At 39.4% G+C, this 274,305-nt stretch overlaps 12 protein-coding genes and 2 pseudogenes across 13 annotated transcripts; 9 read left to right on the top strand and 5 right to left on the bottom strand.

The window, feature by feature from the left end:
- Positions 1–22,972: 22,972 nt before the first annotated feature.
- C14H2orf78 (chromosome 14 C2orf78 homolog) lies at positions 22,973–30,175 on the bottom strand. Its single transcript, XM_061210895.1, is given in 3 exon segments — positions 22,973–24,885; positions 26,163–26,909; positions 30,076–30,175. Coding segments are annotated over 3 exon segments (2,760 nt in total).
- A 4,468-nt stretch (positions 30,176–34,643) lies between these two features.
- DUSP11 (dual specificity phosphatase 11) lies at positions 34,644–53,886 on the top strand. Its single transcript, XM_061210995.1, has 9 exons — positions 34,644–34,868; positions 36,273–36,348; positions 37,329–37,460; positions 40,280–40,403; positions 43,726–43,786; positions 50,242–50,288; positions 50,903–50,978; positions 51,207–51,389; positions 53,220–53,886. Exons 1-9 carry the CDS (start codon positions 34,768–34,770, stop codon positions 53,413–53,415), a joined length of 996 nt encoding a protein of 331 aa, XP_061066978.1. The 5' UTR covers positions 34,644–34,767; the 3' UTR covers positions 53,416–53,886.
- On the bottom strand, positions 46,562–47,274 carry LOC133105404 (RING finger protein 11-like; annotated as a pseudogene).
- Positions 53,887–61,727: 7,841 nt separating the features above from the next.
- Positions 61,728–71,994, top strand: LOC133074653 (EKC/KEOPS complex subunit TPRKB). 2 transcript variants are annotated; one of them, XM_061168583.1, is made up of 5 exons: positions 61,728–61,888; positions 64,373–64,532; positions 69,336–69,458; positions 70,799–70,975; positions 71,869–71,994. In XM_061168583.1, the coding sequence occupies exons 2-5, from the start codon at positions 64,392–64,394 to the stop codon at positions 71,953–71,955; spliced, it is 528 nt and encodes a 175-aa protein (XP_061024566.1). In that variant the 5' UTR covers positions 61,728–61,888; positions 64,373–64,391; the 3' UTR covers positions 71,956–71,994. The 2 variants fall into 2 exon arrangements, with proteins under 2 accessions (XP_061024566.1, XP_061024565.1); XM_061168582.1 differs by lacking the exon at positions 61,728–61,888 and adding an exon at positions 61,895–62,159 and having other exon boundaries at positions 71,869–71,989.
- A 43,584-nt stretch (positions 71,995–115,578) lies between these two features.
- LOC133105063 (eIF5-mimic protein 2-like) lies at positions 115,579–116,959 on the top strand. The gene is given in 3 exon segments (XM_061210948.1): positions 115,579–115,898; positions 115,988–116,497; positions 116,499–116,959. Coding segments are annotated over 3 exon segments (1,008 nt in total). The 5' UTR covers positions 115,579–115,814; the 3' UTR covers positions 116,913–116,959.
- A 9,863-nt stretch (positions 116,960–126,822) lies between these two features.
- On the top strand, positions 126,823–127,123 carry LOC133105369 (mitochondrial import inner membrane translocase subunit Tim8 A). Its single transcript, XM_061211361.1, has one exon. The coding sequence runs from the start codon at positions 126,823–126,825 to the stop codon at positions 127,114–127,116; it is 294 nt and encodes a 97-aa protein (XP_061067344.1). The 3' UTR covers positions 127,117–127,123.
- A 21,023-nt stretch (positions 127,124–148,146) lies between these two features.
- LOC133104810 (heterogeneous nuclear ribonucleoprotein A3-like) lies at positions 148,147–149,561 on the top strand. Its single transcript, XM_061210638.1, has one exon. It carries the CDS (start codon positions 148,206–148,208, stop codon positions 149,340–149,342), a length of 1,137 nt encoding a protein of 378 aa, XP_061066621.1. The 5' UTR covers positions 148,147–148,205; the 3' UTR covers positions 149,343–149,561.
- A 9,914-nt stretch (positions 149,562–159,475) lies between these two features.
- LOC133104993 (uncharacterized protein C2orf78-like) lies at positions 159,476–166,376 on the bottom strand. The gene is given in 3 exon segments (XM_061210894.1): positions 159,476–161,385; positions 162,644–163,393; positions 166,280–166,376. Coding segments are annotated over 3 exon segments (2,757 nt in total).
- Positions 166,377–170,797: 4,421 nt separating this feature from the next.
- LOC133104992 (RNA/RNP complex-1-interacting phosphatase-like) lies at positions 170,798–195,194 on the top strand. Its single transcript, XM_061210893.1, has 7 exons — positions 170,798–171,039; positions 172,444–172,519; positions 173,500–173,631; positions 176,451–176,574; positions 179,901–179,957; positions 186,231–186,277; positions 186,989–195,194. The coding sequence occupies exons 1-5, from the start codon at positions 170,798–170,800 to the stop codon at positions 179,930–179,932; spliced, it is 606 nt and encodes a 201-aa protein (XP_061066876.1). The 3' UTR covers positions 179,933–179,957; positions 186,231–186,277; positions 186,989–195,194.
- LOC133105405 (RING finger protein 11-like) lies at positions 182,720–183,435 on the bottom strand (annotated as a pseudogene).
- On the bottom strand, positions 191,265–273,846 carry LOC133104991 (uncharacterized protein C2orf78-like). The gene is given in 6 exon segments (XM_061210892.1): positions 191,265–192,934; positions 192,937–193,098; positions 193,101–193,157; positions 271,995–272,368; positions 272,370–272,666; positions 273,800–273,846. Coding segments are annotated over 6 exon segments (2,607 nt in total).
- On the top strand, positions 233,104–234,485 carry LOC133074657 (eIF5-mimic protein 2-like). The gene is given in 3 exon segments (XM_061168589.1): positions 233,104–233,424; positions 233,514–234,023; positions 234,025–234,485. Coding segments are annotated over 3 exon segments (1,008 nt in total). The 5' UTR covers positions 233,104–233,340; the 3' UTR covers positions 234,439–234,485.
- LOC133074656 (mitochondrial import inner membrane translocase subunit Tim8 A) lies at positions 244,348–244,675 on the top strand. The gene has a single exon (XM_061168588.1). The coding sequence runs from the start codon at positions 244,350–244,352 to the stop codon at positions 244,641–244,643; it is 294 nt and encodes a 97-aa protein (XP_061024571.1). The 5' UTR covers positions 244,348–244,349; the 3' UTR covers positions 244,644–244,675.
- On the top strand, positions 261,536–263,112 carry LOC133074651 (heterogeneous nuclear ribonucleoprotein A3-like). Its single transcript, XM_061168581.1, has one exon. The coding sequence runs from the start codon at positions 261,595–261,597 to the stop codon at positions 262,729–262,731; it is 1,137 nt and encodes a 378-aa protein (XP_061024564.1). The 5' UTR covers positions 261,536–261,594; the 3' UTR covers positions 262,732–263,112.
- Positions 273,847–274,305: the final 459 nt, after the last annotated feature.

Genomic DNA, 274,305 nt, shown 5'->3' with positions numbered 1-274,305 from the left:
AGCTGTGTTTTTACTTTTATTTTTATTGCTAAATACATATACTCTGGTCTTCTCTATGTGGAAATTTGCTTTCTCTGAATTTCCATTCCCTTATTTTTTAGAAATTACTCAAGTCTCAGCTCTTGATTTCACCTTAATTTTGTTCATTGCCACATTCAGAAACTCGATGTCCAGTTCTGTTTTAAATCTTTGTGGCCAGAGAGGTAGGTCACATTAGACTCATTGGCTGTTAGGGTCCATCCTTGTTAGTGGCAAGGTTTCCAGAGGAAGAGTATTTGGGGAGCAATCATTCTAGTGGTTTCCACTAGTAGGATCTAAAAGTAAATTTCATTTTGTAAACTTTAGCACACCACTTTAGCCCCTCACGTTCTTTTTTGAATCCTGGTTAAATCACTAATTTTTTTTAAGCATATGTTACAACAAAATTTTACCCGTAAATTTGAAAAGCATATCTTCTACAACTATTTCCTTTTCAAACTGAAAGCCTTTCAAAGCTTCATTAAGAAAAGACTTCATCAGCTTGTTACTAGAAATTTCTCTCTATTTTTCATGGATTAACTGATTCTGTTGATGGGGTTACCATCACATAAGAAGCAGGTGCACATTTGTTTTAGTTTAGCAATATTAGTTCTTGGTCATCATAATATTCATTAAATGTTTTAATATTTAAAGCTGTTTCAATTTCTAGTCTGAATTTTGTTAAATATTACATTTGAATTTGTCCCTGCTTCAGTGTATAGTATTCAGCTTTATAAATTTTAAAAAATATTAGTAGACCAAAGAACAAAGTTTAATATTTAAGATTGTCTAGAAATATTATATCAATATACATTTGTTCTTGACCACTATATAATACCAATGAATTTGCTTGCTTTGGACCACTGCAAAATTGTCAAGTACTTTTCTATTTATCTACACATACTATTTCATAAATGGGTGTGCCTAACAAGTGCTAAACGCTTTAAAACTGAAATAGAAACCCATTTGCTTTGGAGTCTGATTGTATTACCCAGTAATTGAATTGCTTTGTCCTACTGCTGTCCAGAAGAATACCCACAATTTCTTTAAACTCTAAAAATAGTTGCTATAATAAAAAAGATCTTCTGCCTCATTGTCTTATTAACTTAAAATTTTGAATCTTATGAAAGAACTACTATTTTGATTTTGAGTAGGATTTTCCTGCCAGATAGCCCCTCTATCACACCCACATAAATCCAACATTCAAAGAGGGATTGCTGATCTGAAAACCTGGCTAAACTTACCAGGGTTTCTAAATCAGGGAAAAGAAAGCTCTTTCTGAAAATTTCAGTTTGTTTATGTTACTTTCTACACAAAATTGTTGGCCTGAGGTATTAGACAACTGTTTTTTGCCTAGCAAAAGACATAAGACTAACTTTTTAATGTCACAATGCCAATAAAATTGTATTGAAAATGAGTGTTTAATCTCTAAGGGTCACTGTGCAAAGCAATGGGGACAAAAATATATGTATGACACATGTGTATATTATGAATGCATGGAAATTATGTTCCTTTTCAGTTGGAGTTGGAATTACCTTATGAAGAAGTTGTTCCTTGGGAAGGCTACAGTAAAACTAGTAACATTGAGGTGAATCTGAGGTTTGGGGCTCCACCTGCAGTTTGTTTTGAAGAATACTGTCTCCTGTCACCAAGAAAAATATCTAGTTGGGAAAATGAGGTTTTGGGTTTTTTGTTTGTTTGTTTTTTGTTTTTATTTTTTAACGTCTTTATTGGAGTATAATTGCTTTACAATGGTGTGTTAGTTTCTGCTTTATAACAAAGTGAATCAGTTACACATATACATATGTTCCCATATCTCTTCCCTCTTGCATCTCCCTCCCTCCCACCCTCCCTATCCCACCCCTCTAGGTGGTCACAAAGCACCCAGCTAATCTCCCTGTGCTATGCAGTTGCTTCCCACTAGCTATCTATTTTACATTTGGTAGTGTATATATATCCATGCCACTCTCTCACTTTGTCACAGCTTACCCTTCCCCCTCCCCATATCCTCAAGTCCATTCTCTAGTAGGTCTGTGTTTTTATTCCCGTCTTGCCACTAGGTTCTTCACGACCTTTTTTTTTTTTTTTTTCTCCTTAGATTCCATATATATGTGTTAGCATACTGTATTTGTTTTTCTCTTTCTGACTTACTTCACTCTGTATGACAGTCTTTAACTCCATCCACCTCACTACAAATAACTCCATTTCGTTTCTTTTTATGGCTGAGTAATATTCCATTGTATATATGTGCCACATCTTCTTTATCCATTCATCTGGTGATAGACACTTAGATTGCTTCCATGTCCTGGCTATTGTAAATAGAGCTGCAATGAACATTTTGGTACATGACTCTTTTGGAATTATGGTTTTCTCAGGGTATATGCCCTGTAGTGGGATTGCTGGGTCATATGGTAGTTCTATTTTTAGTTTTTTAAGGAACCGCCATACTGTACTCCATAGTGGCTGTATCAGTTTACATTCCCACCAACAGTGCAAGAGTGTTCCGTTTTCTCCACACCCTCTCCAGCATTTATTGTTTCTAGATTTTTTGATGATGGCCATTGTGACCGGTGTGAGATGATATCTCATTGTAGTTTTGATTTGCATTTCTCTAATGATTAATGATGTTGAGCATTCTTTCATGTGTTTGTTGGCAACCTGTATATCTTCTTTGGAGAAATGTCTGTTTAGGTCTTCTGCCCATTTTTGGATTGGGTTGTTTGTTTTTTTGATATTGAGCTGCATGAGCTGCTTGTAAATTTTGGAGATTAATCCTTTGTCAGTTGTTTCATTTGCAAATATTATCTCCCATTCTGACGGTTGTCTTTTCGTCTTGCTTGTGGTTTCCTTTGCTGTGCAAAAGCTTTTAAGTTTCATTAGGTCCCATTTGTTTATTTTTATTTTTATTTCCATTTCTCTAGGAGGTGGGTCAGAAAGGATCTTGCTGTGATTTATGTCATAGAGTGTTCTGCCTATGTTTTCCTCTAAGACTTTGATAGTGTCTGGCCTTACATTTAGGTCTTCAATCCATTTTGAGTTTATTTTTGTGTATGGTGTTAGGGAGTGTTCTAATTTCATACTTTCACATGTAGCTGTCCAATTTTCCCAGCACCACTTATTGAAGAGGCTGTCTTTTCTCCACTGTATATGCTTGCCTCCTTTATCAAAAATAAGGTGACCATATGTGTGTGGGTTTATCTCTGGGCTTTCTATCCTGTTCCACTGATCTACGTTTCTGTTTTTGTGCCAGTACCATGCTTCTTGATTACTGTAGCTTTGTAGTATAGTCTGAAGTCAGGGAGCCTGATTCCTCCAGCTCCATTTTTCGTTCTCAAGATTGCTTTGGCTATTCGGGGTCTTTTGTGTTTCCATACAAATTGTGAAATTTTTTGTCCTAGTTCTGTGAAAAATGCCAGTGGTAGTTTGATAGGGATTGCATTGAATCTGTAGGTTGCTTTAGGTAATAGAGTCATTTTCACAATGTTGATTCTTCCAATCCAAGAACATGGTATATCTCTCCATCTATTTGTATCATCTTTAATTTCTTTCATCAGTGTCGTATAATTTTCTGCATACAGGTCTTTTGTCTCCTTAGGTAGGTTTATTCCTAGATATTTTATTCTTTTTGTTGCAATGGTAAATGGGAGTGTTTTCTTAATTTCACTTTCAGATTTTTCATCATTAGTGTATAGGAATGCAAGAGATTTCTGTGCATTAATTTTGTATCTTGCTACTTTACCAAATTCATTGATTAGCTCTAGTAGTTTTCTGGTAGCATCTTTTGGATTCTCTATGTATAGTATCATATCATCTGCAAACAATGACAGCTTTACTTCTTCTTTTCCGATTTGGATTCCTTTTATTTCTTTTTCTTCTCTGACTGCTGTGGCTAAAACTTCCAAAACTATGTTGAATAATAGTGGTGAGAGTGGGCAACCTTGTCTTGTTCCTGATCTCAGTGGAAATGTTTTCAGTTTTTCACCATTGAGGACAATGTTGGCTGTGGGTTTGTCATATATGGCCTTTATTATGTTGAGGAAAGTTCCCTCTATGCCTACTTTCTGCAGGGCTTTTATCATAAATGGGTGTTGAATTTTGTTGAAAGCTTTCTCTGCATCTATTGAGATGATCATATGGTTTTTCTCCTTCAATTTGTTAATATGGTGTATCACGTTGATTGATTTGCGTATATTGAAGGATCCTTGCCTTCCTGGAATAAACCCCATTTGATCATGGTATATGATCCTTTTAATGTGCTGTTGGATTCTGTTTGCTAGTATTTTGTTGAGGATTTTTGCATCTATGTTCATCAGTGATATTGGCCTGTAGTTTTCTTTCTTTGTGACATCTTTGTCTGATTTTGGTATCAGGGTGATGGTGGCCTCGTAGAATGAGTTGGGGAGTGTTCCTCCCTCTGCAATATTTTGGAAGAGTTTGAGAAGGACAGGTGTTAGCTCTTCTCTATATGTTTGATAGAATTCTCCTGTGAAGCCATCTGGTCCTGGGCTTTTGTTTGTTGGAAGATTGTTAATCACAGTTTCAATTTCAGTGCTTGTGATTGGTCTGTTCATATTTTCTATTTCTTCCTGGTTCAGTCTCGGCAGGTTGTGCATTTCTAAGAATTTGTCCATTTCTTCCAGGTTGTCCATTTTATTGGCATAGAGCTGCTTGTAGTAATCTCTCATGATTCTTTGTATTTCTGCAGTGTCAGTTGTTACTTCTCCTTTTTTCATTTCTAATTCTATTAATTTGAGTTTTCTCCCTTTTTTTCTTGATGAGTCTGGCTAATGGTTTATTAATTTTGTTTATCTTCTCAAAGAACCAGCTTTTAGTTTTATTGATCTTTGCTATTGTTTCCTTCATTTCTTTTTCATTTATTTCTGATCTGATCTTTATGATTTCTTTCCTTCTGCTAACTTTGGGGTTTTTTGTTCTTCTTTCTCTAATTGCTTTAGGTGCAAGGTTAGGTTGTTTATACGAGATGTTTCCTGTTTCTTGAGGTAGGCTTGTATTGCTATAAACTTCCCTCTTAGAACTGCTTTTGCTGCATCCCATAGGTTTTGGATCATAGTGTCTCCATTGTCATTTGTTTCTAGGTTTTTTTTGATTTCCCCTTTGATTTCTTCAGTGATCACTTCATTATTAAGTAGTGTATTGGGTAGCCTCCATGTGTTTGTATTTTTTACAGATCTTTTCCTGTAATTGATATCTAGTCTCATAGCATTGTGGTCGGAAAAGATACTTGATACGATTTCAATTTTCTTAAATTTACCAAGGCTTGATTTGTGACCCAAGATATGATCTATCCTGGAGAAGGTTCCATGAGCACTTGAGAAAAATGTGTATTCTGTTGTTTTTGGGTGGAATGTCCTATAAATATCAATTAAGTCCATCTTGTTCAATGTATCATTTAAAGCTTGTGTTTCCTTATTTATTTTCATTTTGGATGATCTGTCCATTGGTGAAAGTGGGGTGTTAAAGTCCCCTACTATGATTGTGTTACTCTCGATTTCCCCTTTTATGGCTGTTAGTATTTGCCATATTTATTGAGGTGCTCCTATGTTGGGTGCATAAATATTTACAATTGTTATATCTTCTTCTTGAATTGATCCCTTGATCATTATATAGTGTCCTTCTTTGTCTCTTGTAATAGTCTTTATTTTAAAGTCATTTTGTCTGATATGAGAATTGCTACTCCAGCTTTCTTTTGATTTCCATTTGCATGGAATATCTTTTTCCATCCCCTCACTTTCAGTCTGTATGTGTCCCTAGGTCTGAAGTGGGTCTCTTGTAGACAGCATATATACGGGTCCTGTTTTTGTATCCATTCAGCCAGTCTGTGTCTTTTGGTTGGAGCATTTAATCCATTTACATTTAAGGTAATTATCGATATGTATGTTCCTATTCCCATTTTCTTAAATGTTTTGGGTTTGTTATTGTAGGTGTTTTCCTTCTCTTGTGTTTCTTGCCTAGAGAAGTTCCTTTAGCATTTGTTGTAAAGCTGGTTTGGTGGTGCTGAACTCTCTCAGCTTTTGCTTGTCTGTAAAGGTTTTAATTTCTCCATCAAATCTGAATGAGATCCTTGCTGGGTAGAGTAATCTTGGTTGTAGGTTTTTCTCCTTCATCACTTTAAGTATATCCTACCACTCCCTTCTGGCTTGCAGAGGTTCTGCTGAAAGATCAGCTGTTAACCTTATGGGGATTCCCTTGTGTGTTATTTGTTGTTTTTCCCTTGCTGCTTTTAATATGTTTTCTTTATATTTAATTTTTGATAGTTTGATTAATATGTCTTGGCATGTTTCTCCTTGGATTTATCCTGTATGGGACTCTCTGTGCTTCCAGGACTTGATTAACTATTTCCTTTCCCATATTAGGGAAGTTTTCAAGTATAATCTCTTCAAATATTTTCTCAGTCCCTTTCTTTTTCTCTTTTTCTTCTGGGACCCCTATAATTCGAATGTTGGTGTGTTTATTGTTGTCCCAGAGGTCTCTGAGACTGTCCTCAGTTCTTTTCATTCTTTTTTCTTTATTCTGGTCTGCAGTAGTTATTTCCATTATTTTATCTTCCAGGTCACTTATCCGTTCTTCTGCCTCAGTTATTCTGCTATTGATCCCTTCTAGAGTATTTTTAACTTCATTTATTGTGTTGTTCATTGTTGCTTGGTTCCTCTTTAGTTCTTCTAGTTCCTTGTTAAATGTTTCTTGCATTTTGTCTATTCTATTTCCAAGATTTTGGATCATCTTTACTATCATTATTCTGAATTCTTTTTCAGGTAGACTGCCTATTTCCTCTTCATTTGTTAGGTGTGGTGGGTTTTTACCTTGCTCCTTCATCTGCTGTGTGTTTTTCTGTCTTCTCATTTTGCTTACCTTACTGTGTTTGGGGTCTCCTTTTCACAGGCTGCAGGTTCGTAGTTCCTGTTGTTTCTGGTATCTGTCCGCAGTGGCAAAGGTTGGTTCAGTGGGCTGTGTAGGCTTCCTGGTGGAGGGGACTAGTGCCCGTGTTCTGGTGGATGAGGCTGGATCTTGTCTTTCTGGTGGGCAGGTCCACGTCTGGTGGTGTGTTTTGGGGTGTCTGTGTCCTTATTATGATTTTAGACAGCCTCTCTGCTAATGGATGGGGCTGTGTTCCTGTCTTGCTAGTTGTTTGGCATAGGGTGTCCAGCACTGTAGCTTGCTGGTCGTTGAGTGAAACTGGGTCTTGGTGTTGAGATGGAGATCTCTGGGAGATTTTCGCTGTTTGGTATTACGTGGAGCTGGGAGGTCTCTTGTGGACCAGTGTCCTGAAGTTGGCTCTCCCACCTCAGAGGCACAACCCTGATGCCTGTCTGAAGCACCAAGAGCCTTTCATCCACACGGCTCTTATAGAGCTTACATTCTGGTGTGGTGAGACAAACAATAAAAAGTAAACATAGTCTGTTAGAAGGAGGTCGGTGCTGGGTAGTTTTCCTGTTCCTCTCCTGCTCTCCAGACCTGTGCTGTCCAAAATGCTGGCCACAAGTCACCTGTGCACCTTTTTTCTTTCCTCAGTGCTTCGTCTCGTTTCACTTGCTCATAGGGCGCCACGTGCAGAGGCCTCGCCTCCAGCGCTTCAGACCAGAGTTCCTCTTGTGAAACGGCTGCACCCGACACTCTGTTTTGTTTTTTAAAGATATATCATGCAAGCACAATATTTATTTATTTATTTATTTATTTATTGACTGCACTGGTTCTTCGTTGTGGCACGCGGGCTTCTCTATTTGTGATGCGTCGGCTCCAGAGCATGTGGGCTCAGTAGTTGAGGTGGGGGTTTAGTTGCCCCGCAGCATGTGGGATCTTAGTTCCCCGACCAGGGATCGAACCTGTGTCCCCTGCATTGGAAGGCAGATTCTTAACCACTGGACCACCAGGGAAATCCCAGGAAAATGAGTTTTTTATGTATGCTTGTAAAGGTTTTAAATGTGTGTGTATTATTACAATTAATGCTTAAATTTGTACATAAGCAGTCAATTTTATTTTAGACGTATTTTCTTCCTTTGTTACCTGCTAGTTAGCTGTGAGTTATATGATTTATTCCTAATAGCTGAGAGCCTTTTGTTTTAGGTAAGAGTGCCATTCTCAAGGTTGAAAATTTCAACAAGAGTTAAATGAGAAAAGAAACTTTAAGACTATTTGAGTTGTACAGTTTGGGTTGAGGGATTTTATCATTTTATGTTTGGTTTACATATTTATTTGCAAAAATATTGCCGTATGACCAACCACTATAACTTTGATTGCAAGATAAAGAATTGCATACCGCTGTATTTATACTCCTTGAAAAACATTCATTCATTCATTCATTTATTCAATCAACAACTATTTATTGAGTACCTACTTTGTGCCAAACATTGTTCAAGGCATTGGGCATATATTAGCCAACAAAGCAGACAAAAAAACCCACAACTCTGCCCTCAAGGATCTTATATTCTAGTGATGGGTGAGGGAATGATGGATTACAAGGAATTTTGTGATAAATAAGTAAATTACATAGTATATTAGAAGATTCTAAATACCATGGGAGAAGTGGGCTCTGTAAAGGGAATCAGATTGAAGGAAAGGAGAAGTGCAGGGGTGCAGTTGTAATTTCAGATAGTGTAGTCAGGTAAACCGTCATTGGAAAGATTTGAGTAAAGATTTGGAGGTAACAGCAGGTAGGGAACGGCAAGAACAAAGGTCCTGAGCCAGGAGCTTTCTGGTGTATTTAAGGACCAGCAAGGGCTGAGCGTGATGGGAGTGGAATGAGTGACAGGGAACATAGCAGTAGATCATGTACAGCAGGGCTCAGCAAACTACTTGTCTTTGCAAATGAAGTTTTATTGGAACACAGCAATGCCCATTCATTTACATATTTTCTATGGCTGCTTTCATGCTACAGAGTTGAATAGTTGAGACAAAGACAATCTGGCCCACAGAGACTAACATTTTTACTCTCTGGCTGTTTATTTGTTGACCCCTGATGTAGGTAGGGCCACGTAGGCCATTGCAGGGACATTGGCTTTGACACTGAGAAAAATGAGAAGCCGTGGGAGGGTTCAAGCAGAAGAAGGACAGGATCTGACTAATGTTTTGAAAGGATCATTACAGTGGCTGTGTTGACAAATTTTAGGCAGGCAAGGGTGGGAATAGGAAAGCCAGTCAGGACTGTGGTTCACAAGGTACACTGGGGCGCCCCCCAGGACACCACATAAATTCACCAGCCTGTAGCAGGATATTTAAAATTTTTGAAGGATTCACAGCAATATTTGACATCTGTTAGATACCATGTGAGCTTCTAGCTGGTAGGTAGTTCACAGTTTCAACATTAGGTCGTGCTATATTCCTTTCAATGCTGTCATATGATTGTGAACCTGGGATTTTGGCAGTAGTTGTAACAAAAGGCAAGTACTACTTGAAGATCAGTGTGGAGCAGGAAATGAGGCTGGCAGCATCCAATATAATTCTAAGGTTTGAGATGTTGTACAGTGCCCAACAGTCCCCCACATTCCATTAGCAAGTAATTGTGGTTATTTCAGAGTGAAATAAAAATATTTTTCTTTTAATTCACAGGTATTATTTTTCAAATGTCTACCTAGTTGTTGGAGCATTGTATTATTGTGCAATGGAGCATTTTTCCTGTGGCTGCTCTAACAAATCACCACAACTGGTGGCTTTAAAAAGCAGAAATTTATTTTTTCACAGTTCTGGAGGCCAGAAGTCTGAAATCAATAACACTGGGACAAAATTAAGGTGTCAGTAGGATTTACACTCCCTTCAGAGTCTCTTGAGGGAGCTTTCGTTCCTTGCTTCTGCCAGCCTCTGGTGGTTGCTGGCATTGCTTGACTGGTGGCTGCAACACTCCAGTCTTTGCTTCCATGGTCACTTTGCCTTTCCGTCTTCTGTCTCTATCAAATTTCTTTCTGCCTCCATTTTGTAAGACGCATATGATTACATTTAGGGCTCACCCTGATAATCCAGGATAACCTCCCCATCCTAACGATGGTAGTGCAAATGGGGCTCTGCTTCGGGAAACTGAAAATTACAGGGCCCCCACATTTCAAATAATTATGGCAAATGATGGAGCAGAATTTCAGAAAGATGGAGGCAGTTGCACAGTTTTTGAATCTCACCAAACCATCTCATGGAACTAGATCAACCAAAACAAAGTGCCCATGGGTAGCACTTATCGAGAAACTAGAAACCCCAAAACAAGAGGGTGTGTCAGACCACCACCAACACAGACCTGCCTGGTCCCAGCATCTGCACCAAAGGAAGTGCCAGACAGGAGCAAGCATCCGATGGACATGAAGACAGGAGTCCTTCAAAATGCCAGCAGGTATTCATTGGAAAGCACTGTGGGCCAATTTGAGAACAGCAGCTGACTGGGAGAGATTTTACCAAACTCTAACGTGAGTAAGGACCCGGGGCCCAGAATAGTCTGAAGGGCTGGAGCAGTCTAGCCCTTCTACATCTTCAAACTGAGCAGCCAGAGCTCCTTTCCAGGATGTGACCCACACAGAAGAGAAACTTCTGGGAGGAAAAACAGGCACAAAGGGAAATGTCTTGATAAAAGTCAGGGAGGGAGGGAGGGGCAAGATGGCGGAAGAGTAAGACGCGGAGATCACCTTCCTCCCCACAGATACATGAGAAATACATCTACACGTGGAACTGCTCCTACAGAACACCCACTGAACGCTGGCAGAAGACGTCAGACCTCCCAAAAGGCAAGAAAATCCCCACGTACTTGGGTAGGGCAAAAGAAAAAAGAAATAACAGAGACAAAAGAATAGGGACGGGACCTGCACCAGTGGGAGGGAGCTGTGAAGGAGGAAAGGTTTCCACACACTAGGAAGCCCCTTCGTGGGCAGAGACTGCGGGTAGCAGAGGGGGGAAGCTTCGGAGCCACGGAGGAGAGCGCAGCCACATTGGTGCGGAGGGCAAAGCGGAGATTCCCGCACAGAGGAGCGGTGCCGACCAGCACTCACCAGCCCGAGAGGCTTGTCTGCTCAGCCGCCGGGGCGGGCGGGGCCTGGGAGCTGGGGCTCGGGCTTCGGTGCTAGCCGGGAGGGAGTCCGGGAAAAAGACTGCAGCTGCCAAAGAGGCAAGAGAATTTTTCTTGCCTCTTTGTTTCGCGGCGCGCAAGGAGAGGGGATTCAGAGCGCCGCCTAAACGAGCTCCAGAGACGGGCGCGAGCCGCGGCTATCAGCGCGGATCCCACAGCAACAGGGACGCAGAGGGAAAAACGGAGAGATTCCCGCACAGAGGCTCGGCGCCGAGCAGCACTCACCAGCCCCAGAGGCTTGTCTGCTCACCCGCCGGGGCGGGCGGGGGCTGGGAGCTGAGGCGCGGGCTTCGGTCGGATCCCAGGGAGAGGACTGGGGTTGGCTGCGTGAACACAGCCTGAAGGGTCTAGCGCACCACAACTAGCCGGGAGGGTGCACGAGAAAAAGTCTGCAGCTGCCGAAGAGGCAGGAGACTTTTTCTTGCCTCTTTGTTTCGCGGCGTGCAAGGAGAGGGGATTCAGAGCGCCACTTAAACGAACTCCAGAGACGGGCGCGAGCCGCGGCTATCAGCGCGGACCCCAGAGACGGGCATGAGACGCTAAGGCTGCTGCTGCCGCCACCAAACAGCCTGTGGGCGAGCACAGGTCATTCTCCACACCGCCCCTCCCGGGAGCCTGTGCAGCCCGCCACGGCCAGGCTCCCGTAATCCGGGGACAACTTCCCCGGGAGAGCGCACGGCGCGCCTCAGGCTGCTGCAACGTCACGCCGGCTTCTGCCGCCGCAGGCTCGCCCCGCCTCCTCCGTACCGCTCCCTCCCCCCGGCCTGACTGAGCCAGAGCCCCCGAATCAGCTGCTCCTTTAACCCCGTTCTGTCTGGGCGGGGAACAGACGCCCTCAGGGGACCTACATGCAGAGGCGGGTCCAAATCCAAAGCTGAACCCCAGAAGCTGTGCGAACAAAGAAGAGAAAGGGAAATTTCTCCCAGCAGCCTCAGAAGCAGCGGATTAAAGCTCCACAAACAACTTGATGTGCCTGCATCTGTTGAATACCTGAATAGACAACGAATCATCCCAAATTTAGGAGATGGACTTTGGGAGCAGGATATATTAACTTTTCCCCTTTTCCTTTTTTTTGTGAGTGTAGATGTGTATGCTTCTGGGTGAGATTTTGTCTGTATAGCTTTGCTCTCACCGTTAGTCCTAGGGTTAGGTCCGTCCGTTTTTTTTTTTTTTTTTTTTTGGCTTAAAAAATTTTTTTTCCCTAATAAATGTTTTCTTAATAATTTTTTCCTTATTTTCTATTTTAAAAAAAATTTTTTAATAAGTTTTTTCATATTTTTTATTTTAAAAAATTAAAAAATTTTTTTTCTTAATAAATTTCTTCTAAATAATTTTTTTCTTATTTTTAGTATAAAAAATTAATAAATCTATTTTTAAAAATTAAAAAAAATTTTTTTTTCTTAATAAATTTACTCTTAATAATTTTTTTTCTTATTTTTTATTATAATTGCTTTATTTTATTTTATTTTATCCTCTTTTTTTCTTTCTTTCCATTTTTTCTCCCTTTTATTCTGAGCCGTGTGGATGAAAGGCTCTTGGTGCTCCAGCCAGGCATCAGGGCTGTGCCTCTGAGGTGGGAGAGCCAACTTCAGGACACTGGTCCACAAGAGACCTCCCAGCTCCACGTAATACCAAACGGCGAAAATCTCTCACAGATCTCCATCTCAACATCAAGACCCAGCTTCACTCAACGACCAGCAAGCTACAGTGCTGGACACCCTATGCCAAACAACTAGCAAGAGAGGAACACAGCCCCATCCATTAACAGAGAGGCTGCCTAAAATCATAATAAGGCCACAGACACCCCAAAACACACCACCAGACGTGGACGAACCCACCAGAAAGACAAGATCCAGCCTCATCCACCAGAACACAGGCACTAGTTCCCTCCACCAGGAAACCTACACAACCCACTGAACCAACCTTAGCCACTGGGGACAGATACCAAAAACAACGGGAACTACGAACCTGCAGCCTGTGAAAAGGAGACCCCAAACACAGTAAGATAAGCAAAATGAGAAGACAGAAAAACACACAGCAGATGAAGGAGCAGGGTCAAAACACACCAGACCTAACAAATGAAGAGGAAATAGGTAGTCTACCTGAAAAAGAATTCAGAATAATGATAGTAAGGATGATCCAAAGTCTTGGAAATAGAATAGACAAAATGCAAGAAACATTTAACAAGGACGTAGAAGAACTAAAGAGGAACCAAGAAACGATGACAAGCACAATAAATGAAATTAAAAATACTCTAGAAGGGATCAATAGCAGAATAACTGAGGCAGAAGAACGGATAAGTGACCTGGAAGATAAAATGGTGGAAATAACTACTGCAGACCAGAATAAAGAAAAAAGAATGAAAAGAACTGAGGACAGTCTCAGAGACCTCTGGGACAACATTAAACACACCAACATTCGAATTATAGGGGTCCCAGAAGAAGAAGAGAAAAAGAAAGGGACTGAGAAAATATTTGAAGAGATTCTAGTTGAAAACTTCCCTAATATGGGAAAGGAAATAGTTAATCAAGTCCTGGAAGCACAGAGAGTCCCATACAGGATAAATCCAAGGAGAAACACACCAAGACACATATTAATCAAACTATCAAAAATTAAATATAAAGAAAACATATTAAAAGCAGCAAGGGAAAAACAACAGATAACACACAAGGGCATCCCCATAAGGTTAACAGCTGATCTTTCAGCAGAAACGCTGCAAGCCAGAAGGGAGTGGCAGGATATACTTAAAGTGATGAAGGAGAAAAACCTACAACCAAGATTACTCTACCCAGCAAGGATCTCATTCAGATTTGATGGAGAAATTAAAACCTTTACAGACAAGCAAAAGCTGAGAGAGTTCAGCACCACCAAACCAGCTTTACAACAAATGCTAAAGGAACTTCTCTAGGCAAGAAACACAAGAGAAGGAAAACACCTACAATAACAAACCCAAAACATTTAAGAAAATGGGAATAGGAACATACATATCGATAATTACCTTAAATGTAAATGGATTAAATGCTCCCACCAAAAGACACAGACTGGCTGAATGGATACAAAAACAAGACCCATATATATGCTGTCTACAAGAGACCCACTTCAGACCTAGGGACACATACAGACTGAAAGTGAGGGGATGGAAAAAGATATTCCATGCAAATGGAAATCAAAAGAAAGCTGGAGTAGCAATTCTCATATCAGACAAAATAGACTTTAAAATAAAGACAATTACAAGAGACAAAGACGGACACTATATAATGATCAAGGGATCGATCCAAGAGGAAGGTATAACAATTGTAAATATTTATGCACCCAACATAGGAGCACCTCAATACATAAGGCAAATACTAACAGCCATAAAAGGGGAAATCGACAGTAACACAATCATAGTAGGGGACTTTAACACCCCACTTTCACCAATGGACAGATCATCCAAAATGAAAATAAATAAGGAAACACAAGCTTTAAATGATACATTAAACAAGATGGACTTAATTGATATTTATAGGACATTCCACCCAAAAACAACAGAATACACATTTTTCTCAAGTGCTCATGGAACATTCTCCAGGATAGATCATATCTTGGGTCACAAATCAAGCCTTGGTAAATTTTAAAAAATTGAAATCGTATCAAGTATATTTTCCGACCACAACGCTATGAGACTAGATATCAATTACAGGAAAAGATCTGTAAAAAATACAAACACATGGAGGCTACACAATACACTACTTAATAACGAAGTGATCACTGAAGAAATCAAAGGGGAAATCAAAAAATACCTAGAAACAAATGACAATGGAGACACGACGATCCAAAACCTATGGGATGCAGCAAAAGCAGTTCTAAGAGGGAAGTTTATAGCAATACAAGCCTACATCAAGAAACAGGAAACATCTCGAATAAACAACCTAACCTTGCACCTAAAGCAATTAGAGAAAGAAGAACAAAAAAACCCCAAAGCTAGCAGAAGGAAAGAAATCATAAAGATCAGATCAGAAATAAATGAAAAAGAAATGAAGGAAACAATAGCAAAAATCAATGAAACTAAAAGCTGGTTCTTTGAGAAGATAAACAAAATTGATAAACCATTAGCCAGACTCATCAAGAGAAAAAAGGAGAAGACTCAAATTAATAGAATTAGAAATGAAAAAGGAGAAGTAACCACTGACACTGCAGAAATACAAACGATCATAAGAGATTACTACAAGCAACTCTATGCTAATAAAATGGACAACCTGGAAGAAATGGACAGATTCTTAGAAATGCACAACCTGCCGAGACTGAACCAGGAAGAAATAGAAAATATGAACAGACCAATCACAGGCACTGAAATTGAAACTGTGATTAAAAATCTTCCAACACACAAAAGCCCAGGACCAGATGGCTTCACAGGCGAATTCTATCAAACATTTAGAGAAGAGCTAACACCTATCCTTCTCAAACTCTTCCAAAATATTGCAGAGGGAGGAACACTCCCCAACTCATTCTACGAGGCCACCATCACCCTGATACCAAAACCAGGCAAAGATGTCACAAAGAAAGAAAACTACAGGCCAATATCACTGATGAACATAGATGCAAAAATCCTCAACAAAATACTAGCAAACAGAATCCAAGAGCACATTAAAAGGATCATACACCATGATCAAGTGGGGTTTATTCCAGGAATGCAAGGATTCTTCAATATACGCAAATCAATCAACGTGATACATCATATTAACAAATTGAAGGAGAAAAACCATATGATCATCTCAATAGATGCAGAGAAAGCTTTCGACAAAATTCAACACCCATTTATGATAAAAGTCCTGCAGAAAGTAGGCATAGAGGGAACTTTCCTCAACATAATAAAGGCCGTATATGACAAACCCACAGCCAACATTGTCCTCAATGGTGAAAAACTGAAACCATTTCCACTAAGATCAGGAACAAGACAAGGTTGCCCACTCTCACCACTATTATTCAACATAGTTTTGGAAGTGTTAGCCACAGCAATCAGAGACGAAAAAGAAATAAAAGGAATCCAAATCGGAAAAGAAGAAGTAAAGCTGTCACTGTTTGCAGATGACATGATACTATACATAGAGAATCCAAAAGATGCTACCAGAAAACTACTAGAGCTAATCAATGAATTTGGTAAAGTAGCAGGATACAAAATTAATGCACAGAAATCTCTTGCATTCCTGTATACTAGTGATGAAAAATCTGAAAGTGAAATTAAGAAAACACTCCCATTTACCATTGCAACAAAAAGAATAAAATATCTAGGAATAAACCTACCTAAGGAGACAAAAGACCTGTATGCAGAAAATTATAGGACACTGATGAAAGAAATTAAAGATGATACAAATAGATGGAGAGATATACCATGTTCTTGGATTGGAAGAATAAACATTGTGAAAATGACTCTGCTACCCAAAGCAATCTACAGATTCAATGCAATCCCTATCAAACTACCACTGGCATTTTTCACAGAACTAGAACAAAAAATTTCACAATTTGTATGGAAACACAAAAGACCCCGAATAGCCAAAGCAATCTTGAGAACGAAAAATGGAGCTGGAGGAATCAGGCTCCCTGACTTCAGACTATATTACAAAGCTACAGTAATCAAGACAGCATGGTACTGGCACAAAAAGAGAAATATAGATCAATGGAACAGGATAGAAAGCCCAGAGATAAGCCCACGCACATATGGTCACCTTATCTTTGATAAAGGAGGCAAGCATATACAGTGGAGAAAAGACAGCCTCTTCAATAAGTGGTGCTGGGAAAATTGGACAGCTACATGTGAAAGTATGAAATTAGAACACTCCCTAACACCATACACAAAAATAAACTCAAAATGGATTAAAGACCTAAGTGTAAGGCCAGACACTATCAAACTCTTAGAGGAAAACATAGGCAGAACACTGTATGACATAAGTCACAGCAAGATCCTTTTTGACCCAGGTCCTAGAGAAATGGAAATAAAAACACAAATAAACAAATGGGACCTAATGAAACTTAAAAGCTTTTGCACAGCAAAGGAAACCATAAACAAGACCAAAAGACAACCCTCAGAATGGGAGAAAATATTTGCAAATGAAGCAACGGACAAAGGATTAATCTCCAAGATTTACAAGCAGCTCATGCAGCTCAATAACAAAAAAACAAACAACCCAATCCAAAAATGGGCAGAAGACCTAAATAGACAGTTCTCCAAAGAAGAGATACAGATTGCCAACAGACACATGAAAGAATGCTCAACATCATTAATCATTAGAGAAATGCAAATCAAAACTACAATGAGGTATCATCTCACACCGGTCAGAATGGCCATCATCAAAAAATCTAGAAACAATAAATGCTGGAGAGGGTGTGGAGAAAAGGGAACACTCTTGCACTGTTGGTGGGAATGTAAATTGATACAGCCACTATGGAGAACAGTATGGAGGTTCCTTAAAAAACTAAAAATAGAACTACCATATGACCCAGCAATCCCACTACTGGGCATATACCCTGAGAAAACCATAATTCAGAAAGAGTCATGTACCAAAATATTCATTGCAGCTCTGTTTACAATAGCCAGGACATGGAAGCAACCTAGGTGTCCATCATCGGATGAATGGATAAAGAAGATGTGGCACATATATACAATGGAATATTACTCAGCCATAAAAAGAAATGAAATGGAGGTGTTTGTAATGAGGTGGATGGAGTTAGAGTCTGTCATACAGAGTGAAGTAAGTCAGAAAGAGAAAAACAAATACAGTATGCTAACACATATATATGGAATCTAAGGGAAAAAAAAAAAAAAAAGAGGTCATGAAGAACCTAGTGGCAAGATGGGAATAAAGACACAGACCTACTAGAGAATGGACTTGAGGATATGGGGAGGGGGAGGGGTGAGATGTGACAGGGTGAGAGAGTGTCATGGACATATATACACTACCAAATGTAAAATAGATAACTAGTGGGAAGCAGCCGCATAGCACAGGGAGATCAGCTCGGTGCTTTGTGACCACCTAGAGGGGTGGGATAGGGAGGGTGGGAGGGAGGGAGATGCAAGAGGGAAGAGATATGGCAACATATGTATACGTGTAACTGATTCACTTTGTTGTAAAGCAGAAGCTAGCACACCATTGTAAAGCAATTATACTTCAATAAAGATGTTTTAAAAAAAAAAAAAAAAAAAGTCAGGGAGGGCAGCAGAGCCAGGAAACCTCCGAAAGTAAGCCACTATGTTTTTGAATACTACATTAAAAAAACAGACAAACAGAAATTCTGTGAAGTTAGAAAAGCGATTCTCAATCACACCTCCTTTTTCTTCTTTTAATATATTTTTTTAAAAATTTATTTATTTGGTTGTGCTGGGTCTTAGTTGCAGCAGGCAGGCTCCTTAGTTGCAGCTCCTTAGTTGTGGCACGTGAACTCTTAGTTGCGGCATGCATGTGAGATCTAGTTCCCTGACCAGGGATCGAACCCTGGGCACCCTGCTTTGGGAGCGTGGAGTCTTATCCACTGCACCACTAAGGAACTCCCTTTTTCTTTCTTCCTTCCTTCTTTCCTTCTTTCCTTCCTTCCTTCCTTCCTTCCTTCCTTTCTTTAAAGCTCCAGTCATTTAAAATACATGACTTCTTACTAAAAATCTCCAGTTCATATAACCAAGGGGTTTATAACTTCTCCTTTAAAAGTTATATTCCTGGGACTTCCCTGGTCGTCCAGTGGTTGAGACTCTGCGCTTCCAATGCAGCAGGCGTGGGTTCAATCCCTAGTCGGGGAGCTAAGATCCCACATGCTGCGCAGCCAAAGAAATTTTTTTTAAAAGTTATATTCCTGTATTATTGAATTTAGTGGTTTAGATTTTGTTTTAATGTTTAGAAGATTTCAATTTCTTTACCAGGAACAAACAAAACATAATGTAAAACTAGTTTTCCAGAAACTATTTCCATCATTCTCTTCTTCCCTTTCTCCTGCAGACTGGTGTTTTATCTTTACAAGTTCTCCGTCATTCCATAAGAAAGCTGCTCGTCTTCTGGTTTCATAAGAGATGGTGAACAGTGGTAAAATATCCAGTTGACCGAAATTTCTGGAGTACACTTCAGGGAGCGAATGATGGGGTGGGATGTTGGAGCAGAGTGAGAGATACAGATTCTGGTGAGACTGAGAGTCATGCACAAAAATTACTGGGCTGTGGTGAAGGGAGAACAAAACTAAATCAGGTTCCTGCTGGTGGACAGGAAGCCAAAATGAAGAAGAATGGTGCGTAGCTGGGCAGTGTAATTAGGCCCCTAAGTGCTGTGTCTTCTGATAGTAATTATGAACAGAAACCAAATAACAGTTACTAATAACATGGAGGTGACCAATCCTTGAGAGCTGAGCCAGAGAGAAGAAAAGATGGCATTATACCTTGTCTCTGGTTCCTTGAGTTTCCCAGGCTGGTTTGTGATCAATCTTGGGTGAAATCATAACTAAATCGTTTCTGCTAAGGTGATCAGCTTTTGTGGGGTCCTTTCTCTGCACTCTGTCCAATGATAAAGCCCACTGGTTTATGCCTCCTGGAAAACAGTTATTCCAAAGCAGTATAAGTGAAGCATTGATGAAACAGCCATGAAGAACATGTTTCCACATGGCCTCGCACCACCTTTTCAAAGTGCTGTAAAACTTTTTTCATCCAAAAATCAGTAACAGAAAAAGATTGGGATCAAATCCCGTACAGAGGTAGTGTAAGGAAAAAGAGAATAAGGAGCAGAATAGCATCTCTTGAGACAATAAAATCAAGTTGGAAAAGACAGGTCCACAAAACAGATCAAAAAAGTAACCTATTATTTCAAAGTGGGCTAAAAGATGTTAGGAAAAACAATGTAAAAGATGAAAGAACCTAATTCGAGGAGGGAATGGGAAGTTATTGGTTAATGGCTATAGAGTCTCTGTTTGGGATGGTGAAAAAGTTCTGGAAATGGGAAATGCTGATAAATGCCACCTATGGGTGTTTGGTTTTAGTTGATCTTCTTCCATGAAAGGGTTTGGAGAGATTCAGAAACTATGCTGCTGCCTCCATCTTTCTGAGGTCCTGCTCAATCTTTTGACATAATTATTTTGAATTTGCACAGTGGTGATGGTTGCACAGCATTGTGAATGTCTTTAATGTCACTGAATTGTATACTTGAAAATGGTTGAAAGAATAACTTTTGTTTTATGTATATTTTACCATAATAAAAAACAGATGAAAGAACAGCATAAACCAGAATTAGGTAAGATGATAGAACTCAGGAGAGAATTCAAAATAAAAGAAAAAAATTTCAGAAATGAAGACTAAGTTTAAAATAATACAGGAGTGGGGACTTCCCTGGTTGTCCAGTGGTTAAGAATCCGACTTCCAATGCAGGGGATGCAGGTTCAATCCCTGGTTGGGGAACTGAGATCCCACATGCTGCAGGGCAACTAAGCCCGCACGCCGCAACTACTGAGCCCACGTGCTCTGGAGCCCACACGCCACAACTAGAGAGCCCACGAGCCGCAAGGAAGAGCCCACGCACTGCTGCAACTAATACCCGACACCGCCAAAAATAAATAAATAAATTAATTAAATAAATTAAATAAAATAATACGAGTGAACGAACATAATGGATAATGCCTTAAGAGAAACAAACAAGAAAAGGAAAAAAATTTTTAAATCAAAAAGAAGATAAAAAGAATTTTAGAGAAATGGCAAAAATAAAAGATAGGCAAAGAAGAGTCAGGACAGCTCTGAAAAGAGTAATATAAATACGTATAAGAATCTCTTATACCATAAAAGTGACATTTCAAATCAGTGGGACAGATTAGTCAATAAATTGTGATACATAAATGTTGGGGTATAAATATTCCTCTGGAAGGATCCACAGCACGGCCAAAGCAGATGTCTCTGAGGAGAGAAATGTGTGGCTGGGGAACGTGGGGAAAAGGGTGACTTTTCATTGAATACCCTTGTGTACCTTTTCTAGTGTTCTGTCATGTGAATCTATTACCTCTGAAGTTTGCCTGAGTTCAAACCCCAGTTCCCACAATTGCTAGCTCTTAATCTTGGGCAAACTCTTCACACTCTCCAAGCCTCTTTATCTGTGAAATAAGGTCAGTAACTTAGCCTGGTGCTGCCTGGCACAGAATAAACTCTCAAAAAATAGACATTATTAGTGAAAAAAACCCAAATGCCCATCAGCGGATGAATGGATTTTTAAAATGTGGTGTATATGTGAAATATTATACAGTCATAAAAAGGAATGAAGTACTGACACATGCTACGACGTGGACGAACTTGAAAACATTATGCTAAGTGAAAGAAGCCAGACACAGTGGTCACATTTCTATTATTTCATGAAATGTCCAGAAAAGGCAAAACCATAGCGACAGAAAGCAAATTAATGGTTGCCGGGACTGAAGGAAGAGGGGATGAAGAGTGCCTGCTGATGGTTAAGGGTGCTTCTTTTTGGGGTGATGAAAACGTGATGGGTTAGATGACGGTGATGGTTGCATAGGCTTGTGAATGTACGAAATGACACTGAATTTTCAGTTTCAAAAGGTGAATTTTATGGCATGTGAATGACATCTCAAAAAAATAATTTTGAAAATGAAAATTGCCAGTTTTCCCATAGTGACTATCCACTGTCTCCATCTCTCCCTTCTCCCCACTGCATTCCTTTTCACGCCCACCCCTGCCGCTCTCTCCCATCGTCACTCCCTCGAGCTGCCCCACGAGGCCTCCCAGGGAGCCTCTGAACCCCTGGGCGCCTGTGTCCTGTGGCTGTTGGAGCTGCTGCCCACTGCGCGTGCCCCCACCACTCTCACCCGTGACAGTGGACGCTTCCATCGGATATTTCTCGTGCGTTTCAGTTGATGGTGATGTTCACAGAAGGCGGCACGTGCCCTGCTCAATGGAGGAAGCCCCTCAAGTTAATATTTAGGCCCGTGCAGAAGTTTGATCTCATCCACCAGTAACCTCAGGATGCTGTGCTCTGAAAGCCAAGTTGGCCGCCTGCGAGCAGTTGCAAATACTGAGGACTTCGGAGGCATTTGAGCCTCAAATTGAGGCCTTGTACCTCCACATGCTATGTGACCTCAGCCCTTTGCTGCACCTCTGTAAGTGAAGTGGCACAGGAATACTGGCCTTGCCTGTCGTTGCCAGGATTAACTGAATAGTGCATTAGCTGCCCTCGTGCTTAGGTGTTGAGTACATGGTGATTTACATACCAGGCCCTATTCGTGGGCCTCCTGATGCAGCAGTTCCCTTGCTCTGCCCCTGTCGTCAGCTGCCCCTAGGATAACTCTGAGCCCTAGCCACTTCTCTGGTAGGTTTCCCTATTCCCCCACTATAATCACACCTGAATAAGGCAACTCAAACCTTTCAGAGATGTGTCCTGAACCTCTTGTTTTCTGAAATACCTATCTGGTGGTTGTGAGACTTAAGGCCAACCTCCCCAAGAGACTTCTTCTATTTCTCCTAGTAAACCTAGACTCATCTTCTGTCATCTTCGGCTCTGCTCAAATTGTGTTCTTTCAACCCAGACCTCTGACCCTGTTTTTTACTTCTGCCATTTCATCCTCACTCCTGCTTCCTTTCATAAATCCATAAATCTCTTTTGGCCTTCCTAGCCATGGGTCAAGTTCCTTCCTCTTTCCTCAGTTTTTACCCCTTTCCTTCATTCTCCTATCCAACTTTCAGTCCTTTCTTTCTCATGCAGACTTTGATTCCAACCCCATCAAAAAAAAAAACAAAAAAAAAAACACCATGCCATAGTTAGCATCTCAAAATTCAAATGGTTTATTACTCATCTATTAATTCTATTACATTTATTTATTCAGTTCTATACCTATCTTACCTATGTATGGAAGAACAGCTGGTACCCAAGGTGGCACCAGCAATCCTAGCAGCTCTCACTTGACGTATCCGTAGTAGTCAGCAATTTCCATTTCTTCTTCCCTCTCAGTGAAAAATTGCAGTTTCCCTGAAGAGGTGTATCTGGCAGCATTCTCACGTCGTTGTTGAGCCCGCCTCTTCATGGCCTCTCGCTCTGGCCTCTGCTCTCGTTCGATGGGCTTTGACATTACTGGCTCAGGCACATTGGGTTCCCTCCATGGAATTTGTTGCTTGCTGAAGTCTTGGCGTAGAAGTTGGGTTTGGCGCTTGGGTGGGGACTGGCGCTTAGTCACAGCAGGGGGAACGGGCTCCCGCTGGAGAGAAGTGCAAGATGAAGTTTTGTAGGGTGCAGGCCTAGGAGCAGCAGACTGAGGGACATTAGGCTGGGTATGGTTGGTCCAACCCGGTTGGGTTGGGTTGGTCACAGTTGTCTGAGCTGGTTTGGCGGGACCTGGCAGAGAGGCAGGAGCTGGCTGGGATGAATTGACTGCAGCAGGTTGAGCTGAGTTAGTAGAAGCAGGCTGGGCACGGTAAGCCACAGCAGGCCGATGTGAGGCCAGAGACTGTGGCCTCCGAGGAGCGGGTCGAGCTTGAGGCTGGTCCCAGGCAGAAAAAGGCAAAGGTATCAACTTGACCTTCCCAGGAGGAGGCAGCTCATACTGGGATGGAAATGGACACTCTGTTTCAGCACTGCTGTCTGGTTTCTGGGCTTCGACTTGAGTTTTCTCAGGACTCTTACCCTCACGTGGGGTATGCCGCCATGGCTGGATAGCTGGGGGTGGCTGGGGGTCTTTCGGGTTGCTTGAATTTCCCAAGACCCGACAGGAAGAGAGCCCAGTTTTCTTATCATTCTTCTTCCCCAGTGCATGAAAAACCTTCACAGACTCCAGCATGTGCATGCCTAGGGAGGTTCGAGGCTTTTTAAAGCTCTCTTGGAGAAGCTCAGTTTGGTGTTCCTTTTGCTTCGTCTAGGGAATTGTTGGCTTCTCTTCTGCCTTGACTTTGTACCCTGACTGCTTATTCTCTTCAGCCTTGTTTCTTCCTCTGGTCCTTTTGGTCTTTTCCTGCCCATGGCTCTTAGTTTTGCTGATCTTTCTGGATGCAGCTTTCTGAGGTTTGCCTTCAGAGTGCTTGGCCGTGTTCACGGGAGCCCTGTCACTGACTGCAGCCTTGCATATAACCACTTCTCCCCCTAACAGGCACTCTGGATTCTTTGGCTGGATTTTGGCCTTGGGAGCACCACTGATAGGCTCAGAGGCTTTATGTTTGTTCTTCCTGGGTTGATCAGAGGGAACCTTTATGACACTTGGCTTTTCCTGCACCTGATTCACCTTAGTGGCTCTGGTGTCCTTAGCTTTGATCACGTTGGGACCTTGGGATGGATCAAGATCTTTCAAAGAATTAAAGAGCTGGGGAAGGTGAATATCCTCCGCCAGTGTAGTAATGTCTGCAAAACCACTGCTAGATTCAATCCCATTTTCAAGTGACGCTAGGTCCTCACGACTCAGGCTGTTCTTTCCCAGATCAGCATTTTCAGAACCAGGCTGCTGCTCTTGGCTGAGGGGATCGGTGCAGGCCAGCAGCTGGTGAATATCAGGGATTTCTAAAGGGAGTAGTGGAGGATCTTGGTTTTCTATTGGGATCTGGTAGGCATCCAGAGGCTTTGAAAGCTTGGTTTTAATATCATCCAAGTTCTTACTCTCTGTTTGTCCCTGGCTTGGAGCTGGAGGCAGGGCCAGGAGAGTACTGGCACGCTGGACTGGAGCTGTCACTGAAATGTCCCCAAGTTCAGATGATGGGTTACTCTCAAGTATGTGAATATTTCTGCTACTGCAGGACTTGGGGAGTTCTTGAGTTTGTGTCACACAAAATGTCTGGCTTGGAGGTTGCAATCCCAGGGAATTTTTCATCACCAGGGAAGTCTCCGTCACTACAAAGGAATCAAGGTAGAAGTCAGACCCTGGTAAGTGAGATGCTCCCCCTGAACACCAACACAGCAATCATGTACCTTTCAAGGTACATGATTGCTGTGTTGGTGTTTAGGGGCAAGATGGACAAGGCATTTCTACTAACTCTTCTTAAGGATCATGGACAGTGCCCTATGCTACGAGATAAGCGGTGACTGTTGTAATTCTTACTGGTGATCATTTCATGTCACTGATTCTTGGCTTTCTTTGTATTTCACAGGATTGTTTAAGTCCAATACAAAATGAGTCTTATTTTTAAAAAACTGAAATGTTTTACAAAGCCTAGCATTCTCATATAGAGTCCTTTCAATTCTCCCCACTTTCCTGAGAGGCTAAGAACACTGCACACCATGCACTAGGAGAGGGAGTAGAGCCCTTTCTGATGAAATATATAAACAAAGACAGAGTCTTAGCCTGCTTGCTCTCTGGACAGGATCTTGGACCACAAGGGCTTAAATCCTGGTATAAATTAAGGAAGTGAGGACAGTTAAACTGGCACTCTCATAACAAGAGTTCTGAAACACCTTCCAAAGAGACTGTAGCAGTAGATCAGGGAAGGGAGTGCTACAGTGTGGTAGTACAGGGGGAATGATCGGCTACAGCAGTGAAATATGTGGTACCTATTGGTGTGCTCTCGGGGTTCTTGTACATGTAGCGTAGATGACCTTTACAGTGTCCCTCCCACCTTCCCACTTGCATTAGGTCTTCTTTTTTTAATTTATGTTTATTTATTTATTGTTTGAACTTATTTATTTTATGTATTTATTTTTTTGGCTGCACTGGGTCTTCATTGCTGTGCACGGGCTTTCTCTAGTTGTGGTAGTGGGGGCTACTCTTGGTTGCGGTGTGCGGGCTTCTCATTGCTGTAGCTTCTCTTGTTGCGGAGCATGGGCTCTAGGCGTGTGGGCTTCAGTAGTTGCGGCTCACGGGCTCTAGAATGCAGGCTCAGTAGTTGTGGCACATGGGCTTAGTTGCTCCACGGCATGTGGGATCTTCCCAGACCAGGGCTCGAACCCGTGTCCCCTGCATTGGCAGGCGGATTCTTAACCACTGCGCCACCAGGGAAGCCCTAGGTGTTCTTATATAGAGTCTGAAAACAGAGAGCACTGAGCAAAGGTAGTGGTTATTAAAGGCTCAGGATCTAAATTCTACCTGTCTCTACACCACTTCCCAGCTGTAGATTTGACCCCATTTTTGAATGCTGACCTCATTCTTCAGCTTTCTTGCTGTTTGTACTCACCTTGAAAACTTGTTTCTGGGATGGGTTGAGCAGACACTGGGTAGTAGATTCCAGAGGTGGAAGCTGGTGGTAGGATATTTGTGGGCTGAATCTCCTTTAGTCCCATTACCATTTCTGGTTGCACAGAGGCCCTACTTCCTGTGTATGACACAGAGCCATAGGATTGCAGGCAGGAGCCAAGTTCTCCATACAGTAAAGACCCCAGTGTGCCTTGATTATAGTAATATACCTGGCTTCCTTCCTGGTAGGGAAGTGACAGGCTATGTCCCTGATTTGGAATGTGAGATGGTGTTCCCTGAGCAAGTCTGGCCGAAAGTGATGGATATAGAGGGACCATGTTATTGGTGTCTGAAGTTTTATCATACTGGGCTGCCATAAACATGGAGGAAGCAGCTGTGTGCTGGTCAGTGACTGCCAGAGTAAAGTCTCCGAGTGAAGAAGAATTCTTTTCAGTGCTTCCTGTGATGTCCCACTCAAGAACACCTGGATAGGAAGGAGCTGACGTGGAGATCTGGCTGTGGTCAGTAACTCCAGATAACATAGTCGTGCTAGAATGTTGGTAAAGGTAGGCACTACCCATGAGTGTCTGGAAAGAGGTACCAGTAGCCGATGCCGAACTGACGGCAGGAGCAGAGACTCTGGAGAAGTTGCAGACACTTCGTGTTGGGGAAGTTGCATTGCTCTCCACAGGAAGAGAATGCTGCAGAGCATTTAGAGTGCCAAGTAGAGATGGATTTTGGGAATTTTCTGTAAGAACAAGAGGGTCATGAAAAACTCAGGGAGGTTGAGAAATTCTCACTATGTTTGAGGAACAGCATTATCTTAAGGTTCTTGCTATCAGGGCACCTGTAATATCAATACTTACTGAGAAACCCAAAATCAGACAGTTACTGATGGTTGTAAGGACGGAGCAGTTTTACACTCTTCTGTATTAACTGCCTGTGCTCCCGTCTTGGGCACAGATGGGCAGAAGACCCAAGTGGTATGGTTCAGACATTGTTCTCTAGGCTGGAAGCAACCTTCTCCCTGCCCTGTCTTTCCCTTCAGCCTGCACTAGTATTGACTTCTATGCTATTTCCTAGACTAGAATCATTTTAGAACTAGGAGGTCCTTAGAGAACTTCTATTTTCACAGTGTCATTTCATGAGTAAGGAAACTGAGGCTCAGAGAGGTCGGGTTGACTTGTTCAAGTTCTCTCATTATGTTAGTATCATTACCAGGTTTCAGAACCTAAGTATCCTGACTTCCTTGCCAGGACTCTACTCTGCGCATGATACTGCCAGAAAGCAGGAGAAATAGAACTTATAATATAGGCATTTTTTTTGTCCATTAGAAAACAGTACGGCTATTACCATTGTCACCTTCAGTGTCTCCCTTTGCTTGTGCAGTTCCCACGCTATTACCTAGAGTTGACGTATAGCTCAGTCCAACTGGTAAATTTAAAGAGTCATTTTTGCCCTCTTCAAGCCTGGTTTCTCATCCTACCTCAAAATGATTACCTGAAAGTGAATTTCTTTCTTTTTTTTTTTTTTTACCATCTTTATTGGAGTATAATTGCTTTACTATGGTGTGTTAGCTTCCGCCCCATAACAAAGTGAATCAGCTATACATATACATATGTTCCCATATCTCTTCCCTCTTGCGTCCCCCTCCCTCCCACCCTCCCTATCCCACCCCTCTAGATGGACACAAACCACTGAGCTGATCTCATCTCCCTGTGCTATGCGGCTGCTTCCCACTAGCTATCTATTTTACGTTTGGTAGTGTAAAGTGAGAGAGTGGCATGGACATATATACACTACGAAAGTGAATTTCTTAAGTGCTTTTGGAAACAAAAGAGTTATCTGATTACTTCAGATTACTCACCTATAAAGTGGTTATAACACCACCACCAATAATAATAGCAGTAATAATTAATACATGAATAAACTGATATATTGCATATGATTTATATGGGGGAAGATACAATAAGTTCTAGAAAGACAAAGAAAAATCATGAAAAACATATTACATAACGAAAAAGAAATACATAGATATTAATGAAAACTGGGGTATGTGGCAAGTATCAAAGCATAATAAATTTACTAACAAATGTCAGTCTGTACCATACATGCAATATTATGAAAGTGAATTTTGCCCACTCTATTTTAGTGAATACTATTAACCAAAAAACACGATAGAAGGTGATTTTGAATGAATTCCTAGCCAATACATACAGAGAAGATATATCAATAAAAAAGCATAATAAGCAACAAAATGCAATAAATGTGAATGTATAGGTAGCCACGATATATATAGACAAATGTTTCAATGAAAACTGGTACAAAGCAGACAGCAAAATAATAAGTGTAAAAGAATTTCATTATTGTGCTCATTCATGTTTTTACCCAGCAAGTAACAGGTATTAAGCCTAGTAGAAATATATATTTCAAAGAATATAACTATATAATAAGCAGAAAGGAAGCTTAAAAAGTATCAAGAAGGTTTTTGTATTTATCCTAGAACTTAGATTAGAATCATCTTAAACATCCAAGAAGATGACATCCCAAAACCTAAAAAAACCACCATCACTATAATCCAATGAAAAAAGATCTTCAAATGTAAGAAAATCCAAAGGACTGCACAATATTGTTTTAGATAAATGTGGATTTTTTTTTTTTTTGCCGCGCCACGTGTCCCTGGCAGTGAAAGCACCGAGTCCTAACCACTGGACCGCCAGGGAATTCCCTAAATGGGGAATTAGAGATGTGGGGCTTGACTCTTTCTTTTTCTTCTTTTGTAGCTAAGATCGAAAAACGAACGATGGCTGTTGATCAGTGTGCTCTCTGTGTTAGGAAGGAAATAACTGTAAAGATGAAAAGCAACATTGCCTTAGAACCTACATATCACACAAAGGAAATAGTCCTTCTGATTCAGTTTAGAAGATACCATTTAAAATTTTTAATTGGTAAAATGTCTACATAGTTTGAAAATTAGAAAGAATAAAACATGGAAAAGCAGCCCCCTAGATAACCAGTTTTGTTTCTTGTTTATAGGAAGCATCATTTCTAAATCATATTTCTAAAATGTTTATATTCAAAACTGTCAAGTGCCAACTGTATTCAGAGAGGCAATAAAAGAAAAAAAACTGAGTATGACTTTTCTGATAAGCTGCCTTTCCTGGTGATACCCTGTTCTGGCCTTACTTTCCTTCTTAGTCTGTTAATATAAGGATTTGCTACAATCAACTTCGTTTTGCCCTGCTCTGAGCAGATTTCATTTTGTGCTGTTTCTGCTTTAATTTAAAATCTTTGATTCCCATCAACATTCTATTCCAAACTATGTTTTTCTTGAGAGCTCCTCTGTGCTTTCCCTCTTCATTCTTATATTTTTTCCTATCTCTTGGTTCCTGTTGGCCTGTGCTGATGAAAACAATCCTAAACTTCCTTACGTTTGACTCTGTGCCTCCCTATAGCCCAGTACTCTCCATCCTCTCTCCCTATTCTCTCTTTTCAACTAGTCGAAATATTAGTGGAGGGAGACCATTAGAGATGAAACATCTTGGTATATATTGCTAGTTTTCTATGTCACCTGGCTTTTCTATGTTTCTGTTGAAACACTCTTGAGAAGTCTCTGATTTCATTTTCTACATGGGTACCCTTTAAGGCTCAATATTGGAAAAGAAGGGGATCAGAGTGATCAACCCAATGTGGTATCCTAACGTAACAGATAAGGAAAACAACAGGCTTTGTGAGACAGTCAATGATTTGTCCAAAGTCACACAGATAGTAAATGTCAAAGTCAAAACGGAAATTAGGCCTCCAGACTTCTAGTTCAATACTTTCCCTCATTATTCCATGCAATTTTGAATCTACTACTAAATCTAGGGGCAAAAGAAATCTAACGAAAAACTTTAAAAAGTTTCTTTTCTTACCTGACATGGTCAGAGAAGAAAAGGAAACATCAACTGCAGGTACAAGGGATGAGGAGACAACACTAGAGGATGTCTGAGTGGCTGCAGCTGAACAGCGCATGTGTCCAGTACAAAGGTCACCGGTTACTGGTCACTGGTCACTGGTCACTTGTGATGATCCAAATTTATTTACAAACAGCTCCACAGAAACCCCAAGACTCTACCAAGTGGTAGTAGGTTTGGTAGGAGAATGATGTCACAAAGCAGGCAGTTGAAAGGTATGAGATAGCCAATAGGGAGGTCCGATCCCCAACAGGAAGGCGGGGTTGGGTGAAGAGAGTGTAGGAGAGCTAAAACAACACCTAAATTTCTGAGCTCTGGGGAGGAAATCCTAGAAGACAGATTTACCTCCCCCAGGCTCTTACATTAGGGAAATCATTGCAACATTTCTTACAGACGTTCATTAATATAATTAACTAACAGTTACTTATATTCTACAGAGTATTCCATTTTATTATCATATACTTAGAGCTATGTATATCTTATTTAATTAATATCCTTAGGAAGGAAAGAGCCATCTAGTTTAAACTATTACAGTTGTTCTGAAATCATATGTGTCTAATGAGTGAACTGATAGCAGCTTTTAAGGAGCAAAAGTAGGGATTAAGAAGCTCTTTTTGTAACTTGGTTAAAGAGTAGGGTGAAGTTTGTTGAGTGTACCTTGTGGAGAATGTTGTGGTCCAAGGCTCTTCTCTTTTAGTTTCTTCTCCTTGACTCCTACCTTCCTTGGGCTGGGCTAGGCTGGGGGCCAGGTTGGACTTGCGACTTACATTTCTCTTCCGCTTCCTTTTTTTTTTTTTTTTTCATTATGGGCATTGTTTCTAGGACAAGCCTTGATCTTGCATTGGATGTTACTTCCTGTCAACTTCCAGCAGCAGGAGTCTTCTTTTCAGTGCTTGATGCTTCACGAAATAGACTCTGCCCGTTGGAAGCAAATACCGGAGAGCTAGGAGACAGAGCTGGTTGCAGACCTTTCCTCTTCCAGCCTTTGGTTGCAATTCTTTTGCCCATAATTTGCTACCTCTAGTTCCTTGGGCCACACAGGTATCCTGCCATCCAGCTCTTTTTATATGTGAGAGACATTCTGAATACTGTCCCTTTTTCTTTGCACAGAAGTATATACAGTGTGGCAGTTACTGTAATCTCCTCCCCCTTGCAAACAGCCACTCTAGAATCTTGGACCTCTAGGATTCTCTGTCTTGCATGCTTGGGTGCAAGGCCAAGCAAAATGAAGAGGAGAATAATTAGAGAAAGAGGAGGACATTGGTGGAGAATTGGGAGCAGGTAAGGTGAAAGGGCACAGGAGAAAAGAGATTCATGTAGATTTTCTGGTTTCTGTGGGAAACAAGTTGACACACTTGGGCCTCATTTTGTATTAACAGAACAGAGAGTTATAGATATAAGTAGCTAGATAGTGCAGCAACTGCCATGAAGTCTGTACACTGAAGAGAACAGTCTCACATATATTTTTCATTTTGTCTTATGTCATATTACCTTATTTATAGCATTCACTGGTATGTTTGTAGAATACAGATGTTTTAAAATGCTCTGGTTTTGTCTACATGGTTATTTCCTTGTCCTATTTGTAAGGAATCCAACATTGTAAGACATATTGCATGTTTTCTCTTGACGATTGCTTATCTTGAAACATCATGAACTCACTTGAGCTGTTGGATTTTGTGGAGAAAGTTTAAAAAGGGTCTGTGAAAAAGGCATCGTGGTGAGTCGCATTATGCACCCGAGCGTAAGGAGCAGATATCTGCCATCAGCCCAACTTGGCCTGGATTGCCTCTGTTTTAGTTCCCCTGGTTAGTGCTTTTCTCCCGAACCACTCTTGTGACTGTGATAATGGGAGTAAGGGCTGAGTTGCTAATGATTTATGTGTGAGGTAAGCTGGTTTCAGGGAGGAAATCTATGGACCTAGTCATTTTCCTTGGTGGTAAGCTTTCAGGGGTGCAAAGATTGATCTTCCTGGGGACTTTTCTGGTACCAGGAAGATATCGCATAGATGGGACCTCCAAAGACACACATTTAATTTTTAGGCCTGTTTTTCCTATTATGAGATATGAGTTTCTTCACTGATGGGGATGATGCTTATCTGAGAAGAAATTGTGAAAGGTGTTGTAGTATAGAGATGTGGCTTAAGCTTTTAAGTTTCCTTCAAGGTTTTTCCCCTAAGCTTCATACTTCAGATGGCCTACTTACATGATACTAGTATGTGATGTGAGGCTAACAACTTCCTAAATACCTGCAAGCCAGATCAGTGTCTCTTTTCTCTATATTTCCATGGAAATCAAGGGTCCCATAGCTACTGCAGGTTAGGGTGGGTGGTGTGAGATTGGGGGAAGTGTGGTAAGACAAATTTTGGTATCAGTAAAATGTTTACTTATTAAAATATTCAGTTCCAACATTCAATTCTATTTAGGCAAACCCTTAGTTAGGCTTTTCCTGGTTCCGAGCCTATGTAACTTACTTTCTCTCCCTAGTTCCAGCCATTTAACTTCAGCTTGCAGGCTCAGCATCATCTTAACCTCTAAAAGTATCTTACATGTAGGAGGAAGAAACTAAAGAGCTCTATTTCAACACTTAGGAACATCAAGCCCTACCCTGACCTTCAGCCTTTATTCTTACACTTAGGGTATTGTCTTGTCCCGTATACCCACTTCCTGCATTTTGAACCCATCAGGTTAACTGAGACATGTCTTGGTGTAACATACCCAGTTCATCTACCCCTGAGGCTCTCCTTAATTCTTCCCATTGTCACATTTTGATTTAACTTGATACTGGAATCCCTGAAACCCTTGCATGGTACCTGAGGCCCTATCAGATACTGGTAGATTTTGTTAGTGTCAAATACTTAGCTGTCTTATTCTCCAAATATCCCTTGCTCCTATATTTTCCATCCCAGCATACTACATACCCATTAAGGCATTGTTTTATCTCATGTTGGACCCCACTCCCATCCAGAGGCCTACTCTTTGCTAGTTGCCATACTTTCTGGAAACCCTGTTATGGCCAGGTCTGGATTTTTTTGTGTTCCCACCCAAAGCCTGTATCTTTTAGCCAGCTGGAACTATAAGACGAACATACGTTTTCTAGTTTCTGATAGATTTATGTCATAATTTGTACACTGTCATGTCTATAGATATTTGTATCATTTGTACTTTTTGGTCATTACATGCCTATAGGATATTTTTCATAAATTGCAAAAGAATATTTTATGATTTAGCACCAAATTGAATGTGCCTAATTGTAAGTTTGTAAACTATGTTGTGCTAACTTGTATCTTTTCTTTATCCAAATAGTAATTTACTAATGTTGTCCCATTTTTAATTATGTGGAAGTTTTCAGAATTGTAAATACATGCTTGTGGATTTAAACTTGGTTAGACTCTGACTGTCCCAGATATGTTAAAGCTAGTGATCTTTTTACTCATTCATTCATTCATTCATTCATTCAATAATTCTGACCTTCCTGACTCAGTTTACCCAGCTCAAATGGTTGTGAAGATGACTAACAGTGTATGTAAGATACTTTCAGAAATTAGAAACTAAAAAGTAAAACTAACAAAAAACATTTGTTAGTATAAATAACAATGGAATTTAGTATGCTCTTATACCCTCAGACCTACTGTAGAACATGCTGTTCTTTGCTGTTCCACTTGTGGCAGGATTCATAGTTTTTTTAACAGGTACAGATCCCTATGCCTGATCCTGGGAGGAAATGTTATACTTGAGCTCCACTCTTATCTCTCTCAGGCATTTTTTGGTATTGTCTAAAATGTAAATACATACTGTCAACCTCCAGCATGATACCAGGCACATGATAGAAACCCAATAAATGTTTCACTGTGAGTGGAGTATAAGTTGATAGAATATTTTTGAAGGTTGATTAGGCAGATTAGACTGATTGAAAATCTTTCACTATTTTAAGTTTGCATTTCTTTCATTCCAGAAATTCTATGTCTAGAAATTAATATATAGCTATATACGTGTATAAAGATGTTCACATTGCAGCCTATCTGTAACAGAGGACAAAAACAAAAAACAAACAAAAAACCCCCAAACTGAAAACAAGTAAAAGTGCATCAATATTGGACTGGTCATGTAAATTATGTAATGTTATGCAGCTATTAAAGAGAATAGAATGGATGTATGCAAAAATTGACTGGGAAAATCACTATCCAAGACAGATTGTAGACTATGTATATGGTATGCTGCTCTTATATAAAATACAGGATATGCACTACGTACAAATACTTCCATACAAGATACAACAAGTGTGAATGTAAGCACTTGGGAAATATCTGAAAGAACCGCACAAGAAACTGGGAGAGTGGGACAACTTTCCATGTCCCGTATTATTGGAATTCTGAAGGTTACACCCACGAACTAATGGACCTCTGCTACCACCCTCCGGCTAAGGAGGGAATTGCAGCCATCAGAGTCCTCTTGACTAATCAAGCGTCTGAGTCGGCCGTCGTGATGACGTCATGTGGACGGGCGGTGGCGCATGCGCAGTAGAAGGAGGGCCGCGAGCTGCGTGGGCTTGTGTCTAGGCGCCTGTGGTTCGGGGCCTTGTGCTGGCACCGGGGGCGCCGTGTTGGCGACTTTGGCACTCTTGGCGTTGGGTGGGCGGCATCTTGGGGGTCACATGAGCCAGTGGCATCATGCCCACGGGCGCTGGGGTCAGGGTCGCGGCTTTTCTGGACGTTCGTCGGCCAAGAGGAAGGGCGGAAACCACATCCCGGAAAGGTAATAGGCCTTGGCCCCTGGGAGTTGCCGGTGGAGCTCAGAGCCCCTGGGCCTGGGCTTCGTCTCTTGTGCTGTCTCCTGTCAGTGTTCCCCCGCGCGCTGGCCCGTCCGCGCTGTGCTAGGGGGTATTGGTCGTCTCGTGGCTCAGTTCACAGTAGCTGAAAGGGACAGTGTGTGATGTTCTGATTTCTCCCCATCGTTTTAAAAGGGAGGCTCTGGCCATTGCTCCTCGGGTAAAATGCAGAGGGACTGCTTTTTAAGATGGGACTGTCAGTGTTGGGGACACTCCTTAATTACCAAAATGGAATCCCCTTCAGTTCCTCAAGCTGTGTTGTTTTGACACAGAAAATGTGAGTAATAGGAACTGGAACTAAGTTGGAGTGAAAAAACGCACCGGTCCCGCCGAATTTTGCATCGAAACAGTTGATTTTGTTGTCTCTAGGAATTCTAAAGGGCGTACTGTTGCTTCCTAACCGGTGTCTTTTGAGAGATCTATCTCTGTACGTTCAAATGATTAATTTTGAGACTTTGCTTATGTGCAGTAAACGCTTTAATTCCCTAAGACCTTCCTTTCCTCCATCTCATACCCCATTAAGGCCGCTTCAGTTTATCTCCTGAATTTCTTTGGAATCTGTCAACTCTTCCTCAACATCCTAATACTGAACTTGCCTGTCTGTTGCGATTAGGTCCTAACTAGTGTCCATATATCTTGTTTCCTTCCAATCCATTCTTCACACAAGAAACCTTCAAAGCAAGTTGGAACATTGCTCATAAACATCGCTCACAAACATTGTTTTGAGAATAGAAAACACACTGTTGGCCTTTAAGACTCTGCGTGGTCTAGAATCCTCTCTGCTTCTCTAGCCCCATCTTGTGCCACTTTTGCCCTCACTTTCTATGCTTTGGATACACTGAATTAACCTTAGTTCTCACTCATGTCACAGAAGTCAGTTCAGATATTATTTTTCACTGTGATTCCTAGCATTAAGGAATCTTATGACCAGGTTTTGTATGAGGACTAAAACTAAACTGGGAAGTGGAAGAATTGAGTTTAAACTGTTTCAGTCAATACGCGTGTATTAGTGATACCTAAGTAGTCACACCAGGCTAGGTTTCATCAGGGATACAGAAGTTCTGGCCATCTCTGGTTTTGGATGTCCCTTATTTGTTGAGACCTTTGCATTGTTTGGTTGCCTTTTATCTGTTTTCAAGATGGGAAAACAGGAACAAGGGAAGTATGGGTTATATTACTAGGTGGGGTTGAACAAGTGGAGCAGCAAACTGCAAAGCAGAAAGAAGAGGGACCTACTATAGAGGGATATGGTTTCCGTTTTCAAGGCGCCTGCATCCTGTGCAGGGAGACAGCCTAACATAAAATGTGCCTAACAAAAAATATATTAATAGGTGGAAAGACTATCTCCCAGTTGGACAGCGGATGCCTGGGACTCGTTTCATTGCTTTCAAAGTTCCTTTAAAAAAGGTAAGCAAAAGTTAATACTGTATTCTTCCAGAAATCTGAATTCACCATATAGAACCCTGGCTCTCAACCCTGTCGTACTCCATTTTCCCTTTTTATAGCAAATACTTTTTAATACCTCCTTTACTATCCAGAAATGGAATTCACAGATAAATACAACCTACTTTTGTACTTAATTTAAAAAAAAAAACAATGTAATGCTCTAACTATAAATAAAGAATAAAGTAATTTAAAAGAAAGTAATATGTGTCTCAATATGTAAATGTGTGGGGATGACTATACTAGAAATAAAGAAATAGTCAGTTACTTGTACCATGAATGCAATAAACTACGGACTTTGATTGATAAGGATGTGTCAGTGTTGGTTCATGAATTCTCACAAATGAAGCACACTGGTATGGCATGTTGATAGTGGGGAAGGCTGTGTGGGATGAAGGAGAGAGGGTATAAGTGGGAACTGTGTACTTTTTGCTCAGTTTTGCTGTAAATCTAAAACTGCTCTAAAACTAGTCTACTAATTTAAAAAAAGAGTGTGTTGCTGGCACTTGAATAACCAAACAGATCAATGGAACAGAGTACATAAATAAGCCAAATACATAAAAGAATATTTAGCAGTGAAAGCCATCCTTCATATATGTAGATATTCAAGAAGTATTTATTTATGTGTCTATTTACAGGCACTCTGCTTGGAGCTGGCAATACAGTGGTAGGCAAAATTGATGTGGTCCCTGCCTTCTGGGAGTTTACAGTCTGGTTAGGAGACCAACATGAAATAAACAAACATAGAAATAAATATATAGAAGTGAGCTTGTTTTCTTCCATCTAATCTCTCTGGAAGAAAGGATTGGAATATCGCTTGTAAATTCCAGAAGAGGAAACTTTCCTTTGACTCTCATATGTTAGCATCACAGGGTTTGAATAAATGGATAATATAAAAAAGGATTTTAAACACGTGTTCTTTCTCATTTTATTCTTTCTGACAGAGTTTTGAAAAGAATCTTGCTCCAGAAGAATGTTTTTCCCCCTTGGATCTTTTTAACAAAATCCAAGAACAGAATGAAGAACTTGGGCTGATTATTGACTTAACATATACTCGCCGCTATTATAAGCTAGAGGTAAATGGAACCCGTAATTGAAAATGCCCTTCTTTCTGCTACTGTAATAATTTATAGTAATTCAGTAGTTATCATCTTATGCTAAGGTGAATCCTGGCCTTCTTTCATGGGTTCAAAAAGGGAAGCTAGTGGTTTCCTTAAATACATATTTCTAATTGCTGTTTCAAAATGAGATTAAAGATATGAATTGAACTATAGTATTTGGCAGTAGGCTCTAGATATGCTTAAGAAATTCATTTTAAGCAGTTGCCTGAGCATGTTTAAGCATCACAGTAAAAGACAATTGTTCTCTAAGTTTTATGCTTTCTTATACCTTCTGATATGATACAGAAACCCATATCCTTCTTCTGACCTGTTCCATGGCCTTGGGAGACAGTAACACCTAATGTTTGTTAATATTTGTATAGCAGTTTGCCATTTAGAAAGTTCTTTCATATCCATTGACTTAATCTTCACAACAGTCCTTTGCTGTTGAAGTGGAAGTAGTACTGATCTCTCCTACTGAGTGTTTACTCTGCATTAAGCTCAGAGGATAGACAACTACAATTACTAATTTTACAGACGATGAAACTGACTCTCGGAAAAGGAATAATTGAAATTTCAACTCAGTTATTCCTCTTTTTTTTTTATTGTGGTAAAATATACATAAATAATATTTATTTTAACCATTTATAAATATGCAGTTCAGTGGCATTAAATACAGTCACAGTGTTGTGTAACCATCACCACTGTGTATAACCAAAACTTTTTCATCATCCTCAACAGAAACTCTGTAACCATCAAACAGTAACAACCCCATTTTCCCTCCCACCAGCCCTTAGTAACCTCTATTCTATTTTCTGTCTCTGAATTTGCCTATTCTAGGTACCTCGTGTAAGTGGAATCTATAATATTTGTCCTTCTATGTCTGGCTTATTTCACTAAACATAGTGTTTTCAAGGTTCATCCATGTTATAGCATGTAACAAAATGCCATTCCTTTTTTGGCTTAATAAATCCCACTGTGTGTATATACCATATTTTGTTATTCATTGGTTGATTGACACTTGGGTTGTTTCCACCTTGTAGCTATTGTGAATCATGCTGCTATGATCATTGGTGTACAAATATTTGTTCAAATCCCTGCTTTCAGTTCTTTTAGATGTGCAGTGTAGGTAGTAGCAGAGTTGTTGGATCATATGGTAGCTCTACGTTTAACCTTTGAGAAACTGCCAAACTGTTTTCTACAGTGTCGTCTTGTTTTTAAAGAATTATCACAAATTTTAAACATATACAAAAGTATACAAAATACTATGAGTGTTCCTTGTATACCCATGAACTCATCAAGCTTTAATATTTACCAACTGATGGCTGTCATGTTTTATCTATACCCACACCTGTTTCACCCTATTCCATATTATCTTGAAGCAGCGCCAAAACAACATGTAATTACACCTATACATTTTTGGTATGTATATTTAAAATATAGGACTTTTATTCCTTAATATCATTTTTTAATATTAAATACCCAGTGAGTGCTCAAATTTGCAGTTGTCTCCTAAATGTCATAAAAAATTGCTTTTAAGAATTTTGAATTAGACCCAAATAAGGTCCACCCTTTGCCATTGATTGTTAGGTCTCTGAAGTCTTATTATAGGTTCTCCCTCCATGTCTCTCTCGCTTTTTTTTTCCTCCTTGAAATTTATTTTTAAAGAAACCAGGTAATTTGTCCCATCTAGATTTTGATGATTACATTCCATGTGTTTTTAACATATTCTTCAATCCTTTCATTTCCTGTAAATTGGTAGTCGATCAGAATGAAGCTTGCATGTTTTGTTTTGGCAAGACAGTTTCATAGGTGATGATGTGTTCTTCCATGGAGACATATAATTGTCTCTTTCTGTGATATTAGCACTCACTGATGATTCATACCTACATCCATTAATGCAGTTGAGGCTTCAAAAAATGGTGAATTCTGTTGTTCTTTTTTCACTTATTAGCTGGGTATATTTCTATCAGGAGAAGATTCCCGTCATCAGCTATTTGGTTGCCCAGTTGTAGAGGCATGATTCTCTTCTTTTATTTAACAGTTTTCAAAATAATGAGTTGATTCACAAATATCCTCCAGTGGTGACCAATTTTTTAAAATTTATTTATTCATATCACCGTGGACTCCGTTACAGTTATTATTCTAACTGAGGCCCTATCTTTGGCCAGTTGGAGCTTCTCAGTGACTCCTGAGTCCTTTTGACATGACATCAGTTGTTTCTAGACTTTTTCAGTGGTCAGAGCTAGGAAATATGTGTGTTTGTTTTTAATATAAAATATGTCATAGGTTCATACTGCTACTTTCCATTTAAATTCAGAACTACAGAATTTTCACTTATCCTTTTCTGTCTTCTATTGATAGTCTACTTTCTCCCACCCCAAGAATACCAGTTCTCAACAATGCCTGAAATTTGCTCTGTTTCCTAATTCGAATCCAAGTTCTTCTGACTCTATTCTACTATTTTACTTAAATCACGGCTGCTTTATGGCCCTTGAAATGTCAGATAGAACATAAATGTAGGTAGAACTGTTTATATCATTTTGAGTTACATGTGCATTCATTTACATGGATTTGCTTTTCCTTTTGCATGCCTAGTAACTGTCCATTCTGCAGTTTTAATGAAAATCAAGTGATACTGGTTAAAGCAGCTTTGGAAAAAATGGCTCTTATCAGAATGACTGACATACTAAGTTTAATGTACTCTCTTGGTTTATATTCTGCCTTCTCTAATTAATTTTTTATTATTTCCCTACAAATGAAATAATACATATTTTCATGGTTTTGCCTTATAGGACTTACCAGAAACTATTCCTTATTTAAAAATTTGTACAATTGGGCATCAGGTGCCAGATGATGACACTATTTTTAAATTCCAATGTGCTGTTAATGGGTTTTTGAAAGAAAATAAAGATAATGGTGAGTTGTTTTTCTTTTTTTTTTTTCCTTTCCCTGAAGTTTGGTATGCATTTTGAGTGGGGTTGGGGATTTTTAACATTTTTAATAGTTCTGACATTAGGCCTGTTGTGTTTGATAAGATTAAGGTGGAAATGTCAGATGGTGCTAACAGAGTATGGTGTTTTTCCTGTTTATGGTCACAAACAATTTAGTTTAGTTTGGAAAGTGATTTTTGTGAGAAACATGAACTGAACTAGCTTACTTATCTCTTTTTTAAAAAGTTGAATGGAAAATATATAAAAAAATAAAAATGTTCTTTTGTCCTATTTATTGGTTGAGGGGTGGAAGAAAAGGTGAAGACTCTCAGGTTCTTAGCGTATATAAAAGAGAAAACAAAAAGCAAAGGTTCGGAGTGAGACAGATCCCTAGAAGCTAAACAAAACAGAGTAGACCAGAAGAGTGGCTTCCTCATCATATGTGTTTAAGATATTTTTGCCGCTTTTGTACTTTGGGTGCAAGTGAGGAAGAACACTACCACCTCTCTTCTTATCTTCAGACAGGAAGAACTTGAAAGGCTGGTGTTTTCTTGTTTCCACTTTCAGATCTGCTCTGTTGATAGTAGGTCTTAATAGCGTCTGAATTTTAAGGATCCACTTGCCTTTTTCTAGCATCTAACTATCAGAAGGAACATGGTATGTGCCATGTTTTAAGACTGAGGAATCTTTTGTCTTTGAAACACCACTGACCCACATGAGAAAGTGTTCGTTTTGTCCTCTTTCTAAATTTAGCCTGAGGAGTGTGCACTTTATTAAATAAATCTAACAGGCAGTAAATATTCCGTGTATCTATAAAATGATGCACATCTATACATAAAACAGGGAGTAGGGGAGAAGGAATAGAGATGGAGGTGGGAAGATAGGGGATAGGAGGTGAGAGAGAGAGGGAGAGACTGGAATTTCAAGATAAATTTTCATTCTATAACCTGGTTGCTTAATGCAGGTATTAGCTCTTATCTTAAGCCCTATTCACAGATCTTCCCTGTACTTTAGCTTTAAAACTTGAGAGGCTTGGCTTGCCTGTGATAACCAAGGTGTCTACAAAGGAGGCAAATTATCTGATTTGTGGAAACTGTAGTCACAGAAATGCTACCTCTTAAGATGTTAGGGTGCAGCTGCCGGCCTCCTCACTTCCTCCAGGCTCCTTTGTGTGTGTTCTGTCGGTTCCGCGTGGGCTAGAAGATCCTTACAAGTGCATGAGAACACGTTTGTAAACCTTGATTGTTCACATGTTATACCAAGTGTAGTCCATTGCATATGCTGACTCCTCTGTGGGTCTTCTGCATGCAGTGGGCTAACTTCACCATGCTCTCTGCCATTGCAGTCTCAGGACCTTAGTTATGATCCATTGGTGGCTTCCTCTGCTATAAGCCCCTCCCACAGATGCCAGGCTCGCTGATAATGAGGAGGAGACTATGCTATCCACTCCCTAGAATTGGTAGAGACTCAGAAAATAAATTGTTTTAGTAAACACCGAGAGGCTTATAGGTTTGTTGTTAGGGCACAGGGATACAGAGATGACTAGAAGTCTTTGTTCAGTAGCAACTTACAGTTATCTAGGAAGATAAACATGTAGTGACTATAAGTGGGTTAATTATAATAAAAGAATCAAGTGCAGCAGGAATATAGAGGAGAAATTGAGGAAGGCCTGACTGAGGAGACAGCATTTGAGCTGGGCTTGGGGGAAGAGGATTTTGCCGGAATGAGGAAAGGACAGCCCAGGTATTGGGAACAGGTACAAACGGCACAGGGCTTGAACTTGTGCTGTGGAGGGGCAGCCTCTGGTGTGACTAGAGGGTAGTGTGAAAGGGCAAAGAATTCATACATTCATTTTCAGCAAATATTTGTATAACACCTTCTAAGTTGAAGGCACTGTTCTAGGAAGTAGGAACAGAATAAAGTTCTTGCCCTTACGTACTTTACATTCTAGTGGGGGAGAGAGATAAAGAAACAAGTACATATATGGAGTGTCAAGTGGTGGTAAATGCTTTGGAGAATAACAAAACAAGATGAAGAGGTGAGGGAATGTGGTAGGTGATCAGGGAAGTCCCCTCTATTAAAATTTCGATTGAGCAGAGCCTTGGAGTGAGAAACAAGCCATTGGATATCTGGAAGAGTGGAGATGGGGAGGGAGGGTGTGTTCTGAAGCAGAAGGAATAGTAGGTGCAAAGTCCCTGAGGCACGACTGTGCTTGGCATGTTTGAGGAATAGTAAGGAGACCAGTGTGGCTGGACAGGGGAAAGTGAGTGAGGGCAGGGCAGTAGAGAATGGGATAGGGAGGCTCGCAGGGGAAAGGAGGGAGGTGGATGATGTAGGTCCTTGTAAGTCATAGTTTGAACTTCTAATTCAGTTGGAGAGACAGACTGATATTTGTTTATAAAGAGTTCTCAATGCTATGCTGAAAACTTGGGCTTTATTCTGTGCTAAGTGAAGATTTTTAAGCAACAGAGCAATCCAGCCAAGTTTATATTTTAGAGAGATAACATCTTCCATGTGGAGGATCAGTTGAAAAAGAAGAGATTGTTAGAATTGTAGGGCGGTAGTAATCCAGGTAGGAGATGACGAATGCCAGACACCACCTAGTCACAGACATACCTTTTGCAAAGATCAGCTACATGTTGTTTTTTATTTACTTTCTCATATAATTTTTTTTAAGTGCTGGACCACGAAATACTGTGGCATAGTTGGAAAACTCTGAGACTCGATTCTAGTCTTTTTTTCTGTTTGCCTGCTGTGCAGCTTGGGCTTACGTCTCAAGCCTTACTTTTTCATTGTGAAATAAGAACGGTGCTACTTAACCCGAGAACTCCACAGGCACGTAGACCCGTGGAGTGTGAGGAGCAGTGAATGAGAGAAGGAATGGAAGTGCTTTGGGACCCCAAGAGCCCTTCAGAAACCGTTTGTTCTTTTTAATATTGAGCATTAAAAGTGAAGGCATTCCATTTGTTTCACTCAAAAACAAATTCTATTCTTCTGATGGCCTGTTTTTTTTTTTTCCACTCCCTTTTTCTATAGTCAGATCAGTTCCTGATGGGCATTCTCCAGTCCACACTATTGAATCTGATTGGAGGCTATGCAAAATTTCCCAGAGACAATGAATTTTGACTTTATAGTAGTTAATTCTTTATAGTACGTTCCTGCAAAAACACTCTTTTCTTCAGAGTTTTTCCTTTTCAGGATAGTGGTAGTGTTGTGGTAACTAATAAACGCTACTCTTCAGAAAATTGTATAACTTGTTTTTAGTGTATCTACTTCACTTACTTAATTCCATATTCCCTGTTTTATAGACAGACTTATTGGTGTCCACTGTACCCATGGTTTAAACAGGACTGGCTACCTCATCTGCAGGTGAGTTGCCAACCCCAAGAGGCAGACCTTGTTTAAATTGTTCTGTTTACAATAGTAATGTAAGCTAATGTAACCTGAATGCAAAAAATGCAGTCAGAGAAATGTATGAAGTGGAAGGCAATTTTGCCCCCTACTCAGATGTTACCACCAGTAATAATTTAGCACATATTTTTTCAGACGTAAAAAATGCAGATATAAGCATATACAATGGCCCCTTGGTATCTGCAGGGGGATTGGTTTTAGGACTCCCCATGGATACCAAAATCCTCGGATGCTCAAGTCCCGTATGTAAAATGGTGTAGTATAGTCGGCCTTCCATATCTGCAGGTTATGGAACCGTTGGATATACAGAACTGACTACATGTGATTTAATGGTATAGTATTTAGACATTCTGGTTTATAATTTAATATATGGTGGACATCTTCCTCTGAAAATATTTGGAGACCTCATTCTTATTTATTTATTTATTATTCTTTTTTTCCTCCAAATTTGCTTTATGTAGTTGGATATAAATTAATGAACCAAAACTTAAGCAAGATACATGTAACAATGTAATAGGACCTGATACTCTAATTCTTTCACTTTTTCTCAAACTCATCATGGGGCTCGTAAGAAAATTAACCAACATGGTTACTACTACAGTTGAATGTCAAATCTTTAAGTGCTTGTGACATACTAAATACTTGTATAATGCACTTATGAAGAACCCTTCAAGAGACTTGTGTTTCGTATGTAGCAAAAAGTGTTAAGAGTCAAATATTCAACTCAATATAAAATAATAAGAAACACTTCTGATTTGTTAGGTTGAGATTGCTTTTCCTTATACTAATGAATGATTTTTTTAGCTGTAATATCACTGAGCTGAACACATATGTCACCTTGGAGTACATAAGGAAAAATAAACACATGCTAAATGGGTAAAACATTACAACTACATCTTTACTAGACCATCTCTACTTCTAACACTTCAGAAGCTTAGAGATTCAGAGTGTTCTTACATTAATTGCAAGAAAAATATAAAGGAGAAATTCCTTCTTTTTTGAGATCACAGCTGTGAAGTCGTGATTATACAAATTCTGCATTTGTGTGCAAAAGATGAAACACATTTCTCTTAATTCTCCCTGCTTAGAATTGTCAGTCAACTAGCAGGACTTTCCTTCCAAGAAACAGAGACTGAGATGTGTTTTATATAACTTCAATAACCTCAGCACTACAATAAGAAGACATGCAGTATCCTTTTGCTGTGGTTCAAGACAACAGGGAAGGAGGTCACAGGAAAGAATAAATCAAAATTGTTACAACTGAGAAACTTTTCTCAGTTTAACCATGGTGCCACTTTCATTTTTACATAAGCATGGTGGCATAATTCAAGCTCGATAAATCAGAATTCTTAATATTTAAAATTTACCTTGACTTTTAATTCTCACCATGTTAACAACCAAAATAATTCGATGAAACTCATAAGAAAGGGTAATGTTAAACCCCACTTTACTAGAGTTAGTTTCTGGACACATTAACTCATTTTTTTTATAGAAGAGGGACAGTGAATCTCAGTTTGCTTACAAGCTAGGAGATCACTTTGAATTCTGCATTTCTTAACTGCGAACAGATATAGCACTTGTAACAGGTTATAACTGGTTTTCAACTGGTTTTCAAGCACAGAGCCAGCCCCAACAGTAATAGTACACTATTTAAAAAGACCTAAGGCAATGAATTCCATTTCCAGTGGAAAAAAAGAATCGTATGGTCTTGGACAAACAAATCTGATGGTTTACTTAACAGTCACTTAGTAGTTCTTCCTTGCTCATAGAACTTTATGACTTTTTTGAGGAGTGAAGCATTCAGCTTGAGTGGATAAATCCTTGTTAGGCTAAGACAATCATTATCATATCCCTCTTTGCCATGAATTGACTTATGAATGGTCATATCAATCTGTTTTGGCAAATGAGTAATTAGGGGAAGGCTGTTATTGTGCTTATGAGAATGATATTTTTCTCTGAAAAAAGATAAATATGCATTAGGAAAATGACCATTTGGGCTCTTTTTCTGCTTCCTCCTTGTTTTGTGAGAATATGATACTTGGTTTTACAGCAGCCATCTTGTGACCATGAGATGATCATATGCCAATAATGACAAATGGTAGATTAGAAAGAACCAGCAAAGACAGAAAACAGCAACATCAATAGTAACAACAATCACAGCAAAAGAACAATGGGACCTTAACTTGTGGAGTTCCTATAAAGTAAAAAATAAATGCTCTATGTTTATTCTAAAAAATAAAGAACTATGCAAACCAGCTTAAAACTCCTTTTTTTGTGCCAGTGTTATAAAATGGAGCTTTTAATAAAACCTTGACCCAAATGCCAGCAACTTCAGAAAAGAATTTGGGTAGGGGGAAGAAGAAAGTTATCTCACTTAGGAAAAACAACCACTATCTTTATCCTAATCTTCGACACACAATTTAAACATATATAGCTGCTGTAACACTTTACATAATTCCTATGTAGTGGAGCAGTAATAAGATCTAAATACAATTATATTTTTAAACGTGAATTTTTAAAGTGAAGGCTTTACATAAAAATACCATCCTACTTTTCCCCCTCAATTTCTAAAATATCACGTGCTTTTCCCCAACATCTGCAGCCGTTCAGGAATCTTTAGGAAACTTTCATGCATGATCTTAATTCCTAATCCCTGGCTCTTTGGGCTCAATGACAAAAGATCAAAACCACCAAAAATGATAGTTCTCTTGAAGTCAGGTGAGAGACACTGTCTCAGTTAGTCTCGTAGGACAAAAGCAGTGCTGCATCAACTGTCTCCATGCAGGCGGGGCACGTGAAGGATCTCATCAGCCAGTCATCTGTACAGCCCAGGTGATCTGCATACACAGCAGAAATCAAATTGGGTTCTCATAAACAAAGTCCATCATACAGATCACACACTCCCGGATCTTTTTTTTTAATATTTGTTTTATTTTATTTATTCATGTATTTATTTGGTTGTGCCGGGTCTTAGTTGCAGCCGGTGGGCTCCTTCGTTGTGGCATGCAAACTCTTAGTTGTGGCATGCATGTGGGATCTAGTTCCCTGACCAGGGAACGAACCCGGGCCCCCTGCATTGGGAGTGCGGAGTCTTTAGCCACTGCACCAGCAGGGAAGTCCCCCGGATCCTTTTTTCTGATCCATTTCTTCCAGGGTCATAAACTCCTGCAGGCTGATGCTGTATGAGGCCTGTTCTTTGAGCTATCCTAATTTGCTCCTCTCAGCTGAGTTGCTAGGCGAGTCTGGCTAGGTGTTGGATGAGAGACCAAAACTGGAACTTGATCCAGATATGGCAGCAGCGGCTCCTGATCCAGCTCCGTCCCCTTGCCAAAGCTAGCCCAGTCGGACTGAGACTTGTGAGGCAGGGAGATGTCATCCGAAGTGGGGGACTTAAGGCAGTTCCCCATCTTCCGGGGCTTGAGTGTGTGATCTGTGTGCTGTTTTGACAGTCTCCCAACTTCATTCTTTTTTTTTTTTTAATTAATTAGTTTATTTATTTATTTATTTTTGAATTTTTAAAATTTATTTATTTTTTATACAGCAGGTTCTTATTAGTTATCTATTTTATACATATTAGTGTATATATGTCAATCCCAATCTCCCAATTCATCTCACCACCACTGACCCCTGCCCTGCCCTGCTTTCCCCCCTTGGTGTCCATACGTTTGTTCTCTACATCTGTGTCTCTATTTCTGCCTTGCAAACCGGTTCTTCTGTACCATATTTCTAGGCTCCACATATATGCATTAATATACAATATTTGTTTTTCTTTCTGACTTACTTCACTCTGTATGACAGTCTCTAGGTCCATCCACATCTGTACAAATGACCCAATTTCGTTCTTTTTTATCGCTGAGTAATATTCCATTGTATATCCGTACCACATCTTCTTTGTCCGTTCATCTGTCGATGGGCATTTAGGTTGCTTCCATGACCTAGCTATTGTGAATAGTGCTGCAATGAACATTGGGGTGCATATGTCTTTTTGAATTATGGTTTTCTCTGAGTATATGGCCAGTAGTGGGATTGCTGGGTCATATGGTAATTCTAGTTTTAGTTTTTAAGGAACCTCCATATTGTTCTCCATAGTGGCTGTATCAGTTTACATTCCCACCAGCAGTGCAAGAGGGTTCCCTTTCCTCACACCCTCTCCAGCATTTGTTGTTTGTAAATTTTCTGATGATGCCCATTCTAACCGGTGTGAGGTGATACCTCATTGTAGTTTTGATTTGCATTTCTTTAATAATTAGTGATGTTGAGTAGCTTTTCATGTACTTCTTGGCCATCTGTATGTCTCCTTTGGAGAAATGTCTATATAGGTCTTCTGCCCATTTTTTTTTTTTAAATTTACCATTTAAAAAAAAATTATTAGCGCCTTTAATTATAATTTATTTATTTATTTATTTATTTATTTTTTGGGCTGTGTTGGGTCTTCGTTTCTGTGCGAGGGCTTCCTCTAGCTGCGGCAAGCGGGGCCATTCCTCATCGCGGTGCGCGGGCCTCTCACTATCGTGGCCTCTCTTGTTGCGGAGCACAGGCTCCAGACGTGCAGGCTCAGTAGTTGTGGCTTACAGGCCTAGTCGCTCCGCGGCATGTGGGATCTTCCCAGACCAGGGCTCGAACCCGTGTCCCCTGCATTAGCAGGCAGACTCTCAAACCACTGCGCCACCAGGGAAGCCCTTCTGCCCATTTTTTGATTGGGTTGTTTGTTTTTTTTAATAGTGAGCTGCATGACCTATTTATATATTTTGGAGATTAATCCTTTGTCTGTTGATTCGTTTGCAAATATTTTCTCCCATTCTGAGGGTTGTCTTTTCGTCTTGCTTATAGTTTCCTTTGCTGTGCAAAAGCATTTAAGTTTCATTAGGTCCCATTTGTTTTTTTTGTTTTTTTTAAGGCTGCATTGTTCCTTTGCTTACTGATGAACATATAAAAGTCAGAAGTTTTTGATATTATAAAACGTCAAAGTAATGAACATTCCTGTGTGAACATCTTTGAATATATATGCTTTGTCTCAGTTAACTTCACTCAGAATGGGACTTCTGCATCAAGGAGTTTATGCCCTTATGCTTTTTGTGGGTGTTGCTACACTGTACCAATGTATGGTTGTTCATGCAGGAAATACTTATTGAGCATCTGTTATGTTTAAGCAGTGTGCTGGGTGCTAGCAAAAAGACTTGTGAAATTTTGTGAGTGAAGAGACTTGACCTGCCCTTTGTGAATTCTAGCAGTCCAGAGAGGGAATAGATAATCAAGAATCATACTCTGCATGTAGAATTACAACTCTGACAAGTGCCAAGGAGAGGGACATGGTACCATGAGAGCATATTTTAGGGAGGATTTGATCTCATCATGGAGATTAGAGAAGGTTTCTTTAGGGATGTTTCAGCTGATATCTGAAGGATGAGTAGATATTAACCAGATAGGGACGTTGGGGAGAGATTTCTGAGCATAAGGAATAGCAAAAGACCCTATAAGAGGAAAGCATGTGCTGTGTTGGAGGAACTGGCCAGGAAGGTGGGGCTGTTGGGGGAGCACGTCATTATAATGGAGCTGCAAGTGTGGGTAGGAGCTCGATCGTGCAGGCTTATGTTTAAGGTTTCAGACTTGAAGAGTAATAGAAAACCATTGAACTTTTTTTGTTGAAGGTGAGTGTGTGGAACATACCCAATTGCATTTTCAACCTATCGTTTTGCTACCGAGTGGAGAATACACTGCAGGGAGAAAGAGTGGAAGCGAGGAAACAAGTTAGGAGACTTGTGTAGAAATTGGGCATAATGGTGGCTTGGACCAGGGTATGGTGGTCATTTTGGTGGAAAGATGTGGACAGATACTAGAGGTATGTAGGCAGTATCATTGTTAGCACTGGTGGTGGGTTGAGGATGAGGGTGAGGGAGAAATAGCTGTCAGTGATGGTGATTCCTAAGTTTCTGGCTCCTATGGTTGGTTAGATAGGGTTTTTTAGATATGATGTTAATATTTGTCCTAATTTGTCTTTTGTTATTGGTTGGTTCTTGATGAATACTCTGTCATATTAGTGTACAAAGTACTCTGTTTTTAGTGTACAAAGCATTTTGACCGAAACTGACCGTTGTATGTTATCAGATAACTTTTTAACATCTGCCAGTTTGGTCCTGTATTTTATTCTCTTTCATTTATTAATTAAATTGTTGTATTAATGTAAATAATTATATTAATAGATTTTCTAAAGTTGTGTTATCCTTGCATCATTGGAATAAAGCCTTTTTGTAGTCATGGTATATATCATTCTTTAATAATTATTGATTAGATGTGCTGATATTTTCTTAGGATTTTTATATCTATATTTGTAAAGCGAAATTGGACCTTTTTTGCAAAAACTTGATTTTCTTTTCTTTTTATTTACAAATGACTCAAATTTTGTTGTTTTGTAGATATTTGATTGATGTAGAAGGCATGTGGCCAGATGATGCAATTGAATGTAAGTATAAGGGTTGTCACTACTTTTCCCTTTTTATAATTTGAAGGTAGAAGTGTAGGGGAATTTCTCAAATTTTGGAAAAAGAGAAAAGTTTGTAATTCATTTGTTCTGACATAAGATAACCTTTTACCAAAAGTTTATAAAGGTATGTATCTGGAAATAGTGAGATATAACAGCCTGAATAATTAGTCAGTGGATTTCAGCATTTTTTTTTCTTTTTTAAATTTATTTAATTAATTAAGTTATTTTTGGCTGCGTTGGGTCTTCGTTGCTGTGCGGGCTTTCTCTAGTTGCGGCGAGTGGGGGCTACTCTTTGTTGCGGTATGCGGGCCTCTCATTGCGGTGGCTTCTCGTTGGGGAGCACGGGCTCTAGGCATGCAGGCTTCAGTAGTTGTGGCACGTGGGCTTCAGTGGTTGTGGCGCATGGGCTTAGTTGCTCTGCGGCATGTGGGATCTTCCCGGACCAGGGCTCGAACCCCTGTCCCCTGCATTGGCAGGCGGCTTGTTAACCACTGCGCCACCAGGGAAGTCCCTGGATTTCAGCTTTGATCTGCTTTCTCTGGGAAAGATTTGCTTTCTGTACAGTTATTTCTAACAGTTCATCCGCTCCTCAGTATTCAATAGGAGCCGTGGACATTGCTTAGAAAGACAAAACTACATTGAAGACCTTCGGAATGGTCCCATCAGAAAGTAAGTTGCATTTTATATGTGATATTTGTGGTTAGGAAGATCTATTTTTATATCATTTAAGTTGCACATATCCCTTCTTCATGTAGCTTGTTTACTTGCTTGAGGAAACCTAAACAGATAGGAATGGGGGGAGGATGGAATTGTTATTTTCACGGGCCAAAATATAGTCACTAAATTGGCTACTGAATTTGCAGACCAGTAATATTTTGTGGAAACATTCTGTTTGAGGAATCGGGATTCCAGTGTATCCAGAACAAGTGGTTTTGAAGACTCAGTGCATATGATGGAAACAGTTCACACAGCTAATAAGTCTGTTAACCAAGGACCTAAGTATAACCTACATCCAACCCCAGGTTACCCAACATCTCGGCGTTTCCGTACCCAGACCCAAGATTTTCAGCAATCAGAAAGGTATCTCTGCTTTCCCTTTTTCTAGAATTGAAATAGAAATTAATATTATATATTAGTGCAAACACATTATAATGTGAAGAATTGGTGTTTTCTTGCTGATCAGTGTCAACCAGGAGGTATTGTTTGTTCCATATTTTGCATTTAGGGCTGGAAAATCAAGTATAGGAGGGGGAATAGGTGATTTTTCAGAGGCAGTTGGGAAGAGGACTTAGGAATTTTCATTGATTCTTAAACTTAGTTTAAGCCAATAATTTGACGTGAGTGTCAGAAAGAATCTTACATTCTTAGGCTGCATTAATAGTGGTATAGTTTTCAGAATAAAGAAGGTTGCTTTATTTAAAGAGTAAATACAAATTATAGGGAAAATGATAAAATTCCAGTAGAGAAACTTGCAAAGGGGTTGAACACATAAATCACAAACATACTTTTACTCGGGAAACAGGAAAAACCTCAGTACAATTCAAAGAACAACAGTTTTTGCTATTTTGCTATTAATTTAGCAAGTTGTTGACAAGGTAGTCCAGTGTATTGATTGTCAGGCTGGACCTGGGTTTGCATCCTGGCTCTGCTGTTCACCCTGTATGTGATGTTGAGTAAGATCTCTAAATTCCTATTTTCTTATCAGTTAGATGGAAATTTTAACAATATTATAAATAAAATTTTAATAACATATACCTTGGGATTGTTGTTGATTATTACATGAGTTAATAAAGTACTTTAGCACATTGTAAACTTTCAGTTTTCAAAAAGATGTTTTGGCATTTTTAGCAGATGTAAACATTTCAAAAAGGTGTTGCTTGTGTTGCCAGGGGCACTGAAAAATGGTATAGCCCTTTTGAAACATAACTGTAATAGCCATAAAAATGTTCATACCTGGTAATTCCACCATGAGGTTACAGAAATACTTAAAAATATGGAAAAATGTACATGCATTTAATCATTCAGCACATTTCTCCAACTCCCTACTATGTATCAGACTCTGGACTCGGTGCTTAGGATACAGTTGTATATGTTTTGGGATGTTAATCCCAGCATTATTTACAGTAGTGGAAAAATTGGTAGCAGCTTGCATTTCTAACGATGAAGAATAGCTAAGTAAATTATTATATCCATACTATGATATTTTATAAAGCCATTGAAAGTGATAGCTTATGATAAGTGAAAATAATAGGTTATGATTCAGCAGTCAAAAAAAGATGCTAGGGGGAAAAAGACCAAAAGTAAATATTAACCAGTTTACTTAGATTAAGTGGGATTGAGGGGGTTTTGGGGGTGTTTACTTTTCTCAGATTTCCAAATTTTCTTTTGTATGATTATATTAGATTTACTGATGTTGCTTTTGAAACAATTTAATTTTCCAAATTTGCTGCATGTGCCATGGTTAGAATTTCTACATTTTATAATTAATTCATGTATGTATTTACTTATAAAGTGAAAGTAGGTTCCTGGTTTTCAAAAATAAATCGCTTATTCTGTTTCATGTCAACCCTGCCACACTTGGAGAGAACGTATCTGATTAGAATAGTATGGGCATTTATCTCTATAGGGAAAGGTGGAAAGGCTTCTGGGAACCTACAGTGTGCCAAGGCATTGTGGTGGGTAATTGAAGTATATCATCTTAATTTACCTTCAAAACAATCCATGAAGATGGACGGTATTATTAGCTCTATTTTATAAAGAACTATGAAATCCAAAGATTAAGCAATTTTATCTGCTAAAATCACACAGGTAGAAAACAGTAGAACCAGAGTATCTATGTATAATTTTATAAAGCTTATTATATATATTTATTAAAACTAATAATGGTGTATTACTTTTGTTTTGTTTAAGAAAATTTTCACAGAATCAGAACATTTACCAGAGAGGCCATATTCCTCCTCCTGGTCCCCACGGAGAGGACTGTTTACAAAGGAGGTACTCTTGGAATGTAAAGCCAAATGCCAGTCAAGCAGCGCAGAACAGAAGGTGGTATCCTGGCAGTTACTACAGACTACCCTATCCGACCTACTATAGATGGACCAAGTGACACAAGCCTACCCTGGAAATCTATCTGGAGACGGAACAGGACTGAAGACAGCCAGAGTGACTTTTTATAACATCAGGTCAAATGAGGTTTATAATCTATTTTAGTGCTCTCTTATGTGTTCGAGCTTAAGGAAAAATTATATTGATATTTAGCTCCGCTGATAAATTTGCAGTATTTACAACAGTGAAGGAAATAATCTGTCATTCCAGTCTTAAATTTTTTTAAAGGAGGATGATATTTTAGAACTGATAAAAAGTAATAAAGAACATCCCTTGTAAATTATTTTTAAAAATTCTATCTTCCTTTTCTGGTGTATTTCCTTCTGACTAGACTTGTAATGTTTGTGTGTGTGTGCAGAAAATTTTTAGTGTTTTTGTCATGTTCTGTTATTACCCAATCATCAGGGTATCTTCCCCCCCCCCCCCCCACCAAACTGTTCAAGATTTCTATTAAAATCTACCTAGGAGATAATCTCTTTAGAACCTAATCACTATTTGTAATTAGTTGTAGTATTTTTGTGATTAGACATTTCTTTCTTTTGGCAGTCTATTGTTGGATTTGACCAATTTCCTTTCACTGAATTGTCAGATACGCCATCTAACACTAGATAAACTTTTAGGGATTGATTGTCAATTGAGCAGGAGAGACCAATTGATAAACGTAAATGCTAAATGCTGGGTAATTTACCTGACAGGGTAATTGTTATCAACTGGGTGGAGCTACTCAGAAAACTTGAAAGCTCTTATAGACTATAAATGTTGCTTGATGAACAGAATAGGGTGCGACATTTAAAGCCTGGAATATCTGGGGAGACTTGCGTGGCTCCTTGTGTTGTTGCTTCCTTGTTGAACGTAACCTGCTGCAGTCTTTCTCCACTTGCCTCTCACAGTGGAATGGTGCCTTGACCTTGACTTTTTCTAAGTTGCCCCTTCTGCTAGTTTACCTCTGGAACACACAGCTGGATCATGTGGGAGGTGTTAATTATTTTTAGTTGCAGAGGAAGCCAGAAACCTTTGTTTGCTCAAGAAAGGGTCTAACTGTCATGACATCATAAGCCTTGGTAAATATTTGATGAATACTTGGGCAAATTGGCTTCATTTTTTAAGTCTCTGATTTTGAAGTGTTGTATCATGGAAAGTCTGATACTGCATATGATAGTTGTTTTCTCTGTTCTGTGTTATAAATGAACATCATGTGGAACCTGACCCTAAGGAAGTGCTGTAACTCAGCTACTCCCTGGTCTGTGTCTGATGAGCTCAGTCAGGTTGCTACCTTTCATCTAGGTGGTGGCTCAGAAAGTTTTTTTCTGCCCGCCACATTTAACAGAGATACAAGAGTTCTTCTTGCCAGAAGGCTGCACTGTGGAATTGTTCCTTCGCATACATCGTGAACTCTCCCTTGGAAAGATACTGGAGCAGCAAGACAACTGGTGAGGCAAAAAAAGAACCACCCAGGGACAGTCATGGGAGTCCAGCTAATCTAATAGTTTTAAGGAGTTCCTTGGCAAGCAGTTTCTGAGGAGGACATTGCCAGCAGAAGTGTCATCTTAAGCACTGCCACCTTTGAAAACCTTCTTTGATCGTGTTGTCCTCTCTGTCCCCATCCCATTTCATTTATCAACAGCTTATTGAAAACCAGTCTCCTTTTGCTATCTCGTGTCTCATTTATTCTTCAACACACTGTGTTTCCGGCTTCTGCTCACATCACACCACTGAAAGCCCTCTGGCTAAAGGGACGAGCAACCTTTTATAAAGGTCTTTAGTGGTCTGTTTAAGCTTTTAAATTTTTTATTTTTATTAAAAAAACACAGGTAAGTATTGGGTTGGCCAAAAAGTTCATTTGGGTTTTTCTGCAGGATGTTACGGAAAACCCAAATGAACTTTTTGGCCAACCCAATAGTTTAAAATTCAAATAGTTCTACTGAGATTTCCATGAAAAAGAGTAGTCTTCCCATCAGCACCCCTGCCCTATCCCCTGACTGTCACTCCCCAAGGGTAATCACTTTAAGTATTTTTGCATTATTTTCTACCCAAAGGCAACCACTTTAAGTACTTTAGCATTATTTTCTAATATTTGCCTCCATATTTAAATACTAGGCTTATATTACCACATCTTGATTTTTCAGTTTCTGATACTATCTATTGACTTCCTACTGTGGAAGATGAGAATTTAGCTCTTTCACATCATCTGTCCACATACACACTTCTGTTGCCCTCATCTTTTCAGGATAGTTATTTCCCAACTTTTGGTTAAATCAATATTCTAAGTTTATGTTATTTGCTAGGTAAGTATCATTCACCTCTGAACTATCGTGTACGAGTATGTCTCCATTCTTACACCATTTTGTCCCCTTCATTTTTGTTTGTGTCTTTTCCTATGAACCTATCACTAATTCATCCTCCAAATCTCTAACACCACTGTAACATTTCTCAGTGTGGATAGGGTAAACACATCAGATTCTTTTTTGTTTGAAATCTTTCCTGGATTGATTGGACTTGTTCTTGACCTGTTCTAGGTTGGGCACTGTTTTTAGTTTGCCAGGGCTGCCATTAAAAAGTACCACAGCCTGGGTGGCTTAAACAACAGATGTTTATTTTCTCACAGTACTGGAGGCCAGAAGTCCAAGATCAAGGTGTTGGCAGGGCTGGTTTCTTCTGAGGCCTCTCTCCTTGACTTGTAAATGGCCATCTTCTCCCTTGGTCTTCACATGGTCTTCCCTCTGTGTCTACGTCCAGATTTCCTTTTCTTATAAGGATACCAGTCATATTGGATTAGTGCCCACCCTAATGACCTCATTTAAACTTACCTCTTTAAAGATGCCATCTCCAAGTACAGTCACGTTCTGAAGTCCAGGTGGTTAGGACAACTTCAACATACGACTTTTGCGGGAGCACAGCTCAACACATGACAGGCACGTTGGTTGTTCTCTACACCTGGGGCATAGCTCTTGCCCTGAGATTTCTCTTTGCCTTCACCCTGGTCCTTTCTTATGCCCCTCTTCTGTTTCCTGGATCCACAGCTGCTGCGTTCATGGTTTACTTCCCTGTTTGGTGGAGCATATCCTTCCATGGTTTCCCAAGGATTAATGGGATGTAAATTTTTTGAGGCTTTTGCATGTCTGAAATGGGTTTATTTTATTCTTCCACTGCATTGATAGTTTGGTAGACTGTACAATTGTAGGTAAGCACTTTAAAATGCATTTATTCATTGTTTTCCATAGTTCATTGTTGCTGTTTGAAGCCTTGTGCTATTCTGATTCCAGAACTTTTATTTGTGACCTGTAATTTTTCTTTCTGCAAGCTTTAGGATCTTTGTTTCAGGTGTCCTGAAAGTTCATGATATGACTTAGTGTGGGTATTTTTAAAATTCATAATGCTAGATACTAAGTGAGGTCTTCCAGTCTGGCAGGCTATATGCATCAGTTCTGGGAAATTTTCTTTTCACTTTATCTTCTCTATTTTCTTTTTGGGGAACTTGTATTAGTTGACGATTGGATTTTCTGAAATGTACCTCTAAGTTAATTATATTTTTTCTTTTATTTTCCATTTTTAATCTTTCCTTTCTTCTTTTTTTTAAATCACAAGAATTTTCTCAGCTTTATTTCCACCCTTCTGTTGATTGTTTAGGTTTTCTGCTACATATTATATACATATTTTTTCTGCTATATGTTTTTTTAAAAAATTATTTATTTATTTTTGGCTGCACTGGGTCTTTGTTGCTGCACGCGGGCTTTCTCTAGTTGCGGGGAGCGGGGGCTCCTCTTCGTTGCGGTGCACGGGCTTCTCATTGTGGTGGCTTCTTTTGTTGCCGAGCACGGGCTCTAGGGCGCGTGGGCTTCAGTAATTGCGGCGCGTGGGCTCAGTAGTTGTGGTGCACGGGCTTAGTTGCTCCGCGGCATGTGGGATCTTCCCGGACCAGAGCTCGAACCCGTGTCTCCTGCATTGGCAGGCGGATTCTTAACCACAGCGCCACCAGGGAAGCCCCCTGCTATATGTTTTTAATCTCCAAGAGCTAGCTCTTCTTTTCTGAATGGTTTTTTTCCCAGGCACTTCATTCTTTTATTTTTTTAAATGAATGCATTATCTTTTCTCTCTCTAAAGTTATCAATTTTTAAGTTTCTTCTGTTCCCTGTGTCAGCTGTTTTTGTTTTTTGTTTTTTCCTGTTTGTTGATGCCTTTCTCTCCTGTTAGATGTGATCTTGAAATATCTGGTGATCTTTGCCTGTCATTTAGTACTTAAGATTGAGGCACTCAGAGCTGATGGAAGTGTATGGTAGACTTGTAATAAGGTGGTCAGTCACCTTGACTTTTTTGTTTAGCTTCCCCTTGCTGCACACGATTAGGTTTTATTTTTCTCCATTCTGAGAGTTAATATCTTTGAAATTTTTATTGCGCTCTCTCTCTCTCTCTCTCTCTCTCTCTGTCTACCATTCATCATCCCTCCCATTCTCTTGTGAGTTCTTAATCTTTAGGAGTCTTATCTTCTTGGTAGGGTTTGAGTAAAGAGTAGAGATATAGGCATGAGTTCAATCTAGCCAGTGTAATGAGACTTTGCCAATTAAATTGGTTTTGGGTTTAACCTCAGTCTGGTAAGCTTGATTTTTATGCATCATGTCCCAAGAGTGTAGGCCATTCAGTGCCCTAAGTCATGATTTGGACCCACAAAATCAACTACAAACACTCCTGCTACTGAGGTAGGCCCTATCTAGATCCTGTCTGAACCACCTTTCTAATGTAATTCTAACAACTGCCCCAGAATTATGTCCTAAAACAAGCTCATTAATGTTATTCCCCTCTTGGAAATCTTTAATGGCTTACCGCCTTCAGAATCCATTTCCAACTCCTTGTCAGAACCCTGTGTGATCTGACTCCCAGCTGACTTTTCAAAGCCTCTGCTGTGTTCCACTCCATTCTTCAGTGTGCCAGCCGTTTCTTGACCACAATATTATACATGTTTATGCCATGGTATCTTTGTCTTTCAGGTTGTTCCCTTGGCTATAATGGCTCTCCTATAGCCTCTGTGAACAAATCATTCTTGAAGCCCCCTCTCCTCAGTAAAGCCTTCTCTCCCAACCCTACCCCCCTACTGAATTACTCCTTTTTCTACAAGGTACCTTGTATCACTATTTAGCATTTATTTCATTTATATCTCCTGTTTTGTGAAACATAGGTTCTAAGAATGGTCTCAGATTCCCTCAACCTCCTCCTCCTCCCTGAAGGTGCCATCTGCCACCTGGACCACACTCCCCTGTTTTGCCTTTGCCAGCAAACCTAATTAGCGCTCTCTAAGCTTACTAGAGCCCAAGTTAAACTCTGGGCCTCCATACCAAGCCCTCTCCATTCTCAGCCATCCCTCCATGTTAGAGTTGGAGGAAATGCTACATATCAGGCCACAACTCGCAATGAGAAGCACACACACTGCAACAAAAAGTAGCACCTGCTCGCCACAACTAGAGAAAGCCTGTGTGCAGCAATGAAGACCCAATGCATCTAAAAATAAATAAATAAATAAAATTTAAAAATAATAAAATTCATAAATTATTTGTTAATAAATCTGGCAGTCATAGCTGTTAATTTTTCAACCACGCATATGAGACCAAGAAGTACCAGAGCTCTTCCACTGACTTGACATTGAGATCCTACAAATATTTATACCTTTTAGGAATACAGAGACGTCAAGTAACAGTTTATCAAGAAGTACAGGTTTCGGGGCTTCCCTGGTGGCGCAGTGGTTGAGAGTCTGTCTGCCAGTGCAGGGGACATGGGTTCGAGCCCTGGTCTGGGAGGATCCCACATGCCGCGGAGCAGCTAGGCCCGTGAGCCACAATTACTGAGCCTGCGCGTCTGGAGCCTGTGCTCCGCAACAAGAGAGGCCGCAATAGTGAGAGGCCCGCGCACCGCGATGAAGAGTGACCCCCACTTGCCGCAACTGGAGAAAGCCCTCGCACAGAAACGAAGACCCAACACAGCCAAAAATTAAAAAATAAATAAATAAATAAAAAGAAGTACAGGTTTCATTTGGGGGGTTACTTTCACATGACACAGGAATGGTTCCAGTTGCTCACATTCTTACTTATATTGTCAGTTTTTTCATTTCTTTGAGCTGTTCTAATACAGCTGTAGTGTTGTCTCATGATTTTTAAAACAGCTTTAGAGATATAATTGACATATGATACACTGTACAACTGTTAAAGTGAACAGGTTGATAAATTTGACATGTATACATCCATGAGACCATTACCACAATTAAGATAGAACACATCTATTTATATTACCCCAAAGTTTCCTAGTGCCCCTTTGTAATTCTCCTTTTCCACCCCAGGCCCCCTACCCAAGCCACCGGTGATTTGCTTTGTCACTATAAATTAGTTTTATATAAATGGAGTCATACAGTATACACTATTTTTATGTCTGGCTTTTTTCTTTCAGCATGACTATTTTGAGATTTATCCATGTTATTTTATGTAGCAATAGTTGATTTCCTTTTTACTGCCAAGTTGTATTCCATTGTATGGATATACAGTTTGTCCATTCACTTGATGAACATTTGGGTTGTTCCCAGCTTTTGGTGGTCACAGACAAGTCACTGAACTGGGACAACTTTTTTTTTCTATGTCTATTTTTTAATTGACTTTACTGAGGCATAATTTTATAAAATGTACTCTTTAAAAGTACATAATTTGATGAATTTTGACAAATTCATACTCCCTTTTAACTAACACCACATCAAGATATAGAACATTGGCTTCACTGCAAAGGTTCCCTTGGGGGTTCTTTTCAGTCAGTGTCTCCCACTTGCCCATTCCTAACAACCACTAATTTGCTTTCAGTCACTCTAGAATAAATCTGCAATTCCTATAGTTTTATAGAAATGGAATCATACAGTAACATAATTTTAGTTTCTTGCTTTTTTGCTGAGCATGTTTTTAGATTGATCCATGTTGCAAGTATGTTCATTCCTTTTATTATGGAATAGTATTTCATGACATCAATTTACCGCAATTTTTTTATCCATTGATGTGTTGTTGGGCATTGGGTTGTTTCCAGTTTGGGGCTATTATGAGTCAAGTTGCTATGAACATTCACGTTCAAGCCTTTGTGTGGACACGTTTTCACTTCTGGGTAAATGCCAAGGAGTGAAACTGCTGGGTATGGTAAGAATACATTTAATTTTTTAAGAAACTGCCAAACTCTTTTCCAAAGTGGTTATACTATTTTATACTCAGACTAGCAATGTGTGAGGGTTCCAGTTCTGCATGTCTGACAACACTTGGTATTTAAAAATTGTAAGGTCTTTTAAATTTTAGTCATCTTACGGGTATGTAGTAGTATCTCATTATGTTTTTAATTTGTATTTCCCTGATGACTAATGATGTTGAGCATTTTTTCAAGTTTTTATTGGCCTTTCATATATCTTTTGTGAAGTCTGTTCAAAAATGTCTCCTATTCTTAATTAGGTTGTCTCATAATTTTTGAGTTGGAGTTCTTTACATAATCTGGATACCAGTCTTCTGTCAGAACAATTTTTTTTTTCATATATATTCCCACTGTGCTCAAGCTATAAGGTTCTTTGCTCTTTCTTAAATAGGCTAAGGCCATATCTGTCTCAGCCTTTGAACACCCTTTGTTGCCTGGAATGCTGCTCTTCAAATACACACAGAACTTGCTTCCAGACCTCCTCCAGTCACTGTTCAAATGGCCCTTTTTGGAGAGATCTTTCTTAACCATCCTATTTAAAATAGTAATACCCACGGCCTGACATTACCCCATTTCCTCTGGTTTTTTCTCCATAGCATATATCCACCCTATTTGTTATTTACCTGTCTTTTTGTTTAAAGAAAAGTATTGACCAACATGAGCCCCAAGCATAAAAAACATGGAAAATAATTCTCTACAGCCTGTTCAGCGGATTACCTCCTCTTTTGGAGGCTGATGCACTTAAGGATGACAAGTCAAATTTGTGAGCCTGCTGGATGAAGAGGTTGATTCCATTAACGTACTGTCACCTCTCTCTGAAGTACCTCAGGTAGGTCGCCGACTGCGTTCGGCTCCAGGAGATCCTTCCCCCAGTGAGCGTACCCAGAACAAGAAGCAAACTGAATCCCGCCTGCCTCGAAAAAGAACTGTTGAATCTCGAGCAGCGGAGACGTACGTAGAGCTCATTGGAGCCAATACTTTTCTTTGCACGGGAAGAAACTGAGGACGTCTCGCCCAAAGCCAAGGTGCTTAAGGACCGGGAGAAGACCCACACCCATCCCTCAGCTTCCGGCCCCGCCCGAGGAGTCTCCCCTCCTCCCTCGCCGGAAGTGGCGGACGGAGCCCCGGCTCTCCTTCGCGTCCGCTGATGCGATTCAAGCCGGGGAAGAAGGGTGTGCCGGGAGGGCGGAGAAGGGGCGCAGCTGAGGGCGATCTTCCGGAAGTTCAGGGCTTTGTTTCCGTGGGGAAGATCTTACGAGACGAACAGGGGGGCGACGGTGAGTCCTCGCCGAGCAAGAGCTGGCCGGGCGGGAACGGAAGACGCAGTCCCGGCACCCATTTTCTAGATAACGGATGTGATTCTCGGCGTCCTCGTTTATCGAGCGCCTCCCGAGGCCCGGCCCTGGGATGCAGCCCGGCAATGATCGGCTTAGTCTCTCCCTGATGTATCAGCTGACGATACATCATCCTGATAAGGCCGCGACTCACCAAAGTTGTGACAGAGGAGCTCGTGGAATAGAGAGCTAGTCCTGGGTTCTGGGCGCGCTGGTAAATGGACTCTTACCGGCGAGTTGAAGGGAGGGAGGATTGCATCAGGGGAACTGCCTGTCCTAGAGGGCGCGCGGGGGCGGGAGCTTGGTGACTTGAAGCTGAGAAGTCAAGTGCGGCGGTGGCGGAATGAGCGCGATCAGGGGAGGGGTGCGCTAGGAAGCCGAAGAGGGAGGAAGGGCCCAGATCATAGAGTTTGGAACGCCCGTGGGTGGAGGTTGGATGATAGGAGGGCAGGAATTGTGAGGCGACCACTTCTAGGAGGTCACAGATGTAGATGAGAGATGGTGGCCTACGGTGGTGGCAGTGGGTATAGGAGAGAATTGGAGCTGTCAAAATGATATTTAAGAATTGACAAGACTTTTGGATTAGATATGGGATTTGAGTGAGAGGTTAGTATCCAACGATGATTCGAAGTTTCTGACCTGAGTGAATTATATAAAACAAAACAAACCATTTTGACGTTTGCTAGGGGGCCTTTTTCCCCTAGTGTAAAAATAAAAACCACAAAAATTTTTTTCCTCCCTGGTTATATGTACTCGTTATATTTTGTGTGCACACTGCAGAAAATTCAGAACATACACACAAAAATATTTTTTATAGAAAACAATAAAAATTACCTGCAATTCTACTATCCAAGATGGCCGTATTTTGGTGTGCTTCCTTTATGTTTTTGCTTTCTGAGTGCATCTTTTTGTATAATTGGGTATACATTCTGTCTGTATCTATTCTTTTTCCATTGGACGTTATCATGATAATAAAGGTTGAACTGCTGTGTGCTACGACATTATTCACAAATTTTATTCTTTCCTGATTGTGACAGAAAAGATCAGATGTAATTCCAGCAAGTCAAGGCTAACTTTTTTTTTAAACCCCACATTTGTTTATTTATTTATTTTTGGCTGTGTTGGGTCTCCGTTTCTGTGCAAGGGCTTTCTCTAGTTGTGGCAAGCGGGGGCCACTCTTCATCGCGGTGCGCGGGCCTCTCACTATCGCGACCTCTCTTGTTGCGGAGCACAGGCTCCAGATGCGCAGGCTCAGTAGTTGTGGCTCACGGGCCTAGTTGCTCCGCGGAATGTGGGATCTTCCCAGACCAGGGCTCAAACCCGTGTCCCCTGCATTAGCAGGCAGACTCTCAACCACTGCGCCACCAGGGAAGCCCAAGGATAACTTTTTGTTGTATTTTTCTTTCAATATTTTTTCTTTTTGTGTACCTTTTAAAAACCCCACAATTTATGTCACATTTTGTGTTTTGTTTTCCAATCAGATGTGAAGCACTTAATGTTATTTATTGCTATATTTACACATCCTTAACTACTCTTCAAGACTAGTTTTTAATGGTTGTTTAGTAAAAACCAATCCCCTGTTACTAGTTAGGTAGGTTTTCAACTTTTTACTCTTAGGATGATGAGAAGGACATCTTATTACATAAATCCTCAGATTGCCGATTTATTCCTTAAGAAAAATGCTAGCAATGGAACCTCCTAGGTAAAAGGATAAAATGAACCTATAAAATTGCCTCACCCAAATATCTCATTGGGACTTTAATTGAAATTGTTTTAAAGATCAGATTTTTGCAGTGCTTAGTTTTTCCATTTCAAAGATAGATTATGTCTTTCCAGTTATTTGTCTTTTATGTCCTTTTCTTGTTAAATTTATGTCTATAAAGGGTCAGTATTATTATTTAAGAATTGTACCCTCTTGGCTAAATTCCCATGTGTGAAATGAATACCTTTGAGTTGTGTCATACTTTCTTCTATAAGATTATTTTCTTTATATTTGTGTCTAGATTCTGCTAAAATATAAATAAATGGTGAGATCAGAAAGCTAAAAAGACCAAGTTAGAGTGAGGTTTCCTTAATGCTATAAGTAACCTGTGGTCTAAAAAATTTTTGGTTTTCTGCTCCTAGTTGTCTGTTGGGAAGCTGCCCTTCTTGCATGCATCAGAGCCTGCCTTATCTGCACAGCCAGGGGGCCAGGTGTCCACCTTGATCCTTTCCCAGGAATGGCAAAGAAAGCTAGAAACAGCTTGAGCAGGGTTAGGAAGACAGTGTCTTATGAGAATGCCAAATGTTTTGGGGTGGATTTTTCTAGTTTAACAGTTCTACATCTTATTATTAAAGTTACTTTAATATATTTAATTGTTAGTAAGGATATTTGTTTGTTAGTGACTTACAGTTGTTAACTTTTGGTCTTTTGGTCTTGTGCAATAGAATCCTGCTTATCGATGAAATGCAGTTGACACATCAGCTGGACCTATTTCCCGAATACAGGGTGACCCTTCTGTTATTTAAAGATGTAAAAAATGCTGGAGACTTGAGAAAAAAGGCCATGGAAGGTGCCATTGATGGCTCATTAATAAATCCTACAGTGGTAAGTACTCATGGGAATGAGTGAACTATATGGGGAGTTTAAGAATATGATGATTTTTCATGACGTTATAGGTGGGCCTAAAATTGTTATCTTCAGGTAAAAAGTTCTTGTCCAAGCTGTAGAGTGGAATCAGATTTGGCCAGCCTTGAATTTAACAGTGAATAGAAGCTGAAGTGCCAGGGCCTGCCCTTGGAGATGTGAAAGGTCGTCTAGCTCTGATGTGATGGCAGATGCCTGGATCTCCATCTTCTCTTCTGAACTAGAAAATCTCTGTAAAGGAGGCATTGCATAGTGGTAGAATCAGCAGGACTTAAATCCCAGATATGCCATTTATTATGACTTTGAGCAAGTGGTAGCCAACCTTTATATAGTGCTTTTTTGGTTCCTGGCATTGTTCTAAGTTCTTTACATATACCGCTAACTCACTTAATCTTCACAACAACCCTGTGAAGTAAGTATGGTGATTATCTGCTTCTACAGATAAAACACTAAGGAATTCGCCCAGGTTCCCTCAGTGGTAAGTGACAGAACTGGAATTCCAGCTCATTCTTTGCCTTGGTTTCCTCATCTATTGCATGTGTATAATGATACAGATATCATAGGGTAGTTTTGAGAAGTATAGAAAATGAAGGTAAAATGTTTTTTTGTTTTTAACATCTTTATTGGAGTATAATTGCTTTACAATGGTGTGTTAGTTTCTGCTTTATAACAAAGTGAATCAGTTATACATATACATATGTTCCCATATCTCTTCCCTCTTGCGTCTCCCTCCCTCCCGCCCTCCCTATCCCACGCTCTAGGTGGTCACAAAGCACAGAGCTGATCTCCCTGTGCTATGCGGTTGCTTCCCATTAACTATCTATTTTACATATGGTAGTGTATATATGTCCATGCCACTCTCTCACTTTGTCACATCTTACCCCTCCCCCTCCCCATATCCTCAAGTCCATTCTCTAGTAGGTCTGTGTCTTTATTCCCGTCTTGCCACTAGGTTCTTCATGACCTTTTTTTTTTTGTTTTCTCCTTAGATTCCATATATATGTGTTAGCATACTGTATTTCTTTTTCTCTTTCTGACTTACTTCACTCTGTATGACAGACTCTAACTCCATCCACCTCATTACAAATAACTCCATTTCGTTTCTTTTTATGGCTGAGTAATATTCCATTGTATATATGTGCCACATCTTCTTTATCCATTCATCCGATGATGGACACTTAGGTTGCTTCCATGTCCTGGCTATTGTAAATAGAGCTGCAATGAACATTTTGGTACATGACTCTTTTTGAATTATGGTTTTCTCAGGGTATATGCCCAGTAGTGGGATTGCTGGGTCGTATGGTAGTTCTATTTTTAGTTTTTTAAGGAACCTCCATACTGTTCTCCATAGTGGCTGTATCAATTTACATTCCCACCAACAGTGCAAGAGTGTTCCCTTTTCTCCACACCCTCTCCAGCATTTATTGTTTCTAGATTTTTTTTTTTTTTAATAAAGGTTTTACTCTTTTTTTTTTTAAATTTATTTATTTATTTATTTATTCATTCATTCATTCATTCATTTATGGCTGTGTTGGGTCTTCATTTCTGTGCAAGGGCTTTCTCTAGTTGCGGCAAGCGGGGGCCACTCTTCATCGCGGTGCGCGGGCCTCTCACTGTCGCGGCCTCTCGTTGCGGAGCACAGGCTCCAATCGCGCAGGCTCAGCAATTGTGGCTCACGGCCCTAGTCGCTCCGCGGCATGTGGGATCTTCCCAGACCAGGGCTCGAACCCGTATCCCCTGCATTGGCAGGCAGATTCTCAACCACTGTGCCATCAGAGAAGCCCTAGATTTTTTGATGATGGCCATTCTGACCGGTGTGAGATGATATCTCATTGTAGTTTTTTTTTTTTTTTTTAATTATTATTTATTTATTTATTTATTTTTTTGGCTGTGTTGGGTCTTCGTTTCTGTGCGAGGGCTTTCTCCAGTTGCAGCAAGGGGGCGCCACTCTTCATCGCGGTGCGCGGGCCTCTCACTATCGCGGCCTCTCTTGTTGCGGAGCACAGGCTCCAGACGCGCAGGCTCAGTAGTTGTGGCTCACGGGCCTAGTTGCTCCGTGGCATGTGGGATCTTCCCAGACCAGGGCTCGAACCCGTGTTCCCTGCATGGGCAGGCAGATTCTCAACCACTGCGCCACCAGGGAAGCCCCTCATTGTAGTTTTGATTGTCATTTCTCTAATGATTAATGATGTTGAGCATTCTTTCATGTGTTTGTTGGCAATCTGTATGTCTTCTTTGGAGAAATGTCTATTTAGGTCTTCTGCCCATTTTTGGATTGGGTTGTTTGTTTTTTTGTTATTGAGCTGCATGAGCTGCTTGTAAATCTTGGAGATTAATCCGTTGTCAGTTGCTTCATTTGCAAATATTTTCTCCCATTCTGAGGGTTGTCTTTTGGTCTTGTTTATGGTTTCCTTTGCTGTGCAAAAGCTTTTAAGTTTCGTTAGGTCCCATTTGTTTATTTTTGTTTTTATTTCCATTTCTCTAGGAGCTGGGTCAGAAAGGATCTTGCTGTGATTTATGTCATAGAGTGTTCTGCCTATGTTTTCCTCTAAGAGTTTGATAGTGTGTGGCCTTATATTTAGGTCTTTAATCCATTTGGAGTTTATTTTTGTGTATGGTGTCAGGGAGTGTTCTAATTTCATACTTTTACATGTAGCTGTCCAGTTTTCCCAGCACCACTTATTGAAGAGGCTGTCTTTTCTCCACTGTATATGCTTGCCTCCTTTATCAAAGATAAGGTGACCATATGTGCGTGGGTTTATCTCTGGGCTTTCTATCCTGTGCCATTGACCTATGTTTCTCTTTTTGTGCCAGTACCAAACTGTCTTGATTACTGTAGCTTTGTAATATAGTCTGAAGTCAGGGAGCCTGATTCCTCCAGCTCCATTTTTCGTTCTCAAGATTGCTTTGGCTATTCGGGGTCTTTTGTGTTTCCATACAAATTGTGAAATTTTTTGTTCTAGTTCTGTGAAAAGTGCCAGTGGTAGTTTGATAGGGATTGCATTGAATCTGTAGATTGCTTTGGGTAGTAGAGTCATTTTCACAATGTTGATTCTTCCAATCCAAGAACATGGTATATCTTTCCATCTATTTGTATCATCTTTAATTTCTTTCATCAGTGTCTTATAATTTTCTGCATACAGGTCTTTTGTCTCCTTAGGTAGGTTTATTCCTCTTTTATTCTTTTTGTTGCAATGGTAAATGGGAGTGTTTTCTTAATTTCACTTTCAGATTTTTCATCATTAGTGTATAGGAATGCAAGAGATTTCTGTGCATTCATTTTGTGTCCTGCTACTTTACCAAATTCATTGATTAGTCTAGTAGTTTTCTGGTAGCATCTTTAGGATCCTCTATGTATAGTATCATGTCATCTGCAAACAGTGACAGCTTTACTTCTTCTTTTCCGATTTGGATTCCTTTTATTTCTTTTTCTTCTCTGATTGCTGTGGCTAAAACTTCCAAAACTATGTTGAATAATAGTGGTGAGAGTGGGCAACCTTGTCTTGTTCCTGATCTTAGTGGAAATGGTTTCAGTTTTTCACCATTGAGGACAATGTTGGCTGTGGGTTTGTCATATATGGCCTTTATTATGTTGAGGAAAGTTCCCTCTATGCCTACTTTCTGCAGGGCTTTTATCATAAATGGGTGTTGAATTTTGTCGAAAGCTTTCTCTGCATCTATTGAGATGATCATTATGATTTTTCTCCTTCAGTTTGTTAATATGGTGTATCACGTTTATTGATTTGCGTATATTGAAGAATCCTTGCATTCCTGGAATAAACCCTACCTGATCATGGTGTATGATCCTTTTAACGTGCTGTTGGATTCTGTTTGCTAGTATTTTGTTGTGGATTTTTGCATCTATGTTCATCAGTGATATTGGCCTGTAGTTTTCTTTCTTTGTGACATCTTTGTCTGGTTTTGGTATCAGGGTGATGGTGGCCTCGTAGAATGCGTTGGGGAGTGTTCCTCCCTCTGCAATATTTTGGAAGAGTTTGAGAAGGATAGGTGTTAGCTCTTCTCTAAATGTTTGATAGAATTCGCCTGTGAAGCCATCTGGTCCTGGGCTTTTGTTTGTTGGAAGATTTTTAATCACAGTTTCAATTTCAGTGCTTGTGATTGGTCTGTTCATATTTTCTATTTCTTCCTGGTTCAGTCTCGGAAGGTTGTGCATTTCTAAGAATTTGTCAATTTCTTCCAGGTTGTCCATTTTATTGGCATAGAGTTGCTTGTAGTAATCTCTCATGATCGTTTGTATTTCTGCAGTGTCAGTTGTTACTTCTCCTTTTTCATTTCTAATTCTATTGATTTGAGTGTTCTCCCTTTTTTTCTTGATGAGTCTGGCTACTGGTTTATCAATTTTGTTTATCTTCTCAAAGAACCAGCTTTTAGTTTTATTGATCTTTGCTATTGTTTCCTTCATTTCTTTTTCATTTATTTCTGATCTGATCTTTATGATTTCTTTCCTTCTGATATCTTTGGGGTTTGGTAAAGTGTTGAGAATATGGCCTTTCCCATAATAATAGCCCTCAATAAGTGTTGCTTCAGAACTTTTTATTATTTATCTAAGTTGCTTGCAGCTGTAAAATTCTGTGATTTTCTAAACACCGTAAGCCCTTGAGATTTTGAAAATTTTGAAAATGTAGTCCATAGGAATCGTGATGAAGTAAAACAGCCTGACACTGGAGTTACCATGATGTAGGGCATATGTCTTCAGAGTACTCCAGATTCTCTGTGTGTAATTCTTTTTGTTCTCTTTGGTAGATTGTCGATCCATTTCAGATACTTGTGGCAGCAAACAAAGCAGTTCACCTCTACAAACTGGGAAAAATGAAGACAAGAACTCTATCTACTGAAATTATTTTCAATCTTTCCCCAAATAACAATGTAATTAATATGGAATTTACTTATTTTATATCTTTTGACCTTGTCATGGTAGCCTTTGTACTCAGTGTTGGGTTGGAGCCTGTCGTTAGTAACAAACGAAAATAATAGTGAAGAAAGAATGCTGGACAGAGAGTTGAGGTTTAGCATTGCCTCTTACTAGACAAATAAGCTTTGGAGTCACTTCACATATGAGTAAACTAAAGTTTAGCTAAATTAAGTGAGGATAGTTTTATTTGTCCTTCCTGACCATATAGAGTCAGGAAGATCACTCTAAATGATATTTAAATCTAATGATAAAAATTAGGCATGGATATTTGTGTGTTATCATGTGTATCTTTCGTTCTCCCCATGAACTCTTTGAGGATAGAACCCATGTCTTTTGCATACACCAGAAGCCTGCCTGGGACCTAGAACAGCCCTTTAACACATGCTCACACACCCAGTGCATAGGAAGAGTTTGTGGTTTGAGATACTGATAGTAATCAAAGTTATTGAGTTAAAAACATTCTACCTGGGGCACATTTGAAAAAAAATGTAATTTTGCTGACGAAGTTTTAGTATTACTACTACTATTAACAACACAATCAAGTGCTGACATCAAGAGAAAAGTTAGGAAACCCATGGCATAGTTTAAAATACAGATGTTTGAAAAGTTTAGAAAATGTGTGGTAATAGAATTCCCCAGTACCTGGGGGAAAATTACTGGGTAACTATTGTTTCTTTGAGATCACTGAAATAACTCAGGAGACTGTACAATTCATAAACATCTGTCCCCTACCCTGTTCCAGCTGTAGGGGCAGAAGAAACAAATATGTTTCTGAGGAAGGCAGATGAACAAGACAAAGTCCAAATGCTCTAAGATAACTGATATAATGGGAATAATAATGCAAATCTGTGGGAACAAAGAAGCAATTCATTCTGTAAGGAGGAAGTGCAAGGGGAGTGACATTTGAACTGGACCTTGAAAGATGAGGGCACTCCAGGCAGAGAGCAAAGTGTGAGCCCAGGCAAAAAAGTATGAAATGACGGGAGCCCCAAACAGTCCCGACTGGCTAGAGGGCAGGAGTGCACGGCTAGAGGGTCACTTAGGTCCAGGGGGAGTGGGTGTTTGTGCACCGTGCCAAGTCCAGGCTTGAATCTATGGGAATGAGGCGCAGCTTTGAGCAGGGAGGACTCAAGAGGCAGAGCTGGTAGATATTAGGAAGGGATTGTTGGAAAACTGTAGACAGAGAAAACCATTAGGATATGAAAAATAAGAATCTGAGCAGGAAAGAGCACAAATGGGGAGAGATTTCAGATGTTGAAACTACTGGTTTTGTTGTCTTTTTATTCCCCCTTAGATTTCAGAGGCCTTGAAAAAATTTGGTATCTCGGCAAATGACACTTCAGTTCTGATTGCTTATATTGAAGAGGGAGAAAAACAAATAAATCAAGAATACCTAATATCTCAGGTAGAAGGTCATCAAGTTTCTCTCAGAAATCTCCCTGAAATAACAAATATTACAGAAGTCAAAAAGGTTTGTAAGCCTGTATTTTTAGAAAGAGCATGATAGATGTGGAATAATACTGTTTGCTTATTGAACACCAATGCTTCTATATATTTTTTTAACTTTTGAGAAAGATTAATGTAATTAAAAGTTACTTGAAAAATAATTATAGATGCAAAGAATTGGAAATGCAGGTTTATGTAACATATGATTAAAAACTTAGTTGATGCATTCTTTTTTTAGATATATAAATTTATTTATTTGTGGCTACGTTGGGTCTTCGTTGCTGCGCACGGGCTTTCTCCAGTTGCAGCAGCGGGGGCTACTCTTCGTTGCAGTGCGCAGGCTTCTCATTGCGGTGGCTTCTCTTGTTGCCGAGCACGGGCTCTAGGCACGCGGGCTTCAGTAATTGTGGCACATGGGCTCAGTAGTTGTGGCTCTTGGGCTCTAGAGCACAGGCTTCAGTAGTTGTGGTGCACGGGCTTATTTGCTCAGCAGCATGTGGGATCTTCCCGGGCCAGGGCTCGAACCCATGTCTCCTGCATTGGCAGGCGGATTCTTAACCACTGCGCCACCAGGGAAGCCTGATGCATTCTTTTTAAAAGAATAGATAATTTTAAATATCTATATCTTACGCAGTACATTTGAAATGTAAAATGTAGTATGAAGTTAATGTCTATATGTATGCTTTTAAAATTGGTACAAATGTATTTCTATGTTTAGAGAGTTATCACCATAACTGCAATTGAAACTTTTGATGTAAGTGATGAATTGTCATCTACTTTCCATATTTTAATCACATTGTGATTTTACACCATTATCCCAATAATTGAGTAATAAATAAATTCACATATACATGCTCGTGTAATGAAAGTAGTACATGAATATGTCAGCATGTCATAATCTGTCTTTCATTTTTACAGATATATAAACTATCTTCACAAGAAGAAAGTATTGGGACATTATTGGATGGTATCATTTGTAGAATGTCAACAAAAGATGTTTTGTGAAATGACAGAAATATTAAAAATTTTCAGCAATTATAAAAAACATTCATTATTTTTTCCAGATTATAAAATCTATTATGTTTGTTGTAGAAAATTTTAAAACACAGAATGGTAACAAAGAAAAAAAAAAAACAACCATTCCTGATCCTATCTCTTAATATTTTAAAAGATAACCATGGTTACTGTTATTTGTTATTGTCTTCTAGTCTTCTGTTTCTGTTCAAATATATTTTATTTTTATGTAAGTGGAATAATTGCTAACATTTATTGGGTGTCTACAATGTACTGAGTTCTTGTCTTCATGACTTTATATCCCTCAACTCATATTCCTGCACTTACTTCTGGCTACTCCAGCATTGCTGTTCCAAGCCTCCTGGTTCCTGGTTTTTACATGCAAGAATTCATTTAATTATCACAGCATCATATGAGGCAGATACTGTTAATACTCCCATTTTACACAAAGGCAACTAAAAGGTTGTAGAAGTAATAAATAACTTGCCCAAGGTTTTACAGCTAAAAGTCATGTTTTATAAATGCTTTGGGTTTGGTTTTTTTTTCTATTTTGTCTTAAAATATGATTGTGTCAGTCAAGATAGAGTAGGTTAGGGGTCAGCAAACTTTTCTGTTAAGGACAAGGTAGTACGTATTTGCGGTTCTACAGGCCATATGGTGTCTGTTGCACCTACTCAGCTCTTGCTGTTGTAGTGCTGAAGCATCCACAGACAGTATATAAATGATACACACAGGGGGCTTCCCTGGTGGCGCAGTGGTTGAGAATCTGCCTGCCAATGCAGGGGACACGGGTTCAAGCCCTGGTCTGGGAAGATCCCACATGCTGTGGAGCATCTGGACCCGTGAGCCACAATTACTGAGCCTGCGCGTCTGGAGCCTGTGCTCCGCAACAAGAGAGGCCACAATAGTGAGAGGCCCGCGCATCGCGATGAAGAGTGGCCCCCGCTTGCCACAACTAGAGAAAGCCCTCGCACAGAAACAAAGACCCAACACAGCCATAAATAAATAAATAAATAAAAATTAAAAAAAAAAAAAGATACACACAACTGTATCCCAGTAAAACTTTATTTACAAAAATAAGTGATGGGCAAGATTTGACCAGAGGGCAGTAGTTTCTGGACTCCTAGGTTAGATTAGGCTGTAATTTAGGGTCCCTAAAGCTCATTGGTTTCATACGACAAAAGTGTGTGTCTTGCTCACTCCACATAGCCACTGTGAATCAGTAGGAAGACTCATTGCAGTGACTCAGGAATACAGTCAGCCGAAGGCTTTATGTCAGCATGTGCTCTGTGGGTCACTGCACAGCTGGAAGTCATGCTGTGAGTTACATGGTGGCCCTTAAAGCTCCCATGTGGAAGTGACAGATATCGCTTATCTCACGTTTCACTGTCCAGTGACATGGCCATGCCAACATCAAAAGGGGTGGGGGAGTGCGATCCTGCACCATGATACAGAATGGAGAGGTAGAAATCCTTAGGGGACAAACATATATTTCCATTGTGGTCATAAATAATAAGGTACCAAAGCACATCGTTAGCATTTCTTGCATGTGCTGTGCTAAGCTCTTTATATGCACTGCCTCATATAGTCCTCTCTACAACCCCAAGAGATTTTACCACCTTCAAGGAAGCAAATTTAGTCTCTGAACTCTATTTCAAAAAGTTTCAAACCTACAGAACAATTGAAAATAATACAATGAACATCCATGTGACTTTCATGTGATTTCACTATTTGTTAACATTTTGCTACATTTGCTTGCTTTTCTGAAATATTTGAAAGTAAATTGCAGACCTCATGACACTTCACCCTGCATTGTGTTTAGTTGTCATGTCTCTTAGTCTCCTTTAATCTAGAACAATCTTTTTTTTTAAGATTTTTTTTTGATGTGGACCATTTTTTATAAATATTTATTCATAAGTATTTTTATTTTTTTAAATATTTATTTATTTAATTTGGTTGTGCCGGGTCTTAGTTGCAGCAGGTGGCTCCTTAGTTGCAGCATGCCTGTGGGATCTAGTTCCCTGACCAGGGATTGAACCTGGGCCCCCTGCATTGGGAGCGCAGAGTCTTAACCACTGTGCCACCAGGGAAGTCCTGATGTGGACCATTTTTAAGGTCTTTATTGAATTTGTTACAATATTGCTTGTGTTTTATGTTTTGGTTTTTTGGCCACAAGGCATGTGGGATCTTAGCTCCCCAACAGGGATCAGATCTGCACCCCTTGCATTGGAAGGCAAAGTCTTAACCACTGGACCGCCAGGGAAGTCCCATAGAACAATCTTTCTTTCTTTCCTTTTTTTTTTTTTAAGTGATGTTGACATTCTTTGACGAGTACCCTAGATGTGTTTCAGAATTTCAGAATGAGTTTGTTCATGATTCGAGTCAGTTTAAAAATTTTGGGGAATGATAGTAGATAGATTTTGTGTCCTTCCAGTTGTATATTGTTGGGAGGCACATCATGTCAGTTGGCCTCATCATTGGTGATACAGTTTGGTCACTTCATTAAGGTGGTCCCCACCCCCTGCCAGACCTCTCCATTATGAAGGCATCTTTTCCCCCGAACCTTAGGGAGTCAAAGCTGCCCTAAAGCTCAAAGTGCTTGTGGTCAAAATTAAAACTCAGATCTGTCTGAGTGACCCCTGATTCTATGCTTCTAATGACTCCACACTGGTTCTTCCCTTGCCATCACTCTCAAACATGTTTTTATCAATGTGAAACATCACATATGTAATTCTATTTTTATACAATAACATTGCTTTCAATTTTTCACTTTGCTTTTGCAAATAAATCTCTGTACACGTCTCTTTCTTTAGGATAGCTTCCCTGAAGTGGAGTTATTAGGGAAGAGGATATGAATTTTTTAATACCAGAAAGGTGCCATTTTGCACTTGTAATTGGCACAAGTGTGCCAGTCTCAGCAGACTCGCCAACAATACCTTTTAACTTTTCAACATTTTCACCATTTTGAGTTGTCAGACTACTGGTGAAGTTGAACTGTTTATTAGTTTGTTATGAAGAGTGTTTTGAAAGGGTTTATTTCTGTAACTATTTATAATGTTTTCAACTCTTTGTGAGCCTTTGGGTGAAGAAGAAAAAAGAAAAAGTAATGCCATTTCCTGGGAAAGAAGTTAACGTAAGCACCACAAGCTTTTTCTATAAAAAAATTGATCCAATTTAGGAACAATGTTCTTTGTTCCTGAATTAACCAGGTTGCTTCAGAGCCTAAAGGCTCCCCAGCAAAAGCAACCTGTAATTATAGGGACTTTGGTGCTGGCAGAGAAGGGATGCAGTTTGGTAGGACACCCTTATCTGGCTCCTTAGTCAAGGGTTACATATTAAAGTAAAAAGCCAGCTGTCTCTGGGATAAGGTGAGGGAAGGGGGCTCTGTTACCCAGGCAATCATTGTTAATCCCCCTCTCCCCAGTCTTGGGAACAACTAAGGCTGTAACTACAGTGCAATGGTCTTTAATCCCCTATTCCCCTCCCCACCACACACTCAGAAGAACTACAAGAACTGCTCCTAAGCCCTGCACCTTCTTTTTAGAAGGAGCCTCATGGCTCACAGGCTATTTCAGGCCTCCTGCTGCCATTCTCATTCTGCTTTTCCCCTTGATGACCTTTCCACTTGTCTGCAAACTACAGTAGTCAATTCCTCTGCTCTGGAACCTGTGCTGGGGTTGCAGCTGCTTCCCTGCTCCTGGCTTTGTTTTGCTGACTGACGTGCCATCTGTACTCCATGTTACAATACTGAGTAAAGCACAACTCTCTCGGTTGATTGGGTGCAATGAGCAAAGTTTGTATTCATCAAATTTGCCTGTTCTTGTTTTCATAATCCTCTGTGCCAGTAGTCTCCCATTGTTCCCTCCAGGTCACCCTTCATCTTTCTCCACTCTTCTCTCTGCCCTGGAGGCTGACTTACCATGTACCCAGCAAGAGGTCCTCCCTTCCCCTTGGCTTCTACTTGGGTTTGGCCAGTGTATGTGAAGGGGGGAGGCTAGCAGGAGAATGAGGCCAGGGTGTTTATTCTCCTGGCCCCTCCCTGCAAGGACCCCTAGGCTGGCTTTGGCCCTGAACCTCTCAGGGCGGTCTGTGCTACTCAACTCCTGGGTCAGGCTCCTGTCACCTCTCCCTCCGCCTCCCTTCAGGCCTCTGAGCAATAACACGCCTGGTTCCCCTCTACCCATCCACACCTTCATAATTAGGCCCTTTGGTGATCTATATCTGTAAAATCAGCTCGAGTTATCCTAATTTGAGTGCTGATACCATCTCCCTTTTGCTAAATTTGTTAAAAGGTTAAGTTAGGTTAGATTAGAACCATTTCTGTAGAGCTGAATCATTGTTCTAGGATTTCTGAACATCCTGCCAAGGACCTATTAGTCCACTTTCTTTCCCCTTGAAATAATTTGCTGTTATTTCCTCTCATTCGTCTCTTTTAAGTGATGAGTTCTCAGTGGGAGACCAGGGCATTGACCTGAGGCTAGGTTACTGGGAGCCCCGATGAGAGATCAGGGGAGATGGTGGTCTTTCCAGGACATTTTCCTTCTCTTTCTGAGGCTTCTGAAACACTGTGAGTCTTGATTGTCTACCTTCCATTTCATTGGCCCATTTCTGGACTGAGCTGGTCTATTAGGCAAGTGTTCCTCATAAATGCAAGCATGGGATTTCATTGGCATGCTGCTCTCAAATCCCACAACTCTGGGAATAACAGTGATTCCAAAAATATAATTACCTATTATAATCAGGCTCCTATAGGCAATAGAAAAATAAAATAATTTATCCAGTTACTTGTAACTGTTTAATTAACTGTAATAAGTTAACAGTTACTTGCTAAGCAACTAATAAATTAACAGTGATATAAGTGCTTAATGAGAAGTACAAAGGCTTCAAAGAGGGAGCAGATACAAGATCCATCTGGTTGGGAGGGGTCAGAAGTCTTGATGGAGAAGGTAGCACTAAACTGGATCTTGAAGAAAGAACAGAGCCTTAGTCACGTATTGGAATTTGGTCAAGTATGGTCTGACCACTGGTGATAGGGGCATAATGAGGCTCGGAGGCGAATCTTGCATCCCAGCAGACAGAGCTGGTTCTCCTGGAATACAGTGCTTTACACTACTTAATAATTCACTTGTCAGACAGCTGCCTGTTGGGGTCAGCACGTGGTACTGAAAAAGCAAAATGTTCAGGCCTTCAAGTCAGAGCTGCCAAGACTTGGGTCCCACCCTGCCATGTTCTATGGGGTTGTGGGTAGGATATCTCAGGCTTGTGGGCTTCGGTTTCCCATTTGTAAAATGGAAACAATATCAACCTTAGCTCTTAGGTTGCTGCCAATATCAAAGAGTACAGCATAGGAAAAGTGCTTTCTCACAGTGCCAGGCATCTAATATCTCAGTGAATAACAGCTGTCTCTCCTTCCCTGTATGTACCTGCATAGTGCTGAGGCAGATAGTAAAACCAAATAAGACTCACTGCTGGTGGGAACGTAAAACTCTGGACAACAGTTTGGCAGTTCCTCAAAATGTTAAAATAGAGTTACCCTATGACCCGGCAATTCCACTCCTAGGTATATACCAAAGGAATTGAAAACAGGTGTTGAAACAACCACTTGTACAGAATGTTCATAGCAGCACTATTCACAATAGCCGAAAGGTGGAAACGGTTCAAGTGTCCATCAATGGATGACTGGATGAACAAATGTGGTCTATCCATACCATGCAACATTATTCAGCCATGAAAAGCAATGAAGTACTGATACATGCTAGGACATTGGTGAACTTTGAGAACAAAAGTGAAAGAGGCTGAACGTAAAAGTTCACATATTGCGTGTTTCCATTTAAATGAAGCATCAAGAATAGGTAAATCCATAGAGACAGAAAGCAGGTTAGTTGTTGCCAGGGGCTCGGGAGTGGTGGAAATAGGGAGTGACTACCTACTGACTAACAGGTCTCCTTTTGGGGTAAAGAAAATGCTTTGGCACTAGATAGAGGTGGTAGTTACACAACATTGTGAATGTACTAAATGCCACTGAATTGTACACATTTAAATGGTTAATTAAAAATAAAATAATAGAATAAAATAACACACCTGCCTTACCTTTAGGAGTTCACAATCTTAGCTGGGTCTCTTTAGACTCTTAAGAGTTGGCTGAGGGAACTTCCCTGGTGGTCCAGTGGTTAAGAATCCACCTTCCAATGCAGGGGACATGGGTTCAATCCCTGGTCAGGGAACTAAGATCCCACATGCTGTGGGGCAACTAAGTCTGCGCCACAACTACTGAGCCTGTGCACCACAGCTGGAGAGAAGCCGGTGCGCTGCAACAAAAGATCCCACATGCAGCAACTAAGACCCAATGCAGCCAAAAATAAATAAATATTAAAAAAAAAAAAGAGTTGGCTGAGGCACATTTGCAGCAACATGGAGGGACCTAGAGATTTTCATGCTAAGTGAAGTCAGAAAGAGAAAGACAAACACCGTATGATATCACTTATATGTGGAATCTAAAATATGACACAAATGAACTCATCTACAAAACAGAAACAGACCCACAGACATAGAGAACGGACTTGTGGTTGCTAAGGGGGAGGGGGCGTGGGGGAGGGATGGATTGGGAGTTTGGGATGGGCAGATGCAATCTATTATATATAGGATGGATAAACAACAAGGTCCTAATGTATAGCACAGGGAACTATATACAATATTCTGTGATAAACCATAATGGAAAAAAATCTGGAAAAGAATGTACATATATGTATAACTGAATCACTTTGCTGCACAGCGGAAATTAACACATTGTAAATCAACTATAGTTCGATAAAATAAATAATAAAAAAAAAAAAGAAGTTGGCTGAGGCAGAGACAGGTAGATTCCCAAGCCTCAGTTTCTTTTTTTTTTTTTCCTTAACATCTTTATTGGAGTATAATTGCTTTACAATGGTGTGTTAGTTTCTGCTTTATAACAAAGTGAATCAGTTATACATATACATATGTTCCCATATCTCTTCCCTCTAGCATCTCCCTCCTTCCCACCCTCCCTATCCCACCCCTCTAGGTGGTCACAAAGCACCGAGCTGATCTCCCTGTGCTATGCGGCTGCTTCCCACTAGCTATCTATTTTACATTTGGTAGTGTATATATGTCCATGACACTCTCTCACCCTGTCACATCTCACCCCTCCCCCTCCCCATATCCTCAAGTCCATTCTCTAGTAGGTCTGTGTCTTTATTCCCGTCTTGCCACTAGGTTCTTCATGACCTTTTTTTTTCCCCTTAGATTCCATATATATGTGTTAGCATACTGTATTTGTTTTGCTCTTTCTGACTTACTTCACTCTGTATGACAGACTCTAACTCCATCCACCTCACTACAAATACCTCCATTTCATTTCTTTTTATGGCTGAGTAATATTCCATTGTATATATGTGCCACATCTTCTTTATCCATTCATCCGATGATGGACACTTAGGTTGCTTCCATGTCCTGGCTATTGTAAACAGAACTGCAATGAATATTTTGGTACATGACTCTTTCTGAATTATGGTTTTCTCAGGGTATATGCCCAGTAGTGGGATTGCTGGGTCGTATGGTAGTTCTATTTGTAGTTTTTTAAGGAACCTCCATACTGTTCTCCATAGTGGCTGTATCAATTTACATTCCCACCAACAGTGCAAGAGTGTTCCCTTTTCTCCACACCCTCTCCAGCATTTATTGTTTCTACATTTTTTGATGATGGCCATTCTGACCGGTGTGAGATGATATCTCATTGTAGTTTTCATTTGCATTTCTCTAATGATTAATGATGTTGAGCATTCTTTCATGTGTCTGTTGGCAATCTGTATATCTTCTTTGGAGAAATGTCTATTTAGGTCTTCTGCCCATTTTTGGATTGGGTTGTTTGTTTTTTTGTTATTGAGCTGCATGAGCTACTTGTAAATCTTGGAGATTAATCCTTTGTTAGTTGCTTCATTTGCAAATATTTTCTCCCATTCTGAGGGTTGTCTTTTGGTCTTGTTTATGGTTTCCTTTGCTGTGCAAAAGCTTTTAAGTTTCATTAGATCCCATTTGTTTATTTGTGTTTTTATTTCCATTTCTCTAGGAGCTGGGTCAAAAAGGATCTTGCTGTGATTTATGTCATAGAGTGTTCTGCCTATGTTTTCCTCTAAGAGTTTGATAGTGTCTGGCCTTACACTTAGGTCTTTAATCCATTTTGAGTTTATTTTTGTGTATGGTGTCAGGGAATGTTCTAATTTCATACTTTCACATGTAGCTGTCCAATTTTCCCAGCACCACTTATTGAAGAGGCTGTCTTTTCTCCACTGTATATGCTTGCCTCCTTTATCAAAGATAAGGTGACCATATGTGTGTGGGTTTATCTCTGGGCTTTCTATCCTGTGCCATTGATCTATATTTCTGTTTTTGTGCCAGTACCAAACTGTCTTGATTACTGTAGCTTTGTAATATAGTCTGAAGTCAGGGAGCCTGATTCCTCCAGCTCCATTTTTCATTCTCAAGATTGCTTTGGCTATTCGGGGTCTTTTGTGTTTCCATACAAATTGTGAAATTTTTTGTTCTAGTTCTGTGAAAAATGCCAGTGGTAGTTTGATAGGGATTGCATTGAATCTGTAGATTGCTTTGGGTAGCAGAGTCATTTTCACAATGTTGATTCTTCCTATCCAAGAACATGATATATCTCTCCATCTATTTGTATCATCTTTAATTTCTTTCATCAGTGCCTTATAATTTTCTGCATACAGGTCTTTTGTCTCCTTAGGTAGGTTTATTCCTAGATATTTTATTCTTTTTGTTGCAATGGTAAACGGGAGTGTTTTCTTAATTTCACTTTCAGATTTTTCGTCATTAGTCTATAGAAATACAAGAGATTTCTGAGCATTAATTTTGTATCCTGCTACTTTACCAAATTCATTGATTAGCTCTAGTAGTTTTCTGGTAGCATCTTTAGGATCCTCTATGTATAGTATCATGTCATCTGCAAACAGTGACAGCTTTACTTCTTCTTTTCCGATTTGGATTCCTTTTATTTCTTTTTCTTCTCTGATTGCTGTGGCTAAAACTTCCAAAACTATGTTGAATAATAGTGGTGAGAGTGGGCAACCCTGTCTTGTTCCTGATCTTAGTGGAAATGGTTTCAGTTTTTCACCATTGAGGACAATGTTGGCTGTGGGTTTGTCATATATGGCCTTTATTATGTTGAGGAAAGTTCCCTCTATGCCTACTTTCTGCAGGGCTTTTATCATAAATGGGTGTTGAATTTTGTCGAAAGCTTTCTCTGCATCTATTGAGATGATCATATGGTTTTTCTCCTTCAATTTGTTAATATGGTGTATCATGTTGATTGATTTGCGTATATTGAAGAATCCTTGCATTCCTGGGATAAACCCCACTTGATCATGGTGTATGATCCTTTTAATGTGCTGTTGGATTCTGTTTGCTAGTATTTTGTTGAGGATCTTTGCATCTATGTTCATCAGTGATATTGGCCTGTAGTTTTCTTTCTTTGTGACATCTTTGTCTGGTTTTGGTATCAGGATGATGGTGGCCTCGTAGAATGAGTTTGGGAGTGTTCCTCCCTCTGCAATATTTTGGAAGAGTTTGAGAAGGACAGGTGTTAGCTCTTCTCTAAATGTTTGATAGAATTCGCCTGTGAAGCCATCTGGTCCTGGGCTTTTGTTTGTTGGAAGATTTTTAATCACAGTTTCAATTTCAGTGCTTGTGATTGGTCTGTTCATATTTTCTATTTCTTCCTGGTTCAGTCTCGGCAGGTTGTGCATTTCTAAGAATCTGTCCATTTCTTCCAGGTTCTCCATTTTATTGGCATAGAGTTGCTTGTAGTAATCTCTCATGATCGTTTGTATTTCTGCAGTGTCAGTGGTTACTTCTCCTTTTTCATTTCTAATTCTATTGATTTGGGTCTTCTCCCTTTTTCTCTTGATGAGTCTGGCTAATGGTTTATCAATTTTGTTTATCTTCTCAAAGAACCAGCTTTTAGTTTCATTGATTTTTGCTATTGTTTCCTTCATTTCTTTTTCATTTATTTCTGCTCTGATCTTTATGATTTCTTTCCTTCTGCTAGCTTTGGGGTTTTTTTGTTCTTCTTTCTCTAATTGCTTCAGGTGCAAGGTTAGGTTGTTTATTCGAGATGTTTCCTGTTTCTTGAGGTAGGCTTGTATTGCTATAAACTTCCCTCTTAGCACTGTTTTTGCTGCGTCCCATAGGTTTTGGGTCATCCTGTCTCCATTGTCATTTGTTTGTAGGTATTTTTTGATTTCCCCTTTGATTTCTTCAGTGATCACTTCGTTATTAAGTAGTGTATTGTGTAGCCTCCATGTGTTTGTATTTTTTACAGATCTTTTCCTGTAATTGATATCTAGTCTCATAGCGTTGTGGTCGGAAAAGATACTTGATACGATTTCAATTTTCTTAAATTTACCAAGGCTTGATTTGTGGCCCAAGATATGATCTATCCTGGAGAATGTTCCATGAGCACTTGAGAAAAACGTGTATTCTGTTGTTTTTGGGTGGAATGTCCTATAAATATCAATTAAGTCCATCTTGTTTAATGTATCATTTAAAGCTTGTGTTTCCTTATTTATTTTCATTTTGGATGATCTGTCCATTGGTGAAAGTGGGGTGTTAAAGTCCCCTACTATGATTGTGTTACTGTCGATTTCCCCTTTTATGGCTGTTAGTATTTGCCTTATGTATTGAGGTGCTCCTATGTTGGGTGCATAAATATTTACAATCGTTATACCTTCCCCTTGGATCGATCCCTTGATCATTATATAGTGTCCTTCTTTGTGTCTTGTAATAGTCTTTATTTTAAAGTCTATTTTGTCTGATATGAGAATTGCTACTCCAGCTTTCTTTTGATCTCCATTTGCATGGAATATCTTTTTCCATCCCCTCACTTTCAGTCTGTATGTGTCTCTAGGTCTGAAGTGGGTCTCTTGTAGACAGCATATATATGGGTCTTGTTTTTGTATCCATTCAGCCAGTCTGTGTCTTTTGGTGGGAGCATTTAATCCATTTACATTTAAGGTAATTATCGATATGTATGTTCCTATTCCCATTTTCTTAAATGTTTTGGGTTTGTTATTGTAGGTGTTTTCCTTCTCTTGTGTTTCTTGCCTAGAGAAGTTCCTTTAGCATTTGTTGTAAAGCTGGTTTGGTGGTGCTGAACTCTCTCAGCTTTTGCTTGTCTGTAAAGGTTTTAATTTCTCCATCAAATCTGAATGAGATCCTTGCTGGGTAGAGTAATCTTGGTTGTAGGTTTTTCTCCTTCATCACTTTAAGTATATCCTGCCACTCCCTTCTGGCTTGCAGAGTTTCTGCTGAAAGATCAGCTGTTAACCTTATGGGGATTCCCTTGTGTGTTTTTTGTTGTTTTTCCCTTGCTGCTTTTAATATGTTTTCTTTATATTTAATTTTTGACAGTTTGATTAAGATGTGTCTTGGCGTGTTTCTCCTTGGATTTATCCTGTATGGGACTCTCTGTGCTTCCAGGACTTGATTAACTATTTCCTTTCCCATATTAGGGAAGTTTTCAACTAGAATCTCTTCAAATATTTTCTCAGTCCCTTTCTTTTTCTCTTTTTCTTCTGGGACCCCTATAATTCGAATGTTGTTGTGTTTAATGTTGTCCCAGAGGTCTCTGAGACTGTCCTCAGTTCTTTTCATTCTTTTTTCTTTATTCTGCTCTGCAGTAGTTATTTCCACCATTTTATCTTCCAGGTCACTTATCCGTTCTTCTGCCTCAGTTATTCTGCTATTGATCCCATCTAGAGTATTTTTAATTTCATTTATTGTGTTTTTCATCGTTGCTTGGTTCCTCTTTAGTTCTTCTACGTCCTTGTTAAATGTTTCTTGCATTTTGTCTATTCTATTTCCAAGATTTTGGAGCATCTTTACTATCATTATTCTGAATTCTTTTTCAGGTAGACTACCTATTTCCTCTTCATTTGTTAGGTCTGGTGTGTTTTGACCCTGCTCCTTCACCTGCTGTGTGTTTTTTTGTCTTCTCATTTTGCTTATCTTACTGTGTTTGGGGTCTCCTTTTCACAGGCTGCAGGTTCGTAGTTCCCGTTGTTTTTGGTATCTCTCCCCAGTGGCTAAGGTTGGTTCAGTGGGTTGTGTAGGCTTCCTGGTGGAGGGGACTAGTGCCTGTGTTCTGGTGGATGAGGTTGGATCTTGTCTTTCTGGTGGGCACGTCCACATCTGGTGGTGTGTATTGGGGTGTCTGTGGCCTTATTATGATTTTAGGCAGCCTCTCTACTAATGGATGGGGCTGTGTTCCTGTCTTGCTAGTTGTTTGGCATAGGGTGTCCAGCACTGTAGCTTGCTGGTCGTTGAGTGAAGCTGTGTCTTGATGTTGAGATGGAGATCTCTGAGAGATTTTCACCGTTTGGTATTACGTGGAGCTGGGAGTTCTCTTGTGGACCAGTGTCCTGAAGTTGGCTCTCCCACCTCAGAGGCACAGCCCTGATGCCTGGCTGGAGTACCAAGAGCCTTTCATCCACATGGCTCAGAATAAAAGGGAGAAAAAATAGAAAGAAAGAAAGAAAGAGGATAAAATAAAATAAAATAAAGCTATTATAATAAAAAATAAGAAAAAAATTATTAAGAATAAATTTATTAAGAAAAAAAATTTTTAATTTTTAAAAATAGATTTATTAATTTTTTATAATAAAAAATAAGAAAAAATTATTAAGAAAAAAATTTAAGAAAAAAATTTTTAATTTTTTAAAATAAAAAATATGAAAAAACTTATTAAAATTTTTTTTTAATTTTTTAAAAATAGAAAATAAGGAAAAAATTATTAAGAAAACATTTATTAGGGGAAAAAAATTTTTTTAAGTAAAACAAAACAAAAAAAAACAACAAAAAAACGGACGGACCCAACCCTAGGACTAACGGTGAGAGCAAAGCTATACAGACAAAATCTCACCCAGAAGCATACACATATACACTCACAAAAAAAGGAAAAGGGGAAAAATTAATATATCCTGCTCCCAAAGTCCACCTCCTAAATTTGGGATGATTCATTGTCTATTCAGGTATTCAACAGATGCAGGCACATCAAGTTGTTTGTGGAGCTTTAATCCGCTGCTTCTGAGGCTGCTGGGAGAGATCTCCCTTTCTCTTCTTTGTTCGTACAGCTCCCGGGGTTCAGCTTTGGACTTGGACCCGCCTCTGCATGTAGGTCGCCTGAGGGCGTCTGTTCCCCGCCCAGACAGAACGGGGTTAAAGGAGCAGTTGCTTCGGGGGCTCTGGCTCAGTCAGGCCGGGGGGAGGGAGCGGTACGGAGGAGGTGGGGCGAGCCTGCGGCGGCAGAAGCTGGTGTGACGTTGCAGCAGCCTGAGGCACGCTGTGCACTCTCCTGGGGAAGTTGTCCCCGGATCGCGGGAGCCTGGCTGTGGCGGGCTGCACAGGCTCCCGGGAGGGGCGGTGTGGAGAGTGACCTGTGCTCGCCCACAGGCTTTTTGGTGGCGGCAGCAGCAGCCTTAGCGTCTCATGCCCGTCTCTGGGGTCCGCGCTGATAGCCGCGGCTCGCGCCCGCCTCTGGGGTTCGTTTAAGCGGCGCTCTGAATCCCCTCTCCTTGCGCGCCGCGAAACAAAGAGGCAAGAAAAAGTCTCTTGCCTCTTCGGCAGCTGCAGACTTTTTCCTGGGCTCCCTCCCGGCTAGCTGTGGTGCGCCAGCCCCTTCAGGCTGTGTTCATGCCGCCAACCCCAGTCCTCTCCCCGCGATCCGACCGAAGCCCGAGCCTCAGCTCCCAGCCCCCGCCCGCCCCAGCGGCTGAGCAGACAAGCCTCTCGGGCTGGTGAGTGCTGCTCGGCGCCGATCCTCTGTGCGGGAATCTCTCCGCTTTGCCCTCCGCACCCCTGTGGCTGCGCTCTCCTCCGTGGCTCCGAAGCTTCCCCCCTCCACCACCCGCAGTCTCTGCCCGCGAAGGGGCTTCCTAGTGTGTGGAAACCTTTCTTCCTTCACAGCTCCCTCCCACTGGTGCAGGTCCTGTCCCTATTCTTTTGTCTCTGTTATTTCTTTTTTCTTTTGCCCTACCCAAGTACGTGGGGATTTTCTTGCCTTTTGGGAGGTCTGACGTCTTCTGCCAGCGTTCAGTGGGTGTTCTGTAGGAGCAGTTCCACGTGTAGATGTATTTCTACTGTATCTGTGGGAAGGAAGGTGATCTCCGCGTCTTACTATTCCGCCATCTTGCCCAGACCTAATTTCTATTATTAATGATCTACTTAGGATTTAAAACTTCTTGGTCAATTCTGTTAATTTATATTTTCTTAAAAAATCACCCATCTAATTTAGGTTTTAAAATATATCAGCCTAAAGTTGCATACAGTAATCTTTTTTAAAAAAATCACTTCTTTGACTGTGGTTATACCCTTCCATACTATTAGTGTTGATCCTTTTTCTCATGGTCGGAATAACCAGACATTTGGTCTATTTTTTTTTTTTTTTTTGAAAGAACCAGATCTTGGTTAAATCGATCAATTCTGGGGACTGATTTATAGAATGCTTATTTCAATTATTTCCTAGTTGAGTTTGTTGAACTAAAATATCATTGAAGGCTATATATTTTCCTCTAAATACAGATTTAGTCACATCCTGTAAGTTTTGGATATGTGCTTTTACTGTCATTAATGAAAAAAAATTCTATAATCTCAATTTTGAGTTCTCCTATAGCCCAAAAGCTTAGAATGTTTTAAAATGTTTATTTAAGGAAAAAGTTATAGTTGTTAAATTCCAACCTTATTGTATTGTGGTTAGAGAATATAAGCTTAGTTAGAAATGTTCTACTTTGGGGATTTATCAACATTTTGCCTAAATGTACAGTTAATTTTTGTAAATATTCTGTGGGCATTTGGAACAACTGTGGATGCTGTGTTTTGGGAATAAAGTTTTATATAGATACTTTAAATCAAACTTCTTAATATTGCTATTAAAATCTTCCATATCTTTTATCTGTTATATGTCAAAATCTGATAAAAACAATGAAAATATCCCATTCTTGTACTTTTGTCACGTTGTATATTGTAATTATGTCTGGATGAACATATGAATGCACTCTAGTTGAAAGCACAGCAGTAATTTTGGAAGTCTCTGAAAGACTCTTTCTTCCCTTGGAAATTACAGAGTGGAGATAGGGTAGATTCTCAAGACAAGTAACATTTAATTAAAAACGACCAAAAAACCCTACCTTTCCATGGTATAGAAACTTGTATTTCTAATCCGGAAAAACTATAAATTATTGGCAGAAAGGTGGAAGTATAGGAATTTTCATGCATTGCAGGTAGGAATATAGACTGGAAATTAATTTGGTACTAATGTAGAAAATTAAGTATACATATAGCTTATGATCCAAGATTTCCACTTCTGGGTCTGTGCAACAAAGGTAGTCTCACAAGGTCCATAAGGCTATATGGACAAGGATGTGCACTGCTGGTGTTTTGCATTGTTGGGAATTGACAGCGACCTGGGTGTCCATTACAGGGAAAGTGCATAGGTAAATTGGTAGATGCACTCAATGGAGTACTATGCAATGATCAGAAACCTGAATTAGATGTATGTATAGCAATGTGATGAATCTTAAAAATACAAGCTTAGTGAAAATAACAAAAATAATGACATACTTTTTATATAAATTGAAAATACATGACAAACACAGAATACATATTTTGTAAGAACTCTTGTAAGCCAAAAGATATTTACATAACAAGGCCAGTTCCGATGGGAGGACAGGAATGAGGATGGGATATGGGAATGAAATTTTAAAAAGAGAGGCCATGGATGCCTTAGGGACCAGGAGAAGGTGGTGGAAGAGTAAGATGCGGAGATCACCTTCCTCCCCACAGATACATCAGAAATACATCCACACGTGGAACTGCTCCTATAGAACACCTACTGAACGCTGGCAGAAGACCTCAGACCTCCCAAAAGGCAAGAAACTCCCCACGTACCTGGGTAGGGCAAAAGAAAAAAGAAAAAAAAGAGACAAAAGAATAGGGACGGGACCTGCACCAGTGGGAGGGAGCTGTGAAGGAGGAAAGGTCTCCACACACTAGGAAGCCCCTTCACGGGCGGAGACTGCGGGTGGCGGAGGGGGGAAGCTTCGGAGTCACGGAGGAGAGTGCAGCAACAGGGGTGCGGAGGGCAAAGCGGAGAGATTCCCGCACAGAGGATCAGTGCCGACCAGCACTCACCAGCCCGAGAGGCTTGTCTGCTCACCCACCGGGGCGGGCGGGGGCTGGGAGCTGAGGCTCCGGCTTCGGTAGGATTGCAGGGAGAGGACTGGGGTTGGCGGCGTGAACACAGCCTGAAGGGGCTAGTGCGCCACGGCTAGCCGGGAGGGAGTCTGGGAAAAAGTCTGGAGCTGCCGAAGAGACAAGAGACTTTTTCTTCCCTCTTTCTTTTCTGGTGCACAAGGAGAGGGGATTAAGAGCACTGCTTAAAGGAGCTCCAGAGACGGGCGCGAGCTGCGGCTATCAGCGCGGACCCCAGAGACGGGCATGAGACACTAAGGCTACTGCTGCCACCACCAAGAAGCCTGTGTGCCAGCACAGGTCACTATCCACACGCCCCCCTCCCGGGAGCCTGTGCAGCCCGCCACTGCCAGGATCCCCCGATCCAGGGACAACTTCCCTGGGAGAACACACGACGCCTCAGGCTGGTGCAACATCACACCGGTCTCTGCCGCAGCAGGCTCGCCCCGCATCCGTACCCCTCCCTCCCCACGGCCTGAGTGAGCCAGAGCCCCCGAAGCAGCTGCTCCTTTAACCCCGTCCTGTCTGACCGAAGAACAGACGGCCTCAGGCGACCTACATGCAGAGGCGGGTCCAAATCCAAAGCTGAAGCCCAGGAGCTGTGCGAACAAAGAAGAGAAAGGGAAATCTCTCCCAGCAGCCTCAGGAGCAGCGGATTAAATCTCCACAATCAACTTGATGTACCCTGCATCTGTGGAATACCTGAATAGACAACGAATCATCCCAAATTAAGGAGGTGAACTTTGGGAGCAAGAGATATTATTTTTCCCCCTTTTCCTCTTTTTGTGAGTGTGTATGTGTATGCTTCTGTGAGAGATTTTGTCTGTATAGCTTTGCTTTCACCATTTGTCCTAGGATTCTGTCCGTCCATTCTTCTTTTCTTTTTTTTTTTTTTTTTTTACTTTTTAAAATTTTTTCATAATAATTATTTTTTATTTTTTATTTTAATAACTATTTTATTTTATCCTACTTTGATTTGATTTTATTTTATCCTCTTTCTCTTTTTTCTTTCTTTTCTTTCTTTCTCCCTTCCTTCCTTCCTTTTTTCTTTCTTCCTTTCTTTCTCTCTTTCCTTTCTTTCTTTTCTTTCTTTCTTTCTTTTTTTCTCCCTTTTATTCTGAGGCATGTGGATGAAAGGCTCTTGCTGCTCCAGCCAGGAGTCAGTGCTGTGCCTCTGAGGTGGGAGAGCCAACTTCAGGACACTGGTACACAAGAGAACTCCCAGCTCCACATAATATCAAACGGCGAAAATCTCCCAGAGATCTCCATCTCAACACCAAGACCCAGCTTCACTCAACGACCAGCAAGCTACAGTGCGGGACACCCTATGCCAAACAACTAGCAAGACAGGAACACAGCCCCATCCATTAGCAGAGATGCTGCCTAAAATCATAATAAGGCCACAGACACCCCAAAACACACCACCAGACGTGGACTTGCCCACCAGAAAGACAAGATCCAACCTCATCCACCAGAACACAGGCACTAGTCCCCTCCACCAGGAAGCCTACACAACCCACTGAACCAACCTTAGCCACTGGGGACAGACACCAAAAACAACGGTAACTACGAACCTGCAGCCTGAAAAAAGGAAACCCCAAACACAGTAAGATAAGCAAAATGAGAAGACAGAAAAACACACAGCAGATGAAGGAGCAGGGTCAAAACCCACCAGACCTAACAAATGAAGAGGAAATAGGCAGTCTACCTGAAAAAGAATTCAGAATAATGATAGTAAAGATGATCCAAAACCTTGGAAATAGAATAGAGAAAATGCAAGAAACGTTTAACAAGGACGTAGAAGAACTAAAGAGGAAACAAGCAATGATGAACACAATAAATGAAATTAAAAATACTCTAGAAGGGATCAATAGCAGAATAACTGAGGCAGAAGAACGGATAAGTGACCTGGAAGATAAAATGGTGGAAATAACTACTGCAGAGCAGAATAAAGAAAAAAGAATGAAAAGAACTGAGGACAATCTCAGAGACCTCTGGGACAAAATTAAACGCACCAATATTCGAATTATAGGGGTCCCAGAAGAAGAAGAGAAAAATAAAGGGACTGAGAAAATATTTGAAGAGATTATAGTTGAAAACTTCCCTAATATGGGAAAGGAAATAGTTAATCAAGTCCAGGAAGCACAGAGGATCCCATACAGGATAAATCCAAGGAGAAACACGCCAAGACACATATTAATCAAACTATCAAAAATTAAATACAAAGAAAACATATTAAAAGCAGCAAGGGAAAAACAACAAATAACACACAAGGGAATCCCCATAAGGTTAACAGCTGATCTTTCAGCAGAAACTCTGCAAGCCAGAAGGGAGTGGCAGGATATACTTAAAGTGATGAAGGAGAAAAACCTACAACCAAGATTACTCTACCCAGCAAGGATCTCATTCAGATTTGATGGAGAAATTAAAACCTTTACAGACAAGCAAAAGCTGAGAGAGTTCAGCACCACCAAACCAGCTTTACAACAAATGCTAAAGGAACTTCTCTAGGCACGAAACACAAGAGAAGGAAAACACCTACAATAACAAACCCAAAACAATTAAGAAAAAGGGAATAGGAACATACATATCGATAATTACCTTAAATGTAAATGGATTAAATGCTCCCACCAAAAGACACAGACTGGCTGAATGGATACAAAAACAAGACCTGTATATATGCTGTCTACAAGAGACCCACTTCAGACCTAGAGACACATACAGACTGAAAGTGAGGGGATGGAAAAAGATATTCCATGCAAATGGAGATCAAAAGAAAGCTGGAGTAGCAATTCTCATATCAGACAAAATAGACTTTAAAATAAAGACTATTAAAAGAGACAAAGAAGGACACTATATAATGATCAAGGGATCGATCCAAGAGGAAGGTATAACAATTGTAAATATTTATGCACCCAACATAGGAGCACCTCAATACATAAGGCAAATACTAACAGCCATAAAAGGGGAAATCGACAGTAACACAATCATAGTAGGGGACTTTAACACCCCACTTCCACCAATGGACAGATCATCCAAAATGAAAATAAATAAGGAAACACAAGCTTTAAATGATACATTAAACAAGATGGACTTAATTGATATTTATAGGACATCCATCCAAAAACAACAGAATACATATTTTTCTCAAGTGTGGAACATTCTCCAGGATAGATCATATCTTGGGTCACAAATCAAGCCTTGGTAAATTTAAGAAAATTGAAATCGTATCAAGTATCTTTTCCGACCACAACGCTATGAGACTAGATATCAATTACAGGAAAAGATCTGTAAAAAATACAAACACATGGAGGCTAAACAATACACTACTTAATAACCAAGAGATAACTGAAGAAATCAAAGAGGAAATCAAAAAATACCTAGAAACAAATGACAATGAAAACACGATGACCCAAAACCTATGGGATGCAGCAAAAGCAGTTCTAAGAGGGAAGTTTATAGCAATACAATCTTACCTTAAGAAACAGGAAACATCTCAAATAAACAACCTAACCTTGTACCTAAAGCAATTAGAGAAAGAAGAACAAAAAACCCCCAAAGTTAGCAGAAGGAAAGAAATCATAAAGATCAGAGCAGAAATAAATGAAAAAGAAATGAAGGAAACGATAGCAAAGATCAATAAAACTAAAAGCTGGTTCTTTGAGAAGATAAACAAAATTGATAAACCATTAACCGGACTCTTCAAGAAAAAAAGGGAGAAGACTCAAATCAATAGAATTAGAAATGAAAAAGGAGAAGTAACATCTGACACTGCAGAAATAAAAAGGATCATGAGAGATTACTACAAGCAACTCTATGCCAATAAAATGGACAACCTGGAAGAAATGGACAAATTCTTAGAAATGCACAACGTGCCTGAGACTGAACCAGGAAGAAATAGAAAATATGAACAGACCAATCACAAGCACTGAAATTGAAAGTGTGATTAAAAATCTTCCAACAAATAAAAGCCCAGGACCAGATGGCTTCACAGGCGAATTCTATCAAACATTTAGAGAAGAGCTAACACCTATCCTTCTCAAACTCTTCCAAAATATTGCAAAGAGAGGAACACTCCCCAACTCATTCTACAAGGCCACCATCAACCTGATACCAAAACCAGACAAAGATGTCACAAAGAAAGAAAACTACAGGCCAATATCACTGATGAACATAGATGCAAAAATCCTCAACAAAATACTAGCAAACAGAATCCAACAGCACATTAAAAGGATCATACAGCATGATCAAGTGGGGTTTATTCCAGGAATGCAAGGATTCTTCAATATACGCAAATCAATCCACATGATACACCATATTAACAAATTGAAGGAGAAAAACCATATGATCATCTCAATAGATGCAGAGAAAGCTTTCAACAAAATTCAACACCCATTTATGATAAAAGCCCCACAGGAAGTAGGCATAGAGGGAACTTTCCTCAACATAATAAAGGCCATATATGACAAACCCACAGCCAACATCATCCTCAATGGTGAAAAACTGAAACCATTTCCACTAAGATCAGGAACAAGACAAGGTTGCCCACTCTTACCACTATTATTCAACGTAGTCCATGGAAGTTTTAGCCACAGCAATCAGAGAAGAAAAAGAAATAAAAGGAATCCAAATCGGAAAAGAAGAAGTAAAGCTGTCACTGTTTGCAGATGACATGATACTATACATAGAGAATCCTAAAGATGCTACCAGAAAACTACTAGAGCTCATCAATGAATTTGGTAAAGTAGCAGGATACAAAATTAATGCACAGAAATCTCTTGCATTCCTATACACTAATGATGAAAAATCTGAAAGTGAAATTAAGAAAACACTCCCGTTTACCATTGCAACAAAAAGAATAAAATATCTAGGAATAAACCTACCTAAGGAGATAAAAGACCTGTACGCAGAAAATTATAAGACACTGATGAAAGAAATTAAAGATGATACAAATAGATGGAGAGATATACCATGTTCTTGGATTGGAAGAATCAATATTGTGAAAATGACTCTGCTACCCAAAGCAATCTACAGATTCAATGCAATCCCTATCAAACTACCAAGGGCATTTTTCACAGAACTAGAACAAAAAATTTCACAATTTGTATAGAAACACAAAAGACCCCGAATAGCCAAAGCAATCTTGAGAATGAAAAATGGAGCTGGAGGAATCAGGCTCCCTAACTTCAGACTACACTACAAAGCTACAGTAATGAAGACAGTATGGTACTGGCACAAAAACAGAATTATAGATCAATGGAACAGGATAGAAAGCCCAGAGATAAACCCACGCACATATGGACACCTTATCTTTGATAAAGGAGGCAAGAATATATACAGTGGAGAAAAGACAGCCTCTTCAATAAGTGGTGCTGGGAAAACTGGACAGCTACATGTAAAAGAATGAAATTAGAACACTCCCTAACACCATACACAAAAATGAACTCAAAATGGATTAAAGACCTAAATATAAGGCCAGACACTATCAAACTCTTAGAGGAAAATATAGGCAGAACACTCTATGACATAAATCACAGCAAGATCCTTTCTGACCCAGCTCCTAGAGAAATGGAAATAAAAACACAAATAAACAAATGGGACCTAACGAAACTTAAAAGCTTTTGCACAGCAAAGGAAATCATAAACAAGACCAAAAGACAACCCTCAGAATGGGAGAAAATATTTGCAAATGAAGCAACTGACAGAGGATTAATCTCCAAGATTTACAAGCAGCTCATGCAGCTCAATAACAAAAAAACAAACAACCCAATCCAAAAATGGGCAGAAGACCTAAACAGACATTTCTCCAAAGAAGATATACAGATTGCCAACAAACACATGAAAGAATGCTCAACATCATTAATCATTAGAGAAATGCAAATCAAAACTACAATGAGATATCATCTCACACCGGTCAGAATGGCCATCAAAAAATGTAGAAACAATAAATGCTGGAGAGGGTGTGGTGAAAAGGGAACACTCTTGCACTGTTGGTGGGAATGCAAATTGATACAGCCACTATGGAGAACAGTATGGAGGTTCCTTAAAAAACTAAAAATAGAACTACCATACGACCCAGCAATCCCACTACTGGGCATATACCCTGAGAAAACCATAATTCAGAAAGAGTCATGTACCAAAATATTCATTGCAGCTCTGTTTACAATAGCCAGGACATGGAAGCAACCTAGGTGTCCATCATTGGATGAATGGATAAAGAAGATGTGGCACATATATACAATGGAATATTACTCAGCCATAAAAAGAAATGAAATGGAGGTATTTGTAATGAGGTGGATGGAGTTAGAGTCTGTCATACAGAGTGAAGTAAGTCAGAAAGAGAAAAAGAAATACAGTATGCTAACACATACATATGGAATCTAAGGAAAAAAAAAAAAAAGGTCATGAAGAACCTAGTGGCAAAACGGGAATAAAGACACAGACCTACTAGAGAATGGACTTGAGGATATGGGGAGGGGGAGGGGTGAGATGTGACAGGGGGAGAGAGTGTCATGGACATATATACACTACCAAATGTAAAATAGATAGCTAGTGGGAAGCAGCCGCATAGCACAGGGAGATCAGCTCGGTGCTTTGTGACCACCTAGAGGGGTGGGATAGGGAGGGTGGGAGGGAGGGAGATGCAAGAGGGAACATATGTATATGTATAACTGATTCACTTTGTTATAAAGCAGAAACTAACACACCATTGTAAAGCAATTATACTTCAATAAAGATGTTTAAAAAAAAAAAAAAGTACAAACTTCCAGTTGTAAAATAAACGAGTCACGGGTATTAAGTGTACAGTGTGGAGAATACAGTCAATAACTATGTAATATCTTTGCATAGTGACATATCGTAACTAGACTTACCGTGGTGTTTGAAATGTATAGAAATATCAAATCACTGTTTTGTGCACAGGAACTAACATAATGTTGTAGATTAATTATACTTCAGAAACAAAATAACAAACTCATAGAAAGAGATCAGATTTGTGGTTAACAGAGGCAATGCGTGGGGGGAGGGAGTGGGAATTGGTTGAGGGCAGTCAAACTTCCAGTTATAAGGTAAACAACGCTTAGGGATGTAATGTACAACATGATAAATAAAACTAACACTGCTGTATATTATATAAGAACATGATTAAGAGAGTAAATCCTAAGAGTTCTCATCACAAGGAAAATATTTTTTTCTATTTCTTTAATTTTGTATCTGTATGAGATGATAGATGTTCACTAAACTTACTGTGATAATCGTTTCCTGATGTATGTAAGTCAAATCATTATGCTGTACTCAAACAAACAGTGCTGTATGTCAATTAAATCAATAAAACTGGAAGAAAAATAAATAAACTAGAATTACAAAGAAAAAATGGTTAAGATGATAAATTTTGTTATGCATATATTATCACAATTAAAAATAAGAAAGAAAAAGAAAGAAAACACGAGAATCAAATACTTAGGAATAAATTTAGACAAGAAGGTATAACACTTGTACACTGGCAACTACCAGACCTTACTGGAAGAAATTAAAGACCTAAATAAATTGAAAAACATCCTGTGTTCATCGACTGGAAGACAATGTTGTTAAGATGGCAATAAACCCCAAAGCAAGCTACATATTAAACGCAATTAATATAAAATTCCCAACAACCTTTTCAGCAGAAATGAAAAAAAGCTGATCCTAAAATTCATATGGAGACACAAGGGCCCTGATTGGCCAAAACAGTCTTTAAAAAGAACAAAGTTGGAAGACTCATACTTCTCAATTTAAAAATTACTACAAAGCTACAGTAACCAGATCAGTGCAGTAATGGCATATAGATCGGCATACAGATCAATGGAACAGAACTGAGAACCTAGAAATAAACCCTCACATCTATGGTCAACTGATCTTTGACAAGGGTGCCAAGACCATTCAATGGAGAAAGAACAGTCTCAACAGCTGATTTTGGGACAATTCCATGTGGAAAGAATGTTTGACCCCTACCTCATACCATATAAATAAATTAACTCAATATACATCCAAGATGCAAATGAAAGAACTAAAAGTATAAAATCCTTGAAAGAAAATATACGGACAATTCCTCATGACTTTGGATTTGGCAATGGTTTCTTAAATATGACACCAAAAGCACAAGCAACAAAAGAAAAAATAGGTACACTGGGGCTTCATTGAAAGTAAACTGCGGTGCTTCAAAAAACAGTAGTAAGTGAGTGAAAACACAACCCAGAGAGTGGAAGCAAATATTTGCAAATTACACATCTGATAAGATTCCACAATCCAGAATATATAAAGAACTCTTACAACTCAAAAACAAAAAGGCCAAACAACTTAATTAAAAAGTGGGCAGGGACTTCCCTGGTGGCGCAGTGGTTAAGAATCCACCTAACAACGCAGGGTTCAAGCCCTGGTCCAGGAAGATCCCACATGCCACGGAGCAACTAAGCCCAGGCGCCACACTACTGAGCCTGCACTCTAGAGCCCACGAGCCACAACTACTGAGACAGCAAGCCACAACTACTGAAGCCCACGCACCTAGGGCCCGTGCTCTGCAACGAGAGACGCCACCGCGATGAGAAGCCCACACGCCGCAACGAAGAGTAGCCCCCGCTCGCCACAACTAGAGAAAGCCTATGCACAGCAACGAAGACCAAATGCAGCCAAAAACTAATTAATTAATTAATTAATTAAATTTTAAAAATGGCCAACAAGCACATAAAAAGATACTAAACATCATTAGTCATTATGCAAAGGGAAAGGCAAAACAAACCACAATCAAAATGACAATGAGTATGAGATACCACTTTGTACCTACTGGGATGGCAAAAAAAAAAAAAAAAAAGTAAATAAAGAGTGTTGGTGAATGTGGAGAAATTGGAACCCTTAGAAATTGTTGCTGGGAATGTAAAATGGTGTGGCCACTGTGAAAAACAGTTTGATGGTTCCTAAATAAGCTTAAAATAAAATTACCAAATGACCCAGCATTTTCAACTCTTACGTGTATACCCAAAAGAACTGTATGTAGGTGTTCAAATAAAAACTTGTACACAAATGTTCATATCAGGTCTATTCACAATAGCCAAAAGGTAGAAACAACCTAAATGTTCATGAATGGATGAACACATAAATAAAATGTGTCTAAACATATAATGAAATATTATTCAGCCATAAAAAGCAATGAAGTACTGACAGATGCTGGGACATGGATAAATCTCAGAAAGATTATTCTAGAGTCAAAGAAGCCTGACACAAAGGCCACATATGATATGACTCCAATTAAATGAAAGAACCAGAATAGGCAAGTTCACAGAGACAAAAAGTAGATTAGTGATTGACAGGGGCTGGTAGGAAAGGGGAATAGAGAGTAACTGCTTAATGGGTATGAGGTTTCCACTAGGGTGATGAAAAAGCTCTGGAACTAGATAGTGGTGATAGTTGTAAAACACTGTGAATATACTCAGCGCCACTGAACTGCATACTTTAAAATGATAAAACTGTAAACTTTGTTATGTATATGTATTTTAGTACACACACCAAAAAACCCTCTATCTGCATCCTTTCCCCCTACCTCCTCTATGGAACAAAAAGCCTCAATCTGTGTCTGTCCCAATTTTTGGCTTACTTTAAAAAAGAGTCTTATTGTACTATTGATATGTGTAATTCCTGTCATTTAATACCTACCAAAAACTCAATTGAGAACTAATATTTATGGTTAAATGTCTGAATGTTTTGTGCCTTCTTTCAGCTAAACTAGTGGTCTCCAAATTGTTTTGATCGTGGGGTCCCACTGATAAAATATTTTTGAGTACAAATTACTAAAGTAGATACTTATTTATAAATTATATATTATTGCTGTACTCATACACTGTAAAACATATACAAAAATATAAATTTTAAAAGGTTCACACTCCAATGAACCATTTTGCAAGTATCCCTATTTGGAGAGCACCTCTCCAAATCAATTTTATCTTGGGTTAAAGTAATGGTCTGCATTTACTGACCCCTTGAAATCTGCCTTTATGGAATTCCCTAAACTAAGGCCATATTAGCCTTATATGATTGTTGTTACTGAGAATGTACTGTAAGGATGCCGTTGAGGATTTTGTTACACCACAATGCCTTCTTTATGAGGACAGACGAGAGAAATTTAAGAAGTCTTAGTACCAGAAATATCTGTAATGCTTTTGAAAATTTCGCTTGCTTTTATATTAGAGTTATGTAAGTGATCACAAAATTCTAGCAACACTAACTGCTAGAAAACATAAAGCAAAATTTGTGGCTCATTTTTAGCAACCATATCCACAAGGTATCAACTTGCCTTCCCGTCACTCTTAATTCTTCATGTATTTATTTTTCAAATCATGTTGTAGCTCACCCCTCCCTGCCTTCAGTCTAATTTTCCATCATTCCAATTCTTCACTTACTTAAAAAACAATCATATCATATTACTTATATATGTATGTGTCTGTGTGTGTGTGTGTGTGCTTAAAAGCACCTCAAAATTTCTTAAAAGACAGGGAGGAATGAATAAACAAAAACCAACAGGCAAAAAAACCAGGCAGTATTGTTCAGAATGGAGGTCATTCTAAACTTGAAGCTCCCCTGTACCAAAGGTATAGACTTTGCAGATTTTGAAGCATTTAGCAGCAAAGCCTTTCATCCAAAGGGTAATTCGTAAATGAGTGTTGATGAAAAGAATGACAACTCAAACAGCACTGTACTACACTTTCTCACTCTTTTCCAGCTGGTAAGAAATGTTATAGTGAGGAAAGGGCAATTGGCTATTTTTCACCTGTGTGCAAAGCTTAACTAAAAAGTCCATGAAAAATGCAGTCACATTGCCAGATGGAATTTGTAGCCATGTACCTGGACGTGTTTCCTTCTGGTGTGCTCTGAAGTAATTTGGGGGTAACCTGTATTCAATGGTTTCTTGTTTTTCTTGCTCCGCTTCTCAAGGTATCTCCTCTGATGGTCGGTGATGCTGCTGTATAATTTAATTCGCCTGGGTGACAAACAAACTCTTTCATGGCCAAAAGCATGGATCAGTCAGTCGGGCAGTATCCATGGTGGAAATAGAGCTGCTCCTCTCATGCAGAGTCACTTCCTTATCTGTTTGGGTCAATATATCTGATTCCACAGAAGTGGTGGTGGAAAGGATGTTGGTGGCAGTATCTGTGAGCAGCTCACTCTCCTCTGAGTGTCTAGAATCTGAAGAAGTGTTATTTATATAATGAACACCTGGCTGTTTTCTCAGAATATATTTATCAAATTTAATCTGTTCAATTTTAATCTGATTGGCCCTCCCAGCTTGATGAGTAGAAAGAACCTTGTTTTTTTTAAGATCGCCTGTGTTTTTATGGCATTTCTCCAGGCTTTTATACCGTTTCTTTTTCTGAAGCTTGTTGTTCTGCTGTTGCTGTCTACCACTCCATTCCTTAACATCCTGTTCCCCCTTGCTATCATCCTGTGTACTTTCTGAGGGCTGCAGAGAATGTGTGCTGGGACGCTGAAGAAGTTTCGCCAAACGACCAAGTCGCTCCACCGAGGAAAGTTCCTTCTCGGCACTGAACTCAGGAGGCTTCTGTTGCCTCTGTCGCTCCTGATACCTGTTCCAGAGTTCATTTAGACTCACGGTGTGCTGAGCTGTTAACTCTGGGGTGGCCTTATGATCCCTTTTTAGGTCATTAACTTGTTTGTCATATTTTGGAAAATCTCTAGCCTGACTTTTAGTAGTATGCTGTACTTCTTTGTTTTCCAAGCTTACATGGATACTGAGGCTCTCTATTCTGGTATAATCTGACTTTGTCTTTGCCACATTTTGATAGGAGGAAGGAAGACAAGTGTGTTCTCTTTGTTTGTCTGGATGATGCTGAAAGGAATCTTTCCAAGAATGCCTCATGAAAACTCTTCCTCCTAAGGATTCATGGCAAAAATCTTGATCACTTGGTAGGTGCACTGGATGATGAAAGTAAAACTTAGCTGACCTGAAGACAGAATGGGTGGTATTTTCAATTTCTGAATGACATCTGGACTCTGAAAAGGCGAAAAAAAAAAAAAAAAAGATTTTGAAGGACTTTCAAAATATTTGCATTCCCTTTAGAAATAGTATTCACATTTAATTCTTTAGATACAAAACAAAGACTGAAGGAAAGAATGGTCTATATAAAGATTCAGAAAATTCACTGCCTGGACAAAGGATTCATGCCTTGTGCCTAGTGGCCAGATTGGCATGGTAATAGTTTAAGAGACTCAGGATCAAAAGACCCAGATTCTGGGCTGGATTCTGCCACAGACTGGCTGTATGACCTTGAGGAGGGCATTTAGGTTCTTGGGATTGTAACAGCAGCTGCTATGTATTACTGCTTGCTATGTGTGGGCTATTATGATATATGCTCTATATCTGTTTTTTTCCCCTCTTATAAAACTGAGAGAGAGGTATTATTAATCTCATTTTCAGCTAAGAAACCTGAGACTTTATTTTTATCATCAGTAATTAAATGGATGGAATTTTAGAAACTCCAACTCTTTATATGTTTTAGAGCCTTGAAAAATTCTTTTTTCTGAACCATCTTCACACCCCCTCAATTTTTTTTATTGTGGTAAAATACACCTAATATAAATTACCATCTTCCATCTTCACATTTTGACAGTCATTCTATATCAAAACAGGCATTTTAAGATGTAGAACATCTTAACAACTATAAACCATAATTGTAAACGTTAATTCAGTTTCCATACACATTTTTAGAGTTCTAAGTCATGGAAGAAACAGACATACATACGAAACACAGTATCGCTTGTAACTATGGGATCCATTTTACCTTCTCTATAGATTATTGGTAATCAGAATTTTCACTAAATACTCTGGGAATCCCTAAGACAATTTCCCCAAAATATAGTGGGATACATGGAATCTGCTTTTATATCTAAAGTATAAAAAGACTCTCAAACCTCCCAATGAACAAAAGTCCAGGACCAGGTGGCTTCACTGCTGAATTCTACCGAACATTTAAGGAAGAATTAATATGAAAGATTCTCAAACCCTTCCAATAAACGGAACAGGAGAGAACACTTCCAAACTTATTTTATAAGGCCCACATTACCCTGTTATCCAGACGTTACCTAGATACCCAGTGTAGATACACTACAAGAAAATTACAAGCCAATATCCCTGATGAACATAGATGCAAAAAGAAACCAAACAAAACATTAGCACACCAAATTCAATAATGTATTAAAAGGATTATACACTATGATCAAGTGGGATTTATTCCAGGAATGCAAGGATGGTTCAACATCTTACAAATCAATCAATGTGGTACATGGCACTAACCAAATAAAGGATAAAAATCATATAATCAATAGATGTAGAAAAAGCATTTGAGAAAACTCAAAATCCATTCATGATAAAAACTCTCAACAAAGTAGGTATACAGGAAACATAGCTCAACGACCATTTCTGACAAGACCATAGCTAACATACTCAATGGTGAAAAATGGAAAGCATTTCCTCTAAGATCAGGAACAAGACAAGGATATCCACTGGCATCACGTTTAGTGAACACAGTATTGGAAGTTCCAGCCAGAGCAATTAGGCAAGAAAAAGAAACAAAAGGCACCCAAATCCGAAGAGAAGCAAAATTGTCACTATGTGAAAGTGACATGATTTTATATATAGAAAACCCTAAAGACTCCACCAAAAAAACTGTTACAACGAAAACATTCAGTAAAGTTGCAGTGTACAAAATTATTTAACAGACAAAAATCTGTTGCATTTCTATACACTAATAATAAACTACCAGAAAAAGAAATTAAAACAATCCTGTTCATAATTGCATCAAAAGAATAAAATACCTAGGAATAAATTTAACCAAGGAGGTAAAAGACCTGTATACTGAAAACATTGATGAAAAAAGCTGAAAAAGACATGAACAAATGGGAAAATATTCTGTGCTCACAGATTGGAAGAATTAATATTGTTAAAATGTCCATACTACTCAAAACAATCTACAGATTCAATGCAATCCCTATCAAAATTCCAATGGCATTTTCACAAAAATTGAACAATCCTAAAATTTGTATGTAACCACAAAAGACTCCAAATATCCAAAGCAATCTTAAAAAAGTAGAAGAAAGCTGTAGGCATCACACTTCCTGATTTCGAACTCTATTACAAAGCTACAGTAATCAAAATGGTATAGTACTGACATAAAAACAGACATGTAGATCAATGGAAAAGAATAGAGAGACCAGAAGTAAACTCACACATATAAGGCCAATTACCTTATGACAAAGCAGCCAAGGATATACAATGGGGAAAGGATAGTCTCTTCAATAAATGGTACTGGGAAAACTCGATAGCCACGTGCAAAAGAATGAAACTGAAGCGTTATCGTACACCATACACAAAAATCAATTCTAAATGGATTGAAGATTTAACTGTAAGGTCTGAAACCATAAAATTCCTAGAAGAAAACATAGGCAGTAAGAGCTTTGACACTGGTGTTAGCAATAATTTTTTGAATTTGACGCCAAAAGCCAAGACAACAAAAGCAAAAGTAAATAGTAGGAGTACATCCAACTGAAAGGCTTCTGCACAGCAAAAGAAACCGTCAGACTACTGAATGGAAGAAGATATTTGCAAATGACATATCTGACAAGGGGTTAACATCCAAAATAGACAAAGAATTCAAATCAAATAAAAACAAACAAACAAACAACCCAATTAAAAAATGGGCACAGGATCTTAATAGACATTTTTGTAAAGAAGACATACGAATGGCTAACAAATACAGGAAAAGATGCTCAGCACCAATAATCATCAGGGAAATGTAAACCAAAACCACAATGAGATATCACCTCACACCTGTTAGAATGGCTATCATCAAAAAGACAAGAAATAACAAGCATTAGTGAGGATATGGAGCTAAAGGTTCCTTTTTCTGTGCACTGTTAGTGAGAATGTAATTGGTGTTGCCACTATGGAAATCAGTATGGAGGTTACCCAAAGAGTTAAAAATGCAACTACCATATGATCCAGCAATTCTGCTTCTGGGTCTATACACAAAACAATTGAAAGCTTGGTCTTGGAGAGATATTCGTATGTCTGTGCTCACTGCAGCATTATTTAAAATAGCCAAGACATGGAAACCACCTAAGTGTCCACTGATGGAGGAATAGATAAAGAAAATGTGGTATGGGGGGTGGGAGGAATTGGGAGATTGGGACTGACATATATACACTATTGATACTATGTATAAAATAGATAACTAATGAGAACCTACTGTATATAGCACAGGGAATTCTACTCAATGCTCTGTGGTGACCTAAATGGGAAGGAAATCCAAAAAAGAGGGGATATATATACACGTATAGCTGATTCACTTTGCTGTACAGTAGAAACTAACACAACACTGTAAAGCAACTATACTCCAATAAAAATTAAAACAAAACAAACAAAAAGAAAATGTGGTATAGAGGAAAAGTGGGCAAGATGGCAGAGTAAAAAGACCTTGAGCTCAGCTCCTCTCACAAGCACACCAAAAACACAACTATCCGCAGAACAACCATTAAAAAAAAACACACACACACACAAAAAACTGGAACCCACCAGAAAAGATCTCCTACACCAAAAGACATAAAGAAGGAACCGCAACAAAACCGGTAGTAGGGGCAGACTCACGATATAATCAAATCCCATAACCCCTATGTAGGCAACCTGAAAACTGGAGAGTAAATATATTACAGAGGTTCTCCCAGCCAAAAATCTATAACAGATACACACATACACAAAAAAGGAATCTAAACATAACACTGAAGATAGTCATCAGATCACAAGAGAAGAGAACAAAAGAAGGGGGGAAAAAAGACCTACAGAAACAAATCCAAAACAATTAACAAAATGACAGTACGAACATACATATCAATAATTACCTTAAACGTAAACAGACTGAATGCTCCAACCAAAAGACACAAACTGGCTGAATGGATACAAAAACAAGACCCGTGTATTTGCTGCCTACAAGAGACTCACTACAGATCTAGAGACACATACAGACTAAAAGTGAGGGGATGGAAAAGGTAGTCCACACAAATGAAAATCAAAAGAAAGCCAGAGTAGCAATATTTATATTAGATGAAATCAACTTTAAAATAAAAGCTGTCACAGGAGACAAAGAAGGACACTACAGAATGATCAAGGGATCAATCCAAGAAGAAGATATAACAACTGTAAATATATATGCACCCAACATAGGAGCACCTGAATACATAAGGCAAAATATTAATAGACATAAAAGGAGAAATCAACAGTAGCACAATAATAGTAAGGACTTTCACACCCGACTTACATCAATGGTCAGATCATCCAGAGAGGAAATCAATAGGGAAACACAGGCCTTAAATAACACATTAGACCAAAGGGTCTTAACTGATACTTATAGAGCATTCCACCCAAAAGCAGCAGAATACACATTCTTTTCAAGTGCACATGGAACATTCTCCAGGATAGATCACATGTTAGGCCACAAAACAAGCCTTGGTAAATTTAAGAAAACTGAAATCATATCAAGCTTCTTTTCCAACCACAACTCTATGGAACTAGAAATCACCTACAGGAAAAAAAAACTGCAAAAACCACAAACACGTGGAGGCTAAACAATATGCTACTAAACAACCAATGGATCACTGAAGAAATCGAAGAGGAAATCACAAACTACCTAGAGACAAATGAAAACGAAAGCACGATGATCCAAGACCTATGGGATGCAGAAAAAGCAGTTCCAAGAGGGAAGTTTATAGTGATATAGGCTTACCTCAGGAAACAAGAAAAATCTCAAATTAACAACCTAAACTTACATCTAAAGCAAGTAGAGAAAGAAGAATAAATAAAAACCAAAGTTAGTAGAAGGAAAGAAATCATAAATATCAGAGCAGAAATAAATGAAATAGAGACTAAAAAAACAATAGGAAAGATCAAGGAAACTAAAAGCTGGTTCTTTGAAAATATAAACAAAATTGATAAACCTTTAGGAAGACTCATCAAGAAAAAAAGGGAGAGGGCCCCAATCAATAAAATCAGAAATGAAAAAGGAGAAGTTACAACCAGCACCACAGAAATACAAAGGATCACAAGAGACTACTATGAGCAACTACACGCCAATAAAACGGACAACCTAGAAGGAACTGATGAATTCTTAGAAAGGTACAACCTCCCAAGACTGAATCAGGCAGACACAGAAAATATGAACAGGCCAATTACCAGAACTGAAATTGAATCAGCAATTTAAAAATTCCCAACAAAGAAAAGTCCAGGACCAAATGGCTTCACAGGTGAATTCTACCAAACATTGAGCAGAGTCAACACCCATCCTTCTGAAACCGTTCCAAGAGTTTGCAGAGGAAAGAAAACTTCTGAACTCATTCTAGGAGGCCACCATCACCCTGATACCGAAACCAGACAAAGATATTACACAAAAGAAAACTACAGACCAATACCACTGATGAACATAGATGCAAAAATCCTCAACAAAATACTAGCAAACCAAATCCACTAATAAATTAAAAGGATCATACACCATGATCAAGTGGGATTCATCCCAGGGATGCCAGGATTTTTCAATATCTGCAAATCAATCAGTGTGATACACCACATTAACAAACTGAAGAATAAAAACCATATGATCGGGCTTCCCTGGTGGCACCGTGGTTAAGAAACCACCTGCCATTGCAGAAGACACGGATTCGAGCCCTGCTCCCGGAAGATCCCACATGCCGTGAAGCAACTAAGCCCGTGTGCCACAACTGCTGAGCCTGTGCTCTAGAGCCTGTGAGCCACAACTACTGAGCCCGCGTGCTACAACTACTAAAGCCTGTGCGCCTAGAGCCTGTGCTCCGCAACAGAGAAGCCACCGTAATGAGAAGCCCGCACACCGCAACAAAGAGTAGCCCCCGCTCGTTGCAACTAGAGAAAGCCCGCACACGGTAATGAAGACCCAACACAGCCAAAAATAAATAAATAAAATAAATTTATTAAGAAAAAAAACATATGATCATCTCAATAGATGCAGAAAAAGCTTTTGACAAATTTCAACACACATTTATGATAAAAACTCTCTAGAAAGTGGGCACAGAGAGAACATTCCTCAACACAATAAAGGCCATATATAACAAACCCACAGCATTATACTCAATGGTGAAAAGCTGAAAGCATTTCCCCTAAGATCAGGAACAAGACAACGATGTCCACTCTTGCCACTTTTTTTCAACATAGTTTTGAAGGTCCTAGTCACGGCGAGCAGAGAAGAAAAAGAAATAAAACGAATCCAAATTGGAAAAGAAGAAGTAAAACTGTCAGTTTTTACAGATGACATGATACTATAAAATCCTAAAGCTGCTACCAGAAAACTACTAGAGCTCATCAATGAATTCGCTAAAGTTTCAGGATATGAAATTAATACACAGAAATCTGCTGCATTTCTACATACTAACAACGAAAGATAAGAAAGACAAATTAACAAACAATCCCATTCACCATTTAGAACTAATAAACGAGTTCAGCATCATTGCAGGATAAAAGTTAAATATTAAAAAAATCAATTGTATTATTATATACTTGCAATTAACAAACTGAAAATGAAATTAAGAAAACCATTCTGGGGGAATTCTCTGGCAGTCCAGTGGTTAGGACTCTGCAATTCCACTGCAAGAGGGCATAAGTAGATCCCTGGTTGGGGAACTAAGATCCCTCAAGTCAAGCAGCACAGCCAAAAACAAAAAGAAAAGCAAAAGGAAACCATTCTGTTCACAACAGCCTCAAAAAAAATAAAATATTAATGTAAATTTAACATAAGAAGAGAAAAACTTCTACTCTGAAAGCTACAACAAATTACTGCAAGAAATTAAAGAATATCTAAATAAATATCTAAATAAATAAATAAACAAATAAACATCTAATTAAATAAATATCTATCTAAATAAAACATCCCAAGTCCATGGACTTACTGTTAAGAAAGCAATTCTCACCAAACTGATCACAGATTCAACACAATCCCTATCAGAATCCTAGCTGATTTCTTAGTAGAAATTTTGCAAGCATATGGAATTGTCAAGGACCCAGAATAGCCAAGACAATCATGAAAAATAAGGTAATGTTGGAGGACTCATGCTTCCCAATTTTAACTCACAGAATGAGAGAATATATCAAAATCAAAATTTTGATAAGAATGTGTATCTAGAATACATAGAACTCTTAAAACTCAATAAAAAAGAGAAATAGCCCAAATAAAAACCAGGCCAGGATCTGAATACACATTTCTCCAAGGATAACACACAACTGGCCAATAAGCACACAGAAAGATGTTCAACATCATAATCATGAGGCAAATGCAAATCAAAAGCAAAATGAGATACAAATTCACATCCACTAGAATAGATCCAATGAAAACGTCAGATAATAAGTGTTGGTGAGTTTGTAGAGAAATTGAAATCCTCATACATTGCTACTGGGAATGTAAAATGGTGCAGCCACTTTGGCAAACAGTCTGATAACTCCTCAAATGATTAAATATAAAGTTATCACATGATCTAGGAATTCCATTCCTGGGTACATACCCAAGACAAATGAAAACATACTGTCCATATAAAAACCTGTACATGAACATAAAAGCATTTATATTTTATAAATATAAAATTATTATTTTATAAAAGCATTATTCATAGTAGCCAAAAGGTGGAAACAACTGAATGTCCATCAACAAAGAGATAAACAAACTGTGATACATACATACAATGAAATATTATTGAGACGTTAGAAGGAATAAAATAATGATACAAGCCCTAACTTGGATGAACCCAAAAACATCATGCTGAGTTAAAAGAAGCCAGTCACAAAAGTCCACACATTAAATGATTCTATTTGTATTAAGGTCTAGAATAGGAAAATTTATAATAGAGACAAAGTAGATCAGTGGTTGACTTAGGGCTTGCAGGGAGGTGGGTGATGAGGAAAGAGAGGGGTGATAGCTAAGGGGTATAGGGTTTCTTTCTGAGGTGATAAAAATGTTCTAAAGTCAACTGTGTTGATGGTTGCACATATCTGTGAATAGGGTAAAAATCATTAAATGGTACACTTTAAGTGGGAGAATTATATATGTGCATTACATATTAAAAAAGCTGTTTGAAAAAAAATGTTCTATGAGCATTTGAAAGGTTTTTTTTTTTAAAGCATACAAACATTTATACACATCAACCTCATTATTTCCAGATGTTTCTCTAACTCTGCTTTTTTTTTTTTTTAATTTCATTTCTATGGTCTGTCATGGGCTAAGTATGTGTGTTCAAGCTCTCTAGTGTTCTGTATTACCCATTTCTCCTTGAGGGTCCTCTAGGGCAGCGGTCCGCAACCTTTTTGGCACCAGGGACCGGTGTCATGGAAGACAATTTTTCCACAGACGGGGGTGGGGGGGTGGGGGGATGGTTCAGGCGGTAACGTGAGGAATGGGGAGCGATAGGGAGCTGCAGATGAAGTTTCTCTCGCTCGCCCGCCCGCCGCTCACCTCCTCTGTGCGGCCTGGGCTAGAGTATGCTTCTGCAGGTTATATTTCCATCTTTCTTTTCCAAGCTACGTCTCCTAGACTACCCACTGCAGAGTTGCAATGTTGTTTTTTCATCTTACACATTCTTTTTTGTGTGTGATAAACACAGAAGATTAAATTTACCATCTTAACCAATTTTTAAGCATACAGTTCAGCAGTGTTAAGTATGTTCACACTGTCGCACAACAGATCTCTAGAACATCTTCATCTTGCAACACTGAAACTCTATACCCAATAAACATGAATTCCCCCTCCTTTCTCTCCCAGGCCGTTGGCAGCCACTTTTCTACTTTGTTTCTATGATTTTCACTATTTCAGATACTTCATGTAGGTGGAATATACAGTGTTTATCTTTTTGTGACTGGCTTATTTCACTCAGCACAAGGTCCTTGAGATTCACCTATGTTATAGCATGTGACAGGATTTTCTTCTTTTAAGGCTGCATAACATTCTATTGTATATATATCACATTATATTTATCCATTCATCTGCTGATGGACATATATTGATTATTGTGAGTAATGCTGCAATGAACATGGGTGTGCAGATATCTCTGAGATCCTGCTTTGAATTCCTTTGGATATACACCCAGAAGTGGGATTGCTGTATCATATCGTCATTCTATTTTTAATTTTTTAGGAACCTCCATACTGTTTTCCATAATGGCTGTGCCATTTTATATTTCCACCAGCAGTGCACAAGGGTTCCAATTTCTCTGCATCCTTGCCAACAATTGTTATTTTCTGTGCTTTTGATAGTACCCATCCTAATAGGTGTGCAGTAGTACCTCATTGTGGTTTTGATTTGCATTTCTTTGATGATTAGTGATATTAAGCATCTTTTCATATACTTGTTGGCCAGTCATATATACTCCCTGGAGAATTGTCTATTCGAGTCCTTTACTCATTTTTAAATTGGGTTTCTTTGTTGTTGACTTTTACAAGTTCCATATATAATCTGGATATTGATCACTTATCATGATTTGCAAATATTTTCTCCTATTCCACAGGTTGTCTTTTAACTCTGTTGATTGTGTCCTTTGAAGCAGAGTTTTAAATTCTGATATAGTATAATTTATTTATTTTTGCTTTTGTTGCCTATACTGTTGGTGTCATATCCACGAAATCATTGCCAAATCCAATGTCATGAAGCTTTCCCCCCATGTTTTCTTCTAAGAGTTTTATAATTTTAGCTCTTCTGTTTGGATCTTTGATCCATTTTGAGTTAATTTTGTATATGGTAAAAGGTAATGGTCCAAATTAATTCTTCTGCATGTGGATATCCAGTTTTCCAACACCATTTGTTGAAGAGACTATTCTTTTCCCACTGTGTAGTCTTGGTGGCCTTATGGAAAATCATCCATCTAATACATTCTTGATGTTAGCAGCTGCACGAGGACTATTTTCAAAATACAGTATCGCTAGATTAGCTTCTTGACTCCTTTCTTTGCTTATCTGGATACTGTTCTATATTCCTCTAAGACATAAAGTTTGACAGCTAGGTAGTAACAGCTTGTGTCCTATACACTTTTCTTTTAAGTTATTAGAAAAAGGGGGCCATGGGTAAACATAAATAGATTTGATCTTGGGTCTTTTTTATTGTAATTTTTTTAAAGTTTGTATTGAGATTCTTTCTGTCTTTGTCACAGTCATCTGGAATGCCTTAAGCTTTCCCCTGTTTCAGTGTTGAGACATGATACTTCACTTCTAATACTATCAGCCTTGGGTATTTCATTGTAATTTTGTTTCTAAATTGCCAGTGTCTTTTCCCAGAAGTAACAATTATCTTACAAATAAATACATACATCCACACAGACAAAGAAGCACTGAAGTGATACGCATAAGAAAGCAAAAAATAAAAAAATGGAACTCTGTTTAAATTGTGAGACTATAGTCTCATCAGAATTAAGTGGAAACACGTAGACATAGGCGTTTGCGTGTGCATGCTCTCTCTCTCTCACACCCCCTACCCCACTCCCCATTACCTGCAATATCTATTTGCAAGGATTTCTTCTCTTCGGGCCAGGCTTCCTTAGGAACTGTCCTCTTACTGTGGATCTCCTCTTTCTGTTTAATGGCTTTAGTGTCTGGTAGATTATCAATCTTCGTGTCTTGTAGTTGAGCTGACTGCTTGAAGCAGCAGCAGCACTGGAACCTAAGAGAGGGAAATCAAGATTCAGACAGGAAGCTGACAAAAATTATTTTAAAATACCTCTCAAGCATCTACTAGTGTGAGAAGAGAGTTACACTGGATAAACAGTGAGATGGATGCAGGACAGGAATAAAGACGCAGACGTAGAGAACAGACGTGAGGACACGGGGAGGGGGAAGGGTAAGCTGGGACGAAGTGAGAGAGTGGCATGGACTTATATACTACCAAATGTAAAATAGTGGGAAGCAGCCACATAGCCCAGGGAGATCAGCTCAGTGCGGTGTGACCACCTAGAGGGGTGGGATAGGGAGGGTGGGAGGGAGACGCAAGAGGGAGGAGATATGGGGATATATGTATATGTATAGCTGATTCACTTTGTTATAAAGCAGAAACTAACACACCATTGTAAAGCAATTATACTCCAATAAAGATGATTAAAACAAAAAAAAACTGAGATGGAAAGAGAAAAGCATTTTGGGCAAAGGTGAATACATATGAAAAAAATGGAATCAGGAAAGCAACTGAACATCTAAGAAACAGTGCAAGTATATAATTTATTAGATTATAGAATTTGTAAGGAAAAGAGAGAAAAATTAGCATTTGAAAAGTTCTTTGGGAGCCCATTCTACTGTTCTGAAAGACTAGGCTTAAAAAGTTTAGTTTTCATTCTTTTTTTTTTTTTTTAATAAATTTATTTATTTATTTATTTATTTGGTTGCACTGGGTGCTCATTGCTGCGCGCGGGCTTTCTCTAGTTGCGGCGAGCGGGGCTACTCTTCGTTGTGGTGCGCCGGCTACTCATTGCGGTGGCTTCTCTTGTTGCGGAGCACAGGAGGGCTCGAACCCGTGTCCCCTGCATTGGCAGGCGGATTCTTAACCATTGCACCACCAGCGAAGTCCTAGTTTTTATTTTCAAGGGCAATGAAAACTTTCTGATGAGGAGATTAACATGATCAAAACTTTCTCTGAAGCATTCGTTTAAAAACAGCAAAAAAGCGGGTAAATTTTCGAATACAATATTGCCCAGAATACAATATAACTTCTGAAAAAGAAGCAATACACAAAAAAAGAGAAGTGGCTAATTATACTCCAAACTATGTTTTTATTTATACTTGTGGCAGACTACCAGCTGTCCTCCGAAATCCATTTTCCTTTTCCTCTAAAATAGAACCTGACTTAGCTGGGCATACCATAATAGAGATTATATTTCCCAGCCTCCCTGGCAACATAGGTTGGTGTGACCGTGTGAATAAGTCTGGCCAATAGGATGGAAGGGGAATGGTACATTTAACTTTTGAGAAGTATTTAAAGGAAGAAATACACTTTTTTCTTTTTCCTTTTTTTCCCTTTTTGCTGGCTGGAATACGTGTCTGATAACTACAGCCTGAGAATGGAAGCTAAAATGTTGAAGCAACAGGAGAGAAAGAGCTTTGTTCCCTGATACTCTTTTCTGTCTTCTTTAAGCCAATGTCATTTTGTTTTTGTTTTCATCTCTCAGAGCCAAAACTATCCTAAACTGAACACACTTTTACAGGCATTTTTAATCAGCACAGTCCTACCGAAGTAAATTAACTGGGTGGGTAGTTAGGAAGTAAACAAGCTAAATTCCTGAAGAACAAAGGCCTATGTAAAACAATTTTATTAGAGAATTAGCATCTCATGGCAACAAATATTTTTATCAGTAGAGTTTTAAAAAGTCCATTATGTGAATTTCTGGCAATGAGATTAATTTGTGTACAATATTCACAAAGTTCTCCAAAAATATCTCAAAGAGCTTTAAAAATGTTAGTTTTACCTGCCAGTGTATACTAAAAGTTGCAGCTAACATCCTATTTCACATATGAAGAAGATGGAGGGTTGAAGAGAGCAAGAATATATCATACTTTTCTATTTATATTCATTTTAGAAGGCCAGAATAGAACAATAGGCAGATAATTCTACAGTTCCACTACCTGTAGTGTCTTTCTGCAAGGATTCTTTTTCTTCAGATCGAGCAGCCTCGGTCACTGCCCTTTTACTGTAGATCTCCTTTTTCTGGTTTTTGTCTGAGAGGTCCTCATCCCCGGTGATGAGAACTTGAACTTGAGCATCTGGAATAATGATGTCATTTGATCCCAGGGAGAAGGAAAAGATAACACAAGCAAGTAATCCACCCCCTCCACCCCAAACAAAAACAAAAACCTCTTTATATATTAGGAAAAAAAGCATCTCTTAGGCTCAACCATGTAAAAGCTGTGACAGTTTTAAGGACTTTATAACATATGGCAGTTTTGGGGGGTTTGGAAAGTTTCCATATTTTTCTGTGTACAATCACTTTAAACAAAATCTGTTCTTTGCTGATTTGATGCAACAGTTAAAAAAAAAAAAAATCCAGATCAGGTATCTTTCAAAGTAGTAAAGTACATCTGAACAAGCCTATTCAAAATTTTTGTCACTTAGGGGGCAAATTTTGATATTTCATATAATCCTAGAAAAGCATCTATATCATCTAGATTTTATATATTATACTCATATAATTTTTTAAAATCTCCTGAGGTTAAATTTGTCTAATGCTTTCTATTTTCTTTCTGTTTTTCTTGGTCATACTTGCTAGAGATTTATCTACCTTATTGGTCTTTTAAAATCAGCTCTTTTCTTTTTTATTGTATGAGAAAACTCAAGTGCAAAATAATAATGTTGGTAAATAAATTAAAAATCACCAATACAACAACTAGGATACAGTTATCAAGCAGTTAATATGGTTATGTTTTTTACAATGGATTGACAAGAGATTCACTTCCTATCTCTAAGCATGAATATTTGTCAACAGAGCAGTCAGAAAGGCAATAGAGATTACTAAAAACAACATAATGAACACCAATGTGTCTACTATAGAGCTTAAGAAACAAGATAAAACATTACAGATATAATGATATAATGATAATGATACCCTGTGTAAAGCCTCAATGATACCATTCTCTCTTTTCAGTAGCAAACTTAAGCTCAATTTAGAGTTCGTCAATCTCAAGGATGTTCTTGAACTTTTTACTATACAGTGCTGCATGTATTAGTCAACAAGGTACTGGATTGTTTTGCATGTCTTTAAACTTTATATAAAGGGTATAATACTCTGTGTACCTTTAGGTAACTTGCCTTTTACACTCAGTATTACAATTGGGGGATTTACTCATAGTGACTCTAATTAACTCATTCTCAGTGTTATGTAGAATTCTATGGAATTAATATATCAATTTTCACCTGTTGATAAACTTTAGGCTATTTCTAATTTTTTAATATTGAAAAGCATTACAATGAACATTACTATAAAATTTCTTTGTAGGTTGTATGAGTTTCAAATATCTTCTCTCAGTCTGTGTCTTGTCTTTGAATTATTTATGATGTCTTTCGGTGCACAACATTTTTCATTTTAATAATGCCACTTACTTTCATTTTCCTTCATGGTCTGTGCTTTGTGTGTCTTATTTAAGAAATCATTATTTCATGGTCAAAGGATAGTCATCTAAATTTTCAAAGCTTAAAGTTTTCCTTTTTACATTTAATATCATTTGGACTACATTTTTGTTTAGTGTGCAGCAGGGATCTATCTGATTTTATTTTTTCTTACATATATAATCAATGGCCCAAACACTATTGAATAGTTCACCCTTTCTCCAGGATTGTTATGTCATCTGTGTTATATATTAGTTTCCACATTCATGGGTGTGTTTCTGGGTCAACATGTTGTTCCACTTTTCTTTGTTTATTCCTTTGCAAGTGAGGTCTTAAATATATATATTTTATATATATATAAATTATATATAAATTTTATATATGTATATACACACACACACACACACACATAAGTCTTTTGACGTCCGGTATGGCAAGTTCTCTTACCTTATTCTTTAAATATACTTTTTGATTTTCCAAAAAATTTTGGAATCAGCCTGTCAAGTTCCATGAAAAATTCTACTGGAATTTTGAGTAGTGATTCATTGAATTTATTTAAGTCTTCCTTAATATATTTCAATGAAGCTTTATCATTTTCTCTACATTAGTTTTGCATGTCCTTTGTTAGATTCATTTCTAAGTACTTATTTTTTGTTGTTTTTCAAAAAAGTATCTTAAAAAAATCTTTTGCATTATGTATCGGAAGACATGTATCAAAAAATGCACAGAGAACTCAGTGAATTGGTAAAAAGTGAATAGGTACCCAGGGTAAAAAAAAAAATCTGCCTAGAACCCTACATGCTCTCCCCTCATTCTTTCAATCTCCCCCAGGCTGAGCATAACACCCCATTTTAAATGCAACAAATTACTTATATTTCTGAACTTTATATAAATGGAATAATACAGCACATAGCCTTTATGTCTTGCTTTCTTCTCTTACATTATATTTGTAAGATCCGTTAAGTGTTAAAACATATATTTGTCTTTTACTCAGTCTCATTTACTGGTTACTATTCAACAGTGTCAATATGCTACAATTCACTCATACTACTGGAAAAATAATGGCATAATAAATATAAAAATAATGGCATCTGGGTAATTGCCAGTTTGGAGCTATTACGAAAACTGCTGTAAAGAATATTCGTGTGGCAGAGGAGACACCACCGCAGTTGCCGCCACCTCCGGGATTTCTGGCTCTTTTCTCTTCGCCTTAAATTCGGGTGTCTTTTATGAATAATCAAAAGCAGCAAAAGGCAACGCTATCAGGCCAGCGTTTTAAAACCAGAAGAAGAGATGAAAAAGAGAGGTTTGACTCTACTCAGTTTCAAGACTGCATTATTCAAGGCTTAACTGAAACTGGTACTGATTTGGAAGCAGCAGCAAAGTTTCTTGATGCTTCTGGAGCAAAACTTGATTACTGCCGATATGCAGAAACACTCTTTGACATTCTGGTGGCCGGTGGAATGCTGGCCCCAGGTGGTACGGTGGCAGATGACATGATGCGTACAGATGTCTGTGTGTTCGCAGCACAAGAAGACCTAGAGACCATGTAAGCATTTGCTCAGGTTTTTAACAAGTTAATCAGGTGCTACAAATACCTGGAGAAAGGTTTTGAAGATGAAGTTAAAAAGCTGCTGCTGTTCTTAAAGGGTTTTTCAGAGTCGGAGAGGAACAAGCTGGCTATGTTGACCGGTGTTCTTCTGGCTAATGGAACACTTAATGCATCCATTCTTAATAGCCTTTATAATGAGAATTTGGTTAAAGAAGGGGTTTCAGCAGCTTTTGCTGTAAAGCTCTTTAAATCATGGGTAAATGAAAAAGATATCAATGCAGTAGCTCCAAGTCTTTGGAAAGTGAGCATGGATAACAGACTGATGGAACTTTTTCCTGCCAATAAACAAAGCATTGAACACTTCACAAAGTATTTTACTGAGGCAGGCTTGAAAGAGCTTCCAGAGTATGTTTGGAATCAGCAAACCATAGGAGCTCGTAAGGAACTCCAGAAAGAACTTCGAGAACAGATGTCCCGTGGTGATCCATTTAAGGATAAAATTTTGTATGTCAGGGAGGAGATGAAAAAAAAACAACATCCCAGAACCAGTTGTCATCGGAATAGTATGGTCCAGTGTAATGAGCACCGTGGAATGGAACAAAAAAGAGGAGCTTGTAGCAGAGCAAGCCATCAAGCGCTTGAAGCAATACAGCCCTCTCCTTGCTGCCTTTACAACTCAAGGTCAGTCTGAGCTGACTCTGTTACTGAAGATTCAGGAGTATTGCTATGACAACATTCATTTCATGAAAGCCTTCCAGAAAATAGTGGTGCTTTTTTATAAAGCTGAAGTTCTGAGTGAAGAACCCATTCTGAAGTGGTATAAAGATGCACATGCTGCCAAGGGGAAACGTGTCTTCCTTGAGCAAATGAAAAAGTTTGTAGAGTGGCTCAAAAATGCTGAAGAAGAATCTGAGTCTGAAGCTGAAGAGGGTGACTGAATTTGAAACTACACCCTCAGTAAAGCAAACAGGAGTTGTAGATAAAATGTCATGTCTCATGTGTCCTGGTTCTTACATCTTCCTACCTCCCTATATCAAGCATGATATAAGGGCTTTCATGGCAAAGTTTATTCTAACTGTTTCTATGGTTACTGGAAATGTTGGATTTAGTTTCTAAAACCATGTTTTAGAACTAGTCTATCTGGGAGAATCCTTCTTTGTCTCTTCCAGCTTCTAGTGACCCCTAGTGCTCCCTGGCTTTGGACAGCATAACTCCAGTCTCTGCTCCTGTCTTCACATGGCCTCCTCTCCTCTTTTTGTAAGTACACTAATCATTGGATTTAAGGCCCACCCTACATCCAGGATGATATAACCTAGAGATCTTTAACTAATGACATCTGCAAAGACCCTATTTCCAAATAACATCACATTCTGAAGTTTCCTGTGGACATGAATTTTGGGGCAATTACTACTTAACCCATAAAACAGATTTTTGTTTCATTTTGTTATTCCATGTTTTTATTGTTGAGTCCTAATTTAGCTACACTGTAGTCAAAGAAGCTGTTCTTTTTGAACATCAATTCTTCAAAACCAACAGCTTCATCAATTTTTCTAAGTGTTCCGTGTGTTCTTTAAAAAAATGAAAAGTTCTCTATAGTAAGTCAAACTTTTAAAGTCCATTTTTAAATCTTGTCTACTTTAATTTTCTTTCCTGGTCTCTCAGTTTCTGATAGGTATGTATTGTTGGGTTTACCTATATTTTCCTGTCATTTTTCCTGCATACAAGTTTGAGTAAAAGAAAATAAACTCAAATTTTATCTTATTGGTATATTTGAGCCTTTTGTTCTTACGAGGTAAACTCATAATATATATTAATATTTTTTGGTCTGGAATTTTATTTTGTCAATATTAACGTTGCCCATTAGCTTTATTTTAGTTAGTATTTGCCAAATATATCATTTTCCATCTCTTCCATGTTTTGGGAGGTAAGGCAAAATAAACTATAAACTAATCAAAATAACACATACAAATGGTTTTGAAAGTCAAATAGTTCCAGTAAACTTATAACAGAAATCAACAGTTTTCAAACACCACCAATTTATTTAGCCATTTCTTCTAGTATCACTATCCTTGTTTCCAAATAACATGCTTTATATTGCTGTATCCTTTTTAGTTCCAGAAATTATTTTTTGATTTCCTTCTAGGATCATATGGATTTACCTTTTATAGAACTTTCCTGTCACACCCATATTCCCTCAATCTATCTTCTGAAAAGTTTTAGTCCTATATTAATGTTCATTGTTTATATATTATGTAAATAGTAGTCATGATGATTAAATCAATATTCAGTGATTGTGTTATGTGTCTATTATTCACAGTTAAACCAACTAGTATACTGTAATCACATTTATTTTTTTTTACAAAGTTTTGCTTTTACTGAGGAGTTAATAATTGCCTATTTCTGCATTTGCTATGTTTCTATATACCAATCCCTACATCATCCTCATAAATGTAAATAGAATTGAAAATCCCTTCTAAATACAGTCAACTACATAAGGTATTCTATCAACTTGACCTTTTTCTTGCAGTCCTCAATCTGAACTTGTCCTAGATCTTCTGTACCACCACTGCAATGGCAATTCCTTTCCCCTCTCTCCTATGTCGTCCCCATTTCCTCCATCCCATGTTTTCCTTTAACAAATATTAAATCTACTCCTTCGTTTTATTTAGTGAAATAGTTTTCCCTCAGAATTTCAAGGCATTACTCCTTTGGTTTCTAGTTCCATGTATTATTTTTGAAAAGCTTAATGTCAGTCTAATTTGCATTTCTTTATATGGTACCTGTTTTCTTTCTGGAAGCTTTCAGAATCTCTTTCCTTGCCAGTGTTTCGAAATCTCAAGGTCATGTGCCTTGGTGTGGATTTTTATGTACATGACAGTTCCTATTAACATGGAAATTCATATCCTTCAGTTTTGGAATTTATTCCTATACTAGTCCTTTGGGTCCTTCTTTTCTATCTTCTCTATTATCTCTATGGAACACCTGTTTTTTGATGTTGACCCTTTGGGGCCAATCTTGAATTTTTTTTCTTTTCCCTTCTTTTTATGTTCTGTTTCCTAACAGATTTTCTCACTTTTATATTCCAATCCTTCTACTGAGATTTTTACTTCTGATATATTTAATGGGCTCACTTAGCTATTATACAAAAGTCACTATTCAATTTTCCCCAGCAGGCATCTTCCCCCTCTTCTTCTTAATCCTTTAAAGTGAGAGGCTCTGAGGCTGGGCTTCTCCGACGGTGAAATAGGAGGACTTTTCCTTAGGATGCAGTCTGGAAATAGACCAACAATAATAGTAGCAGTAGACCCCCATAACAAGTGGGAGGTTATAGGGGTCCCTCAGTTAACAAAGCCCAACTTTATTTCACACACATCATCCTTACCAAATGCAAACTAGAGGTGAGTTATATTTGGTAAGTTCATTGTGCAGACTTCTGATGGCGTTCCCTTAGTGTATCACTTTGTTCCCTGCCAATTTTTCCATATCCACCTCCTTCTCAATTGTCTGACAGTGGGATCACAGGGTTATCTATATGTACCAAATTGCCACTAGTATATAGCTAGTATATGAGAGTTTTCATTTATGAACTACATTTTGCAAAAATATTTGCCTTTCTGTTTACTTGGCAGCCTCCATGTTAACTGGCAGATGTGCTTCTTTTATCATCTTATTTCAAAAGACTTCAAAATGCTTTTCAGTGCAACAAAAAGTTATCTGGAAGAATAAATGTGTGCACTTTAGCAAGCAGCCTTTCATTCGGTTTCCTCATAAAAGCATTAACAACATCACATGAAGTCATTAACACTATGCCAAAACTGGAACATAGAGCCAGCCTATGTTTGAATACTGCCCCGGGATCAGTAGGTCCTATTTGGCTAATAGCTATGTGCAGGAATAAAAAACTGTAAATGCAACAAAGCAACACACGCAAGTATACATGTAGAATTTTCAGTGGCTCCTGGAATTTTCATTTAATAAATACTACTGTGCATCAATTAAAGAAGCACAATGTCAGGGATGCAAAGGAAAAAAAAATCATGCAGATTCCTAAAGATTAAAATCTTTTATAAAACAGTGGGGCCTATATCTAGGGGCAAGGATGAAAACTCAAATACCCACAGTCACCAGACTGACAAGGTAGATGTATGAAGTGGATTGAGTCTGAGACTCGTGGGGACTGAAGCAAACAGGAGAATGTATGTCCTCTCTGCAGAAGACAACCATGCCTCAGGGTCAACGATAACTGCCATGGAGGAATACAAGTTGAGTGCAACTACATATTCTGACTTCTCAAGGGAAGCCCAAAATCTTATTTTTAGATGTTGGCAGCAAAAGTTTTAAAAATTTAAACACCATGTGAGCCATACACTTTCCTGCAGAATCCAACCTATGAGATATTAGTTTGTACCATCTGACAGATAAATTCATGAGGCATTTTAATCAAGATTTTCTATGAATTTTAGCCTTTAAAACATACTTAAATGGATATTATTTCATTTCAAAGGTTGCAATATATTTCCCATAGTGAAAATAAAGTCTACAGTTTTCAAAAATCTAAAGCATTTAAAAAGATTTTTTATTTTCCTTCTTGTACATATCCAATAAAACAGCTAGGAGAAAAGTTTGCATTAACAAAGCAGAAAAAAAAGAAAGCCTGGACCATACTCCCATTTAAGATGAACAGGAAAAAAAAAGGCCACAGAATACACAAAGCCAATCCAGTCACCTGCATTATCTTTCTGAAAGGGTTTTTATCCCCATTGACAAGGATGCCTTAGTTACCACACTCTTACTGTAGATCCCCTCTTTATGTTTAATGTTAACAGTGTCTGCCAGGTCATCATCCCTTGTGCCTAGCGCCTGAGCCGGGAAGTCTGGAGCAATGGCATCCATCATTGGATCCTACAGAAAAATGGAAAAGTAGTACAGTTAACACAAGTACAGATTGAAGAAAGACAAAAAATTTACCTCTTAAACCACTTCTATAAAAAAGGCACTACCATGGGAGTGTTACAGGGTAATCAGAAGGAGACATGAGTCAAACTGAAGCTGTCAGAAATGTCCAATATTGCAACAATGTACTGGAGAAGCAAATGACATAAGAGGAGACATATAAATTAGAAGGGAGACAATTTCCGGCTCAGGAACGTTTTCAGAGGAGGAGAAAATAGTTTGTACCTTGGAAAGTAAGTAGGCTTTTTGAAATATGGGGAGGAAGAAACAAAGGCATTTTAGGTAGAGGTTACAGCATTAGCAAAGACCAGGAAGCAGGAAAATAGAGGAAGCAAAAAAATCAGATACTTTTGTGGTCAGACTGTATTATGGACTACATTAAAGAGACTGGTGGGAGATATTAAAAAGTAATTGTTTGGGACAAAATTCAGCAGGGCATGGACTCCCAAGCTAAAGGGGTAAAGAGTGTAAATTTTACTGTACATGAAATGCAACATCATTAAGGATTTTTTAATAAAGGGAACTGCAATCAGTTACATTGTAGGAAGCTTAATCTGACAGTAATACAAAAGACAAAACATCGTAAGGAAAATTTTATGTGATAAAGTAATACAAGATTTGAAAGTAACTTTATTTTCTTTAAAATATATTTCAATATTCTTAAATCCACTAATATAGGAACTGATAAGAAAAGTTTATCCATGTCACATATAAGAGGCAAAAGAACATCTCTGGACGTACAGGAGTTTATAGTAACTATAGAATTATCTTCTACAAAAATGCTTTTCTTTCTTAACTGGTACTCCATACTTCACGCATTTTCTAAGCACCTAAAATGTGTATGGCAATAAAAGCTGGGTAAGTATCAGTTCATTCGTACAGTATAAATATAAATAAGTCATGAGTTATATTTCAGGACAGATTGCAAGGATCCTATTAAGCCTTCTGGGTCATATGTACACTGAGCTTTTCTTTGCTTCCGTGGCATCACGTTCTTTTATTTGCTCCCTACCTCTCTGGTAAATCCTTAGTGTCCTTTCTTCTACCAAATCTCTCAGTGCTGGAGTTCCTCAAGGGGTCAGAACTGGGTTCCCTTCTCTTCCTGGATGAACTCATTGATCATCAATGTATGGAACACTATATGTGGATGACCAACAGATATCTCTAGCTGGAACCTGTTTTCTTAGCTTCAGATTCTAGCATTCAGGACACAGCTAGCCTCTAAAGCATTTGGAGGAAAAATTAGAAAACGATGTCCCTTCCTCATAAAAAAAAAATTTTGTTTTATATATTATGATACAACACAAACAACTATACGTGAGGGTCTCTTCACCACCTCCCTTTATCCTCCAAGAGAGGTGATTATGTCAGGTTCAGAGTTAGGCAAGGAAGAATAATTAAGTTCCTGAGAACAGTGCATGGATGTACAAGAGAATCAACCTCCTTGGAGCTGAGGGGCAGTTGAAAGAGAGTGTAGCCACACATATGTGTATATGCCATTGAATGTATGTGTACTTATTTTCCTGCATCTGTGCACAGCTGCAGAACGTGTGCAGATTTACGTTTCAGGCAGGAAGAGAGTTAACATTATTGCTCCAGAACGCTAACAGGAGACTTGGAATCTTCACACCTGGGTGTTTTCATAAAAAATGGCATATGTTTATGACGTGAACAGAGCCACCTTCTAGATAGTGCCCTTGCATAAACCTTAACTGTAAACTGACTTTGTTTACATTCAACTGCAGGTTTAACATCTCCACATGGATGTGGAACAGAAATCTCATTTTTAACATGTCCAAAGCAGATATTTTGACCATCTTCTCCAAATCTGCTTCTTCCTCAGGTTTCTCCATCTCAGTAAATGGCACCTTTATTTACCCAGTTGCTTATTCTAGAAAACTAGAAATTGTTTTTTTTTCACCTCCTTCTCCCTCACTCTCCATATTCTATTACCAAGTCCAGGAAGAACTCTTTCCTAAAAATAAGTTGAATGTGTCCACTTCTCTCCATCTCTGTCATCATCACTCTAATCCTAGGTGCTACCATCTCTGACACTAATTACTGCAACAGCCTTCAGCTAACTGGTATCCTCACTTCCACTTCTTGACCCTCCCTTCCTTCACCTGGGCTCCCTGCCTTTCCATCCACAAGCTATTCTCCATATAGCAGCCTGAAAAAAATGTACAAATGTAAATCAAACCACAGTTGCCTACTAGAAGAAAGCTCAAGTGCCTTAATATGGTTTACACAACCCTGGATGATCTTGAACCTACCTATCTTTAACCATATCTAGCCACAGCTCTGCTCTACCCACACTGCCTTCTTCTCACTTGGCAAATGCATCCAACTTTCCTGTTTCTGGAGCTCCTCCCATTCTGTTCCCTTCCGCCAGCACACTCTCACTCCCCACTCTCTGCCTGCCTAACTTACCTATATCCTCTAGATCTCAGCTCAGAAGTTTCTTCTTTGGAAAGGCCTTCATGGGCTCCTAAAGCGAAACTGGATCCTTTTACTCTCTTAAAACTCTTCTTTATTTTCCTAACTCGTCATTTGTAATTATGTACTTATTTGTATCTATTTGTTAATATGTGTCTCCCCACTTGAACATGATCATAGGGGACATGTTTATTTTATTTTGCACAGCCGTATAAATGTAGCACCTAGCATAGTATCTGCCAGAGACACGGTAAGAACTTTAATACTTTTTTGGTTGAAGAAAAAATGAACATAAGCTGAAAGTTTCTGTGACCTTAAAAAAAAAATAACCAGGTCATTGCAGAAAGTTCAGAAAAGTAAGCAGAAAACAAACCAAAAAACTCGAGCATACTTTGGTTATAGATCCTTCTAAATGAATATATAGTGGGATCAAAATGTATATACTTTCAATATCTTTTTTTCCCACCCAAATAGAGATATATTTTGTTTAAATGGAATTTAAAGTCAGCATAAAAAGTGAAAGAACATGCAGGGTCAAAATCATCCTTGAAGGTTGAAATTGATATCCTGCCTGCTCAATAAATCCATCAGAGTCCACTTTTTCCCCCTGGCTTGTAACAGATCACTGTGCCTGCATCTAAGCACCTGATGAAGTACCTGACTTGTGTTTAGAGACCACATTGTACTAAAAACACTTAAACTCTAGAATCATACTCAGGGAAGCAAGTTAAAAGATGCTTAAACTATAAAAGTCAAATGAGGACACTGAACTTCGAGAACTGAGGTTTCCCACCTCTCATTTCAAACTCTCTCATGCTAATATGCTGATAAGAGTGTGGAGGGTACAACACACTTGTACTCTTAAGGTTCATTCTCCTCTTCTCTTTTTGTTAAATACATGTAATTGAACTTGTTTAAATGCATGTATGACACAATGCCAATGTACGCCAAAATTACTTATCATAGTTAAAGACATTTCATCGTAATCTATTCATCTGACTTATTTATGCTATCTTAAAGTTTCTTGTTTCCTGTTTGTTTGTTTGTTTTTGGCTGCGTTGGGTCTTCGTTGCTCTGTGTGGGCTTTCTCTAGTTGCGGCAAGCCGGGGCTACTCTTCCTTGTGGTGCGCGGGCTTCTCATTGCAGTGGCTTCTCTTGTTGCGGAGCATGGGCTCTAGGCTCGCGGGCTTCAGTAGTCGTGGCATGCGGGCTCAGTAGTTGTGGTGCATGGACTTAGCTGCTCCACGGCATGTGGGATCTTCCTGGACCAGGGCTTGAACCCGTGTCCCCTGCGATGGCAGGCAGATTCTTAACCACTGTGCCACCACGGAAGCCCCTCTTGTTTCCTGTTCTTGTTCTATGTTATTTTGCTTATTTTATATACTCAACAATAATTTGGAAGACAGATATCTAGTTTTAAAATTCTTTTCGAGTTTTATTTTTTGGTAGCTTTTTTCCATTGTGGTAAAATATACATAAAATTTACCATTTCAAACATTTTTAAGTATACAAGTTAAGGCATTAAGTATATTCACATTGTTGTGCAACCATCACACCATCCATCTCCAGAATTAACTCATTTTCCCAAATGGAAACTCTGTACCTATTAAACAATAACTCCCTTTTCCTCCTCCTCCAACCCTTTTGTGACTGGCTTGTATTACTTAGCACAATGCCTTCAAAGTCCATCCACAGTGTAGCATGTGTCAGAAATTCACTCCTTTTTAAGGCTGAATAATATTCTGTTGTATGTATGTATCACATTGTATTGATCCATTCATCAGGTGGTAGACATCTGGATTGTTCTCACCCTTTGGCTATTGTTAATAATGCTGCTATGAACCTGGGTGTTCAAAATCTGTTCAAATCCCTGCTTTCGATTCTTTTGGGTATATACTTAGAAGAAGAATTGCTAGATCATATAGTAATTCTATGTTTAATTTTTTGAGGAACCACTACACTGTTTTCCACAGTGGCTATACCATTTTACATTCCCATCAGCAATACACAAGAGTTCCAATTTCACCATATCCCTGCCAACCCTTGCTCTTTTTTATTTCATAAAAGCCATCCTAATGGGTATGAAGTGGTATCTCTTTGTAGTTTTTATTTACATTTCCTTCACGACTAATGATGTAAAACATCTTTTCACATTCTTTTTGGCCATCTGTATCTTTCCTGGAGAAATATCTCTTCAGATTCTGTACTCATTTAAAAATTAGATTGCTTTTTGCTGTTGTTGAACTGTAAGAGTTCTTCATATATTATGGATAGTCATCTCTCATCAGATATATGAATTGCAAATGTTTTTTCCAATTCTGTGTGCAACCTTTTTACTATGTTGATGGTGGTTTTTTTTTGGTGCACACAAATTTTAAATTTTAATCAAGTCAAATTTATTTTTTATGAAAACTTCTTTAACCTATCTGATCACCAAGTCATGAATAAAATGACACCTCTTTAGTCAAAAAGACAAAAAAATACAATTGTTTTTTCTTTCGCATTTTTTTTTCCACCTTGTAACTAAATTTGCTATTTAGATGAGTGTTGTGTTAAACTGACTTCAAAGTTCACCACTGATCACTTTCAGCATTGCTTCGTTTCTCTGTAATGAATTCTTCATTTTGATTCATCTCTTCAGCTGGGTGAGTCTTCAAGTGAATTTTTCAAGAAGGTACAGTGGTTGAATATACTTTCTAGCTGCTGTGTACTTGTGAAAATGTCTTTTCATTGTCATAGTGCTTAATGAAAATGCACTGGGTCCATAAATCCTTGAATTATATAATTTTCCTAACAAATACAGATTTGGTTCCATTATTTTTACATTTAGTATTTTAAATAAGGCTGATATCAGACTAAATTTTCTTCTCTTAACTTTTTTTTTTAATTGTATATTTATGGGATTTTCTTCTATTTATTTTGACTCAAAAATCTTTTTCTGATATGTGTCTCAGTCTCTGATTTTTCCCTGGATTTTTATGGCAACTTTCAATCTGCATACAGTGTTCCCCTTTTCAGGAGAAGGATGTTTTACTCAATTAAGTGCTTGAATATTACTTTCTTCCTCAGCTACAGATATAATTCTTGGTTTGGTTTACTTAGCTATGTTTCTTATGTCTCTCATCATCTTTCACAGCATTTTCATTTTCTTCTTCTTTTTCCTCTGTAATTTTGCAGACTCTCAGATTTGTCCTCATCACTAATTTAACTTCCTTCATGTTAATTCCACCCTTTCTTGCCTGCAAAATGTATTTTAAATCTGTTACCAAATCTTTACAGTTTTAGGCAGTCTTTTCCTTCATATGTTCATTCCTGCCCAACCCCCCCCACACACACACACACTTTTTTTCTAAATTGAGACAAAACATAAAATTCACCAATTAAGGGTTCCGCCGCGGAGACACGTGAAGGTCGGTGAGTTGGGGCGGAGTTTGTCTCAGCACACGTGGCCGCGCTGGGATGGAGTCCTCCTCGTCTTCCTCCGCAGCGGGTTTGGGCTCGGTCGACCCGCAGCTGCAGCATTTCATCGAGGTAGAGACTCAGAAGCAGCGCTTCCAGCAGCTGGTGCACCAGATGACGGAACTTTGTTGGGAAAAGTGCATGGACAAGCCTGGGCCAAAGTTGGACAGTCGGGCTGAGGCCTGTTTTGTGAACTGCGTTGAGCGCTTCATTGATACAAGCCAATTCATCTTGAATCGACTGGAACAGACCCAGAAATCCAAGCCAGTCTTCTCAGAAAGCCTTTCTGACTGACCTGAGTATTACCTCTCTGGAAAAGAAAGGTAGTTCAAGAAATGAAGAGCAGTTGATGGGATGGTTGAAGAAAAAGCTGTGGGGGGATCGGCTCCCACCTTTGTCACTCTTGGGACATCCTGTCATCTGAGAATGAACAAAGACCAATTTTTGTGTGTGGGGGTGGTTTGAGGGTCAAATGTGTTTGGGGTTGTGTTTTTTAATGCTAATCTTGGGAAAACAATTGACAGATGAATGGAAAACTCTACTAGGTGTATGTTACTGTATGTGGGACGATGCTTTCCTCATAGTCCCATTAACTGCTTCCTATAATTTTAATAGTGGAACTGCTCTATAATTTGATATGTGGGACCACATAGGTAATAATCTGTTATTTGTGTGGATTCCTTTCAGATTTCTGGAGAGATCGATATACATCTTTGTGTCTCTCAGAAAGGGCAGCAGTGGGGGAAAGAGTAATTTGGTACTTGACTGTAGGCCTCCTTATCTAGTGTTTGATTATCAGTGCTGGAAAAAAAATGTATGGAGTATTCATACAGTACATTTCACCTTTCTAGATTATCTCCCTCCCTTATACTGTGATTCACTTAAATATCTATATAGAAAGTACAGTCTTGAGCTAGTACAGGTAGCCTGAGAGTCTAGAGGCCTTTAGTTAAAGGAATCTAGCCAGCGAACATAATTCTCATACTAAACTGCCACAAGGAAGAAGTTAACTTACCCTGTACGTCAGGGTCCAAAAAAATTTAAAGATGTGCCTAAATGAAAAAATAAGTTATAAAGATTTAGGCCAGTCAGAAACTAACAGCAGTTTCAGGTAGAGGTGCATGCCTAATGTAAACCAGCATAGTTTCCATTTACTGCATTCTTTTAATCACTGAAATAAAAGCTTCTACAAGATTCAAAAAAAAAAATTCACCAATTAAAGTAAGTGTACAATTCACTAGTTCTTAGTATTTTCACAACCAATATTGCTATCTAATTCCAGAACATTTTTGTCACGCCTCCACAAAGAAATCTTGTATATGTTAGCTGTTACTCCCTATTTTCCCCTCCCCAACATCCCCTGGCATCCACTAATCTACTTTCTGTCTATATGGATTTGCTTATTCTGGACATTTCATATACATGGAATTATACAATATATGACCTTTTGCTATTGGCTTGAAATATTTCTCCCTTTAATAGTGTCAGTTTTTTGGACTTCCCTGGTGGTACAGTGGTTAAGAATCCGCCTGCCAATGCAGGGGACACGGGCTCGAGCCCTGTTCTGGGAAGATCCCACATGCCGCGGAGCAACAAAGCCCGCGCGCCAAAACTACTGAGCCTGCGCTCTAGAGCCCAAGAGCCACAACTACTGAAGCCCATGCACTTAGAGCCCGTGCTCCTCAACAAGAGAAGCCACCTCAACGAGAAGCCCGCGCACCACAACAAAGAGTAGCCCCTGCTCGCCACAGCTAGAGAAAACCCGTGCGCGGCAACAAAGACCCAACGCAGCCAAAAATAAAAATACAAATAAATAAATAAATAAATAAATTTATTTATTTATTTAAAAAAATAGTGTCAGGTTTTTTCATTTTAATTCTGTTAGTTTTTCTTTATGTATTTGGGATTTGCTTATACTGCATTTGTCTTTTAAGTCATATAGGAGAAAAACTGAATTACAAACAAAAATAAATTTATACTGTCTTTTGTATTTACTTATGTAGTTACCTTTAGTACTTTTTTCATGTGGATTTAAGTTACTGTCTGGTGTTGACCATTCCATCTTGAAAAAAGTCTCTTTAGTATTTTCTGTGGGTCAGTTTGCTAGCAGTGGAGTCTTTCAACTGTTGTTTATCTGAGAACGTCTTAATCTCTCCTTCATTTCTGAAGGGTAGTTTTGCTAGGTACAGAATACTTGGTAGGCAGGATTTTTTCCTCAGCTCTTTGCATATGTCATTGCAATGCCTTCTGGCCTCTATGGTTTCTGATGAAAAATCAGCAACTAGTCTTATTGAAGATTCTTTGTACATGATAACTCCGCTCTTGCTGCTTTAACACTGTCTTTGTCATTTGATGGTTTATGATGTATCTAGATGTGGCTCTCTTTGACTGTATCATGCTTGGACTTCCTTGAGCTTTTGGGATGTGCAGATGAACAGCAGTCATCAAATTTGTGAAATTTTAGGCCATTATTTCTCCAAATACTCCTTCAGTCTCTTTTTCTGTCTCTTCATCTGGAACTCCCATTATGTGTATAATAGGATGCTTGAAGGTGTCCCACGGGACTCTGAGATTCTGTTAATTTCTCTTCATTCTTTTTTCTTTCTGTTTCTCACACTGGATAATCTCAATTGGCCTATCTTCAAGTTCACTGACTCATACTTCTGCCTGTTCAAATCTGATACTGAGCTTTCTCCAGTCAATTTTTTATTTTAGTTATTGTACTTTTCAACTACAGATCTTCTATTTGGTTCTTTTTTGTAATTTCTCTGTATTGATATTCTCTATTTGGTAAGACACTGTTCTTATACTTCTTTAGACATGGTTTCATTTAGTTCTTTGAACATATTTTAAATAGCTATTTTAACATCTTCATTTAGTAAGTCCAATGTCTGAGATTCCTCACAGACAGTTTCTAAACTGCTATTTTTCTTTTGTATGGTCCATATATTTTTTTTTTACTTTGAATTTCCATATCTTGTAACTTTTTGTTGAAAACTGGACATCTTAAAAAATATAATGTGACAACCCTGGAAATCAGAGTCTACTGCCTCCCTAGGGTTTCCTGCTGTTGCTTTACACTGTTTTTTTTTAAGTAACTTTTCTGAACAAATTCTATAAAGTCTACTGAAGCTGCCACTCAACTAGCTTAGTGGTCAGCTAACGCCTAGATGGAGATATCCTTAAACATCTAGAAACAATAAATCTCCCAGTCTTTGCCGAGGGACTACGTGCACATAGCCATCAACGCTGAGGGCAGGGAGTTATCAATTCTGCCTTAGCCTTCCCTTTCTTCTTGCCCAGAGCCTCAAGGGCAGCCAAAGGTAAAGGGTAGGCCCCTCTCAGATCTTTCCTGAGCATGCACTCAGGCCTGTGCACACTTGTGGTCTTCTAGAGTCCTAGGAATATAGCAATGCTTTTCAAAATATCTATGGACTTCTCATCCTCAGTTTTTCTGTTAAAGCTTTTGATTAGTCTATTGTTTGTCTCAAGTGTTATCCACTGCCTCATGCATTGTGACATTAAAACACTCGCCTGGGGACTTCCCTGGTGGTCTAGGGGGTAAGACTCCGAGCTCCCAATGCAGGGGCCGTGGGATCGATCCCTGGTCAGGGAACTAGGTCCTGCAACTAAGGAGTCCGCATGCCGCAACGAAGATCCTGAGTGGTGCAACTAAGACCTGGCGCAGCCAAAATAAATAAATTAAATAAATAAATATTTAAGAAACTAAAATAAAACACTTGCCTGTAAGTGTTTTTTGACAAACAAACACCTCACACATAGACACAGAGGCTCATACGCACTGGATAGCTCTGAGTAAGTTCAAATAAAGATAAGCCTTTTGAGTGGAGTCTTCCAGAGAGCCATCAGACAGGTCAAATACTGACAATTCTTTGGGAATGAAATTGTGAAAGAGGTCCAGCTCTGTTCTGCTCCCTCCAGTCCTGGGAATGCAGGCTGATATTTTTCAAGGTTATCACGGAGCTGAGTGTGGCAATGAGAATAGGGCAAGTTAAAATGCCACAAGCTTACTATTCTTATCAAGGTTCAGCCATTTTTTCTTGAATAAATGCTTACTACAAAAGCTACAAGCCTTTGGTTAATTTCCAGAGTTTTGGAAAAGTTTTCCATAAAGTTTTGCCAAAATTCTGTTGCTTTCATCACAGGGCAAAATTTTGGAGGTCTTTACTCCACCATTTTTTTCTGCTATTAACTCCTCACTTTGTTTTAAAAATCCCAGCCAGTTCTCTCCCCATGGCTTTTTGCTCCTATTGACAGTACTAGTACATAAAGTATTTAAATGTCTTTAAATGAATATAAAAATAACATCTCTATTATATATTGGTATGAGGTATAAAATGGCTTACAAAAAAAAAGACATAGTACCTATCTTCACAGAACTTACTGTCAGATATAAATGAAATCCTGTTACTACTTCAGAGTGTTACTTGACCTAATGAGTAAATCTCTAACATCTATCTCTTTCTTTGCGAGCTTACCTTTGCCTTGTTTTTTTGTTTTTGTTTTGTTTTTAATTTATTTATTTTTATTTTTGCCTGTGTAGGGTCTTCGGTGCCGTGCACGGGCTTTCTCTAGTTGCGGCGAGCGGGGGCTACTCTTCGTTGCAGTGCGCGGGCTTCTCATTGCAGTGGCTTCTCTTGTTGCGGAGCACGGGCTCTAGGCGTGCGGGCTTCAGTAGTTCTGGCTCGCAGGCTCTAAAGCGCAGGCTCAGTAGTTGTGGCGCACAGGCTTAGTTGCTCTGTGGTATGTGGGATCTTCCCGGACCAGGGCTGGAACCCGTGTCCTCTGCATTGGCAGGTGGATTCTTAACCACTGCACCACCAGGGAAGTCCCTTTGTTTTTGTTTTTAAAAGAATTTTATGAGTTCAATTGTTTACTCATTCTCAACTGAGGAGAAATTATTTGGTCCAAATATCTGCAATGGTTTATGACTTGCCCTTGGCCCCAAACTCTAGTTGGATCTTTCTAGTATCTATAGAATCACAACATACTAATAGACAATATCTATCAGAACAATTCCTAGGCTTTCATCTAGATCAGCTCTACTGGTCTAAGAAACTATTATTTTCTACTGTCAACTCCCTCACTCTCAGAATAGATGCAGAACATGATAAATGACAACCTCAAGTATATATAGCCAACAGATCTCTTCTTGTCTAATTGATGCAGTCAGTACTTTATTTATACGGACAGTATTTCTCAGGATACAGTGTACCATCCCTGAGTCATTTCCTCTTCCCACTACTGTCCAATTTTTCTCAAAGTTAATGTCTCCAAAGGGAAGAGTTAGGATGTAAATGAATAGAAGTACACAGGAGGCCTCAAAAAATATTGGAACACCTGATTAGACTTCTATTGGTACATTCTGTCTTCTGAACTAGGGGGCTGAAAGTGAGACTGAGATAAAAGATTTTCCTACCTACAATCAATTAAGTAAGCTTGTTTTATGTCTCGTAGCCATTAAGTGTGTTTTTAAAATCATAGCCATGCAGGTAGTGAAAATTTCTTCCAGTTCCTGGTTATAGGCTTCATAATCAATCCTAACATATGAGCATTTTGTGGTTCTTTTTTTCAGTGGCATCACAGTGGGAAATCAGGAGCAATTATATCAGGGGCTTTAACTCAGATACCATTAGATACTAGTTGGGTCCTCTTAAAATTAACAGAAAATCTGCGTAAGACCAGGGACAACTACTTTCTTTTTAATTTCTACACCTATAAAGATGCCTATTGACAAATCATGAACAATTTATATCTAAACTGAACCAAGTCAACTCCCGTGGACCAATCAATATGTTATCCCAACAATCAAAACCCCGCACCATACCAACTCAGTATCCTTATAATTTTCCACAGAAAATATTTATTCAGTTCCTCCACAGGATGCTATTCATTTTCTAAATCTGCAGTTCTATTGTGGTGATCTCACAGGGATGTTGTGGGATATTTTAAAATTCTAGAGAAACAGTGATATGTAATATCTGGTGTACAGGACAAAAACTAATAGCTAAAGATAGTTTAACGTTTCAACATTAGATACTGCTACAGTCCTTTCCATGCTGCTGTCTGTATCTCTGCAGAGTTGGATTTTTGACAGTTTCTGTAACAAAAGCAATAAATGAGGGTGGTTGTGTCCAATCTCGTCTCAAGGTTTGAGAAACTGTGCCCTAATAGCCACACATATCTCGTTAGCAAGTAATTATGCATATTTATGAACAAAGTAAAATGTTTTCTTTCAAACACAAAACCAAAAATATTTTTGCTTATTAAGCTGTAAGATCAAAATGGTAAGTATATTTATGTCCTAATAACATAATAGCTTAGTATCTGAAAAAATACTTCATGTATTTATATGCTGCTGATGATTTATATCCCTATGATGATGAGAAAAGAAATCACCCAAACACTAAGGTGACTGTGAACAGAGAAAACTTGGAAACCTTTGTCCTGGATGGAGTCCACTAACCCAAACAAGTAACTGTTCATACAATTTTCTTCAAATATTTATCAAATGTTTGAGTGTACACAATACATCTGACCAAATAACTCACCTATCTGAACCAGAGACTGAGTCATGAAAATCTCCATGTTTCACTTAAAGATTAACTAGCACTGAGCTTTCATATGTCATCCAGAATTAAACAGCCAATCCACAAATAAAATTTCAAAAAATAAAATTTTGAATAATTTCTGCATAATACCTGAGTGTGCGCTCTCAATGGTGGTGTCTGACTTGGAATCCAGAGATGAAGGAATTTGTCTTAATTGGGGAACATAGTACATCTTTGTACTACCAGAAGGCTTATATGGCAACAGTAAAGGCTGGCCTACGGACATAAAGATCAGAATAATTAATAAGAAAACATTGATTAATTAACTGAACAAATATTAAGTACCTTTAATGTGCCAAGCAGTGGTCAAGATTCTTGGAATATATCAGTAAACTAGCGTTCTAGAAGAGGGAGATACACAGTAAACAATTAGCATACTAAATAAGTAAATCATCTAGTATTTTTATAAATTATTAGTGACATAAAAAATTAGAAAATACTGGGACTTCCCTGGTGGTGCAGTGGGTTAAGAATCTGCCTGCCAATGCAGGGGACATGGGTTCGATACCTGGTCTGGGGAGATCTCACATGCTGTGGAGCAACTAAGCCTGTGCACCACAACTACTGAGCCTGCGTGCCACAACTACCAAAGCCCGCCCGCCCTAGAGCCCGAGCGCCACAACTACTGAGCCCATGTGCCGCAACTACTGAAGCCCACGTGCTCTAGGGCCCTTGTGCTGCGAGTACTGAGCCCTCATGCTGCAACTACTGAAACCTGTGCGCCTAGAGCCCGTGCTCTGCAACAGGAGAAGCCACCACAATAAGAAACCCATGCACCACAACGAAGAGTAGCCCCCACTCGCCACAACTAGAGAAAGCCCGCGTGCAGCAACAAAGACCCAAAACAGCCACTCCCCCCCCCCAAAAATTAGAAAATGCTGAGGAAGATTAGAAGTATTTGGGAAATTGCAGTAGGATGCAGTTTAAATAGAGTGGTAAGGGTAGGATTCATTGAGAAGACGACTTCTTAGCAATCTATTCCATATTTAGATGGTTCTAACTAAGAAACACTTTACCTTATATTGAACACAAACCTGGTCGTTGTTAACCCCTACTACTGATCTTTGGAGGTTCTCCCTCCAGAGTCATAGAAAGTAAATCTAATTCTCTTCTATGTGGCAGATTTTCAAAATAAGTTTTCCATTATAAAAGTATAAATTCTCAATATTAAAAAAATACACAGAAATAAAAAAGACAAAGTCTTACCACTCAAAGATAACTATTATTAATATTTTAATGTATTTCTACAGGTCTTTCCTCTGTATTTCTTATTTGTTTACATAGTTGTGTATAGTATGTATAATGTGGAATTCAGTTTTTCTACTTTACATTGATAATAAAATATTCATTTTATTTCCTATCTTCACATTTTTTATCATTATACTACACATTAAGTGTATTTAACCCTTCTCATAATGTTAAAAATTTAGGCTGGATTAAATTTTCAATAATAAAGAATTCTGTAATAAAGACTTCCTGTTTATAGCATACCCATTCTCCCCTGCTGCCCCATTTCACATAAATTTTCTGATTTCAGAGTGAAAAATTATGTCATTTATAAAGTTTCTTTTTTTTAAATACTAACTGCTAAAATTCTTTCTAAAATGTCTGTGACATGGTAGTAATTTGATTATTATAGAAGATGAAATCTTTTTCTTCTTCTTCTTTTTTTTTTGCTTCATTGGGTCTTCATTGCTGCACGCGGGCTTTCTCTAGTTGCGGTGTGGGGGGCTACTCTTCGTTGTGGTGCGCGAGCTTCTCACTCTTCTCACTGCAGTGGCTTCTCTTGTTGTGGAGCACAGGCTCTAGGCACGCAGGCTTCAGTAGTTGTGGAGCATGGGCTCAGTAGTTGTGGCTCGCGGGCTCTAGAGCACAGGCTCAGTAGTTGTGGCGCACGGGCTTAGTTGCTCCGCGGCATGTGGGATCTTCCCGGACCAGGGCTCGAACCCGTGTCCCCTGCACTGGCAGGTGGATTCCTAACCACTGCGCCACCAGGGAAGTCCCTGAAATCTTTTTCTATACACTTGTTTTTCTTTCATGATGTGGTAGAAACTCTCTCTCTGTAACAGCATTTTGATATTTAGCTGGGTACATACTGCTCATCTGTACACTGTATTTCCCAATCTCCCTTGCAGACATGTATGGACATATGACTAAGTCTGGGCCCATAGGTCAAGGGTGAGAATAATGTCTGCAACTTCCAGGCATCCCATTAAAACACTCCACTGGCTGCTGCTAAAATTTATCCTCCCCATTACTCTTCTTTTCCAGTATTTTCTTTATTATTCTTCCTGAAAAAATTTAAGATCAATTAAACAAGTTCAAAAGAACAATTCCATTAGAATTTTGAGCAGAATTACATTAGAGTTTAAATTCATTTGGGAATAAATGACATCTTTAAATATTCAATTTTCCCATTCAGAAATATCCCATCCCTTCTTTTAGTCTACTGTCCTTTTCTAGGCCTACACAAAGGATTAGTATTTCCATCACACGAGTCCTATAAAATCCTTGTTTAGGTTACTCCTCAGTATTCATGGGGTTGTACTGCTCATTCAAATAGAATTTTGTAGATAGCTACCACTTCTCCTGATTAAACACAACAGCTTCTTCAGTTTATCCTTATAGACCATGGTCTTCTCTTGCATCCTGTAATCACCTCTAGATGGACTCCTGGTTGCCCATGTCTAGTTTATAAAAATCAAAATACTCTAGACAGAGTCTGATAGTCCCAGAGTAGAATGAGACCTCCTTCATTCTGGACGCAATAACAACTTTCATATTACTTAGAATTGTGTTACCATCCTTGACCACTCCATCATTCTGATGATTTGACATGGAATCCATATCACTAGTACCCTGCTTCCAACCAAGGAACTGACTTCATAGTGAAGGAAATGAGACAAAAGGCTGATGCCTAAAGGGAGTCACTGTTCTCATCACAAGCCTGATCACCCACAGCTATGGTAAACTCAAAAAAAAAAGTGAGTGAACAATTTACTGATAACTGTTATGGCACAAGCTGGGAGGCATCACTTTCTGAGGTTGGAATGCCAGCTTACCAAATATGGCATGTGCTCAGAACCACATATGGTACTTGCCTATCCCACAGACAGAATGCATGTATTTAGGAACAAAGGCAGAAGCCTTTAAAATCTTTTGCTTTCTATCTCTGTGACTCTGCTTTGTTTGATGGAAGATCTTAGAAATAAGGGAGGGGCACTTCTACCAGGAGACAGGAGCCATCTAGTCATTTTACATTCTTTATGTCACTGAAACAATACAGGGAATAGGATGCCATAGTGTTGACTAAAACTACAATTGACCTTAACTATCAGGGAGAAATAAGGTTACCTTAAAAAAAGAAAGTCAGTAGGAGTATGGCTTACACCTAGGGGACCACTTTACCAAGCCTGGTCATAGAAATTAGCAAAAAATTACCTTAAACCTATGCTGGGCTAGCAAAGTCTTAGACTACTTAGGAATACTTGTACCAACCTATCAGGCAAAACCCCAGCCAATGAGAACCTGGCTGAATTCAAGGAGAAGGAAGAAATGTATAGAGGCTGGAAGAATTTAAATAACAGGAAAAATAGGCTGTGGCCTCTACTTCTCTTTGGACGTTGCTGTAGTCATTATTGTTAGAATATTGACTTAGTAGTTTTCTTCCTCCACCAGTGTATATAAAGCTTGGTAGTGATGGTTACATTTACCATTTAGTTCAAAGTTTGCAGAAAATGGACAACAACAATTGGGCAGAATTACAATGGACCCAGAGCAAGAATGGCTACCATGTGGAGATGGAGAATTCAGAGGCAAGATAAGTGGCTTTTTGAAATTCTCAACAACTTTATGTTTGGATGCAGAAGTCTTAAAGTTACTTTGGACTGCCTATCTCTGGGGGAAGAAGCGACTATTCAGCAAATAATGGTTGTTCCTGGGAGAGAATGAAAGGACTGGAGAAGGGTAAAGAAGAAAGTCCAACCATAAAATTTATTTCTTCAAAAAACTTGAAAATGGAACTAAATATAAACATATAGCATATTACTCTTAATCTGTTAATTCAGAGCAGTGGACACATAGTCATAAATTCAACATGCTCTTCTGTATACTTTTAAAATATTTTTAAAAATTTTACTTCTGAATCCACGGAGTTAAAAATATTTTATTATTAAACCAAATAATATTTATCTTTTAAAGGAGTCCTTTCTACCAAGTACCTGTATGTAAAGGTAAAACCATGAACTGTGCGCTCTATATAGACTGATCCATTTGATGTCAGAAGAGGTATAAAATGCACTTTCACAGTTGGATTGCCTCTTCTGTGCTCTGCCACCAACATGAAAACAGCATAGCCCAGAGTAGCCTGGGTTTCAGTACAAGCATGTGGAACAGACCCAAACCGTTTTTGCATCCTGATGCCAAACTCCAGCTGACTCATAAGCCTGTGAGTGAGGAAAGCAAATGTCTGTTGTTATAAAGCACTGAGATTTTCGAGGTTCTTATACAGTATCACGGTGGCAATAGGTAACTGACACATTAAAGGTGTTCTGTGTGATATTTATTAGACTATACATTTGGGGGGCATAATTTTATTTCACAATAAAAATGTATAAGAAGTATAACCATCTCGGGCTTCCCTGATAGCGCAGTGGTTAACAATCCGCCTGCCAATGCAGGGGACACGGGTTCGAGCCCTGGTCCAGGAAGATCCCACATGCCGCGGAGCAACTAAGCCCATGTGCCACAACTACTGAGCCTGCGCTCTAGAGCCCGCGAGCCACAGCTACTGAGCCCATGCACCACAACTACCAAAGCCCACGCGCCTAGAGCCCGTGCTCCACCACAAGAGAAGCCACTGCAATGAGAAGCCCGTGCACCGCAATGAAGAGTAGCCCCCGCTCGCCGCAACTAGAGAAAGGCTGCACGCAGCGATGAAGACCCAACACAGCCAAAAATAAAATAAATAAAATTTAAAAAAAAAAGAAAAGAAATATAACCATTTCAACATATAAATGTATTTATTCAAATTAAATTCAGTGCAATTTAAATGTGGAACTAAGCAATTTTCTTTATACATTTAGGCATATTCCATTTATACCTACAGACAGATAAACTTTTTGCACAAGTAGGAAAACTTAAACTATATTTTGAATAGATTTGTACAAACTGTTGAATACTTTAAAATTAGTAATTTAAAGTTCCCACCCTCATTTGGGGGTAGAATGGGAACTTAACTTTCCAGTTACTGGTCTGAAAAAGAAAATAACTTGCTATAATTTTGAATGTTATATAGTATAAGCACTATAAAAATATCACTGTCATGATAGCATAGGAACACTCTAAATGTAGACCTTATGGTAGAAATTGCTAGCTGTTCACCAAAACTCATTTCTTCTTCATCCCGGAAAGCACAGCTAAACTATTCCTAGTCAGTGGAAAGTGATGTGGGCCACACCTAGGCCGAGCCCATAAAAGCCTCCCAACATGTGCTCCTCCATGCTTTTCGTCCCTTCCAGTTGACTATGATGATGAATCCAAGGTTCCATGTTTTAAAGAAAGCAGAGTCACAGTCAACCTGGGTCCCTGCTCAACGTTTCTTGAGCAAGAAATAGACTGGTATTGTGTTTGCTATCTGTTCACTGTATCATGCAAAACAATAGTAAAAGAAACAATGCCAAATAATTATCTACCTCCCTAAAATTGAACCTCTATAGTTTTTATGTTGTCATGAATTACTTGCATTCTTATGACAAGTATTATGAGTTGAAAATACGTCAGCCACAAGTAGCATGAGTTTCACATAGGTTGTTAACTTCACTAGAAATTGAAGTGAAAACATAATAAATTATATTCTCTTCAGAGCTATGTAAATAAAAGATGTTATAATCATGTACAACCTAATGCTTAAAATTAAAATTAGGTTTTCTAACTAGAAAGACCCAATCAAGAAATTTCTTAGTTAATTACACACAAAAGTTGGTAATGTGACCTAAAATTCTCTTACCATCTGTGCCTTGAAGAACAGTAATCTGTTGGACTGAAGATGATGAAGCAAACTTGACAGGAACTTTGCCCAACTTCTGTGTACTGAGCTCTGGAATATCATGTCCACGATCTTCAGCATTAACAAAAATCTCAGATGAAAACATGGTTTTTCCTGGACTCTCTGTTGCTATCTGAGTGACTGCATCAGATGATAATTTTCCAGAGAAGGGAGAAAACGGGGTCTTAATCTCCTTTGGTGATCTGAACAAAAAAGAGAAAGCACACAGCAGGTCATATCCTTGGCTTATCAAATACTGTAATTTCTTTCCAAATGTGGCTTCAATATTTTTTGGAGACACATCCAACTCAAATGGTTAAGTTATTTCTGCAGTACCCTTTGCTTTTTTACATACTTATTACAGGGTGAGCATGCATGAGTTTACTTTTACTTATTTTAAAATCTACTTTTATTTTGGATTTAGAATGCTATTATATAAGGAAAGGGTACTTTTCAGTTGAAGTGGAAAGATATCCATTAAAAAATAATTACTGGAAGTCCACTATAAATTAGGGGACTATGCTAAACGCATAGAGTGTACAAAAATAAAAAAGAAACAGAGCCTTTCCTCAAAAAGTTTATATGTCAGTGGGGGAACCAGAGGTTTTTAAGGTTGTAATTATGTATATAGATTATAAAGAATCCATATTAAAACATAATGGAGTAAATAAATGAGTGTATAAATAAATAAATAATAGGAGGGAGGGAGAAGACAAATCTTGCCAACAGAAGAATTCCATATGTAGGTAACCTCCCCCCGCCCCCCCCCCCCCGGCATCCATCTCCTCCCCAAGGCGGTGGAGGTGAAGCTTAATCTTCCCCTTAAGTCCAGTCCTGGGCTGGCCTTAATGATTGAATTCCAAAGAGAGTATAAAATGGGAGAAAAAGTAACTTTACAGTGGAGAAACCAAGCAAACACCATGTTATGCAAGTGATGATGTTTCACATCACCAGTGATGTCACAGAGACACTACATACTCTCTGTTATGATGTGATGAGACGGTTACTTCGCTTCTGCGGTATTCTTTGTCAAAACCTATAACTCCAGTCTAATCATGAGAAAAACATCAGCCAAACCTAGACTGAGAACAGTTCTACAAAATATCAGACAAATATTCCTCAAGACTGTCAAAATCATGAAAAACAAGGAAGGAATGAGGAACTGTCATAGACCAGAGAAGACTAAGGAGACATGACAACTAACTAAGTGGAATGTGATATACTGGATTGGGTCCTAGAACAGAAAAAGGTCATTAACAGGAAAACTGGTGAAATCCAAAAAAAGTCTTAAGTTTAGTTAATAGTAATGTATAAATGTTGGCTTTTTAATTTTGAAAAATATACTATGGTAGTATAAGATGTTAGCAATAGGAAAAACTGGGAGAGAGGTAAAGGGAACTCTATTATGTTTGTATCTTTTCTGCAGATTTGAAATTATTTGAAAATAAAAAAGGTCATTTTTAAAAAAATGGAGTAATACTGTATTGTATTATATCACAGAAGAAGAAGACCTTTTAAAAGGTCTTTTAAATCTCTACCCTCTATATACTATTCACTAATTAAAAGGACAATTATGAGAAAAGAAAATAGGCCCATCTCCCTTATGTATATAGAAGCAAAAATCATAAACAAAATGTTAGACAATCAAATGTAGAGTGTGTGAGTGAGTGAATGTGTGTGTGTGTGTGAATTCCTACCGAGTTGTTTTACTCCAGAAATGCAAGGTGAGTTAACATTCAAATATCCATAAATGTCATGCACCACATCAATAAAATAAAGGAGAAAATGTATATGATCATATCAGTACAGTCAGATAAAGCATTTGATAAAATTCAATAATTATGTGTGATTAAAAACTCGTAGCAAAGGGAAACTACAAAAAACTTTAGAGCCACCATCCTATTTATAGTGAAATGTGGAGAATGTCCACTGTAAGATTAGGAACAAAATAAGAATGCCAACTCTTACCTTTTCTATTCAACCTGTTAGTAAAAGTATTAAATGGCATTAGCAGTAAGGCAGGAAAAAGAAATCAGAAATATAAGGCTAAGAAAGGAAGAAATAATACTGTCACTTTCCATATTTGATATAATTAAGGATACAGAAAATCCAAAACAATCTACAGATAACTTATTAGAATATCAGTTAGTTTTTAGAAGAGTTGCCAGATAAGAGACCAAACATTAAAAAATTCCACTAACATTTTTCTGTGTCTGAAAAGTTATAAAATTAAAAACTAAAAAATATGCCATCTACATTATCATCAAAACATCATATACCTAATAATAAGTGTAATAAAAAATGTAAAAACCCTGAACAGAAAACTATTAACATATCATAGAGAGAAATTAAAGGTGATCTAAATAGGATTTCTACTTTGAGGCAGGATGTATAGGCATACCTCACTTTATTGCACTTCACTTTATTGTACCTTGCAGATAATGCTTTTTTTTTTTTTTTTTAACAAATTGAAGGTTTGTGGCAACCCTGTGTCAAGCAGGTCTACTGGTGGTGCCATTTTTCCAACAGCATTTGCTCACTTCGTGTCTCTATGTCACATTTTGGTAAGTCTCACAATATTTCAAACTTTTTCATTATTATACTTGTTACATGATCTGTGATCAGTGATCTTTGATGTTACTATTGCAAAAAGATTACAGCTTGCTGAAGGCTCAGATGATGGGTAGCATTCTTAAAGTCTACTTTCAAATTAAGATATGTACTTTTTTTAGACATAATGCTATTGCACACTTAATAGACTACAGTATAGCATAAACATAACTTTTACATGCACTGGGAAACCAAACAACTCGTGTGACTTGCTTTAGTATCGTATTCTCCTTATTGTGGTGTCTGGGACCAAACCCATATCTCCATAATAATAATATGCCTGCACTAGGTAGGCACAGGCCATCACTCCTGCTGCAACAAGCAAACAAACTTGAATAAAAGATCATCGAGCTAAGGAAGCAATCAAGAAACAATATCAACTAATATGCTAGAGAGGGACATTTAGAGATTTGGAGCAGGGGTTTGGTGTAGGGAGACATACTCCACTGGAAAAGAGAAATCACCGTACCTTTTGATGAACTCATTTGCTGGCATGATGGAGTGAAATCTAGCAGAATGTCAAGCCGATTTCCCCCACAGGACATTTCCTTAGTGTCAGGGTGGTATAGGATGATGGGGGACTGAGCCAAGAAAGCAGAGTGAAATTTCCTGCACAGTCATGGCACTAACAAACCAAATCCCACTAGATAAAGGGGCCTGTGACAATCATTAGGTCTCCTCTTCAAGACATTTGCCAGTTTTTGAACCTATATAAAGCAGGAAGCTAAATACCTAATGCTGAGGGAGAGAACTTTCCAAAGTGAGGAATTAGAGACCTACCAGACTCACAGTAAAAACCCAGAAGTGCCATCCCCAAGAAGGGGGCTGAGTCAGAAAAAGTGAAATCATCTGCAATGTTTCAGTGTTTATGAGACAAATTTTCATTGAGAAAGTGTAACGGCAACAAATACATAGCTGGTCTCTCCTTACATTTGCCATACTCTGAAGCTGTGAGAACTGAGAGCCTAAAGAGCTGAATTCAAACATCTGAAAGACTGAAGTCAATAACTGACTGTATTTATTGAAGAATCAAAGACCTGTCAGGCTTACAGCAAAAATCCAGGGAGGCCACAAATTAGGAAAAATCATAGGTAGGATGAGACAACTAAAGCTCCAACCCAGTTCTGACCTAGTAAAATTCCTGAAATGACTGAAATGATGAGCCACTCTGATTAACAGAGAAAAGGGTAAATCTTCTCTGGTGCAAAGTAATAGCATCGGAGGAGGGGCAAGATGGCGGAAGAGTAAGACGCAGAGATCACCTTCCTTCCCACAGATACATTAGAAATACATCTACACGTGGAACTGCTCCTACAGAACACCCACTGAACGCTGGCAGAAGACGTCAGACCTCCCAAAAGGCAAGAAAATCCCCACGTACTTGGGTAGGGCAAAAGAAAAAAGAAATAACAGAGACAAAAGAATAGGGACGAGACCTGCACCAGTGGGAAGGAGCTGTGAAGGAGGAAAGGTTTCCACACACTAGGAAGCCCCTTCGTGGGCAGAGACTGCGGGTAGCAGAGGGGGGAAGCTTCGGAGCCACGGAGGAGAGCGCAGCCACAGTGGTGCGGCGGGCAAAGCGGAGAGATTTCCGCACAGAGGAGCGGTGCCGACCAGCACTCACCAGCCCGAGAGGCTTGTCTGCTCAGCCGCTGGGGCGGGCGGGGGCTGGGAGCTGAGGCTCGGGCTTCGGTGCTAGCGAGAGGGAGTCCGGGAAAAGGACTGCAGCTGCCGAAGATGCAAGAGACTTTTTCTTGCCTCTTTGTTTCGCGGCGCGCAAGGAGCGGGGATTCAGAGCGCCGCCTAAACGAGCTCCAGAGACAGGCGCGAGCCGCGGCTATCAGCGCGCGGATCCCACAGCAACAGGGACGCAGAGGGAAAAACGGAGAGATTCCCGCACAGAGGCTTGGCGCCGAGCAGCACTCACCAGCCCGAGAGGCTTGTCTGCTCACCCGCCGGGGCGGGCGGGGGCTGGGAGCTGAGGCGCGGGCTTCGGTCGGATCCCAGGGAGAGGACTGGGGTTGGCTGCGTGAACACAGCCTGAAGGGGCTGGCGCACCACAGCTAGCCGGGAGGGAGCCTGAGAAAAAGTCTGCAGCTGCCAAAGGGGCAAGAGACTTTTTCTTGCCTCTTTGTTTCGCGGCGTGCAAGGAGAGGGGATTCAGAGCGCCGCTTAAACGAACTCCAGAGATGGGCGCGAGCCGCGGCTATCAGCGCGGACCCCAGAGACGGGCGCGAGCCGCGGCTATCAGCGCGGACCCCAGAGACGGGCGCGAGCCGCGGTTATCAGCGCGGACCCCAGAGACGGGCATGAGACGCTAAGGCTGCTGCTGCCGCCACCAAAAAGCCTGTGGGCGAGCACAGGTCACTCTCCACACCGCCCCTCCCGGGAGCCTGTGCAGCCCGCCACGGCCAGGCTCCCGTAATCTGGGGACAACTTCCCCGGGAGAGCGCACGGCACGCCTCAGTCTGCTGCAACGTCACGCCGGCTTCTGCCGCCGCAGGCTCGCCCCGCCTCCTCCGTACCGCTCCCTCCCCCCGGCCTGACTGAGCCAGAGCCCCCGAAGCAGCTGCTCCTTTAACCCCGTTCTGTCTGGGCGGGGAACAGATGCCCTCAGGTGACCTACATGTAGAGGCGGGTCCAAATCCAAAGCTGAACCCCGGGAGCTGTACGAACAAAGAAGAGAAAGGGAAATCTCTCCCAGCAGCCTCAGAAGCAGCGGATTAAAGCTCCAGAATCAACTTGATGTGCCTGCATCTGTTGAATACCTGAATAGACAACGAATCATCCCAAATTTAGGAGGTGGACTTTGGGAGCAGGATATATTAACTTTTCCCCTTTTCCTTTTTTTGTGAGTGTATATGTGTATGCTTCTGGGTGAGATTTTGTCTGTATAGCTTTGCTCTCACCGTTAGTCCTAGGGTTAGGTCCGTCCGTTTTTTGTTTTTTGTTTTTTTTTTTTTTACTTAAAAAAATTTTTTTTAATAAGTTTTTTCATGTTTTTTATTTTAAAAAAATTAAAAAATTTTTTTCTTAATAAATTTTTTCTTAATAAATTTTTTCTTATTTTTAGTATAAAAAATTAATACATCTATTTTTAAAAATTAAAAAAAATTTTTTTCTTAATAAATTTATTCTTAATAATTTTTTTCTTATTTTTTATTATAATTGCTTTATTTTATTTTCTTTTATCCCTTTTCTTTCTTCCTTTCCATTTTTTCTCCCTTTTATTCTGAGCCGTGTGGATGAAAGGCTCTTGGTGCTCCAGCCAGGCATCAGGGCTGTGCCTCCGAGGTGGGAGAGCCAACTTCAGGACACTGGTCCACAAGAGACCTCCCAGCTCCACGTAATACCAAACGGCGAAAATCTCTCAGAGATCTCCATCTCAACATCAAGACCCAGCTTCACTCAACGACCAGCAAGCTACAGTGCTGGACACCCTATGCCAAACAACTAGCAAGACAGGAACACAGCCCCATCCATTAACAGAGAGACTGCCTAAAATCATAATAAGGCCACAGACACCCCAAAACACACCACCAGACGTGGACGAGCCCACCAGAAAGACAACATCCAGCCTCATCCACCAGAACACAGGCACTAGTTCCCTCCACCAGGAAACCTACACAACCCACTGAACCAACCTTAGCCACTGGGGACAGATACCAAAAACAACGGGAACTACGAACCTGCAGCCTGTGAAAAGGAGACCCCAAACACAGTAAGATAAGCAAAATGAGAAGACAGAAAAACACACAGCAGATGAAGGAGCAGGGTCAAAACACACCAGACCTAACAAATGAAGAGGAAATAGGTAGTCTACCTGAAAAAGAATTCAGAATAATGATAGTAAGGATGATCCAAAATCTTGGAAATAGAATAGACAAAATGCAAGAAACATTTAACAAGGACGTAGAAGAACTAAAGAGGAACCAAGCAACAATGAAAAGCACAATAAATGAAATTAAAAATACTCTAGATGGGATCAATAGGAGAATAACTGAGGCAGAAGAACGGATAAGTGACCTGGAAGATAAAATGGTGGAAATAACTACTGCAGAGCAAAATAAAGAAAAAAGAATGAAAAGAACTGAGGACAGTCTCAGAGACCTCTGGGACAACATTAAACACAACAACATTCGAATTATAGGGGTCCCAGAAGAAGAAGAGAAAAAGAAAGGGACTGAGAAAATATTTGAAGAGATTCTAGTTGAAAACTTCCCTAATATGGGAAAGGAAATAGTTAATCAAGTCCTGGAAGCACAGAGAGTCCCATACAGGATAAATCCAAGGAGAAACACACCAAGACACATATTAATCAAACTATCAAAAATTAAATATAAAGAAAACATATTAAAAGCAGCAAGGGAAAAACAACAAATAACACACAAGGGCATCCCCATAAGGTTAACAGCTGATCTTTCAGCAGAAACTCTGCAAGCCAGAAGGGAGTGGCAGGATATACTTAAAGTGATGAAGGAGAAAAACCTACAACCAAGATTACTCTACCCAGCAAGGATCTCATTCAGATTTGATGGAGAAATTAAAACCTTTACAGACAAGCAAAAGCTGAGAGAGTTCAGCACCACCAAACCAGCTTTACAACAAATGCTAAAGGAACTTCTCTAGGCAAGAAACACAAGAGAAGGAAAACACCTACAATAACAAACCCAAAACATTTAAGAAAATGGGAATAGGAACATACATATCGATAATTACCTTAAATGTAAATGGATTAAATGCTCCCACCAAAAGACACAGACTGGCTGAATGGATACAAAAACAAGACCCATATATATGCTGTCTACAAGAGACCCACTTCAGACCTAGAGACACATACACACTGAAAGTGAGGGGATGGAAAAAGATATTCCATGCAAATGGAGATCAAAAGAAAGCTGGAGTAGCAATTCTCATATCAGACAAAATAGACTTTAAAATAAAGACTATTATAAGACACAAAGAAGGACACTATATAATGATCAAGGGATCGATCCAAGGGGAAGGTATAACGATTGTAAATATTTATGCACCCAACATAGGAGCACCTCAATACATAAGGCAAATACTAACAGCCATAAAAGGGGAAATCGACAGTAACACAATCATAGTAGGGGACTTTAACACCCCACTTTCACCAATGGACAGATCATCCAAAATGAAAATAAATAAGGAAACACAAGCTTTAAATGATACATTAAACAAGATGGACTTAATTGATATTTATAGGACATTCCACCCAAAAACAACAGAATACACATTTTTCTCAAGTGCTCATGGAACATTCTCCAGGATAGATCATATCTTGGGCCACAAATCAAGCCTTGGTAAATTTAAGAAAATTGAAATCGTATCAAGTATCTTTTCCGACCACAACGCTATGAGACTAGATATCAATTACAGGAAAAGATCTGTAAAAAATACAAACACATGGAGGCTACACAATACACTACTTAATAACGAAGTGATCACTGAAGAAATCAAAGGGGAAATCAAAAAATACCTAGAAACAAATGACAATGGAGACACGACGATCCAAAACCTATGGGATGCAGCAAAAGCAGTTCTAAGAGGGAAGTTTATAGCAATACAAGCCTATATCAAGAAACAGGAAACATCTCGAATAAACAACCTAACCTTGCACCTAAAGCAATTAGAGAAAGAAGAACAAAGTAATAGCATCTTCAGTCTCTATGAATTTTTTATTCACCATGTCCAGCACACAATCAAAAATTATGAAATTCCTGAAGCAGGAAAAAGTGACTAAAAATTAAGACAAAAAAAAATAACCAAGAAAAATTGATTTAGAGGGAATTCAGATTCTGGAGTTAGCACAGAACTTTAAAATGACTATATTGAGAGTAAAAGATGGGGATTAATAGATAAAAATATGGAAAATCTCAACAGAAAATTGGAATCAATTTTAAAAAATCAAATACAGATAAATGAAAAATAAGAAAACTGATCCCCAGCAGACCTTAGGGAATACTAGAAGAAATTTTTTTAGGCTGAAGTAAAATGGCCCAACATAGAACAGAGCTGGGCTATCGGTCCCATAATGAACTCGAGTTGGAAGAGGCGAGTCCGGTCTCAAAATGAAGGTAAAACCGCCGCCCGGTCGCCCCCAGCCCGACTCCGGCCTTCGCCGCCGCCGCCGAGGGGAGGAGGGCCATGATCCAAAGGAACCAGAACAGTTGAGAAAACTGTTTATTGGTGGTCTGAGCCTTGAAGCTACAGACGATAGCTTAAGAGAACATTTTGAGAAATGGGGCACACTTACAGATTGTGTGGTGAGGAGAGACCCCCAAACAAAACGTTCCAGGGGCTTTGGTTTTGTGACTTACTCTTGGGTTGAAGAGGTGGATGCAGCAATGTGTGCTCGACCACACAAGGTTGATGGGCATGTAGTGGAACCAAAGAGAGCTGTTTGTAGAGAGGATTCTGTGAAGCCTGGTGCCCATCCAACAGTGAAGAAAATTTTTGTTGGTGGTATTAAAGAAGATACAGAAGAATATAATTTGAGAGACTACTTTGAAAAGTATGGCAAGATTGAAACCATAGAAGTTATGGAAGACAGGCAGAGTGGAAAAAAGAGAGGATTTGCTTTTGTAACTTTTGATGGTCATGATACAGTTGATAAAATTGTTGTTCAGAAATACCACACTATTAATGGGCATAATTGTGAAGTGAAAAAGGCCCTTTCTAAACAAGAAATGCAATCCGCTGGATCACAAAGAGGTCGTGGAGGTGGATCTGGCAACTTTATGGGTCGTGGAGGAAACTTTGGAGGTGGTGGAGGTAACTTTGGCCGTGGTGGAAACTTTGGTGGAAGAGGAGGCTATGGTGGTGGAGGTGGTGGCAGCAGAGGTAGTTATGGAGGAGGTGATGGTGGATATAACGGATTTGGAGGCGACGGTGGTAACTATGGCGGTGGTCCTGGTTACAGTAGTAGAGGAGGCTATGGTGGTGGTGGACCAGGATATGGAAACCAAGATGGTGGATATGGTGGCGGTGGTGGAGGATATGATGGTTACAATGAAGGAGGAAATTTTGGAGGTAACTATGGTGGTGGTGGGAGCTATAATGATTTTGGAAATTATAGTGGACAACAGCAATCAAATTATGGACCCATGAAGGGGGGCAGTTTTGGTGGAAGAAGCTCGGGAAGTCCCTATGGTGGTGGCTATGGATCTGGTGGTGGAAGTGGTGGATATGGTAGCAGAAGGTTCTAAAAACTCAGAAGAAAAGGGCTACAGTTCTTAGCAGGAGAGAGAGAGAGGCGTTGTCAGGAAAGCTGCAGGTTACTTTGAGACAGTCGTCCCAAATGCATTAGAGGAACTGTAAAAATCTGCCACAGAAGGAACGATGATCCATAGTCAGAAAAGCTACTGCAGCTTAAACAGGAAACCCTTCTTGTTCAGGACTGTCATAGCCACAGTTTGCAAAAAGTGCAGCTATTGATTAATGCAATGTCGTGTCAATTAGATGTACATTCCTGAGGTCTTTTATCTGTTGTAGCTTTGTCTTTTTCTTTTTCTTTTCATTACATCAGGTATATTGCCCTGTAAATTGTGGTAGTGGTACCAGGAATAAAAAATTAAGGAATTTTTAACTTTTCAATATTTGTGTAGTTCAGTTTTTCTACATTTTAGTACAGAAACTTTAACAAAATGCAGTTTTGAAGGTGTTTCCTTGTGAGTTAACAAGTAAAGAAGATCATTGTTAATTAATATTTTGTATGAATTTTGCTAAAGTTAACTGTAAAGACACACCTGCTGACTTGCAGTTTAAGGGGATCTATTCTCCCCATTTCCAAACCATGAAATGAATGGGCTCTGACATGTGGAGAGAATACATATTTGTATGTTTGCAATGTGTGTTTTAGATAATAGAATTGGGTATTTAAATTAGCATATTTGTGAATTTAATAGCATTAAGATTTACTTCAAATGAAAAAAATCTCAAAATTCCAAAAAAAAAAAAGAAAAAAAGAACAGAGCTGGGAGCTCGATTGGCGCTGCCTGCGGCGGAGGAGCGCCGCCGCCGCCGCCGCCGCCGCCGCCGCCGCCGCCGCCGCCGCCGCCGCCGCCGCCGCCGCCGCCGCCGCCGCCGCCGCCGCGAGTGAGGAAGCGCCTCGGTCAGGCCTGCTGAGGGCCCTCGCCGATGCCTGGGCTCACCCGCCGCCCCGCCGCCCCGCTCGTTTCCCGTCCCCCGCGGCCCGGCGCGGGGCAGGCCTGCCGGGGCCATGGAGGACGAGGTGGTCCGCATTGCCAAGAAGATGGACAAGATGGTGCAGAAGAAGAACGCGGTGAGCGCGGCGGGCGGCGCGGGCCGGAGGGAGGCCGGGCGGCGGGCGGGGGCCAGTCGGCCTGAGGGGGCTCCCGGCCCGCGGTGAGCGCGGCGGGTGCCGCGTGACGGCGGCGAGGCCCGCGCTCTGGGGAGGGCTTCCTGGGGAGGGGGGAGCTTCGTGTCCCGCGGCCGCGTCCCGGGCAGGGGTTCTGGGGGGCGTCCTGTCCCGCAGCTGCGTCCTGGGCAGGGGTTCTGGGGGGCGTCCTGTCCCGCGGCCGTGTCCCGGGGAGGGGGTCCTGGGGGGGTCCCGGGGAGGGCGTCCGGTCCCGCGGCCACCGGCGCTGGGACCCGCCCTGGGCGCCCGAGGCCCCTCGTGATTAGCGCAGCCCGGTAAACTCCATCGAGGCGGCGTCCTCATTATTTTAAACGTGACGGTGGTAAAGCCTCGCTGGTTTAGCTGAAGAGTGCAGAGAGCCCTCCCTGTTTGAAAGAATTCGTTCTCTTTCCCGGGCTCATTGGCCAGCAGCGACAAAACAACATCAAACAGAGGTTTGTGATCAGCTTGAGACATGAAACTGTTCAAGCAAAACGTGAATTTCCTGGATCTTACTTTTGAGGAAGGCTGAACATTCCCTTGATTGTCTCATCTACCCTGCATGTTTGCTTAGCAATTAAAAAAGGTGAACTACGCCAGTGTGCTTGGCAAGTTGCTAAGCTTTTTTGAAAAAGTGGCTCTTGTTAGGCTGCGGAGTGCGGGGAGCTGTGTTTAAGGCACTGCCGCCGACGAGGCTGTGCTGCCGGCTGGATTTGGACACATGTCGTTGCTGGTCCTCTCAGTGGTTTACGGTTGATACCGGTGGCGTTTTCTGTTACTGATAACGTGTGCACGTGAACGTGTTCTCTTGTGGTTTGTATGGGGTGCTCCAGTTTCTGCATTTCTGTCCACCTGTGTGGGCCACTTTCAGTCCCTTGCTTCCGAGTCGTCTATATTTTCAGGTAAACTTCTGAAATTCTAAGTCAAACGAATGTGAAGGAGAGAAGGGCTGCTCTGATTTGCACAGCACTTTGGAGTTACAAAGCGTTTGTGCAGAATTCTTTGGGGACTCACGACAGCTGTGTTGCATTCATTTTACAGAATAAGAAACTGAGTCAGACCAAGCAGTTCACCTCCTTAAATGAAGTGTGCGTTGTGGATTAAGCCAGGACCCGAGTTTTCTGCTGGGCAGCATGCAGAAGTAGTGTTAAACACCGAATTCTTAAGACTTCAGACTTGGTGTGCGCCTCTTTTCCTTTAACCGGTGCATTGCCCAGCGTGTAATTTCATACCCTGTTAATCTGTCTTTGCAATTTTGGCTTTTTAAAGTATTTCCTGTTTGTTTTCTGTTCCAGACGTTGCCTGTGCCATTTATTTTTTCTGTTGATACAGGCCTTTCATTCCTCACTGCAAGTGATGAGTTCTGTATATTTGATTGGCTGAACGTTTCTGTTATTCTGTTTAAACTGGCAAGTTTTTTTTCTTTGCCTAGAGAACCCTAGACTCCCCTAGTAGAAGCTGGCTCCTAGGGAAAAAGGCCATTTCTTGGGTAATTTTTTTCTCGAACTCAGGCTATAAAATGTGTACCTTTTAATCATCTCATGCACTAGGTGTTTTTGTTTGTTTCCTTTCCTTGAAATAGACGTTTCCTAGAAATGAGGAATTCCTTAGTGAGCAAGTATGGAGAAGACCAGTTTGTATTTATCTGCAGTTCTCAAATTATAAACACATAATGCGTCAGCAGGAGAATGAGGATAAGCTCCACAGATAATCCTCAAGTCTCATTTGTCTTCTCAAATCTTATATTTCTAGTAGTACAGAACTTGACCAATATAAAAACTTGCCCCCCCCCCAAAAAAAAAAGAACAGAACTGCAGTGAAGAACAAAGAGCGCTTAAAGTGTGTGTGTGTGTTTAATATATACATGTACATATACCCAGGTACATACACCTTTATATTTATATGTTGTTTTATAAATAAATGACAATAATAATGTCTTGTGGAGATGTAGAACAGAAATATACAACAAAAGCACAAACAGCAGGAGGGGGCAAATGGAGTTAAACTGTTAAACCTCCATGGGATGGTTCCATGGAGGAGGCAGAGAGGGGGATGGGATCCTCGAAGAGCTGCTGAAGACCTTGCATTTTTTGCACATCTCTTTAGAATGCTACTTGTATATTGTGCTCTCACTGAATGCACCTGGCTCAGCTATGGCACATTAGCACGGTAAACATTTGTCAGATTTGCCCTAGTCAGAAAATTTTCTATACCTGCCATCCAGCTTCGCACTTAAGAATTTTTTTTTTTTTTTTTAAGCTCTCTATGATATAGGGATGATGGGTGAAGAAGGTAGGCTGCAGGGTAATATGTAGTATGTATGATCCCATTTTGATACAGTAAACAAAAAGTATTAAATGCATGCCTGTTTGTATGAGCAGTGAGTTTGCATGGTTATCTCAAGAGGGAGGGAATGGGACGGGTAGGGAAAGAGATTGACCACAGACTATTGTTTTACTTGTTACAAGAGGCATGTGTTGCCTTCATTTCTGATTAAACTTTTTGTTTACAGATTATTGTAGGTTTACATGCAGTTGTAAGAAATAATAGTGAGATAGATCCTGTGTGTCCTTTAGCCAGTTTTCCCCAATGGTAACATCTTATAGAACCATAGTATACTGTCACAACCTGGGTATTGCCATTGACACAGTCAAGATACAGAACATTTCCATCCCACAGGATCTCTCCTGATGCCATTTTATAGCCACTGCTGCTCCCCCCTCCCCACCAAATCATAATGATCTGATAGTGCAGTGGATAAAGTTGCAATAAAGTTTTTGTGCAGATGATCAAGGGAAAATACCCCCTCGGGAAGATGGCCCATCTCCCACTCCCACGGCCCTATCTGTCCCTGGCAACCTGTCATTTCAAGAATGTTATGTGGGACTTCCCTGGTGGCGCAGCGGTTAAGAATCTGCCTGCCATTGCAGGGGACATGGGTTCGATCCCTTGTCCGGGAAGATCCCACATGCCGTGGAGCAACTAAGCCCATGCGCCACAACGACTGAGCCTGCGCGCTAGAGCCCGGGAGCCACAACTGCTGAGCCCACGTGCCACAACTACTGAAGCCCGCGTGCCTAGAGCCCGTGCTCTGCAACAAAGAGTAGCCCCCGCTCGCCGCAACTAGAGAAAGCCCACACGCAGCAACGAAGACCCAACGCAGCCAGAAATAAAATAAATAATTAATTAATTAAAAAAAAAAGAATGTTATGTGAATAAAATCATATAGTGTGTAACCTTTTTTTTTTTCTTAATTAAAAAAAATTTTTTTTTGGCTGCGCTGCCGGTTATGCGATCTTAGTTCCCCGACCAAGGATTGAACCCAGCCCAGGTAGTGAAAGTGCTGAGTGCTAAACACTGGACCGCCAGGGAATTCCCAGTATGTAACCTTTTGGATTGGCCTTTTTCAATCAATGTAATTCCCTGGAGAGTCATCCAAATTGCATGAGTCAATAGTGCTCCTTTTAAAAAAAAAAAATTTATTTATTTATTTATTTATTTGGCTGTGCGGGTCTTTAGTTGCAGCATGCGGGATCTAGTTCCCTGACCAGGGATGGAACCTGGGCCCCCTGCATTGAGAGTGCAGAGTCTTAACCGCTGGAACACCAGAGAGATCCCAGTGCCCCTTTCTTTTTAATTGCTGAGTCGTATTCCATGGTTTGGCTATACTTCAGTTTGTTTAATCACTTGCCCATTGAAGAACATCTGAGTTTTTTCCCATTTCTTGATTATTACTGATAGAGATGCTGTGGACATTTGTGTACCTTTTTTTGTGCGAACATGCGTTCTCTGGGATAAATGCCGTATGGTATGTGTTGGTTTTTTTTTTTTTTTTTTTGGCTACGCTGTGCCACATGTGGGATCTTGGTTCCCCAATCAGGGATCAAGCCCGTGCCCCCTGCATTGGGAGCTTGGAGTCTTAACCACTGGACTGCCAGGGAAATTCCTGTATTGCTCCCCCCGCCCCACTTTATTGATTGATTGATTGGTTGATTGGCTGTATTGGGTCTTAGTTGCGGCACGCGGGACCTTCGTTAAGGCATGTGGGATCTTTTTTGTCGTTGCGGCGCACGGGCTCTTCGTTGCAGCATGAGAGCTTCTCTCTAGTTGTGGCGTGCGGGTTTTCTCTCTCTAGTTGTGGCACGTGGGCTCTGTAGTTGTGGCGTGCAGGCTCCAGAGCGCGTGGGCTCTGTAGTTTGCTGCACGTGGGCTATCTCATTGAGGTGTGCAAGCTCAGTAGTTTGGCGCGAGGGCTTAGTTGCCCCGCGGCATGTGGGATCTTAGTTCCCCGAGCGGGAATCGAACCCGCGTCCCCTGCATTGCAGGACGGATTCTTTACCACTGAACCACCAGGGAAGTCCCTGTATTGCTTTTTTAAATTAAAAAAAAAAAAAAGGAAAAGCAATTAGAGGTAAAACAACTAATTATATGATTGCCTTTCAAAGTACATATTCAAACCCTACATTCTTGGTGTACATAACTTATTTATGTTGATTTCTGGTGTTTTGCTCTAGCAACAAGGCAATAATAATAACGCTGTAGTTTTCCTTGTTTCTTTCAACTGATGATCTGTGTATTTATTACAAATAATAATTAACACTCACAGCCTACCAGGAGGCAAGTAATGGTTAGCGCTGGTGTGGTTAACTCCTTTATAGATAGGGAGGTTGAGGCGTGGGTATTGTGGAATTTGCCTAAGGTTATAGCACTGTGTTCTGACTCAGATTCATTCAGATTTATTCCTTCTCTTTCTGTCTCCTGAATTAACTCTTTGTAATTTTGACCTAGGTGTGAGGACACGAAAAGGGTTTTTTTCTGTATCTGAGGCTTAGTGCTTGTTTTATAGAAACGATATTGTATAGTGGTTAGAGTATGCACTTTAGCATCTGATTTTTTATTTTTTCTTCAGTCTTTAATAAATTTGTTACAATATTGCTTCTGTTTTATGTTTTGCACATCCCGGAAAGGTAATAGGCCTTGGCCCCTGGGCCTGGGCTTCGTCTCTTGTGCCGTCTCCTGACCCTGTTGCCCCCGCGCGCTGGCCCGTCCGCGCTGTGCCCGGGGGTGGGGTGGGGGGGTGTATTGGTCGTCTCGCGGCTCAGTTCACAGTAGCTGAAAGGGACAGTGTGTGATGTTCTGATTTCTCCCCATCGTTTTCAAAGGGAGGCTCTGGCCATTGCTCCTCGGGTGAAATGCAGAGGGGGTGCTTTTTAAGATGGGACTGTCAGTGTTGGGGACACTCCTTAATTACCAAAACGGAATCCCCTTCAGTTCCTCAAGCTGTGTTGTTTTGGCACAGAAAATGTGAGTAATAGGAACTGGAACTAAGTTGGAGTGAAAAAACGCACCGGTCCCGCCGAATTTTCCGTCGAAACAGCTGATTTGTGTTGTCTCTAGGAATTGTAAAGAGCGTACCGTTGCCTCCTAACCGGTGTCATTTGAGAGGTCTACCTCTGTACGTTCAAATGATTAATTTTGAGACTTTGCTCACATGTGCAGTAAACCCTTTAATTCCCCAAGACCTTCCTTTCCTCCATCTCATACCCCATTAAGCCCGCTTCAGTTTATCTCCTGAATTTCTTTGGAATCTGTCAGCTCTTCCCCAACATCCTAATACTGAACTTGCCTGTCTGTTGCGATTAGGTCCTAACTAGTGTCCATATATCTTGTTTCCTTCCAATCCATACTTCACACAAGAAACCTTCAAAGCAAGTTGGAACATTGCTCATAAACATCGCTCACAAACATTGTTTTGGGAATAGAAAACACGCTGTTGGCCTTTAAGACTCTGCGTGGTCTAGAATCCTCTCTGCTTCTCTAGCCCCATCTTGTGCCACTTTTGCCCTCACTTTCTATGCTTCGGATACACTGAATTAACCTGAGTTCTCACTCATCTGACAGAAGTCAGTTCAGATATTATTTTTCACTGTGATTCCTAGCATTAAGGAATCTTATTACCAGGTTTTGTATGAGGACTAAAACTAAACTGGGAAGTGGAAGAATTGAGTTTAAACTGTTTCAGTCAACACGCATGTATTAATGATACCTAAGTATTCAACACCGGGCTAGGTTTCATCAGGGATACAGAAGTTGTGTCCATCTCTGGTTTTGGATGTCCCTTATTTGTTGAGACCTTTGCATTGTTTGGTTGCCTTTTATCTGTTTTCAAGATGGGAAAACAGGAACAAGGGAAGTATGGGTTATTACTAGGTGGGGTTGAACAAGTGGAGCAGCAAACTGCAAAGCAGAAAGAAGAGGGACCTACTATAGAGGGATATGGTTTCCGGTTTCAAGGCGCCTGCATCCTGTGCAGGGAGACAGCCTAACATGAGATGTGCCTAACAAAAAATATATTGACTTCTTACTAAAAATCTCCAGTTCATATAACCAAGGGGTTTATAACTTCTCCTTTAAAAGTTATATTCCTGGGACTTCCCTGGTGGTCCAGTGGTGAAGACTGTGCGCTTCCAGTGCAGCAGGCGTGGGTTCAATCCCTAGTTGGGGAGCTAAGATCCCACATGCTGCGCAGCCAAAGAAATGTTTTTCAAAAGTTACATTCCTGTATTATTGAATTTAGTGGTTTAGATTTTGCTTTAACGTTAAGAAGATTTCAGTTTATTTACCAGGAACAAACAAAACATAACGTAAAAATAGTTTCCCAGAAACTATGTCCATCGTTCTCTTCTTCCCTTTCTCCCGCAGACTGGTGTTTCAGCTTTACAAGTTCTCTGTCATTCCATAGGAAAGCTGTCTGGCTTGGAGGTTGCAGTCCCAGGGAATTTTTCATCAGCAGGGAAGTCTCCATCACTACAGAGGAATCAAGGGAGAAGTCAGTCCCTGGTAAGTGAGATGCTCCCCTCAAACACCAACACAGCAGTCATGTACCTTTCAAGGGGTTCAGGGGCAAGATGGGCAAGGCATTTCTACTAACGCTTCTGAAGGATCATGGACAGTGCCCTATGCTACGAGATAAGCGGTGACTGTTGTAATTCTTGCTGGTGATCACTTCATGTCACTGATTCTTGGCTTTCTTTGTATTTCATAGGATTGTTGTAAGTCCAATCCAAAATGAGTCTTATTTTTAAAAAACTGAAATGTTTTACAAAGCCTAGCATTCTCATACAGCGTCCTTTCAATTCTCCCCACTTTCCTGAGAGGCTAAGAACACTTCACACCATGCACTAGGAGAGGGAGTAGAGCCCATTCTGATGAAATATATAAACAAAGACAGAGGCTTAGCCTGCTTGCTCTCTGGACAGGATCTCGGAACACAAGATCTTAAATCCTGGTGTAAATTAAGGAAGTGAGGACAGTTAAACTGGCACTCTCATAACAAGAGTTCTGAAACACCTTCCAAAGAGACTATAGCAGTAGATCAGGGAAGGGAGTGCTACAGTGTGGTAGTACAGGGGGAATGATCGGCTACAGCAGTGAAAAATGTGGTACCTATTTTGTGTGCTCTCGGGGTTCTTGTACATGTAGCATAGATGACCTTTACAGTGTCCCTCCCACCTTCCCACCTGCATTAGGTGTTCTTTTTTTGTTTTTTAATTTATGTTTATTTATTGTTTATTTGAATTTATTTATTCTACGTATTTATTTTTTTGGCTGCACTGGGTCTTCATGGCTGTGCACGGGCTTTCTCTAGTTGGCGGCTAGCGGGGGCTACTCTTGGTTGCGGTGTGCGGGCTTCTCATCGCGGTGGCTTCTCTTGTTGCGGAGCATGGGCTGTAGGCGCGTGGGCTTCGGGAGTTGCGGCTCACGGGCTGTAGAATGCAGGCTCGGTAGTTGTGGCACATGGGCTTAGTTGCTCCACGGCATGTGGGATCTTCCCAGACCAGGGCTCGAACCCGTGTCCCCCGCATTGGCAGGCGGATTCTCGACCATGGCGCCACCAGGGAAGCCCTAGGTGTTCTCATGTAGAGTCTAAAAACAGAGGGCACTGAGCGAAGGTAGTGGTTATTAAAGGCTCAGGATCTAAATTCTACCTGTCTCTACACCACCTCCCAGCTGTAGATTTGACCCCATGTTTGAATGCTGACCTCATTCTTCCACTTTCTCTGCCGTTTGTACTCACCTTGAAAACGTGTTTCTGTGATGCGTTGAGCAGACACAGGGTAGCAGATTGCAGAGGTGGAAGCTGGTGGTCGGATATCTGTGGGCTGAATCTCCTTTAGTCCCATTACCATTTCTGGTTGCACAGAGGCCCTACTTCCCGTGTATGACACAGAGCCATAGGATTGCGGGCAGGAGCCAAGCTCTCCATAGGGTAAAGACCCCAGTGTGCCTTGGTTATAGTAATATACCTGGCTTCCTTCCTGGTAGGGAAGTGACAGGCGACTATGCCCCTGATTTGTTCGTGGGTCTCCTGATACAGCAGTTCCCTTGGCTCTGCCCCTGTCGTCAGCTGCCCCTAGGATAATTCTGAGCCCTAGCCACTTCTCTGGTAGATTTCCCTATTCCCCCACTATAATCCCACCTGAATAAGGCAACTCAGACCTTTCAGAGATGTGTCCTGAACCTCTTGTTTTCTGAAATACCTGTCTGGTGGTTGTGAGACTTAAGGCCAACCTCCCCAAGAGACTTTTTCTATTTCTCCTAGTAAACCTAGACTCATCTTCTGTCATCTTCGGCTCTGCTCAAATTGTGTTCTTTCAACCCAGACCTCTGACCCTGCTTTTTACTTCTGCCATTTCATCCTCACTCCTGCTTCCTTTCATAAATCCATAAATCTCTTTTGGCCTTCCTAGCCCTGGGCCAAGTTCCTTCCTCTTTCCTCAGTTTTTACCCCTTTCCTTCATTCTCCCATCCAACTTTCGGTCCTTCCTTTCTCACGCCACAGTTAGCAGCATCTCAAAATTCGAAAGGTTGATTACTCATCTGTTAATCCTATTACATTTATTTATTCAGTTCTATACCTATCTTACCTATGTATGGAAGAACAGCTGGTACCCAAGGTGGCACCAGCAATCCTAGCAGCTCTCACTTGACATATCCGTAGTAGTCAGCAATTTCCATTTCTTCTTCCCTCTCAGTGAAAAATTGCAGTTTCCCCGAAGAGGTGTATCTGGCAGCATTCTCACGTTGTTGTTGAGCCCGCCTCTTCATGGCCTACCGCTCTGGCCTCTGCTCTCGTTCGATGGGCTTTGACATTGCTGGCTCAGGCACATTGGGTTCCCTCCATGGAATTCGTTGCTTGCTGAAGTCTTGGCGTAGAAGTTGGGTTTGGCGCTTGGGTGGGGACTGGCGCTTAGTCACAGCAGGGGGAACGGGCTCCCGCTGGAGGGAAGTGCAAGATGAAGTTTTGTAGGGTGCAGGCCTAGGAGCAGCAGACTGAGGGACACTAGGCTGGGTATGGTTGGTCCAACCCGGTTGGGTTGGGTTGGTCACAGTTGGCTGAGCTGGTTTGGCGGGACCTGGCAAAGAGGCAGGAGCTGGCTGGGATGAATTGACTGCAGCAGGTTGAGCTGAGTTAGTAGAAGCAGGCTGGGCACAGTAAGCCACAGCAGGCCGATGTGAGGCCAGAGACTGTGGCCTCCGAGGAGCGGGTCGAGCTTGAGGCTTGTCCCAGGCAGAAAAAGGCAGAGGTATCAACCTGACCTTCCCAGGAGGAGGCAGCTCATACCGGGATGGAGATGGACACTCTGTTTCAGCACTGCTGTCTGGTTTCTGGGCTTCGACTTGAGTTTTCTCAGGACTCTTACCCTCACGTGGGGTATGCCGCCGTGGCTGGATAGCTGGGGGTGGCTGGGGGTCTTTCGGGTTGCTTGAATTTCCCAAGACCCGACAGGAAGAGAGCCCAGTTCTCGTATCATTCTTCTTCCCGAGTGCATGAAGAACCTTCACAGACTCCAGCATGCGCACGCCAAGGGAGGTTCGAGGCTTTTTAAAGCTCTCTTGGAGCTCAGTTTGGTGTTCCTTTCGCTTCGTGTTGGCGATTGCTGGCTTCTCTTCTGCCTTGACTTTGCTCCCTGACTGCTTGTTCTCTTCAGCCTTGTTTCTTCCTCTGGTCCTTTTGGTCTTTTCCTGCCCATGGCTCTTAGTTTTGCTGATCTTTCTGGATGCAGCTTTCTGAGGTTTGCCTTCAGAGTGCTTGGCCGTGTTCACGGGAGCCCTGTCACTGACTGCAGCCTTGCATATAAACACTTCTCCCCCTAACAGGCACCCTGGATTCTTTGGCTGGATTTTGGCCTTGGGAGCACCACTGATAGGCTCAGAGGCTTTATGTTTGTTCTTCCTGGGTTGATCAGAGGGAACCTTTATGACACTTGGCTTTTCCTGCACCTGATTCACCTTAGTGGCTCTGGTGTCCTTAGCTTTGATCACGTTGGGACCTTGGGATGGATCAAGATCTTTCAAAGAATTAAAGAGCTGGGGAAGGTGAATATCCTCCGCCAGTGTAGTAGTGTCTGCAAGACCACTGCTAGATTCAGTCCCAATTTCAAGTGTCCCTAGGTCCTCACGACTCAGGCTGTTCTTTCCCAGATCAGCATTTTCAGAACCAGGCTGCTGCTCTTGGCTGAGGGGATCGGTGCAGGCCAGAGGCTGGTGAATATCAGGGATTCCTAAAGGGAGTAGTGGAGGATCTTGGTTTTCTATTGGGATCTGGTAGGCATCCAGAGGCTTTGAAAGCTTGGTGTTAATATCATCCAAGTTCTTACCCTCTATTTGTCCCTGGCTTGGAGCTGGAGGCAGGGCCAGGAGATGACTGGCACTCTGGACTGGAGCTGTCACTGAAATGTCCCCAAGTTCAGATGGTGGGTTACTCTCAAGTATGTGACTATTTCTGCTACTGCGGGACTTGGGGAGTTCTTGAGTTTGTGTCACACAAAACGTCTGGCTTGGAGGTTGCAATCCCAGGGAATTTTTCATCAGCAGGGAAGTCTCCATCACTACAGAGGAATCAAGGGAGAAGTCAGTCCCTGGTAAGTGAGATGCCCCCCCCCCAAACACCAACACAGCAGTCATGTACCTTTCAAGGGGTTCAGGGGCAAGATGGGCAAGGCATTTCTACTAACGCTTCTGAAGGATCATGGACAGTGCCCTATGCTACGAGATAAGCGGTGACTGTTGTAAATTCTTGCTGGTGATCACTTCATGTCACTGATTCTTGGCTTTCTTTGTATTTCATAGGATTGTTGTAAGTCCAATCCAAAATGAGTCTTATTTTTAAAAAACTGAAATGTTTTACAAAGCCTAGCATTCTCATACAGCGTCCTTTCAATTCTCCCCACTTTCCTGAGAGGCTAAGAACACTTCACACCATGCACTAGGAGAGGGGGTAGAGCCCTTTCTGATGAAATATATAAACAAAGACAGAGGCTTAGCCTGCTTGCTCTCTGGACAGGATCTCGGACCACAAGATCTTAAATCCTGGTGTAAATTAAGGAAGTGAGGACAGTTAAACTGGCGCTCTCATAACAAGAGTTCTGAAACACCTTCCAAAGAGACTATAGCAGTAGATCAGGGAAGGGAGTGCTACAGTGTGGTAGTACAGGGGGAATGATCGGCTACAGCAGTGAAAAATGTAGTACTTATTGGTGTGCTCTCGGGGTTCTTGTACATGTAGCATAGATGACCTTTACAGTGTCCCTCCCACCTTCCCACCTGCATTAGGTGTTCTTTTTTTGTTTTTTTAATTTATGTTTATTTATTGTTTGTTTGAACTTATTTATTCTACGTATTTATTTTTTTGGCTGCACTGGGTCTTCATTGCTGTGCATGGGCTTTCTCTAGTTGGCGGCTAGCGGGGGCTACTCTTGGTTGCGGTGTGCGGGCTTCTCATCGCGGTGGCTTCTCTTGTTGCGGAGCGTGGGCTTCGGGAGTTGCGGCTCACGGGCTCTAGAATGCAGGCTCGGTAGTTGTGGCACATGGGCTTAGTTGCTCCACGGCATGTGGGATCTTCCCAGACCAGGGCTCGAACCCGTGTCCCCCGCATTGGCAGGCGGATTCTCGACCACGGCGCCACCAGGGAAGCCCTAGGTGTTCTCATGTAGAGTCTAAAAACAGAGGGCACTGAGCGAAGGTAGTGGTTATTAAAGGCTCAGGATCTAAATTCTACCTGTCTCTACACCACCTCCCAGCTGTAGATTTGACCCCATGTTTGAATGCTGACCTCATTCTTCCACTTTCTCTGCCGTTTGTACTCACCTTGAAAACGTGTTTCTGTGATGCGTTGAGCAGACACAGGGTAGCAGATTGCAGAGGTGGAAGCTGGTGGTCGGATATCTGTGGGCTGAATCTCCTTTAGTCCCATTACCATTTCTGGTTGCGCAGAGGCCCTACTTCCTGCGTATGACACAGAGCCATAGGATTGCGGGCAGGAGCCAAGCTCTCCATAGGGTAAAGACCCCAGTGTGCCTTGATTATAGTAATATACCTGGCTTCCTTCCTGGTAGGGAAGTGACAGGCGGCTATGCCCCTGATTTGGAATCTGAGATGGTGTTCCCTGAGCAAGGCTGGCCGAAAGTGATGGATATAGAGGGACCATGTTATTGGTGTCTGAAGTTTTATCATACCGGGCTGCCATAAACAGGGAGGAAGCAGCTGTGTGCTGGTCAGTGACTGCCAGGGTAAAGTCTCCGAGGGAAGAAGAATTCTTTTCAGTGCTTCCTGTGATGTCCCACTCAAGAACACCTGGATAGGAAGGAGCTGACGTGGAGATCTGGCTGTGGTCAGTAACTCCAGATAACATAGTCGTGCTAGAATGTTGGTAAAGGTAGGCACTACCCATGAGTGTCTGGAAAGAGGTACCAGTAGCCGATGCCGAACTGACGGCAGGAGCAGAGACTCTGGAGAAGTTGCAGACACTTCGTGTTGGGGAAGTTGCATTGCTCTCCACAGGAAGAGAATGCTGCAGAGCATTTAGAGTGCCAAGTAGAGATGGATTTTGGGAATTTTCTGTAAGAACAAGAGGGTCATGAAAAACTCAGGGAGGTTGAGAAATTCTCACTATGTTTGAGGAACAGCATTATCTTAAGGTTCTTGCTATCAGGGCACCTGTAATATCAATACTTACTGAGAAACCCAAAATCAGACAGTTACTGATGGTTGTAAGGACTGAGCAGTTTTACACTCTTCTGTATTAACTGCCTGTGCTCCCGTCTTGGGCACAGATGGGCAGAAGACCCAAGTGGTATGGTTCAGACATTGTTCTCTAGGCTGGAAGCAACCTTCTCCCTGCCCTGTCTTTCCCTTCAGCCTGCACTAGCATTGACTTCTATGCCATTTCCTAGACTGGAAGCAGTTTAGAACTAGGAGGTCCTTAGAGAACTCCTATTTTCTCAGTCTCATTTCATGAGTAAGGAAACTGAGGCTCAGAGAGGTCGGTTTCACTTGTTCAAGTTCTCTCATTATGTTAGTATCACTACCAGGTTTCAGAACCTAAGTATCCTGACTTCCTTGCCAGGACTCTACTCTGCGCATGATACTGCCAGAAAGCAGGAGAAATAGAACTTATAATATAGGCATTTTTTTTTGTCCATTAGAAAACAGTACGGCTATTACCATTGTCACCTTCAGTGTCTCCCTTTGCTTGTGCAGTTCCCACGCTATTACCTAGAGTTGACGTATAGCTCAGTCCAACTGGTAAATTTAAAGAGTCATTTTTGCCCTCTTCAAGCCTGGTTTCTCATCCTACCTCAAAATGATTACCCGAAAGTGGATTTCTTAAGTGCTTTTGGAAAGAGAAACGTTATCTGATTACTTCAGATGACTCATCTCTAAAGTGGTTATAACACCACCACCCATAATAATAGCAGTAATAATGAATACATGAATAAGCTGATATATTGCGTATGATTTATATGGAGGAAGATACAATAAGTTCTAGAAAGACAAAGAAAAATCATGAAAAACATATTACATAACGAAAAAGAAATACATAGATATTAATGAAAACTGGGGTATGTGGCAAGTATCAAAGCATAATGAATTTACTAACAAATGACATTCTGCTGTACCATACACGCAATATTATGAAAGTGAATTTTGCCCACTCTATTTTAGTGAATACTATTAACCAAAAAACACGATAGAGGTGATAGAGGTGAATGAATTCCTAGCCAATGCATACAGACAGAGAAGATGTATCAGTAAAAATGCATAACAAGCAACAAAATGCAATAAATGTGAATGTATAGGTAGCCACAACATATATAGACAAGTATTTCAATGAAAACTGGTACAAAGCAGACAGCAAAATAATAAGTGTAAAAGAGTTTCATTATTGTGCTCATTCGTATTTTTACCCAGCAAGTAACAGGTATTAAGCCTAGGAGAAATATGTATTTCAGTGAATATAACTTATATAATAAGCAGAAAGGAAGCTTAAAAAGTATCAAGAAGGTTTTTGTATTTATCCTAGAACTTAGATTAGAATCATCTTCAACATCCAAGGAGATGACATCCCCAAACCTAAAACAACCATCATCCTTAGACTCCAATTCAAAAAGAGTTTCAAATGTAAGAAAATCCAAAGGACTCCACAATATTGTTTTAGATAAATGTGGATTTTTTTTTTTTTTTCTTGTGCCGCGCCGCGTGGCCCTGGCCGTGAAAGCACCGAGTCCTAACCACTGGACGGCCAGGGAATTCCCTAAATGGGGAATTAGAGATGTGGGGCTTGACTTTTTCTTTTTCTTCTTCGGTAGCTAAGATCTACAAGCGAACGATGGCTGTTGATCAATGTGCTCTCTGTGTTAGGAAGGAAGTAACTGTAAAAATGAAAAGCAACCTTGCCTTAGAACCTACATATCACACAAAGGAAATAGTCCTTCTGATTCAATTCAGAAGATATCATTTAAAATGTTTAATTGGTAAAATGTTTACCTAGTTTAAAAATTAGAAAGAATAAAACACTGAAAAGCAGCCCCCTAGATAACCACGTTGGTTTCTTGTTTATAGGAAGCATCATTTCTAAAACATATTTCTAAAATGTTTATATTCAAAACTGTGAAGTGCCATCTGTATTCAGAGAGGCAATAAAAGAAAGAAAACCGAGTATGACTTTTCTGATAAGCTGCCTTTCCTGGTGATACCCTGTTGTGGCCCTACTTTCCTTCTTAGTCCGTTCATATAAGGATTTGCTACAGTCAACTTTGTTTTGCCCTGCTCTGAGCAGATTTCACTCTGTGCTGTTTTCTGCTTTAATGTAAAATCTTTGGTTCCCATCAACATTCCATTGCAAACTACGTTTTTCTTGAGAGCTCCTCTATGCTTTCCCTCTTCATTCTTAATATTTTTTCCCATCTCTTGGTGCCTGTTGGCCTGTGCTAATGAAAACAATCCTAAACTTCCTTACGTTTGACTCTGCGCCTCCCTATAGCCCAGTACTCTCCATCCTCTCTCCCTATTCTCTCTTTTCAACTAGTCGAAATACTAGTGGAGGGAGACCGTTAGAGAGGAAACATCTTGGTATATATTGCTAGTTTTCTATGTCACCTGGCTTTTCTGTGTTTCTGTTGAAACACTCTTTGAGAAGTCTCTGATTTCATTTTCTACATGGGTACCCTTTAAGGCTCAATATTGGAAAAGAAGGGGATCAGAGTGATCAACCCAATGTGGTATCCTAACGTAACAGATAAGGAAAACAACAGGCTTTGTGAGACAGTCAGTGATTTGTCCAAAGTCACACCAGATGGTAAATGTCAAAGTCAAAACTGAAATGAGGTCTGCAGACTTCTAGTTCAATACTTTCCCTCATTATTCCATGCTATGTTGAATCTACTACTACATTTAGGGGCAAAAGAAATGTAACGCAAAACTTTAAAAAGTTTCTTTTCTTACCTGACATGGTCAGAGAAGAGGAAACATCAACTGCAGGTACAAGGGATGAGGAGACAACACTAGAGGATGTCTGAGTGGCTGCAGCTGAACGGCGCATGTGCCCAGTACAAAGGTCACTGGTTACTGGTCCAAACAGCTCCACGGAAACCCCAAGACTCTACCAAGTGGTAGTAGGTTTGGTAGGAGAATGATGTCACAAAGCAGGCAGTTGAAAGGTATGAGATAGCCAATAGGGAGGTCCGATCCCCAACAGGAAGGCGGGGTTGGGTGAAGAGAGTGTAGGAGAGGTAAAACAACACCTAAATTTCTGAGCTCTGGGGAGGAAATCCTAGAAGACAGATTTACCTCCCCCAGGCTCTTACATTAGGGAAATCATTGCAACATTTCTTACAGACATTCATTAATATAATTAACTAACAGTTACTTATATTCTACAGAGTATTCCATTTTATGTATCATATACTTAGAGCTATAGATATCTTATTTAATTAATATCCTTAGGAAGGAAAGAGCCATCTAGTTTGAACTCTTACAGTTGTTCTGAAATCATATGTGTCTAATGAGTGAACTGATAGCAGCTTTTAAGGAGCAAAAGTAGGGATTAAGAAGCTCTTTTTGTAACTTGGGTAAAGAGTAGGGTGAAGTTTGTTGAGTGTACCTTGTGGAGAATGTTGTGGTCCAAGGCTCTTCTCTTTTCGTTTCTTCTCCTTGACTCCTACCTTCCTTGGGCTGGGCTGGGCTAGGCTGGGGGCCAGGTTGGACTTGAGACTTAACATTTCCCTTCCGCTTTCTTTCTTTTTTTTTTTTCCCCATTATGGGCATTGCTTCTAGGACAAGCCTTGATCTTGCATTGGATGTTACTTCCTGTCAACTTCCAGCAGCAGGAGTCTTCTTTTCAGTGCTTGATGCTTCACGAAATAGACTCTGCCCGTTGGAAGCAAATACCGGAGAGCTAGGAGACAGAGCTGGTTGCAGACCTTTCCTCTTCCAGCCTTTGGTTGCAATTCTTTTGCCCATAATTTGCTACCTCTAGTTCCTTGGGCCACACAGGTATCCTGCCATCCAGCTCTTTTTATATGTGAGAGACATTCTGAATACTGTCCCTTTTTCTTTGCACAGAAGTATATACAGTGTGGCAGTTACTGTAATCTCCTCCCCCTTGCAAACAGCCACTCTAGAATCTTGGACCTCTAGGATTCTCTGTCTTGCATGCTTGGGTGCAAGGCCAAGCAAAATGAAGAGGAGAATAATTAGAGAAAGAGGAGGACATTGGTGGAGAATTGGGAGCAGGTAAGGTGAAAGGGCACAGGAGAAAAGAGATTCATGTAGATTTTCTGGTTTCTGTGGGAAACAAGTTGACACACTTGGGCCTCATTTTGTATTAACAGAACAGAGAGTTATAGATATAAGTAGCTAGATAGTGCAGCAACTGCCATGAAGTCTGTACACTGAAGAGAACAGTCTCACATATATTTTTCATTTTGTCTTATGTCATATTACCTTATTTATAGCATTCACTGGTATGTTTGTAGAATACAGATGTTTTAAAATGCTCTGGTTTTGTCTACATGGTTATTTCCTTGTCCTATTTGTAAGGAATCCAACATTGTAAGACATATTGCATGTTTTCTCTTGACGATTGCTTATCTTGAAACATCATGAACTCACTTGAGCTGTTGGATTTTGTGGAGAAAGTTTAAAAAGGGTCTGTGAAAAAGGCATCGTGGTGAGTCGCATTATGCACCCGAGCGTAAGGAGCAGATATCTGCCATCAGCCCAACTTGGCCTGGATTGCCTCTGTTTTAGTTCCCCTGGTTAGTGCTTTTCTCCCGAACCACTCTTGTGACTGTGATAATGGGAGTAAGGGCTGAGTTGCTAATGATTTATGTGTGAGGTAAGCTGGTTTCAGGGAGGAAATCTATGGACCTAGTCATTTTCCTTGGTGGTAAGCTTTCAGGGGTGCAAAGATTGATCTTCCTGGGGACTTTTCTGGTACCAGGAAGATATCGCATAGATGGGACCTCCAAAGACACACATTTAATTTTTAGGCCTGTTTTTCCTATTATGAGATATGAGTTTCTTCACTGATGGGGATGATGCTTATCTGAGAAGAAATTGTGAAAGGTGTTGTAGTATAGAGATGTGGCTTAAGCTTTTAAGTTTCCTTCAAGGTTTTTCCCCTAAGCTTCATACTTCAGATGGCCTACTTACATGATACTAGTATGTGATGTGAGGCTAACAACTTCCTAAATACCTGCAAGCCAGATCAGTGTCTCTTTTCTCTATATTTCCATGGAAATCAAGGGTCCCATAGCTACTGCAGGTTAGGGTGGGTGGTGTGAGATTGGGGGAAGTGTGGTAAGACAAATTTTGGTATCAGTAAAATGTTTACTTATTAAAATATTCAGTTCCAACATTCAATTCTATTTAGGCAAACCCTTAGTTAGGCTTTTCCTGGTTCCGAGCCTATGTAACTTACTTTCTCTCCCTAGTTCCAGCCATTTAACTTCAGCTTGCAGGCTCAGCATCATCTTAACCTCTAAAAGTATCTTACATGTAGGAGGAAGAAACTAAAGAGCTCTATTTCAACACTTAGGAACATCAAGCCCTACCCTGACCTTCAGCCTTTATTCTTACACTTAGGGTATTGTCTTGTCCCGTATACCCACTTCCTGCATTTTGAACCCATCAGGTTAACTGAGACATGTCTTGGTGTAACATACCCAGTTCATCTACCCCTGAGGCTCTCCTTAATTCTTCCCATTGTCACATTTTGATTTAACTTGATACTGGAATCCCTGAAACCCTTGCATGGTACCTGAGGCCCTATCAGATACTGGTAGATTTTGTTAGTGTCAAATACTTAGCTGTCTTATTCTCCAAATATCCCTTGCTCCTATATTTTCCATCCCAGCATACTACATACCCATTAAGGCATTGTTTTATCTCATGTTGGACCCCACTCCCATCCAGAGGCCTACTCTTTGCTAGTTGCCATACTTTCTGGAAACCCTGTTATGGCCAGGTCTGGATTTTTTTGTGTTCCCACCCAAAGCCTGTATCTTTTAGCCAGCTGGAACTATAAGACGAACATACGTTTTCTAGTTTCTGATAGATTTATGTCATAATTTGTACACTGTCATGTCTATAGATATTTGTATCATTTGTACTTTTTGGTCATTACATGCCTATAGGATATTTTTCATAAATTGCAAAAGAATATTTTATGATTTAGCACCAAATTGAATGTGCCTAATTGTAAGTTTGTAAACTATGTTGTGCTAACTTGTATCTTTTCTTTATCCAAATAGTAATTTACTAATGTTGTCCCATTTTTAATTATGTGGAAGTTTTCAGAATTGTAAATACATGCTTGTGGATTTAAACTTGGTTAGACTCTGACTGTCCCAGATATGTTAAAGCTAGTGATCTTTTTACTCATTCATTCATTCATTCATTCATTCAATAATTCTGACCTTCCTGACTCAGTTTACCCAGCTCAAATGGTTGTGAAGATGACTAACAGTGTATGTAAGATACTTTCAGAAATTAGAAACTAAAAAGTAAAACTAACAAAAAACATTTGTTAGTATAAATAACAATGGAATTTAGTATGCTCTTATACCCTCAGACCTACTGTAGAACATGCTGTTCTTTGCTGTTCCACTTGTGGCAGGATTCATAGTTTTTTTAACAGGTACAGATCCCTATGCCTGATCCTGGGAGGAAATGTTATACTTGAGCTCCACTCTTATCTCTCTCAGGCATTTTTTGGTATTGTCTAAAATGTAAATACATACTGTCAACCTCCAGCATGATACCAGGCACATGATAGAAACCCAATAAATGTTTCACTGTGAGTGGAGTATAAGTTGATAGAATATTTTTGAAGGTTGATTAGGCAGATTAGACTGATTGAAAATCTTTCACTATTTTAAGTTTGCATTTCTTTCATTCCAGAAATTCTATGTCTAGAAATTAATATATAGCTATATACGTGTATAAAGATGTTCACATTGCAGCCTATCTGTAACAGAGGACAAAAACAAAAAACAAACAAAAAACCCCCAAACTGAAAACAAGTAAAAGTGCATCAATATTGGACTGGTCATGTAAATTATGTAATGTTATGCAGCTATTAAAGAGAATAGAATGGATGTATGCAAAAATTGACTGGGAAAATCACTATCCAAGACAGATTGTAGACTATGTATATGGTATGCTGCTCTTATATAAAATACAGGATATGCACTACGTACAAATACTTCCATACAAGATACAACAAGTGTGAATGTAAGCACTTGGGAAATATCTGAAAGAACCGCACAAGAAACTGGGAGAGTGGGACAACTTTCCATGTCCCGTATTATTGGAATTCTGAAGGTTACACCCACGAACTAATGGACCTCTGCTACCACCCTCCGGCTAAGGAGGGAATTGCAGCCATCAGAGTCCTCTTGACTAATCAAGCGTCTGAGTCGGCCGTCGTGATGACGTCATGTGGACGGGCGGTGGCGCATGCGCAGTAGAAGGAGGGCCGCGAGCTGCGTGGGCTTGTGTCTAGGCGCCTGTGGTTCGGGGCCTTGTGCTGGCACCGGGGGCGCCGTGTTGGCGACTTTGGCACTCTTGGCGTTGGGTGGGCGGCATCTTGGGGGTCACATGAGCCAGTGGCATCATGCCCACGGGCGCTGGGGTCAGGGTCGCGGCTTTTCTGGACGTTCGTCGGCCAAGAGGAAGGGCGGAAACCACATCCCGGAAAGGTAATAGGCCTTGGCCCCTGGGAGTTGCCGGTGGAGCTCAGAGCCCCTGGGCCTGGGCTTCGTCTCTTGTGCTGTCTCCTGTCAGTGTTCCCCCGCGCGCTGGCCCGTCCGCGCTGTGCTAGGGGGTATTGGTCGTCTCGTGGCTCAGTTCACAGTAGCTGAAAGGGACAGTGTGTGATGTTCTGATTTCTCCCCATCGTTTTAAAAGGGAGGCTCTGGCCATTGCTCCTCGGGTAAAATGCAGAGGGACTGCTTTTTAAGATGGGACTGTCAGTGTTGGGGACACTCCTTAATTACCAAAATGGAATCCCCTTCAGTTCCTCAAGCTGTGTTGTTTTGACACAGAAAATGTGAGTAATAGGAACTGGAACTAAGTTGGAGTGAAAAAACGCACCGGTCCCGCCGAATTTTGCATCGAAACAGTTGATTTTGTTGTCTCTAGGAATTCTAAAGGGCGTACTGTTGCTTCCTAACCGGTGTCTTTTGAGAGATCTATCTCTGTACGTTCAAATGATTAATTTTGAGACTTTGCTTATGTGCAGTAAACGCTTTAATTCCCTAAGACCTTCCTTTCCTCCATCTCATACCCCATTAAGGCCGCTTCAGTTTATCTCCTGAATTTCTTTGGAATCTGTCAACTCTTCCTCAACATCCTAATACTGAACTTGCCTGTCTGTTGCGATTAGGTCCTAACTAGTGTCCATATATCTTGTTTCCTTCCAATCCATTCTTCACACAAGAAACCTTCAAAGCAAGTTGGAACATTGCTCATAAACATCGCTCACAAACATTGTTTTGAGAATAGAAAACACACTGTTGGCCTTTAAGACTCTGCGTGGTCTAGAATCCTCTCTGCTTCTCTAGCCCCATCTTGTGCCACTTTTGCCCTCACTTTCTATGCTTTGGATACACTGAATTAACCTTAGTTCTCACTCATGTCACAGAAGTCAGTTCAGATATTATTTTTCACTGTGATTCCTAGCATTAAGGAATCTTATGACCAGGTTTTGTATGAGGACTAAAACTAAACTGGGAAGTGGAAGAATTGAGTTTAAACTGTTTCAGTCAATACGCGTGTATTAGTGATACCTAAGTAGTCACACCAGGCTAGGTTTCATCAGGGATACAGAAGTTCTGGCCATCTCTGGTTTTGGATGTCCCTTATTTGTTGAGACCTTTGCATTGTTTGGTTGCCTTTTATCTGTTTTCAAGATGGGAAAACAGGAACAAGGGAAGTATGGGTTATATTACTAGGTGGGGTTGAACAAGTGGAGCAGCAAACTGCAAAGCAGAAAGAAGAGGGACCTACTATAGAGGGATATGGTTTCCGTTTTCAAGGCGCCTGCATCCTGTGCAGGGAGACAGCCTAACATAAAATGTGCCTAACAAAAAATGTATTAATAGGTGGAAAGACTATCTCCCAGTTGGACAGCGGATGCCTGGGACTCGTTTCATTGCTTTCAAAGTTCCTCTAAAAAAGGTAAGCAAAAGTTAATACTGTATTCTTCCAGAAATCTGAATTCACCATATAGAACCCTGGCTCTCAACCCTGTCGTACTCCATTTTCCCTTTTTATAGCAAATACTTTTTAATACCTCCTTTACTATCCAGAAATGGAATTCACAGATAAATACAACCTACTTTTGTACTTAATTTAAAAAAAAAAACAATGTAATGCTCTAACTATAAATAAAGAATAAAGTAATTTAAAAGAAAGTAATATGTGTCTCAATATGTAAATGTGTGGGGATGACTATACTAGAAATAAAGAAATAGTCAGTTACTTGTACCATGAATGCAATAAACTACGGACTTTGATTGATAAGGATGTGTCAGTGTTGGTTCATGAATTCTCACAAATGAAGCACACTGGTATGGCATGTTGATAGTGGGGAAGGCTGTGTGGGATGAAGGAGAGAGGGTATAAGTGGGAACTGTGTACTTTTTGCTCAGTTTTGCTGTAAATCTAAAACTGCTCTAAAACTAGTCTACTAATTTAAAAAAAGAGTGTGTTGCTGGCACTTGAATAACCAAACAGATCAATGGAACAGAGTACATAAATAAGCCAAATACATAAAAGAATATTTAGCAGTGAAAGCCATCCTTCATATATGTAGATATTCAAGAAGTATTTATTTATGTGTCTATTTACAGGCACTCTGCTTGGAGCTGGCAATACAGTGGTAGGCAAAATTGATGTGGTCCCTGCCTTCTGGGAGTTTACAGTCTGGTTAGGAGACCAACATGAAATAAACAAACATAGAAATAAATATATAGAAGTGAGCTTGTTTTCTTCCATCTAATCTCTCTGGAAGAAAGGATTGGAATATCGCTTGTAAATTCCAGAAGAGGAAACTTTCCTTTGACTCTCATATGTTAGCATCACAGGGTTTGAATAAATGGATAATATAAAAAAGGATTTTAAACACGTGTTCTTTCTCATTTTATTCTTTCTGACAGAGTTTTGAAAAGAATCTTGCTCCAGAAGAATGTTTTTCCCCCTTGGATCTTTTTAACAAAATCCAAGAACAGAATGAAGAACTTGGGCTGATTATTGACTTAACATATACTCGCCGCTATTATAAGCTAGAGGTAAATGGAACCCGTAATTGAAAATGCCCTTCTTTCTGCTACTGTAATAATTTATAGTAATTCAGTAGTTATCATCTTATGCTAAGGTGAATCCTGGCCTTCTTTCATGGGTTCAAAAAGGGAAGCTAGTGGTTTCCTTAAATACATATTTCTAATTGCTGTTTCAAAATGAGATTAAAGATATGAATTGAACTATAGTATTTGGCAGTAGGCTCTAGATATGCTTAAGAAATTCATTTTAAGCAGTTGCCTGAGCATGTTTAAGCATCACAGTAAAAGACAATTGTTCTCTAAGTTTTATGCTTTCTTATACCTTCTGATATGATACAGAAACCCATATCCTTCTTCTGACCTGTTCCATGGCCTTGGGAGACAGTAACACCTAATGTTTGTTAATATTTGTATAGCAGTTTGCCATTTAGAAAGTTCTTTCATATCCATTGACTTAATCTTCACAACAGTCCTTTGCTGTTGAAGTGGAAGTAGTACTGATCTCTCCTACTGAGTGTTTACTCTGCATTAAGCTCAGAGGATAGACAACTACAATTACTAATTTTACAGACGATGAAACTGACTCTCGGAAAAGGAATAATTGAAATTTCAACTCAGTTATTCCTCTTTTTTTTTTATTGTGGTAAAATATACATAAATAATATTTATTTTAACCATTTATAAATATGCAGTTCAGTGGCATTAAATACAGTCACAGTGTTGTGTAACCATCACCACTGTGTATAACCAAAACTTTTTCATCATCCTCAACAGAAACTCTGTAACCATCAAACAGTAACAACCCCATTTTCCCTCCCACCAGCCCTTAGTAACCTCTATTCTATTTTCTGTCTCTGAATTTGCCTATTCTAGGTACCTCGTGTAAGTGGAATCTATAATATTTGTCCTTCTATGTCTGGCTTATTTCACTAAACATAGTGTTTTCAAGGTTCATCCATGTTATAGCATGTAACAAAATGCCATTCCTTTTTTGGCTTAATAAATCCCACTGTGTGTATATACCATATTTTGTTATTCATTGGTTGATTGACACTTGGGTTGTTTCCACCTTGTAGCTATTGTGAATCATGCTGCTATGATCATTGGTGTACAAATATTTGTTCAAATCCCTGCTTTCAGTTCTTTTAGATGTGCAGTGTAGGTAGTAGCAGAGTTGTTGGATCATATGGTAGCTCTACGTTTAACCTTTGAGAAACTGCCAAACTGTTTTCTACAGTGTCGTCTTGTTTTTAAAGAATTATCACAAATTTTAAACATATACAAAAGTATACAAAATACTATGAGTGTTCCTTGTATACCCATGAACTCATCAAGCTTTAATATTTACCAACTGATGGCTGTCATGTTTTATCTATACCCACACCTGTTTCACCCTATTCCATATTATCTTGAAGCAGCGCCAAAACAACATGTAATTACACCTATACATTTTTGGTATGTATATTTAAAATATAGGACTTTTATTCCTTAATATCATTTTTTAATATTAAATACCCAGTGAGTGCTCAAATTTGCAGTTGTCTCCTAAATGTCATAAAAAATTGCTTTTAAGAATTTTGAATTAGACCCAAATAAGGTCCACCCTTTGCCATTGATTGTTAGGTCTCTGAAGTCTTATTATAGGTTCTCCCTCCATGTCTCTCTCGCTTTTTTTTTCCTCCTTGAAATTTATTTTTAAAGAAACCAGGTAATTTGTCCCATCTAGATTTTGATGATTACATTCCATGTGTTTTTAACATATTCTTCAATCCTTTCATTTCCTGTAAATTGGTAGTCGATCAGAATGAAGCTTGCATGTTTTGTTTTGGCAAGACAGTTTCATAGGTGATGATGTGTTCTTCCATGGAGACATATAATTGTCTCTTTCTGTGATATTAGCACTCACTGATGATTCATACCTACATCCATTAATGCAGTTGAGGCTTCAAAAAATGGTGAATTCTGTTGTTCTTTTTTCACTTATTAGCTGGGTATATTTCTATCAGGAGAAGATTCCCGTCATCAGCTATTTGGTTGCCCAGTTGTAGAGGCATGATTCTCTTCTTTTATTTAACAGTTTTCAAAATAATGAGTTGATTCACAAATATCCTCCAGTGGTGACCAATTTTTTAAAATTTATTTATTCATATCACCGTGGACTCCGTTACAGTTATTATTCTAACTGAGGCCCTATCTTTGGCCAGTTGGAGCTTCTCAGTGACTCCTGAGTCCTTTTGACATGACATCAGTTGTTTCTAGACTTTTTCAGTGGTCAGAGCTAGGAAATATGTGTGTTTGTTTTTAATATAAAATATGTCATAGGTTCATACTGCTACTTTCCATTTAAATTCAGAACTACAGAATTTTCACTTATCCTTTTCTGTCTTCTATTGATAGTCTACTTTCTCCCACCCCAAGAATACCAGTTCTCAACAATGCCTGAAATTTGCTCTGTTTCCTAATTCGAATCCAAGTTCTTCTGACTCTATTCTACTATTTTACTTAAATCACGGCTGCTTTATGGCCCTTGAAATGTCAGATAGAACATAAATGTAGGTAGAACTGTTTATATCATTTTGAGTTACATGTGCATTCATTTACATGGATTTGCTTTTCCTTTTGCATGCCTAGTAACTGTCCATTCTGCAGTTTTAATGAAAATCAAGTGATACTGGTTAAAGCAGCTTTGGAAAAAATGGCTCTTATCAGAATGACTGACATACTAAGTTTAATGTACTCTCTTGGTTTATATTCTGCCTTCTCTAATTAATTTTTTATTATTTCCCTACAAATGAAATAATACATATTTTCATGGTTTTGCCTTATAGGACTTACCAGAAACTATTCCTTATTTAAAAATTTGTACAATTGGGCATCAGGTGCCAGATGATGACACTATTTTTAAATTCCAATGTGCTGTTAATGGGTTTTTGAAAGAAAATAAAGATAATGGTGAGTTGTTTTTCTTTTTTTTTTTTCCTTTCCCTGAAGTTTGGTATGCATTTTGAGTGGGGTTGGGGATTTTTAACATTTTTAATAGTTCTGACATTAGGCCTGTTGTGTTTGATAAGATTAAGGTGGAAATGTCAGATGGTGCTAACAGAGTATGGTGTTTTTCCTGTTTATGGTCACAAACAATTTAGTTTAGTTTGGAAAGTGATTTTTGTGAGAAACATGAACTGAACTAGCTTACTTATCTCTTTTTTAAAAAGTTGAATGGAAAATATATAAAAAAATAAAAATGTTCTTTTGTCCTATTTATTGGTTGAGGGGTGGAAGAAAAGGTGAAGACTCTCAGGTTCTTAGCGTATATAAAAGAGAAAACAAAAAGCAAAGGTTCGGAGTGAGACAGATCCCTAGAAGCTAAACAAAACAGAGTAGACCAGAAGAGTGGCTTCCTCATCATATGTGTTTAAGATATTTTTGCCGCTTTTGTACTTTGGGTGCAAGTGAGGAAGAACACTACCACCTCTCTTCTTATCTTCAGACAGGAAGAACTTGAAAGGCTGGTGTTTTCTTGTTTCCACTTTCAGATCTGCTCTGTTGATAGTAGGTCTTAATAGCGTCTGAATTTTAAGGATCCACTTGCCTTTTTCTAGCATCTAACTATCAGAAGGAACATGGTATGTGCCATGTTTTAAGACTGAGGAATCTTTTGTCTTTGAAACACCACTGACCCACATGAGAAAGTGTTCGTTTTGTCCTCTTTCTAAATTTAGCCTGAGGAGTGTGCACTTTATTAAATAAATCTAACAGGCAGTAAATATTCCGTGTATCTATAAAATGATGCACATCTATACATAAAACAGGGAGTAGGGGAGAAGGAATAGAGATGGAGGTGGGAAGATAGGGGATAGGAGGTGAGAGAGAGAGGGAGAGACTGGAATTTCAAGATAAATTTTCATTCTATAACCTGGTTGCTTAATGCAGGTATTAGCTCTTATCTTAAGCCCTATTCACAGATCTTCCCTGTACTTTAGCTTTAAAACTTGAGAGGCTTGGCTTGCCTGTGATAACCAAGGTGTCTACAAAGGAGGCAAATTATCTGATTTGTGGAAACTGTAGTCACAGAAATGCTACCTCTTAAGATGTTAGGGTGCAGCTGCCGGCCTCCTCACTTCCTCCAGGCTCCTTTGTGTGTGTTCTGTCGGTTCCGCGTGGGCTAGAAGATCCTTACAAGTGCATGAGAACACGTTTGTAAACCTTGATTGTTCACATGTTATACCAAGTGTAGTCCATTGCATATGCTGACTCCTCTGTGGGTCTTCTGCATGCAGTGGGCTAACTTCACCATGCTCTCTGCCATTGCAGTCTCAGGACCTTAGTTATGATCCATTGGTGGCTTCCTCTGCTATAAGCCCCTCCCACAGATGCCAGGCTCGCTGATAATGAGGAGGAGACTATGCTATCCACTCCCTAGAATTGGTAGAGACTCAGAAAATAAATTGTTTTAGTAAACACCGAGAGGCTTATAGGTTTGTTGTTAGGGCACAGGGATACAGAGATGACTAGAAGTCTTTGTTCAGTAGCAACTTACAGTTATCTAGGAAGATAAACATGTAGTGACTATAAGTGGGTTAATTATAATAAAAGAATCAAGTGCAGCAGGAATATAGAGGAGAAATTGAGGAAGGCCTGACTGAGGAGACAGCATTTGAGCTGGGCTTGGGGGAAGAGGATTTTGCCGGAATGAGGAAAGGACAGCCCAGGTATTGGGAACAGGTACAAACGGCACAGGGCTTGAACTTGTGCTGTGGAGGGGCAGCCTCTGGTGTGACTAGAGGGTAGTGTGAAAGGGCAAAGAATTCATACATTCATTTTCAGCAAATATTTGTATAACACCTTCTAAGTTGAAGGCACTGTTCTAGGAAGTAGGAACAGAATAAAGTTCTTGCCCTTACGTACTTTACATTCTAGTGGGGGAGAGAGATAAAGAAACAAGTACATATATGGAGTGTCAAGTGGTGGTAAATGCTTTGGAGAATAACAAAACAAGATGAAGAGGTGAGGGAATGTGGTAGGTGATCAGGGAAGTCCCCTCTATTAAAATTTCGATTGAGCAGAGCCTTGGAGTGAGAAACAAGCCATTGGATATCTGGAAGAGTGGAGATGGGGAGGGAGGGTGTGTTCTGAAGCAGAAGGAATAGTAGGTGCAAAGTCCCTGAGGCACGACTGTGCTTGGCATGTTTGAGGAATAGTAAGGAGACCAGTGTGGCTGGACAGGGGAAAGTGAGTGAGGGCAGGGCAGTAGAGAATGGGATAGGGAGGCTCGCAGGGGAAAGGAGGGAGGTGGATGATGTAGGTCCTTGTAAGTCATCGTTTGAACTTCTAATTCAGTTGGAGAGACAGACTGATATTTGTTTATAAAGAGTTCTCAATGCTATGCTGAAAACTTGGGCTTTATTCTGTGCTAAGTGAAGATTTTTAAGCAACAGAGCAATCCAGCCAAGTTTATATTTTAGAGAGATAACATCTTCCATGTGGAGGATCAGTTGAAAAAGAAGAGATTGTTAGAATTGTAGGGCGGTAGTAATCCAGGTAGGAGATGACGAATGCCAGACACCACCTAGTCACAGACATACCTTTTGCAAAGATCAGCTACATGTTGTTTTTTATTTACTTTCTCATATAATTTTTTTTAAGTGCTGGACCACGAAATACTGTGGCATAGTTGGAAAACTCTGAGACTCGATTCTAGTCTTTTTTTCTGTTTGCCTGCTGTGCAGCTTGGGCTTACGTCTCAAGCCTTACTTTTTCATTGTGAAATAAGAACGGTGCTACTTAACCCGAGAACTCCACAGGCACGTAGACCCGTGGAGTGTGAGGAGCAGTGAATGAGAGAAGGAATGGAAGTGCTTTGGGACCCCAAGAGCCCTTCAGAAACCGTTTGTTCTTTTTAATATTGAGCATTAAAAGTGAAGGCATTCCATTTGTTTCACTCAAAAACAAATTCTATTCTTCTGATGGCCTGTTTTTTTTTTTTCCACTCCCTTTTTCTATAGTCAGATCAGTTCCTGATGGGCATTCTCCAGTCCACACTATTGAATCTGATTGGAGGCTATGCAAAATTTCCCAGAGACAATGAATTTTGACTTTATAGTAGTTAATTCTTTATAGTACGTTCCTGCAAAAACACTCTTTTCTTCAGAGTTTTTCCTTTTCAGGATAGTGGTAGTGTTGTGGTAACTAATAAACGCTACTCTTCAGAAAATTGTATAACTTGTTTTTAGTGTATCTACTTCACTTACTTAATTCCATATTCCCTGTTTTCTACACAGACTTCTTGGTGTCCACTGTACCCATGGTTTAAACAGGACTGGCTACCTCATGTGCAGGTGAGTTGCCAACCCCAAGAGGCAGACCATGTTTACATTGTTCTGTTTACAATAGTAATGTAAGCTAATGTAAGCTGAATGCAAAAAATGCAGTCAGAGAAGTGTATGAAGTGGAAGGCAATTTTGCCCCCTACTCAGATGTTACCACCAGTAATAATGTAGCACATATTTTTTCAGACGTAAAAAATGCAGATATAAGCATATACAATGGCCCCTTGGTATCTGCAGGGGGATTGGTTTTAGGACTCCCCATGGATACGAAAATCCTCGGATGCTCAAGTCCCGTATGTATAAATGGTGTAGTACAGTCGGGCTTCCATATCTGCAGGTTATGGAACCGTTGGATATACAGAACTGACTGTACATGTGATTTAATGGTATAGTGTTTTAGACATTCTGGTTTATAATTTAATATATGGAGGACATCTTCCTCTGACAATATTTGGAGACCTCATTCTTATTTATTTATTATTCTTTTTTTTCCTCCAAATTTGCTTTATGTAGTTGGATATAAATAAATGAACACAAACTTAAGCAAGATACATGTAACAATTTAATAGAACCTGATACTCTAATTCTTTCAGTGTTTCTCAAACTCATCATGGGGCTCGTAAGAAAAGTAATCAAAATGGATACTACTACAGTTGAATGTCAAATGTTTAAGTGCTTATGACATACTCAATTCTTGTATAATGCACTTATGAAGAACCCTTCAAGAGACTTGTGTTTTGTATGTAGCAAAAAGTGTTAAGAGTCAAATATTCAACTCAATATAAAATAATAAGAAACACTTCTGATTTGTTAGGTTGAGATTGCTTCTCCTTTTACTAATGAATGATTTTTTTAGCTGTAATATCACTGAGCTGAACAAATATGTCACCTTGGAGTACATAAGGAAAAATAAACACATGCTAAATGGGTAAAACATTACAACTACATCTTTACTAGACCATCTCTACTAACACTTCAGAAGCTTAGAGATTCAGAGTGTTCTTACGTTAATTGCAAGAAAAATAGAAAGAGAGAAATTCCTTCTTTTTTGAGATCACAGCTGTGAAGTCGTGATTATACAAATTCCTCATTTTTGTGCAAAACATGATACACATTTCTCTTAATTCTCCCTGCTTAGAATTGTCAGTCAACTAGCAGGACTTTCCTTCCAAGAAACAGAGACTGAGATGTGTTTTATATAACTTCAATAACCTCAGCACTACAATAAGAAGACATGCAGTATCCTTTTGCTGTGGTTCAAGACAACAGGGAAGGAGGTCACAGGAAAGAATAAATCAAAATTGTTACAACTGAGAAACTTTTCTCAGTTTAACCATGGTTCCACTTTCATTTTTACATAAGCATGGTGGCATAATTCAAGCTCAATAAATCAGAATTCTTAATATTTAAAATTTACCTTGACTTTTAATTCTCACCATGTTAACAACCAAAATAATTCGATGAAACTCATAAGAAAGGGTAATGTTAAACCCCACTTTACTAGAGTTAGTTTCTGGACACATTAACTCATTTTTTTTATAGAAGAGGGACAGTGAATCTCAGTTTGCTTACAAGCTAGGAGATCACTTTGAATTCTGCATTTCTTAACTGCAAACAGATATAGCACTTGTAACAGGTTATAACTGGTTTTCAACTGGTTTTCAAGCACAGAGCCAGCCCCAACAGTAATAGTACACTATTTAAAAAGACCTAAGGCAATGAATTCCGTTTCCAGTGGAAAGAAAGAATCGTATGGTCTTGGACAAACAATTCTGATGGTTTACTTAACAGTCACTTAGTAGTTCTTCCTTGCTCCTAGAACTTTATGACTTTTTTGAGGAGTGAAGCATTCAGCTTGAGTGGATAAATCCTTGTTAGGCTAAGACAATCATTATCATATTCCTCTTTGCCATGAATTGTCTTATGAATGGTCATATCAATCTGTTTTGGCAAATGAGTAATTAGGGGAAGGCTGTTATTGTGCTTATGAGAATGATATTTTTCTCTGAAAAAAGATAAATATGCATTAGGAAAATGACCATTTGGGCTCTTTTTCTGCTTCCTCCTTGTTTTGTGAGAATATGATATTTGGTTTTACAGCAGCCATCTTGTGACCCTGAGATGATCATATGCCAATAGTGACAAATGGTAGATTAGAAAGAACCAGCAAAGACAGAAAACAGCAACATCAATAGTAACAACAATCACAGCAAAAGAACAATGGGACCTTAACTTGTGGAGTTCCTATAAAGTAAAAAATAAGTGCTCTATGTTTATTCTAAAACAAAAAAAGAACTATGCAAACCAGCTTAAAACTCCTTTTTTTGTGCCAGTGTTATAAAATGGAGCTTTTAATAAAACCTTGACCCAAATGCCAGCAACTTCAGAAAAGAATTTGGGTAGGGGGAAGAAGAAAGTTATCTCACTTAGGAAAAACAACCACTATCTTTATCCTAATCTTTGACACACAGTTTAAACATATATAGCTGCTGTAACACTTTACACAATTCCTATGTACTGGAGGAATAACAAGATCTAAATAACAGTTATATTTTTAAACACTGGGTGAAGGCTTTACATAAAAATACCATCCTACTTTTCCCCCTAAATTTCTAAAATATCACGTGCTTTTCCCCAACATCTGCAGCCGTTCAGGAATTTTTAGGAAACTTTCATGCATGATCTTAATTCCTAATCCTTGGCTCTTTGGGCTCAACGACAAAAGATCAAAACCACCAAAAATGATGGTTCACTTGAAGTCAGGTGAGAGACACTGGCTCAGTTAGTCTCGTAGGACAAAAGCAGTGCTGCATCAACTGTCTCCATGCAGGAGGGGCACGTGAAGGATCTCATCAGCCAGTCATCTGTACAGCCCAGGTGATCTGCATACACAGCAGAAATCAAATTGGGTTCTTATAAACAAAGTGCATCATACAGATCACACACTCCCGGATCTTTTTTCTTAATATTTGTTTTATTTTATTTATTCATTTATTTGGTTGCGCCGGGTCTTAATTGCAGTCGGTGGGCTCCTTCGTTGTGGCATGCAAACTCTTAGTTGCGGCATGCATGTGGGATCTAGTTCCCTGACCAGGGAACGAACCCGGGCCCCCTGCATTGGGAGTGCGGAGTCTTTAGCCACTGCACCAGCAGGGAAGTCCCCCGGATCCTTTTTTCTGATCCATTTCTTCCAGGGTCATAAAGTCCTTCAGGCTGATGCTGTATGAGGCCTATTCTTTGAGCTATCCTAATTTGCTCCTGTCAGCTGAGGTGCTAGGCGAGTCTGGCTAGGTGTTGGATGAGAGACCAAAACTGGAACTTGATCCAGATATGGCAGCAGCAGCTCCTGATCCAGCTCCGTCCCCTTGCCAAAGCTAGCCCAGTCGGACTGAGACTTGTGAGGCAGGGAGATGTCATCCGAAGTGGGGGACTTAAGGCAGTTCCCCATCTTCCGGGGCTTGAGTGTGTGATCTGTGTGCTGTTTTGACAGTCTCCCAACTTCATTCTTTTTTTTAATTAATTAGTTTATTTATTTTTTTTTGAATTTTTAAAATTTATTTATTTTTTATACACCAGGTTATTAGTTATCTATTTTATACATATTAGTGTATATATGTCAATCCCAATCTCCCAATTCATCTCACCACCACCGACCCCCGCCCTGCCCCGCTTTCCCCCCTTGATGTACATACGTTTGTCCTCTACATCTGTGTCTCTATGTCTGCCTTGCAAACCGGTTCTTCTGTACCACTTTTCTAGATTCCACATATATGCATTAATATACAATATTTGTTTTTCTCTTTCTGACTTACTTCACTCTGTATGACAGTCTCTAGGTGCATCCACGTCTCTACAAATGACCCAAGTTCGTTCTTTTTTAATCGCTGAGTAATATTCCATTGTATATACGAACCACATCTTCTTTGTCCGTTCATCTGTCGATGGGCATTTAGGTTGCTTCCATGACCTAGCTATTGTGAATAGTGCTGCAATGAACATTGGGGTGCATATGTCTTTTTGAATTATGGTTTTCTCTGGGTATATGGCCAGTAGTGGGATTGCTGGGTCATATGATAATTCTAGTTTTAGTTTTTAAGGAACCTGCATACTGTTCTCCATAGTGGCTGTATCAGTTTACATTCCCACCAGCAGTGCAAGAGGGTTCCCTTTCCTCACACCCTTTCCAGCATTTGCTGTTTGTAGATTTTCGGATGATGCCCATTCTAAGCGGTGTGAGGTGATACCTCATTGTAGTTTTGATTTGCATTTCTTTAATAATTAGTGATGTTGAGCAGCTTTTCATGTGCCTCTTGGCCATCTGTATGTCTTCTTTGGAGAAATGTCTATTTAGGTCTTCTGCCCATTTTTTGATTGCGTTGTTTGTGTTTTTAATAGTGAGCTGCATGACCTATTTATATATTTTGGAGATTAATCCTTTGTCTGTTGATTGGTTTTTTTTTTTTTTTTTAAGGCTGCATTGTTCCTTTGCTTACTGATGAACATGTACAAGTCAGAAGTTTTTGATATTATAAAACATCAAAGTAATGAACATTCCTGTGTGAACATCTTTGAATATATATGCTTTGTCTCAGTTAACTTCACTCAGAATGGGACTTCTGCATCAAGGAGTTTATGCCCTTATGCTTTTTGTGGGTGTTGCTACACTGTACCAATGTATGGTTGTTCATGCAGGAAATACTTATTGAACATCTGTTATGTTTAAGCAGTGTGCTGGGTGCTAGCAAAAAGACTTGTGAAATTTTGTGAGTGAAGAGACTTGACCTGCCCTTTGTGAATTCTAGCAGTCCAGAGAGGGAATAGATATTCAAGAATCATACTCTGCATGTAGAATTACAACTCTGACAAGTGCCAAGGAGAGGGACATGGTACCATGAGAGCATATTTTAGGGAGGATTTGATCTCATCATGGAGATTAGAGAAGGTTTAGGGATGTTTCAGCTGATATCTGAAGGATGAGTAGGTATTAACCAGATAGGGACGTTGGGGAGAGATTTCTGAGCATAAGGAATAGCAAAAGACCCTATAAGAGGAAAGCATGTGCTGTGTTGGAGGAACTGACCAGGAAGGTGGGGCTGTTGGGGGAGCATGTCATTATAATGGAGCTGCAAGTGTGGGTAGGAGCTCGATCGTGCAGGCTTATGTTTAAGGTTTCAGACTTGAAGAGTAATAGAAAACCATTGAACTTTTTTTGTTGAAGGTGAGTGTGTGGAACATACCCAATTGCATTTTCAACCTATCGTTTTGCTACCGAGTGGAGAATACACTGCAGGGAGAAAGAGTGGAAGCGAGGAAACAAGTTAGGAGACTTGTGTAGAAATTGGGCATAATGGTGGCTTGGACCAGGGTGTGGTGGTCATTTTGGTGGAAAGATGTGGACAGATTCTAGAGGTATGTAGGCAGTATCATTGTCAGCACTGGTGGCGGGTTGAGGATGAGGGTGAGGGAGAAATAGCTGTCAGTGATGGTGATTCCTAAGTTTCTGGCTCCTATGGTTGGTTAGATAGGGTTTTTTAGATATGATGTTAATATTTGTCCTAATTTGTCTTTTGTTATTTGTTGGTTCTTGATGAATACTCTGTCATATTAAGTCTCCAGTTTTTAGTGTACAAAGCATTTTGACCGAAACTGACCGTTGTATGTTATCAGATAACTTTTTAACATCTGCCAGTTTGGTCCTATATTTTATTCTCTTTCATTTATTAATTAAATTGTTGTATTAATGTAAATAACTATATTAATAGATTTTCTAAAGTTGCGTTATCCTTGCATCCTTGGTCCTTGGAATAAAGCCTTTTTTTTTTTTTTTTTTTTTTTTTTGGCTGTGTTGGGTCTTTGTTTCTGTGCGAGCGCTTTCCCTAGTTGCGGCAAGTGGGGGCCACTGTTCATCGCGGTGGGCGGGCCTCTCACTGTCGCGGCCTCTCTTGTTGCAGAGCACAGGCTCCAGACGCGCAGGCTCAGTAGTTGTGGCTCTCGGACCCAGTCGCTCCGGGGCACGTGCGATCTTCCCAGACCAGAGCTCGAATCCGTGTCCCATGCATTGGCAGGCAGATTCTCAGCACTGTGCCACCAGGGAAACTCCGGAATAAAGCCTTTGTGTAGTCATGGTGTATATCATTCTTTAATAATTATTGATTAGATATGCTGATATTTTCTTAGGATTTTTCTATCTATATTTGTAAAGCACAATTCGACCTTTTTTTGCAAAAACTTGATTTTCTTTCCTTTTTATTTACAAATGACTCGAATTTTGTTGTTTTGTAGATATTTGATTGATGTAGAAGGCATGTGGCCAGATGATGCAATTGAATGTAAGTATAAGGGTTGTCACTACTTTTCCCTTGTTATAAAATTTGAAGGTAGAAATGTAAGGGAATTTCTCAAATTTTGGAAAAATAGAAAAGTTTGTAATTCATTTGTTCTGACATAAGATAACCTTTTACCAAAAGTTTATAAAGGGATGTATCTGGAAATAGCAAGGTATAATAGCCTGAATAATTAGTCAGTGGATTTCAGCATTTTTTTTCTTTTTTAAATTTATTTAATTAATTAATTTACTTTTGATATTATATCCACTGCACCACCAAGGAAGTCCCTTTTTCTTCCTTCCTTCCTTCCTCCCTTCCTTCCTTCCTTCCTTCCTTCCTTTAAAGCTCCAAGTCATTTAAAATACATGACTTCTTACTAAAAATCTCCAGTTCATGTAATCAAGGGGTTTATAACTTCTCCTTTAAAAGTTATATTCCTGGGACTTCCCTGGTCGTCCAGTGGTTAAGACTCTGCACTTCCAATGCAGCAGGCCTGGGTTCAGTCCCTAGTTGGGGAGCTAAGATCCCACGTGCTACGCAGCCAAAGAAATTTTTTTTAAAAGTTATATTCCTGTATTATTGAATTTAGTGGTTTAGATTTTGTTTTAATGTTTAGAAGATTTCAATTTCTTTACCAGGAACAAACAAAACATAATGTAAAACTAGTTTTCCAGAAACTATTTCCATCATTCTCTTCTTCCCTTTCTCCTGCAGACTGGTGTTTTATCTTTACAAGTTCTCCGTCATTCCATAAGAAAGCTGCTCGTCTTCTGGTTTCATAAGAGATGGTGAACAGTGGTAAAATATCCAGTTGACCAAAATTTCTAGAGTACACTTCAGGGAGCGAATGATGGGGTGGAATGTTGGGGCAGAGTGAGAGATACAGATTCTGGTGAGACTGAGAGTCATGCACAAAAATTACTGGGCTGTGGTGAAGGGAGAACAAAACTAAATCAGGTTCCTGCTGGTGGACAGGAAGCCAAAATGAAGAAAAATGGTGCGTAGCTGGGCAGTGTAATTAGGCCCCTAAGTGCTGTGTCTTCTGATAGTAATTATGAACAGAAACCAAATAATAGTTACTAATAACATGGAGGTGACCAATCCTTGAGAGCTGAGGCAGAGAGAAGGAAAGATGGCATTATACCTTGTCTCTGGTTCCTTGAGTTTCCCAGGCTGGTTTGTGACCAATCTTGGGTGAAATCATAACGAAATCATTTCTGCTAAGGTGATCAGCTTTCGTGGGGTCCTTTCTCTGCACTCTGTCCAATGATAAAGCCCACTGGTTTATGCCTCCTGGAAAACAGTTATTCCAAAGCAGTATAAGTGAAGCATTGATGAAACAGCCATGAAGAACATGTTTCCACATGGCCTCGCACCACCTTTTCAAAGTGCTGTAAAACTTTTTTCATCCAAAAATCAGTAACAGAAAAGGATTGGGATCAAATCCCGTACAGAGTTAGTGTAAGGAAAAGAGAATAAGGAGCAGAATAGCATCTCTTGAGACAATAAAATCAAGTTGGAAAAGACAGGTCCACAAAAGAGATCAAAACTGTAACCTATTATTTCAAAGTGGGCTAAAAGATGTTAGGAAAAACAATGCAAAAGATGAAAGAACATGGATCGAGGAGGGAATGGGAAGTTATTGTTTAGTGGCTATAGAGTCTCTGTTTGGGATGGTGAAAAAGTTCTGGAAATGGTAAATGCTGATAAATGCCACCTATGGGTGTTTGGTTTTAGTTGATCTTCTTCCATGAAAGGGTTTGGAGAGATTCAGAAACTATGCTGCTGCCTCCATCTTTCTGATGTCCTGCTCAATCTTTTGACATAATTATTTTGAATTTGCACAGTGGTGATGGTTGCACAGCATTGTGAATGTCTTTAATGTCACTGAATTGTATACTTGAAAATGGTTGAAATAATAACTTTTGTTTTATGTATATTTTACCATAATAAAAAACAGATGAAAGAACAGCATAAACCAGAATTAGGTAAGATGATAGAACTCAAGACAGAATTCAAAATAAAAGAAAAAAATTTCAGAAATGAGGACTAAACTTAAAATAATACAAGAGTGGGGACTTCCCTGGTTGTCCAGTGGTTAAGAATCCGCCTTGCAATGCAGGGGATGCAGGTTCGGTCCCTGGTTGGGGAACTGAGATCCCACATGCTGCAGGGCAACTAAGCCCGCACGCCGCAACTATTGAACCCACGTGCTCTGGAGGCCACGCGCCACAACTGGAGAGCCCACGAGCCGCAAGGAAGAGCCCACGCACTGCAACAAAGAGCCCACGTGCTGCAACTAATACCTGACACCTCCAAAAATAAATAAATTAATTAAATAAATTAAATAAAATAATATGAGTGAATGAACATAATGGATAATGCCTTAAGAGAAACAAACAAGAAGAGGAAAAATTTTTTTTAAATCAAAAAGAAGATAAAAAGAATTTTAGAGGAATGGCAAACATAAAAGATAGGCAAAAAAGAGTCAGGACAGCTCTGAAAAGAGAAATATAAATACGTATAAGGGGCTTTCCTGGTGGTGCAGTGGTTAAGAATCCTCCTGCCAATGCAGGGGATATGGGTTCGATCCCTGGCCCAGGAAGATCCCACATGCCGTGGAGAAGCTAAGCCCGTGAGACACAACTGCTGAGCCTGTGTGCCACAACTACTGAAGCCCACGCGCCTAGAGCCTGTGCTCGGCAACACGAGCCACCGCAATGAGAAGCCCACTTGCCGCAACTAGAGAAAGCCTGCGCACAGCAACAAAGACCCAAAGCAGCCAAAAATAAATAAATAAATACATTAAAAAATATATATATATACGTATAAGAATCTGTTATACCATAAAAGTGACATTTCAAATCAGTGGGACAGATTAGTCAATAAATTGTGATACATAAATGTTGGGGTATAAATATTTCTCTGGAAGGATCCACAGCACGGCCAAAGCAGATGTCTCTGAGGAGGGAAATGTGTGGCTGGGGAACGTGGGGAAAAGGGTCACTTTTCATTGAATACCCTTGTGTACCTTTTCTAGTGGTCTGTCATGTGAATCTATCACCTCTGAAGTTTGCCTGAGTTCAAACCCCAGTTCCCCCAATTGCTAGCTCTTAATCTTGGGCAAACTCTTCACACTCTCCAAGCCTCTTTATCTGTGAAATAAGGTCAGTAACTTAGCCTGGTGCTGCTTGGCACAGAATAAACTCTCAAAAAATGGACATTATTAGTGAAAAAAACCCAAATGCCCATCAGTGGATGAATGGATTTTTTAAATGTGGTGTATATGTGAAATATTATACAGCCATAAAAAGGAATGAAGTACTAACACATGCTACGACATGGACGAACTTGAAAACATTATGCTAAGTGAAAGAAGCCAGACACAGTGGTCACATTGGTATTATTTCATGAAATGTCCAGAAGAGGCAAAACCATAGCGACAGAAAGCAAATTAATGGTTGCCGGGACTGAAGGAAGAGGGGATGAAGAGTGCCTGCTGATGCTTAAGGGGGCTTCTTTTTGGGGTGATGAAAACGTGATGGGTTAGATGACGGTGATGGTTGCATAGGCTTGTGGATGTACTAAATGACACTGAATTTGCAGTTTCAGAAGGTGAATTTTATGGCATGTGAATGACATCTCAAAAAAATAATTTTGAAAATGAAAATTGCCAATTTTCCCATAGTCACTATCCACTGTCTCCATCTCTCCCTTCTCCCCACTGCATTCCTTTTCACGCCCACCCCTGCCGCTCTCTCCCATCGTCACTCCCTCGAGCTGCCCCACGAGGCCTCCCAGGGAGCCTCTGAACCCCTGGGCGCCTGTGTCCTGTGGCTGTTGGAGCTGTTGCCCAGTGCGCGTGCCCCCACCACTCTCACCCGTGAGAGTGGACGCTTCCGTCGGATTTTTTCTCGTGCGTTTCAGTTGATGGTGATGTTTACAAAAGGCGGCACGTGCCCTGCTCAATGGAGGAAGCCCCTCAAGTTAATATTTAGGCCCCTCCAGAAGTTTGATCTCATCCACCAGTAACCTCAGGATGCTGTGCTCTGAAAGCCAGGTTGGCCGCCTACGGGCATCTGCAAATACAGAGGACTTCAGAGGCATTTGGGCCTCAAATTGAGTCCTTGTACCTCCACATGGGATGTGACCTCAGCCCTTTGCTGCACCTCTGTAAGTGAAGTGGCACAGGAATACTGGCCTTGCCTGTCGTTGCCCAGGTTAACTGAATAGTGCATTGGCTCCCCTCGTGCTTAGGTGTTGAGTACATGGTGATTTACATACCAGGCCCTATTCGTGGGCCTCCTGATGTAGCAGTTCCCTTGGCTCTGCCCCTGTCGTCAGCTGCCCCTAGGATAACTCTGAGCCCTAGCCACTTCTCTGGTAGATTTCCCTATTCCCCCACTATAATCCCACCTGAATAAGGCAACTCAGACCTTTCAGAGATGTGTCCTGAACCTCTTGTTTTCTGAAATACCTATCTGGTGGTTGTGAGACTTAAGGCCAACCTCCCCAAGAGACTTTTACTATTTCTCCTAGTAAACCTAGACTCATCTTCTGTCATCTTCGGCTCTGCTCAAATTGTGTTCTTTCAACCCAGACCTCTGACCCTGCTTTTTACTTCTGCCATTTCATCCTCACTCCTGCTTCCTTTCATAAATCCATAAATCTCTTTTGGCCTTCCTAGCCCTGGGCCAAGTTCCTTCCTCTTTCCTCAGTTTTTACCCCTTTCCTTCATTCTCCCATCCAACTTTCAGTCCTTCCTTTCTCATGCAGGCTTTGATTCCAACCCCATCAAAAAAAAAAAACGCGCCACAGTTAGCATCTCAAAATTCGAAAGGTTGATTACTCATCTCTTAATTCTATTACATTTATTTATTCAGTTCTATTGTTTTAAAATATATCAAAGTAAACAGGAATTTATATCTATCTTATCTATATATGGAAGAACAGCTGGTACCCAAGGTGGCACCAACATTCCTAGCAGCTCTTACTTTACATATATGTAGTAGTCAGCAATTTCCATTTCTTTTTCCCTCTCAATGAAAAATTGCAGTTTCCCCGAAGAGGTGTATCTGGCAGCATTCTCACGTTGTTGTTGAGCCCGCCTCTTCATGGCCTCTCGCTCTGGCCTCTGCTCTCGTTCGATGGGCTTTGACATTACTGGCTCAGGCACATTGGGTTCCCTCCATGGAATTCGTTGCTTGCTGAAGTCTTGGCGTAGAAGTTGGGTTTGGCGCTTGGGTGGGGACTGGCGCTTAGTCACAGCAGGGGAAACGGGCTCCCGCTGGAGAGAAGTGCAAGATGAAGTTTTGTAGGGTGCAGGCCTAGGAGCAGCAGACTGAGGGACACTAGGCTGGGTATGGTTGGTCCACCCCGGTTGGGTTGGGTTGGTCACAGTTGGCTGAGCTGGTTTGGCGGGACCTGGCAAAGAGGCAGGAGCTGGCTGGGATGAATTGACTGCAGCAGGTTGAGCTGAGTTAGTAGAAGCAGGCTGGGCACGGTAAGCCACAGCAGGCCGATGTGAGGCCAGAGACTGTGGCCTCCGAGGAGCGGGTCGAGCTTGAGGCTTGTCCCAGGCAGAAAAAGGCAGAGGTATCAACCTGACCTTTGCAGGAGGAGGCAGCTCATACCGGGATGGAGATGGACACTCTGTTTCAGCACTGCTGTCTGGTTTCTGGGCTTCGACTTGAGTTTTCTCAGGACTCTTACCCTCACGTGGGGTATGCCGCCGTGGCTGGATAGCTGGGGGTGGCTGGGGGTCTTTCGGGTTGCTTGAATTTCTCAAGACCCGACAGGAAGAGAGCCCAGTTCTCGTATCATTCTTCTTCCCGAGTGCATGAAGAACCTTCACAGACTCCAGCATGCGCACGCCAAGGGAGGTTCGAGGCTTTTTAAAGCTCTCTTGGAGAAGCTCAGTTTGGTGTTTCTTTCGCTTCGTCTCGGGAATTGTTGGCTTCTCTTCTGCCTTGACTTTGTTCCCTGACTGCTTGTTCTCTTCAGCCTTGTTTCTTCCTCTGGTCCTTTTGGTCTTTTCCTGCCCATGGCTCTTAGTTTTGCTGATCTTTCTGGATGCAGCTTTCTGAGGTTTGCCTTCAGAGTGCTTGGCCGTGTTCACGGGAGCCCTGTCACTGACTGCAGCCTTGCATATAACCACTTCTCCCCCTAACAGGCACTCTGGATTCTTTGGCTGGATTTTGGCCTTGGGAGCACCACTGATAGGCTCAGAGGCTTTATGTTTGTTCTTCCTGGGTTGATCAGAGGGAACCTTTATGACACTTGGCTTTTCCTGCACCTGATTCACCTTAGTGGCTCTGGTGTCCTTAGCTTTGATCACGTTGGGACCTTGGGATGGATCAAGATCTTTCAAAGAACTAAAGAGCTGGGGAAGTGTAGTAATGTCTGCAAAACCACTGCTAGATTCAGTCCCATTTTCAAGTGTCCCTAGGTCCTCACGACTCAGGCTGTTCTTTCCCAGATCAGCATTTTCAGAACCAGGCTGCTCCTCTTAGCTGAGGGGATCGGTGTAGGCCAGCGGCTGGTGAATATCAGGGATTTCTAAAGGGAGTAGTGGAGGATCTTGGTTTTCTTTTGGGATATGTTAGGCATCCAGAATCTTTGAAAGCTTGGTGTTAATATCATCCAAGTTCTTACTCTCTATTTGTCCTGGCTTGGAGCTGGAGGCAGGGCCAGGAGACGACTGGCACTCTGGACTGGAGCTGTCACTGAAATGTCCCCAAGTTCAGGTGGTGGGTTACTCTTAAGTATCTGAATATTTCTGCTACTACAGGGCTTGGGGAGTTCTTGAGTTTGTGTCACACAAATGTCTGGCTTGGAGGTTGCAATCCCAGGGAATTTTTCATCACCAGGGAAGTCTCCATTACTACAAAGGGAATCAAGGTAAAAGTCAGTCCCTTGTAAGTGAGATGCTCCCACTAAACTCCAACACAGCAATCATGTACCGTTCAAGGTACATGATTGCTGTGTTGGTGTTTAGGGGCAAGATGGGCGAGGCATTTCTAGTAACTCTTCTTAAGGATCATGGACAGTGCCCTATGCTACGAGATAAGCGGTGACTGTTGTAATTCTTACTGGTGATCACTTCATGTCACTGATTCTTGGCTTTCTTTGTATTTCATAGGATTGTTGTAAGTCCAATCCAAAATGAGTCTTATTTTTAAAAAACTGAAATGTTTTACAAAGCCTAGCATTCTCATACAGCGTCCTTTCAATTCTCCCCACTTTCCTGAGAGGCTAAGAACACTTCACACCATGCACTAGGAGAGGGGGTAGAGCCCTTTCTGATGAAATATATAAACAAAGACAGAGGCTTAGCCTGCTTGCTCTCTGGACAGGATCTCGGACCACAAGGTCTTAAATCCTGGTATAAATTAAGGAAGTGAGGATAGTTAAACTGGCACTCTCATCACAAGAGTTCTGAAACACCTTCCAAAGAGACTATAAGCAGTAGATCAGGGAAGGGAGTGCTACAGTGTGGTAGTACAGGGGGAATGATCGGCTACAGCAGTGAAAAATGTGGTACCTATTGGTGTGCTCTCGGGGTTCTTGTACATGTAGCATAGATGACCTTTACAGTGTCCCTCCCACCTTCCCACCTGCATTAGGTGTTCTTTTTTTGTTTTAATTTGTTTATTTATTTATTTTTTGAACTTATTTATTTTATGTATTAATTTTTTTGGCTGCACTGGGTCTTCATTGCTGTGCACGGGCTTTCTCTAGTTGCGGCTAGCGGGGGCTACTCTTGGTTGCGGTGTGCGGGCTTCTCATCGCGGTGGCTTCTCTTGTTGCGGAGTATGGGCTCTAGGCGCGTGGGCTTCAGTAGTTGTGGCTCATGGGCTCTAGAATGCAGGCTCAGTAGTTGTGGCACATGGGCTTAGTCGCTGCACGGTATGTGGGATCTTCCCAGACCAGGCCTCGAACCCGTGTCCCCCGCATTGGCAGGCGGATTCTTGACCACGGCGCCACCAGGGAAGCCCTAGGTGTTCTCATGTAGAGTCTAAAAACAGAGGGCACTGAGCGAAGGTAGTGCTTATTAAAGGCTCAGGATCTAAATTCTACCTGTCTCTACACCACCTCCCAGCTGTAGATTTGACCCCATTTTTGAATGCTGACCTCATTCTTCAACTTTCTTGCTGTTTGTGGGGCTTGCACTTTGGCATTTTCTTAAAAGCTAAACATAAACTTACTGTATGACCCAGCAATTCCAGTCCTACGTATATATGCAAAAGAAATGAAAACATATGTCCACAGAAAAACTTTTACAAAAATGTTCATAGCAGCATGATTCACGTTATCCGAAAAAAAAAAAAATAAAACAATCCAAATGTCCAACAACTGGCAACTGGATAAACAAAATGTGGTAGAGCCATACAATGGAATACTAACCAGCAATAAAAAGGAGTACTGGTACACACTATAACAAGGATGAATCTTGAAAACATCATGCTAAGAAGCTAGATGCAAAGACTAGATATTATATAATTCTATTTACATGAAATGTGCAGAAAAGGAAAAAGGCAGATTGGAGGTTGTCTGGGGCTGGGAATGTGGATTGATTGCAAACAGGTATAAGGGACTTTTCTGGGTAACAAGTGTTCTAAAACTGGATTGTGGTGATGATTGCACAGCTCTGTAAATTTACTAAAAATATTTGAATTGTATACTTAAAATGGATGTATTTTATGGTATGTAAATTATACTTCTATAAAGTGTTTTAAAAATCTCTGTAAAGATATGCAAGAACAAGTCACACTGAGTAGCTCTGGAAAGGAAAGATGGGTGCCTGGGAAACGGGAGAGGGAAGACACTTTATCAAATACTCCTTTATATATTTTTAATTTTGTACCATGTATTATCAGTTTAAGAAATGAGAATAAACAAAACAAAAACTTATAAGGAAGAGTGTGGCAATAAAGGTTTAATGGCTTTGGTGAGTTCAATAGGAGTAAAACATATGTTAGGCCATAGAAATGTTCTGGCTTACAGAAAGGAAGATGATAAATCCTCTGTCACCATCTGAAGCACAACATGCTTGGTCTCTTTTGTGCCTTCAGAGAGCAGAACTGGAAGCAGAGCCAGGAAATCTAGTACAGGCAGATTTTGGATCTTTTTAAGTTTTAAAACCTTTGCCAGCTGGAGCCTTAGACAAATGAAACAAGTTGCCAATGAGCGGCAAGTGAGTGGTGGAGCTGTTGAAGCAGAGGCTGGGGCACCCTGTGGAGCAGAGGCAGCGGAAGTGTTGACGGTCCCTTCCAAGAACGAGTCTGAGAACCTCTGGCACTTCCAAAGGACATGGTATGTACCGCTGGGTGTAAAGCACACACGTTTACATCTGATTAAATGAGGAGCCTTGGTGTGTGTGTTTCTGCTTCTAGTTTCAATCTTTCTGATTAAGTTCATTCCTGCCTATAAAACGGTAAACATTTAAAAATAGAAAATAGTCTAAAAATAAATTCTTTCTCAACAAAATGTATCTAGTTAGCCCTCTAGGATGGTGAAAATCAAAAGGACAGACAAAAACAAGTGTTTTCAAGGATGTGGAGAAATGGGAACCTTCATACATTGCTGCTAGGAATGCAAAATGGTAACAATACTTTGCGTAACAGTCTGGTAGTTCCTCAAATGGTTAAATATAGAGTTACCGTATTATCCAGAGTATATCCATTCGTCGGCATATGCCCAAAAGAAGTGTAAAATACGTCCACACAAAAACTTGTACATGGATGTTCACAGCAGCTTTGTTAATAGTAGCCAAGCAGTGGAAGAAATGCAAATGTCCAGTAACTGATGAATAGATAAGTGAAATATGTGTATTCATACAGTGGAATATTATTTGGCCATAAAAAGGAATGAATACATGCTACAATGTAGATGAACTCTGAAAATATTAAGTGAAAGAAGCCAGTCACAAAAGATCACATGTTGTATGATTCCATTTACATGAAATGTCCAGAATAATGAAATCTATAGAGACAGAAAGCAGCTTAGTAACCACAGCCGGGGCAGGGGCTGGGGCAGGGGTGGGAGTTTGGGAGAAATGAGTGACTGCTAATGTACATAGGGTGCTAATGGTAGGTGTTGAAAATGTCTTAAATTGGGGTGATGGTTGCACAACTCGGTGAATACACTAAAACACACTTAACTGTACGCTTTAAATAGGTGACTTTTATGGTATGTTAAAGATCTCAAGAAAGCTATAACAATGTGTTTATTCATGTACGCAAACTGAAATACATGTCGATTATGAAGCCTTATTTGGAGAAAAAAGCTTCTCGGGCTCTCTGTTCTTACATCTTCTGTTAGTGAATCGGGGGTACAAGAACAATGGAAGGTGACCAACAGCGTCATTTCCATTTAACAGTGGACAGTCCGAACAAAAATGTGGGCGCTGGGTATTGTACGTTTGGTGCAGCGCTACACACGCTACGGCTAGCGCTAAGTGCAAACCGTCAGAACCGTGCCGTCACGCTAATTTGACTTCCACAGATTCAATCAATAACCACAATTCACAGGCCTGCACTGTGTCTGACAATTTGTGCTGAGGACCCACCATGGGATAGAACATATAAGTGTTGCTGAATTCATTTACAGATGCTGTCGGTAAACCACAACAATCCACTTTCCTTAGTCCGTGGGAGAGTCTCAGGCATTTCCTCTAATGATCTCATCATCCCTTAGCGCCTGGATGTGAATCAACCCACTCAGTTCTCTGCAACTGGGCTTACACATAAAGATTGAAGTGACTACAAGTCAACTCACATTATCAGCTACCATGATTTAAGCTTTCTGTTGCAGAGAGTCTTGAAAGGAGATAACACACTGGCTGGCTGCTTCTGTTATAATTTCTATTATTGTGAGAGTAAACTCACCTGTTAATGCCTTATTACAACTGGGGGAAAAGTAACTGCCACCATCTCAGAGATGTTTCAGGCTTTTTGTAGTACTTTTTAGTTTAATTAAAATCTAGGTGAAATTCATTCCCATATTCATTGATCAGACAAACCATCATAGAGACCCAGGGGGAAAAAAAAAAAAGCTTTTCAATTAAATAATGACTTTTTAGGTGGAAACTGAGCTTAGGAAAGCATATCTAATATAGGAAAAAGGCTGTATTTTCTTACATCACCTTATACAGCTATTCTTCATGTATGAAGATTGTTATTGCTGACCTTCTGCCAGCAAGGTGCCTGCTGAAAGATGCTTTTCTTTCAGAAAAATGGGTTTATGCTAATTTATTTATAACCACTAAAGTTTAGGACCAGAGATACACATTGATAAGACAGAGTCAAAATTAGAAATAGTCAATGGCACCAAAAGACAGTCTTGTGAAAAGTTTTTAGATATGCACAGTTCAAACTGGCAACTGGCGTTTCAATACTAAAACTTACTAGCTCGTCTGCCCCCAAAATAACATTTTGACGTAGATTTAATTCTGAAAGGCAAGATTAGAACTTACAAAAGCAGGAAGTAAGGTGATAACTGTCTATTAGTCACCATCAGAAAATCAGAACTGGTCAATTATTTCTGCAAGTATGGTAGAGGATAACTCTAATATATCCTCCCCCTCAAATCAAAAATGCATTGTGCCTGCAGAATGGTCCTCAGAAAATTTCTTTTCATACATGAATGAGTAAAGATTGCAGAGACATAACGAATCTGAATAATGCCAAAATTCAAAGTATGGCCATGAGACTGTATAGTTAAAATGTAATGGAAGTACTTGTCATTAGAACCGAGGTCAAGAAACTAACAGGATGGTAAGGTTCCCAGACAGTGGCTGGGTTTGGGGTAGAAAAGAAAGAAAATCAAGAGCTAAAGTCCTCAATTAATATACAGGAAAAACTGAAAGGTTAGCAAATGATCATTAAAATCTTGTAGAGGGTGTTAGAGCTAGATGACTTAAGTCCCAAAGGATTTTCTATCAGGTTTGAAAAATTATGGTCTGGAAGTGACCGTCTCACTCTCTTTTCTTCTCTGCATTCTCTGAAATCTTTCCTCTTAGCTTTAGTATTTATGAGGATTATGATCACCTTTTTTACATGGATGGCTCTAAAATCTTTATTCCACTCATGACATACTCATGAGGTCATACGTAGCTATGTTTTTAGATATTTTCACTTGGATGTTTTGATCTAACTTCAACTTTAATCAATAAAACTCCTTCCTATTTCAGTCAGAATTAGTTTCCTCTTCCAATCTCTCCATTTTGATAAGGTGTTTGCATAGTATTTTAGTTGCTTTGGGTAGAAATTTCAAAAGAACCACGGCTATTAATTACCAAGTCCAAGTGATGAGAGTCCAGCTTAGTTTCTTCTCATAAATTAATTTATGAATATCACTTATTTAAAAATCTCTACTGACAATTAGCTAAACATTTGGCAATAAAATTATATCTAGACACACAAAATAAATTCCATGTGGATTAAGTGTTTAAATGCATTGCCCTCCACCCTAAATAAGTATAAAAAAAGAAAAAGAATACTTTTTTATAATCTTGTGGTTGGGGACATCTTTCTTAGCATGGAAAAAAGAAAGAAGTTGAGTACACAACAATGCTATTACACTATTAATACAATATAAATAATGCTCAAGAATTAATAAGAAAAATTCTTCAGAGAAAAATGGGCAAAGGATATAAGCAGCTAATTCTCAAAACAAGAAATGTAAAGAGCAATCTCTGAAACCTAATATTTAAAAAATGCAATTTAAAGCGATGAGTTTTTTCACACATTAGATTAGCAAATATTAAAAAGACTGATACTACCCATAGTTGGCAAAGGAATGAAGAAACACATCCTCTCGTACTTTTGGTGGGCACATATATTTGTACAAAATTCCTGGAGGGCACATAGTTAGAGGTGGGGAGGTCTACAGATTACTGACAGTCTTTTAAATTTCTATTATTAATGATCTACTTAGGATTTAAAACTTCTTGGTCAATTCCGTTAATTTATATTTTCTTAGAAAATCACCCATCTAATTTAGGTTTTAAAATATATCAGCCTAGGGCTTCCCTGGTGGCGCAGTGGTTGAGAATCTGCCTGCCAATGCAGGGGACACGGGTTCGAGCCCTGGTCTGGGAGGATCCCACATGCCGCGGAGCAACTAGGCCCGTGAGCCACAACTACTGAGCCTGCGCGTCTGGAGCCTGTGCCCCGGAACAAGAGAGGCCGTGACAGTGAAAAGCCCGCGCACCGCGATGAAGAGTGGCCCCCACTTCCCACAACTAGAGAAAGCCCTTGCATAGAAACGAAGACCCAACACGGCCAAAAAAATTAAATAAATAAATGAATAAATAAAATCCAACCATTCATATAAATTTTTAAAAAAAGGAAAAAAAAATACATCAGCCTAAAGTTGCATACAGTGATCTTCTTAAAAAAAACACTTCTTTGACTGTGGTTATACCCTTCCATACTATTAGTGTTGATCCTTTTCCTCATGGTCAGAATAACCAGAGATTTGGTCTATTTTTTTTTTTTGAAAGAACCAGATCTTGGTTAAATCGATCAATTCTGGGGACTGATTTATAGAATGCTTATTTGAATTATTTCCTAGTTGAGTTTGTTGAACTAAAATGTCATTGAAGGCTATACATTTTCCTCTAAATATAGATTTAGTCACATCCCGTAAGTTTTGGATATGTGCTTTTACTGTCATTAATGAAAAAAATTCTATAATCTCAATTTTTAGTTCTCCTATAGCCCAAAAGTTTAGAATGTTTTAAAATGTTTATTTAAGGAAAAAGTTATAGTTGTTAAATTCCAACCTTATTGTACTGTGGTTAGAGAATATAAGCTTAGTTAGAAATGTTCTACTTTGCGGATTTATCAACATTTTGGCTAAATGTACAGTTAATTTTTGTAAATATTCCGTGGGCATTTGGAACAACTGTGGATGCTGTGTTTTGGGAATAAAGTTTTATATAGATACTTTAAATCAAACTTCTTAATATTGCTATTAAAATCTTCCATGTCTTTTATCTGTTATATGTAAAAATCTGATAAAAACAATGAAAATATCCCATTCTTGTACTTTTGTCACGTTGTATATTGTAATTATGTCTGGATGAACATATGAATGCACTCTGGTTGAAAGCACAGCAGTAATTTTGGAGGTCTCTGAAAGACTCTTTCTTCCCCTGGAAATTACAGAGTGGAGATAGGGTAGATTCTCAAGACAAGTAACATTTAATTAAAAATGACCCAGAAACCCTACCTTTCCATGGTATAGAAACTTGTATTTCTAATCCGGAAAAACTATAAATTATTGGCAGAAAGGTGGAAGTATAGGAATTTTCATGCATTGCAGGTAGGAATATAGACTGGAAATTAATTTGGTACTAATGTAGAAAATTAAGTATACATATAGCTTATGATCCAAGATTTCCACTTCTGGGTCTGTGCAACAAAGGTAGTCTCACAAGGTCCATAAGGCAATATGGACAAGGATGTGCACTGCTGGTGTTTTGCCTTGTTGGGAATTGACAGCGACCTGGGTGTCCATTACAAGGAAAGTGCATAGGTAAATTGGTAGATGCACTCAATGGAGTACTATGCAATGATCAGAAACCTGAATTAGATGTATGTATAGCAATGTGATGAATCTTAAAAATACAAGCTTAGTGAAAATAACAAAAATAATGACATACCTTTTATATAAATTGAAGATACATGACAAACACAGAATACATATTTTGTAAGAATTCTTGTAAGCCAAAAGATATTTACATAACAAGGCCAGTTCCGATGGGAGGACAGGAATGAGGATGGGATATGGGAATGAAATTTTAAAAAGAGAGGCCATGAACCTAGGAGTATACTTAACTCAACCCTTGGCAGCTGAAGTTAAAAAAAAATTTTTAACTTTATCTTGGCATAGAAACTGCGTACTAATTCTATGCTTTCGCTCTGCTTCTAGAAGGATTTGTTATGACTAGATTGGAGGTTCAAACAGGTACTTCAGGCAGAAACTAGAACACAGTGAAAAGCTTGAGAATTCTCTCTTCCAGCTCATAACTAACGTTTTATGTTTGATCAGTCTGGCTGAGGTCACTTTTTAATTAATGTCACAAAGAAATTTTTATGGTTTCATGTTAGAAAAGATGTGCTGCTTGTTTAAAAAACAACATGAAAAATTAAAAAGAAAAAATGTATAATCCCATAATCTTAAAATAATCTGCTAATATTTAATTTTGATCCAGTCATATAAATACATGTAAATATTATATCTTGCTTTTTACCTCTTAGCATATAATGAAATTTATCCTTGGGTTCCAAGATACTGCTTTTGACTGTTGTTTCTCTCCATATATGTGTGATTGTGAAGAGTGATACAAAATTAGCCTGTTTTATAAAAATGTGAGAAACACTGGTAAACATTTAATTAAATATTACTAAAGCTCTCATTTTATTCTCTCATGGAGGTCTCTTTGTTTGGTAGTTTGTGTTGTTCATTTGCCCCACTGCTGAAAACGTGGGCAACAACTGGAAATAATGAGAGGTCAAAAATACAGAGAAATTATTCATCTTCAGCTTTTTCTCCGTAAACAAAAACTGATAAATATGGCTTCTTTTGTACTGACAGTAGTAAACTATCCCTTTTCTTTGATCCCAGTATACACCCAGACATTGAGAGAAAAAGATGGGAAAGGGAGGGGGAAAGAAAGAAAAAACGGAGAGAGAGAAAGAGCACGGAGACAAACACAGCAAGAACATGAGAGAAGGAGAGGAGAAAAGGAGTAACCAGAAGAACAAGAGAGATACACAGCAGAGACAGTGAGACAAGAGACAGGGTGGGGTGGGGTGGAGGAGAGCACAAGTGCACAGAATGCGGGTGCACAGAGGCAGAGAGAAAGAACACAGAAGCAGACAGGGTGCAAAGACACTGTAATAAGAGAAAAGCATGAACTATAGAGCCTGGGGACAGCCTGCATAGACACAGCAGAGAGAGGCACAGAAAGAATGAGTCAAAGAAAGAGTAGGTGTAATCAAAGGAAGAAGGGAAGAACAAGCAGGCAGTTGCACTTATTCCCTTATATTCACTCTTAACCCCTCAAATGTACACGTCCTGGGTACACATGTTCAGGGAAAAAAAGCATTAGCATATCTAAGGAAACCTGGGTTAAAGATAAGATAGGCAGTTCAAAAAAGAAGAAATACGGTCGATAAACACACAAAAGAAACTAAAAACTCTGTGTGATCAAAGGAATGTGGATCAGGATAGATACCATATTTCTGGCCTATGTGGCAAATATTAACAAGAATGCTATTGGCAGGTATTGACCAAAATATTATTACACATTACTGGTGAACAAATAATTGAATCAACATTTCAGAAGGACAATTTAGTAGTGTGGATTAAACATTTTTAATGTGCCTACTTGGTAACCCAGAAATTCCATGTTTAGAAATGTTTCTCAAGGAAATTGAAAAATTCAGAAAGATGTAACAAGACTACCCATCGAAGTGCAGATTATGATAAAGAAAAATTCCAAAAAAACTTAAATATCTGTCATTAGGAACTAACTAAATATTATATTTATACAATGGAACCCATAAAGCTATTAACAATGACTACATAAATCTTTATTTACTGCATAGAAAGATGTCTATGATATACTAAGTGCAGAGCTTCAAAACAATATACATAGTATGATTTCATTTTTTTGGACTGTTGTTTCTCTCCATATATGAACATGATTGTGAAGACTGGTGTGAAATCGGCCTGTTTTATAAAAGTGTAAGAAACACTGGTAAACATTTAATTAAACATTAATAAAGCTCTCATTTTATGCTCTCATGGAGTTCTTCATTTGATATTTAGCTTCATTAGATTGCAGACCTAATAAAATAGATCCAAGATAGGCAGTAGGTATGTGAATCATAGAATATAAACCTGGAAGCTTATCTGTAATGTTAATCACGACTATTTCAGGATGGTGAGAATTATGGGTGATTTCCAAGGTCTTTATATTTTATATATTATCTAAACTCTTTAGTTATCTTTTTACTTTTATACTCAAAAGTAATAAAATATATTTTTGACAAAAGTATTTAGTAATAAAGAGACGAGAGACATGTAAAGTGGTAGAAGCATCAACCACAGGCAAGCCCTCCACTCCCCAGTCTATGATAAGGAGAGACATAAGCATGGTTCTAGCTGAGAGGAAGGAGCCTACAGAAAAGGAAGAAATCGAATATAAAAGAGAGAGAGAAAACCAAACTGAGAAAACAGATAATGGATTTTAGAAAATATGACAGCACAGAGACCTTAATGAACCTTTTCTTTCATAACTGAAAGACACAAACAAAAAACATCAAAAAGTAAAAAAATAGGGCTTCTCTGGTGGCACAGTGGTTGAGAATCCGCCTGCCAAGGCAGGGGACATGGGTTCGAGCCCCGGTCAGGGAAGATCCCACATGCCGTGGAGCAACTAAGCCTGTGTGCCACAGCTACTGAGCCTGCGCTCTAGAGCCCACGAGCCATAACTACTGAGCCCATGTGCCACAACTACTGAAGCCCACATGCCTAGAGCCCGTGCTCCACAACAAGAGAAGCCACCACAATGAGAAGCCTGCGCACCACAACGAAGAGTAACCCCCACTCGCCACAACCAGAGAAAGCCCGTGCACAAAGACCCAACGCAGCCAAAATAACTAACTACATAAATAAACAAATTTATTAAAAAAGTAAAAAAATATTCAGAATCTAGAGAACAGACTCAACTCACACCACAAAATTCCAGAAATAATATCTAAAGAAACAACTGGGAATAAATATAAGGAGCCACCACAAAGCTCTCCCTACACAAAGTACCATACAGAAGGGTAAAAGGTGAGTCAACAATTCAAAATATCCCACTGGTATCTCAGAAAAGGGACTGAGGTAATAAGTGGCCCAGGAGAAAGATAAATGTCCCAATTGGAGACACGTTCCCTGTGAAAAAATAGCTCCTTATGCCCTTGCCAGAATGGTTTACTGTATGCCTGCTCTGGCCAGGAAGAAGTCAGAAAAAGGGATGGGAAATAACCTTTTAAGTCTAAATATCTTAGTTTTATTACTAAGATTTGCTAGAAAAAAATAAGGCCTCAGCCATATCACTGCCCACACAACAATGCTATGAAAGCAGCTGCCAGGTGACTTTACAGTAGTGTAATAGCAAAACCCCAAGGGCATGTCCTATAGAACAAGATACTTTCCTCACCTCCACACTTGATAAGGTGGCCATCAATTTATGAGTTTCAAAACAATGGCAGAGAAAAATGTCACCTACTGTAGCTGTCCAGAGTCCTAGAATCAATTACTATCTTTCTGCCTTTCCCAAACTCTGAGGGGCAAAAGAAATACAAGCCATACACAATGAGCCTTCAAGTTCATGTCCTAGGAAGGGGACTCAAGCAGTATCTTGTAAATAGGTAATAAGGTCATCAAATGTGATCAAATAAATGGTTGTGATCAAATAAAGTTTCCACAGAACTGTTTTGAGACAAAGGTCATCTGAAAACAAAAGAGAAAGATTTATGATAATATTCTATAGCATTAAAGTGGAAGAAAGGGGGCTTCCCTGGTGGCGCAGTGGTTAAGAATCCGCCTGCCAGGGCTTCCCTGGTGGCGCAGTGGTTGAGAGTCTGCCTGCCAGTGCAGGGGACACGGGTTCGAGCCCTGGTCTGGGAAGATCCCACATGCCGCGGAGCAACTAGGCCTGTGAGCCACAACTACTGAGCCTGCGCGTCTGGAGCCTGTGCTCCGCAACAAGAGAGGCCGCGATAGTGAGAGGCCCGCGCACCGCGATGAAGACTGGCCCCCGCTTGCCACAACTAGAGAAAGCCCTCGCACAGAAACGAAGACCCAACACAGCCAAAAATAAATAATAAATAAAAATTAAAAGAAAAAAAAAGAATCCGCCTGCCAATGCAGGGGACACGGGTTCGAGCCCTGGTCTGGGAAGGTCCCATATGCCGCGGAGCAAAAAAGCCAGGGTGCCACAATTACTGAGCCTGTGCTCTAGAGCCTGCGAGCCACAACTATTGAGCTCACGTGCCACAACTACTGAAGCCTGCGTGCCTAGAGCCCGTGCGCCACAACAAGAGGAGCCACGGCAATGAGAAGCTCCCGCACCACAATGAAGAGTAGCCCTCGCCCACCACAACTAGAGAAAGCCTGGGCGCAGCAATGAAGGCCCAATGCAGCCAAAAATAAATAAATAAAATAAATAAATTTATAAAGAAACAAGTGGAAGAAAGGAAGGAAAAAAGGAAGGGAAAGAGAAAGAATTTATTTTGCCAGAAGGTTTACCCATTTTAGTCAATAAAGAATTTGTACTCTCACGCTAGAGAAAATTTAAAAAGAACATGGACTTAATGAAATGGATCCAAGATAAGCTCGGACAATACAGGGAGACTAAAAGGTAGTTGACAAGTTAACACACTTCATCAAAAAATTAATGAATGTCTGCCATGTGTTGGAAAACCAAGGACAGGTACCAAAGGAAAAAAAATGACAGAAATGAAGGGAGACATAGACAATTCAATAGTAATAGCTGGAGACTGCAATATTACACTTTCAAAATGGATAGAAAAACTCGACAGACCAATAAGGAAATAGAAGGCTTGAACAACACTATAATCCAACTAGACCTAAAGACATATACATAATACTCCAACCAACAGAAGCAGAATACACATTCTTCTGAGGGCACATATAATGTTCTCCAGGAGAGACCATGTGCTAGGCCATAAAACAAGTCACAATACATTTAGAAATTATACAAAGTATGTTTTCTGACCACAATGGAATGAAACTAGAAATCAATAAGGAAAGTTGGGAAATTCAAAAATATAGAGAAATTAAATGACACACTCTTAACTACCAATGTTCAAAGAAGAAATCACAAGGGCAATTAGAAAATACTTCGAGATGAATGAAAATGAAAGCAAAACATACCAAAACCTTTGGGATGCAGTGAAGGCAGAGCTTACAGATATTTGTATCTGTAAATGTCCATATTAAAAGAAGAAAGATTTCGAAACTATAACCTCACCTTCAACCTTAAGAAACCAGAAAAAGAAGACCAAATAAAACCCAAAGCAGGCAAAATGAAGGAAATTATATAGATTAGAATGAAAATAAATGAATCAGAGAATCAAAAAAAGAGAAAAATCAAAGAAATCAAAAGTTGGTTCTTTGAAACGGTCAACAAAAATGGACAAATCTTTAGCTAAAATTCACCAAAGGAAAAAAGGGGAAAACTCAGATCATTTACATTAAGAATGAACCGGGGGATGTTACTACCAATCACACAGAAATTAAAAAGGATCATAAGGGAATATTATGAACAATCACATGTCAACAAATTAGGTAGCCTAGATGAAATAGACAAATTCCTAGAAAAACAACCTAGCAAAACTGACTCAAGCAAAAATAGAAAATCTGAACAGACCTATAATAAGGACAGAGGCTGAGTCAGTAATCAGAAAACACCCTCCAAAGAAAAGCCCAGGCCCAAACTGGGGAATTCTAAAAAACATTTAAAGTAGAATTAACAACAACCATTCACAAACTCAAAAAACAACATCATCATCAAAACAAAATGAGAAGAAGGATCACTTCCCAATTCTTTCTATAAGGAGAGTATTACCCTGATAAAAAAGGCAAAGATACAGTAAGACTACAGACCAGTACCCCTTATGAATATAGAAGGAAAATCCTCAACAAAGTACTAGCAAACTGAATCCAGCAACACAGAAGAGGGATTATACATCAAAACCAAGAGGAATTTATCCCAGGAAGGCAAAGTTGGTTCAATATATGATTATCAATCAACGTAACACACCATCTTCATAAAGAAAACGCAGGATCATTTCATTATACATAGAAAAAGCATATGGCAAACCCCAAAACCCTTCCATAATAAAAACACTCAACAAAACAGGAATAGAAGTTCCTCAACCTGATAAAGGGCATTTATAAAAAAACTCACAGCTAACATCATGCTTAATGACCAGAAAGATTTCTCCTTAAAATCAGGAACAAGACAAGGATACTCATTCTTAACACTTCTATTCAACACAGTACTGGAGGTTCTAGCAAGGGCGACTAGGCAAGAAAAAGAGATAAATGACATGATATTGGAAAGAAGAGGGAAAACTATCTCTATTTGCAAATGACACAATATTTTATATAGGAAACACTAAGGAACACACAAACACAAATTACTCAAACTTATAAGCAAGTTCAGCAAAGTTGCAGGAACCAAAATACATACAAAAATCAGTAATATTCCTGTACAACAAGGAAAATTCCCAAAATGAACTTAAGAAACCAATACTAGTTACATTGGTATCAAAAAGAATAAAATACTCAGGGATACTTTTAACAACAGAAGTGCCAAACTACAAAGAAGTGGAACCCACAAACATCGTTGAAGAAATTAAAGATGACCTAAATAAATGGAAGAACACCCCAGTTCATGGATTAGAAGATTTAATATCGTTAGGACAGCAGTACTCCCTAAATTTTCCTACAGTTTCAATGCAATCCCTACCCAAGATTCAAGTTGTCTTTTTTTTTTTTTCTTTTTGGCAGAAATTGACAAGCTGATCTGAATATTCCTATGACCTAAGAATAGATAAAACAATCTTGAAAAAGAAAAAACAAAGTTGGAGGATTCACACTAATTAGACAGTGTGGTAGTGCCATAAAGAGTGACATATAGATCAATAAAATAGGGTTTATAGTCTAGAATAAACCCTTACATTTATAATCAATCGCTTTTTTTTCATTTTTTAAGTTTATTTGTATTTTTCTGATTTTTTTTTCTTATGATCAATTGATTTTTGCCAAGGGTGCCCAGACAACTCAATGGAAGAAAGAATAGTCTTTGCAACAAATGGTACTAAGACACTGGATATCCACAGGCAAAAGAATAAAACTGTACTACCTCAATGCCACATACAAAAGTTAACTAAAAAATGATCATAGAACTAAAAGTAAGAACTAAAATTATAAAACTTTTAGAAGAAAAAAAAGAGTAAATATTTTGTAACCTTGGGTTAGACAATAGTTTTAGATATGACATGAAAAGCACAAGTGACAAAAGAAGAAACAGACAAATTGTACTTTGTCAAAATTAAAACTTTTGTACCACAAGTAAAATCATCAAGAAAGTGAAAAGGACGGCACAGAATGAAAGAACGTGTTTGCAAAACATATCCCAATAAGGGACTTGTATTCAGAATAGACAAAGAAACAGAACTCAGTAATAAAATGACAAATAAGCCAATTTTAAAATGGGCAAAGGATTGGAATAGACATTTCTCTAAAGGTAAACAAATGGCCAATAAGCATATGAAAAGATGCTCAACATCTTAGTCATTAGCGAAATGCAAATTAAAATCATTAAAAAGTGAGATACCTCTTCACACCCATTAAGATAGCTATTATCAAAAGACAGACAACAAGTGTTGATGAGGATGTAGACAAACTGAAATATGATCCAGGTGGGAATATAAAATGGTGCAGCCACTTTGGAAAACACTTTGCCAGTTACTCAGATGCTTAAACAGAGTTACCATATGATCCAGCAATTCTACTCCTAGGTATATACGTAAGAAAATTGAAGGAACATGTCCACACAAAAACCTGTACATTATTGTTTACAGCAGCATTTTTCATAATGGCCAAAAAAGCAGAAACAATCCACGTGTCCAACAACTCATGAATAAACATGTTGTATATGTATTTGAAATACTGTTTGTTACTATTCATAACAAACAACAAGTACTGATTCCTGCTACAAAATGGATGAACATTGAAAATATTAAGTAAAAGAAGCCAGACACAAAAGGCCACATAGTGCATGATTTGCTTATATAAAATGTTCCCAATGGGCAAATCCATAGATACAGAAAGTAGATTAATGGTTGAAGGGTAGGAACTGACTGTGAAGGGGCACAGGGTTTCTTTTTGGTATGACAAAAAGTTCTGGAATTAGTGGTGACAGTTGTATAACCTCCTCTGAATATACTAAAAACCACTGAATTGTATACTTTACAAGAATGAATTGTAAGGTATGTAAATTTTATTTTTAAAAAATCAATAGAGATTGACCAACGCTGAGACATACCTTGGGAAAGTAAGAAAACTTAAATTTTAAAAACCCAACAACAATCCAGGATCCAATAGGGAAAAAATATTAGGGTTGCCTCTGGCACAGAAATATTAATTGTATGTGCCCAGAAAGGGGGAGCAAATCTGACTGAGTTTTGAATTAAAGATTATTATTCAAAAGTTTTATACCCAAACAAGTTGTTATTCCTATACAAAGGTTACAGAATGATAATCTCAGATTTATAAGAACTGAAGAGATGCTCACTCCTGAACAACTGTTGAAAAATCTAGCTAAACAGTAAAATTATTTAAATTAATAAACTCACAAACAGTTACGCTGAAAAGACTCATGATATTGACCCTCTTTAAAAAACACATAAAATGGTGATTTTGCTTATAACATGGAAGAAAAATGCTATACTTCTTAAAAATAAAGCTAATCAATACAGTAGTAATACTACCATAATGAACTGAGACAACATTCACAAAATTAACGGATATTGTAATGTTGGGGGAAGTGTGTGTAGGTGGGGAGTGGGGAGAAGTAGGGCAAGTGCAACCAGTTTCTTAATTTTTCATATAATGGAGTCAATAGATACTATTTCATATCTGAGTGGTACATTGAGACAGTGGCTTAAGCATATTTGTTAATTACATGGCTGCTAAGTTAGCAAAAAAACAACTCAAAGAAAATCATATAGCAATAAAAAAAATTGAAAACAGTAAGAAATCATTAAAAATGATAAGAAACCCTGAAGAACCAAAACAATTTTGAAAGAGAACAACAAAGTTGGAGGATTCACACTTCCTGATTTCAAAACGGTAATACAATAACAGTGTGGTACTGGCATAAAGATAAATAGATCAATGGACTAGAATAGAGAGCCCAGAAATAAACCTTTGTGCCACATGGTCAAATGATCTCTGACCCTTGACAAGGGGCCAAGACCATTCAACAGGAAAAGAGCCGTCTCCTTAACAAATGGTGCTGGGAAAACTGGATATCCACATGCTCTTAAAAAGAATGAAATGGGGAAAAAAGAAAAAGAATGAAGTTGGAGCCTTATCTTACATCGTATACAAAAATTACCTCAAAATGGATTAAAGACCTAAAACCATAACATTCTTGGAAGAACACACAGGGGAAAAGCTTCATGGCATTGGACTTGGTAATGACTTCTTAGATATGACACCAAAAGCACAGGCAGCAAAAGAAAAACTCGACAATTGGGACTACATCAATATTAAAAATTTCTGGGCATCAAAGGACACAATCAACAAAGGTGAGAAGGCAACCCACTGATTGGGAGAAAAATTTATAAATCATGTATCTGATAAGAGGTTAATACTCAGAATATGTAAAGAACTTCTACAACTCAATGACCAAAAAATAACGCGATTCAAGAATGGGCAAAGTACTTGAATAGACATTTCTCCAAAGATGATATACAAATGGCCAAGAAGTATATAAAAAGATGCTCAATATAATCATGAAAGAAATGCAAATCAAAAACATATCGCTTCATACACATTAGGATGCCACTATAAAAAAAAAAACAGAAAATAACAAGTGTTGACAAAGATGTGGAAAAAGTGGAACCATTGTGTGCTGTTGGTGGGACTGTAAAATGGGCAGCTGCTGTGGAAAACAGTAGGGTGGTTTCTCAAATAATTAAAAATAGAACTACCATATAATCCAGCCATTCCACTTCTGGATATGTAACCCCCAAAATTGAAAGCAGGATCTTGAATGGATATTTGTACACTCATGTTCATAGCAGCATTATTCACAATGGTCTAAAGGTGGAAGCAACACAAGTATCTATTAACGGATGGATGAATGAATGAACAAACAAAATGTGGTATATACATACAATGCAGTATCATTCAGTCTTAAAAAAAAGACAATCCTGTCAGACAGTACAACACTGATGATCCCTGAGGACATTATGCTAAGTGAAATTAACTTGTTACTTAAAGACAAATACTGTATTCCAATTACGTGAGGTACCTAGAGTAGTCAAATTCTTAGAATGGTGTTTGCTAGGGGCTTGAGCATAAGGTGGAATGGGGAGTTGCTATTTGAGTCAGTGTAGAAATTCAGTTTTGCAAGATGAAAAGAGTTCTAGAGATGGGTGACGGTGATGTCTGCACAACAATATGAATGTATTTAATACCATAAAACTACACCATGCACAAAAACAAATTCAAAATGGATTAAAGACTTAAATGTAAGAACTGAAACCACAAACAAAAAAAGAGACAAAACTTCTTGAAGAAAACATAGGCACTAAGCTCTTTGACACTGATCTTACTAATTTTTTTTTGCATATGTCTCGTCAGGCAAGGGAAACAAAACCAAAAATAAACAAATGGGACTACATCAAACTAAAGAGCTTTTCCACAGTGAAGGGAACTATCATCTACTGAATGGGAGAAGATATCTGCAAGCAATCTATCTGATAAGGGGTTAATACCCAGAATATACAAAGAACTCATACAGCTCAACATCAAAAACCCAAACAACCTGATTTTAAAAAATGGGCAAAGGATCTGAATAGACATTTTTGCAAAGAAGACATACAGATGGCCAAGAGGCACATGAAAAGATGCTCAACATCATTAATCATCAGGGAAATGAAAATCAAAACCACAATGAGATATCACCTTGCACTTGTCAGAATGGCTATTAGCAAAATACAACAAGTACTGGCAAGGATGAAGAGAAAAGGGAACACTCGTGCACTGTTGGCGGGAATGTAAATTGGTGCAGCCACTATGGAAAACAGTTTGGAGGCTCCTCACAAAATTAAAAACAGAACTATCACATGATCCAACAATTAACATATGGGTATTTTTCTGAAGAAAACAAAAACACTAATTCGAAAAGGTATATACACCCCTATGTTCACTGCAGCATTATTTACAATAGCCAAGATATGGAAGCAACCTAAATGCCCATGGATAAAGAAAATGTGGTGTATGTATTTATGAAATGGAATATTGCTCAGCCATGAAAAGAATGAAATCTTGCCATTTGCAACAACATGGATGGACCTAGAGGGTATTATGCTAAGTGAAATCTAAAAACCAAAACAAACAAACATAATAAAACAGAAACAGAGTTATAGATAGAAAACAAACAGGTGGTTGTCAGAGGGGAGGTGGTGAAGGGAGGAAAGAAATAAGTGAGGGAGATTAAGAAGTCCAAACTTCCATTTGTAAAATAAATGAGTCACGGGTATTAAGTGTACAGTGTGGGGAATACAGTCAATAACTATGTAATATCTTCGCATAGTGACATATCGTAACTAGACTTACCATGGTGTTTGAAATGTATAGAAAAATCAAATCACTATTTTGTGCACAGGAACTAACATAATGTTGTAGATTAATTATACTTCAGAAACAAAATAACAAACTCATAGAAAGAGATCAGATTTGTGGTTAACAGAGGCAATGGGTGGGGGGAGGGAGTGGGAATTGGTTGAGGGCAGTCAAACTTCCAGTTATAAGGTAAACAACTCTTAGGGATGTAATGTACAACATGATAAATAAAACTAACACTGCTGTATATTATAGATGAAAGTGGTTAAGAGAGTAAATCCTAAGAGTTCTCATCACAAGGAAAATATTTTTTTCAATGTCTTTAATTTTGTATCTGTATGAGATGATAGATGTTCACTAAACTTACTGTGATAATCGTTTCCTGATGTATGTAAGTCAAATCATTATGCTGTACTCAAACAAACAGTGCTGTATGTCAATTAAATCAATAAAACTGGAAGAAAAATAAATAAACTAGAATTACAAAGAAAAAATGGTTAAGATGATAAATTTTGTTATGCATATATTATCACAATTAAAAATAAGAAAGAAAAAGAAAGAAAACACGAGAATCAAATACTTAGGAATAAATTTAGACAAGAAGGTATAACACTTGTACATTGGCAACTACAGGACCTTACTGGAAGAAATTAAAGACCTAAATAAATTGAAAAACATCCTGTGTTCATCGGCTAGAAGACAATGTTGTTAAGATGGCAATAAACCCCAAAGCAAGCTACATATTAAATGCAATTAACATAAAATTCCCAACAACCTTTTCAGCAGAAATGAAAAAAAGCTGATCCTAAAATTCATATGGAGACACAAGGGCCCTGATTGGCCAAAACAGTCTTTAAAAAGAACAAAGTTGGAAGACCCATACTTCTCAATTTTAAAACTTACAGCAAAGCTACAGTAACCAGATCAGTGCAGTAATGGCATATAAATCAGCATATAGATCAATGGAACAGAACTGAGAACCTAGAAATAAACCCTCACATCTATGGTCAACTGATCTTTGACAAGGGTGCCAAGACCATTCAATGGAGAAAGAACAGTCTCAACAGCTGATTTTGGGACAATTCCATGTGGAAAGAATGTTTGACCCCTACCTCATACCATATAAATAAATTAACTCAATATACATCCAAGATGCAAATGAAAGAACTAAAAGTATAAAATCCTTGAAAGAAAATATACGGACAAATCCTCATGACTTTGGATTTGGCAATGGTTTCTTAAATATAACACCAAAAGCACAAGCAACAAAAGAAAAAATAGGTACACTGGGGCTTCATTGAAAGTAAACTGCTGTGCTTCAAAAAAGAGTAGTAAGTGAGTGAAAACACAACCCAGAGAGTGGAAGCAAATATTTGCAAATTACACATCTGATAAGATTCCACAATCCAGAATATATAAAGAACTCTTACAACTCAAAAACAAAAGGCCAAACAACTTAATTAAAAAGTGGGCGGGGACTTTCCTGGTGGCGCAGTGGTTAAGAATCCACCTGACAACGCAGGGTTGAAGCCCTGGTCCAGGAAGATCCCACATGCCACGGAGCAACTAAGCCCAGGCGCCACACTACTGAGCCTGTGCTCTAGAGCTCACGAGCCACAGCTACTGAGCCAGCAAGCCACAACTACTGAAGCCCACGCACCTAGGGCCCGTGCTCTGCAACGAGAGACGCCACCGCGATGAGAAGCCCACACGCCACAACGAAGAGTAGCCCCCGCTCGCCGCAACTAGAGAAAGCCTATGCACAGCAATGAAGACCAAATGCAGCCAAAAAATAATTAATTAATTAAATTTTAAAAAATGGCCAACAAGCACATAAAAAGATACTAAACATCATTAGTCATTATGCAAAGGGAAAGGCAAAAAAAAAAAAGTAAATAAAGAGTGTTGGTGAATGTGGAGAAATTGGAACCCTTAGAAATTGTTGCTGGGAATGTAAAATGGTGTGGCCACTGTGAAAAACAGTTTGATGGTTCCTAAATAAACTTAAAATAAAATTACCAAATGACCCAGCATTTTCAACTCTTACGTGTATACCCAAAAGAACTGTATGTAGGTGTTCAAATAAAAACTTGTACACAAATGTTCATATCAGGTCTATTCACAATAGCCAAAAGGTAGAAACAACCTAAATGTCCATGAATGGATGAACACATAAATAAAATATGTCTAAACATATAATATTATTCAGCCATAAAAAGCAATGAAGTACTGACAGATGTTAGGACATGGATAAATCTCAGAAAGATTATTCTAGAGCCAAAGAAGCCTGACACAAAGGCCACATATGATATGATTCTAACTAAATGAAATAACCAGAATAGGCAAGTTCACAGAGACAAAAAGTAGATTAGTGATTGACAGGGGCTGGTAGGAAGGGGGAATAGAGAGTAACTGCTTAATGGGTATGAGGTTTCCACTAGGGTGATGAAAAAGCTCTGGAACTAGATAGTGGTGATAGTTGTAAAACACTGTGAATATACTCAGTGCCACTGAACTGCATACTTTAAAATGATAAAACTGTAAACTTTGTTATGTATATGTATTTTAGTACACACACCAAAAAACCCTCTATCTGCATCCTTTCCCCCTACCTCCTCTATGGAACAAAAAGCCTCAATCTGTGTCTGTCCCAATTTTTGGCTTACTTTAAAAAAGAGTCTTATTGTACTATTGATATGTGTAATTCCTGTCATTTAATACCTACCAAAAACTCAATTGAGAACTAATATTTATGGTTAAATGTCTGAATGTTTTGTGCCTTCTTTCAGCTAAACTAGTGGTCTCCAAATTGTTTTGATCGTGGGGTCCCACTGATAAAATATTTTTGAGTACAAATTACTAAAGTAGATACTTATTTATAAATTATATATTATTGCTGTACTCATACACTGTAAAACATATACAAAAATATAAATTTTAAAAGGTTCACACTCCAATGAACCATTTTGCAAGTATCCCTATTTGGAGAGCACCTCTCCAAATCAATTTTATCTTGGGTTAAAGTAATGGTCTGCATTTACTGACCCCTTGAAATCTGCCTTTATGGAATTCCCTAAACTAAGGCCATATTAGCCTTATATGATTGTTGTTACTGAGAATGTACTGTAAGGATGCCGTTGAGGATTTTGTTACACCACAATGCCTTCTTTATGAGGACAGACGAGAGAAATTTAAGAAGTCTTAGTACCAGAAATATCTGTAATGCTTTTGAAAATTTCGCTTGCTTTTATATTAGAGTTATGTAAGTGATCACAAAATTCTAGCAACACTAACTGCTAGAAAACATAAAGCAAAATTTGTGGCTCATTTTTAGCAACCATATCCACAAGGTATCAACTTGCCTTCCCGTCACTCTTAATTCTTCATGTATTTATTTTTCAAATCATGTTGTAGCTCACCCCTCCCTGCCTTCAGTCTAATTTTCCATCATTCCAATTCTTCACTTACTTAAAAAACAATCATATCATATTACTTATATATGTATGTGTCTGTGTGTGTGTGTGTGTGCTTAAAAGCACCTCAAAATTTCTTAAAAGACAGGGAGGAATGAATAAACAAAAACCAACAGGCAAAAAAACCAGGCAGTATTGTTCAGAATGGAGGTCATTCTAAACTTGAAGCTCCCCTGTACCAAAGGTATAGACTTTGCAGATTTTGAAGCATTTAGCAGCAAAGCCTTTCATCCAAAGGGTAATTCGTAAATGAGTGTTGATGAAAAGAATGACAACTCAAACAGCACTGTACTACACTTTCTCACTCTTTTCCAGCTGGTAAGAAATGTTATAGTGAGGAAAGGGCAATTGGCTATTTTTCACCTGTGTGCAAAGCTTAACTAAAAAGTCCATGAAAAATGCAGTCACATTGCCAGATGGAATTTGTAGCCATGTACCTGGACGTGTTTCCTTCTGGTGTGCTCTGAAGTAATTTGGGGGTAACCTGTATTCAATGGTTTCTTGTTTTTCTTGCTCCGCTTCTCAAGGTATCTCCTCTGATGGTCGGTGATGCTGCTGTATAATTTAATTCGCCTGGGTGACAAACAAACTCTTTCATGGCCAAAAGCATGGATCAGTCAGTCGGGCAGTATCCATGGTGGAAATAGAGCTGCTCCTCTCATGCAGAGTCACTTCCTTATCTGTTTGGGTCAATATATCTGATTCCACAGAAGTGGTGGTGGAAAGGATGTTGGTGGCAGTATCTGTGAGCAGCTCACTCTCCTCTGAGTGTCTAGAATCTGAAGAAGTGTTATTTATATAATGAACACCTGGCTGTTTTCTCAGAATATATTTATCAAATTTAATCTGTTCAATTTTAATCTGATTGGCCCTCCCAGCTTGATGAGTAGAAAGAACCTTGTTTTTTTTAAGATCGCCTGTGTTTTTATGGCATTTCTCCAGGCTTTTATACCGTTTCTTTTTCTGAAGCTTGTTGTTCTGCTGTTGCTGTCTACCACTCCATTCCTTAACATCCTGTTCCCCCTTGCTATCATCCTGTGTACTTTCTGAGGGCTGCAGAGAATGTGTGCTGGGACGCTGAAGAAGTTTCGCCAAACGACCAAGTCGCTCCACCGAGGAAAGTTCCTTCTCGGCACTGAACTCAGGAGGCTTCTGTTGCCTCTGTCGCTCCTGATACCTGTTCCAGAGTTCATTTAGACTCACGGTGTGCTGAGCTGTTAACTCTGGGGTGGCCTTATGATCCCTTTTTAGGTCATTAACTTGTTTGTCATATTTTGGAAAATCTCTAGCCTGACTTTTAGTAGTATGCTGTACTTCTTTGTTTTCCAAGCTTACATGGATACTGAGGCTCTCTATTCTGGTATAATCTGACTTTGTCTTTGCCACATTTTGATAGGAGGAAGGAAGACAAGTGTGTTCTCTTTGTTTGTCTGGATGATGCTGAAAGGAATCTTTCCAAGAATGCCTCATGAAAACTCTTCCTCCTAAGGATTCATGGCAAAAATCTTGATCACTTGGTAGGTGCACTGGATGATGAAAGTAAAACTTAGCTGACCTGAAGACAGAATGGGTGGTATTTTCAATTTCTGAATGACATCTGGACTCTGAAAAGGCGAAAAAAAAAAAAAAAAAGATTTTGAAGGACTTTCAAAATATTTGCATTCCCTTTAGAAATAGTATTCACATTTAATTCTTTAGATACAAAACAAAGACTGAAGGAAAGAATGGTCTATATAAAGATTCAGAAAATTCACTGCCTGGACAAAGGATTCATGCCTTGTGCCTAGTGGCCAGATTGGCATGGTAATAGTTTAAGAGACTCAGGATCAAAAGACCCAGATTCTGGGCTGGATTCTGCCACAGACTGGCTGTATGACCTTGAGGAGGGCATTTAGGTTCTTGGGATTGTAACAGCAGCTGCTATGTATTACTGCTTGCTATGTGTGGGCTATTATGATATATGCTCTATATCTGTTTTTTTCCCCTCTTATAAAACTGAGAGAGAGGTATTATTAATCTCATTTTCAGCTAAGAAACCTGAGACTTTATTTTTATCATCAGTAATTAAATGGATGGAATTTTAGAAACTCCAACTCTTTATATGTTTTAGAGCCTTGAAAAATTCTTTTTTCTGAACCATCTTCACACCCCCTCAATTTTTTTTATTGTGGTAAAATACACCTAATATAAATTACCATCTTCCATCTTCACATTTTGACAGTCATTCTATATCAAAACAGGCATTTTAAGATGTAGAACATCTTAACAACTATAAACCATAATTGTAAACGTTAATTCAGTTTCCATACACATTTTTAGAGTTCTAAGTCATGGAAGAAACAGACATACATACGAAACACAGTATCGCTTGTAACTATGGGATCCATTTTACCTTCTCTATAGATTATTGGTAATCAGAATTTTCACTAAATACTCTGGGAATCCCTAAGACAATTTCCCCAAAATATAGTGGGATACATGGAATCTGCTTTTATATCTAAAGTATAAAAAGACTCTCAAACCTCCCAATGAACAAAAGTCCAGGACCAGGTGGCTTCACTGCTGAATTCTACCGAACATTTAAGGAAGAATTAATATGAAAGATTCTCAAACCCTTCCAATAAACGGAACAGGAGAGAACACTTCCAAACTTATTTTATAAGGCCCACATTACCCTGTTATCCAGACGTTACCTAGATACCCAGTGTAGATACACTACAAGAAAATTACAAGCCAATATCCCTGATGAACATAGATGCAAAAAGAAACCAAACAAAACATTAGCACACCAAATTCAATAATGTATTAAAAGGATTATACACTATGATCAAGTGGGATTTATTCCAGGAATGCAAGGATGGTTCAACATCTTACAAATCAATCAATGTGGTACATGGCACTAACCAAATAAAGGATAAAAATCATATAATCAATAGATGTAGAAAAAGCATTTGAGAAAACTCAAAATCCATTCATGATAAAAACTCTCAACAAAGTAGGTATACAGGAAACATAGCTCAACGACCATTTCTGACAAGACCATAGCTAACATACTCAATGGTGAAAAATGGAAAGCATTTCCTCTAAGATCAGGAACAAGACAAGGATATCCACTGGCATCACGTTTAGTGAACACAGTATTGGAAGTTCCAGCCAGAGCAATTAGGCAAGAAAAAGAAACAAAAGGCACCCAAATCCGAAGAGAAGCAAAATTGTCACTATGTGAAAGTGACATGATTTTATATATAGAAAACCCTAAAGACTCCACCAAAAAAACTGTTACAACGAAAACATTCAGTAAAGTTGCAGTGTACAAAATTATTTAACAGACAAAAATCTGTTGCATTTCTATACACTAATAATAAACTACCAGAAAAAGAAATTAAAACAATCCTGTTCATAATTGCATCAAAAGAATAAAATACCTAGGAATAAATTTAACCAAGGAGGTAAAAGACCTGTATACTGAAAACATTGATGAAAAAAGCTGAAAAAGACATGAACAAATGGGAAAATATTCTGTGCTCACAGATTGGAAGAATTAATATTGTTAAAATGTCCATACTACTCAAAACAATCTACAGATTCAATGCAATCCCTATCAAAATTCCAATGGCATTTTCACAAAAATTGAACAATCCTAAAATTTGTATGTAACCACAAAAGACTCCAAATATCCAAAGCAATCTTAAAAAAGTAGAAGAAAGCTGTAGGCATCACACTTCCTGATTTCGAACTCTATTACAAAGCTACAGTAATCAAAATGGTATAGTACTGACATAAAAACAGACATGTAGATCAATGGAAAAGAATAGAGAGACCAGAAGTAAACTCACACATATAAGGCCAATTACCTTATGACAAAGCAGCCAAGGATATACAATGGGGAAAGGATAGTCTCTTCAATAAATGGTACTGGGAAAACTCGATAGCCACGTGCAAAAGAATGAAACTGAAGCGTTATCGTACACCATACACAAAAATCAATTCTAAATGGATTGAAGATTTAACTGTAAGGTCTGAAACCATAAAATTCCTAGAAGAAAACATAGGCAGTAAGAGCTTTGACACTGGTGTTAGCAATAATTTTTTGAATTTGACGCCAAAAGCCAAGACAACAAAAGCAAAAGTAAATAGTAGGAGTACATCCAACTGAAAGGCTTCTGCACAGCAAAAGAAACCGTCAGACTACTGAATGGAAGAAGATATTTGCAAATGACATATCTGACAAGGGGTTAACATCCAAAATAGACAAAGAATTCAAATCAAATAAAAACAAACAAACAAACAACCCAATTAAAAAATGGGCACAGGATCTTAATAGACATTTTTGTAAAGAAGACATACGAATGGCTAACAAATACAGGAAAAGATGCTCAGCACCAATAATCATCAGGGAAATGTAAACCAAAACCACAATGAGATATCACCTCACACCTGTTAGAATGGCTATCATCAAAAAGACAAGAAATAACAAGCATTAGTGAGGATATGGAGCTAAAGGTTCCTTTTTCTGTGCACTGTTAGTGAGAATGTAATTGGTGTTGCCACTATGGAAATCAGTATGGAGGTTACCCAAAGAGTTAAAAATGCAACTACCATATGATCCAGCAATTCTGCTTCTGGGTCTATACACAAAACAATTGAAAGCTTGGTCTTGGAGAGATATTCGTATGTCTGTGCTCACTGCAGCATTATTTAAAATAGCCAAGACATGGAAACCACCTAAGTGTCCACTGATGGAGGAATAGATAAAGAAAATGTGGTATGGGGGGTGGGAGGAATTGGGAGATTGGGACTGACATATATACACTATTGATACTATGTATAAAATAGATAACTAATGAGAACCTACTGTATATAGCACAGGGAATTCTACTCAATGCTCTGTGGTGACCTAAATGGGAAGGAAATCCAAAAAAGAGGGGATATATATACACGTATAGCTGATTCACTTTGCTGTACAGTAGAAACTAACACAACACTGTAAAGCAACTATACTCCAATAAAAATTAAAACAAAACAAACAAAAAGAAAATGTGGTATAGAGGAAAAGTGGGCAAGATGGCAGAGTAAAAAGACCTTGAGCTCAGCTCCTCTCACAAGCACACCAAAAACACAACTATCCGCAGAACAACCATTAAAAAAAAACACACACACACACAAAAAACTGGAACCCACCAGAAAAGATCTCCTACACCAAAAGACATAAAGAAGGAACCGCAACAAAACCGGTAGTAGGGGCAGACTCACGATATAATCAAATCCCATAACCCCTATGTAGGCAACCTGAAAACTGGAGAGTAAATATATTACAGAGGTTCTCCCAGCCAAAAATCTATAACAGATACACACATACACAAAAAAGGAATCTAAACATAACACTGAAGATAGTCATCAGATCACAAGAGAAGAGAACAAAAGAAGGGGGGAAAAAAGACCTACAGAAACAAATCCAAAACAATTAACAAAATGACAGTACGAACATACATATCAATAATTACCTTAAACGTAAACAGACTGAATGCTCCAACCAAAAGACACAAACTGGCTGAATGGATACAAAAACAAGACCCGTGTATTTGCTGCCTACAAGAGACTCACTACAGATCTAGAGACACATACAGACTAAAAGTGAGGGGATGGAAAAGGTAGTCCACACAAATGAAAATCAAAAGAAAGCCAGAGTAGCAATATTTATATTAGATGAAATCAACTTTAAAATAAAAGCTGTCACAGGAGACAAAGAAGGACACTACAGAATGATCAAGGGATCAATCCAAGAAGAAGATATAACAACTGTAAATATATATGCACCCAACATAGGAGCACCTGAATACATAAGGCAAAATATTAATAGACATAAAAGGAGAAATCAACAGTAGCACAATAATAGTAAGGACTTTCACACCCGACTTACATCAATGGTCAGATCATCCAGAGAGGAAATCAATAGGGAAACACAGGCCTTAAATAACACATTAGACCAAAGGGTCTTAACTGATACTTATAGAGCATTCCACCCAAAAGCAGCAGAATACACATTCTTTTCAAGTGCACATGGAACATTCTCCAGGATAGATCACATGTTAGGCCACAAAACAAGCCTTGGTAAATTTAAGAAAACTGAAATCATATCAAGCTTCTTTTCCAACCACAACTCTATGGAACTAGAAATCACCTACAGGAAAAAAAAACTGCAAAAACCACAAACACGTGGAGGCTAAACAATATGCTACTAAACAACCAATGGATCACTGAAGAAATCGAAGAGGAAATCACAAACTACCTAGAGACAAATGAAAACGAAAGCACGATGATCCAAGACCTATGGGATGCAGAAAAAGCAGTTCCAAGAGGGAAGTTTATAGTGATATAGGCTTACCTCAGGAAACAAGAAAAATCTCAAATTAACAACCTAAACTTACATCTAAAGCAAGTAGAGAAAGAAGAATAAATAAAAACCAAAGTTAGTAGAAGGAAAGAAATCATAAATATCAGAGCAGAAATAAATGAAATAGAGACTAAAAAAACAATAGGAAAGATCAAGGAAACTAAAAGCTGGTTCTTTGAAAATATAAACAAAATTGATAAACCTTTAGGAAGACTCATCAAGAAAAAAAGGGAGAGGGCCCCAATCAATAAAATCAGAAATGAAAAAGGAGAAGTTACAACCAGCACCACAGAAATACAAAGGATCACAAGAGACTACTATGAGCAACTACACGCCAATAAAACGGACAACCTAGAAGGAACTGATGAATTCTTAGAAAGGTACAACCTCCCAAGACTGAATCAGGCAGACACAGAAAATATGAACAGGCCAATTACCAGAACTGAAATTGAATCAGCAATTTAAAAATTCCCAACAAAGAAAAGTCCAGGACCAAATGGCTTCACAGGTGAATTCTACCAAACATTGAGCAGAGTCAACACCCATCCTTCTGAAACCGTTCCAAGAGTTTGCAGAGGAAAGAAAACTTCTGAACTCATTCTAGGAGGCCACCATCACCCTGATACCGAAACCAGACAAAGATATTACACAAAAGAAAACTACAGACCAATACCACTGATGAACATAGATGCAAAAATCCTCAACAAAATACTAGCAAACCAAATCCACTAATAAATTAAAAGGATCATACACCATGATCAAGTGGGATTCATCCCAGGGATGCCAGGATTTTTCAATATCTGCAAATCAATCAGTGTGATACACCACATTAACAAACTGAAGAATAAAAACCATATGATCGGGCTTCCCTGGTGGCACCGTGGTTAAGAAACCACCTGCCATTGCAGAAGACACGGATTCGAGCCCTGCTCCCGGAAGATCCCACATGCCGTGAAGCAACTAAGCCCGTGTGCCACAACTGCTGAGCCTGTGCTCTAGAGCCTGTGAGCCACAACTACTGAGCCCGCGTGCTACAACTACTAAAGCCTGTGCGCCTAGAGCCTGTGCTCCGCAACAGAGAAGCCACCGTAATGAGAAGCCCGCACACCGCAACAAAGAGTAGCCCCCGCTCGTTGCAACTAGAGAAAGCCCGCACACGGTAATGAAGACCCAACACAGCCAAAAATAAATAAATAAAATAAATTTATTAAGAAAAAAAACATATGATCATCTCAATAGATGCAGAAAAAGCTTTTGACAAATTTCAACACACATTTATGATAAAAACTCTCTAGAAAGTGGGCACAGAGAGAACATTCCTCAACACAATAAAGGCCATATATAACAAACCCACAGCATTATACTCAATGGTGAAAAGCTGAAAGCATTTCCCCTAAGATCAGGAACAAGACAACGATGTCCACTCTTGCCACTTTTTTTCAACATAGTTTTGAAGGTCCTAGTCACGGCGAGCAGAGAAGAAAAAGAAATAAAACGAATCCAAATTGGAAAAGAAGAAGTAAAACTGTCAGTTTTTACAGATGACATGATACTATAAAATCCTAAAGCTGCTACCAGAAAACTACTAGAGCTCATCAATGAATTCGCTAAAGTTTCAGGATATGAAATTAATACACAGAAATCTGCTGCATTTCTACATACTAACAACGAAAGATAAGAAAGACAAATTAACAAACAATCCCATTCACCATTTAGAACTAATAAACGAGTTCAGCATCATTGCAGGATAAAAGTTAAATATTAAAAAAATCAATTGTATTATTATATACTTGCAATTAACAAACTGAAAATGAAATTAAGAAAACCATTCTGGGGGAATTCTCTGGCAGTCCAGTGGTTAGGACTCTGCAATTCCACTGCAAGAGGGCATAAGTAGATCCCTGGTTGGGGAACTAAGATCCCTCAAGTCAAGCAGCACAGCCAAAAACAAAAAGAAAAGCAAAAGGAAACCATTCTGTTCACAACAGCCTCAAAAAAAATAAAATATTAATGTAAATTTAACATAAGAAGAGAAAAACTTCTACTCTGAAAGCTACAACAAATTACTGCAAGAAATTAAAGAATATCTAAATAAACATCTAAATAAATAAATAAACAAATAAACATCTAATTAAATAAATATCTATCTAAATAAAACATCCCAAGTCCATGGACTTACTGTTAAGAAAGCAATTCTCACCAAACTGATCACAGATTCAACACAATCCCTATCAGAATCCTAGCTGATTTCTTAGTAGAAATTTTGCAAGCATATGGAATTGTCAAGGACCCAGAATAGCCAAGACAATCATGAAAAATAAGGTAATGTTGGAGGACTCATGCTTCCCAATTTTAACTCACAGAATGAGAGAATATATCAAAATCAAAATTTTGATAAGAATGTGTATCTAGAATACATAGAACTCTTAAAACTCAATAAAAAAGAGAAATAGCCCAAATAAAAACCAGGCCAGGATCTGAATACACATTTCTCCAAGGATAACACACAACTGGCCAATAAGCACACAGAAAGATGTTCAACATCATAATCATGAGGCAAATGCAAATCAAAAGCAAAATGAGATACAAATTCACATCCACTAGAATAGATCCAATGAAAACGTCAGATAATAAGTGTTGGTGAGTTTGTAGAGAAATTGAAATCCTCATACATTGCTACTGGGAATGTAAAATGGTGCAGCCACTTTGGCAAACAGTCTGATAACTCCTCAAATGATTAAATATAAAGTTATCACATGATCTAGGAATTCCATTCCTGGGTACATACCCAAGACAAATGAAAACATACTGTCCATATAAAAACCTGTACATGAACATAAAAGCATTTATATTTTATAAATATAAAATTATTATTTTATAAAAGCATTATTCATAGTAGCCAAAAGGTGGAAACAACTGAATGTCCATCAACAAAGAGATAAACAAACTGTGATACATACATACAATGAAATATTATTGAGACGTTAGAAGGAATAAAATAATGATACAAGCCCTAACTTGGATGAACCCAAAAACATCATGCTGAGTTAAAAGAAGCCAGTCACAAAAGTCCACACATTAAATGATTCTATTTGTATTAAGGTCTAGAATAGGAAAATTTATAATAGAGACAAAGTAGATCAGTGGTTGACTTAGGGCTTGCAGGGAGGTGGGTGATGAGGAAAGAGAGGGGTGATAGCTAAGGGGTATAGGGTTTCTTTCTGAGGTGATAAAAATGTTCTAAAGTCAACTGTGTTGATGGTTGCACATATCTGTGAATAGGGTAAAAATCATTAAATGGTACACTTTAAGTGGGAGAATTATATATGTGCATTACATATTAAAAAAGCTGTTTGAAAAAAAATGTTCTATGAGCATTTGAAAGGTTTTTTTTTTTAAAGCATACAAACATTTATACACATCAACCTCATTATTTCCAGATGTTTCTCTAACTCTGCTTTTTTTTTTTTTTAATTTCATTTCTATGGTCTGTCATGGGCTAAGTATGTGTGTTCAAGCTCTCTAGTGTTCTGTATTACCCATTTCTCCTTGAGGGTCCTCTAGGGCAGCGGTCCGCAACCTTTTTGGCACCAGGGACCGGTGTCATGGAAGACAATTTTTCCACAGACGGGGGTGGGGGGGTGGGGGGATGGTTCAGGCGGTAACGTGAGGAATGGGGAGCGATAGGGAGCTGCAGATGAAGTTTCTCTCGCTCGCCCGCCCGCCGCTCACCTCCTCTGTGCGGCCTGGGCTAGAGTATGCTTCTGCAGGTTATATTTCCATCTTTCTTTTCCAAGCTACGTCTCCTAGACTACCCACTGCAGAGTTGCAATGTTGTTTTTTCATCTTACACATTCTTTTTTGTGTGTGATAAACACAGAAGATTAAATTTACCATCTTAACCAATTTTTAAGCATACAGTTCAGCAGTGTTAAGTATGTTCACACTGTCGCACAACAGATCTCTAGAACATCTTCATCTTGCAACACTGAAACTCTATACCCAATAAACATGAATTCCCCCTCCTTTCTCTCCCAGGCCGTTGGCAGCCACTTTTCTACTTTGTTTCTATGATTTTCACTATTTCAGATACTTCATGTAGGTGGAATATACAGTGTTTATCTTTTTGTGACTGGCTTATTTCACTCAGCACAAGGTCCTTGAGATTCACCTATGTTATAGCATGTGACAGGATTTTCTTCTTTTAAGGCTGCATAACATTCTATTGTATATATATCACATTATATTTATCCATTCATCTGCTGATGGACATATATTGATTATTGTGAGTAATGCTGCAATGAACATGGGTGTGCAGATATCTCTGAGATCCTGCTTTGAATTCCTTTGGATATACACCCAGAAGTGGGATTGCTGTATCATATCGTCATTCTATTTTTAATTTTTTAGGAACCTCCATACTGTTTTCCATAATGGCTGTGCCATTTTATATTTCCACCAGCAGTGCACAAGGGTTCCAATTTCTCTGCATCCTTGCCAACAATTGTTATTTTCTGTGCTTTTGATAGTACCCATCCTAATAGGTGTGCAGTAGTACCTCATTGTGGTTTTGATTTGCATTTCTTTGATGATTAGTGATATTAAGCATCTTTTCATATACTTGTTGGCCAGTCATATATACTCCCTGGAGAATTGTCTATTCGAGTCCTTTACTCATTTTTAAATTGGGTTTCTTTGTTGTTGACTTTTACAAGTTCCATATATAATCTGGATATTGATCACTTATCATGATTTGCAAATATTTTCTCCTATTCCACAGGTTGTCTTTTAACTCTGTTGATTGTGTCCTTTGAAGCAGAGTTTTAAATTCTGATATAGTATAATTTATTTATTTTTGCTTTTGTTGCCTATACTGTTGGTGTCATATCCACGAAATCATTGCCAAATCCAATGTCATGAAGCTTTCCCCCCATGTTTTCTTCTAAGAGTTTTATAATTTTAGCTCTTCTGTTTGGATCTTTGATCCATTTTGAGTTAATTTTGTATATGGTAAAAGGTAATGGTCCAAATTAATTCTTCTGCATGTGGATATCCAGTTTTCCAACACCATTTGTTGAAGAGACTATTCTTTTCCCACTGTGTAGTCTTGGTGGCCTTATGGAAAATCATCCATCTAATACATTCTTGATGTTAGCAGCTGCACGAGGACTATTTTCAAAATACAGTATCGCTAGATTAGCTTCTTGACTCCTTTCTTTTCTTATCTGGATACTGTTCTATATTCCTCTAAGACATAAAGTTTGACAGCTAGGTAGTAACAGCTTGTGTCCTATACACTTTTCTTTTAAGTTATTAGAAAAAGGGGGCCATGGGTAAACATAAATAGATTTGATCTTGGGTCTTTTTTATTGTAATTTTTTTAAAGTTTGTATTGAGATTCTTTCTGTCTTTGTCACAGTCATCTGGAATGCCTTAAGCTTTCCCCTGTTTCAGTGTTGAGACATGATACTTCACTTCTAATACTATCAGCCTTGGGTATTTCATTGTAATTTTGTTTCTAAATTGCCAGTGTCTTTTCCCAGAAGTAACAATTATCTTACAAATAAATACATACATCCACACAGACAAAGAAGCACTGAAGTGATACGCATAAGAAAGCAAAAAATAAAAAAATGGAACTCTGTTTAAATTGTGAGACTATAGTCTCATCAGAATTAAGTGGAAACACGTAGACATAGGCGTTTGCGTGTGCATGCTCTCTCTCTCTCACACCCCCTACCCCACTCCCCATTACCTGCAATATCTATTTGCAAGGATTTCTTCTCTTCGGGCCAGGCTTCCTTAGGAACTGTCCTCTTACTGTGGATCTCCTCTTTCTGTTTAATGGCTTTAGTGTCTGGTAGATTATCAATCTTCGTGTCTTGTAGTTGAGCTGACTGCTTGAAGCAGCAGCAGCACTGGAACCTAAGAGAGGGAAATCAAGATTCAGACAGGAAGCTGACAAAAATTATTTTAAAATACCTCTCAAGCATCTACTAGTGTGAGAAGAGAGTTACACTGGATAAACAGTGAGATGGATGCAGGACAGGAATAAAGACGCAGACGTAGAGAACAGACGTGAGGACACGGGGAGGGGGAAGGGTAAGCTGGGACGAAGTGAGAGAGTGGCATGGACTTATATACTACCAAATGTAAAATAGTGGGAAGCAGCCACATAGCCCAGGGAGATCAGCTCAGTGTGGTGTGACCACCTAGAGGGGTGGGATAGGGAGGGTGGGAGGGAGACGCAAGAGGGAGGAGATATGGGGATATATGTATATGTATAGCTGATTCACTTTGTTATAAAGCAGAAACTAACACACCATTGTAAAGCAATTATACTCCAATAAAGATGATTAAAACAAAAAAAAACTGAGATGGAAAGAGAAAAGCATTTTGGGCAAAGGTGAATACATATGAAAAAAATGGAATCAGGAAAGCAACTGAACATCTAAGAAACAGTGCAAGTATATAATTTATTAGATTATAGAATTTGTAAGGAAAAGAGAGAAAAATTAGCATTTGAAAAGTTCTTTGGGAGCCCATTCTACTGTTCTGAAAGACTAGGCTTAAAAAGTTTAGTTTTCATTCTTTTTTTTTTTTTTTAATAAATTTATTTATTTATTTATTTATTTGGTTGCACTGGGTGCTCATTGCTGCGCGCGGGCTTTCTCTAGTTGCGGCGAGCGGGGCTACTCTTCGTTGTGGTGCGCCGGCTACTCATTGCGGTGGCTTCTCTTGTTGCGGAGCACAGGAGGGCTCGAACCCGTGTCCCCTGCATTGGCAGGCGGATTCTTAACCATTGCACCACCAGCGAAGTCCTAGTTTTTATTTTCAAGGGCAATGAAAACTTTCTGATGAGGAGATTAACATGATCAAAACTTTCTCTGAAGCATTCGTTTAAAAACAGCAAAAAAGCGGGTAAATTTTCGAATACAATATTGCCCAGAATACAATATAACTTCTGAAAAAGAAGCAATACACAAAAAAAGAGAAGTGGCTAATTATACTCCAAACTATGTTTTTATTTATACTTGTGGCAGACTACCAGCTGTCCTCCGAAATCCATTTTCCTTTTCCTCTAAAATAGAACCTGACTTAGCTGGGCATACCATAATAGAGATTATATTTCCCAGCCTCCCTGGCAACATAGGTTGGTGTGACCGTGTGAATAAGTCTGGCCAATAGGATGGAAGGGGAATGGTACATTTAACTTTTGAGAAGTATTTAAAGGAAGAAATACACTTTTTTCTTTTTCCTTTTTTTCCCTTTTTGCTGGCTGGAATACGTGTCTGATAACTACAGCCTGAGAATGGAAGCTAAAATGTTGAAGCAACAGGAGAGAAAGAGCTTTGTTCCCTGATACTCTTTTCTGTCTTCTTTAAGCCAATGTCATTTTGTTTTTGTTTTCATCTCTCAGAGCCAAAACTATCCTAAACTGAACACACTTTTACAGGCATTTTTAATCAGCACAGTCCTACCGAAGTAAATTAACTGGGTGGGTAGTTAGGAAGTAAACAAGCTAAATTCCTGAAGAACAAAGGCCTATGTAAAACAATTTTATTAGAGAATTAGCATCTCATGGCAACAAATATTTTTATCAGTAGAGTTTTAAAAAGTCCATTATGTGAATTTCTGGCAATGAGATTAATTTGTGTACAATATTCACAAAGTTCTCCAAAAATATCTCAAAGAGCTTTAAAAATGTTAGTTTTACCTGCCAGTGTATACTAAAAGTTGCAGCTAACATCCTATTTCACATATGAAGAAGATGGAGGGTTGAAGAGAGCAAGAATATATCATACTTTTCTATTTATATTCATTTTAGAAGGCCAGAATAGAACAATAGGCAGATAATTCTACAGTTCCACTACCTGTAGTGTCTTTCTGCAAGGATTCTTTTTCTTCAGATCGAGCAGCCTCGGTCACTGCCCTTTTACTGTAGATCTCCTTTTTCTGGTTTTTGTCTGAGAGGTCCTCATCCCCGGTGATGAGAACTTGAACTTGAGCATCTGGAATAATGATGTCATTTGATCCCAGGGAGAAGGAAAAGATAACACAAGCAAGTAATCCACCCCCTCCACCCCAAACAAAAACAAAAACCTCTTTATATATTAGGAAAAAAAGCATCTCTTAGGCTCAACCATGTAAAAGCTGTGACAGTTTTAAGGACTTTATAACATATGGCAGTTTTGGGGGGTTTGGAAAGTTTCCATATTTTTCTGTGTACAATCACTTTAAACAAAATCTGTTCTTTGCTGATTTGATGCAACAGTTAAAAAAAAAAAAAATCCAGATCAGGTATCTTTCAAAGTAGTAAAGTACATCTGAACAAGCCTATTCAAAATTTTTGTCACTTAGGGGGCAAATTTTGATATTTCATATAATCCTAGAAAAGCATCTATATCATCTAGATTTTATATATTATACTCATATAATTTTTTAAAATCTCCTGAGGTTAAATTTGTCTAATGCTTTCTATTTTCTTTCTGTTTTTCTTGGTCATACTTGCTAGAGATTTATCTACCTTATTGGTCTTTTAAAATCAGCTCTTTTCTTTTTTATTGTATGAGAAAACTCAAGTGCAAAATAATAATGTTGGTAAATAAATTAAAAATCACCAATACAACAACTAGGATACAGTTATCAAGCAGTTAATATGGTTATGTTTTTTACAATGGATTGACAAGAGATTCACTTCCTATCTCTAAGCATGAATATTTGTCAACAGAGCAGTCAGAAAGGCAATAGAGATTACTAAAAACAACATAATGAACACCAATGTGTCTACTATAGAGCTTAAGAAACAAGATAAAACATTACAGATATAATGATATAATGATAATGATACCCTGTGTAAAGCCTCAATGATACCATTCTCTCTTTTCAGTAGCAACCTTAAGCTCAATTTAGAGTTCGTCAATCTCAAGGATGTTCTTGAACTTTTTACTATACAGTGCTGCATGTATTAGTCAACAAGGTACTGGATTGTTTTGCATGTCTTTAAACTTTATATAAAGGGTATAATACTCTGTGTACCTTTAGGTAACTTGCCTTTTACACTCAGTATTACAATTGGGGGATTTACTCATAGTGACTCTAATTAACTCATTCTCAGTGTTATGTAGAATTCTATGGAATTAATATATCAATTTTCACCTGTTGATAAACTTTAGGCTATTTCTAATTTTTTAATATTGAAAAGCATTACAATGAACATTACTATAAAATTTCTTTGTAGGTTGTATGAGTTTCAAATATCTTCTCTCAGTCTGTGTCTTGTCTTTGAATTATTTATGATGTCTTTCGGTGCACAACATTTTTCATTTTAATAATGCCACTTACTTTCATTTTCCTTCATGGTCTGTGCTTTGTGTGTCTTATTTAAGAAATCATTATTTCATGGTCAAAGGATAGTCATCTAAATTTTCAAAGCTTAAAGTTTTCCTTTTTACATTTAATATCATTTGGACTACATTTTTGTTTAGTGTGCAGCAGGGATCTATCTGATTTTATTTTTTCTTACATATATAATCAATGGCCCAAACACTATTGAATAGTTCACCCTTTCTCCAGGATTGTTATGTCATCTGTGTTATATATTAGTTTCCACATCCATGGGTGTGTTTCTGGGTCAACATGTTGTTCCACTTTTCTTTGTTTATTCCTTTGCAAGTGAGGTCTTAAATATATATATTTTATATATATATAAATTATATATAAATTTTATATATGTATATACACACACACACACACACATAAGTCTTTTGACGTCCGGTATGGCAAGTTCTCTTACCTTATTCTTTAAATATACTTTTTGATTTTCCAAAAAATTTTGGAATCAGCCTGTCAAGTTCCATGAAAAATTCTACTGGAATTTTGAGTAGTGATTCATTGAATTTATTTAAGTCTTCCTTAATATATTTCAATGAAGCTTTATCATTTTCTCTACATTAGTTTTGCATGTCCTTTGTTAGATTCATTTCTAAGTACTTATTTTTTGTTGTTTTTCAAAAAAGTATCTTAAAAAAATCTTTTGCATTATGTATCGGAAGACATGTATCAAAAAATGCACAGAGAACTCAGTGAATTGGTAAAAAGTGAATAGGTACCCAGGGTAAAAAAAAAAAATCTGCCTAGAACCCTACATGCTCTCCCCTCATTCTTTCAATCTCCCCCAGGCTGAGCATAACACCCCATTTTAAATGCAACAAATTACTTATATTTCTGAACTTTATATAAATGGAATAATACAGCACATAGCCTTTATGTCTTGCTTTCTTCTCTTACATTATATTTGTAAGATCCGTTAAGTGTTAAAACATATATTTGTCTTTTACTCAGTCTCATTTACTGGTTACTATTCAACAGTGTCAATATGCTACAATTCACTCATACTACTGGAAAAATAATGGCATAATAAATATAAAAATAATGGCATCTGGGTAATTGCCAGTTTGGAGCTATTACGAAAACTGCTGTAAAGAATATTCGTGTGGCAGAGGAGACACCACCGCAGTTGCCGCCACCTCCGGGATTTCTGGCTCTTTTCTCTTCGCCTTAAATTCGGGTGTCTTTTATGAATAATCAAAAGCAGCAAAAGGCAACGCTATCAGGCCAGCGTTTTAAAACCAGAAGAAGAGATGAAAAAGAGAGGTTTGACTCTACTCAGTTTCAAGACTGCATTATTCAAGGCTTAACTGAAACTGGTACTGATTTGGAAGCAGCAGCAAAGTTTCTTGATGCTTCTGGAGCAAAACTTGATTACTGCCGATATGCAGAAACACTCTTTGACATTCTGGTGGCCGGTGGAATGCTGGCCCCAGGTGGTACGGTGGCAGATGACATGATGCGTACAGATGTCTGTGTGTTCGCAGCACAAGAAGACCTAGAGACCATGTAAGCATTTGCTCAGGTTTTTAACAAGTTAATCAGGTGCTACAAATACCTGGAGAAAGGTTTTGAAGATGAAGTTAAAAAGCTGCTGCTGTTCTTAAAGGGTTTTTCAGAGTCGGAGAGGAACAAGCTGGCTATGTTGACCGGTGTTCTTCTGGCTAATGGAACACTTAATGCATCCATTCTTAATAGCCTTTATAATGAGAATTTGGTTAAAGAAGGGGTTTCAGCAGCTTTTGCTGTAAAGCTCTTTAAATCATGGGTAAATGAAAAAGATATCAATGCAGTAGCTCCAAGTCTTTGGAAAGTGAGCATGGATAACAGACTGATGGAACTTTTTCCTGCCAATAAACAAAGCATTGAACACTTCACAAAGTATTTTACTGAGGCAGGCTTGAAAGAGCTTCCAGAGTATGTTTGGAATCAGCAAACCATAGGAGCTCGTAAGGAACTCCAGAAAGAACTTCGAGAACAGATGTCCCGTGGTGATCCATTTAAGGATAAAATTTTGTATGTCAGGGAGGAGATGAAAAAAAAACAACATCCCAGAACCAGTTGTCATCGGAATAGTATGGTCCAGTGTAATGAGCACCGTGGAATGGAACAAAAAAGAGGAGCTTGTAGCAGAGCAAGCCATCAAGCGCTTGAAGCAATACAGCCCTCTCCTTGCTGCCTTTACAACTCAAGGTCAGTCTGAGCTGACTCTGTTACTGAAGATTCAGGAGTATTGCTATGACAACATTCATTTCATGAAAGCCTTCCAGAAAATAGTGGTGCTTTTTTATAAAGCTGAAGTTCTGAGTGAAGAACCCATTCTGAAGTGGTATAAAGATGCACATGCTGCCAAGGGGAAACGTGTCTTCCTTGAGCAAATGAAAAAGTTTGTAGAGTGGCTCAAAAATGCTGAAGAAGAATCTGAGTCTGAAGCTGAAGAGGGTGACTGAATTTGAAACTACACCCTCAGTAAAGCAAACAGGAGTTGTAGATAAAATGTCATGTCTCATGTGTCCTGGTTCTTACATCTTCCTACCTCCCTATATCAAGCATGATATAAGGGCTTTCATGGCAAAGTTTATTCTAACTGTTTCTATGGTTACTGGAAATGTTGGATTTAGTTTCTAAAACCATGTTTTAGAACTAGTCTATCTGGGAGAATCCTTCTTTGTCTCTTCCAGCTTCTAGTGACCCCTAGTGCTCCCTGGCTTTGGACAGCATAACTCCAGTCTCTGCTCCTGTCTTCACATGGCCTCCTCTCCTCTTTTTGTAAGTACACTAATCATTGGATTTAAGGCCCACCCTACATCCAGGATGATATAACCTAGAGATCTTTAACTAATGACATCTGCAAAGACCCTATTTCCAAATAACATCACATTCTGAAGTTTCCTGTGGACATGAATTTTGGGGCAATTACTACTTAACCCATAAAACAGATTTTTGTTTCATTTTGTTATTCCATGTTTTTATTGTTGAGTCCTAATTTAGCTACACTGTAGTCAAAGAAGCTGTTCTTTTTGAACATCAATTCTTCAAAACCAACAGCTTCATCAATTTTTCTAAGTGTTCCGTGTGTTCTTTAAAAAAATGAAAAGTTCTCTATAGTAAGTCAAACTTTTAAAGTCCATTTTTAAATCTTGTCTACTTTAATTTTCTTTCCTGGTCTCTCAGTTTCTGATAGGTATGTATTGTTGGGTTTACCTATATTTTCCTGTCATTTTTCCTGCATACAAGTTTGAGTAAAAGAAAATAAACTCAAATTTTATCTTATTGGTATATTTGAGCCTTTTGTTCTTACGAGGTAAACTCATAATATATATTAATATTTTTTGGTCTGGAATTTTATTTTGTCAATATTAACGTTGCCCATTAGCTTTATTTTAGTTAGTATTTGCCAAATATATCATTTTCCATCTCTTCCATGTTTTGGGAGGTAAGGCAAAATAAACTATAAACTAATCAAAATAACACATACAAATGGTTTTGAAAGTCAAATAGTTCCAGTAAACTTATAACAGAAATCAACAGTTTTCAAACACCACCAATTTATTTAGCCATTTCTTCTAGTATCACTATCCTTGTTTCCAAATAACATGCTTTATATTGCTGTATCCTTTTTAGTTCCAGAAATTATTTTTTGATTTCCTTCTAGGATCATATGGATTTACCTTTTATAGAACTTTCCTGTCACACCCATATTCCCTCAATCTATCTTCTGAAAAGTTTTAGTCCTATATTAATGTTCATTGTTTATATATTATGTAAATAGTAGTCATGATGATTAAATCAATATTCAGTGATTGTGTTATGTGTCTATTATTCACAGTTAAACCAACTAGTATACTGTAATCACATTTATTTTTTTTTACAAAGTTTTGCTTTTACTGAGGAGTTAATAATTGCCTATTTCTGCATTTGCTATGTTTCTATATACCAATCCCTACATCATCCTCATAAATGTAAATAGAATTGAAAATCTCTTCTAAATACAGTCAACTACATAAGGTATTCTATCAACTTGACCTTTTTCTTGCAGTCCTCAATCTGAACTTGTCCTAGATCTTCTGTACCACCACTGCAATGGCAATTCCTTTCCCCTCTCTCCTATGTCGTCCCCATTTCCTCCATCCCATGTTTTCCTTTAACAAATATTAAATCTACTCCTTCGTTTTATTTAGTGAAATAGTTTTCCCTCAGAATTTCAAGGCATTACTCCTTTGGTTTCTAGTTCCATGTATTATTTTTGAAAAGCTTAATGTCAGTCTAATTTGCATTTCTTTATATGGTACCTGTTTTCTTTCTGGAAGCTTTCAGAATCTCTTTCCTTGCCAGTGTTTCGAAATCTCAAGGTCATGTGCCTTGGTGTGGATTTTTATGTACATGACAGTTCCTATTAACATGGAAATTCATATCCTTCAGTTTTGGAATTTATTCCTATACTAGTCCTTTGGGTCCTTCTTTTCTATCTTCTCTATTATCTCTATGGAACACCTGTTTTTTGATGTTGACCCTTTGGGGCCAATCTTGAATTTTTTTTCTTTTCCCTTCTTTTTATGTTCTGTTTCCTAACAGATTTTCTCACTTTTATATTCCAATCCTTCTACTGAGATTTTTACTTCTGATATATTTAATGGGCTCACTTAGCTATTATACAAAAGTCACTATTCAATTTTCCCCAGCAGGCATCTTCCCCCTCTTCTTCTTAATCCTTTAAAGTGAGAGGCTCTGAGGCTGGGCTTCTCCGACGGTGAAATAGGAGGACTTTTCCTTAGGATGCAGTCTGGAAATAGACCAACAATAATAGTAGCAGTAGACCCCCATAACAAGTGGGAGGTTATAGGGGTCCCTCAGTTAACAAAGCCCAACTTTATTTCACACACATCATCCTTACCAAATGCAAACTAGAGGTGAGTTATATTTGGTAAGTTCATTGTGCAGACTTCTGATGGCGTTCCCTTAGTGTATCACTTTGTTCCCTGCCAATTTTTCCATATCCACCTCCTTCTCAATTGTCTGACAGTGGGATCACAGGGTTATCTATATGTACCAAATTGCCACTAGTATATAGCTAGTATATGAGAGTTTTCATTTATGAACTACATTTTGCAAAAATATTTGCCTTTCTGTTTACTTGGCAGCCTCCATGTTAACTGGCAGATGTGCTTCTTTTATCATCTTATTTCAAAAGACTTCAAAATGCTTTTCAGTGCAACAAAAAGTTATCTGGAAGAATAAATGTGTGCACTTTAGCAAGCAGCCTTTCATTCGGTTTCCTCATAAAAGCATTAACAACATCACATGAAGTCATTAACACTATGCCAAAACTGGAACATAGAGCCAGCCTATGTTTGAATACTGCCCCGGGATCAGTAGGTCCTATTTGGCTAATAGCTATGTGCAGGAATAAAAAACTGTAAATGCAACAAAGCAACACACGCAAGTATACATGTAGAATTTTCAGTGGCTCCTGGAATTTTCATTTAATAAATACTACTGTGCATCAATTAAAGAAGCACAATGTCAGGGATGCAAAGGAAAAAAAAATCATGCAGATTCCTAAAGATTAAAATCTTTTATAAAACAGTGGGGCCTATATCTAGGGGCAAGGATGAAAACTCAAATACCCACAGTCACCAGACTGACAAGGTAGATGTATGAAGTGGATTGAGTCTGAGACTCGTGGGGACTGAAGCAAACAGGAGAATGTATGTCCTCTCTGCAGAAGACAACCATGCCTCAGGGTCAACGATAACTGCCATGGAGGAATACAAGTTGAGTGCAACTACATATTCTGACTTCTCAAGGGAAGCCCAAAATCTTATTTTTAGATGTTGGCAGCAAAAGTTTTAAAAATTTAAACACCATGTGAGCCATACACTTTCCTGCAGAATCCAACCTATGAGATATTAGTTTGTACCATCTGACAGATAAATTCATGAGGCATTTTAATCAAGATTTTCTATGAATTTTAGCCTTTAAAACATACTTAAATGGATATTATTTCATTTCAAAGGTTGCAATATATTTCCCATAGTGAAAATAAAGTCTACAGTTTTCAAAAATCTAAAGCATTTAAAAAGATTTTTTATTTTCCTTCTTGTACATATCCAATAAAACAGCTAGGAGAAAAGTTTGCATTAACAAAGCAGAAAAAAAAGAAAGCCTGGACCATACTCCCATTTAAGATGAACAGGAAAAAAAAAGGCCACAGAATACACAAAGCCAATCCAGTCACCTGCATTATCTTTCTGAAAGGGTTTTTATCCCCATTGACAAGGATGCCTTAGTTACCACACTCTTACTGTAGATCCCCTCTTTATGTTTAATGTTAACAGTGTCTGCCAGGTCATCATCCCTTGTGCCTAGCGCCTGAGCCGGGAAGTCTGGAGCAATGGCATCCATCATTGGATCCTACAGAAAAATGGAAAAGTAGTACAGTTAACACAAGTACAGATTGAAGAAAGACAAAAAATTTACCTCTTAAACCACTTCTATAAAAAAGGCACTACCATGGGAGTGTTACAGGGTAATCAGAAGGAGACATGAGTCAAACTGAAGCTGTCAGAAATGTCCAATATTGCAACAATGTACTGGAGAAGCAAATGACATAAGAGGAGACATATAAATTAGAAGGGAGACAATTTCCGGCTCAGGAACGTTTTCAGAGGAGGAGAAAATAGTTTGTACCTTGGAAAGTAAGTAGGCTTTTTGAAATATGGGGAGGAAGAAACAAAGGCATTTTAGGTAGAGGTTACAGCATTAGCAAAGACCAGGAAGCAGGAAAATAGAGGAAGCAAAAAAATCAGATACTTTTGTGGTCAGACTGTATTATGGACTACATTAAAGAGACTGGTGGGAGATATTAAAAAGTAATTGTTTGGGACAAAATTCAGCAGGGCATGGACTCCCAAGCTAAAGGGGTAAAGAGTGTAAATTTTACTGTACATGAAATGCAACATCATTAAGGATTTTTTAATAAAGGGAACTGCAATCAGTTACATTGTAGGAAGCTTAATCTGACAGTAATACAAAAGACAAAACATCGTAAGGAAAATTTTATGTGATAAAGTAATACAAGATTTGAAAGTAACTTTATTTTCTTTAAAATATATTTCAATATTCTTAAATCCACTAATATAGGAACTGATAAGAAAAGTTTATCCATGTCACATATAAGAGGCAAAAGAACATCTCTGGACGTACAGGAGTTTATAGTAACTATAGAATTATCTTCTACAAAAATGCTTTTCTTTCTTAACTGGTACTCCATACTTCACGCATTTTCTAAGCACCTAAAATGTGTATGGCAATAAAAGCTGGGTAAGTATCAGTTCATTCGTACAGTATAAATATAAATAAGTCATGAGTTATATTTCAGGACAGATTGCAAGGATCCTATTAAGCCTTCTGGGTCATATGTACACTGAGCTTTTCTTTGCTTCCGTGGCATCACGTTCTTTTATTTGCTCCCTACCTCTCTGGTAAATCCTTAGTGTCCTTTCTTCTACCAAATCTCTCAGTGCTGGAGTTCCTCAAGGGGTCAGAACTGGGTTCCCTTCTCTTCCTGGATGAACTCATTGATCATCAATGTATGGAACACTATATGTGGATGACCAACAGATATCTCTAGCTGGAACCTGTTTTCTGAGCTTCAGATTCTAGCATTCAGGACACAGCTAGCCTCTAAAGCATTTGGAGGAAAAATTAGAAAACGATGTCCCTTCCTCATAAAAAAAAAATTTTGTTTTATATATTATGATACAACACAAACAACTATACGTGAGGGTCTCTTCACCACCTCCCTTTATCCTCCAAGAGAGGTGATTATGTCAGGTTCAGAGTTAGGCAAGGAAGAATAATTAAGTTCCTGAGAACAGTGCATGGATGTACAAGAGAATCAACCTCCTTGGAGCTGAGGGGCAGTTGAAAGAGAGTGTAGCCACACATATGTGTATATGCCATTGAATGTATGTGTACTTATTTTCCTGCATCTGTGCACAGCTGCAGAACGTGTGCAGATTTACGTTTCAGGCAGGAAGAGAGTTAACATTATTGCTCCAGAACGCTAACAGGAGACTTGGAATCTTCACACCTGGGTGTTTTCATAAAAAATGGCATATGTTTATGACGTGAACAGAGCCACCTTCTAGATAGTGCCCTTGCATAAACCTTAACTGTAAACTGACTTTGTTTACATTCAACTGCAGGTTTAACATCTCCACATGGATGTGGAACAGAAATCTCATTTTTAACATGTCCAAAGCAGATATTTTGACCATCTTCTCCAAATCTGCTTCTTCCTCAGGTTTCTCCATCTCAGTAAATGGCACCTTTATTTACCCAGTTGCTTATTCTAGAAAACTAGAAATTGTTTTTTTTTCACCTCCTTCTCCCTCACTCTCCATATTCTATTACCAAGTCCAGGAAGAACTCTTTCCTAAAAATAAGTTGAATGTGTCCACTTCTCTCCATCTCTGTCATCATCACTCTAATCCTAGGTGCTACCATCTCTGACACTAATTACTGCAACAGCCTTCAGCTAACTGGTATCCTCACTTCCACTTCTTGACCCTCCCTTCCTTCACCTGGGCTCCCTGCCTTTCCATCCACAAGCTATTCTCCATATAGCAGCCTGAAAAAAATGTACAAATGTAAATCAAACCACAGTTGCCTACTAGAAGAAAGCTCAAGTGCCTTAATATGGTTTACACAACCCTGGATGATCTTGAACCTACCTATCTTTAACCATATCTAGCCACAGCTCTGCTCTACCCACACTGCCTTCTTCTCACTTGGCAAATGCATCCAACTTTCCTGTTTCTGGAGCTCCTCCCATTCTGTTCCCTTCCGCCAGCACACTCTCACTCCCCACTCTCTGCCTGCCTAACTTACCTATATCCTCTAGATCTCAGCTCAGAAGTTTCTTCTTTGGAAAGGCCTTCATGGGCTCCTAAAGCGAAACTGGATCCTTTTACTCTCTTAAAACTCTTCTTTATTTTCCTAACTCGTCATTTGTAATTATGTACTTATTTGTATCTATTTGTTAATATGTGTCTCCCCACTTGAACATGATCATAGGGGACATGTTTATTTTATTTTGCACAGCCGTATAAATGTAGCACCTAGCATAGTATCTGCCAGAGACACGGTAAGAACTTTAATACTTTTTTGGTTGAAGAAAAAATGAACATAAGCTGAAAGTTTCTGTGACCTTAAAAAAAAAATAACCAGGTCATTGCAGAAAGTTCAGAAAAGTAAGCAGAAAACAAACCAAAAAACTCGAGCATACTTTGGTTATAGATCCTTCTAAATGAATATATAGTGGGATCAAAATGTATATACTTTCAATATCTTTTTTTCCCACCCAAATAGAGATATATTTTGTTTAAATGGAATTTAAAGTCAGCATAAAAAGTGAAAGAACATGCAGGGTCAAAATCATCCTTGAAGGTTGAAATTGATATCCTGCCTGCTCAATAAATCCATCAGAGTCCACTTTTTCCCCCTGGCTTGTAACAGATCACTGTGCCTGCATCTAAGCACCTGATGAAGTACCTGACTTGTGTTTAGAGACCACATTGTACTAAAAACACTTAAACTCTAGAATCATACTCAGGGAAGCAAGTTAAAAGATGCTTAAACTATAAAAGTCAAATGAGGACACTGAACTTCGAGAACTGAGGTTTCCCACCTCTCATTTCAAACTCTCTCATGCTAATATGCTGATAAGAGTGTGGAGGGTACAACACACTTGTACTCTTAAGGTTCATTCTCCTCTTCTCTTTTTGTTAAATACATGTAATTGAACTTGTTTAAATGCATGTATGACACAATGCCAATGTACGCCAAAATTACTTATCATAGTTAAAGACATTTCATCGTAATCTATTCATCTGACTTATTTATGCTATCTTAAAGTTTCTTGTTTCCTGTTTGTTTGTTTGTTTTTGGCTGCGTTGGGTCTTCGTTGCTCTGTGTGGGCTTTCTCTAGTTGCGGCAAGCCGGGGCTACTCTTCCTTGTGGTGCGCGGGCTTCTCATTGCAGTGGCTTCTCTTGTTGCGGAGCATGGGCTCTAGGCTCGCGGGCTTCAGTAGTCGTGGCATGCGGGCTCAGTAGTTGTGGTGCATGGACTTAGCTGCTCCACGGCATGTGGGATCTTCCTGGACCAGGGCTTGAACCCGTGTCCCCTGCGATGGCAGGCAGATTCTTAACCACTGTGCCACCACGGAAGCCCCTCTTGTTTCCTGTTCTTGTTCTATGTTATTTTGCTTATTTTATATACTCAACAATAATTTGGAAGACAGATATCTAGTTTTAAAATTCTTTTCGAGTTTTATTTTTTGGTAGCTTTTTTCCATTGTGGTAAAATATACATAAAATTTACCATTTCAAACATTTTTAAGTATACAAGTTAAGGCATTAAGTATATTCACATTGTTGTGCAACCATCACACCATCCATCTCCAGAATTAACTCATTTTCCCAAATGGAAACTCTGTACCTATTAAACAATAACTCCCTTTTCCTCCTCCTCCAACCCTTTTGTGACTGGCTTGTATTACTTAGCACAATGCCTTCAAAGTCCATCCACAGTGTAGCATGTGTCAGAAATTCACTCCTTTTTAAGGCTGAATAATATTCTGTTGTATGTATGTATCACATTGTATTGATCCATTCATCAGGTGGTAGACATCTGGATTGTTCTCACCCTTTGGCTATTGTTAATAATGCTGCTATGAACCTGGGTGTTCAAAATCTGTTCAAATCCCTGCTTTCGATTCTTTTGGGTATATACTTAGAAGAAGAATTGCTAGATCATATAGTAATTCTATGTTTAATTTTTTGAGGAACCACTACACTGTTTTCCACAGTGGCTATACCATTTTACATTCCCATCAGCAATACACAAGAGTTCCAATTTCACCATATCCCTGCCAACCCTTGCTCTTTTTTATTTCATAAAAGCCATCCTAATGGGTATGAAGTGGTATCTCTTTGTAGTTTTTATTTACATTTCCATCACGACTAATGATGTAAAACATCTTTTCACATTCTTTTTGGCCATCTGTATCTTTCCTGGAGAAATATCTCTTCAGATTCTGTACTCATTTAAAAATTAGATTGCTTTTTGCTGTTGTTGAACTGTAAGAGTTCTTCATATATTATGGATAGTCATCTCTCATCAGATATATGAATTGCAAATGTTTTTTCCAATTCTGTGTGCAACCTTTTTACTATGTTGATGGTGGTTTTTTTTTGGTGCACACAAATTTTAAATTTTAATCAAGTCAAATTTATTTTTTATGAAAACTTCTTTAACCTATCTGATCACCAAGTCATGAATAAAATGACACCTCTTTAGTCAAAAAGACAAAAAAATACAATTGTTTTTTCTTTCGCATTTTTTTTTCCACCTTGTAACTAAATTTGCTATTTAGATGAGTGTTGTGTTAAACTGACTTCAAAGTTCACCACTGATCACTTTCAGCATTGCTTCGTTTCTCTGTAATGAATTCTTCATTTTGATTCATCTCTTCAGCTGGGTGAGTCTTCAAGTGAATTTTTCAAGAAGGTACAGTGGTTGAATATACTTTCTAGCTGCTGTGTACTTGTGAAAATGTCTTTTCATTGTCATAGTGCTTAATGAAAATGCACTGGGTCCATAAATCCTTGAATTATATAATTTTCCTAACAAATACAGATTTGGTTCCATTATTTTTACATTTAGTATTTTAAATAAGGCTGATATCAGACTAAATTTTCTTCTCTTAACTTTTTTTTTTAATTGTATATTTATGGGATTTTCTTCTATTTATTTTGACTCAAAAATCTTTTTCTGATATGTGTCTCAGTCTCTGATTTTTCCCTGGATTTTTATGGCAACTTTCAATCTGCATACAGTGTTCCCCTTTTCAGGAGAAGGATGTTTTACTCAATTAAGTGCTTGAATATTACTTTCTTCCTCAGCTACAGATATAATTCTTGGTTTGGTTTACTTAGCTATGTTTCTTATGTCTCTCATCATCTTTCACAGCATTTTCATTTTCTTCTTCTTTTTCCTCTGTAATTTTGCAGACTCTCAGATTTGTCCTCATCACTAATTTAACTTCCTTCATGTTAATTCCACCCTTTCTTGCCTGCAAAATGTATTTTAAATCTGTTACCAAATCTTTACAGTTTTAGGCAGTCTTTTCCTTCATATGTTCATTCCTGCCCAACCCCCCCCCCCACACACACACACTTTTTTTCTAAATTGAGACAAAACATAAAATTCACCAATTAAGGGTTCCGCCGCGGAGACACGTGAAGGTCGGTGAGTTGGGGCGGAGTTTGTCTCAGCACACGTGGCCGCGCTGGGATGGAGTCCTCCTCGTCTTCCTCCGCAGCGGGTTTGGGCTCGGTCGACCCGCAGCTGCAGCATTTCATCGAGGTAGAGACTCAGAAGCAGCGCTTCCAGCAGCTGGTGCACCAGATGACGGAACTTTGTTGGGAAAAGTGCATGGACAAGCCTGGGCCAAAGTTGGACAGTCGGGCTGAGGCCTGTTTTGTGAACTGCGTTGAGCGCTTCATTGATACAAGCCAATTCATCTTGAATCGACTGGAACAGACCCAGAAATCCAAGCCAGTCTTCTCAGAAAGCCTTTCTGACTGACCTGAGTATTACCTCTCTGGAAAAGAAAGGTAGTTCAAGAAATGAAGAGCAGTTGATGGGATGGTTGAAGAAAAAGCTGTGGGGGGATCGGCTCCCACCTTTGTCACTCTTGGGACATCCTGTCATCTGAGAATGAACAAAGACCAATTTTTGTGTGTGGGGGTGGTTTGAGGGTCAAATGTGTTTGGGGTTGTGTTTTTTAATGCTAATCTTGGGAAAACAATTGACAGATGAATGGAAAACTCTACTAGGTGTATGTTACTGTATGTGGGACGATGCTTTCCTCATAGTCCCATTAACTGCTTCCTATAATTTTAATAGTGGAACTGCTCTATAATTTGATATGTGGGACCACATAGGTAATAATCTGTTATTTGTGTGGATTCCTTTCAGATTTCTGGAGAGATCGATATACATCTTTGTGTCTCTCAGAAAGGGCAGCAGTGGGGGAAAGAGTAATTTGGTACTTGACTGTAGGCCTCCTTATCTAGTGTTTGATTATCAGTGCTGGAAAAAAAATGTATGGAGTATTCATACAGTACATTTCACCTTTCTAGATTATCTCCCTCCCTTATACTGTGATTCACTTAAATATCTATATAGAAAGTACAGTCTTGAGCTAGTACAGGTAGCCTGAGAGTCTAGAGGCCTTTAGTTAAAGGAATCTAGCCAGCGAACATAATTCTCATACTAAACTGCCACAAGGAAGAAGTTAACTTACCCTGTACGTCAGGGTCCAAAAAAATTTAAAGATGTGCCTAAATGAAAAAATAAGTTATAAAGATTTAGGCCAGTCAGAAACTAACAGCAGTTTCAGGTAGAGGTGCATGCCTAATGTAAACCAGCATAGTTTCCATTTACTGCATTCTTTTAATCACTGAAATAAAAGCTTCTACAAGATTCAAAAAAAAAAATTCACCAATTAAAGTAAGTGTACAATTCACTAGTTCTTAGTATTTTCACAACCAATATTGCTATCTAATTCCAGAACATTTTTGTCACGCCTCCACAAAGAAATCTTGTATATGTTAGCTGTTACTCCCTATTTTCCCCTCCCCAACATCCCCTGGCATCCACTAATCTACTTTCTGTCTATATGGATTTGCTTATTCTGGACATTTCATATACATGGAATTATACAATATATGACCTTTTGCTATTGGCTTGAAATATTTCTCCCTTTAATAGTGTCAGTTTTTTGGACTTCCCTGGTGGTACAGTGGTTAAGAATCCGCCTGCCAATGCAGGGGACACGGGCTCGAGCCCTGTTCTGGGAAGATCCCACATGCCGCGGAGCAACAAAGCCCGCGCGCCAAAACTACTGAGCCTGCGCTCTAGAGCCCAAGAGCCACAACTACTGAAGCCCATGCACTTAGAGCCCGTGCTCCTCAACAAGAGAAGCCACCTCAACGAGAAGCCCGCGCACCACAACAAAGAGTAGCCCCTGCTCGCCACAGCTAGAGAAAACCCGTGCGCGGCAACAAAGACCCAACGCAGCCAAAAATAAAAATACAAATAAATAAATAAATAAATAAATTTATTTATTTATTTAAAAAAATAGTGTCAGGTTTTTTCATTTTAATTCTGTTAGTTTTTCTTTATGTATTTGGGATTTGCTTATACTGCATTTGTCTTTTAAGTCATATAGGAGAAAAACTGAATTACAAACAAAAATAAATTTATACTGTCTTTTGTATTTACTTATGTAGTTACCTTTAGTACTTTTTTCATGTGGATTTAAGTTACTGTCTGGTGTTGACCATTCCATCTTGAAAAAAGTCTCTTTAGTATTTTCTGTGGGTCAGTTTGCTAGCAGTGGAGTCTTTCAACTGTTGTTTATCTGAGAACGTCTTAATCTCTCCTTCATTTCTGAAGGGTAGTTTTGCTAGGTACAGAATACTTGGTAGGCAGGATTTTTTCCTCAGCTCTTTGCATATGTCATTGCAATGCCTTCTGGCCTCTATGGTTTCTGATGAAAAATCAGCAACTAGTCTTATTGAAGATTCTTTGTACATGATAACTCCGCTCTTGCTGCTTTAACACTGTCTTTGTCATTTGATGGTTTATGATGTATCTAGATGTGGCTCTCTTTGACTGTATCATGCTTGGACTTCCTTGAGCTTTTGGGATGTGCAGATGAACAGCAGTCATCAAATTTGTGAAATTTTAGGCCATTATTTCTCCAAATACTCCTTCAGTCTCTTTTTCTGTCTCTTCATCTGGAACTCCCATTATGTGTATAATAGGATGCTTGAAGGTGTCCCACGGGACTCTGAGATTCTGTTAATTTCTCTTCATTCTTTTTTCTTTCTGTTTCTCACACTGGATAATCTCAATTGGCCTATCTTCAAGTTCACTGACTCATACTTCTGCCTGTTCAAATCTGATACTGAGCTTTCTCCAGTCAATTTTTTATTTTAGTTATTGTACTTTTCAACTACAGATCTTCTATTTGGTTCTTTTTTGTAATTTCTCTGTATTGATATTCTCTATTTGGTAAGACACTGTTCTTATACTTCTTTAGACATGGTTTCATTTAGTTCTTTGAACATATTTTAAATAGCTATTTTAACATCTTCATTTAGTAAGTCCAATGTCTGAGATTCCTCACAGACAGTTTCTAAACTGCTATTTTTCTTTTGTATGGTCCATATATTTTTTTTTTACTTTGAATTTCCATATCTTGTAACTTTTTGTTGAAAACTGGACATCTTAAAAAATATAATGTGACAACCCTGGAAATCAGAGTCTACTGCCTCCCTAGGGTTTCCTGCTGTTGCTTTACACTGTTTTTTTTTAAGTAACTTTTCTGAACAAATTCTATAAAGTCTACTGAAGCTGCCACTCAACTAGCTTAGTGGTCAGCTAACGCCTAGATGGAGATATCCTTAAACATCTAGAAACAATAAATCTCCCAGTCTTTGCCGAGGGACTACGTGCACATAGCCATCAACGCTGAGGGCAGGGAGTTATCAATTCTGCCTTAGCCTTCCCTTTCTTCTTGCCCAGAGCCTCAAGGGCAGCCAAAGGTAAAGGGTAGGCCCCTCTCAGATCTTTCCTGAGCATGCACTCAGGCCTGTGCACACTTGTGGTCTTCTAGAGTCCTAGGAATATAGCAATGCTTTTCAAAATATCTATGGACTTCTCATCCTCAGTTTTTCTGTTAAAGCTTTTGATTAGTCTATTGTTTGTCTCAAGTGTTATCCACTGCCTCATGCATTGTGACATTAAAACACTCGCCTGGGGACTTCCCTGGTGGTCTAGGGGGTAAGACTCCGAGCTCCCAATGCAGGGGCCGTGGGATCGATCCCTGGTCAGGGAACTAGGTCCTGCAACTAAGGAGTCCGCATGCCGCAACGAAGATCCTGAGTGGTGCAACTAAGACCTGGCGCAGCCAAAATAAATAAATTAAATAAATAAATATTTAAGAAACTAAAATAAAACACTTGCCTGTAAGTGTTTTTTGACAAACAAACACCTCACACATAGACACAGAGGCTCATACGCACTGGATAGCTCTGAGTAAGTTCAAATAAAGATAAGCCTTTTGAGTGGAGTCTTCCAGAGAGCCATCAGACAGGTCAAATACTGACAATTCTTTGGGAATGAAATTGTGAAAGAGGTCCAGCTCTGTTCTGCTCCCTCCAGTCCTGGGAATGCAGGCTGATATTTTTCAAGGTTATCACGGAGCTGAGTGTGGCAATGAGAATAGGGCAAGTTAAAATGCCACAAGCTTACTATTCTTATCAAGGTTCAGCCATTTTTTCTTGAATAAATGCTTACTACAAAAGCTACAAGCCTTTGGTTAATTTCCAGAGTTTTGGAAAAGTTTTCCATAAAGTTTTGCCAAAATTCTGTTGCTTTCATCACAGGGCAAAATTTTGGAGGTCTTTACTCCACCATTTTTTTCTGCTATTAACTCCTCACTTTGTTTTAAAAATCCCAGCCAGTTCTCTCCCCATGGCTTTTTGCTCCTATTGACAGTACTAGTACATAAAGTATTTAAATGTCTTTAAATGAATATAAAAATAACATCTCTATTATATATTGGTATGAGGTATAAAATGGCTTACAAAAAAAAAGACATAGTACCTATCTTCACAGAACTTACTGTCAGATATAAATGAAATCCTGTTACTACTTCAGAGTGTTACTTGACCTAATGAGTAAATCTCTAACATCTATCTCTTTCTTTGCGAGCTTACCTTTGCCTTGTTTTTTTGTTTTTGTTTTGTTTTTAATTTATTTATTTTTATTTTTGCCTGTGTAGGGTCTTCGGTGCCGTGCACGGGCTTTCTCTAGTTGCGGCGAGCGGGGGCTACTCTTCGTTGCAGTGCGCGGGCTTCTCATTGCAGTGGCTTCTCTTGTTGCGGAGCACGGGCTCTAGGCGTGCGGGCTTCAGTAGTTCTGGCTCGCAGGCTCTAAAGCGCAGGCTCAGTAGTTGTGGCGCACAGGCTTAGTTGCTCTGTGGTATGTGGGATCTTCCCGGACCAGGGCTGGAACCCGTGTCCTCTGCATTGGCAGGTGGATTCTTAACCACTGCACCACCAGGGAAGTCCCTTTGTTTTTGTTTTTAAAAGAATTTTATGAGTTCAATTGTTTACTCATTCTCAACTGAGGAGAAATTATTTGGTCCAAATATCTGCAATGGTTTATGACTTGCCCTTGGCCCCAAACTCTAGTTGGATCTTTCTAGTATCTATAGAATCACAACATACTAATAGACAATATCTATCAGAACAATTCCTAGGCTTTCATCTAGATCAGCTCTACTGGTCTAAGAAACTATTATTTTCTACTGTCAACTCCCTCACTCTCAGAATAGATGCAGAACATGATAAATGACAACCTCAAGTATATATAGCCAACAGATCTCTTCTTGTCTAATTGATGCAGTCAGTACTTTATTTATACGGACAGTATTTCTCAGGATACAGTGTACCATCCCTGAGTCATTTCCTCTTCCCACTACTGTCCAATTTTTCTCAAAGTTAATGTCTCCAAAGGGAAGAGTTAGGATGTAAATGAATAGAAGTACACAGGAGGCCTCAAAAAATATTGGAACACCTGATTAGACTTCTATTGGTACATTCTGTCTTCTGAACTAGGGGGCTGAAAGTGAGACTGAGATAAAAGATTTTCCTACCTACAATCAATTAAGTAAGCTTGTTTTATGTCTCGTAGCCATTAAGTGTGTTTTTAAAATCATAGCCATGCAGGTAGTGAAAATTTCTTCCAGTTCCTGGTTATAGGCTTCATAATCAATCCTAACATATGAGCATTTTGTGGTTCTTTTTTTCAGTGGCATCACAGTGGGAAATCAGGAGCAATTATATCAGGGGCTTTAACTCAGATACCATTAGATACTAGTTGGGTCCTCTTAAAATTAACAGAAAATCTGCGTAAGACCAGGGACAACTACTTTCTTTTTAATTTCTACACCTATAAAGATGCCTATTGACAAATCATGAACAATTTATATCTAAACTGAACCAAGTCAACTCCCGTGGACCAATCAATATGTTATCCCAACAATCAAAACCCCGCACCATACCAACTCAGTATCCTTATAATTTTCCACAGAAAATATTTATTCAGTTCCTCCACAGGATGCTATTCATTTTCTAAATCTGCAGTTCTATTGTGGTGATCTCACAGGGATGTTGTGGGATATTTTAAAATTCTAGAGAAACAGTGATATGTAATATCTGGTGTACAGGACAAAAACTAATAGCTAAAGATAGTTTAACGTTTCAACATTAGATACTGCTACAGTCCTTTCCATGCTGCTGTCTGTATCTCTGCAGAGTTGGATTTTTGACAGTTTCTGTAACAAAAGCAATAAATGAGGGTGGTTGTGTCCAATCTCGTCTCAAGGTTTGAGAAACTGTGCCCTAATAGCCACACATATCTCGTTAGCAAGTAATTATGCATATTTATGAACAAAGTAAAATGTTTTCTTTCAAACACAAAACCAAAAATATTTTTGCTTATTAAGCTGTAAGATCAAAATGGTAAGTATATTTATGTCCTAATAACATAATAGCTTAGTATCTGAAAAAATACTTCATGTATTTATATGCTGCTGATGATTTATATCCCTATGATGATGAGAAAAGAAATCACCCAAACACTAAGGTGACTGTGAACAGAGAAAACTTGGAAACCTTTGTCCTGGATGGAGTCCACTAACCCAAACAAGTAACTGTTCATACAATTTTCTTCAAATATTTATCAAATGTTTGAGTGTACACAATACATCTGACCAAATAACTCACCTATCTGAACCAGAGACTGAGTCATGAAAATCTCCATGTTTCACTTAAAGATTAACTAGCACTGAGCTTTCATATGTCATCCAGAATTAAACAGCCAATCCACAAATAAAATTTCAAAAAATAAAATTTTGAATAATTTCTGCATAATACCTGAGTGTGCGCTCTCAATGGTGGTGTCTGACTTGGAATCCAGAGATGAAGGAATTTGTCTTAATTGGGGAACATAGTACATCTTTGTACTACCAGAAGGCTTATATGGCAACAGTAAAGGCTGGCCTACGGACATAAAGATCAGAATAATTAATAAGAAAACATTGATTAATTAACTGAACAAATATTAAGTACCTTTAATGTGCCAAGCAGTGGTCAAGATTCTTGGAATATATCAGTAAACTAGCGTTCTAGAAGAGGGAGATACACAGTAAACAATTAGCATACTAAATAAGTAAATCATCTAGTATTTTTATAAATTATTAGTGACATAAAAAATTAGAAAATACTGGGACTTCCCTGGTGGTGCAGTGGGTTAAGAATCTGCCTGCCAATGCAGGGGACATGGGTTCGATACCTGGTCTGGGGAGATCTCACATGCTGTGGAGCAACTAAGCCTGTGCACCACAACTACTGAGCCTGCGTGCCACAACTACCAAAGCCCGCCCGCCCTAGAGCCCGAGCGCCACAACTACTGAGCCCATGTGCCGCAACTACTGAAGCCCACGTGCTCTAGGGCCCTTGTGCTGCGAGTACTGAGCCCTCATGCTGCAACTACTGAAACCTGTGCGCCTAGAGCCCGTGCTCTGCAACAGGAGAAGCCACCACAATAAGAAACCCATGCACCACAACGAAGAGTAGCCCCCACTCGCCACAACTAGAGAAAGCCCGCGTGCAGCAACAAAGACCCAAAACAGCCACTCCCCCCCCCCAAAAATTAGAAAATGCTGAGGAAGATTAGAAGTATTTGGGAAATTGCAGTAGGATGCAGTTTAAATAGAGTGGTAAGGGTAGGATTCATTGAGAAGACGACTTCTTAGCAATCTATTCCATATTTAGATGGTTCTAACTAAGAAACACTTTACCTTATATTGAACACAAACCTGGTCGTTGTTAACCCCTACTACTGATCTTTGGAGGTTCTCCCTCCAGAGTCATAGAAAGTAAATCTAATTCTCTTCTATGTGGCAGATTTTCAAAATAAGTTTTCCATTATAAAAGTATAAATTCTCAATATTAAAAAAATACACAGAAATAAAAAAGACAAAGTCTTACCACTCAAAGATAACTATTATTAATATTTTAATGTATTTCTACAGGTCTTTCCTCTGTATTTCTTATTTGTTTACATAGTTGTGTATAGTATGTATAATGTGGAATTCAGTTTTTCTACTTTACATTGATAATAAAATATTCATTTTATTTCCTATCTTCACATTTTTTATCATTATACTACACATTAAGTGTATTTAACCCTTCTCATAATGTTAAAAATTTAGGCTGGATTAAATTTTCAATAATAAAGAATTCTGTAATAAAGACTTCCTGTTTATAGCATACCCATTCTCCCCTGCTGCCCCATTTCACATAAATTTTCTGATTTCAGAGTGAAAAATTATGTCATTTATAAAGTTTCTTTTTTTTAAATACTAACTGCTAAAATTCTTTCTAAAATGTCTGTGACATGGTAGTAATTTGATTATTATAGAAGATGAAATCTTTTTCTTCTTCTTCTTTTTTTTTTGCTTCATTGGGTCTTCATTGCTGCACGCGGGCTTTCTCTAGTTGCGGTGTGGGGGGCTACTCTTCGTTGTGGTGCGCGAGCTTCTCACTCTTCTCACTGCAGTGGCTTCTCTTGTTGTGGAGCACAGGCTCTAGGCACGCAGGCTTCAGTAGTTGTGGAGCATGGGCTCAGTAGTTGTGGCTCGCGGGCTCTAGAGCACAGGCTCAGTAGTTGTGGCGCACGGGCTTAGTTGCTCCGCGGCATGTGGGATCTTCCCGGACCAGGGCTCGAACCCGTGTCCCCTGCACTGGCAGGTGGATTCTTAACCACTGCGCCACCAGGGAAGTCCCTGAAATCTTTTTCTATACCCTTGTTTTTCTTTCATGATGTGGCAGAAACTCTCTCTCTGTAACAGCATTTTGATATTTAGCTGGGTACATACTGCTCATCTGTACACTGTATTTCCCAATCTCCCTTGCAGACATGTATGGACATATGACTAAGTCTGGGCCCATAGGTCAAGGGTGAGAATAATGTCTGCAACTTCCAGGCATCCCATTAAAACACTCCACTGGCTGCTGCTAAAATTTATCCTCCCCATTACTCTTCTTTTCCAGTATTTTCTTTATTATTCTTCCTGAAAAAATTTAAGATCAATTAAACAAGTTCAAAAGAACAATTCCATTAGAATTTTGAGCAGAATTACATTAGAGTTTAAATTCATTTGGGAATAAATGACATCTTTAAATATTCAATTTTCCCATTCAGAAATATCCCATCCCTTCTTTTAGTCTACTGTCCTTTTCTAGGCCTACACAAAGGATTAGTGTTTCCATCACACGAGTCCTATAAAGTCCTTGTTTAGGTTACTCCTCAGTATTCATGGGGTTGTACTGCTCATTCAAATAGAATTTTGTAGATAGCTACCACTTCTCCTGATTAAACACAACAGCTTCTTCAGTTTATCCTTATAGACCATGGTCTTCTCTTGCATCCTGTAATCACCTCTAGATGGACTCCTGGTTGCCCATGTCTAGTTTATAAAAATCAAAATACTCTAGACAGAGTCTGATAGTCCCAGAGTAGAATGAGATCTCCTTCATTCTGGACGCAATAACAACTTTCATATTACTTAGAATTGTGTTACCATCCTTGACCACTCCATCATTCTGATGATTTGACATGGAATCCATATCACTAGTACCCTGCTTCCAACCAAGGAACTGACTTCATAGTGAAGGAAATGAGACAAAAGGCTGATGCCTAAAGGGAGTCACTGTTCTCATCACAAGCCTGATCACCCACAGCTATGGTAAACTCAAAAAAAAAAGTGAGTGAACAATTTACTGATAACTGTTATGGCACAAGCTGGGAGGCATCACTTTCTGAGGTTGGAATGCCAGCTTACCAAATATGGCATGTGCTCAGAACCACATATGGTACTTGCCTATCCCACAGACAGAATGCATGTATTTAGGAACAAAGGCAGAAGCCTTTAAAATCTTTTGCTTTCTATCTCTGTGACTCTGCTTTGTTTGATGGAAGATCTTAGAAATAAGGGAGGGGCACTTCTACCAGGAGACAGGAGCCATCTAGTCATTTTACATTCTTTATGTCACTGAAACAATACAGGGAATAGGATGCCATAGTGTTGACTAAAACTACAATTGACCTTAACTATCAGGGAGAAATAAGGTTACCTTAAAAAAAGAAAGTCAGTAGGAGTATGGCTTACACCTAGGGGACCACTTTACCAAGCCTGGTCATAGAAATTAGCAAAAAATTACCTTAAACCTATGCTGGGCTAGCAAAGTCTTAGACTACTTAGGAATACTTGTACCAACCTATCAGGCAAAACCCCAGCCAATGAGAACCTGGCTGAATTCAAGGAGAAGGAGGAAATGTATAGAGGCTGGAAGAATTTAAATAACAGGAAAAATAGGCTGTAGCCTCTACTTCTCTTTGGACGTTGCTGTAGTCATTATTGTTAGAATATTGACTTAGTAGTTTTCTTCCTCCACCAGTGTATATAAAGCTTGGTAGTGATGGTTAAATTTACCATTTAGTTCAAAGTTTGCAGAAAATGGACAACAACAATTGGGCAAAATTACAATGGACCCAGAGCAAGAATGGCTACCATGCGGAGATGGAGAATTCAGAGGCAAGATAAGTGGCTTTTTGAAATTCTCAACAACTTTATGTTTGGATGCAGAAGTCTTAAAGTTACTTTGGACTGCCTATCTCTGGGGGGAGAAGCGACTATTCAGCAAATAATGGTTGTTCCTGGGAGAGAAAGAAAGGACTGGAGAAGGGTAAAGAAGAAAGTCCAACCATAAAATTTATTTCTTCAAAAAACTTGAAAATGGAACTAAATATAAACATATAGCATATTACTCTTAATCTGTTAATTCAGAGCAGTGGACACATAGTCATAAATTCAACATGCTATTCTGTATACTTTTAAAATATTTTTTAAAATTTTACTTCTGAATCCACAGAGTTAAAAATATTTTATTATTAAACCAAATAATATTTATCTTTTAAAGGCATCCTTTCTACCAAGTACCTGTATGTAAAGGTAAAACCATGAACTGTGGGCTCTATATAGACTGATCCATTTGATGTCAGAAGAGGTATAAAATACACTTTCACAGTTGGATTTCCTCTCCTGTGCTCTGCCACCAACATGAAAACAGCATAGCCCAGAGTAGCCTGGGTTTCAGTACAAGGCATGTGGAACAGACCCAAACCGTTTTTGCATCCTGATGCCAAACTCCAGCTGACTCATAAGCCCGTGAGTGAGGAAAGCAAATGTCTGTTGTTATAAAGCACTGAGATTTTTGAGGTTCTTATACAGTATCACGGTGGTAATAGGTAACTGACACATTAAAGGTGTTCTGTGTGATATTTATTAGACTATACATTTGGGGGGCATAATTTTATTTCACAATAAAAATGTATAAGAAATATAACCATCTCGGGCTTCCCTGATAGCGCAGTGGTTAACAATCCGCCTGCCAATGCAGGGGACACGGGTTCGAGCCCTGGTCCGGGAAGATCCCACATGCCGCGGAGCAACTAAGCCCATGTGCCACAACTACTGAGCCTGCGCTCTAGAGCCCGCGAGCCACAGCTACTGAGCCCATGCACCACAACTACCGAAGCCCACGCGCCTAGAGCCCGTGCTCCACCACAAGAGAAGCCACCGCAATGAGAAGCCCGTGCACCGCAATGAAGAGTAGCCCCCACTCGCCGCAACTAGAGAAAGGCTGCACGCAGCGATGAAGACTTAACACAGCCAAAAATAAAATAAATAAAATTAAAAAAAAAAAGAAAAGAAATATAAGCATTTCAACATAGAAATGTATTTATTCAAATTAAATTCAGTGCAATTTAAATGTGGAACTAAGCAATTTTCTTTATACATTTAGGCATATTCCATTTATACCTACAGACAGATAAACTTTTTGCACAAGTAGGAAAACTTAAACTATATTTTGAATAGATTTGTACAAACTGTTGAATACTTTAAAATTAGTAATTTAAAGTTCCCACCCTCATTTGGAGGTAGAATGGGAACTTAACTTTCCAGTTACTGGTCTGAAAAAGAAAATAACTTGCTATAATTTTGAATGTTATATAGTATAAGCACTATAAAAATATCACTGTCATGATAGCATAGGAACACTCTAAATGTAGACCTTATGGTAGAAATTGCTAGCTGTTCACCAAAACTCATTTCTTCTTCATCCCGGAAAGCACAGCTAAACTATTCCTAGTCAGTGGAAAGTGATGTGGGCCACACCTAGGCCGAGCCCATAAAAGCCTCCCAACATGTGCTCCTCCATACTTTTCATCCCTTCCAGTTGACTATGATGATGAATCCAAGGTTCCATGTTTTAAAGAAAGCAGAGTCACAGTCAACCTGGGTCCCTGCTCAACGTTTCTTGAGCAAGAAATAGACTGGTATTGTGTTTGCTATCTGTTCACTGTATCATGCAAAACAATAGTAAAAGAAACAATGCCAAATAATTATCTACCTCCCTAAAATTGAACCTCTATAGTTTTTATGTTGTCATGAACTACTTGCATTCTTATGACAAGTATTATGAGTTGAAAATACGTCAGCCACAAGTAGCATGAGTTTCACATAGGTTGTTAACTTCACTAGAAACTGAAGTAAAAACATAATAAATTATATTCTCTTCAGAGCTATGTAAATAAAAGATGTTATAATCATGTACAACCTAATGCTTAAAATTAAAATTAGGTTTTCTAACTAGAAAGACCCAATCAAGAAATTTCTTAGTTAATTACACACAAAAGTTGGTAATGTGACCTAAAATTCTCTTACCATCTGTGCCATGAAGAACAGTAATCTGTTGGACTGAAGATGATGAAGCAAACTTGACAGGAACTTTGCCCAACTTCTGTGTACTGAGCTCTGGAATATCATGTCCACGATCTTCAGCATTAACAAAAATCTCAGATGAAAACATGGTTTTTCCTGGACTCTCTGTTGCTATCTGAGTGACTGCATCAGATGATAATTTTCCAGAGAAGGGAGAAAACGGGGTCTTAATCTCCTTTGGTGATCTGAACAAAAAAGAGAAAGCACACAGCAGGTCATATCCTTGGCTTATCAAATACTGTAATTTCTTTCCAAATGTGGCTTCAATATTTTTTGGAGACACATCCAACTCAAATGGTTAAGTTATTTCTGCAGTACCCTTTGCTTTTTTACATACTTATTACAGGGTGAGCATGCATGAGTTTACTTTTACTTATTTTAAAATCTACTTTTATTTTGGATTTAGAATGCTATTATATAAGGAAAGGGTACTTTTCAGTTGAAGTGGAAAGATATCCATTAAAAAATAATTACTGGAAGTCCACTATAAATTAGGGGACTATGCTAAACGCATAGAGTGTACAAAAATAAAAAAGAAACAGAGCCTTTCCTCAAAAAGTTTATATGTCAGTGGGGGAACCAGAGGTTTTTAAGGTTGTAATTATGTATATAGATTATAAAGAATCCATATTAAAACATAATGGAGTAAATAAGTGAGTGTATAAATAAATAAATAATAGGAGGGAGGGAGAAGACAAATCTTGCCAACAGAAGAATTCCATATGTAGGTAACCTCCCCCCGCCCCGGCATCCATCTCCTCCCCAAGGAGGTGGAGGTGAAGCTTAATCTTCCCCTTAAGTCCAGTCCTGGGCTGGCCTTAATGATTGAATTCCAAAGAGAGTATAAAATGGGAGAAAAAGTAACTTTACAGTGGAGAAACCAAGCAAACACCATGTTATGCAAGTGATGATGTTTCACATCACCAGTGATGTCACAGAGACACTACATACTCTCTGTTATGATGTGATGAGACGGTTACTTCGCTTCTGCGGTATTCTTTGTCAAAACCTATAACTCCAGTCTAATCATGAGAAAAACATCAGCCAAACCTAGACTGAGAACAGTTCTACAAAATATCAGACAAATATTCCTCAAGACTGTCAAAATCATGAAAAACAAGGAAGGAATGAGGAACTGTCATAGACCAGAGAAGACTAAGGAGACATGACAACTAACTAAGTGGAATGTGATATACTGGATTGGGTCCTAGAACAGAAAAAGGTCATTAACAGGAAAACTGGTGAAATCCAAAAAAAGTCTTAAGTTTAGTTAATAGTAATGTATAAATGTTGGCTTTTTAATTTTGAAAAATATACTATGGTAGTATAAGATGTTAGCAATAGGAAAAACTGGGAGAGAGGTAAAGGGAACTCTACTATGTTTGTATCTTTTCTGCAGATTTGAAATTATTTGAAAATAAAAAAGGTCATTTTTAAAAAATGGAGTAATACTGCATTGTATTATATCACAGAAGAAGAAGACCTTTTAAAAGGTCTTTTAAATCTCTACCCTCTATATACTATTCACTAATTAAAAGGACAATTATGAGAAAAGAAAATAGGCCCATCTCCCTTATGTATATAGAAGCAAAAATCATAAACAAAATGTTAGACAATCAAATGTAGAGTGTGTGAGTGAGTGAATGTGTGTGTGTGTGTGTGAATTCCTACCGAGTTGTTTTACTCCAGAAATGCAAGGTGAGTTAACATTCAAATATCCATAAATGTCATGCACCACATCAATAAAATAAAGGAGAAAATGTATATGATCATATCAGTATAGTCAGATAAAGCATTTGATAAAATTCAATAATTATGTATGATTAAAAACTCATAGCAGGGGCTTCCCTGGTGGTGCAGTGGTTGAGAGTCCGCCTGCTAATGCAGGGGACACGGGTTCGAGCCCTGGTCTGGGAAGATCCCACATGCCGCGGAGCAACTGGGCCCGTGAGCCACAGCTGCTGAGCCTGCGCGTCTGGAGCCTGTGCTCCGCAACAAGAGAGGCCGCGATAGTGAGAGGCCCGCGCACCGCGATGAAGAGTGGCCCCCGCTTGCCGCAAATGGAGAAAGCCCTCGCACAGAAACGAAGACCCAACACAGCCAAAAATAAATAAATTAATTAATTAATTAAAAATGACCAGGTTTAAAAAAAAAAAAAAAACTCATAGCAAAGAGAAACTACAAAAAACTTTAGAGCCACCATCCTATTTATAGTGAAATGTGGAGAATGTCCACTGTAAGATTAGGAACAAAATAAGAATGCCAACTCCTACCTTTTCTATTCAACCTGTTAGTAAAAGTATTAAATGGCATTAGCAGTAAGGCAGGAAAAAGAAATCAGAAATATAAGGCTAAGAAAGGAAGAAATAATACTGTCACTTTCCATATTTGATATAATTAAGGATACAGAAAATCCAAAACAATCTACAGATAACTTATTAGAATATCAGTTAGTTTTTAGAAGAGTTGCCAGATAAGAGACCAAACATTGAAAAATTCCACTAACATTTTTCTGTGTCTGAAAAGTTATAAAATTAAAAACTAAAAAATATGCCATCTACATTATCATCAAAACATCATATACCTAATAATAAGTGTAATAAAAAATGTAAGAACCCTGAACAGAAAACTATTAATATATCATAGAGAGAAATTAAAGGTGATCTAAATAGGATTTCTACTTTGAGGCAGGATGTATAGGCATACCTCACTTTATTGCACTTCACTTTATTGTACCTTGCAGATAATGCTTTTTTTTTTTTTTTTTTTTACAAATTGAAGGTTTGTGGCAACCCTGTGTCAAGCAGGTCTACTGGTGGTGCCATTTTTCCAACAGCATTTGCTCACTTCGTGTCTCTATGTCACATTTTGGTAAGTCTCACAATATTTCAAACTTTTTCATTATTATACTTGTTACATGATCTGTGATCAGTGATCTTTGATGTTACTATTGCAAAAAGATTACAGCTTGCTGAAGGCTCAGATGATGGGTAGCATTCTTAAAGTCTACTTTCAAATTAAGATATGTACTTTTTTTAGACATAATGCTATTGCACACTTAATAGACTACAGTATAGCATAAACATAACTTTTACATGCACTGGGAAACCAAACAACTCGTGTGACTTGCTTTATTATGATATTCTCCTTATTGTGATGTCTGGGACCAAACCCATATCTCCATAATAATAATATGCCTGCACTAGGTAGGCACAGGCCATCACTCCTGCTGCAACAAGCAAACAAACTTGAATAAAAGATCATCGAGCTAAGGAAGCAATCAAGAAACAATATCAACTAATATGCTAGAGAGGGACATTTAGAGATTTGGAGCAGGGGTTTGGTGTAGGGAGACATACTCCACTGGAAAAGAGAAATCACCGTACCTTTTGATGAACTCATTTGCTGGCATGATGGAGTGAAATCTAGCAGAATGTCAAGCCGATTTCCCCCACAGGACATTTCCTTAGTGTCAGGGTGGTATAGGATGATGGGGGACTGAGCCAAGAAAGCAGAGTGAAATTTCCTGCACAGTCATGGCACTAACAAACCAAATCCCACTAGATAAAGGGGCCTGTGACAATCATTAGGTCTCCTCTTCAAGACATTTGCCAGTTTTTGAACCTATATAAAGCAGGAAGCTAAATACCTAATGCCTGAGGGAGAGAACTTTCCAAAGTGAGGAATTAGAGACCTACCAGACTCACAGTAAAAACCCAGAAGTGCCATCCCCAAGAAGGGGGCTGAGTCAGAAAAAGTGAAATCATCTGCAATGTTTCAGTGTTTATGAGACAAATTTTCATTGAGAAAGTGTAACGGCAACAAATACATAGCTGGTCTCTCCTTACATTTGCCATACTCTGAAGCTGTGAGAACTGAGAGCCTAAAGAGCTGAATTCAAACATCTGAAAGACTGAAGTCAATAACTGACTGTATTTATTGAAGAATCAAAGACCTGTCAGGCTTACAGCAAAAATCCAGGGAGGCCACAAATTAGGAAAAATCATAGGTAGGATGAGACAACTAAAGCTCCAACCCAGTTCTGACCTAGTAAAATTCCTGAAATGACTGAAATGATGAGCCACTCTGATTAACAGAGAAAAGGGTAAATCTTCTCTGGTGCAAAGTAATAGCATCTTCAGTCTCTATGAATTTTTTATTCACCATGTCCAGCACACAATCAAAAATTATGAAATTCCTGAAGCAGGAAAAAGTGACTAAAAATTAAGACAAAAAAAATAACCAAGAAAAATTGATTTAGAGGGAATTCAGATTCTGGAGTTAGCACAGAACTTTAAAATGACTATATTGAGAGTAAAAGATGGGGATTAATAGATAAAAATATGGAAAATCTCAACAGAAAATTGGAATCAATTTAAAAAAATCAAATACAGATAAATGAAAAATAAGAAAACTGATCCCCAGCAGACCTTAGGGAATACTAGAAGAAATTTTTTTAGGCTGAAGTAAAATGGCCCAACATAGAACAGAGCTGGGCTATCGGTCCCATAATGAACTCGAGTTGGAAGAGGCGAGTCCGGTCTCAAAATGAAGGTAAAACCGCCGCCCGGTCGCCCCCAGCCCGACTCCGGCCGTCGCCGCCGCCACCAGGGGGAGGAGGGCCATGATCCAAAGGAACCAGAACAGTTGAGAAAACTGTTTATTGGTGGTCTGAGCCTTGAAACTACAGACGATAGCTTAAGAGAACATTTTGAGAAATGGGGCACACTTACAGATTGTGTGGTGATGACAGACCCCCAAACAAAACGTTCCAGGGGCTTTGGTTTTGTGACTTACTCTTGGGTTGAAGAGGTGGATGCAGCAATGTGTGCTCGACCACACAAGGTTGATGGGCATGTAGTGGAACCAAAGAGAGCTGTTTCTAGAGAGGATTCTGTGAAGCCTGGTGCCCATCCAACAGTGAAGAAAATTTTTGTTGGTGGTATTAAAGAAGATACAGAAGAATATAATTTGAGAGACTACTTTGAAAAGTATGGCAAGATTGAAACCATAGAAGTTATGGAAGACAGGCAGAGTGGAAAAAAGAGAGGATTTGCTTTTGTAACTTTTGATGGTCATGATACAGTTGATAAAATTGTTGTTCAGAAATACCACACTATTAATGGGCATAATTGTGAAGTGAAAAAGGCCCTTTCTAAACAAGAAATGCAATCTGCTGGATCACAAAGAGGTCGTGGAGGTGGATCTGGCAACTTTATGGGTCGTGGAGGAAACTTTGGAAGTGGTGGAGGTAACTTTGGCCGTGGTGGAAACTTTGGTGGAAGAGGAGGCTATGGTGGTGGAGGTGGTGGCAGCAGAGGTAGTTATGGAGGAGGTAATGGTGGATATAACGGATTTGGAGGCGACGGTGGTAATTATGGCGGTGGTCCTGGTTACAGTAGTAGAGGAGGCTATGGTGGTGGTGGACCAGGATATGGAAACCAAGATGGTGGATATGGTGGCGGTGGTGGAGGATATGATGGTTACAATGAAGGAGGAAATTTTGGAGGTAACTATGGTGGTGGTGGGAGCTATAATGATTTTGGAAATTATAGTGGACAACAGCAACCAAATTATGGACCCATGAAGGGGGGCAGTTTTGGTGGAAGAAGCTCGGGAAGTCCCTATGGTGGTGGCTATGGATCTGGTGGTGGAAGTGGTGGATATGGTAGCAGAAGGTTCTAAAAACTCAGAAGAAAAGGGCTACAGTTCTTAGCAGGAGAGAGAGCGAGGCGTTGTCAGGAAAGCTGCAGGTTACTTTGAGACAGTCGTCCCAAATGCATTAGAGGAACTGTAAAAAATCTGCCACAGAAGGAACGATGATCCATAGTCAGAAAAGTTACTGCAGCTTAAACAGGAAACCCTTCTTGTTCAGGACTGTCATAGCCACAGTTTGCAAAAAGTGCAGCTATTGATTAATGCAATGTCGTGTCAATTAGATGTACATTCCTGAGGTCTTTTATCTGTTGTAGCTTTGTCTTTTTCTTTTTCTTTTCATTACATCAGGTATATTGCCCTGTAAATTGTGGTAGTGGTACCAGGAATAAAAAATTAAGGAATTTTTAACTTTTCAATATTTGTGTAGTTCAGTTTTTCTACATTTTAGTACAGAAACTTTAACAAAATGCAGTTTTGAAGGTGTTTCCTTGTGAGTTAACAAGTAAAGAAGATCATTGTTAATTAATATTTTGTATGAATTTTGCTAAAGTTAACTGTAAAGAAACACCTGCTGACTTGCAGTTTAAGGGGATCTATTCTCCCCATTTCCAAACCATGAAATGAATGGGCTCTGACATGTGGAGAGAATACATATTTGTATGTTTGCAATGTGTGTTTTAGATAATAGAATTGGGTATTTAAATTAGCATATTTGTGAATTTAATAGCATTAAGATTTACTTCAAATGAAAAAAATCTCAAAATTCCAAAAAAAAAAAAAGAAAAAAAGAACAGAGCTGGGAGCTCGATTGGCGCTGCCTGCGGCGGAGGAGCGCCGCCGCCGCCGCCGCCGCCGCCGCCGCCGCCGCCGCCGCCGCCGCCGCCGCCGCCGCCGCCGCCGCCGCCGCCGCCGCCGCCGCCGCGAGTGAGGAAGCGCCTCGGTCAGGCCTGCTGAGGGCCCTCGCCGATGCCTGGGCTCACCCGCCGCCCCGCCGCCCCGCTCGTTTCCCGTCCCCCGCGGCCCGGCGCGGGGCAGGCCTGCCGGGGCCATGGAGGACGAGGTGGTCCGCATTGCCAAGAAGATGGACAAGATGGTGCAGAAGAAGAACGCGGTGAGCGCGGCGGGCGGCGCGGGCCGGAGGGAGGCCGGGCGGCGGGCGGGGGCCAGTCGGCCTGAGGGGGCTCCCGGCCCGCGGTGAGCGCGGCGGGTGCCGCGTGACGGCGGCGAGGCCCGCGCTCTGGGGAGGGCTTCCTGGGGAGGGGGGAGCTTCGTGTCCCGCGGCCGCGTCCCGGGCAGGGGTTCTGGGGGGCGTCCTGTCCCGCAGCTGCGTCCTGGGCAGGGGTTCTGGGGGGCGTCCTGTCCCGCGGCCGTGTCCCGGGGAGGGGGTCCTGGGGGGGTCCCGGGGAGGGCGTCCGGTCCCGCGGCCACCGGCGCTGGGACCCGCCCTGGGCGCCCGAGGCCCCTCGTGATTAGCGCAGCCCGGTAAACTCCATCGAGGCGGCGTCCTCATTATTTTAAACGTGACGGTGGTAAAGCCTCGCTGGTTTAGCTGAAGAGTGCAGAGAGCCCTCCCTGTTTGAAAGAATTCGTTCTCTTTCCCGGGCTCATTGGCCAGCAGCGACAAAACAACATCAAACAGAGGTTTGTGATCAGCTTGAGACATGAAACTGTTCAAGCAAAACGTGAATTTCCTGGATCTTACTTTTGAGGAAGGCTGAACATTCCCTTGATTGTCTCATCTACCCTGCATGTTTGCTTAGCAATTAAAAAAGGTGAACTACGCCAGTGTGCTTGGCAAGTTGCTAAGCTTTTTTGAAAAAGTGGCTCTTGTTAGGCTGCGGAGTGCGGGGAGCTGTGTTTAAGGCACTGCCGCCGACGAGGCTGTGCTGCCGGCTGGATTTGGACACATGTCGTTGCTGGTCCTCTCAGTGGTTTACGGTTGATACCGGTGGCGTTTTCTGTTACTGATAACGTGTGCACGTGAACGTGTTCTCTTGTGGTTTGTATGGGGTGCTCCAGTTTCTGCATTTCTGTCCACCTGTGTGGGCCACTTTCAGTCCCTTGCTTCCGAGTCGTCTATATTTTCAGGTAAACTTCTGAAATTCTAAGTCAAACGAATGTGAAGGAGAGAAGGGCTGCTCTGATTTGCACAGCACTTTGGAGTTACAAAGCGTTTGTGCAGAATTCTTTGGGGACTCACGACAGCTGTGTTGCATTCATTTTACAGAATAAGAAACTGAGTCAGACCAAGCAGTTCACCTCCTTAAATGAAGTGTGCGTTGTGGATTAAGCCAGGACCCGAGTTTTCTGCTGGGCAGCATGCAGAAGTAGTGTTAAACACCGAATTCTTAAGACTTCAGACTTGGTGTGCGCCTCTTTTCCTTTAACCGGTGCATTGCCCAGCGTGTAATTTCATACCCTGTTAATCTGTCTTTGCAATTTTGGCTTTTTAAAGTATTTCCTGTTTGTTTTCTGTTCCAGACGTTGCCTGTGCCATTTATTTTTTCTGTTGATACAGGCCTTTCATTCCTCACTGCAAGTGATGAGTTCTGTATATTTGATTGGCTGAACGTTTCTGTTATTCTGTTTAAACTGGCAAGTTTTTTTTCTTTGCCTAGAGAACCCTAGACTCCCCTAGTAGAAGCTGGCTCCTAGGGAAAAAGGCCGTTTCTTGGGTAATTTTTTTCTCGAACTCAGGCTATAAAATGTGTACCTTTTAATCATCTCATGCACTAGGTGTTTTTGTTTGTTTCCTTTCCTTGAAATAGACGTTTCCTAGAAATGAGGCATTCCTTAGTGAGCAAGTATGGAGAAGACCAGTTTGTATTTATCTGCAGTTCTCAAATTATAAACACATAATGCGTCAGCAGGAGAATGAGGATAAGCTCCACAGATAATCCTCAAGTCTCATTTGTCTTCTCAAATCTTATATTTCTAGTAGTACAGAACTTGACCAATATAAAAACTTGCCCCCCCCAAAGAAAAAAAAAAAAGAACAGAACTGCAGGAAAGAACAAAGAGCACTTAAAGTGTGTGTGTGTTTTTAATATATACATGTACATATACCCAGGTACATACACCTTTATATTTATATGTTGTTTTATAAATAAATGACAATAATAATGTCTTGTGGAGATGTAGAACAGAAATATACAACAAAAGCACAAACAGCAGGAGGGGGCAAATGGAGTTAAACTGTTAAACCTCCATGGGATGGTTCCATGGAGGAGGCAGAGAGGGGGATGGGATCCTCGAAGAGCTGCTGAAGACCTTGCATTCTTTGCAGATCTCTTTAGAATGCTACTTGTATATTGTGCTCTCACTGAATGCACCTGGCTCAGCTATGGCACATTAGCACGGTAAACATTTGTCAGATTTGCCCTAGTCAGAAACTTTTCTATACCTGCCATCCAGCTTCGCACTTAAGAACTTTTTTTTTTTTTTAAGCTCTCTATGATATAGGGATGATGGGTGAAGAAGGTAGGCTGCAGGGTAATATGTAGTATGTATGATCCCATTTTGATACAGTAAACAAAAAGTATTAAATGCATGCCTGTTTGTATGAGCAGTGAGTTTGCATGGTTATCTCAAGAGGGAGGGAATGGGACGGGTAGGGAAAGAGATTGACCACAGACTATTGTTTTACTTGTTACAAGAGGCATGTGTTGCCTTCATTTCTGATTAAACTTTTTGTTTACAGATTATTGTAGGTTTACATGCAGTTGTAAGAAATAATAGTGAGATAGATCCTGTGTGTCCTTTAGCCAGTTTTCCCCAATGGTAACATCTTACAGAACCATAGTATACTGTCACAACCTGGGTATTGCCATTGACACAGTCAAGATACAGAACATTTCCATCCCACAGGATCTCTCCTGATGCCATTTTATAGCCACTGCTGCTCCCCCCCTCCCCACCAAATCATAATGATCTGATAGTGCAGTGGATAAAGTTGCAATAAAGTTTTTGTGCAGATGATCAAGGGAAAATACCCCCTCGGGAAGATGGCCCATCTCCCACTCCCACGGCCCCATCTGTCCCTGGCAACCTGTCATTTCAAGAATGTTATGTGGGACTTCCCTGGTGGCGCAGCGGTTAAGAATCTGCCTGCCATTGCAGGGGACATGGGTTCGATCCCTTGTCCGGGAAGATCCCACACGCCGCGGAGCAACTAAGCCCTTGCGCCACAATGACTGAGCCTGTGCGCTAGAGCCCAGGAGCCACAACTACTGAGCCCACGTGCCACAACTACTGAAGCCCGCGTGCCTAGAGCCCGTGCTCTGCAACAAAGAGAAGCCACCGCAGTGAGAAGCCCGTGCACTGCAACAAAGAGTAGTCCCCGCTCGCCGCAACTAGAGAAACCCCACACGCAGCAACGAAGACCCAACGCAGCCAAAAATAAAATAAATAAATTAATTAATTCATTAAAAAAAGAATGTTATGTGAATAAAATCATATAGTGTGTAACCTTTTTTTTTTTTTCTTAATTTAAAAAAAATTTTTTTTGGCTGCGCTGCCGGTTATGCGATCTTAGTTCCCCGACCAAGGATTGAACCCAGCCCAGGTAGTGAAAGTGCTGAGTGCTAAACACTGGACCGCCAGGGAATTCCCAGTATGTAACCTTTTGGATTGGCCTTTTTCAATCAATGTAATTCCCTGGAGAGTCATCCAAATTGCATGAATCAATAGTGCTCCTTTTTTAAAAAAAATATTTATTTATTTATTTGGCTGTGCGGGTCTTTAGTTGCAGCATGCGGGATCTAGTTCCCTGACCAGGGATGGAACCTGGGCCCCGTGCATTGAGAGTGCAGAGTCTTAACCGCTGGAACACCAGAGAGATCCCAGTGCCCCTTTCTTTTTAATTGCTGAGTCATATTCCATGGTTTGGCTATACTTCAGTTTGTTTAATCACTTGCCCATTGAAGAACATCTGAGTTTTTTTCCCATTTCTTGACTGTTACTGACAGAGATGCTGTGGACATTTGTGTACCTTTTTTTGTGCGAACATGCGTTCTCTGGGATAAATGCCGTATGGTATGTGTTGGTTTTTTTTTTTTTTTTTTTGGCTATGCTGTGCCACATGTGGGATCTTGGTTCCCCAATCAGGGATCGAGCCCGTGCCCCCTGCATTGGGAGCTTGGAGTCTTAACCACTGGACTGCCAGGGAAATTCCTGTATTGCTCCCCCCGCCCCACTTTATTGATTGATTGATTGATTGATTGGTTGATTGGCTGTATTGGGTCTTAGTTGCGGGACCTTCGCTAAGGCATGTGGGATCTTTTTTGTCGTTGCGGCGCACGGGCTCTTCGTTGCAGCATGAGAGCTTCTCTCTAGTTGTGGCGTGTGGGTTTTCTCTCTGTAGTTGTGGTACGTGGGCTCTGTAGTTGTGGCGTGCAGGCTCCAGAGCGCGTGGGCTCTGTAGTTTGCTGCACGTGGGCTATCTCATTGAGGTGTGCGAGCTCAGTAGTTTGGCGCGAGGGCTTAGTTGCCACGCGGCATGTGGGATCTTAGTTCCCCGAGGGGGAATCGAACCCGCGTCCCCTGCATTGCAGGACGGATTCTTTACCACTGAACCACCAGGGAAGTCCCTGTATTGCTTTTTTAAATTAAAAAAAAAAAAAGGAAAAGCAATTAGAGGTAAAACAACTAATTATATGATTGCCTTTCGAAGTACATATTCAAACCCTACATTTTTGGTGTACATAACTTATTTATGTTGATTTCTGGTGTTTTGCTCTAGCAACAAGGCAATAATAATAACGCTGTAGTTTTCCTTGTTTCTTTCAACTGATGATCTGTGTATTTATTACAAATAATAATTAACACTCACAACCTACCAGGAGGCAAGTAATGGTTAGCGCTGGTGTGGTTAACTCCTTTATAGATAGGGAGGTTGAGGCATGGGTATTGTGGAATTTGCCTAAGGTTATAGCACTGTGTTCTGACTCAGATTCATTCAGATTTATTCCTTCTCTTTCTGTCTCCTGAATTAACTCTTTGTAATTTTGACCTAGGTGTGAGGACACGAAAAGGGTTTTTTTCTGTATCTGAGGTTTAGTGCTTGTTTTATAGAAACAATATTGTATAGTGGTTAGAGTATGCACTTTAGCATCTGATTTTTTATTTTTTCTTCAGTCTTTAATAAATTTGTTACAATATTGCTTCTGTTTTATGTTTTGCACATCCCGGAAAGGTAATAGGCCTTGGCCCCTGGGCCTGGGCTTCGTCTCTTGTGCCGTCTCCTGTCCCTGTTGCCCCCGCGCGCTGGCCCGTCCGCGCTGTGCCAGGGGGGGTGTTGGTCGTCTCGTGGCTCAGTTCACAGTAGCTGAAAGGGACAGTGTGTGATGTTCTGATTTCTCCCCATCGTTTTCAAAGGGAGGCCTTGGCCATTGCTCCTCGGGTGAAATGCAGAGGGAGAGCTTTTTAAGATGGGACTGTCAGTGTTGGGGACACTCCTTAATTACCAAAACGGAATCCCCTTCAGTTCCTCAAGCTGTGTTGTTTTGGCACAGAAAATGTGAGTAATAGGAACTGGAACTAAGTTGGAGTGAAAAAACGCACCGGTCCCGCCGAATTTTCCGTCGAAACAGCTGATTTGTGTTGCCTCTAGGAATTGTAAAGAGCGTACCGTTGCCTCCTAACCGGTGTCATTTGAGAGGTCTACCTCTGTACGTTCAAATGATTAATTTTGAGACTTTGCTCACGTGTGCAGTAAACCCTTTAATTCCCCAAGACCTTCCTTTCCTCCATCTCATACCCCATTAAGCCCGCTTCAGTTTATCTCCTGAATTTCTTTGGAATCTGTCAGCTCTTCCCCAACATCCTAATACTGAACTTGCCTGTCTGTTGCGATTAGGTCCTAACTAGTGTCCATATATCTTGTTTCCTTCCAATCCATTCTTCACACAAGAAACCTTCAAAGCAAGTTGGAGCATTGCTCATAAACATCGCTCACAAACATTGTTTTGGGAATAGAAAACACGCTGTTGGCCTTTAAGACACTGCGTGGTCTAGAATCCTCTCTGCTTCTCTAGCCCCATCTTGTGCCACTTTTGCCCTCACTTTCTATGCTTCGGATACACTGAATTAACCTGAGTTCTCACTCATCTGACAGAAGTCAGTTCAGATATTATTTTTCACTGTGATTCCTAGCATTAAGGAATCTTATGACCAGGTTTTGTATGAGGACTAAAACTAAACTGGGAAGTGGAAGAATTGAGTTTAAACTGTTTCAGTCAACACGCATGTATTAATGATACCTAAGTATTCAACATCGGGCTAGGTTTCGTCAGGGATACAGAAGTTCTGGCCATCTCTGGTTTTGGATGTCCCTTATTTGTTGAGACCTTTGCATTGTTTGGTTGCCTTTTATCTGTTTTCAAGATGGGAAAACAGGAACAAGGGAAGTATGGGTTATTATTAGGTGGGGTTGAACAAGTGGAGCAGCAAACTGCAAAGCAGAAAGAAGAGGGACCTACTATAGAGGGATATGGTTTCCGGTTTCAAGGCGCCTGCATCCTGTGCAGGGAGACAGCCTAACATAAGATGTGCCTAACAAAAAATATATTGACTTCTTACTAAAATCTCCAGTTCATATAACCAAGGGGTTTATAACTTCTCCTTTAAAAGTTATATTCCTGGGACTTGCCTGGTGGTCCAGTGGTGAAGACTCTGCGCTTCCAGTGCAGCAGGCGTGGGTTCAATCCCTAGTTGGGGAGCTAAGATCCCACATGCTGCGCAGCCAAAGAAATGTTTTTCAAAAGTTACATTCCTGTATTATTGAATTCAGTGGTTTAGATTTTGTTTTAACATTAAGAAGATTTCAGTTTATTTACCAGGAACAAACAAAACATAACGTAAAAATAGTTTCCCAGAAACTATGTCCATCATTCTCTTCTTCCCTTTCTCCCGCAGACTGGTGTTTCAGCTTTACAAGTTCTCTGTCATTCCATAGGAAAGCTGTCTGGCTTGGAGGTTGCAGTCCCAGGGAATTTTTCATCAGCAGGGAAGTCTCCATCACTACAGAGGAATCAAGGGAGAAGTCAGTCCCTGGTAAGTGAGATGCTCCCCCCTAAACACCAACACAGCAGTCATGTACCTTTCAAGGGGTTCAGGGGCAAGATGGGCAAGGCATTTCTACTAACGCTTCTGAAGGATCATGGACAGTGCCCTATGCTACGAGATAAGCGGTGACTGTTGTAATTCTTACTGGTGATCACTTCATGTCACTGATTCTTGGCTTTCTTTGTATTTCATAGGATTGTTGTAAGTCCAATCCAAAATGAGTCTTATTTTTAAAAAACTGAAATGTTTTACAAAGCCTAGCATTCTCATACAGCGTCCTTTCAATTCTCCCCACTTTCCTGAGAGGCTAAGAACACTTCACACCATGCACTAGGAGAGGGGGTAGAGCCCTTTCTGATGAAATATATAAACAAAGACAGAGGCTTAGCCTGCTTGCTCTCTGGACAGGATCTCGGACCACAAGGTCTTAAATCCTGGTAGAAATTAAGGAAGTGAGGACAGTTAAACTGGCACTCTCATCACAAGAGTTCTGAAACACCTTCCAAAGAGACTATAGCAGTAGATCAGGGAAGGGAGTGCTACAGTGTGGTAGTACAGGGGGAATGATCGGCTACAGCAGTGAAAAATGTGGTACCTATTGGCGTGCTCTCGGGGTTCTTGTACACATAGCATAGATGACCTTTACAGTGTCCCTCCCACCTTCCCACCTGCATTAGGTGTTCTTTTTTTGTTTTTTTAATTTATGTTTATTTATTGTTTGTTTGAACTTATTTATTCTACGTATTTATTTTTTTGGCTGCACTGGGTCTTCATGACTGTGCACGGGCTTTCTCTAGTTGGTGGCTAGCGGGGGCTACTCTTGGTTGCGGTGTGCGGGCTTCTCATCGCGGTGGCTTCTCTTGTTGCGGAGCATGGGCTGTCGGCGCGTGGGCTTCGGGAGTTGCGGCTCACGGGCTCTAGAATGCAGGCTCAGTAGTTGTGGCACATGGGCTTAGTTGCTCCACGGCATGTGGGATCTTCCCAGACCAGGGCTCGAACCCGTGTCCCCCGCATTGGCAGGCGGATTCTCGACCACGGCGCCACCAGGGAAGCCCTAGGTGTTCTCATGTAGAGTCTAAAAACAGAGGGCACTGAGCGAAGGTAGTGGTTATTAAAGGCTCAGGATCTAAATTCTACCTGTCTCTACACCACCTCCCAGCTGTAGCTTTGACCCCATTTTTGAATGCTGACCTCATTTTTCAACTTTCTCTGCCGTTTGTACTCACCTTGAAAACTTGTTTCTGTGATGCGTTGAGCAGACACAGGGTAGCAGATTGCAGAGGTGGAAGCTGGTGGTGGGATATCTGTGGGCTGAATCTCCTTTAGTCCCATTACCATTTCTGGTTGCACAGAGGCCCTACTTCCCGTGTATGACACAGAGCCATAGGATTGCAGGCAGGAGCCAAGCTCTCCATAGGGTAAAGACCCCAGTGTGCCTTGGTTATAGTAATATACCTGGCTTCCTTCCTGGTAGGGAAGTGACAGGTGGCTATGCCCCTGATTTGGAATCTGAGATGGTGTTCCCTGAGCAAGCCTGGCCGAAAGTGATGGATATAGAGGGACCATGTTATTGGTGTCTGAAGTTTTATCATACTGGGCTGGAGGAAGCAGCTGTGTGCTGGTCAGTGACTGCCAGGGTAAAGTCTCCGAGTGAAGAAGAATTCTTTTCAGTGCTTCCTGTGATGTCCCACTCAAGAACACCTGGATAGGAAGGAGCTGACGTGGAGATCTGGCTGTGGTCAGTAACTCCAGATAACATAGTCGTGCTAGAATGTTGGTAAAGGTAGGCACTACCCATGAGTGTCTGGAAAGAGGTACCAGTAGCCGATGCCGAACTGACGGCAGGAGCAGAGACTCTGGAGAAGTTGCAGACACTTCGTGTTAGGGAAGTTGCATTGCTACAACAGAGTTTTAAGCAACAGAGCAATCCAGCCAAGTTTATATTTTAGAGAGAGAACATCTTCCATGTGGAGAATCAGTTGAAATAGAAGAGATTGTTAGAATTGTAGGGCGGTAGTAATCCAGGCAGGAGTGACGAATGGCAGACACCACCTCGTCACAGACATACCTTTTGCAGAGATCAGCTACATGTTGTTGTTTTTTATTTACTCTCTCATATAATTTTTTTCTAAGTCCTGGACCACAAAATACTGTGGCCTAGTTGGAAAACTGTGAGACTCGATTCTAGTCTTTTTTCTGTTTGCCTGCTGTGCAGCTTGGGCTTACATCTCAAGCCTTACTTTTTCATTGTGAAATAAGAATGGTGCTACTTAACCCAAGAACTCCACAGGCACATAGACCCGTGGAGTGTGAGGAGCAGTGAATGAGAGAAGGAATGGAAGTGCTTTGGGGGACCCCAAGAGCCCTTCAGAAACCGTTTGTTCTTTTTAATATTGAGCATTAAAAGTGAAGGCATTCCATTTGTTTCACTCAAAAACAAATTCTATTCTTCTGATAGCCTGTTTTTTTTTTCCACTCCCTTTTTCTATAGTCAGCTCAGTTCCTGATGGGCATTCTCCAGTCTACACTATTGCATCTGATTGGAGGCTATGCAAAATTTCCCAGAGACAATGAATTTTGAACTGTATAGTAGTTAATTCTTTATAGTACGTTCCTGCAAAAACACTCTTTTCTTCAGAGTTTTTCCTTTTCAGGATAGTGGTAGTGTTGTGGTAACTAATAAAGGCTACTCTTTAGAAAATTGTATAACTTGTTTTTAGTGTATCTACTTCGCTTACTTAATTCCATATTCCCTGTTTTCTACACAGACTTCTTGGTGTCCACTGTACCCATGGTTTAAACAGGACTGGCTACCTCATGTGCAGGTGAGTTGCCAACCCCAAGAGGCAGACCATGTTTACATTGTTCTGTTTACAATAGTAATGTAAGCTAATGTAAGCTGAATGCAAAAAATGCAGTCAGAGAAGTGTATGAAGTGGAAGGCAATTTTGCCCCCTACTCAGATGTTACCACCAGTAATAATGTAGCACATATTTTTTCAGACGTAAAAAATGCAGATATAAGCATATACAATGGTCCCTTGGTATCTGCAGGGTGATTGGTTTTAGGACTCCCCATGGATACGAAAATCCTCGGATGCTCAAGTCCCATATGTAAAATGGTGTAGTACAGTCAGGCTTCCATATCTGCAGGTTATGGAACCGTTGGATATACAGAACTGACTGTACATGTGATTTAATGGTATAGTGTTTAGACATTCTGGTTTATAATTTAATATATGGAGGACATCTTCCTCTGACAATATTTGGAGACCTCATTCTTATTTATTTATTTATTTATTATTCTGTTTTTCCTCCAAATTTGCTTTATGTAGTTGGATATAAATAAATGAACACAAACTTAAGCAAGATACATGTAACAATTTAATAGAACCTGATACTCTAATTCTTTCAGTGTTTGTCAAACTCATCATGGGGCTCGTAAGAAAAGTAACCAACATGGATACTACTACAGTTGAATATCAAATCTTTAAGTGCTTATGACATACTAAATTCTTGTATAATGCACTTATGAAGA

Source organism: Eubalaena glacialis, chromosome 14 (assembly GCF_028564815.1).
Source record: "Eubalaena glacialis isolate mEubGla1 chromosome 14, mEubGla1.1.hap2.+ XY, whole genome shotgun sequence".
Lineage (NCBI taxonomy): Eukaryota > Metazoa > Chordata > Mammalia > Artiodactyla > Balaenidae > Eubalaena > Eubalaena glacialis.
This window is presented reverse-complemented; position numbering and strand designations above follow the sequence as displayed.

Excerpts from the sequence above, each read along its gene's own strand:
- DUSP11 (XM_061210995.1), top strand. The coding sequence starts at position 34,768 with ATGAGCCAGTGGCATCATGCCCACGGGCGCTGGGGTCAGGGTCGCGGC. Across the intron at positions 36,349-37,328 it reads TCAAAGTTCCTTTAAAAAAG|AGTTTTGAAAAGAATCTTGC; the intron begins GTAAGCAAAAGT and ends TCTTTCTGACAG. Across the intron at positions 50,289-50,902 it reads GCCAGATGATGCAATTGAAT|TATTCAATAGGAGCCGTGGA; the intron begins GTAAGTATAAGG and ends TCCGCTCCTCAG.
- LOC133074653 (XM_061168583.1), top strand. The coding sequence starts at position 64,392 with ATGCAGTTGACACATCAGCTGGACCTATTTCCCGAATACAGGGTGACC. Across the intron at positions 64,533-69,335 it reads CATTAATAAATCCTACAGTG|ATTGTCGATCCATTTCAGAT; the intron begins GTAAGTACTCAT and ends TCTCTTTGGTAG. Across the intron at positions 70,976-71,868 it reads ATATTACAGAAGTCAAAAAG|ATATATAAACTATCTTCACA; the intron begins GTTTGTAAGCCT and ends TCATTTTTACAG.
- LOC133105369 (XM_061211361.1), top strand. The coding sequence starts at position 126,823 with ATGGAGTCCTCCTCGTCTTCCTCCGCAGCGGGTTTGGGCTCGGTCGAC.
- LOC133104810 (XM_061210638.1), top strand. The coding sequence starts at position 148,206 with ATGAAGGTAAAACCGCCGCCCGGTCGCCCCCAGCCCGACTCCGGCCTT.
- LOC133104992 (XM_061210893.1), top strand. The coding sequence starts at position 170,798 with ATGCGCAGTAGAAGGAGGGCCGCGAGCTGCGTGGGCTTGTGTCTAGGC. Across the intron at positions 172,520-173,499 it reads TCAAAGTTCCTCTAAAAAAG|AGTTTTGAAAAGAATCTTGC; the intron begins GTAAGCAAAAGT and ends TCTTTCTGACAG. Across the intron at positions 176,575-179,900 it reads GAAAGAAAATAAAGATAATG|ACTTCTTGGTGTCCACTGTA; the intron begins GTGAGTTGTTTT and ends TTTTCTACACAG.
- LOC133074656 (XM_061168588.1), top strand. The coding sequence starts at position 244,350 with ATGGAGTCCTCCTCGTCTTCCTCCGCAGCGGGTTTGGGCTCGGTCGAC.
- LOC133074651 (XM_061168581.1), top strand. The coding sequence starts at position 261,595 with ATGAAGGTAAAACCGCCGCCCGGTCGCCCCCAGCCCGACTCCGGCCGT.